The 266,690-nt window shown below is 46.1% G+C and overlaps 6 protein-coding genes across 9 annotated transcripts; 3 read left to right on the top strand and 3 right to left on the bottom strand.

Moving 5' to 3' along the window:
* Positions 1 to 59,191: 59,191 nt before the first annotated feature.
* On the bottom strand, positions 59,192 to 68,588 carry LOC148683378 (lipocalin-like). Its single transcript, XM_088658967.1, has 7 exons — positions 68,481 to 68,588; positions 65,728 to 65,849; positions 64,384 to 64,451; positions 64,171 to 64,266; positions 62,662 to 62,763; positions 61,105 to 61,133; positions 59,192 to 59,327 (listed from the first exon to the last, which is right to left on the bottom strand). Exons 1-6 carry the CDS (start codon positions 68,586 to 68,588, stop codon positions 61,120 to 61,122), a joined length of 510 nt encoding a protein of 169 aa, XP_088515093.1. The 3' UTR covers positions 59,192 to 59,327; positions 61,105 to 61,119.
* Positions 68,589 to 75,937: 7,349 nt separating this feature from the next.
* LOC148683377 (major urinary protein 20-like) lies at positions 75,938 to 79,315 on the bottom strand. The gene is made up of 4 exons (XM_088658799.1): positions 79,148 to 79,315; positions 77,805 to 77,872; positions 77,592 to 77,687; positions 75,938 to 76,150 (listed from the first exon to the last, which is right to left on the bottom strand). Exons 1-4 carry the CDS (start codon positions 79,195 to 79,197, stop codon positions 76,035 to 76,037), a joined length of 330 nt encoding a protein of 109 aa, XP_088514925.1. The 5' UTR covers positions 79,198 to 79,315; the 3' UTR covers positions 75,938 to 76,034.
* A 2,028-nt stretch (positions 79,316 to 81,343) lies between these two features.
* On the top strand, positions 81,344 to 179,952 carry A2ML1 (alpha-2-macroglobulin like 1). Of its 3 annotated transcripts, none has more exons than XM_088658798.1 (36): positions 81,344 to 81,425; positions 131,604 to 131,787; positions 133,886 to 134,042; positions 135,338 to 135,390; positions 136,506 to 136,526; positions 136,735 to 136,894; positions 137,895 to 137,979; positions 139,078 to 139,210; positions 139,571 to 139,685; positions 141,252 to 141,361; positions 142,172 to 142,339; positions 144,712 to 144,948; positions 145,785 to 145,845; positions 146,953 to 147,098; positions 149,877 to 150,026; positions 152,073 to 152,243; positions 153,014 to 153,104; positions 153,227 to 153,371; positions 155,137 to 155,365; positions 156,492 to 156,618; positions 157,856 to 157,977; positions 158,747 to 158,798; positions 159,992 to 160,075; positions 162,839 to 163,015; positions 163,573 to 163,654; positions 163,948 to 164,104; positions 165,803 to 165,877; positions 167,636 to 167,798; positions 169,380 to 169,594; positions 170,548 to 170,763; positions 172,672 to 172,799; positions 175,003 to 175,093; positions 176,849 to 176,917; positions 177,644 to 177,746; positions 179,159 to 179,200; positions 179,782 to 179,952. In XM_088658798.1, exons 2-35 carry the CDS (start codon positions 131,611 to 131,613, stop codon positions 179,197 to 179,199), a joined length of 4,311 nt encoding a protein of 1,436 aa, XP_088514924.1. In that variant the 5' UTR covers positions 81,344 to 81,425; positions 131,604 to 131,610; the 3' UTR covers position 179,200; positions 179,782 to 179,952. The 3 variants fall into 3 exon arrangements, with proteins under 3 accessions (XP_088514924.1, XP_060124958.2, XP_088514923.1); XM_060268975.2 differs by lacking the exon at positions 81,344 to 81,425 and adding an exon at positions 129,531 to 129,722 and having other exon boundaries at positions 153,230 to 153,371; XM_088658797.1 differs by lacking the exon at positions 81,344 to 81,425 and adding an exon at positions 129,531 to 129,722.
* Positions 92,176 to 102,612, bottom strand: LOC148683376 (epididymal secretory protein 4-like). The gene is made up of 6 exons (XM_088658928.1): positions 100,705 to 102,612; positions 99,262 to 99,383; positions 98,161 to 98,228; positions 96,860 to 96,955; positions 95,282 to 95,383; positions 92,176 to 92,357 (listed from the first exon to the last, which is right to left on the bottom strand). Exons 1-6 carry the CDS (start codon positions 100,810 to 100,812, stop codon positions 92,176 to 92,178), a joined length of 678 nt encoding a protein of 225 aa, XP_088515054.1. The 5' UTR covers positions 100,813 to 102,612.
* Positions 179,953 to 181,745: 1,793 nt separating the features above from the next.
* LOC118075325 (alpha-2-macroglobulin-like protein 1) lies at positions 181,746 to 257,271 on the top strand. 2 transcript variants are annotated; one of them, XM_060268974.2, is made up of 37 exons: positions 181,746 to 181,907; positions 185,541 to 185,724; positions 188,848 to 188,892; positions 189,249 to 189,393; positions 189,733 to 189,785; positions 191,717 to 191,737; positions 200,672 to 200,834; positions 204,270 to 204,354; positions 206,693 to 206,819; positions 206,962 to 207,076; positions 209,078 to 209,187; positions 210,382 to 210,546; positions 211,075 to 211,305; positions 214,147 to 214,210; positions 216,338 to 216,483; positions 218,275 to 218,421; positions 218,980 to 219,141; positions 220,743 to 220,833; positions 223,666 to 223,822; positions 225,906 to 226,131; positions 227,063 to 227,189; positions 227,666 to 227,787; positions 228,208 to 228,259; positions 228,627 to 228,710; positions 229,958 to 230,134; positions 236,777 to 236,858; positions 236,983 to 237,139; positions 239,946 to 240,014; positions 242,425 to 242,587; positions 243,478 to 243,638; positions 244,842 to 245,057; positions 246,498 to 246,619; positions 247,056 to 247,146; positions 248,833 to 248,901; positions 249,084 to 249,186; positions 250,976 to 251,017; positions 253,983 to 257,271. In XM_060268974.2, the coding sequence occupies exons 1-37, from the start codon at positions 181,840 to 181,842 to the stop codon at positions 254,006 to 254,008; spliced, it is 4,368 nt and encodes a 1,455-aa protein (XP_060124957.2). In that variant the 5' UTR covers positions 181,746 to 181,839; the 3' UTR covers positions 254,009 to 257,271. The 2 variants fall into 2 exon arrangements, with proteins under 2 accessions (XP_060124957.2, XP_088514922.1); XM_088658796.1 differs by lacking the exon at positions 253,983 to 257,271 and having other exon boundaries at positions 250,976 to 251,880.
* A 66-nt stretch (positions 257,272 to 257,337) lies between these two features.
* LOC118097952 (C->U-editing enzyme APOBEC-1-like) lies at positions 257,338 to 265,418 on the top strand. Its single transcript, XM_035141275.3, has 5 exons — positions 257,338 to 257,548; positions 259,343 to 259,370; positions 261,883 to 262,283; positions 263,467 to 263,587; positions 263,883 to 265,418. Exons 1-5 carry the CDS (start codon positions 257,521 to 257,523, stop codon positions 263,890 to 263,892), a joined length of 588 nt encoding a protein of 195 aa, XP_034997166.2. The 5' UTR covers positions 257,338 to 257,520; the 3' UTR covers positions 263,893 to 265,418.
* The last annotated feature ends 1,272 nt before the right edge of the window (positions 265,419 to 266,690 follow it).

Below are 266,690 nucleotides of genomic sequence, written 5' to 3'. Positions count from 1 at the left end.
AGAGAGAGAGAGACACGGGGAGAGAAAGAGACGTGCACAGGGAGAGAGAAAGAGACGCGCACAGGGGGAGAGAAAGAGACGCGCACAGGGGGAGAAAAAGAGACGCACACAGGGGGAGAAAAAGAGACGCACACAGGGGGAGAAAAAGAGACACGCACAGGGGGAGAGAAAGAGACACGCACAAGGGGAGAGAAAGAGACGCGCACAGGGGGAGAAAAAGACGCGCACAGGGGGAGAAAGAGAGACGCGCACACGGGGGAGAAAGAGACGCACACGGGGAGAGAAAGAGACGCACACGGGGAGAGAAAGAGACACGCACGGGGAGAGAAAGAGACGCGCACAGGGGGAGAGAAAGAGACGCGCACAAGGGGAGAGAAAGAGACGCGCACAGGGGGAGAAAAAGAGACGCGCACAGGGGGAGAGAAAGAGACGCACACAGGGGGAGAAAAAGGGACGCGCACGGGGAGAAAAAGAGACGCACACGGAGGTCATTCACGAGGCGTCTTTAATCGCTCCTCTTTTCTTCTTCGTGCCTTCCTCTCCTCTCCACCGCAAATGCCACTTTTGTCCTCTTCACCAAGTAGAGCTCACATACGGTAGCACTACGGCTTATTTTTGGGGTATGTCTTATATTTTTTCAACGCATGGAAATCGTGCCATGGCTTATTTTATAGGCATGTCTTATTTTAGGAGAAACACGGTATGTGTTCCTATACCGTTTAGGAATTTTCACTACATTCTAACTAAGCCACGTTTTACTGGCTGTGCAGTTATCTGAAGTCCATGAACCTGACCTTTGAAGAGTTTGTAAGTAAACCGATTTTTATGCTGGGGGGAGAGGGAAACTTGAGAAAGTAAGTTTGTTAAAGAGACATTAAGGAACTCTTTTTAAACAGCATATTTTAAAGGTCTAGACACCTATATTTCCATGCTGTATTTTGCTCCTTATTTTGTGATTTTAAATATCTGCTGGAGTTCTCTCGCCAAAGAGTACTTGCCCCAAACCTGGATCTTGGCATCCAGGAATTCTCCTTTCTATATAGTGTTTTGAATTAGGGAAGATACACTGGATGCCCGACCCCACTAATCACTGGAAGTAGCAAGTGTTAAAATCTAAATCAAGCCAAGCTATCTTCCTGGTGAGGTGATAGCCTGGGTGATGAGCCATTAAGCAGGATTAATGGATAGTGTGGGAGATGGCAAATACCACCCCCCAATTCGGGGGGGGGGGAGCCAGGGTTGAGTGTTTTGTGGGCAGGGATGTGACCAGGAAGGATACACAGCAAGCTGGAGAGAAAGTCGGAGAACAATGTTGGATGTTTGTTTGAATCCAAGGCTGTTGCTATGGGATGACCAGTACCCTTTGGGGTGTTAGCTGTGAACCCCTCCATCATAGTCTCAGGTTGAATATATGTGTGAATAAACCATATATCATAAAGATACCACAGTCTCCACTATGCCTCATTCCAAAAGGAAACATGAACCCTAGGTAAGCACCTGGAATCTTGCACCCCTCAGAGTTTGGGTGGTGTGCATCAATATGTTCTGCACCAGCTCCAAAACAATACTCCATTGCTTTCCTCTGCTCTCTGACATACTTCTGCTTATATCCTCTTACTGCTTGATGCTTCCAGGACACTCTGGGGATGGTCCTGAGCAGATTGTACTGTGTATGTCCCTAAATCTTGTCAATCCTTTTCTTTTGGAGGCAATTTTGAAATCCCTCCATGTGATGTGTCATAAAACAACTGAAAGGGGCATCACACACAAACTCCCACAGAAGCGATACTCCACACTGTTGCTGTGGAGAACAGGCTGGTGTTTGTGTCTGCCTATAAGACATGAAAAGAGCTATTTTGCCAGAATTGGAGGAAATGCCTGTCTAGTCCAGTGGCCAACCAGATGCTCCAGGGAAGCCCAACTTGGAGATCCTGATGAGGATAGAACTTCTGCGTGGAAGGAAGGCAGGTGCTTTGCAACAAAGTCGTGGCCCTTGATCCACCTTTCCCATTGGCAACACCTACTTTTCTATAATTGGCTGCACAGAGAGCACAAAGAAGAACTCATTTAATATTTTTTAAAAATTCTTATCATTGCTGTTATAACGGCAACTTGTCGTTTTAGTACGGTGAATTCCTTTCCTTTATATCACATGTTTTTGCAATGCTAACCCGTTGAAGTGTTATGAAGGTGGCCTATAGATTCGTAAGATAAATTGATGAAACAAAAATAAATTGAACACATTTATATGGGTCTTGGATGGTTTTATTTCATTTTCGACTAGTTTTCAAGATAATTAAGTGACTGATCGTGGTATTGGTGCATCATCTTGTAACATTTATGGGAATGAGAGCCAACTGATTTTCTTTCCAAATGGGGAGGGTTTAACAGCTTTAATTCACCTTTGCAGTCACACACAGTTCCAGGTTCAGCTGGCTTACTCATACATCTGTGCAGGGACCTGTGGCATAAAAAAGATAAGATCTCAGAGCAGAATGTGGAATTGGGACCAAGGTACGGAATGCAAGTAAACACCAACCAGGGGCAGTCAAGATATACTTCAAACTGCTTATTTCCCCAACATAAACTACTTTGATCATCATTGCTAGAAAATTGTGATCCATTTTATTTAAAGAAAAAAGAAATTGCATCACTATCTCAAATCTGGAAATACTAGGGCATAAGAGAACCTTATATTACCAGATCTCTGAAGATAGAAAATCTTGTTGCCAGACTTATTTATTCTTGCTGCGATACTCTTGTATATTTTTATCACTTCCGTTGATGCTTCCTCTCCTCTGACTTCAGACCCCAAAAATGTTGTCACATTGAGAAATAAGAGAGGGAGAAAGAAGAGATGGAACATATTTATTTTGGATCCCAAGCAACAAACGCATTTTGGATCTGAAGCACATAGTTAAAGAATGAATGCCACAAAAGGAAGTGGATGGCTTCAAAAGGAAGTTTTTAATGGCTGATGTTTTATTGTTTTAATATTTGGTTAGGATGTCTTAATATTTGGTTAGGAGCCACCCAGAGTAACGGGTGGGCGGCATATAAATAATAAAATTATTAGATTATTACTGTTTTCAAAAGGGGATTAGGCGAATAGAACGGACACTATAAACAAACCATGCTGTGTGGTTTCCCAACATTGCAATGCAGATGTATAATATCACATCAGTATATTCTGAAATATCTGCTGTGCTGGCTGAATAGTCTTTCAAATGCTAACTGCACCACAGCACTAAAATATGCTGGACTTGTTTTGGCTTAGAAAGTCTTGGGGCATATGGTGGGAGAAGGGCTTTTTTTGTGTGCCTTCAGAGAACCAATTTGTATAACACATTGTGCTGCTGCAGATTCAGAGTGCTCTAAAGCCCTTCTCCAATGCAATAACGCCCAAGCCCAAATGACTCACAGTTTTCACTTTGCACCTGCTCTCCTGTCTGTATCTGTATCTGCCTTTCTCTAGCTATATCCCACTAGAGAAGACTATAAGACAAAGCACATCTGGCATGCATGACAGCTACCACCCCCAGTTCCAAACATTTCCTTTTCAGGAAAGGTGCTCCAGATAACATTGGTCTTGTAGCTTCAGGTATGCTAAGAGGAAACGGAGATATCTACTGTGTTTCTCCAAAAATAAGACACCATCTTATATTTATTTTTCCTCCAAACCCCCCCCCCCACTATGCCTAATTTTCGGGGTATGGCTTATATTCCTTGAATGCCTAAAAATCCTGCTACGGCTTATTTAATGGCTACGTCTTATTTTTGGAGAAACAGGGTAGGACCGTTTCCAGTTGGTTTTTGACCTGGGATTGGCACTGAAATGATTCCGCTCACCACAATGGATGACTTGTATTAGAGAAGAAGGAGAGTGGGCCTCCTGCTCCTTCATGGTGCAGTGATTTTGGATACCATTGACCAGGCATCCCCAAACTGCGGCCCTCCAGATGTTTTGGCCTTCAACTCCCATGATCTCTAGCTAACAGGACCAGTGGTCAGGGCTGATGGGAATTGTAGTCCAAAACATCTGGAGGGCTGAAGTTTGGGGGTGCCTGCCATTGACCATGGTACAGTGGCATAGTGTGGGTTGCCAGCACCCGGGGCCTCTCAGAGAGGAGGGAGGGAGGGAAAAGGATGCCGTACGCATGCTCATTCAACTGCCTAACGGCATCTGTGTCACCCGCAGAGATAAGAAGAGTCGTTCCATTGTCTGGAGAGGTCACTTCCTGGTTTGCATGGAGAAGCTGTTATCAATGGGGCCCAGCGACAGAAGCAATCTGCTGTATTGAGGCAGCACCAAGTGTTGAAAATCTGTTTCCCCCCCCCCAACAATTTTGCACCTGGGGCAACTGCCCCTGTGCCGCCTCCATGCTACTCCAGTGCCATGGTATTCTCCTGGAGCAGCTCTGCGGCTGGGGAAGTAAATGCTACTCATTTTGAAAGAAGAGCTTTGGTGGAAGTAATTTGGAGTGGAGATGAAGAAACTTAGTGTCTGCTTCAAATTGCACAACAGCGAGTGGGGGAAGGCTCATATCTACATCGCATAACACACACCCATCAGTGAAGACACATACCATATAGGTGCACGACCATCATTTCTTTTGTGTGAACGAAAATAATGGCGTAATGGACATAATCTGTGCTTATTATGTACATGGTGCTCCTCCCTTCATCTGAAGCAGAAACACAAAAGAGATCCTTTAAGGCAGGGTCAGCAAACTTTTTCATCAGGGGGCCAGTCCACTGTCCCTCAAACCTTGTGGGGGGCCGGACTATATTTTGAAAAATATGAAGGCGTCCATAGCTCGCGGGGACTGACCAAACGAGCGGCAGGGTCTACGGGCCGGATTTACGAGCCTAGGGAGCCACATCCAGCCCCTGGGCCTTAGTTTGCTGACCCCTGCTTTAAGCCACTTCTCCCCATGCCACTTCTCCCCATACAGTTTGGTGCAGCAATTATCAATGTGTAGCCCACAGATGGGCATATGCCTTGGAGGGGGGGGGAGCGGTCCCAGGTAGAATTGATTCCACCCCCTCCAGTTCTCCAACATATTGGCAATGACATCGCCATACAAGGTTTTGCTGGAGAAAGTGGATAGAAGCTTTCCTTCCTCTCGTATCACTAGAATTCATGGGCATCCAATGATGCTGAATGCTGGAAGACTCGGGGCATATAAAAGAAAGCACTTTCTTATAGTTAAACTGTGGAACTGTGGACGGCTTCAAAAGGGGGGGGAATCTATCAATGGCTACTAGTCACAGTAGCTATGCTCTGCTATCCACAGTTGAAGGCAGCAGTGCTCCTGACTACCAGTTTCTGGGTGCCCCCCACCCCATTAAATTAGGTTTTTCACTTTTCAGGGAAAACCCAATGTTAAAAAACACCCCCCATTGTCAGCCAGCCATTTGTGATTATCTCAAGCCCTCAACTGCAACATTAAGCCCCCAACTGGAAGCCCCTAACTTTTATCAGGGAGGAGGATAGAGGTGTTGGATTTTGTTTTGAATAGTCATTACTTTAGTGCCGGTCTAATGTAAACACTGTCTGTTTAAGAGAAACAGGTGCAAGCGGTTCTCTTAATTGCTCACAGGCGTGGGCTCTGTTTTTTGTATATAAGGCTCTGCCAGAAAGCCTTCTTCATCTCTTTGCTAGATCTTGCAGTTTGATATATTTCGTTATGGATCACTCTGTGTTTGTTCTAAGTTTAAGAGATCCCTTTAGTTAAACCTTAGTATAATTACTTTGTTTGCTGATAGTTCTCGGGTAGTTTAATGAGAGTTTTGTGGGAGGTTTTGTGGGAGGTTTTGGATGTGGGAGAAAGTATTTATCTTTAGTTTAAAGCCTTTAGAGTCAGTTTGTTTTTCCGTTGAAGAAACCCAACAGTTTGTTTTTCATCTGTATGCTTTGACAAGCATACAGCTAGTAAGGGGTTTCACACAAGGCAGATAATACCCTACACTCTTGGTGGTGTTTTGCTTAGCCAGGTCAACTTCTAACTGCGCATACTCTGCGTGAAGCGTACTTTAAGGGGCCACTGGTAACTGGGTGATTTGTGTTTAGTGCCCAGTCATTCCCAATAGCATTTTTACTTTATATATTACATTCCAATAAGAGGTGGATTGGAAACCACTTGGCTTCCCATGGGAGGGTGGTTGGAATACTGTAATTACCTTCCACCCTGAATGAAGAATGAATCATTTGCTTTTTACCTGCGCTGTATATTCCAGGCTGCTTATCTGGGGAAAAACGAGTCTGCAATCTTTTACACATCTTCCCTCTGGAAAGAAAATATAAGTTCATGGAACTTCTGCAGAAGTGAGCTTCCTCCCACTATCTGTGCCTGCAGAAAGTGAAATTTGGGATTGGAAGCCTTTCCAGATCATTGAATTTTAGTGCCCCCCCCCGCCCCTTCACTCCAACAAGTGGGATGGTGATCCTTGCAAAACAAAGGAAGGTTGATCAAAGTAATTCAAGAGAACTTACACTGGAACCCGTGTTTTGAAAGCTATGACTCCATCATTATCAAGCACAACTGTAGTAGGAATCCTGTTGTTTTCTGATGGTTGACCTTGATCGAAAGCCAGTGCAACGAGGTTCCATTTCCCAGTAAACTAGAAAGAGGAGTTGTCTAAATTTCCTCTCCGTAAATGCATCCATTGGAATAATGCTCTTTCCACCCGCATCAGTTCAGGAAGCAATACTCACTCTTTGATTTTTTTTTGGGGGGGGGGAATAGTATATAAAAAGGAGAATTCCTGGATGTCAAGATCCAAGTTTGGGGCAAGGACTCTTTGGTGAGGGAACCCCAGCAGAGATTTAAAGTAATAAAATATTCATCATCATCCATCATCATCATCATCATCATCATAAATACCCCACCCATTTGGCTGGGTTCCCCCAGTCACACTGGGCGGCTCCCAGCAGAATAGCAAAAACAATAAAACATTAAAAACTTCCCTAAACAGGGCTGCCTTCAGATGTCTTCTAAAAGTCAGAAAGTTGTTTATTTCCTTGACATCTGAGGGAAGGGCGTTCCACAGGGAGGACGCCACTACCAAGAAGGCCCTCTGCCTGGTTCCCTGTAATCTCACTTCTCGCAGTTAGGGAACCAGCAGAAGACCCTCTGAGGAGGACTTCAGTGTCTGGGCTGAACGATGGAGGTGGAGACGCACCTTCCGGTATACTGGGCTGAGGCCATTTAGGGCTTTAAAGGTCAGCACCAACACTTTGAATTGTGCTCAGAAACGTACTGGGAGCCAATGAAGATCCTTTAGGACTGGTGTTATATGGACTAGGTGGCCACTCCCGGTCGCCAGTCTAGCTGCTGCATTTTGGATTAGTTGTAGTTTCCGGGTCACCTTCAAAGGTAGGCCCATAGAGTGCATTGCAGTAGTCCAAGTGGGAGATAACCAGAGTATGTACCACTCTGGTGAAACAGTGTGCAGGCAGGTAGGGTCTCAGCCGGCATACCAGCTGGAGCTAGTAGACAGTTGCCGTGGACGCAGAATTGACCTGTGCTTCCGTGGACAGCTGTGAGTCCAAAATGACTCCCAGGCTGTACATCTGGTCCTTCAGGGGCACACTTACCCCATTCAGAACCAGGGAGTCCCCCACACCCACACGCCCCCGTCCTTGTCCCCCCAAAACAGTACTTCTGTCTTATCTTGTCAGGATTCAACCTCAATATGTTAGCCGCCATCCATCCTCTAACCACCTCCAGGCACCCACACAGGACCTTCACTGCGCTCACTGCTTCTGATTCGAAGGAGAGGCAGAGCTGGGTATCATCCACAAACTGGTGAACACCCAGCCCAACCCCCCTGATGATCTCTCCCAGTGGCTTCGTATAGATGTTGAAAAGTAGCAAAGGGTGGAAATATAGGCTGTTAGACCTTTAAAGTTTGCCATGTAAAGTGAGTTCCAAAATGCCCCCTTTAAACAGTTTCTTTTCAAGGTTTCCTGCTTCTCCAGCATAGGAAAAAGACCACATTGTTGGGTAAATGAAAAACTGGTTTCCTTACAAACCCTCCAAAGGTCAGATTCATGTGCTTCAGAAAAGGTTGCACAGGCAGTAAAACATAGCATAGCTACAAAGTGATGAAGGTTCCTAAATTAGTGGAATAGGAACTCAAGAGTGGCTGATGAGAGCCCACAACTTCCATAATGCCTGAGTAAATAAGAGACCAAATCCCATTGGCTACATATGTCAAAGATCTCCATGTGCTACTATTTTGTGCCCTCCTTAGATTAAAGGATTGTTGGGATATCTCCTACCTCTTGGCCTGCAGCCCAAGACAGGTGGCCATTGCGTTCCAAAGTTCAAGGACCCAAAATGGCAGTGTCAGATCATTGCCTCGCTGTGGCTTTGGAGCCTTGAACTGACTGCTGGGAGGCATTCAGCATTTCTCTTGCTGCCACAACACTGCAGTAGCTGTCATTTTGTAATGACATTTGTCATTTCTCCATCAGAAATAGAGTTGACAGATGTAGTGTCGCCTCCTACTCTCTACTCTCTGATTTGGTATCGATAAAAACACCCATTTGGAGATACGTTTGTGGTTACCTTTGTGATATCGAAGTCTGGCTGAACACTGACAAGGGCTGAAGCATGAAGCAAGTATAGACAGGTCAATGCCAAACTCAACAGTAGATGTTTCATCCTTGCCATGGTCTCTAGCTGGGCAAGATCTGCAGTGTCGGTATAGATCTTCCTTCCTCAAAATATATCCAGGAGTATCCACCCATCCATCTCTTTGAAGCTATTTAGGGAACGGAAAGGAAGATTACTGGGTTATTTTGAGCAGTCATTGCGTCATTAGTAGGCATCATCTGAAACATATAGGACACTGTGCTCATCACCACTTGTTCTGCTGGCAATCTAAAGAGTCAACCTGTGACCAGATCCCACGCCAAAGGTGAATGGGCTTCAAAGGAACTCGGAGCGTTGTAGAAGTTTTACTCGAAAGGATTAGAAAGGATGAGAAAGGATGAGGAAATAAAAGGTGTGACTGTAGGGAAGAAACAATATAAACTTAAAGCCTTTGCAGATGATCTTGTTTTGACATTACAAGATCCAGAGTCCAGTGTTCAAAGGGCTCTGGAAGTAATTCAAGAATTTGGAAAGGTAGCAGGTTTTAAATTGAACAAATCAAAAACCAAAGTATTAGATAAAAATATGGATAGTAAGGAAAGAGAAAAATTACAAGAAGCTACTGGTTTATCTTTTGTTAAGAAAGTAAAGTACCTTGGTGTAAATATGATGTCAAAGAATTTGAATCTATTTAAGGACAATTATGTTAAAATGTGGAATGAAGTTAAGAATGACTTAGAAACCTGGACTAACTTGAAACTGTCTTTGTTGGGCCGTATAGCTACTGTGAAAATGAATGTATTGCCAAAGATGTTGTTTTTATTTCAATCGTTGCCAATAATTGATAAGTTGGATTGTTTTAAAGAATGGCAAAAGGTTTTATTGAAATTTATATGGCAAGGGAAAAAGCCAAGAATTAAATATAAGATTCTTACTGATGACAAACAAAGAGGAGGCTTTTCCCTGCCGGACTTAAAGATTTATTATGAAGCAGCTACCTTTTGCTGGATGAAGGATTTGTTTTTGTTGGAAAATACAGACATTTTGGATTTAGAAGGCTACGATAATGTTTATGGTTGGCATGCATATTTATGGTATGATAAAGTAAAGGCCCACAGAGGCTTTAAAACGCATATAATCAGAAAATCATTGTATAGTGTTTGGTCCAGGTACAAAGATTTGTTAGAAAGAAAAACACCTAAATGGATATCACCATTGGAGGCCAAGGTTCGTAAAAGAGTAAACATGGAAACCAGTTGGCTGAAATATAGAGATTTGTTGATTGAAGAAGGAGACCAATTTAAGTTAAAGACCTATGAGGATTTGAAATGTAAATTAGATGATTTGCTCCAATATCACCAGATAAACGAAGTTTTCAAAATGGATAGATTACTTGGTTTTCAATCAGAGAGGTCAAAGTTGGAAACAGAATTGTTAGAACCTAAGACGAAAATACTTTCCAGAATGTATAAATTGTTGCTTGAGTGGCATACGAAAGATGAACAAACAAAGAATGTTATGATTTTGTGGGCAAAGGATGTTGGTCATAATATCATGATTGAGGAATGGGAAAAATTGTGGCATGAGAATATTAAGTTTACTGCGTGTAGTTTACTAAAGGAAAATTTAATGAAGATGATGTATAGATGGTATCTTACACCAGTTAAACTAGCAAAGATATATCACAACCATGATAACAAATGTTGGAGATGTAAGAAAGAAGTAGGGTCATTTTATCACATGTGGTGGACATGTCCACTAGTGAATGACTTCTGGAATAAGATTTATAATGAACTTAAGAAAGTGTTGAAAAACACATTTGTTAAGAAACCAGAAGCATTTCTAGTGGGCATTGTAGGGAAAGAGATTCCAAAGAAGAATGTATCGTTTTTTATTTATGCTACGACGGCAGCGAGACTTTTGATTGCCAAGAACTGGAAACTACAAACATTACCAACGATTGACGACTGGCAGATGAAGATGATGGAGTTTATGGAAGTGGCTGAGATGACCGGAAGAATCCGCAACCAGGGAGAGGAAGCGATGGAAGAAGAATGGAACGACTTTAAACTGTATCTTAAAAAATATGCTAAAGTAACATATTAGATCAGAAATTAAGTTGTAAATAAACTGTGGAATTTAGGAATATGTGATATGAGAGATAGAAAACAAGGTTAGGTAAGGTGATGAAAATGATTTAGAATTTGCTAACTATAAATGTGTTAAAGAACCACAGGGAGGGAAGCCCGAGGAGGTCCCATTATACCATGTGAGATGATAAGAGAATTGTTACTGTATATGTTTTCATTTTTCCTTTTTTTACTTATGTGTCTTTTTTCTTTTTCCTTATATATTGTTGTTATTTTTGTGAAAACACTAATAAAAAATATTATAAAAATGAATAAATAAATAAATAAATGAACGCCTGGATAATATAACTCCAGGAGAGCTAAAAAAAAAAAGGAACTTGGAGCGTTGTAATTAACCTCAAATAGTTTTAGATAGCCTCAATGAGTTTTCGGGTGGCTTCGGCAGAATTTCAAAGGGGCTTTAGAAGAGCCCGCCATGGAAGGGAGGATGATTTAAAATGCCGTCCAGCGACTCGCGGAGTCCTTATCTGGCTGGGATATAAGCTTGTTTTGGGGGGTATGTCTTTGTTCGTATTATTTTTAAAAGCTCCGACTCACTCTGCTGAGGCTCACAGGAGACTTGCTTCAGGCGCCATCATCAAGGTGAATGGGAATATTGCCAACCTTCACCAAAGATTCCAGCACCCCCTTTTTCTGGAGCGGCGGGAAAGCTTTGGTGCTTTGGTTGCTCTCAGCAGCCTGGAAGTGTACATGTTTTATTTAATTATATTTTATGCTCTTCTGCTGAGTCCAGACATCTGTGGCTGTTGCTATTGAATGCCACGTCGGCTCGCAGTAAGACCTCCCTCTGATTATGGAGGAGGCGGCTTATTTGGTCTATCTGAATGAGACTTGGGCTGGTGAGCAGGGTGTAGTTGGTCTCACTCAGGTGTACCCACCAGGTACTTGACCCACCAGGCACATTTGAGGGTTGGGGAGGGGGAGTTGTTGTGGTCTATAGATATTTGAGGGAGCGAATGGTGCTGAGGTCTAAACCACTGAGCCTCTTGGGCCTGCTGATTGGAAGGTCAGCAGTTCAAATCTGTCCAACGGGGTGAGTTCCTGTTGCTCTGTCCCAGCTCCTGCCAACCTAGCAGTTTGAAAGCGTACTAGTGCAAGTAGATAAATAGGTACTGCTGCAGTGGGAAAGTAAAGGTCATTTCCATGCACTCTGGCTTCCATCACAGTGTTCCGTTGTGCCAGAAGTGGTTTAGTCATACTGGCCACATGACCTGGAAAGCTGTCTGTGGACAAACGCCGGCTCCCTCTGCCTGAAATGCGAGATGAGCACCACAAACCCATAGTTGCTTTTAACTGGACTTAGCTGTTCTCTCTCTCCCCGGGCTCTCTGTCCAGTTGGTAGTGATCTAGTGTGTGTTGGGACAGATTTGGGATTCTGCTGGTTTACCTCCCACCTCATTGTGGAGCAGTCTCCCTGCCTGAGCTCAAAGGCAGAGCTAGCTGCTCTAGCACCCTGAGCAGTGCACATGCTGTGCACCTGGGGGTTGGGCCATGGGGGCAAGGCAAGCGTCCCAGGGGGGGTGAGGTGATCATGCCAAGGGTGCGCTGCCCAAGTCAAGCATCCGAGGGAATGAGACTGCCAGGGGGGGTGGAGGGAGCCGCCCATGGAAGCGTGGAGCGAGACACCCATGGCAGGCTGCTTCCTGGGCGGGGGGGGGGGGAGCCACGCCGCTTTGCCAGCAGCCTTCCTCCCTTCCCTCTTCCTTTTGACAGGTAGGGGAAGCTCCCCCCCCCCGGAAGCAGCTGCGCCCCTTCTCCTGACGGCTTGGGACAGGCATGGGAGTCGCAGGGGTGCCCCGCTCCGAATGTCACCCCCCTCAGTGATTACACCACACACCCCCACACCCCTTCCTTCGCCCTTGCCTGAGCTGACACAGCCGGTTACAGAGGTGGTGTTGAGGACTGCTGGCTTTGGGGAACTTCAATATCCATGGCTCAGAATTTCATGGCTGCCTCTTAAGATAGTTCAGAAATTTCAGCTGGTGCAGATTTCGGTGACTTGATTGCTCCCTGGGGCAAGATGGTTGAGCATATTACACTGATCCTGTCCGGACTGCACTGGCAGGTCCATTAAGGCAAACTAGGCACTTGCCTAGGGCGCAAAAATGGAGGGGGCGCTGGTGTGTCTCCCCGCTCGCAAACGCTCTCTCTGCCACCTCCACTTTCGCTCCAGCTGCTGCTGCTTGCTGCTGCAGAGGCGCTTACCTGCAATGCCCTGCAGGGGGCGCAGGGCCACGCCACACAACGGAGCCAGAAATCAGGGGGGCACTCAAATCAATCAATCGAAGCAGGCGGGGAGGCAGGGGAACCTGAGCGCGCGCATGCCCAGTTGTTAGGCAGATGGGTTTAAAAAAAAGAAAAGGAAAAAAGAACACGCGGCCTTCGGGGCGGGGCGCGGCAGGGGAGGACACGCTCCACACTCCCCTCATGCGCCTCCTTGGCCAATCGCCGAGCGGGAAGCACCAGAGGGTGATCTCGCCTAGGGCGCAAAAAACACTAGCACCAGCCCTGACTGGCTGCCAATTATATTCTGAGGCAGACTATCTGTCCAGCTCCTGCCAACCTAGCAGTTTGAAAGCGTACTAGTGCAAGTAGATAAATAGGTACTGCTGCAGTGGGAAAGTAAAGGTCGTTTCCATACACTCTGGCTTCTGTCACAGTGTTCCGTTCTGCCAGAAGTGGTTTAGTCATACTGGCCACATGACCTGGAAAGCTGTCTGTGGACAAACGCCGGCTCCCTCTGCCTGAAAAGGGAAAGGGGAAAGACAAAACAAAAACAAAAAACTTGAAATTGTGATAGTTATATAAGCAATGCCGTTATTCCAACTACTGAAACACAATGCTAGCAAGACATAACTTTTATGAATGCGTTTTTCTTAATTCTTGTCCTTTTTAAAATTTCCAACACAACCTACCTCTCTGTCTTATTAAAAATACAATATGCATTGCATGGATAAGTACTGGATAGCAGCACTCTGCAACAGCCATACCACATTGATAATGCTGTCCGTCAAGATCAGAAGTTCATTCTTCATAGGAAAGGTTGAGAGGTGGTAATGCTGAAGTAAACAGATGGCTGTATCAGAGGAAACAATAACACTTTCCCTCTTGTGATTGTGTCAAATTGTGTAAACCCACAATACATTTTGTGCCAATGGTTGTAACATGCAATGAGCTTCACTCCTGTGATATCAACATGTTTTACGTTTATTTAGCTCTGTTGGTTGAAAGGGTCTTGGCAGTCAATGCACCTGTGTTGCATCCAGGAAATTCCGGGTCCAGTCCCATGTAGGGCTTGAAAATGCTCCTTCCTGACAACACCCAGACCATGACAGTTAGCTAAAAACCAGTATTAAGGGTATGTATATACAAAGTAATGCCAGAACAGATCGTCCATATGAAATGCTAAATAACCATTCTTCAACCCTAACTTCAGCTAGCTGGCTCTCCTCCTCCAAACCCTTTCCCTGCATTTCCAGTCTCCCTCCCATTTCATTTGTCTCATTCTTTGTCTTCCATTTTTCATCTTTCCAATTGCCAGTCTCACCAGACACACTCCAGCTTCTTCCCTGATTCCAACTGTGGGATAACCAGCATCATATAACCAATATGCTTAATGCATGAAGTGGTTAATACCATAGAGTAAGCTGTCCTGCCAGGCTTAACCTAGGTCACCTTGGGAGGAAATAGGCAAACAAGCCTATTGTCACTCCCACCCCCATCTATCCGATGAACTTGGTGTGTGCAAAACTGGTTGATCCAGTTTAGCTGCATGGCTCTCACAAGCCACTTATGTGTTCCTATACCGTTTAGGAATTTTCACTACATTCTAACTAAGCCACGTTTTACTGGCTGTGCAGTTATCTGAAGTCCATGAACCTGACCTTTGAAGAGTTTGTAAGTAAACCGATTTTTATGCTGGGGGGAGAGGGAAACGTGAGAAAGTAAGTTTGTTAAAGAGACATTAAGGAACTCTTTTTAAACAGCATATTTTAAAGGTCTAGCCACCTATATTTCCATGCTGTATTTTGCTCCTTATTTTGTGATTTTAAATATCTGCTGGAGTTCTCTCGCCAAAGAGTACTTGCCCCAAACCTGGATCTTGGCATCCAGGAATTCTCCTTTCTATATAGTGTTTTGAATTAGGGAAGATACACTGGATGCCCGACCCCACTAATCACTGGAAGTAGCAAGTGTTAAAATCTTAATCAAGCCAAGCTATCTTCTTGGTGAGTTGATAGCCTGGGTGATGAGCCATTAAGCAGGATTAATGGATAGTGTGGGAGATGGCAAATACCACCCCTCAATTCGGGGTGGGGGGACAGCCAGGGTTGAGTGTTTTGTGGGCAGGGATGTGACCTGGAAGGAAACGCAACAAGCTGGAGAGAAAGTCGGAGAACAATGTTGGATGTTTGTTTGAATCCAAGGCTGTGGCTATGGGATGACCAGTACCCTTTGGGGTGTTAGCTGTGAACCCCTCCATCATAGTCTCAGGTTGAATATATGTGTGAATAAACCATATATCATAAAGATACCACAGTCTCCACTATGCCTCATTCCGAAAGGAAACATGAACCCTAGGTAAGCACCTGGAATCTTGCACCCCTCAGAGTTTGGGTGGTGTGCATCAATATGTTCTGCACCAGCTCCAAAACAATACTCCATTGCTTTCCTCTGCTCTCTGACATACTTCTGCTTATATCCTCTTACTCCTTGATACTTCCAGGACACTCTTTGGGGATTCCGCCTCATGGAGGATGGGATGGTCCTGAGCAGATTGTACTGTGTATGTCCATAAATCTTGTCAATCCTTTTCTTTTGGAGGGAATTTTGAAATCCCTCCATGTGATGTGTCATAAAACAACTGAAAGGGGCATCACACACAAACTCCCACAGAAGCGATACTCCACACTGTTGCTGTGGAGAACAGGCTGGTGTTTGTGTCTGCCTATAAGACATGAAAAGAGCTATTTTGCCAGAATTGGAGGAAATGCCTGTCTAGTCCAGTGGCCAATCAGATGCTCCAGGGGAGCCCAACTTGGAGATGCTGATGAGGATAGAACCTCTGCGTGGAAGGAAGGCAGGTGCTTTGCAACAAAGTCGTGGCCCTTGATCCACCTTTCCCATTGGCAACACCTACTGTTCTATAATTGGCTGCACAGAGAGCACAAAGAAGAACTCATTTAATTTTTTTTTTTTAAATTCTTATCATTGCTGTTATAACGGCAACTTGTCATTTTAGTACGGTGAATTCCTTTCCTTTATATCACATGTTTTTGCAATGCTAACCCGTTGAAGTGTTATGAAGGTGGCCTATAGATCCGTAAGATAAATTGATGAAACAAAAATAAATTGAACACATTTATATGGGTCTTGGATGGTTTTATTTCATTTTCGACTAGTTTTCAAGATAATGAAGTGGCTGATCATGGTATTGGTGCATCATCTTGTAACATTTATGGGAATGAGAGCCGACTGATTTTCTTTCCAAATGGGGAGGGTTTAACAGCTTTGATTCACCTTTGCAGTCACACACAGTTCCAGGTTCAGCTGGCTTACTCATACATCTGCGCAGGGACCTGTGGCATAAAAAAGATACGGTCTCAGAGCAGAATGTGGAATTGGGACCAAGGTACGGAATGCAAGTAAACACCAACCAGGGGCAGTCAAGATATACTTCAAACTGCTTATTTCCCCAACATAAACTACTTTGATCATCATTGCTAGAAAATTGTGATCCATTTTATTTAAAGAAAAAAGAAATTGCATCACTATCTCAAATCTGGAAATAATAGGGCATAAGAGAACCTTATATTACCAGATCTCTGAAGATAGATAATCTTGTTGCCAGACATATTTATGGTTGCTGCGATATTCTTGTATATTTTCATCACTTCCATTGATGCTTTCTCTCCTCTGACTTCAGACCCAAAAATGTTGTCACATTGAGAAAAAAGAGAGGGAGGAAGAAGAGATGGAACATAGTTATTTTGGATCCCAAGCAACAAACGCATTTTGGATCTGAAGCACATAGTTAAAGAATGAATCTGCCACAAAAGGATGTGGATGGCTTCAAAAGGAAGTTTTTAATGGCTGATGTTTTATTGTGATTTTAAAATTTGGTTAGGAGCCACCCAGAGTAACGGGCAACCCAGTCAGATGGGCGGCATATGAATAATAAAATTATTAGATTATTACTGTTTTCAAAAGGGGATTAGGCGAATAGAACGGACACTATAAAGAAACCATGCTGTGTGGCTTCCCAACGTTGCAATGCAGATGTATAATATCACATCAGTATATTCTGAAATATCTGCCGTGCTGGCTGAATAGTCTTTCAAATGCTAACTGCACCACAGCACTAAAATATGCTGGACTTGTTTTGGCTTAGAAAGTCTTGGGGCATATGGTGGGAGAAGGGCTTTTTGTGTGTGCCTTCAGAGAACCGATTTGTATAGCACATTGTACTGCTGCAGATTCAGAGTGCTCTAAAGCCCTTCTGCAATGCAATAACGCCCAAGCCCAAATGACTCACAGTTTTCACTTTGCACCTGCTCTCCTGTCTGTATCTGTATCTGCCGTTCTCTAGCTATATCCCACTAGAGAAGACTATAAGACAAAGCACATCCGGCATGCATGACAGCTACCACCCCCAGTTCCAAACATTCCCTTTTCAGGAAAGGTGCTCCAGATAACATTGGTCTTGTAGCTTCAGGTATGCTAAGAGGAAACGGAGTTATCTACCGTGTTTATCCAAAAATAAGACACCATCTTATATTTATTTTTCCTCCAAAAAAAAACCCCACTATGCCTAATTTTCGGAGTATGGCTTATATTCCTTGAATGCCTAAAAATCCTGGTACGTCTTATTTAATGGCTACGTCTTATTTTTGAAGAAACAGGGTAGGACCGTTTCCAGTTGATTTTTGACCTGGGATCGGCACTGAAATGATTCCGCTCACCACAATGGATGACTTATATTAGAGAAGAAGGAGAGTGGGCCTCCTGTTCCTTCATGGTACAGTGATTTTGGATACCATTGACCAGGCATCCCCAAACTGCGGCCCTCCAGATGTTTTGGCATTCAACTCCCATGATCCCTAGCTAACAGGACCAGTGGTCAGGGATGATGGGAATTGTCGTCCAAAACATCTGGAGGGCTGAAGTTTGATGGTGCCTGCCATTGACCATGGTACAGTGGCAGAGTGTGGGTTGCCAGCACCCGGGGCCTCGCAGAGAGGAGGGAGGGAGGGAAAAGGATGCCCTACGCATGCTCATTCAACTGCCTAACGGCATCTGTGTCACCCGTAGAGATAAGAAGAGTCGTTCCATTGTCTGGAGAGGTCACTTCCTGGTTTGCATGGAGAAGCTGTTATCAATGGGGCCCAGCGACAGAAGCAAGCTGCTGTATTGAGGCAGCACCAAGTGTTGAAAATCTGTTTCCCCCCCCCAACAATTTTGCACCTGGGGCAACTGCCCCTGTGCCGCCTCCATGCTACTCCAGTGCCATGGTATTCTCCTGGAGCAGTTCTGAGGCTGGGGAAGTAAATGCTACTCATTTTGAAAGAAGAGCTTTGGTGGAGGTAATTTGGAGTGGAGATGAAGAAACTTAGTGTTTGCTTCAAATTGCACAACAGCGAGTGGGGGAAGGCTCATATCTACATCGCATAACACACACCCATCAGTGAAGACACATACCATATAGGTGGACGACCATCATTTGTTTTGCGTGAACGAAAATAATGGCGTAATGGACATAATCTGTGCTTATTATGTACATGGTGGTCCTCCCTTCATCTGAAGCAGAAACACAAAAGAGATCCTTTAAGGCAGGGTCAGCAAACTTTTTCATTAGGGGGCCAGTCCACTGTCCCTCAAACCTTGTGGGGGGCCGGACTATATTTTGAAAAATATGAAGGCGTCCATAGCTCGCGGGGACTGACCAAACGAGCGGCAGGGTCTACGGGCCGGATTTACGAGCCTGGGGAGCCACATCCGGCCCCTGGGCCTTAGTTTGCTGACCCCCTGCTTTAAGGGCACACATGCCACTTCTCCCCATACAGTTTGGTGCAGCAATTATCAATGTGTAGCCCTCAGATGGGCATATGCCTTGGAGGGGGGGGGAGCGGTCCCAGGTAGAACTGATTCCACCCCCTCCAGTTCTCCAACGTATTGGCAATGACATCGCCATACAAGGTTTTGCTGGAGAAAGTGGATAGAAGCTTTCCTTCCTCTCGTATCTCTAGAATTCATGGGCATCCAATGATGCTGAATGCTGGAAGACTCGGGGCATATAAAAGAAAGCACTTTCTTATAGTTAAACTCTGGAACTGTGGACGGCTTCAAAAGGGGGGGGGGGGAGGAAATCTATCAATGGCTACTAGTCACAGTAGCTATGCTCTGTTATCCACAGTTGAAGGCAGCAGTGCTCCTGACTACCAGTTTCTGGATGCCCCCCACCCCAATAAATTAGGTTTTTCACTTTTCAGGGAAAACCCAATGTTAAAAAACATCCCCATTGTCAGCCATCCATTTGTGATTATCTCACGCCCTCAACTGCAACATTAAGCCCCCAACTGGAAGCCCCTAACTTTTATCAGGGATGAGGATAGAGGTGGATTGGAAACCACTTGGCTTCCCATGGGAGGGTGGTTGGAATACTGTAATTTCCTTCCACCCTGAACGAAGAATGAATCTTTTGCTGTTTACCTGTGCTGTATATTCCAGGCTGCTTATTTGGGGAAAAAAGAGTCCGCAATCTTTTACACGTCTTCCCCCTGGAAAGAAAATATAAGTTCATGGCACTTCTGCAGAAGTGAGCTTCCTCCCACTATCTGTGCCTGCAGAAAGTGAAATTTGGGATTGGAAGCCTTTCCAGATCATTGAATTTTAGTGCCCCCCCCCGCCCCTTCACTCCAACAAGTGGGCTGGTGAGCCTTGCAAAACAAAGGAAGGTTGATCAAAGTAATTCAAGAGAACTTACACTGGAACCCGTCTTTCGAGAGCTATGACTCCATCATTCTCAAGCACAAATGTAGTAGGAATCCTGTCGTTTTCTCCTCGATGATCTTCATTGAAAGCCAGTGCAACAAGGTTCCATTTCCCAGTAAACTAGAAAGAGGAGTTGTCATAATTTCCTCTCCGTAAATGCATCCATTGGAACAATGCTCTTTCCACCCGCATCAGTTCAGGAAGCAATGCTCACTCTTTGATTTTTTTTTTGGGGGGGGGGGAATAGTATATAAAAAGGAGAATTCCTGGATGTCAAGATCCAAGTTTGGGGCAAGGACTCTTTGGTGAGGGAACCCCAGCAGAGATTTAAAGTAATAAAATATTCATCATCATCTATCATCATCATCATCATCATCATCAATACCCCACCCATTTGGCTGGGTTCCCCCAGTCACACTGGGCGGCTCCCAGCAGAATAGCAAAAACAATAAAACATTAAAAACTTCCCTAAACAGGGCTGCCTTCAGATGTCTTCTAAAAGTCAGAAAGTTGTTTATTTCCTTGACATCTGATGGAAGGGCGTTCCACAGGGAGGACGCCACTACCAAGAAGGCCCTCTGCCTGGTTCCCTGTAATCTCACTTTTCGCAGTTAGGGAACCAGCAGAAGACCCTCTGAGGAGGACCTCAGTGTCTGGGCTGAACGATGGAGGTGGAGACGCACCTTCCGGTATACTGGGCTGAGGCCATTTAGGGCTTTAAAGGTCAGCACCAACACTTTGAATTGTGCTCAGAAACGTACTGGGAGCCAATGAAGATCCTTTAGGACTGGTGTTATATGGACTAGGTGGCCACTCCCGGTCACCAGTCTAGCTGCTGCATTTTGGATTAGTTGTAGTTTCCGGGTCACCTTCAAAGGTAGTCCCATAGAGTGCATTGCAGTAGTCCAAGTGGGAGATAACCAGAGTATGTACCACTCTGGTGAAACAGTGTGCAGGCAGGTAGGGTCTCAGCTGTCATACCAGCTGGAGCTAGTAGACAGTTGCCGTGGACGCAGAATTGACCTGTACTTCCGTGGACAACTATGAGTCCAAAATGACTCCCAGGCTGTACATCTGGTCCTTCAGGGGCACACTTACCCCATTCAGAACCAGGGAGTCCCCCACACCCACATGCCCCCGTCCCTGTCCCCCCAAAATAGTACTTCTGTCTTATCTGGTCAGGATTCAACCTCAATATGTTAGCTGCCATCCATCCTCTAACCACCTCCAGGCACCCACACAGGACCTTCACTGTGCTCACTGGTTCTGATTTGAAGGAGAGGCAGAGCTGGGTATCATCCACAAACTGGTGAACACCCAGCCCAACCCCCCTGATGATCTCTCCCAGTGGCTTCGTATAGATGTTGAAAAGTAGCAAAGGGTGGAAATATAGGCTGTTAGACCTTTAAAGTTTGCCATGTAAAGTGAGTTGCAAAATGCCCCCTTTAAACAGTTTCTTTTCAAGGTTTCCTGCTTCTCCAGCATAGCAAAAAGACCACATTGTTCGGTAAATGAAAAACTGGTTTCCTTACAAACCCTCCAAAGGTCAGATTCATGTGCTTCAGAAAAGGTTGCACAGGCAGTAAAACATAGCATAGCTACAAAGTGATGAAGGTTCCTAAAATAGTGGAATAGGAACTCAAGAGTGGCTGATGAGAGCCCACAACTTCCATAATGCCTGAGTAAATAAGAGACCAAATCCCATTGGCTACATATGTCAAAGATCTCCATGTGCTACTATTTTGTGCCCTCCTTAGATTAAAGGATTGTTGGGATATCTCCTACCTCTTGGCCTGCAGCCCAAGACAGGTGGCCATTGCGTTCCAAAGTTCAAGGACCCAAAATGGCAGTGTCAGATCATTGCCTCGCTGTGGCTTTGGAGCCTTGAACTGACTGCTGGGAGGCATTCAGCACTTCTCTTGCTGCCACAACACTGCAGTAGCTGTCATTTTGTAATGACATTTGTCATTTCTCCATCAGAAATAGAGTTGACAGATGTAGTGTCCCCTCCTACCCTCTACTCTCTGATTTGGTCTCAATAAAAACACCCATTTGGAGATACGTTTGTGGTTACCTTTGTGATATCGAAGTCTGGCTGGACACTGACAAGGGCTGAAGCATGAAGCAAGTATAGACAGGTCAATGCCAAACTCAACAGTAGATGTTTCATCCTTGCCATGGTCTCTAGCTGGGCAAGATCTGCAGTGTCGGTATAGATCTTCCTTCCTCAAAATTTATCCAGGAGTATCCACCCATCCATCTCTTTGAAGCTATTTATGGACCGGAAAGGAAGATTACTGGGTTATTTTGAGTAGTCATTGTTTCATTAGTAAGCATCATCTGAAACATATAGGACACTGTGCTCATCACCACTTGTTCTGCTGGCAATCTAAAGAGTCAACCTGTGACCAGATCCCACGCCAAAGGTGAATGGGCTTCAAAGGAACTCGGAGCATTGTAATTAACCTCAAATAGTTTTAGATAGCCTCAAGGAGTTTTGGGTGGCTTTGGCAGAATTTCAAAGGGGCTTTAGAAGAGCCCGCAAAGGAAGGAAGGATGATTTAAAATGCTGTCCAGCCACTCGCGGAGTCCTTATCTGGCTGGGATATAAGCTTGTTTTTTGGGGGTATGTCTTTGTCTGTATTATTTTTAAAAGCTCCGACTCACTCTGCTGAGGCTCACAGGAGACTTGCTTCAGGCGCCATCATCAAGGTGAATGGGAATATTGCCAACCTTCACCAAAGATTCCAGCACCCCCTTTTTCTGGAGCGGCAGGAAAGCTTTGGTGCTTTGGTTGCTCTCAGCAGCCTGGAAGTGTACATGTTTTATTTAATTATATTTTATGCTCTTCTGCTGAGTCCAGACATCTGTGGCTGTTGCTATTGAATGCCACGTCGGCTCGCAGTAAGACCTCCCTCTGATTATGGAGGAGGCGGCTTATTTGGTCTATCTGAATGAGACTTGGGCTGGTGAGCAGGGTGCAGTTGGTCTCACTCAGGTGTACCCACCAGGTACTTGACCCACCAGGCACACTTGAGGGTTGGGGAGGGGGAGTTGCTGTGGTCTATAGATATTTGAGGGAGCGAGTGGCGCTGAGGTCCAAACCACTGAGCCTCTTGGGCTTGCTGATCGGAAGGGCAGCAGTTCAAATCTGTCCAACAGGTGAGTTCCTGTTGCTCTGTCCCAGCTCCTGCCAACCTAGCAGTTTGAAAGCGTACTAGTGCAAGTAGATAAATAGGTACTGCTGCAGTGGGAAAGTAAAGGTCGTTTCCATGCACTCTGGCTTCTGTCACAGTGTTCCGTTCTGCCAGAAGTGGTTTAGTCATACTGGCCACATGACCTGGAAAGCTGTCTGTGGACAAACGCCGGCTCCCTCTGCCTGAAAAGGGAAAGGGGAAAGACAAAAAAAAAAAAAATACTTGAAATTGTGATACAGTATGGAGTACAGTTATATAAGCAATGCCGTTATTCAATATCAATATCAATAACCTTTATTAGGCATGACAAATTCAGAAGCTTCAGAACAAAATTATGAATAAAACATTCGCATTATAAACTTCATGAAATAAAATACATATTAATTGAATTAGTATTTTAGAACAATATATCAATTTTCAATTAGCATCCCCCTGGTCCTCTCCACAGTGGCCCAATCTCTCTGCGTGAACCGAGCACAAAAACTCAGCCACCACTAAAGTAACTCCATCAATAACCCCTGAATAGTTGGCATTGCTGTGATCGATGCATCCACCTGCAAAGCATCCAGCAATCGTCTTCTCGCATTAATACCGTAATTACAGGAAAAGAAAATGTGGTCCAATGTATCTGGTTCATTCTTCCTGCATTTGCATAAACGTTCGGCTTTTGGGAGAGCTAGATATCTTCCTTCTGTCTCCGTAGAGGGGAACACGTTGAGTCTAGCCCAGTGTTTTTCAACCTTTTTTGGGCAAAGGCGCACTTGTTCCATGAAAAAAATCACGAGGCGGGCTTCCGGTTGACCGCGCCATCTTGATCAGACGGGGGTCCGTTCAGCGGAGCGGACCTCGGCGCTTCAGAGGTGGAGGGAATCGCTCCAGCGAAGCGAAACCTCCTTAAAAGCCCCAAATCGAGCTTTTTGGGGACGGATTTTGCCTGGCGGCGCCAAAAGCGGGCTCTCTCCTCCCCGGATCGGCTTTGTTTAAGCCCCCGAGAGCGAGGAGGTGAACCGCGGCGGACAGGCTGACATTGCTGCTCTGAGAGCGCGAAGCTGCGTGTCTGGGAAGTGGAGGCGGTCAATTCTTCCAAGAATATTCAGCAAAAGAATAGACTGTGAGTAATTTGGATTGTTTGGAATTTAAATTAAGGCAATAATTTGGACCTGGGAGAGAGGGGGAAAAGAGGAAGCCACCCCCCCCACGGTAACATAAGAGACAGTAAACAGAAACCCGAAGCCGTAAACAGAAGATCTTAACTTATAAGGATCCCTCAAAGGTATCAAAGAGAATCTCCCCTAAATGCAGGGTAAAAGGGGAGAGAGACTGTGGTTGTGAGTGCCCTGCAGAAAGAGGTTAAGACCAAGAAAGACCTTTCTTTTCCTCGGGAGCCGGCAGCCCAGACAACCCAGTGAGCTGATTAGGATTTATAAGTCAAATTTTATTTCTATCTTTATTTCTGGACTTTTTGGAAATTCCTTTTTGGTTTATATGCTTTTGAAATGTGAGTTCGAACTTTATTTTTAAAAAGACTTGAAGAATGCAGCCAGCTTGTTAAAATGGAGTTGTGAAAATAAACTGTGATCATATTCCACCCCATGTGACAAGTTTTGACCTTGACAGGATTGAACTATGTCAACAAAAAGGTACTCGCCTGAGTTCCAGCGGACTGTTTTGACCTTAATGTGGGAAGTAAGAATAGAACTATGTCAAGAGGAGACACAACAGCGAGAGTTACAGCAACAATTCCGGATGGTGATGGCAGAATATGACTTCATAGAGGATGAAGTTATTGAAACTGAAGAAGACGAGAGAGAGAATGACAATGATGGGGACGGTGATTTGGAAGGAAAAGAGGAAGATGAGGACTGTGATAATATAACACAAAATGAAGCCCACCAGGAAAAAAATGATGATTTTATTCTACAAAAAGTCGGATGGAGTGTCTCCCCTTCAAGGGGGGTACGATTGGATTTACTGGAACTCCAGAATGCCCACAGGGAAGAAGGAAAAATTAAGCAGAGAAGAGAAGAAGCTCAGGGGTCTGGTATGGAGGCCTGGATGGCAAAAGACTGTAAACAGGGGGTGGGGTGCAGGGAAAGTGAAGTGGTGATTGTAAGGATGGATTAATAGGATTATAACTGGACTGCTGACTACGGAACTTACTGGATTGGTGGGGTGGAGCCGGTACTCGGGGGTGTAAGGTTAGATTGGGAATAGTTATAGTTTTAAAAGTGAATTGATTTTGGAAAAAGGTGAAAATATGGAGGCCTATAGAGGGGGTAAAAACTAGGCACGGGAAGAAAAAATGGGAGTTTGATTTTTCAGTGATTGGATATTAGGTGAGAATGATAATAGTTAGTTTAAAAGTGGTATAAGGTATAAAGGTATATTTTATAAAATATGAAACTGTTGAAGATGATAAATAAGGGAGGAAAACCGGGGAAGGGGGGAGGGTGGGGAAGCCCACAAAATATGGTTTAACAATTATGAATGGAAGAAAGATTTTTTGTTGTTGTTGTCTTTTTTCTTTTTTGTCATTTTTTTTCTTTTCTTTTTTCTCTTTTCCTCTTTTTTTATTCTTTTTTCGGTATGACAATAGATGGTTGGATGGATGACCTCCTGCGTACTGCCCTGGTTTACTGGAGCTTCCTGGTGGCAGGGAGGGGCTTTGGGGACAGGGGAGGGGGAGGAGGACAGAAATCCAATCATAAAATGGACCACTTCTGACTGTTCACCTGCGTGGGATACTTCTGTGGCAGGGGAGGACCCATGGAGGGGGGTGGGAAGAAGGTGGAAAAGGTGTTCATGTATGTACCATCTTATGTAATTTGTAAAATCAATAAAAATTATGTTCAAAAAAAAAAAGAGAGGGACAAGGCGCGAGGGGCAGGGAGTGCAGGATCCTGACAGATGATGACTCAAAACAGCTTCCAGCACAGCGTTATTTACACATTTTCTGCTGTTTGTTTTAAAATCCTTTGTTCAAGCCTGAGAGCTCAGCTGAGGGTGACTGAAGGATTTATACAAGCCAAATAATCTGCAGAGTAAGAATAAAGCATTTCATAAAGCTAAAAAAAAAAGAAAAAGAAAAAAGAAAAAAATCACGAGGCACACCACCATTAAAAAAGTTAAAAAAATTAACTCTGTGCCTATATTGACTATATATAAAGTAATTCTATTGAACTAGGGGAGGGGAATGTCTGTGCCACTAGCTGTGGGGAGCCTCCTTTTACAGCAGCAGTCTATCCCCAATAATTTATGTGCCAGGGGTTAAACAAGTGGAGACAAGGCATTTTCAAAAGAACCTAAGAAGAGCTTGCTGGATCAGGCCAGTGGCCCACCTAGTCCAGCATCCTGCCCTCACAATGGCCATCCAGAGGCCCCATTGGGAAACCCACAAGCAGGACTCAGGCACAAGACCACTTTCCCCCTCCTGTAGTTTCTGGCACCTGGCATCCAGAAACACTGCTGCTTCCAAATGTGGCAGGGCAGAGGAGAGCCCTCAGCAGGTTGCCCTCTCCTCCACGAAACCCACCGATGTTGGTGGTCACCACTGCCTCCTGTGGGAGGGAGTTCCTAAGTTTAACAATGTGCTGCAGTTAGGAAGTCCGTCCTTTTACCTTCACTTCCAGTGCCAGGACCTCTGACCTGCTCTGCGTGCCCTTCCCACGTGCATTGCAAGGTTTGCTCCCTTAAGGGAGAGGATCTAGGGGAGAAAGGGGGTGCTTCCCTCCTGCACCCCCACCCTAGCCCCCCACCATCCGTTGTCTCTCCTCCTCTGCACCTTTCCAACACCCTCCACCCACCCAAGGTCCCTTTATTATTGAACCTGGTGGTCATCTGCTCACCCTACTGAAAGCTGCAAAGGAGCCATTCTGCCCCCTCCAGCGAGGAAGATGAGTCCATTACTGACCTCCCCTTCCGCCCGCCCCCACTAGCGTTATTAAGCCTCTCTAGGAATTGGATTCTTTGGATTTAACCATTATAGATCCACTTGAAATTTCCTTTCCCCCCACCCCCGCAAGTGGTGCCTCCCGGGCCGAATTTCAGGGCAAGAAATTACCTTTACCTTTTCACGCAGCTTGCTACATTTGTACGTAAGTGAAGAAAGAATGCACATATCGAGTCAGCAAGAGGAGCGAGAGCGAGACAAACAGCAGCAGCAGCACCCGCCGGCCACCTCTCACGTCCGAGGCCGTGGTGGTGGCTGTTGAGAGCTGCGCTCGCCCCACGTCGTGACCCGGCCGGCTTCCTTTCCGGCGGGTTAGCTGTTGTTAATGGCGGCCGCCAGGCACGTGACAAGGCAGCAAATCGCCCTTCTCGTCGCCGCACGTCGCGGCACACCAGCCAGCGTCTCGCGGCACACTAGTGTGCCGCGGAACAGCGGTTGAGAAACGCTGATCTAGCCAACATGAAGAGCCTGCACCCCTCCTGACTCTTCAAGTTTGCCATATATCCCCCTTTAAAGTCTCTACACATTGGGAGGTTCAGGTGTAATGGGGAGCAGGTGCTGCACCCCGCCATCTCAAGTAAGTAGAGAGTGCTTTTCCCTATAAGAGTCTTTCTAATAATTTTCCAGACGTCTTTGGGGTCAACGTTTTCAAAATCAGTTATCTTTAGTCCTATTGAGTTCAATTATCTCCTGCAAGTCAGTGATAGGTTATAGCTTATATTATCACTTAGAAGGTCGTAAAGGAGAGAGTTAGGAGATAGGGCTCTATTATGAAGGAATATCCAGTATTTCAAAGTCCTCAGCCATGCTCTTATTGATAGAGGTAGTATTCCTAGCTCGCAGCATATTGACTCATATTTAACAGAGTTTGTAAGTGCAAATAATGATCTCAAGAGGGATGCATGGAATTTGTCCAACTTCTTGAGGTCACCTGAAATCCATAGTGGGGCGCCATATAAAAGTTGCGGGCAAAGTTTCATATCAATTACTTGCCATGCTGCTGGAATATATCTATTTCCTTCAGGGGAGAAAAAATGAGATTTGATATGGTGGGCTGTCCTTTTGGCCTTGGCTATTGCCACAGAGATATGTGCATTCCAGTTCATGTTATTTTTAAATAGAATCCCCAGATAATTAATCTGCTTCACTTCCTGTATTAGATGTCCACTAATTATATAGTCTTTTGGGTTTCCTCTCTTTTTAAACTGCATAATTTTGGTCTTCCCGTAATTGATTTTTAGACTATTAGAGGAGCAATAGTTTGAAAAACTCTTAAGTAATTTTTTTAAACCCAGCGCAGAAAGTGAAATAATTCCTGTATCATCTGCAATGCCGTTATTCCAACTACTGAAACACAATGCTAGCAAGACATAACTTTTATTGATGTGTTTTCTTAATTCTTGTCCTTTTTAAAATTTCCAACACATTGGAAGTTAGGTGGGGATGAGTGAACCATATGAAATGGAGGCTTATTAATATATGTCATGTGGGGAAGGGGTTTTTCTGTTGTAATTATACACACACACACACACACACACACACATACCATGGCTGTGGGCAGGATGCCTGCATTGCAGGGAGTTGGACTAGCCACCTTGGTCAAAAAGACACCTACCTCTCTGTCTTATTAAAAATACAATAGGCATTGCATGGATAAGTACTGGATAGCAGCACTCTACAACAGCCATATAACATCGATCATGCTGTCCGTCAAGATCAGAAGTTCATTCTTCATAGGAAAGGTTGAGAGGTGGTAATGCTGAAGTAAACAGATGGCTGTATCAGAGGAAACAATAAGACTTTCCCTCTTGTGATTGTGTCAAATTGTGTAAACCCACAATACATTTTGTGCCAATGGTTGTAACATGCAAAGAGCTTCACTCCTGTGATATCAACATGTTTTACGTTTATTTAGCTCTGTTGGTTGAAAGGGTCTTGGCAGTCAATGCACCTGTGTTGCATCCAGGAGATTCCGGGTCCAGTCCCATGTAGGGCTTGAAAATGCTCCTTCCTGACAACACCCAGACCATGACAGTTAGCTAAAAACCAGTATTAAGGGTATGTATATACAAAGTAATGCCCAGAACAGATCGTCCATATGAAATGCTAAATAACCATTCTTCAACCCTAACTTCAGCTAGCTGGCTCTCCTCCTCCAAACCTTTTCCCTGCATTTCCATTCTCCCTCCCATTTCATTTGTCTCATTCTTTGTCTTCCATTTTTCATCTTTCCAATTGCCAGTCTCACCAGACACACTCCAGCTTCTTCCCTGATTCCAACTGTGGGATAACCAGCATCATATAACCAATATGCTTAATGCATGAAGTGGTTAATACCATAGAGTAAGCTGTCCTGCCAGGCTTAACCTAGGTCACCTTGGGAGGAAATAGGCAAACAAGCCTATTGTCACTCCCACCCCCATCTATCCGATGAACTTGGTGTGTGCAAAACTGGTTGATCCAGTTTAGCTGCATGGCTCTCACAAGCCACTTATGTGTTCCTATACCGTTTAGGAATTTTCACTACATTCTAACTAAGCCACGTTTTACTGGCTGTGCAGTTATCTGAAGTCCATGAACCTGACCTTTGAAGAGTTTGTAAGTAAACTGATTTTTATGCTGGGGGGAGAGGGAAACGTGAGAAAGTAAGTTTGTTAAAGAGACATTAAGGAACTCTTTTTAAACATCCAGGAATTCTCCTTTCTGTATAGTGTTTTGAATTAGGGAAGTTAAACTGGATGCCCGACCCCACTAATCACTGGGAGTAGCAAGTGTTAAAATCTAAATCAAGCCAAACTATCTTCCTGGTGAGTTGATAGCCTGGGTGATGAGCCACTATGCCTCATTCCGAAAGGAAACATGAACCCTAGGTAAGCACCTGGAATCTTGCACCCCTCAGAGTTTGGGTGGTGTGCATCAATATGTTCCGCACCAGCTCCAAAACAATACTCCATTGCTTTCCTCTGCTCTCTGACATACTTCTGCTTATATCCTCTTACTCCTTGATACTTCCAGGACACTCTTTGGGGATTCCGCCTCATGGAGGATGGGATGGTCCTGAGCAGATTGTACTGTGTATGTCCCTAAATCTTGTCAATCCTTTTCTTTTGGAGGGAATTTTGAAATCCCTCCATGTGATGTGTCATAAAACAACTGAAAGGGGCATCACACATAAACTCCCACAGAAGCGATACTCCACACTGTTGCTGTGGAGAACAGGCTGGTGTTTGTGTCTGCCTATAAGACATGAAAAGAGCTATTTTGCCAGAATTGGAGGAAATGCCTGTCTAGTCCAGTGGCCAACCAGATGCTCCAGGGGAGCCCAACTTGGAGATGCTGAATAAATTGAACACATTTATATGGGTCTTGGATGGTTTTATTTCATTTTCGACTAGTTTTCAAGATAATTAAGTGGCTGATCGTGGTATTGGTGCATCATCTTGTAACATTTATGGGAATGAGAGCCAACTGATTTTCTTTCCAAATGGGGAGGGTTTAACAGCTTTGATTCACCTTTGCAGTCACACACAGTTCCAGGTTCAGCGGGCTTACTCATACATCTGCGCAGGAATCTGTGGCATAAAAAAGATAAGGTCTCAGAGCAGAATGTGGAATTGGGACCAAGGTACGGAATGCAAGTAAACACCAACCAGGGGCAGTCAAGATATACTTCAAACTGCTTATTTCCCCAACATAAACTACTTTGATCATCATTGCTAGAAAATTGTGATCCATTTTATTTAAAGAAAAAAGAAATTGCATCACTATCTCAAATCTGGAAATAATAGGGCACAAGAGAACCTTATATTACCAGATCTCTGAAGATAGATAATCTTGTTGCCAGACATATTTATGGTTGCTGCGATACTCTTGTATATATTTGTCACTTCCGTTGATGCTTCCTCTTCTCTGACTTCAGACCCCAAAAAAGTTGTCACATTGAGAAATAAGAGAGGGAGAAATAAGAGATGGAACATGCTTATTTTGGATCCCAAGCAACAAACGCATTTTGGATCTGAAGCACATAGTTAAAGAATGAATGTGCCACAAAAGAATGTGGATGGCTTCAAAAGGAAGTTTTTAATGGCTGATGTTTTTTTGTGACTTTAATATTTGGTTAGGAGCCACCCAGAGTAACGGGCAACCCAGTCAGATGGGCGGCATATAAATAATAAAATTATTAGATTATTACTGTTTTCAAAAGGTGATTAGGCGAATAGAACAGACACTATAAACAAACCATGCTGTGTGGCTTCCCAACGTTGCAATGCAGATGTATAATATCACATCAGTATATTCTGAAATATCTGCTGTGCTGGCTAAATAGTCTTTCAAATGCTAACTGCACCACAGCACTAAAATATGCTGGACATGTTTTGGCTTAGAAAGTCTTGGGGCATATGGTGGGAGAAGGGCTTTGTGTGTGTGCCTTCAGAGAACCGATTTGTATAACACATTGTGCTGCTGCAGATTCATAGTGCTCTAAAGCCCTTCTGCAATGCAATAACGCCCAAGCCCAAATGACTCACAGTTTTCACTTTGCACCTGCTCTCCTGTCTGTATCTGTATCTGCCGTTCTCTAGCTATATCCCACTAGAGAAGACTATAAGACAAAGCACATCCGGCATGCATGACAGCTACCACCCCCAGTTCCAAACATTCCCTTTTCAGGAAAGTTGCTCCAGATAACATTGGTCTTGTAGCTTCAGGTATGCTAAGAGGAAACGGAGATATCTACCGTGATTCTCCAAAAATAAGACACCATCTTGTATTTATTTTTCCTCCAAAAAAACCACCCACTATGCCTAATTTTCGGAGTATGGCTTATATTCCTTGAATGCCTAAAAATCCTGCTACGGCTTATTTTATGGCTACGTCTTATTTTTGGAGAAACAGGGTAGGACCGTTTCCAGTTGATTTTTGACCTGGGATTGGCACTGAAATGATTCCGCTCACCACAATGGATGACTTATATTAGAGAAGAAGGAGAGTGGGCCTCCTGCTCCTTCATGGTGCAGTGATTTTGGATACCATTGACCAGGCATCCCCAAACTGCGGCCCTCCAGATGTTTTGGCCTTCAACTCCCATGATCTCTAGCTAACAGGACCAGTGGTCAGGGATGATGGGAATTGTAGTCCAAAACATCTGGAGGGCTGAAGTTTGGGGGTGCCTGCCATTGACCATGGTACAGTGGCATAGTGTGGGTTGCCAGCACCCGGGGCCTCACAGAGAGGAGGGAGGGAGGGAAAAGGATGCCGTACGCATGCTCATTCAACTGCCTAACGGCATCTGTGTCACCCGCAGAGATAAGAAGAGTCGTTCCATTGTCTGGAGAGGTCAATTCCTGGTTTGCATGGAGAAGCTGTTATCAATGGGGCCCAGTAACAGAAGCATGCTGCTTTATTGAGGCAGCACCAAGTGTTGAAAATCTGTTTCCCCCCCCCCAACAATTTTGCACCTGGGGCAACTGCCCTTGTGCCGCCTCCATGCTACTCCAGTGCCATGGTTTTCTCCTGGAGCAGCTCTGCGGCTGGGGAATTAAATGCTACTCATTTTGAAATAAGAGCTTTGGTGGAGGTAATTTGGAGTGGAAATGAAGAAACTTAGTGTTTGCTTCAAATTGCACAACAGCGAGTGGGGGAAGGCTCATATCTACATCGCATAACACACACCCATCAGTGAAGACACATACCATATAGCTGCACGACCGTCATTTCTTTTGTGCGAACGGAAATAATGGCGTAATGGACATAATCTGTCCTTATTATGTACATGGTGGTCCTCCCTTCATCTGAAGCAGAAACACAAAAGAGATCCTTTAAGGCAGGGTCAGCAAACTTTTTCATCAGGGTGCCAGTCCACTGTCCCTCAAACCTTGTGGGGGGCCGGACTATATTTTGAAAAATATGAAGGCGTCCATAGCTCGCGGGGACTGACCAAACGAGCGGCAGGGTCTACAAGCCGGATTTACGAGCCTGGGGAGCCACATCCAGCCCCTGGGCCTTAGTTTGCGGACCCCCTGCTTTAAGGGCACACATGCCACTTCTCCCCTACAGTTTGGTGCAGCAATTATCAATGTGTAGCCCTCAGATGGGCATATGCCTTGGAGGGGGGGGAGCGGTCCCAGGTAGAACTGATTCCACCCCCTCCAGTTCTCCAACGTATTGGCAATGACATCGCCATACAAGGTTTTGCTGGAGAAAGTGGATAGAAGCTTTCCTTCCTTTCTCGTATCTCTAGAATTCATGGGCATCCAATGATGCTGAATGCTGGAAGACTCGGGGCATATAAAAGAAAGCACTTTCTTATAGTTAAACTCTGGAACTGTGGACGACTTCAAAAGGGGGGGGATCTATCAATGGCTACTAGTCACAATAGCTATGCTCTGCTATCCACAGTTGAAGGCAGCAGTGCTCCTGACTACCAGTTTCTGGATGCCCCCCACCCCATTAAATTAGGTTTTTCACTTTTCAGGGAAAACCCAATGTTAAAAAACACCCCCGTTGTCAGCCATCCATTTGTGATTATCTCAAGCCCTCAACTGCAACATTAAGCCCCCAACTGGAAGCCCCTAACTTTTATCAGGGAGGAGGATAGAGGTGTTGGATTTTGTTTTGAATAGTCATTACTTTAGTGCCGGTCTAATGTAAACACTGTCTGTTTAAGAGAAACAGGTGCAAGCGGTTCTTTTAATTGCTCACAGGCGTGGGTTCTGTTTTTTGTATATAAGGCTCTGCCAGAAAGCCTTCTTCATCTCTTTGCTAGATCTTGCAGTTTGATATGTTTCGTTATGGATCACTCTGTGTTTGTTCTAAGTTTAAGAGATCCCTTTAGTTAAACCTTAGTATAATTACTTTGTTTGCTGATTGTTCTCGGGTAGTTTAATGAGAGTTTTGTGGGAGGTTTTGGATGTGGGAGAAAGTATTTATCTTTAGTTTAAAGCCTTTAGAGTCAGTTTGTTTTTCCGTTGAAGAAACCCAACAGTTTGTTTTTCATCTGTATGCTTTGACAAGCATACAGCTAGTAAGGGGTTTCACACAAGGCAGATAATACCCTACACTCTTGGTGGTGTTTTGCTTAGCCGGGTCAACTTCTAACTGCGCATACTCTGCATGAAGCGTACTTTAAGGGGCCACTGGTAACTGGGTGATTTGTGTTTAGTACCCAGTCATTCCCAATATTATTTTTACTTTATATATTACATTCCAATAGGTTATGGGCCCAGCAGGCTGGTTTTTGGACCTGCATTTATAGAAGTTTGTAGCTAAGACATCCCAGAGAAAAACATAGACTATCTTCCCACAGAGAAAGTGGAAGGCTGAGGCTGTGACTGTGTGCATAGTAATCACTGCAGCTGTGAAAGAGCTGAAACCTGAGAAAGCCCTGGGCAATTTGGTTAGAAAGGAAGCTGCTGAAAGGCAGGGAACGCTGAGTAGTTTAAAACCAGTGCTGTGAGTAAGCAGTGTGCATTCCTACCATGGCAGAGGGGGCATTTTCTCAAGGAATTCCTTTTGAGAGGCTCAATGACAAAAACTATGCACAGTGGTGCCTGAAAGCCAAAGCATATTTAAAAAGAGAAGGTCTATGGACAGTAGTTGAAAACCCACTAAATGATGATCCCACAGAAGAGGAACTTAGGCAAGATGAGATAGCCAGTTCCACTCTCATTTTGAGTATTATGAACTCCCAACTACCACATGTTCAAAATTTAGTTACAGCAAACAAAATTTGGGTGGCATTAAGGGACATTTATGTTAGACAAACTGCTGGAAGCAGAATTGGGCTAACACGTGTTTTGTATAACACAAAGCTTGCTCCAGGACAGTGTGTGAAGGAGCATTTACAGAAGCCGACTGCACTTTTTGCAGAATTGCAGACAGTGGGCGTTGAGATAGATGATGAAAATAGAGCTTACATAACTCTTAGTTCTCTAGACTCTTCTTGGGAAAATCTTGTTCAAACACTTGAGTCTATGCCTAGGCAGGAATTCACTATGGGGTATGTTTATGGAAGGCTTGTTACTGAACAAGAAAGACGTTCAAGACAAAAGGAAGAAGGTTCTAAAGGGGTTCTACGCTCTGTCAGGAGCTGTTAGAGCTTCTACAGGTCCTAATTGTGAGGGGGATGAAAAGGCATTTATTGTGCGCAGATGCTATCGATGCCAAGACCCCACACATTTAATGCGTGACTGCCCTCATCCTGAAAGAGGAGCAAGTTCACATGGAAGTCTGAAAAAGAAAAAGAAGTTTTCTGGAAGGAAGCAAAGTAAAACTCTGTTTGTTGTTGCCAAAGTAGCAGACTCTGAGGGGGTTGTTTCACAGTCATGGGTTATCGACCCAGCCTCAACCAGACATTTAGTAAATTCCCCTGCTTGTATTAGCAAGAAAGCTAAACTTGACAAATCATATGTCTGTCTTGCAGATGGAGGGAAGAAAGCAATAACAGCTCATGGTTACACATACATACAGTGTCTAAGTACAGACCTTGAGGTTTATTGTGTTACAGGGTTAGAAAATAATTTAATGTCAGTATCCTGTTTATCAGAAGCTGGTTTTGAGGTAGTGTTCAGAAAAAGCTATTGTCAAATTAAGAAAGAGTCCAAGGTGTTTGTCACTGCTACAAAAGTAAATGGGTTGTATGTTTTAGTTGATACAGCTTTTGAGAACCACCCATGTGAGGTTCAAGCCAAGTGTGCTAACACTCCCCAGTACCAGAAATGTGCCCATTTATGGCATAGACGCGTGGGCCATTCGAACTGGAAAAATGTTAAAAAGTTGGAGTCTTTTGCTACTGGGTGTAAATTAGAGGCTTGTGGAAAAAAATTGGAATGCAGAGCCTGTAAGGCGTCGAAGGTGCATTCATGTTCATATCCAGAAAGTACTAGAAAAAGTGATAAGCCATTCCAACTGGTCCATACTGATTTAAGTGGTCCTATGGTAAATCCCGTCATAGGAGGAGCTAAATATGTGCTCACAATTATTGACGATAAAACAAGATTTTGTTGGGCATATCTCCTTAAACAGAAGAGTGAAACAGCTGAAGTGATTAAGAATTGGGTGAAATTTGTAGAGAGACAATATTCCTTTAAAGTTTGTAAAGTGCAAAGTGATAGAGGGGGAGAATATATGAGTGGTAGTTTTCAAGCATGGCTTAAAGGAAAAGGCATTTGTCACAGAACCACAAATCCATGCTCCCCACAAGAAAACGGTGTAGCTGAAAGAAAAAATAGATATCTTCAGGAAATGATGGAAGCCATGTTATTTGACTCCCAGCTTCCACAACAGTTTTGGGGGGAAGCAATTTTATGTGCTAATTATATCCAGAATAGATTATTTAATTCTTCAGTTCAAAACACCCCATATTTTCTGTTATATGGAAAGAAACATCCAGTTGATCATTTTAAAGTTTTTGGTTGTGAAGCCTGGGTCTTAATCCCACGTGCGCAGAGGCGAAAAGGCGAACCCAAATCCCCAAAAATGTGTTTTTGTGGATATAAAAGTCTAACCAAAGGGTGGAGATTTATTAATCCTGGTAAAGACCAAACACGAGCAATTGTTAGCAGAAGTGCGGATTTCTGTGAACGGAATGGATGGGCACACCTGCATGGTAATCCTGATATTCTGTTCTTAGATAAAAAATTTACGACTCACCCTAAGAAGAGGGAACACCCTAAATCTGACGAAGAGGGTGATACAGAGTTTGATGATGGTGCTGTTGATCAGTTAAATCATTCATCTTCACTTGAAAATGATGTAAAAGTGGAGGAGGAATAAATTCCTGATTTACCTAGACGGTCTGAAAGAACAACGAAAGGGAAACCACCTGATAGGTTTGGTGCCACGAATGTAAGAGTTTGTTGTGTCACTTGTGAACCAGAATGTTATCAGGATGTATTATGTGCAGATGGGTCTATAGAGTTAAGAGGTCTGCCACGGGAGAAGCACAATGTAAAGCACGTTTAGTGGCGAGAGGGTTTACGGAAAAAACAGGCATTCATTACACGGCTGTTTACTCTCCCACAGCTAGGAGTGATACGATGAGAATGCTGTTAGTCTATGCAGCACAAACAGGGTTAAAGGTCAACCATTTTGATGTTGACACAGCCTATTTAAATTCACCTTTGGAAGAAGAAATTTATATGCAACAACCTTTGGGGTTTAAAGAAGGAAAACTTGGACAAGTTTACCGGTTGCATAAATCCATATATGGCCTAAAACAATCGGCGAGAAACTGGTATATTTTTCTAAATAATGTGCTTACAAGCTTGGGATTCAAAAGTTGTGTGGCCGACAATTGTTTACATGTAAGAGGTTCAAATAATAAAAAAGAACTAGTTTTAGTTTTTGTTGATGATATGATTTACGTAGCTAAAACTGAAGCCCAAATTCAAACTTTTGCAAAACAGCTACAAGGTCACTTTAAGATTAAAAACCTAGGGGAAATACATGAGTACCTAGGAGTGCAAATCACAAGAAGTGAGGATGGAAGTTTTCTGTTAAATCAAACAAGTAAAATAGAGCTACTACTACAAAGATTTAACATGTCTGAGTGTAAAAGTGTGCGGACACCTATGGAAGTAGATTTTATAAAAAGTGCTCAATCCGAAAATGATGTAAGGTTTGAAAGTCCTGAGTTATATCAGTCTGCTATAGGAAGCTTATTATATTTATCCGTGTGGAGTAGGCCGGATTTAGCTTATGCAGTTGGTATACTCAGTAGATCAGTTTCTGAACCAAAGAAACATGATTGGCTTGGAGTAAAACGTATTTTCCGTTATTTAAAAGGAACCAAAGATTTTTGCCTAAAGCTATCATCTTCTGGAACTGAACTAATTAGTTATTTTGTTGATAGTGATTGGGCAAATTTGCCAGACCGAAAATCAGTATCTGGTTTGGTCATCAAATTTGGAGATTCCTTGATAGGATGGAGATCGAGGAAGCAGAGTCTGATAACTTTGTCTTCTACAGAAGCTGAGTTCTGTGCTCTTTCAGAATTATGCAGAGAGCTAGAATATTATATTAGTTTGGTTAATGATGTTCAAGGAACGTGTGAGTTACCCATTATGGTCTGGGAAGACTGTCAACCCTGTATATCTTTGGCCAAGACAGGAAATTTTAAATCCAGAACAAAACACGTGGATATACGTTTGCAAAATGTTTGCCAACAGTTTAAGAGAGGTCTCATTCAATTAAAGTACTGTCCTACGGAAGAAAACATAGCCGACGGTCTAACCAAGCCTCTAACTTTTCAGAAAACAGTGATTTGTGCAAGCACCTAAATATGGGAAGATATGAGTAAGATGCAAATGTTCAGTATTTAGACAATAGACCGGGAGGGGGTGTTGGATTTTGTTTTGAATAGTCATTACTTTAGTGCCGGTCTAATGTAAACACTGTCTGTTTAAGAGAAACAGGTGCAAGCGTTTCTCTTAATTGCTCACAGGCATGGGCTCTGTTTTTTGTATATAAGGCTCTACCAGAAAGCCTTCTTCATCTCTTTGCTAGATCTTGCAGTTTGATATATCTCGTTATGGATCACTCTCTGTTTGTTCTTAGTTTAAGAGATCCCTTTAGTTAAACCTTAGTATAATTACTTTGTTTGCTGATAGTTCTCGGGTAGTTTAATGAGAGTTTTGTGGGAGGTTTTGTGGGAGGTTTTGGATGTGGGAGAAAGTATTTATCTTTAGTTTAAAGCCTTTAGAGTCAGTTTGTTTTTCCATTGAAGAAACCCAACAGTTTGTTTTTCATCTGTATGCTTTGACAAGCATACAGCTAGTAAGGGGTTTCACACAAGGCAGATAATACCCTACACTCTTGGTGGTGTTTTGCTTAGCCGGGTCAACTTCTAACTGCGCATACTCTGCGTGAAGCGTACTTTAAGGGGCCACTGGTAACTGGGTGATTTGTGTTTAGTACCCAGTCATTCCCAATATTATTTTTACTTTATATATTACATTCCAATAAGAGGTGGATTGGATACCACTTGGCTTCCCATGGGAGGGTGGTTGGAATACTGTAATTTCCTTCCACCCTGAATGAAGAATGAATCATTTGCTGTTTACCTGCGCTGTATATTCCAGGCTGCTTATCTGGGGAAAAACGAGTCTGCAATCTTTTACACATCTTCCCTCTGGAAAGAAAATATAAGTTCATGGCACTTCTGCAGAAGTTAGCTTCCTCCCACTATCTGTCCCTGCAGAAAGTGAAATTTGGGATTGGAAGCCTTTCCAGATCATTGAATTTTAGTGCCCCCCCGCCCCTTCACTCCAACAAGTGGGCTGGTGAGCCTTGCAAAACAAAGGAAGGTTGATCAAAGTAATTCAAGAGAACTTACACTGGAACCTGTGTTTCGAGAGCTATGACTCCATCATTATCAAGCACAACTGTAATAGGAATCCTGTTGTTTTCTGATGGTTGACCTTGATCGAAAGCCAGTGCAACGAGGTTCCATTTCCCAGTAAACTAGAAAGAGGAGTTGTCTTAATTTCCTCTCCGTAAATGCATCCATTGGAACAATGCTCTTTCCACCCGCATCAGTTCAGGAAGCAATGCTCACTCTTTGATTTTTTTGGGGGGGGGAATAGTATATAAAAAGGAGAATTCCTGGATGTCAAGATCCAAGTTTGGGGCAAGGACTCTTTGGTGAGGGAACCCCAGCAGAGATTTAAAGTAATAAAATATTCATCATCATCATCATCATCATCCATACCCCACCCATTTGGCTGGGTTCCCCCAGTCACACTGGGCGGCTCCCAGCAGAATAGCAAAAACAATAAAACATTAAAAACTTCCCTAAACAGGACTGCCTTCAGATGTCTTCTAAAAGTCAGAAAGTTGTTTATTTCCTTGACATCTGAGGGAAGGGCGTTCCACAGGGAGGACGCCACTACCAAGAAGGCCCTCTGCCTGGTTCCTGTAATCTCACTTTTCGCAGTTAGGGAACCAGCAGAAGACCCTCTGAGGAGGACTTCAGTGTCTGGGCTGAACGATGGAGGTGGAGACGCACCTTCCGGTATACTGGGCTGAGGCCATTTAGGGCTTTAAAGGTCAGCACCAACACTTTGAATTGTGCTCAGAAACGTACTGGGAGCCAATGAAGATCCTTTAGGACTGGTGTTATATGGACTAGGTGGCCACTCCCGGTCACCAGTCTAGCTGCTGCATTTTGGATTAGTTGTAGTTTCCGGGTCACCTTCAAAGGTAGTCCCATAGAGTGCATTGCAGTAGTCCAAGTGGGAGATAACCAGAGTATGTACCACTCTGGTGAAACAGTGTGCAGGCAGGTAGGGTCTCAGCCGGCATACCAGCTGGAGCTAATAGACAGTTGCCGTGGACGCAGAATTGACCTGTGCTTCCGTGGACAGCTGTGAGTCCAAAATGACTCCCAGGCTGTACATCTGATCCTTCAGGGGCACACTTACCCCATTCAGAACCAGGGAGTCCCCCACACCCACATGCCCCCATCCCTGTCCCCCCAAAACAGTACTTCTGTCTTATCTTGTCAGGATTCAACCTCAATATGTTAGCTGCCATCCATCCTCTAACCACCTCCAGGCACCCACACAGGACCTTCACTGCGCTCACTGGTTCTGATTTGAAGGAGAGGCAGAGCTGGGTATCATCCACAAACTGGTGAACACCCAGCCCAACCCCCCTGATGATCTCTCCCAGTGGCTTCGTATAGATGTTGAAAAGTAGCAAAGGGTGGAAATATAGGCTGTTAGACCTTTAAAGTTTGCCATGTAAAGTGAGTTCCACAATGCCCCCTTTAAACAGTTTCTTTTCAAGGTTTCCTGCTTCTCCAGCATAGCAAAAAGACCACATTGTTGGGTAAATGAAAAACTGGTTTCCTTACAAACCCTCCAAAGGTCAGATTCATGTGCTTCAGAAAAGGTTGCACAGGCAGTAAAACATAGCATAGCTACAAAGTGATGAAGGTTCCTAAATTAGTGGAATAGGAACTCAAGAGTGGCTGATGAGAGCCCACAACTTCCATAATGCCTGAGTAAATAAGAGACCAAATCCCATTGGCTACATATGTCAAAGATCTCCATGTGCTACTATTTTGTGCCCTCCTTAGATTAAAGGATTGTTGGGATATCTCCTACCTCCTGGCCTGCAGCCCAAGACAGGTGGCCATTGCGTTCCAAAGTTCAAGGACCCAAAATGGCAGTGTCAGATCATTGCCTCGCTGTGGCTTTGGAGCCTTGAACTGACTGCTGGGAGGCATTCAGCACTTCTCTTGCTGCCACAACACTGCAGTAGCTGTCATTTTGTAATGACATTTGCCGTTTCTCCATCAGAAATAGAGTTGACAGATGTAGTGTCCCCTCCTACCCTCTACTCTCTGATTTGGTCTCAATAAAAACACCCATTTGGAGATACGTTTGTGGTTACCTTTGTGATATCGAAGTCTGGCTGAACACTGACAAGGGCTGAAGCATGAAGCAAGTATAGACAGGTCAATGCCAAACTCAACAGTAGATGTTTCATCCTTGCCATGGTCTCTAGCTGGGCAAGATCTGCAGTGTCGGTATAGACCTTCCTTCCTCAAAATTTATCCAGGAGTATCCACCCATCCATCTCTTTGAAGCTATTTAGGGACCGGAAAGGAAGATTACTGGGTTATTTTGAGCAGTCATTGTTTCATTAGTAGGCATCATCTGAAACATATAGGACACTGTGCTCATCACCACTTGTTCTGCTGGCAATCTAAAGAGTCAACCTGTGACCAGATCCCACGCCAAAGGTGAATGGGCTTCAAAGGAACTCGGAGCGTTGTAGAAGTTTTACTCGAAAGGATTAGAAAGGATGAGGAAATAAAAGGTGTGACTGTAGGGAAGAAACAATATAAACTTAAAGCCTTTGCAGATGATCTTGTTTTGACATTACAAGATCCAGAGTCCAGTGTTCAAAGGGCTCTGGAAGTAATTCAAGAATTTGGAAAGGTAGCAGGTTTTAAATTGAACAAATCAAAAACCAAAGTATTAGATAAAAATATGGATAGTAAGGAAAGAGAAAAATTACAAGAAGCTACTGGTTTATCTTTTGTTAAGAAAGTAAAGTACCTTGGTGTAAATATGACGTCAAAGAATTTGAATCTATTTAAGGACAATTATGTTAAAATGTGGAATGAAGTTAAGAATGACTTAGAAACCTGGACTAACTTGAAACTGTCTTTGTTGGGCCGTATAGCTACTGTGAAAATGAATGTATTGCCAAAGATGTTGTTTTTATTTCAATCGTTGCCAATAATTGATAAGTTGGATTGTTTTAAAGAATGGCAAAAGGTTTTATCGAAATTTATATGGCAAGGGAAAAAGCCAAGAATTAAATATAAGATTCTTACTGATGACAAACAAAGAGGAGGCTTTTCCCTGCCAGACTTAAAGATTTATTATGAAGCAGCTACCTTTTGCTGGATGAAGGATTTGTTTTTGTTGGAAAATACAGACATTTTGGATTTAGAAGGCTACGATAATGTTTATGGTTGGCATGCATATTTATGGTATGATAAAGTAAAGGCCCACAGAGGCTTTAAAACGCATATAATCAGAAAATCATTGTATAGTGTTTGGTCCAGGTACAAATATTTGTTAGAAAGAAAAACACCTAAATGGATATCACCATTGGAGGCCAAGGTTCGTAAAAGAGTAAACATGGAAACCAGTTGGCTGAAATATAGAGATTTGTTGATTGAAGAAGGAGACCAATTTAAGTTAAAGACCTATGAGGATTTGAAATGTAAATTAGATGATTGGCTCCAATATCACCAGATAAACGAAGTTTTCAAAATGGATAGATTACTTGGTTTTCAATCAGAGAGGTCAAAGTTGGAAACAGAATTGTTAGAACCTAAGACGAAAATACTTTCCAGAATGTATAAATTGTTGCTTGAGTGGCATACGAAAGATGAACAAACAAAGAATGTTATGATTTTGTGGGCAAAGGATGTTGGTCATAATATCATGATTGAGGAATGGGAAAAATTGTGGCATGAGAATATTAAGTTTACTGCGTGTAGTTTACTAAAGGAAAATTTAATGAAGATGATGTATAGATGGTATCTTACACCAGTTAAACTAGCAAAGATATATCACAACCATGATAACAAATGTTGGAGATGTAAGAAAGAAGTAGGGTCATTTTATCACATGTGGTGGACATGTCCACTAGTGAATGACTTCTGGAATAAGATTTATAATGAACTTAAGAAAGTGTTGAAAAACACATTTGTTAAGAAACCAGAAGCATTTCTAGTGGGCATTGTAGGGAAAGAGATTCCAAAGAAGAATGTATCGTTTTTTATTTATGCTACGACGGCAGCGAGACTTTTGATTGCCAAGAACTGGAAACTACAAACATTACCAACGATTGACGACTGGCAGATGAAGATGATGGAGTTTATGGAAGTGGCTGAGATGACCGGAAGAATCCGCAACCAGGGAGAGGAAGCGATGGAAGAAGAATGGAACGACTTTAAACTGTATCTTAAAAAATATGCTAAAGTAACATATTAGATCAGAAATTAAGTTGTAAATAAACTGTGGAATTTAGGAATATGTGATATGAGAGATAGAAAACAAGGTTAGGTAAGGTGATGAAAATGATTTAGAATTTGCTAACTATAAATGTGTTAAAGAACCACAGGGAGGGAAGCCCGAGGAGGTCCCATTATACCATGTGAGATGATAAGAGAATTGTTACTGTATATGTTTTTCTTTTTTCTTTTTTTACTTATGTGTCTTTTTTCTTTTTCCTTATATATTGTTGTTATTTTTGTGAAAACACTAATAAAAATATTATAAAAATGAATAAATAAATTAATAAATGAACGCCTGGATAATATAACTCCAGGAGAGCTAAAAAAAAAAAAGGAACTTGGAGCGTTGTAATTAACCTCAAATAGTTTTAGATAGCCTCAATGAGTTTTCGGGTGGCTTTGGCAGAATTTCAAAGGGGCTTTAGAAGAGCCCGCAAAGGAAGGGAGGATGATTTAAAATGCCGTCCAGCCACTCGCGGAGTCCTTATCTGGCTGGGATATAAGCTTGTTTTGGGGGGTATGTCTTTGTCCGTATTATTTTTAAAAGCTCCGACTCACTCTGCTGAGGCTCACAGGAGACTTGCTTCAGGCGCCATCATCAAGGTGAATGGGAATATTGCCAACCTTCACCAAAGATTCCAGCACCCCCTTTTTCTGGAGAGGCGGGAAAGCTTTGGTGCTTTGGTTGCTCTCAGCAGCCTGGAAGTGTACATGTTTTATTTAATTATATTTTATGCTCTTCTGCTGAGTCCAGACATCTGTGGCTGTTGCTATTGAATGCCACGTCGGCTCGCAGTAAGACCTCCCTCTGATTATGGAGGAGGCGGCTTATTTGGTCTATCTGAATGAGACTTGGGCTGGTGAGCAGGGTGTAGTTGGTCTCACTCAGGTGTACCCACCAGGTACTTGACCCACCAGGCACATTTGAGGGTTGGGGAGGGGGAGTTGTTGTGGTCTATAGATATTTGAGGGAGCGAATGGTGCTGAGGTCTAAACCACTGAGCCTCTTGGGCTTGCTGATTGGAAGGTCAGCAGTTCAAATCTGTCCAACGGGGTGAGTTCCTGTTGCTCTGTCCCAGCTCCTGCCAACCTAGCAGTTTGAAAGCGTACTAGTGCAAGTAGATAAATAGGTACTGCTGCAGTGGGAAAGTAAAGGTCATTTCCATGCACTCTGGCTTCCATCACAGTGTTCCGTTGTGCCAGAAGTGGTTTAGTCATACTGGCCACATGACCTGGAAAGCTGTCTGTGGACAAACGCCGGCTCCCTCTGCCTGAAATGCGAGATGAGCACCACAAACCCATAGTTGCTTTTAACTGGACTTAGCTGTTCTCTCTCTCCCCGGGCTCTCTGTCCAGTTGGTAGTGATCTAGTGTGTGTTGGGACAGATTTGGGATTCTGCTGGTTTACCTCCCACCTCATTGTGGAGCAGTCTCCCTGCCTGAGCTCAAAGGCAGAGCTAGCTGCTCTAGCACCCTGAGCAGCGCACATGCTGTGCACCTGGGGGTTGGGCCATGGGGGCGAGGCAAGCGTCCCAGGGGGGGTGAGGTGATCATGCCAAGGGTGTGCTGCCCAAGTCAAGCATCCGAGGGAATGAGACTGCCAGGGGGGTGGAGGGAGCCGCCCATGGGAGCGTGGAACGAGACGCCCATGGCAGGCTGCTTCCTGGGCGGGGGGGGGGGGGAGCCATGCCGCTTTGCCAGCAGCCTTCCTCCCTTCCCTCTTCCTTTTGACAGGTAGGGGAAGCTCCCCCCCCCCGGAAGCAGCTGCGCCCCTTCTCCTGACGGCTTGGGACAGGCATGGGAGTCGCAGGGGTGCCCCGCTCCGAATGCCACCCCCCTCAGTGATTACACCCCACACACCCCACATCCCTTCATTCGCCCCTGCCTGAGCTGACACAGCCGGTTTCAGAGGTGGTGTTGAGGACTGCTGGCTTTGGGGAACTTCAATATCCATGGCTCAGAATTTCATGGCTGCCTCTTAAGATAGTTCAGAAATTTCAGCTGGTGCAGATTTCGGTGACTTGATTGCTCCCTGGGGCAAGATGGTTGAGCATATTACACTGATCCTGTCCGGACTGCACTGGCAGGTCCATTAAGGCAAACTAGGCACTTGCCTAGGGCGCAAAAATGGAGGGGGCGCTGGTGTGTCTCCCCGCTCGCAAACGCTCTCTCTGCCACCTCCACTTTCGCTCCAGCTGCTGCTGCTTGCTGCTGCAGAGGCGCTTACCTGCAATGCCCTGCAGGGGGCGCAGGGCCACGCCACACAACGGAGCCAGAAATCAGGGGGGCACTCAAATCAATCAATCGAAGCAGGCGGGGAGGCAGGGGAACCTGAGCGCGCGCATGCAGATGGGTTAAAAGAAAAGAAAAGGAAAAAAGAACACGCGGCCTTCGGGGCAGGGCGGGGCAGGGGAGGACACGCTCCACACTCCCCTCATGCGCCTCCTTGGCCAATCGCCGAGTGGGAAGGCGGGGGGCACCAGAGGGTGATCTCGCCTAGGGCGCAAAAAACACTAGCACCAGCCCTGACTGGCTGCCAATTATATTCTGAGGCAGACATATGGATCATCATTGCATGCTGGAGGCTGAGGAGAACCTGACTTCCTCCCTTCTTGTCGTCTGAATTGATCAAAAATACTTTCAGAGGTTTGGGAATGGGAAGTCCTTCACTGTGCAGAACTGGTTAAGCTACTAGCCACTTCCTCCCCCTGTGATGCCTGCGAGGATTTGCTTTATACTAATGAGCGCATCATCTTACATCAGAGATCATAAAGCCGAGATGTCATCAGTCTGCATGCCATCAGTCCTGGGGTTGGTGTGTATGATGGGCTGATGTGATAGGACACCACATGGTGCAATCAGGAGTATGAAATGCAACGTTGCCAGATGAAATCATGTACACAATGTGGACTGGGTCATTTATACATGACCATCTTTGTATCTCCTCAACAGGAGCCAATCAACAAATTTTATTATCATATTTGTGTTCAGCACCTTGAAATTAGAAAAAGAGAGAGGCTGTTTTCATTTCAGAGGCATTTTGTGAATTGCGAAATTTAGGAAGTTCCACTCCTTTCTAACTAAGACAAGTTTTATTGCCTATGCAATTCTCTGAAGTCCATGAACCTGACCTTTGAAGATTTTATAAGTAAACTTGTGGTCTCCTGAAGGAAGAAGGAAACTTCAGAAAGGTTTTTGTTTTTTTAATGGGGACATTTTGGAACTCACTGTAAAAGGTAAAGGTAAAGGGACCCCTGACCATTAGGTCCAGTCGTGACCGACTCTGGGGTTGCGCGCTCATCTCGCATTATTGGCCAAGGGAGCCGGCGTATAGCTTCCAGGTCATGTGGCCAGCATGACAAAGCCGCTTCTGGCAAACCAGAGCAGCACATGGAAACGCCGTTTACCTTCCCGCTGTAGCGGTTCCTATTTATCTACTTGCATTTTGACGTGCTTTCGAACTGCTAGGTTGGCAGGAGCTGGGACCAAGCAACGGGAGCTCACCCCGTCACAGGGATTCGAACCGCCGACCTTCTGATCAGCAAGCCCTAGGCTCTGTGGTTTAACCCACAGCGCCACCTGGGTCCCAGGAACTCACTGTAGAGAGCATTTTTTAAAGGTCCAACAACCTATGTTTCCATGCTTTACTTTGCTGCATATTTTGTGATCTCCACAGTTCTCTCACTAAAGAGTACTTGCCCCAAGCCTGGATTTTGGAATCCAGGAATTTTCCTTTTTATATTGTGCTATGAATTTGGGATGTACACATAATAGTTTTCTTTCTCTTAAGGCGAACAGACAAGAAAACAGTACCACTTATGTGATTAGAATACCATTTATAAATATGTAGCTGATCGAAATGATTCAAGTTTTCTTTCCAAATGGAATGGTTAACAATGGTAGTTGGTATTTGCAATGCAGGAGGCAGATTCTAGGATGATTCCTCCATCCCCATCCTCATGCAGACATCTTATGCATGTTATTTTTGGCTTTCTGTATGGAATTGCAAAAGACAAGAAATCCCGTTATCACAGCAAGAGGTGGGGACCTCGGCCCATAGAGAAAACCCACAAAGGTTGCAGAGGTTTTCTTCTGGTCCCTGCTCCTGGTCATTAAACAAAAGCCTGCCGATGTTTTCAAATGATAATGTTCCTGCTCTCCAGGCCATAAAATCAATAATAATAATAATAATAATAATAATAATAATATCAGCAAATCAGCAGGAAGGTGTCAATGTTGAAATAATTTGGATGCTGGAGGGGTCTCAGGTCTGAACTATTTAAATTATCGGTGTTCATGGAGACTTCTGCCTGAGGCCTGGGGCTACCTTTGAAGGTGACCCAGAAACTACAACTAATCCAGAATGCAGCAGCTCGACTGATGACTGGTGACTGAGAGTGGCCGCACGGAGAATACAACCAGTCCTGAAGGATCTTCATTGGCTCCCAGTACGTTTCCGAGCACAATTCAAAGTGTTGGTGCTGACCTTTAAAGCCCGAAATGGCCTTGGCCCAGTATACCTGAAGGAGCGTCTCCACCTCCATTGTTTAGCCAGGACACTGAGGTACTCCTCAGGGGGTCTTCTGCTGGTTCCCTCACTGTGAGAAGCGAAGTTACAGGGAACCAAACGGAAGGCATTCTTGGTAGTGGCACCCTCCCTGTGGAACGCCCTCCCATCAGATGTCAAGGAAATAAACAACTATCTGACTTTTAGAAGACATCTGAAGGCAGCCCTGTTTAAGCGTACTGTACTTAACCTGAAGCGAACCTTACCATTGAAAGTAATGGAAAGTGGATTAATCCGTTCCAGATGGGTCCGCGGAGTACTTAAACTGAAAGTACTCAAACCGAGGCATACTTAAACTGAGGTATGACTGTACTACTACTATTAATAATAACAATTACACATCTTAGATTTCAAGAATATTTAAAGCACCCTAAAGAATCCTTGGGGGGGGGGGGCAGAGTAGAAGGTGGTATCTGAAGTATTATTAAGAACTTTTAAGAACATGATATATATAAAAGGCAAAGGATATATGTAATTGGAAACATGTTGACTGATGGTTGCTGTAAGCTTTTTATTTTCAAATAAAAATAAAAATAAAAGAATCCTGGGAACTGAGGATTGTTCAGTGTGCATGGAGTTGTAGCTCTGAGAGGAGACTACAATTCCCAGGATACTTTGGGGTGGGTTACGCAGCTGGGATCTCCCCAAGGGAGGGGTATTGCCTTTCAACTATGACCTGAAACCCTTTTGAGTGTGCTTTAAGGGATGGTGTCCTGTATATGACCCTGCAGAGCTGGAGTCAAATCAGAATAGGCAACATCAGGGTGCTTCTTCCTTGGGGACTCACAGCACAACCTTAGATGTGTCTACTCATGAGTAAACCCCACTGAATTCAATAAAGCTTATGACCTCCCAGGTAAGCATGCAGTGGACTAATTCTCTTACCTTTTCCCGATCTTCTTATAGACAGAGCTCTGTGGATGAAAAGAAATGCTGTCAATGAATGAGCAAGATGTGGGATTGGGTCCAGGGCACAGAACAAGATAAGGATGATGATGATTATTATTTTGTTCCTTATGGGCCAACTCCTCCATAGCCAACAATAGACTGGCTATCAGATATCAGTAGGGTTTTCTCTTTTTTAAAGGATCTACATGTGGGGGAAACGTTTCCTTGATAAAACCTCAAGGGCCGCTTCTCTCCATATGAACCAAGCTGGATCCTGCAATCATAATGTGAGGCCTTTCTTCACGTGTTTCCTCCACAAAAGGTCTGGAAGGGGGAAACACAAGAACGGACCTTTTCTGCAGTGGCTCCCCATTTTGCAGGCATTCTCCCCAGGGAGGTTCGCCTGGAACCACCGTTATATCTATTTAGGCACTGGGCAAAAACGTTCCCCTTCAGCCAGGCTTTTGGCGGATTAACAGTCTATGTCCTTTGACATGTGTTTGTGAGAGAGATGGCTTCTGGGTTTGTTTTGTTATTGTTCTCCTTTTTATTATGTATTTTTGTGCTTTTAAATTGTGTTTTTATACTGTGAACTGTCCCGAGATCTTCAAATTTAACAAATCATAATAATGTAAGAAAGTACTTCCTGATGTTTAGGTGGAATCCCCTGTCTTCTAATATGAATCCACTGGTTCAGAACCTAGCCTCCAGAGCAGGAGAAAACAAGCTAGCTAGCTCCATCTTCCATGTGACAACCCTGGAGACATTTGAAGATGACCATCCCATCCTCTCTCTGCTCCAGACTAAAAAAACCCAAATCCCTCAACTGTTCCTTATCAAGCTTCCTATCCAGATTCTAATTACTGCGTTTCTCCGAAAATAAGACACCGTCTTATATTTATTTTTCCTCTAAAAAGCACACTATGGCTTATTTTCAGGGGGTGTCTTATTTTTTTCCTCCTCCTGCCGTGGCCGTCATTGCTGCTACGCCTATCACTATGTCTTATTTTTGGGGTATGGCTTATATTCCTTGAATGCTTAAAAATCCTGCTATGGCTTCTTTGATGACTACGTCTTAAAATAGGGGAAACGGGGTAATATCTGATGATCTCTAGAGTCCATCACCATACCAGGGCAGAGAAAATCTTAAGCATTAATTGCCCTTACCATTTTCCGATACAAAGGCGATTGCATCTGGATCGAATTGCAATTCTGTGGCCAAAGTTTTAAATTTTTCTTTCACTTCATCTGGCACCGTCTGTTCCCTGCCTTAAGACACAAACAAGGAGTTGGCATTGAGAATCGGCATCATAGTGCAGGACGATAGATCATAGAATGGCAGAGCTGGAGTCATCTAGTTCAATCCTCCTGCAATGCAGGAATCTCAGAGAAAGCAGCCATGACAGATGGCCATCCTTCCTCTGCTTATAAAACCTCCAAGGAAGGAGAGTCCACAACCTCCCGGGGGAGTCCGTTCCACTGTCGAACGGCTCTCACTGTCAGAAAATACTTCCTGATGTTTAGTCAGAATCTCCTTCCTTGTAAATTGAATCCATTGGATTGAGTCCTACCCTCCGGAGGAGAAAACAAACCTGCTCCATCTTCCATGTGACAGTCTTTTCGATATCTGAATACGACTATCATATATTCTCTCAGTCTCTTTACCAGGCTAAAGATACCCAGCTCCTTCAAACGTTCCTCATAAGGCTTGGTTTCCAAACCCTTGATCACCTTGGTTGCCGCTCTCTGCACACGTTTCAGCTTGATCAACATCCAGAACTGGACACTGTATTCCAGGTGGGGTTTGACCAAGGCAGTATAGAGTGGTACTGTGACTTCTTTGGATCGGGACACAATACTTCTGCTGATGCAGCTGAGATTAGCATTAACTTTTTTTTGCTGCTGCATCGCTGTTAAGTACAGTGGTACCTCGACTTACAAACGACTCGACAACTGAATTTTTTGACTTACGAATGGGGCAAATGGCCACATGCTTACGAATTTCTCGACATCCGAACGGAAACCGCGGCGGTTTTAGATAGGGTTTTTTCGACTTACGAATTTTTAGATGGGGTTGCTTCGACTTGCGAATTTTTCCGTTTCCAATGCATTCCTATGGGAAATCGCGTTTCCAATGCCGCTTTTCGACATACGAATTTTTCGACCTACCTTGACTGCCTTTGGAACGGATTAAATTCGGAAGTCGAGGCACCGCTATCTTAACAAATCCCCCTTGTCTGACTGCTTCCCTTTCCCTTTTTTAAAGAACAGCTTCAGAAGGAGGAGGTTTGAAATGAAAAACCAGAAGCATAGGGCAGTGTTCCTTCTCCATTCTGAATTGTCCCATCGTGATGCAACCCTCAGGGGCTAGTGAGGCACATTTGCACAAAGCATGCCAACCAGCGCCTTATGTTACCCTGCCTCGCAGGGTTGTCGTGGGGATGAAAATTTGAATTGCCAGTAGATTATGGGAAATTTGTTGTTGACGTTTTTTCATGATGCTCAAAGTATTCTGATAAAACTAGTGGTGGGGTGTGTGTGTGTGTGTGTAGATTACCCTATTGGCAATTAGTGGTGGTATTTACATATCCTTAGACAAACTGGGAGGAAGGGTGAGATTTTCAAAAGCTGACAGGTGTGCCCATCGTAACCTAGGGCACCCAAACAAGCTCCAGACATACCGTAGAGTTGTAGATAGCCATTATGCTCCATTAGGAAGTGGATGATATGGTAAGTCTCATAATCTGTATCCACGATGCGTACTGTATTCTTCTCATCTATTGAAAAAGAGCGGCAAAAGATCCATTAACAGGCATGGGAGTCACTTACACAGATGCAAAAGAAAGGTGTGTGTGTGTTTTGATGGACATAATGGAGAAATCTATTATACTTACCATCAGTATGAAATTCAGCCACCTTTGAAGGGTATAGAACAACTCTTCTAGTCCTACAATCTCCGTTTCTGGAAAGAAAGGCAGGGCTGTCAAGCTGCTTCCAACCCCAAATCAGCATGCCACCCCCCCAAATCTCTGCACAAGGTTTCAGAGGGGTTCCAGGTGCTCAGTCAGGGCTGTGTTTCTTCTGAGAATCAAGCTGTAGTGCCTTTAAGACATATCGTTTAATTACACATATTTGCACCTGAGTTTAGATCATAGAATCATAGAGTTGGAAGAGACCACAAGGGCCATCCAAGTCCAACCCCCTGCCAAGCAGGAAACACCATCAAAGCATTCTTGACATATGCCTGTCAAGCCTTTGCTTAAAGACCTCCAAAGAAGGAGACTCCACCACACTCCTTGGCAGCAAATTCCACTGTCGAAGAGCTCTTACTGACAGGAAGTTCTTCCTAATGTTTAGGTGGACTCTTCTTTCTTGTAGTTTTAATCCATTGCTCCGTGTCCGCTTCTCTGGAGCAGCAGAAAACAACCTTTCTCCCTCCTCTATATGACATCCTTTTATATATTTGAACATGGCTATCATATCACCCCTTAACCTAACCCCTTAACCTCCAGGCTAAACATACCCAGCTCCCTAAGCCATTCCTCATAAGGCATCGTTTCCAGGCCTTTGACCATTTTGGTTGCCCTCTTCTGGACACGTTCCAGCTTGTCAGTATCCTTCTTGAACTGTGGTGCCCAGAACTGGACACAGTATTCCAGGTGAGGTCTGACCAGAGCAGAATACAGTGGTGCTATTACTTCCCTTGATCTAGTATTACTTCCCTTGATCTAGATAGAGGGGGTGCTTATCTCACCACACCATCATCTCAGGAGGAGGCTTGTTCCTCACAGTGGTGTAGCACTGGAATCCAAGGCGTCCTCCCTGCCATCTCTATGCCTCTGTCCCAGCCTGCCAAGATGGTCAAGACCTTCACACTCCTTCCCCTTCCCAGCACACCCCCAAAAAGAACAGATTTTCCCGTGACATCATCCCCATCAGCAGCTTGGAGATGGCCAGTCCTGGAGTTCTGTGAGGGCCATTGCCCAGTTTCAGAAGAAGAGGGAGCAACTGGAAGCTGCCCAATAGACATTCAGAATCTCCGCTGATGTAATTGACTTTCGGGGACCAGGGATGCAGCTAAGGCTGGAACTCAGGCGAAAGGTCCTGGGTGTACAACCTAGCCTCCCTGCTGAAAGAGGCTGGGGTGGGTGGGCAACAGGCCAAGCCTCAGGATGCTTCCCTTTCTTCTATGCTGAGTGAAGGGAGATCATGATCACAGCAGCGGAAGCAGACTTACCGGGGAACATGAACTTGAAGGACCAGTTCTCCATTATCTTGGGGCTTCATTACATAGCCATAGACTTCTCCCTGCTGTCTGTTATACTGTACCAGTGCAATAGGATACCACTTACCGGCGAGCTACAAAAAAGATGTTTGTTATTGTTTGTGTGTTATTGAGAAAGACATTTCAATATATATTGTAGGCTGGTAGCTAAAGTGGCGTAGTGGTCTCATAATTTCCACTCTGGGCCACACTTTCAGAATGAAAAATTGCTCAAGCCACATCAAAGTTTTTTTATTGATAAGAAATTCATTGCAAAACGAAAAGAAGCAACTCCTAGCAGTGCTTGATTAATAACACAAAACACAACTACTTTATAAGTACAGTCATACCTGGGTTTAAGTATGCCTCGGTTTGAGTATTTTCAGTTTAAGTACTCCGCAGAGTACTGTCTAGAACGGATTAATCCACTTTCCATTACTTTCAATGGGAAAGTTCGCTTCAGGTTAAGCACGCTTAAGGTTAAGTACAGGCTTCCGGAACCAAATACACTCATACCTCGGGTTAAGTATGCTTCAGGTTGAGTACTCCGCGGACCCATCTGGAACAGATTAATCCACTTTCCATTACTTTCAATGGGAAAGCTCACTTCAGGTTAAGTACAGACTTCTGGAACCAATTCTGTTTGTAAACCGAGGTACCACTGTACAGTAGCACCTGGGTTCTTGAACTTAATCCATTCCGGGAGTCCGTTCAACACCTGAAACCGTTCGAAAACCAATGCGCAGCTTCCGATTGGCTGCAGGAGCTTCCTGCACTCAAACAGAAGCTTTGTTGGACGTTCGGCTTCCAAAAAACGTCCGCAAACAACAACATTCCGGGTTGGCGGTGTTCGGGAGCCAAAATGTATGAGTACCAAGGTGTTTGAGAACCAAGGTACGTCTGTATAAAACATTGCTGCATCACACTGACTCGTTCCCAAAATGTTGTTAGAGAAGTTGGGTGCCACCCCACACTCTGCCGAGCGGGTTCTAGGCACTCACCTAGGGTTTGAACCCCTTTGGAGAACTGAAGACGCTGCAAAAATATGATTTATTTGCATATTTACTCCTTCAGTCTGCATGGAGGGAGTCCTCATCTTCAGAATGGTCACTTCAAGAGGGGCTTGTGCAGCCCTGGAGTGCAGCCCTGGAGTCAAAGGTATCTCCCCCAGACAGCCTTCTCAAGATGGAGCCCACTCTTTCTTCCTCCTCCTTCTCCTTCCCAAAACACCCTGCTAAAAACTCTCTTCTCCAGTCACCTCACACCCGGTTACCCTGACAACCTTCCAAACCCCCAATCTCTGTCCACACCTCAGGGCAAGGCAGGAGGACATTTCTTTTGCATCGCCAATGACTCTCAATGGCCCTGATTTGTTTCTTAATGGCCTTGGCTTGGCCAGGTCATTTTGCATAGGCTAGCTCAGAACTACAGCTTGTCGTTCTCCCTTCTCAAATAATCAAAATCCCACCATTTATTGATTTCTCAGGTTTAGGGTTTACATAGTTTACATATGTAAGTGTGAGCTTGCTTTTGTTTGGTAATCTCATTTTTATTAGGTGTAACATGAGACAAACAACTCTTAGCTCTTCGTCAGCACAAAAAAGCACTTCTCTTTTCTGAACTTTCATATTTCTCAGAGTTGAAAATGTCAGCATTTCTTAGTACAGAAAGTATTGATCTGATGTGCAGAGATCTTTCCTATTCTGATTAGTTCAAGAGGGTTTTAGAAGGTTTCTTCTCTGTGTGAAAGAAACAGGCAGAAGGTTTTTGTTTGGGTTATTCCTTCAGAGAAGCTGAGTACAGCTGGTTGAAACTGGTTCTGTTATCCTTTTGTCAAGGTCATACTGACTATAATAGTAAGACCAGGAGGAGCCTGTGTTTCACTCGCTTTCTCTTTTCTATCTCTTAGTACAGTATGGTGTTCTGTATGCTGCAGTGTTAAGGTCTAGACTTATTTTATTGTAAGTGCTGCAACTGGATATATATATATATATATATATTTTATGGACTGTGTCAATCCTGAATGTTTTGGATTTGTGACCATTATGCTCATTTTCCTTTAGTACCAGTAAAAGCTCTGCTGGATGAAGTACAATGGCCTCTGGTCTATTTTTTGGAAACTCTGCTACGTTTTTAAGTTTTTTCCTCCTCCGGCGCTGGCGTGAAAGAAAATCCCTGTTCACAACAATATACTGTATTGTGGAGACTGTAGAGAAGCCAAGTCTCTTGAAGAGAGGTATGGATACTGTTTCTGGTTTTATATGATATATATATATCGCATGCATACATACATACGTACTACACGGAAATGTTTAAATGTTTCTTTACTGGTCCTTGATTCTTCCTGGTAAACTTGCCATCCTCTCCTGCCACCCCAGTGTGGCACACCACACCTTTGGAGAACTAGGGCATGGGAGACACCAGGGTTCAAATTCCTGCTTGGCCATGAAACTCACTGGCTGACCTTGGGCCAGTCGCTGCCTCTCAGCCCGATCTACCTCAGAGGGTTGTTGTGGGGATTAAATGAGGAAGGGGAGAACCATGTACATCGCCTTGCGCTCCGTGGAGAAACAAGTTATAAATGCAATAAATAAATAAACAGGGTGGAATTGTCTTGCAAAGTCTGTAAGCAGGTGAACAAGGCTTACAAAGTCAGTAAGCAAGTGAACAAGGCTGTGTAAGCTCGATTATTGCTAAATTTGTCACCACCACTAGTTATAAGTGAAGGAGAAAAATGTTGCCATTACCTTCTTCAGATGCAAGTCTGGCATCATCGGAATGGGTACAGGAACCTCGTACTTAGGAGCTGCTAAGCAGGTGCCAGCAAACACAATAATAATCAGCACACCGTTCATCCTTGCAAGGCTTTGCAGCAGGATTAGGAAAGTTTGCAACTGCTGCAGAGACCTCGGTTCCTCAAGCGATGCCTGGATTTATATCCCTCTGCTTATGTCCCCAAATTTCATCCAAGCCAGTACATCCCTGCAATTAAAAGAGGTCGTGGGGTGTTTGAGAGAGAGAACCAGGTGATTTTCAGAACTAATTGTTATCCGTGGTGAGTACATTTTCTAAAAACCCGAGAACACTCTGCCCATCAGTGATGGTTTCGAAGGACTCCAAGGCCTGTGGCCTCCCCTGTTAGTTGTGGGTGGTGGTTTACAGTGAACTTCACCACCAACGGAGGCCTGGGCTGTGATCAAAAGGAGCTGAGAGCCAGTTTTAGCTAATGTTAGAATAAGGTTTGCACCTCCAGGCCACATTCCTCACGATGAAGATCCCTGGGGGAGGCGTTGTGGGAACAAAGGAAATTCAAGTTGTGTCGGTGGATTGGCTGCAGTTCTCACTCAGGGCCACCAGTATGCAAATGAAGGATTGGGAACTGTCGCTCACTGATTGGTTAGTTAGTTGGAAGTTGTTACTGTTACAAGTTATAGTTACAGGTAGGTAGCCATGTTGGTCTGACGTAGTCGAAACAAAATTTAAAAATTCCTTCCAGTAGCACCTTAGAGACCAACTAAGTTTGTCATTGGTATGAGCTTTCGTGTGCATGCATGCAGATCTGAAGAAGTGCGTATGCACACGAAAGCTCATACCAATGATAAACTTAGTTGATCTCTAAGGTGCTACTGGAAGGAATTTTTAAATTTTGTTACAAGTTAGTTAGTATTATATAATGCAGCCAGGGAGGCTGCAGTCAGCCGACTCAAGGAGCAGTTCTAACTGCTGTAATAAAGAGCTGTGAATCTAACAGAAAGATTAGTAAAGACGCTATTAACATCAGACTCCGTCCTCATTCAATACAAGGAGCGTCCTCTCATCCTAGTCTGCGACGCTTCACCTTTCGGTGTTGGGGCCATTCTCAGCCACGTCTTCCCTGACGGCAAGGAGGCTCCCATCGCGTATTTTTCAATAACCTTGTCGTCAGCTGAAAGGAAATATAGTCAGCTTGACAAGGAGGCACTGGCACTCGTGGCAGGAGTCAAGCATTTTCACGAATACCTCTATGGCAGGGTTTTTGACCTCGTCAAACCTCTTCTGGGTATCCTGGCTGGTGACCACCTGACCCCCCACCATTTTATCACTACGAACACTATGCTGGACTGTTTTCCTCGTGGCTTTAAAATATCGGCTCCTATACCAGGCAAGTTGTCAGAGCATGCCGATGCCCTTATTCGCTGGCCTTTGCCGGTGCTGGTCAAAGATCCGACGGGCGCCATCGTCAGAGGTACTCCTGATTGAGGAACTGCCTGCAATTCCCCTGTCTGCAGCTGACGCCGCTCTCCACTCTTCCAAGGATTGCACCATCAGCCGCATTCTCAACTGGGTGTGGAAGGGGTGGCCAAAAGGGCCAACTGATCCGGAGTTCCAGCCCTTCACTCAATGGCAGCACAAGCTCTCAGCTCAATGGGGGTGTTTCCTATGGGGAGACTGGGTCATCATTCCAACAAGGCTTCGTCAGCGCGTCCTTCATGCACTCCACATGGGGCACCTGAGAATTGTGCACATGAAGGTGTTGGCACACAGTTTTGTTTGGTAGTCGGGCATGGACAAGACCATTGAATCCTGCGTCGAATCATGCAAGGCATGCTAGGAATCAAGGCCTGATCCACCTGTGCATCGTGGGAACTCATGGGAGACCCCCAAGCCACCATGGTCAAGGGTGCATATCGACCTAGCGGGGCCTTTCCATGGCCACACTTTTATGATGGTAGTGGACACGTATTCTAAATGGTTGGAGGTGGTTTTAATGTCCTCAACCACCTCAGAAACCGTTATCCACGTGGTGCAGAGACTTTTGCCACACATGGGTTGCCAGACGTACTCGTATCAGATAATGGAGCCCAATTCACATTGGGCACATTCCAGCGCTACCTCCTTGGCCAGGGCATCTGCCACGCTCTGACAGCTCCATTTCATCCAGCCAGCAATAGTCAGGCAGAACGAATGGTTCGCTCAGCTGAAGAAGCATTGGCATGTATGGGACAGGGGGACTGGCACGAGCGGGTAGCCGAGTACCTATTCGTACAACACATCACCCCATGTACAGCAACAGGCCAGAGCCTGGCCGAACTTCTGTAGGATGGCTGAGTGGGAGATGGCAGGCAGACTCCTCGGAGGCCCAGCGGAGCGTCCTGCCCTGGCTGGCCCTGCCCTGCCCTGCGGGTGGCTGGCCCCAGGTGCCAGATCGGCTTGCTCCGCCACTGGGAATGGGAAGTCCTTCACTGTGCAGAACTGGTTATGCTACTATCCCCTTCTTCCCCCCTGTGATGCCTGCAAGGCTTTGCTTTATACTAATGAGCGCATCATCTTACATCAGAGATCATAAAGCCGAGATGTCATCAGTCTGCATGCCATCAGTCCTGGGGTTGGTGTGTACGATGGGCTGATGTGATAGGACACCACATGGTGCAATCAGGAGTATGAAATGCAACGTTGCCAGATGAAATCATGTACACAATGTGGACTGGGTCATTTATACATGACCATCTTTGTATCTCCTCAACAGGAGCCAATCAACAAATTTTATTATCATATTTGTGTTCAGCACCTTGAAATTAGAAAAAGAGAGAGGCTGTTTTCATTTCAGAGGCATTTTGTGAATTGCGAAATTTAGGAAGTTCCACTCCTTTCTAACTAAGACAAGTTTTATTGCCTATGCAATTCTCTGAAGTCCATGAACCTGACCTTTGAAGATTTTATAAGTAAACTTGTGGTCTCCTGGAGGAAGAAGGAAACTTCAGAAAGGTTTTTTTAATGCGGACCTTTTGGAACTCACTGTAGAGAGCATATTTTAAAGGTCCAACAACCTATGTTTCCATGCTTTACTTTGCTGCATATTTTGTGATCTCCACTGGAGTTCTCTCACTAAAGAGTACTTGCCCCAAGCCTGGATTTTGGAATCTAGGAATTTTCCTTTTTATATAGTGCTTATGATTTTGGGATGTACACATAATAGTTTTCTTTCTCTTAAGGTGAACAAACAAGAAAACAGTACCACTTATGTGATTAGAATACCATTTATAAATATGTATCTGATCGAAATTATTCAAGTTTTCTTTCCAAATGGAATGTTTAACAATGGTGGTTGGTATTTGCAATGCAGGAGGCAGATTCTAGGATGATTCCTCCATCCCCATCCTCATGCAGACATCTTATGCATGTTATTTTTGGCTTTCTGCATGGAATTGCAAAAGACAAGAAATCCCGTTATCTCAGCAAGAGGTGGGGACCTCGGCCCATAGAGAAAACCCACAAAGGTTGCAGAGGTTTTCTTCTGGTCCCTGCTCCTGGTCATTAAACAAAAGCCTGATCCGCTGATGTTTTCAAATGATAATGTTCCTGCTCTCCAGGCCATAGGAGATAACCGCCCTGAGACCTCTGGGTATAGGGTAGTACATAAAATCTAATAATAATAATAATAATAATAATAATAATAAATAATAATAATATCAGCAAATCAGCAGGAAGGTGTCAATGTCAGAATCAGTTGGATGCTGGAGGGCTCTCAGGTCTGAACTATTTAAATTATCAGTGTTCATGGAGACTTCTGCCTGAGGCCTGGGGCTATCTTTGGAGGTGACCCAGAAACTACAACTAATCCAGAATGCAGTAGCTAGACTGATGACTGGTGACTGGGAGTGGCTGCAGAGATAATACAACCAGTCCTGAAGGATATTCATTGGCTCCCAGCACGTTTCCAAGCACAATTCAAAGTGTTGGTGCTGACCTTTAAAGCCCGAAATGGCCTTGGCCCAGTATACCTGAAGGAGCGTCTCCACCTCCATTGTTTAGCCAGGACACTGAGGTACTCTTCAGGGGGTCTTCTGCTGGTTCCCTCACTGTGAGAAGCGAAGTTACAGGGAACCAAACGGAAGGCATTCTTGGTAGTGGCACCCTCCCTGTGGAACGCCCTCCCATCAGATGTCAAGGAAATAAACAACTATCTGACTTTTAGAGGACATCTGAAGTTTTTAATGTTTTATAATTTATCATGTTTAATGTTCTGTTGGGAGCCTCCCAGAGTGGATAGAGACGCCTGGCCAGATGGGCAGAGAATAAGTAATAAGTACTACTACTACTACTACTACTACTACAGTGGTACCTTGGTTTAAGTACACAATTGGTTCTGGAAGTCTGTACTTAACCTGAAGGGTAGTTAACCTGATGCAAACTTTCCCATTGTAAGTAATGGAAAGTGGATTAATCGGTTCCAGACAGTCCGCGGAGTACTTAACCTGAAGGGTACTTAACCTGAAGCGAACTTTCCCATTGAAAGTAATGGAAAGTGGATTAATCCGTTCCAGATGGGTCCGCGGAGCTAATAAACTGAAAGTACTCAAACCGAAGCATACTTAAACCGAGGTATGACTGTACTACTACTATTAATAATAACAATTACACATCTTAGATTTCAAAAATATTTAAAGCACCCTAAAGAAACCCGGGGGGGGGGGCAGAGTAGAAGGTGGTATCTGAAGAATTATTAACAACCTTTAAGAACATGATATACCAGTAAAAGCCAAAGGATATAATTGGAAACATGTTGACTGATGGTTGCTGTAAGCTTTTTATTTTCAAATAAAAATAAAAATAAAAGAATCCTGGGATCTGAGGATTGTTCAGTGTGTGTGGAGTTGTAGCTCTGACAGGAGACTACAATTCCCAGGATCCTTTGGGGTGGGTTACGCAGCTGGGATCTCCCCAAGGGGGGAGGGGTATTGCCTTTCAACTGTGACCTGAAACCCTTTAAAGTGTGCTTTAAGCCTTAAGGGATGGTGTCCTGTATATGACCCTGCAGAGCTGGAGTCAAATCAGAATAGGCAACATCAGGGTGCTTCTTCCTTGGGGACTCACAGCACAACCTTAGATGTGTCTACTCATGAGTAAACCCCACTGAATTCAATAAAGCTTATGACCTCCCAGGTAAGCATGCAGTGGACTAATTCTCTTACCTTTTCCGGATCTTCTTATAGACAGAGCTCTGTGGATGAAAAGAAATGCTGTCAATGAATGAGCAAGATGTGGGATTGGGTCGAGGGCACAGAAAAAGATAGGGATCATAGCCGCCAAGTTCCGGCCTGAGAAATAAGGGACTGGACCGGAAGTAGAAGACCGGAAGTAGCGCTGCCACCATTTTGGAACTGGGCGGAGCATGCTCAGAAGCTACTTTTGATGCTGCTCTGCCCTGTTCCAAAATGGCCGTCACACCAGAAGTCACGCTGCAGCCATTTTGGAACTGGGCAAAGCAGCATCAAAAGTCGCTTCTGAGCATGCTCCGCCCAATTCCAAAATGGCCGCTGTGCCAGAATAAACCGTGAAAAAACAAAAAAAATCCATTTTTTCGGATGGGAACAGCTGGAAAAACGGGGGTTTCCTGGGGAATACGGCAGACTTGGCAGCTATGATAAGGATTATTATTATTATTATTATTATTATTATTATTATTATTATTATTATTATTTTGTTCCTTATGGGCCAACTCCTCCATAGCCAACAATAGACTGGCTATCAGATATCAGTAGGGTTTTCTCTTTTTTAAAGGATCTACATGTGGGGAAAACCTTTCCTTGATAAAACCTCAAGGGCCGCTTCTCTCCATATGAACCAAGCTGGATCCTGCAATCATAATGTGAGGCCTTTATTCACGTGCTTCCTCCACAAAAGGTCTGGAAGGGGGCAACACAAGAACGGACCTTTTCTGCAGTGGCTCCCCATTTTGCAGGCATTCTCCCCAGGGAGGTTCGCCTGGAACCACCGTTATATCTATTTAGGCACTGGGCAAAAACGTTCCCCTTCAGCCAGGCTTTTGGCTGATTAACAATCTATGTCCTTTGACATGTGTTTGTGGGAGGGATGGCTTATGGGTTTGTTTTGTTATTGTTCTCCTTTTTATTATGTATTTTTGTGTTTTTATATTGTGTTTTTATACTGTGAACTGTCCCGAGATCTTCAAATTTAACAAATCATAATAATGTAAGAAAGTACTTCCTGATGTTTAGGTGGAATCCCCTGTCTTCTAATTTGAATCCACTGGTTCAGAACCTAGCCTCCAGAGCAGGAGAAAACAAGCTAGCTAGCTCCATCTTCCATGTGGCAACCCTGGAGACATTTGAAGATGACCATCCCATCCTCTCTCTGCTCCAGACTAAACACCCCCAAATCCCTCAACTGTTCCTTATCAAGCTTCCTATCCAGATTCTAATTACTGCGTTTCTCAGAAAATAAGACACCGTCTTATATTTATTTTTCCTCTAAAAAGCACACTCTGGCTTATTTTCAGGGGGTGTCTTATTTTTTTCCTCCTCCTGCCGTGGCCGGCATTGCTGCTGCGCCTATCACTATGTCTTATTTTGGGGGTATGGCTTATATTCCTTGAATGCTTAAAAATCCTGCTATGGCTTCTTTGATGACTACTTCTTAAAATAGGGGAAACAGGGTAATATCTGATGATCTCTAGATTCCATCACCATACCAGGGCAGAGAAAATCTTAAGCATTAATTGCCCTTACCATTTTCGGATACAAAGGCGATTGCATCTGGATCGAATTGCAAATCTGTGGCCAAAGTTTTAAATTTTTCTTTCACTTCATCTGACACCGTCTGTTCCCTGCCTTAAGACACAAACAAGGAGTTGGCATTGAGAATCGGCATCATAGTGCAGGAGGATAGATCATAGAATGGCAGAGCTGGAGTCATCTAGTTCAATCCTCCTGCAATGCAGGAATCTCAGAGAAAGCAGCCATGACAGATGGCCATCCTTCCTCTGCTTATAAAACCTCCAAGGAAGGAGAGTCCACAACCTCCCGGGGGAGTCCGTTCCACTGTCGAACGGCTCTCACTGTCAGAAAATACTTCCTGCTGTTTAGTCAGAATCTCCTTCCTTGTAAATTGAATCCATTGGATTGAGTCCTACCCTCCGGAGGAGAAAACAAACCTGCTCCATCTTCCATGTGACAGTCCTTTCGATATCTGAATACGACTACCATATATTCTCTCAGTCTCTTTACCAGGCTAAAGATACCCAGCTCCTTCAAATGTTCCTCATAAGGCTTGGTTTCCAAACCCTTGATCACCTTGGTTGCCGCTCTCTGCACACGTTTCAGCTTGATCAACATCCAGAACTGGACACTGTATTCCAGGTGGGGTTTGACCAAGGCAGTATAGAGTGGTACTGTGACTTCTTTGGATCGGGACACAATACTTCTGCTGATGCAGCTGAGATTAGCATTAACTTTTTTTTGCTGCTGCATCGCTGTTAAGTACAGTGGTACCTCGACTTACAAACGACTCGACAACTGAATTTTTTGACTTACGAATGGGGCAAATGGCCACATGCTTACGAATTTCTCGACATCCGAACGGAAACCGCGGCGGTTTTAGATAGGGTTTTTTCGACTTACGAATTTTTAGATGGGGTTGCTTCGACTTGCGAATTTTTCCGTTTCCAATGCATTCCTATGGGAAATCGCGTTTCCAATGCCGCTTTTCGACATACGAATTTTTCGACCTACCTTGACTGCCTTTGGAACGGATTAAATTCGGAAGTCGAGGCACCGCTATCTTAACAAATCCCCCTTGTCTGACTGCTTCCCTTTCCCTTTTTTAAAGAACAGCTTCAGAAGGAGGAGGTTTGAAATGAAAAACCAGAAGCATAGGGCAGTGTTCCTTCTCCATTCTGAATTGTCCCATTGTGATGCCCTCAGGGGCTAGTGAGGCACATTTGCACAGAGCATGCCAACCAGCGCCTTATGTTACCCTGCCTCGCAGGGTTGTCATGAGGATGAAAATTTGAATTGCCAGTAGATTATGGAAAATTTGTTGTTGACGTTTTTTCATGATGCTCAAAGTATTCTGACAAAACTAGTGGTGGGGTGTGTGTGTGTGTGTAGATTACCCTATTGGCAATTAGTGGTGGTATTTACATATCCTTAGACAAACTGGGAGGAAGGGTGAGATTTTCAAAAGCTGACAGGTGTGCCCATCGTAACCTAGGGCACCCAAACAAGCTCCAGACATACCGTAGAGTTGTAGATAGCCATTATGCTCCATTAGGAAGTGGATGATATGGTAAGTCTCATAATCTGTATCCACGATGCGTACTGTATTCTTCTCATCTATTGAAAAAGAGCGGCAAAAGATCCAGTAACAGGCATGGGAGTCACTTACACAAATGCAAAAGAAAGGGGTGTGTGTGTTTTGATGGAGATAATGGAGAAATCTATTATACTTACCATCAGTATCAAATTCAGCCACCTTTGAAGGGTATAGAACAACTCTTCTAGGCCTACAATCTCTGTTTCTGGAAAGAAAGGCAGGGTTGTCAAGCTGCTTCCAACCCCAAATCAGCACGCCACCCCCCCCAAATCTCTGCACAAGGTTTCAGAGGGGTTCCAGGTGCTCAGTCAGGGCTGTGTTTCTTCTGAGAATCAAGCTGTAGTGCCTTTAAGACATATCGTTTAATTACACATATTTGCACCTGAGTTTAGATCATAGAATCATAGAGTTGGAAGAGACCACAAGAGCCATCCAAGTCCAACCCCCTGCCAAGCAGGAAACAGCATCAAAGCATTCTTGACATATGCCTGTCAAGCCTTTGCTTAAAGACCTCCAAAGAAGGAGACTCCACCACACTCCTTGGCAGCAAATTCCACTGTCGAAGAGCTCTTACTGACAGGAAGTTCTTCCTAATGTTTAGGTGGACTCTTCTTTCTTGTAGTTTTAATCCATTGCTCCGTGTCCGCTTCTCTGGAGCAGCAGAAAACAACCTTTCTCCCTCCTCTATATGACATCCTATTATATATTTGAACATGGCTATCATATCACCCCTTAACCTAACCCCTTAACCTCCAGGCTAAACATACCCAGCTCCCTAAGCCGTTCCTCATAAGGCATCGTTTCCAGGCCTTTGACCATTTTGGTTGCCCTCTTCTGGACACGTTCCAGCTTGTCAGTATCCTTCTTGAACTGTGGTGCCCAGAACTGGACACAGTATTCCAGGTGAGGTCTGACCAGAGCAGAATACAGTGGTGCTATTACTTCCCTTGATCTAGTATTACTTCCCTTGATCTAGATGGAGGGGGTGCTTATCTCACCACACCGTCATCTCAGGAGGAGGCTTGTTCCTCACAGTGGTGTAGCACTGGAATCCAAGGCGTCCTCCCTGCCATCTCTATGCCTCTGTCCCAGCCTGCCAAGATGGTCAAGACCTTCGCACTCCTTCCCCTTCCCAGCACCCCCCCCAAAAGAACAGATTTTCCTGTGACATCATCCCCATCAGCAGCTTGGAGATGGCCAGTCCTGGAGTTCTGTGAGGGCCATTGCCCAGTTTCAGAAGAAGAGGGAGCAACTGGAAGCTGCCCAATAGACATTCAGAATCTCCGCTGATGTAATTGACTTTCGGGGACCAGGGATGCAGCTAAGGCTGGACCTCAGGCGAAAGGTCCTGGGTGTACAACCTAGCCTCCCTGCTGAAAGAGGCTGGGGTGGGTGGGCAACAGGCCAAGCCTCAGGATGCTTCCCTTTCTTCTATGCTGAGTGAAGGGAGATCATGATCACAGCAGCGGAAGCAGACTTACCGTGGAACATGAACTTCAAGGACCAGTTCTCCATTATCTCGGGGCTTCATTACATAGCCATAGACTTCTCCCTGCTGTCTGTTATACTGTACCAGTGCAATAGGATACCACTTACCGGCGAGCTACAAAAAAGATGTTTGTTATTGTTTGTGTGTTATTGAGAAAGACATTTCAATATATATTGTAGGCTGGTAGCTAAAGTGGCGTAGTGGTCTCATAATTTCCACTCTGGGCCACACTTTCAGAATGAAAAATTGCTCAAGCCACATCAAAGTTTTTTTATTGATAAGAAATTCATTGCAAAACGAAAAGAAGCAACTCCTAGCAGTGCTTGATTAATAACACAAAACACAACTACTTTATAAGTACAGTCATACCTGGGTTTAAGTATGCCTCGGTTTGAGTATTTTCAGTTTAAGTACTCCGCAGAGTACTGTCTAGAACGGATTAATCCACTTTCCATTACTTTCAATGGGAAAGTTCGCTTCAGGTTAAGCACGCTTAAGGTTAAGTACAGGCTTCCGTAACCAAATACACTCATACCTCGGGTTAAGTATGCTTCAGGTTGAGTACTCCGCGGACCCATCTGGAACAGATTAATCCACTTTCCATTGCTTTCAATGGGAAAGCTCACTTCAGGTTAAGTACAGACTTCTGGAACCAATTCTGTTTGTAAACCGAGGTACCACTGTACAGTAGCACCTGGGTTCTTGAACTTAATCCATTCCGGGAGTCCGTTCAACACCTGAAACCATTCGAAAACCAATGCGCAGCTTCCGATTGGCTGCAGGAGCTTCCTGCACTCAAACAGAAGCTTTGTTGGACGTTCGGCTTCCAAAAAACGTCCGCAAACAACAACATTCCGGGTTGGTGGTGTTCGGGAGCCAAAATGTATGAGTACCAAGGTGTTTGAGAACCAAGGTACGTCTGTATAAAACATTGCTGCATCCGAACATGACTCGTTCCCAAAATGTTGTTAGAGAAGTTGGGTGCCACCCCACACTCTGCCGAGCGGGTTCTAGGCACTCACCTAGGGTTTGAACCCCTTTGGAGAACTGAAGACGCTGCAAAAATATGATTTATTCGCATATTTACTCCTTCAGTCTGCATGGAGGGAGTCCTCATCTTACAGAATGGTCACTTAAAGAGGGTGTGCAGCCCTGGAGTGCAGCCCTGGAGTGAAAGGCATCTCCCCCAGACAGCCTTCTCAAGATGGAGCCCACTCTTTCTTCCTCCTCCTTCTCCTTCCCAAAACACCCTGCTAAAAACTCTCTTTTCCAGTCACCTCACACCCGGTTACCCTGACAACCTTCCAAACCCCCAATCTCTGTCCACACCTCAGGGCAAGGCAGGAGGACATTTCTTTTGCATCGCCAATGACTCTCAATGGCCCTGATTTGTTTCTTAATGGCCTTGGCTTGGCCAGGTCATTTTGCATAGGCTAGCTCAGAACTACAGCTTGTCGTTCTCCCTTCCCAAATAATCAAAATCCCACCATTTATTGATTTCTCAGGTTTAGGGTTTACATAGTTTACATATGTAAGTGTGAGCTTGCTTTTGTTTGGTAATCTCATTTTTATTAGGTGTAACATGAGACAAACAACTCTTAGCTCTTCGTCAGCACAAAAAAAGCACTTCTCTTTTCTGAACTTTCATATTTCTCAGAGTTGAAAATGTCAGCATTTCTTAGTACAGAAAGTATTGATCTGATGTGCAGAGATCTTTCCTATTCTGATTAGTTCAAGAGGGTTTTAGAAGGTTTCTTCTCTGTGTGAAAGAAACAGGCAGAAGGTTTTTGTTTGGGTTATTCCTTCAGAGAAGCTGAGTACAGCTGGTTGAAACTGGTTCTGTTATCCTTTTGTCAAGGTCATACTGACTATAATAGTAAGACCAGGAGGAGCCTGTGTTTCACTCGCTTTCTCTTTTCTATCTCTTAGTACAGTATGGTGTTCTGTATGCTGCAGTGTTAAGGTCTAGAAGACTTTGTAAATTTTATTGTAAGTCCTGCAACTGGATATATATATATATATATATATTTTATGGACTGTGTCAATCCTGAATGTTTTGGATTTGTGACCATTATGCTCATTTTCCTTTAGTACCAGTAAAAGCTCTGCTGGATGAAGTACAATGGCCTCTGGTCTATTTTTTGGAAACTCTGCTACGTTTTTAAGTTTTTTCCTCCTCCGGCGCTGGCGTGAAAGAAAATCCCTGTTCACAACAATATACTGTATTGTGGAGACTGTAGAGAAGCCAAGTCTCTTGAAGAGAGGTATGGATACTGTTTCTGGTTTTATATGATATATATATATCGCATGCATACATACATACGTACTACACGGAAATGTTTAAATGTTTCTTTACTGGTCCTTGATTCTTCCTGGTAAACTTGCCATCCTCTCCTGCCACCCCAGTGTGGCACACCACACCCTTGGAGAACTAGGGCATGGGAGACACCAGGGTTCAAATTCCTGCTTGGCCATGAAGCTCACTGGCTGACCTTGGGCCAGTCGCTGCCTCTCAGCCCGATCTACCTCAGAGGGTTGTTGTGGGGATTAAATGAGGAAGGGGAGAACCATGTACATCGCCTTGCGCTCCGTGGAGAAACAAGTTATAAATGCAATAAATAAATAAACAGGGTGGAATTGTCTTGCAAAGTCTGTAAGCAGGTGAACAAGGCTGTGCAAGCTCGATTATTGCTAAATTTGTCACCACCACTAGTTATAAGTGAAGGAGAAAAATGTTGCCATTACCTTCTTCAGATGCAAGTCTGGCATCATCGGAATGGGTACAGGAACCTCGTACTTAGGAGCTGCTAAGCAGGTGCCAGCAAACACAATAATAATCAGCACACCGTTCATCCTTGCAAGGCTTTGCAGCAGGATTAGAAAAGTTTGCAACTGCTGCAGAGACCTCGGTTCCTCAAGCGATGCCTGGATTTATATCCCTCTGCTTATGTCCCCAAATTTCATCCAAGCCAGTACATCCCTGCAATTAAAAGAGGTCGTGTGGTGTTTGAGAGAGAGAACCAGGTGATTTTCAGAACTAATTGTTATCCGTGGTGAGTACATTTTCTAAAAACCCGAGAACACTCTGCCCATCAGTGATGGTTTCGAAGGACTCCAAGGCCTGTGGCCTCCCCTGTTAGTTGTGGGTGGTGGTTTACAGTGAACTTCACCACCAACGGAGGCCTGGGCTGTGATCAAAAGGAGCTGAGAGCCAGTTTTAGCTAATGTTAGAATAAGGTTTGCACCTCCAGGCCACATTCCTCACGATGAAGATCCCTGGGGGAGGCGTTGTGGGAACAAAGGAAATTCAAGTTGTGTCGGTGGATTGGCTGCAGTTCTCACTCAGGGCCACCAGTATGCAAATGAAGGATTGGGAACTGTCGCTCACTGATTGGTTAGTTAGTTGGAAGTTGTTACTGTTACAAGTTATAGTTACAGGTATGTAGCCATGTTGGTCTGACGTAGTCGAAACAAAATTTAAAAATTCCTTCCAGTAGCACCTTAGAGACCAACTAAGTTTGTCATTGGTATGAGCTTTCGTGTGCATGCATGCAGATCTGAAGAAGTGCGTATGCACACGAAAGCTCATACCAATGATAAACTTAGTTGATCTCTAAGGTGCTACTGGAAGGAATTTTTAAATTTTGTTACAAGTTAGTTAGTATTATATAATGCAGCCAGGGAGGCTGCAGTCAGCCGACTCAAGGAGCAGTTCTAACTGCTGTAATAAAGAGCTGTGAATCTAACAGAAAGATTAGTAAAGACGCTATTAACATCAGACTCCGTCCTCATTCAATACAAGGAGCGTCCTCTCATCCTAGTCTGCGACGCTTCACCTTTCGGTGTTGGGGCCATTCTCAGCCACGTCTTCCCTGACGGCAAGGAGGCTCCCATCGCGTATTTTTCAATAACCTTGTCGTCAGCTGAAAGGAAATATAGTCAGCTTGACAAGGAGGCACTGGCACTCGTGGCAGGAGTCAAGCATTTTCACGAATACCTCTATGGCAGGGTTTTTGACCTCGTCAAACCTCTTCTGGGTATCCTGGCTGGTGACCACCTGACCCCCCACCATTTTATCACTACGAACACTATGCTGGACTGTTTTCCTCGTGGCTTTAAAATATCGGCTCCTATACCAGGCAAGTTGTCAGAGCATGCCGATGCCCTTATTCGCTGGCCTTTGCCGGTGCTGGTCAAAGATCCGACGGGCGCCATCGTCAGAGGTACTCCTGATTGAGGAACTGCCTGCAATTCCCCTGTCTGCAGCTGACGCCGCTCTCCACTCTTCCAAGGATTGCACCATCAGCCGCATTCTCAACTGGGTGTGGAAGGGGTGGCCAAAAGGGCCAACTGATCCGGAGTTCCAGCCCTTCACTCAATGGCAGCACAAGCTCTCAGCTCAATGGGGGTGTTTCCTATGGGGAGACTGGGTCATCATTCCAACAAGGCTTCGTCAGCGCGTCCTTCATGCACTCCACATGGGGCACCTGAGAATTGTGCACATGAAGGTGTTGGCACACAGTTTTGTTTGGTAGTCGGGCATGGACAAGACCATTGAATCCTGCGTCGAATCATGCAAGGCATGCTAGGAATCAAGGCCTGATCCACCTGTGCATCGTGGGAACTCATGGGAGACCCCCAAGCCACCATGGTCAAGGGTGCATATCGACCTAGCGGGGCCTTTCCATGGCCACACTTTTATGATGGTAGTGGACACGTATTCTAAATGGTTGGAGGTGGTTTTAATGTCCTCAACCACCTCAGAAACCGTTATCCACGTGGTGCAGAGACTTTTGCCACACATGGGTTGCCAGACGTACTCGTATCAGATAATGGAGCCCAATTCACATTGGGCACATTCCAGCGCTACCTCCTTGGCCAGGGCATCTGCCACGCTCTGACAGCTCCATTTCATCCAGCCAGCAATAGTCAGGCAGAACGAATGGTTCGCTCAGCTGAAGAAGCATTGGCATGTATGGGACAGGGGGACTGGCACGAGCGGGTAGCCGAGTACCTATTCGTACAACACATCACCCCATGTACAGCAACAGGCCAGAGCCTGGCCGAACTTCTGTAGGATGGCTGAGTGGGAGATGGCAGGCAGACTCCTCGGAGGCCCAGCGGAGCGTCCTGCCCTGGCTGGCCCTGCCCTGCCCTGCGGGTGGCTGGCCCCAGGTGCCAGATCGGCTTGCTCCGCCACTGGGAATGGGAAGTCCTTCACTGTGCAGAACTGGTTATGCTACTATCCCCTTCTTCCCCCCCCCCCTGTGATGCCTGCAAGGCTTTGCTTTATACTAATGAGCGCATCATCTTACATCAGAGATCATAAAGCCGAGATGTCATCAGTCTGCATGCCATCAGTCCTGGGGTTGGTGTGTATGATGGGCTGATGTGATAGGACACCACATGGTGCAATCAGGAGTATGAAATGCAACGTTGCCAGATGAAATCATGTACACAATGTGGACTGGGTCATTTATACATGACCATCTTTGTATCTCCTCAACAGGAGCCAATCAACAAATTTTATTATCATATTTGTGTTCAGCACCTTGAAATTAGAAAAAGAGAGAGGCTGTTTTCATTTCAGAGGCATTTTGTGAATTGCGAAATTTAGGAAGTTCCACTCCTTTCTAACTAAGACAAGTTTTATTGCCTATGCAATTCTCTGAAGTCCATGAACCTGACCTTTGAAGATTTTATAAGTAAACTTGTGGTCTCCTGGAGGAAGAAGGAAACTTCAGAAAGGTTTTTTTAATGGGGACCTTTTGGAACTCACTGTAGAGAGCATATTTTAAAGGTCCAACAACCTCTGTTTCCATGCTTTACTTTGCTGCATATTTTGTGATCTCCACTGGAGTTCTCTCACTAAAGAGTACTTGCCCCAAGCCTGGATTTTGGAATCTAGGAATTTTCCTTTTTATATAGTGCTTATGATTTTGGGATGTACACATAATAGTTTTCTTTCTCTTAAGGTGAACAAACAATAAAACAGTACCACTTATGTGATTAGAATACCATTTATAAATATGTATCTGATCGAAATTATTCAAGTTTTCTTTCCAAATGGAATGTTTAACAATGGTGGTTGGTATTTGCAATGCAGGAGGCAGATTCTAGGACGATTCCTCCATCCCCATCCTCATGCAGACATCTTATGCATGTTATTTTTGGCTTTCTGCATGGAATTGCAAAAGACAAGAAATCCCGTTATCTCAGCAAGAGGTGGGGACCTCGGCCCATAGAGAAAACCCACAAAGGTTGCAGAGGTTTTCTTCTGGTCCCTGCTCCTGGTCATTAAACAAAAGCCTGATCCGCTGATGTTTTCAAATGATAATGTTCCTGCTCTCCAGGCCATAGGAGATAACCGCCCTGAGACCTCTGGGTATAGGGTAGTACATAAAATCTAATCTATATATATAAAGTCCAAGTTGTCCCTGCGTCCAAGCTGTCCCGTGTGTCCCTGGGTCACTGCGCATGTGCCCCAGGGATACAGGGATTGGACAGCAGAGACAACCGCCAACCGCCGCTCCGCCAACCGCCAACCCCTCTGCACTACCGTTTCCCTGCCTGGGCAGTAGCGGCAACCTGAGGTGAAGGTGGAAGATGGGTCAATGTGGCGGCAGCCTCCAGCAGCAGCGCCGCCCCCGCCTTCCTTAGAGACCCGCGAGCAAGCGAGGGAGGAGGAGCAGGAAGCAGTGGCTGAGGAGGCGCCAGCCCGGACAAGCCCCATGCGGAGGAGTCGGCACGGAGGGGGCAGCTGCGGCTGCTGAGTTAGGCTGAGAACCCAGGACACTCTCATGCGGCGCCGGAGGCTGTGCTGGCGGGCCGATCCCAGCGCCGGCCTCCACGGGCGCCTAGAGGATCCCCACCCCCGCCGCCACCCCGGCTTCGACCCCGTGACAGCCATGTGTGGCCCCGGAGCCACCTTCCTCACCAGCCTCCGTTGTTCTGGTGAAGGAAGGAGGAGGAGGCGGCGGCAGTAACAGCAGCAGCGGGAGCAGCCCGGCCCGAGCGTCTCTCACCATCCCTGGCCTCTGCCCGTCCTGAACTCCTCACCCTCAGGGGGCCGGGTTCTCTCAACGCGCGCGCTCTCTCTCAACTCTCTCACACACACAACGCGCTCAACGCGCGTGCTCACTCTCAGCGCTCTCTCTCTCTCAGCGCTCTCTCACTCACACACACACCGCTCTCAAGGCGCGCGCTCTCTCTCTCAGCGCTCTCTCTCTCATAGAGGCGGGGAGCCGCTGTCGTTCCCCTCGCTCTCCAGGAGGGCATGCGGCAGAGCCAATGGTCCCAGGAGCCGCATTCAGTGTCTTCTCCACCCCCTACTGTAGTCGCGGACAGAAGTATTTCCGATGGGGAAATTTTAACTGCTCCTACATGCTGCTGATTGCTTGAGGTGGTTTAGATGCAGTGGGGCAATTTCGGAGATCTCAGCCTGTCGAGTCGTTCTGGTGCTTTTAAGATTGAGGGCTGAGATCTGACAAAGTCAGGCTCAAAATAGACCCACTGGCATCAATGGAACGAGGCAGGCCTGCAGATTTCAACAATCCTATATAATAATAGATGCTCTAGCGCCCGTTATTGAACGGGCTGAAATGCACTAGTAATAATAATAATAATAATAATAATAATAATAATAATATCAGCAAATCAGCAGGAAGGTGTCAATGTCAGAATCAGTTGGATGCTGGAGGGCTCTCAGGTCTGAACTATTTAAATTATCAGTGTTCATGGAGACTTCTGCCTGAGGCCTGGGGCTATCTTTGGAGGTGACCCAGAAACTACAACTAATCCAGAATGCAGTAGCTAGACTGAAGACTGGTGACTGGGAGTGGCTGCAGAGATAATACAACCAGTCCTGAAGGATATTCATTGGCTCCCAGTACGTTTCCAAGCACAATTCAAAGTGTTGGTGCTGACCTTTAAAGCCCGAAATGGCCTTGGCCCAGTATACCTGAAGGAGCGTCTCCACCTCCATTGTTTAGCCAGGACACTGAGGTACTCCTCAGGGGGTCTTCTGCTGGTTCCCTCACTGTGAGAAGCGAAGTTACAGGGAACCAAACGGAAGGCATTCTTGGTAGTGGCACCCTCCCTGTGGAACGCCCTCCCATAAGATGTCAAGGAAATAAACAACTATCTGACTTTTAGAGGACATCTGAAGTTTTTAATGTTTTATAATTTATCTTGTTTAATGTTCTGTTGGGAGCCTCCCAGAGTGGATAGAGACGCCTGGCCAGATGGGCAGAGAATAAGTAATAAGTACTACTACTACTACTACTACTACAGTGGTACCTTGGTTTAAGTACACAATTGGTTCTGGAAGTCTGTACTTAACCTGAAGGGTAGTTAACCTGATGCAAACTTTCCCATTGTAAGTAATGGAAAGTGGATTAATCGGTTCCAGACAGTCCGCGGAGTACTTAACCTGAAGGGTACTTAACCTGAAGCGAACTTTCCCATTGAAAGTAATGGAAAGTGGATTAATCCGTTCCAGATGGGTCCGCGGAGCACATAAACTGAAAGTACTCAAACCGAAGCATACTTAAACCGAGGTATGACTGTACTACTACTATTAATAATAACAATTACACATCTTAGATTTCAAGAATATTTAAAGCACCCTAAAGAACCCGGGGGGGGGGCAGAGTAGAAGGTGGTATCTGAAGAATTATTAACAACCTTTAAGAACATGATATACCAGTAAAAGCCAAAGGATATAATTGGAAACATGTTGACTGATGGTTGCTGTAAGCTTTTTATTTTCAAATAAAAATAAAAATAAAAGAATCCTGGGATCTGAGGATTGTTCAGTGTGTGTGGAGTTGTAGCTCTGACAGGAGACTACAATTCCCAGGATCCTTTGGGGTGGGTTACGCAGCTGGGATCTCCCCAAGGGGGGAGGGGTATTGCCTTTCAACTGTGACCTGAAACCCTTTAAAGTGTGCTTTAAGCCTTAAGGGATGGTGTCCTGTATATGACCCTGCAGAGCTGGAGTCAAATCAGAATAGGCAACATCAGGGTGCTTCTTCCTTGGGGACTCACAGCACAACCTTAGATGTGTCTACTCATGAGTAAACCCCACTGAATTCAATAAAGCTTATGACCTCCCAGGTAAGCATGCAGTGGACTAATTCTCTTACCTTTTCTGGATCTTCTTATAGACAGAGCTCTGTGGATGAAAAGAAATGCTGTCAATGAATGAGCAAGATGTGGGATTGGGCCCAGGGCAAAGAACAAAATAAGGATGATTATTATTAATTTGTTCCTTATGGGCCAACTCCTCCATAGCCAACAATAGACTGGCTATCAGATATCAGTAGGGTTTTCTCTTATTTAAAGGATCTACATGTGGGGGAAACCTTTCCTTGATAAAACCTCAAGGGCCGCTTCTCTCCATATGAACCAACCTGGATCCTGCAATCATAATGTGAGGCCTTTCTTCATGTGCTTCCTCCACAAAAGGTCTGGAAGGTGGCAACACAAGAATGGACCCTTTCTGCAGTGGCTCCCCATTTTGCAGGCATTCTCCCCAGGGAGGATCGCCTGGAACCACCGTTATATCTATTTAGGAACTGGGCAAAAATGTTCCCCTTCAGCCAGGCTTTTGGCTGATTAACAGTCTATGTCCTTTGACATGTGTTTGTGGGAGGGATGGCTTATGGGTTTGTTTTGTTATTGTTCTCCTTTTTATTATGTATTTTTGTGTTTTAATATTGTGTTTTTATACTGTGAACTGTCCCGAGATCTTCAAATTTAACAAATCATAATAATGTAAGAAAGTACTTCCTGATGTTTAGGTGGAATCCCCTGTCTTCTAATTTGAATCCACTGGCTGAGAACCTAGCCTCCAGAGCAGGAGAAAACAAGCTAGCTAGCTCCATCTTCCATGTGGCAACCCTGGAGACATTTGAAGATGACCATCCCATCCTCTCTCTGCTCCAGACTAAACACCCCCAAATCCCTCAACTGTTCCTTATCAAGCTTCCTATCCAGATTCTAATTACTGCGTTTCTCCGAAAATAAGACACCGTCTTATATTCATTTTTCCTCTAAAAAGCACACTCTGGCTTATTTTCAGGGGGTGTCTTATTTTTTTCCTCCTCCTGCCGTGGCCGGCATTGCTGCTGCGCCTATCACTATGTCTTATTTTGGGGGTATGGCTTATATTCCTTGAATGCTTAAAAATCCTGCTATGGCTTCTTTGATGACTACGTCTTAAAATAGGGGAAACAGGGTAATATCTGATGATCTCTAGATTCCATCACCATACCAGGGCAGAGAAAATCTTAAGCATTAATTGCCCTTACCATTTTCGGATACAAAGGCGATTGCATCTGGATCGAATTGCAAATCTGTGGCCAAAGTTTTAAATTTTTCTTTCACTTCATCTGACACCGTCTGTTCCCTGCCTTAAGACACAAACAAGGAGTTGGCATTGAGAATCGGCATCATAGTGCAGGAGGATAGATCATAGAATGGCAGAGCTGGAGTCATCTAGTTCAATCCTCCTGCAATGCAGGAATCTCAGAGAAAGCAGCCATGACAGATGGCCATCCTTCCTCTGCTTATAAAACCTCCAAGGAAGGAGAGTCCACAACCTCCCGGGGGAGTCCGTTCCACTGTCGAACGGCTCTCACTGTCAGAAAATACTTCCTGATGTTTAGTCAGAATCTCCTTCCTTGTAAATTGAATCCATTGGATTGAGTCCTACCCTCCGGAGGAGAAAACAAACCTGCTCCATCTTCCATGTGACAGTCCTTTCGATATCTGAATACGACTATCATATATTCTCTCAGTCTCTTTACCAGGCTAAAGATACCCAGCTCCTTCAAACGTTCCTCATAAGGCTTGGTTTCCAAACCCTTGATCACCTTGGTTGCCGCTCTCTGCACACGTTTCAGCTTGATCAACATCCAGAACTGGACACTGTATTCCAGGTGGGGTTTGACCAAGGCAGTATAGAGTGGTACTGTGACTTCTTTGGATCGGGACACAATACTTCTGCTGATGCAGCTGAGATTAGCATTAACTTTTTTTTGCTGCTGCATCGCTGTTAAGTACAGTGGTACCTCGACTTACAAACGACTCGACAACTGAATTTTTTGACTTACGAATGGGGCAAATGGCCACATGCTTACGAATTTCTCGACATCCGAACGGAAACCGTGGCGGTTTTAGATAGGGTTTTTTCGACTTACGAATTTTTAGATGGGGTTGCTTCGACTTGCGAATTTTTCCGTTTCCAATGCATTCCTATGGGAAATCGCGTTTCCAATGCCGCTTTTCGACATACGAATTTTTCGACCTACCTTGACTGCCTTTGGAACGGATTAAATTCGGAAGTCGAGGCACCGCTATCTTAACAAATCCCCCTTGTCTGACTGCTTCCCTTTCCCTTTTTTAAAGAACAGCTTCAGAAGGAGGAGGTTTGAAATGAAAAACCAGAAGCATAGGGCAGTGTTCCTTCTCCATTCTGAATTGTCCCATCGTGATGCCCTCAGGGGCTAGTGAGGCACCTTTGCACAGAGCATGCCAACCAGCGCCTTATGTTACCCTGCCTCGCAGGGTTGTCATGAGGATGAAAATTTGAATTGCCAGTAGATTATGGGAAATTTGTTGTTGACGTTTTTTCATGATGCTCAAAGTATTCTGACAAAACTAGTGGTGGTGGTGGTGTGTGTGTGTGTGTGTGTGTGTGTGTGTGTGTGTGTGTGTGTGTAGATTACCCTATTGGCAATTAGTGGTGGTATTTACATATCCTTAGACAAACTGGGAGGAAGGGTGAGATTTTCAAAAGCTGACAGGTGTGCCCATCGTAACCTAGGGCACCCAAACAAGCTCCAGACATACCGTAGAGTTGTAGATAGCCATTATGCTCCATTAGGAAGTGGATGATATGGTAAGTCTCATAATCTGTATCCACGATGCGTACTGTATTCTTCTCATCTATTGAAAAAGAGCGGCAAAAGATCCATTAACAGGCATGGGAGTCACTTACACAGATGCAAAAGAAAGGGGTGTGTGTGTTTTGATGGAGATAATGGAGAAATCTATTATACTTACCATCAGTATCAAATTCAGCCACCTTTGAAGGGTATAGAACAACTCTTCTAGGCCTACAATCTCTGTTTCTGGAAAGAAAGGCAGGGCTGTCAAGCTGCTTCCAACCCCAAATCAGCATGCCACCCCCCCAAATCTCTGCACAAGGTTTCAGAGGGGTTCCAGGTGCTCAGTCAGGGCTGTGTTTCTTCTGAGAATCAAGCTGTAGTGCCTTTAAGACATATCGTTTAATTACACATATTTGCACCTGAGTTTAGATCATAGAATCATAGAGTTGGAAGAGACCACAAGAGCCATCCAAGTCCAACCCCCTGCCAAGCAGGAAACACCATCAAAGCATTCTTGACATATGCCTGTCAAGCCTTTGCTTAAAGACCTCCAAAGAAGGAGACTCCACCACACTCCTTGGCAGCAAATTCCACTGTCGAAGAGCTCTTACTGACAGGAAGTTCTTCCTAATGTTTAGGTGGACTCTTCTTTCTTGTAGTTTTAATCCATTGCTCCGTGTCCGCTTCTCTGGAGCAGCAGAAAACAACCTTTCTCCCTCCTCTATATGACATCCTATTATATATTTGAACATGGCTATCATATCACCCCTTAACCTAACCCCTTAACCTCCAGGCTAAACATACCCAGCTCCCTAAGCCGTTCCTCATAAGGCATCATTTCCAGGCCTTTGACCATTTTGGTTGCCCTCTTCTGGACACGTTCCAGCTTGTCAGTATCCTTCTTGAACTGTGGTGCCCAGAATTGGACACAGTATTCCAGGTGAGGTCTGACCAGAGCAGAATACAGTGGTGCTATTACTTCCCTTGATCTAGTATTACTTCCCTTGATCTAGATGGAGGGGGTGCTTATCTCACCACACCGTCATCTCAGGAGGAGGCTTGTTCCTCACAGTGGTGTAGCACTGGAATCCAAGGCGTCCTCCCTGCCATCTCTATGCCTCTGTCCCAGCCTGCCAAGATGGTCAAGACCTTCGCACTCCTTCCCCTTCCCAGCACACCCCCCAAAAGAACAGATTTTCCCGTGACATCATCCCCATCAGCAGCTTGGAGATGGCCAGTCCTGGAGTTCTGTGAGGGCCATTGCCCAGTTTCAGAAGAAGAGGGAGCAACTGGAAGCTGCCCAATAGACATTCAGAATCTCCGCTGATGTAATTGACTTTCGGGGACCAGGGATGCAGCTAAGGCTGGACCTCAGGCGAAAGGTCCTGGGTGTACAACCTAGCCTCCCTGCTGAAAGAGGCTGGGGTGGGTGGGCAACAGGCCAAGCCTCAGGATGCTTCCCTTTCTTCTATGCTGAGTGAAGGGAGATCATGATCACAGCAGCGGAAGCAGACTTACCGTGGAACATGAACTTCAAGGACCAGTTCTCCATTATCTCGGGGCTTCATTACATAGCCATAGACTTCTCCCTGCTGTCTGTTATACTGTACCAGTGCAATAGGATACCACTTACCGGCGAGCTACAAAAAAGATGTTTGTTATTGTTTGTGTGTTATTGAGAAAGACATTTCAATATATATTGTAGGCTGGTAGCTAAAGTGGCGTAGTGGTCTCATAATTTCCACTCTGGGCCACACTTTCAGAATGAAAAATTGCTCAAGCCACATCAAAGTTTTTTTATTGATAAGAAATTCATTGCAAAACGAAAAGAAGCAACTCCTAGCAGTGCTTGATTAATTACACAAAACACAACTAAATTATAACTACAGTCATACCTCGGTTTAAGTAGGCCTCGGTTTTAGTATTTTCAGTTTAAGTACTCTGCGGAGTACTGTCTGGAACGGATTAATCCACTTTCCATTACTTTCAATGGGAAAGTTCGCTTCAGGTTAAGCACGCTTAAGGTTAAGTACGGGCTTCCGGAACCAATCACACTCATACCTCGGGTTAAGTATGCTTCAGGTTGAGTACTCCGCGGACCCATCTGGAACAGATTAATCCACTTTCCATTACGTTCAATGGGAAAGCTCACTTCAGGTTAAGTACGCTTCAGGTTAAGAACAGACTTCCGGAACCAATTCTGTTTGTAAACCGAGGTACCACTGTACAGTAGCACCTGGGTTCTCGAACTTAATCCATTCCGGGAGTCCGTTCAACACCTGAAACCATTCGAAAACCAATGCGCAGCTTCCGATTGGCTGCAGGAGCTTCCTGCACTCAAACAGAAGCTTTGTTGGACGTTCGGCTTCCAAAAAACGTCCGCAAACAACAACATTCCGGGTTGGCGGTGTTCGGGAGCCAAAATGTATGAGTACCAAGGTGTTTGAGAACCAAGGTACGTCTGTATAAAACATTGCTGCATCCGAACATGACTCGTTCCCAAAATGTTGTTAGAGAAGTTGGGTGCCACCCCACACTCTGCCGAGCGGGTTCTAGGCACTCACCTAGGGTTTGAACCCCTTTGGAGAACTGAAGACGCTGCAAAAATATGATTTATTCGCATATTTACTCCTTCAGTCTGCATGGAGGGAGTCCTCATCTTACAGAATGGTCACTTAAAGAGGGGCTTGGGCAGCCCTGGAGTGCAGCCCTGGAGTCGAAGGCATCTCCCCCAGACAGCCTTCTCAAGATGGATCCCACTCTTTCTTCCTCCTCCTTCTCCTTCCCAAAACACCCTGCTAAAAACTCTCTTCTCCAGTCACCTCACACCCGGTTACCCTGACAACCTTCCAAACCCCCAATCTCTGTCCACACCTCAGGGCAAGGCAGGAGGACATTTCTTTTGCATCGCCAATGACTCTCAATGGCCCTGATTTGTTTCTTAATGGCCTTGGCTTGGCCAGGTCATTTTGCATAGGCTAGCTCAGAACTACAGCTTGTCGTTCTCCCTTCCCAAATAATCAAAATCCCACCATTTATTGATTTCTCAGGTTTAGGGTTTACATAGTTTACATATGTAAGTGTGAGCTTGCTTTTGTTTGGTAATCTCATTTTTATTAGGTGTAACATGAGACAAACAACTCTTAGCTCTTCGTCAGCACAAAAAAGCACTTCTCTTTTCTGAACTTTCATGTTACTCAGAGTTGAAAATGTCAGCATTTCTTAGTACAGAAAGTATTGATCTGATGTGCAGAGATCTTTCCTATTCTGATTAGTTCAAGAGGGTTTTAGAAGGTTTCTTCTCTGTGTGAAAGAAACAGGCAGAAGGTTTTTGTTTGGGTTATTCCTTCAGAGAAGCTGAGTACAGCTGGTTGAAACTGGTTCTGTTATCCTTTTGTCAAGGTCATACTGACTATAATAGTAAGACCAGGAGGAGCCTGTGTTTCACTCGCTTTCTCTTTTCTATCTCTTAGTACAGTATGGTGTTCTGTATGCTGCAGTGTTAAGGTCTAGAAGACTTTGTAAATTTTATTGTAAGTCCTGCAACTGGATATATTTTTTTAATGGACTGTGTCAATCCTGAATGTTTTGGATTTGTGACCATTATCCTCATTTTCCTTTAGTACCAGTAAAAGCTCTGCTGGATGAAGTACAATGACCTCTGGTCTATTTTTTGGAAACTCTGCTACATTTTTAAGTTTTTTCCTCCTCCGGCGCTGGCGTGAAAGGAAATCCCTGTTCACAACAATATACTGTATTGTGGAGATTGTAGAGAAGCCAAGTCTCTTGAAGAGAGGTATGGATACTGTTTCTGGTTTTATATGATATATATATATATCACATACATACATACTACACTGAAATGTTTAAATGTTTCTTTACTGGTCCTTGATTCTTCCTGGTAAACTTGCCATCCTCTCCTACCACCCCAGTGTGGCACACCACACCTTTGGAGAACTAGGGCATGGGAGACACCAGGGTTCAAATTCCTGCTTGGCCATGAAGCTCACTGGCTGACCTTGGGCCAGTCGCTGCCTCTCAGCCCGATCTACCTCAGAGGGTTGTTCTGGGGATTAAATGAGGAAGGGGAGAACCATGTACATCACCTTGCGCACTATGGAGAAATAGGTAGGTTATAAATGCAATAAATAAGTAAACAGGGTGCAATTGTCTTGCAAAGTCTGTAAGCAGGTGAACAAGGCTGTGCAAGCTCGATTATTGCTAAATTTGTCACCACCACTAGTTATAAGTGAAGGAGAAAAATGTTGCCATTACCTTCTTTAGATCCAAGCCTGGCATCAACGGAATGGGTACAGGAACCTCGTACTTAGGAGCTGCTAAGCAGGTGCCAGCAAAGACAATAATAATCAGCACCCCGTTCATCCTTGCAAGGCTTTGCAGCAGTTCAGGAAAGTTTGCAACTGCTGCAGAGACCTCGGTTCCTCAAGTGATGCCTGGATTTATATCCCTCTGTTTATGTCCCAAAATTTCATCCAAGCCAGTACATCCCTGCAATTAAAAGAGGTCGTGGGGTGTTTGAGAGAGAGAACCAGGTGATTTTCAGAACTAATTGTTATCCGTGGTGAGTACATTTTCTAAAAACCCGGGAACACTCTGCCCATCAGTGATGGTTCTGAAGGACTCCAAGGCCTGTGGCCTCCCCTGTTAGTTGTGGGTGGTGGTTTACGGTGAACTTCACCACCAACGGAGGCCTGGGCTGCGATCAAAAGGAGCTGAGAGCCAGTTTTAGCTAATGTTAGAATAAGGTTTGCACCTCCAGGCCACACTCCTCACCATGAAGATCCCTGGGGGAGGCGTTGTGGGAACAAAGGAAATTCAAGTTGTGTCGGTGGATTGGCGGAAGTTCTCACTCAGGGCCACCAGTATGCAAATGAAGGATTGGGAACTGTCGCTCACTGATTGGTTAGTTAGTTGGAAGTTGTTACTGTTACAAGTTATAGTTACAGGTAGGTAGCCATGTTGGTTTGACGTAGTCGAAACAAAATTAAAAAATTCCTTCCAGTAGCACCTTAGAGACCAACTAAGTTTGTCATTGGTATGAGCTTTCGTGTGCATGCATGCAGATCTGGAGAAGTGCATATGCACATGAAAGCTCATACCAATGATAAACCTAGTTGGTCTCTAAGGTGCTACTGGAAGGAATTTTTTTATTTTGTTACAAGTTAGTTAGTATTATATAAAGCAGCCAGGTAGGCTGCAGTCAGCCGACTCAAGGAGCAGTTCTAACTGCTGTAATAAAGAGCTGTGAATCTAACAGAAAGATTAGGATAGACGATTGTAAAGATGCTATTAACATCAGACTCCATTCTCATTCAATACAAGGAGCGTCCTCTCATCCTAGTCTGCGACGCTTCACCTTTCGGTGTTGGGGCCAATTTCAGCCACGTCTTCCCTGACGGCAAGGAGGCTCCCATCGCGTATTTTTCAATAACCTTGTCGTCAGCTGAAAGGAACTATAATCAGCTTGACAAGGAGGTGCTGGTACTCGTGGCAGGAGTCAAACATTTTCACGAATACCTCTATGGCAGGGTTTTTGACCTCGTCACAGACCACAAACCTCTTCTGGGAATCCTGGCTGGTGACCACCTGACCCCCCACCATTTTATCACTACGAACACTATGCTGGACTGTTTTCCTCGCGGCTTACAAGTTGTTAGAGCATGCCGATGCCCTTAGTCGCTGACCTTTGCCGGTGCTGGTCAAAGATCCGGCAGGCGCCGTCGTCAGAGGTACTCCTGATTGAGGAACTGCCTGCAATTCCCCTGTCTGCAGCTGACGTCGCTCTCCACTCTTCCAAGGATTGCACCATCAGCCGCATTCTCAACTGGGTGTGGAGGGGGTGGCCAAAAGGGCCAACTGATCCGGAGTTCCAGCCCTTCACTCAATGGCTGCACAAGCTCTCAGCTCAACGGGGGTGTTTCCTATGGGGAGACCGGGTCATCATTCCAACAAGGCTTCGTCAGCGCGTCCTTCATGCACTCCACGTGGGGCACCTGATAATTGTGCACATGAAGGCGTTGGCACACAGTTTTGTTTGGTGGCCGGGCATGGACAAGACCATTGAATCCTGTGTCGAATCATGCCAGGCATGCTAGGAATCAAGGCATCGTGGGCACTCATGGGAGACCCCCAAGCCACCATGGTCAAGGGTGCATATTGAATCAAAATCGGAAACAGAATTAATAGAGGCAAAAAGTAAGAATCTTTCTAGAATGTATAATCTATTGTTGGAGTGGCATCTGAAAGATGAGCAAACAAAATCAGTTATGATTGAGTGGGCTAAAGATGTAGGACATAATATTATGATGGCGGACTGGGAAAGGTTGTGGAAGAAGGGAATGAAGTTTACGGCATGTACTGTTCTAAAGGAAAATTTAATGAAAATGATGTATAGATGGTATTTGACACCAGTTAAATTAGCTAAAATGTACCATAATTGTGGCAATAAGTGCTGGAGATGTAAAGAAGAGGTAGGATCCTTCTACCACATGTGGTGGACATGCCCTAAGGTAAAAGGCTTCTGGGAAATGATTTACAATGAACTGAAGAAAGTACTGAAAAATACATTTTTGAAAAAACCAGAAGCCTTCCTACTTGGTATAATTGGGGATGAAATCCCAAGAAAAGATGTTAATTTTTTTATGTATGCTACTACGGCAGCAAGGATTTTAATTGCGAAATATTGGAAGAAAAATGAACTGCCTACTATAGAAGAATGGCAAATGAAGATGATGGACTTTATGGAACTTGCGGAACTGACAGGAAGACTCCGGGACCAAGAAGATGAGACGGTGGAGGAAGATTGGAAGAAATTTAAAGTATATTTAGGGAAATATTTTGGAACATAAAAGACTGAATATCTATGGGAATATTTTGTTGATAAGGCATTAGGGAGGAATGAAGATGGGAGGAAAATAGATAAATGAATTAAATTTAATGGATTAAGGTAAACATTAAAGGAATAGTTGCAGTGGTGATTAATATTTGAAGTAATGAGTAAGAAACTGCTAAAGAGGATTTGAAATCAACTGCCTGGCCGAAATTCTTAAAAGCACAAAAATACATAATAAAAAGGAGAACAATAACAAAACAAACCCAGAAGCCATCTCTCCCACAAACACATGTCAAAGGACATAGACTGTTAATCAGCCAAAGGCCTGGCTGAAGGGGAACGTTTTTGCCCAGTTCCTAAATAGATATAACGGTGGTTCCAGGCGATCCTCCCTGGGGAGAATTCCTGCAAAATGGGGAGCCACTGCAGAAAGGGTCCATTCTTGTGTTGCCACCTTCCAGACCTTTTGTGGAGGAAGCACATGAAGAAAGGCCTCACATTATGATTGCAGGATCCAGGTTGGTTCATATGGAGAGAAGCGGCCCTTGAGGTTTTATCAAGGAAAGGTTTCCCCCACATGTAGATCCTTTAAATAAGAGAAAACCCTACTGATATCTGATAGCCAGTCTATTGTTGGCTATGGAGGAGTTGGCCCATAAGGAACAAATTAATAATAATCATCCTTATTTTGTTCTTTGCCCTGGGCCCAATCCCACATCTTGCTCATTCATTGACAGCATTTCTTTTCATCCACAGAGCTCTGTCTATAAGAAGATCCAGAAAAGGTAAGAGAATTAGTCCACTGCATGCTTACCTGGGAGGTCATAAGCTTTATTGAATTCAGTGGGGTTTACTCATGAGTAGACACATCTAAGGTTGTGCTGTGAGTCCCCAAGGAAGAAGCACCCTGATGTTGCCTATTCTGATTTGACTCCAGCTCTGCAGGGTCATATACAGGACACCATCCCTTAAAGCACACTCAAAAGGGTTTCAGGTCATAGTTGAAAGGCAATACCCCTCCCCCCTTGGGGAGATCCCAGCTGCGTAACCCACCCCAAAGTATCCTGGGAATTGTAGTCTCCTCTCAGAGCTACAACTCCAAGCACTCTGAACAAACCTCAGTTCCCAGGATTCTTTAGGGTGCTTTAAATATTCTTCACGCAAACAACAGATATTAAAAGACAATAATATTAAAAAGAAAAAGACAAAAAACAAAAAAGAAGAGAATATACAAAAAATACATTAAAACAAATATCCATATACACCTTATAACTTACTTATACCTTTCCAACCATTGTTTCTTGCACTTCCCCAGATCCCTCCTAGCTGACTAGGTGAGTGGTTTTGTCCCTTCCAAAATGACCCGCCGTTGGGTTGTCGTGCATCTGCTTGAGGACCTTACCTCTGAGCTGGTTGGTGGGCAGGTACAGGGCTCCCTTGTAAAAAAGCAGCCCCCTGCATTCTGCAAACTCTTTTGCTTGCTCCCTCCCCCCTCGCAGCTCTCTGAAGATGCGGTTGGCAAACTCATCTGCTGCCGTCAGTGCTGTGAGTTCTGCCTCGCTCACCACTGCTGCTCCGCAGGACCATGCCGACGGGGGAAACACGTGTCGGGGTGCTGGTGGCAACTCCTCCTCCATGTACTCTGGCTTGCGGGAGAGGGCATCCGCCCTGACATTCTGCTCCCCCGGTATCTAGTGGATGGAGAAGTTGAAATGCGAGAAGAACTCTGCCCACCGTATCTGCCGCTGGTTGAGCACCCTGGCCGTTCTCCAGAACTCCAGGTTCTTGTGGTCCGTGCACACCTGAATGGGGTGCTTGGCGCCCACCAGGAAGTGTCTCCAGTGTTTAAACGCAGAATGGATCGCCAGAAGCTCCTTATCAAACACCGTGTAGTTGCGCTCTGGCTGGGTCAGTTTTCTGGAGAAGAAGGCACAGGGTCTCCACTCTCTGTTGGCATCCAGTTGCAGCAGGATCGCTCCCAAAACTCTGTCTGAAGCGTCGGTCTCAACGCGTAGGGGCGCATCCTGCACCACGTGGAACAGGTTCTGGTCTGAGGCGAACACCCTCTTGAGGCTTTCGAACGCTGCTTGTGCCTCCGGTGTCCATCTGAACTTCTGTTTGCCTCTCAGGCAGTCAGTGATGGGAGCCGTGACCCGCGAGAAGTTCTTGATGAACTTCCTGTAGAAGTTGGCAAAGCCTAGCAGGCGTTGGGCATCTTTGCGCGTCCTGGGGCTGTGCCAGTCCAGGATGGCCTGCACCTTGTCCTTGTCCATCGCTAGCCCCTTGTCTGACAGCTTGTAGCCCAGGAAGTCCACCTCCTTGGTGTGAAACTTGCACTTTTCCAGCTTCACATACAGGTGGTGCTCCTTCAGGCGCTGCAACACCTCCCTGACATCCTTCACATGCTGCTCGGGGTCAGTGGAGTAAATAAGGATGTCATCCAGGAAGACCAAACAGTTCTTGAAGAGGAGGGACCCCAGGACGTGGTGCATGAAGGCCTGGAAGCATGCGGAGCCCCCTTGCAAACCGAAGGGCATCACCAGATATTCAAAAGAGCCCAGAGGCGTGAACATCGTGGTCTTCCACTCATTGCCTTCCCGGATCCTGATCAAGTTGTACGCCCCCCTCAGGTCGAGCTTGGTGAAGATCTTGCCCCTGCGTGCCGCTGTCAGCAGATCGTCCACTCTGGGCATTGGGAAAGCCACCGGTTCCGTCATGTTGTCCAGCCGTCTGAAATCCACCACCAGGCGGCGCTGTTGTGTGTCTTTCTTGTCCACCCAGAATACCGGGCTGCCCCCTGCTGCCTTGCTTTCTCTGATGAACCCCCGCTTGAGGTTCTTGTCGATAAACGCCCGCAGATCCTCCAGTTCCTGGTCTGACATGGAGTACAGCTTGGCAGGGGGTAGATGGTTGTGACGTTGTGATGGTCTGAGATGGTTGTGACGTTGAATGCCAGTGTCTCTGAGTGCCGTCCCACCGTCATTCTCATGGGGGGGGGGTCTGATGGGCCGAAATTCTGATGGGCCACTGCCTGCAATCTCCTCTCAACCAGCTGCACCCAGATTTCACAGTGACAGATTGCCCAGGCTGTGCTAACACGCCATGTTTCTTCATTCCGGGAGAGAGGGTGTTTGCTCGGAACTATGCAGGGGAGGTTCCCTGGGTGCCGGCTCCCCTGCCTATTTGGGGCTGCAACCTCGTCATGGAACAATGCCTAAATATTTCTATGATTTGGTCACCCCATCACATCGTAGAATATTTATGTTGGCCCGCTTAAATGCCTTTCCGTCCTCCGTGTTGTCTGGAAGGCTCAGAGGCATCCCTTTCCAGAACAGACTCTGCACCTGTGGCCAGAACATACCTGACTCTATGGACCACATGATTCTGGAAGGCCCTCTTTTTAACACCATACGTGATGATCCCTCGGTGTTCTCTTTGTGGCTCTGCGCCCCCTCCAATAAACAACTCGTGACCCAGTTCCTGCTGAGCGACGACTCTCCTGCACTTACTAGAGTTATGGTGTAATTTTTGACTAGAATTTTTGAAGTCAAATCTGGGTCAGTTGAACCTACACAATAGTGAACGCTGAGGACTCATTATCCCTTTCCCCTCTCCCCTTTCCATTGTACGTCTCAGAATTATATTTTGTATAGATGGTTTATATGATTTTATTGCTATATATATGCCAATAAAGGTGTTGAATTGAACAGTTAAGATAAGACAGCCCTGGCCCCTGCAGGCTTAAAATCTAAGAAAAGAAAAGAACACGATGCACAAGAGGAAAGGGGCAGGGACAGAAAAGGAGGGTAGTACTTTGGCACCAATTTTGAGGCCTTCTGCCTGGTTCCCTGTAATCTTGCTTCTCACAATTAGGGAACCAGCAGAAGACTCTCAGAGGAGGACCTCAGTGTCCAGGCTGAACGATGGAGGTGGAGTTGCTCCTTCAGGTATACTGGGCCAAGGCCATTTAGGGCTTTAAAGGTCAGCACCAACACTTTGAATTGTGCTCGGAAACGTGCTGGGAACCAATGAAGATCCTTTAGGACTGGTGTTATATGGTTTCGGTGGCCACACCCTGTCACCAGTCTAGCTGCTGCATTCTGGATTAGTTGTAGTTTCCGGGTCACTTTCAAACGCAGTCCCATGTAGAGCGCATTGCAGTAGTCCAAGTGGGAGATAACCAGAGCATGTACCACTCTGGTGAAACAGTGTGCAGGCAGGTAGGGCCTCAGCCGGCGTACTAGGTGGAGCCAGTAGACAGTTGCCCTGGACACAGAATTGACCTGTGCTTCCATGGACAGTTGTGAGTCCAAAATGACTCCCAGGCTGTGCACCTGGTCCTTCAGGGGCACAGTTAGCCCATTCAGGACCAGGGAGTCCCCCACACACCCCCGTCCCTCCAAAGACAGTACTTCTGTCTTATCTTGTCAGGATTCAACCTCAATGTGGCTTAGGGTAGGCTTGGGAGTCGCGGGGAGGTGGCACACTGAATGTCACCTCCCTCAGTGATGACACCCAGGGCAGTCCACCCCTTCTGCACCCCTTTCTTCACCCCTGCCTGAGCTGACACAGCTGGTTTCAGAGGCAGTGTTGAGGACTGCTGGTTTTGGGGAACTTCTAAATCCATGGCTCAGAATTTCATGGCTGCCTCTTAAGATTGCTCAGAAATTTCAGCTGGTGCAGATTTTGGTGACTTGATTGCTCACTGGGGCAAGATGTTTGAACATATTACACTGATCCTGGCCTGACTCCACTGGCTGCCAATTATTTTCTGAGGTAGACGTGTGGATCGTCATTACATACTGAAGGCTGAGAAGAACCTGACGTCGGTTTACCTCCCTTCTCATCGTCAGAATTCATCAGAAATATTTCAGAGGTTTGGGAATGGGCAGATGCAGAGGAAGGGGGTGGGTCACCCCGTGTGTCACCACTGGGAGGGTGTGTGTGACAAAATGGCAGGCGGCACTCACCGCAGGGCCTGCAGCACACCTGAGCCATGCGTCTCTCTTGGGAGTGATGCACTGGCTAGGGTGCCCGCAGGTTCCACACTGCCCCCAATAGTTCGCCCGCCACCTCCCCCTCAGCTGAAGGATGGCTGAGTGGGAGATGGCAGGCAGACTCCTCGGAGGCCCAGCGGAGCGTCCTGCCCTGGCTGGCCCTGCCCTGCCCTGCGGGTGGCTGGCCCCAGGTGCCCGATCAGCTTGCTCTGCCGCTGGGAATGGGAAGTCCTTCACTGTGCAGAACTGGTTATGCTACTATCCCCTTCTTCCCCCCCCCCCTGTGATGCCTGCAAGGCTTTGCTTTATACTAATGAGCGCATCATCTTACATCAGAGATCATAAAGCCGAGATGTCATCAGTCTGCATGCCATCAGTCCTGGGGTTGGTGTGTATGATGGGCTGATGCGATAGGACACCACATGGTGCAATCAGGAGTATGAAATGCAACGTTGCCAGATGAAATCATGTACACAATGTGGACTGGGTCATTTATACATGACCATCTTTGTATCTCCTCAACAGGAGCCAATCAACAAATTTTATTATTGTAATTGTGTTCAGCACCTTGAAATTAGAAAAAGAGAGAGGCTGTTTTCATTTCAGAGGCATTTTGTGAATTGCGAAATTTAGGAAGTTCCACTCCTTTCTAACTAAGACAAGTTTTATTGCCTATGCAATTCTCTGAAGTCAATGAACCTGACCTTTGAAGATTTTATAAGTAAACTTGTGGTCTCCTGGAGGAAGAAGGAAACTTCAGAAAGGTTTTTTTTAAAAAATAGGGACATTTTGGAACTCACTGTAGAGAGCATATTTTAATGGTCCAACAACCTATGTTTCCATGCTTTACTTTGCTGCATATTTTGTGATCTCCACTGGAGTTCTCTCACTAAAGAGTACTTGCCCCAAGCCTGGATTTGGGAATCCGGGAATTTCCCTTTTTATATTGTGCTATGAATTTGGGATGTACACATAATAGTTTTCTTTCTCTTAAGGCGAACAGACAAGAAAACAGTACCACTTATGTGATTAGAATACCATTTATAAATATGTGTCTGATCGAAATGATTCAAGTTTTCTTTCCAAATGGAATGTTTAACAATGGTGGTTGGTATTTGCAATGCAGGAGGCAGATTCTCGGACAATTCCTCCATCCCCATCCTCATGCAGACATCTTACCCATGTTATTTTTGGCTTTCTGCATGGAATTGCAAAAGACAAGAAATCCTGTTATCTCAGCAAGAGGTGGGGACCTCGGCCCATAGAGAAAACCCACAAAGGTTGCAGAGGTTTTCTTCTGGTCCCTGCTCCTGGTCATTAAACAAAAGCCTGATCGGCCGATGTTGTCGATTGATAATGTTCCTGCTCTCCAGGCCATAGGTGATAACCGTCCTGAGACCTCCGGGTATAGGGTAGTACATAAAATCTAATAATAATAATAATAATAATAATAATAATAATATCAGCAAATCAGCAGGAAGGTGTCAATGTTGGAATCAGTTGGATGCTGGAGGGGTCTGTGCCAGCTTCCATTCCCCTGTGGAAGCACAAACAAACATGCTGAGAGGTAATGATGGGCAAAACCATTGCTTTTTTTCTGGGGGGACGCATAACAGTAAAGGGACCCCTGATCATTAGGTCCAGCCGTGACCGACTCTGGGGTTGCGGCGCTCATCTTGCATTATTGGCCGAGGGAGCAGGCGTACAGCTTCCAGGTCATGTGGCTAGCCAGGGGCATACCCAGGATAAAAACTAGGGGGGGGGGCAAGGGGCAGGGCCAAGGCACGGGAGGGGAGACCAGCCGAGCGGAGCTGAGCGCAGGGAGGGGGGGCGAGACTCTCCAGTGCAGTGATACCCGCAACAGAAATAAAAGCAGGTTAAAGCAGGCGACAGGTTGTGCTTCTAGGGGGCAGGGCGTTTTCGGACGTGCTCATAGGAGCCAACTCCTAGGGGCCGAGGTGCCAACCCCAATAAAATATTTGAGAGGGCTTCCCTCTCCCCCAAAGTTGATGGGCATCGCCATCCAAATGAAGCGCAAGCACCGCATCTTGTGCTCAATTGTGCGGGGTGGGGCTTACCTAGCCTCCCCATATTTTATTGAAGTTGGCACCCCTGCATCACCTGGAGTGGTACAGTCCTGGGGAAGACGGAGGGCGGAGAGCGGCGACGTTTTAGCACTCGATGTTGCGGCAGAAATAAAGTGGGCCACATACTAGAGGAGGGGGGCGGGGCGGGGGCAAGGAAGGCGCAGGTAAAGCATGGGGAAGAGGAGGCTCATCCAATAAGCCTCATCTTTACAGAAGGAGGGGAGAAGAAAAAGACCCTCCCTCCCTTCCTCCTTCGTGATCCCGAAGGAATCGTCCCTCCCTCGCTGGTGATTTTTGTTTTTTTCAGTCCCAAAGGACACTGGAAGGAAAGTGACGGGGGGCATCCCTGTGGCTCGGCGGGGCTGACTGGGACGAGCAGAGGGCGGGCTGCCTGAGGCAAAGGATGAGATTCTGCTCGGCCTACTAAGAGCGGACCGGTCTTCAAGTGTTTTTCTGCAACCTCTGAGGAAAAGCAGGCACGCTGAAGGGCATGCTGGGGAGGCCAGAGGCCGGTCTGTGCAACTCGGCGTTGCCTCAGCACCTTGCTGCCTCAGGCGACGCCTCGCTCTCCCAGCACCCTTTCCATCCCCAACTAGCCTACTCGTGGTCCTACCACCCCACGGGAGCGGAGAAATGGGTTCCTGAGCGAGGGGGAAAGCAGCCCATGAAGAGGAGCCTTTCCTGATTTCGCTCAAGGGAGCGAGCGCAAACAGAGAACGGGGAACCGGCACTTTGGAGAGCTGATTTCTGGTGGCCAGGCGAGCGAGCGAGGAGGGTCCGGGATGTGTTTCCTGAGGAGACAAAGGGAGGCGTGAGCTTCTTATCGCTCCTGTGCCTTTGGGCTCGCAAACGTCTCCGGCTCTCCAAAAAATGCCGTAGTCCGCAAGTGATGCTGGCCACAACTTCCCGCCCGCCGCACCGCACCCTCCAGCTTCCCGTCGCGCTCTCTGGTTCCCTGCCGCGCTTGGCCTTGCCGGAGGGCGCGACGGGGAGCTGGAGGGAGGGCGCGGTGGGCGGGAACGCCAAACTTGTGCTCCGCTGTGCTGTGCTCCGCCTCCGCCCACCAGCCCCGGCCGTGCTTCTAGGGGGGGCAGCGGCTCTGCTTCTAGGGGGGCAGCTGCCTCCCCCTGCCCCGTGCTGGGTACGCCCATGTGGCCAGCATGACAAAACCGCTTCTGGCAAACCAGAGCAGCACACGGAAACGCCCTTTACCTTCCCGCCAGAGTGATACCTATTTATCTACTTGCACTTTGACGTGCTTTCGAACTGCTAGGTTGGCAGAAGCTGGGACCGAGCAACGGGAGCTCACCCCGTCGCAGGGATTCGAACCGCTGACCTTCTGATCGGCAAGCCCTAAGCTCTGTGGTTTAACCCACAACACCACCTGGCCATACCACTAAGCATTTTGTGAATCTAACGGCAGAAGAAACTAAACATTTAAGTAAGCACCATGGCTCTGGCAGGATGTTGGAAGCGTCCTGCCTGCCTCGGAAACTCAGGTGGCCCTTGGGAAGGTGGCAGGAGGGTTCTTGGACCCATCAGAGCTTCATCACGCCTCCCTTCCTAAGCTAGGCAGAAGTTTCCTGGGCTTTGGGAAGGTTAGGGTTAGGGTTAGGGGAACATTTAGGGGACTAGCCTAGTTCTCCTAGTCCACTGCCCATACGCCACTGACAAGATCCTTTTGTATGAAGCAACCCCCCTTTCTTGGACACTCACCAGGGTGGGGTGGGTGGTTTATCTCCCTGGCAGAGAACACGTTCTGCATATACAAGGTCCCAGGTCTGAACCAGCTAAAATAATCAGTGTTCACGGAGACTTCTGCCTGAGGCCTGGGGCTACCTTTGAAGGTGACCCAGAAATTACAACTAATCCAGAATGCAGCAGCTAGACTGATGACTGGTGACTGGGAGTGGCCGCAGAGACAATATAACAAGCCCTGAAGGATCTTCATTGCCTCCCAGTACGTTTCCAAGCACAATTCAAAGTGTTGGTGTTGACCTTTAAAGCCCTAAATGGCATTGGCCCAGTATACCTGAAGAAGCGTCTCCATCCCCATCGTTCAGACCAGACACTGAGATCCAGCTCTGAGGGCCTTCTGGAGGTTCCCTCACTGTGAGAAGTGAGGTTACAGGGAACCAGGCAGAGGGCCTTCTCGGTGGTGGCACCTGCCCTGTGGAACACCCACCCATCAGATGTCAAGGAAATAAACAACTATCTGACTTTTAGAAGGCATCTGAAGGCAGCCTGTTTAGGGAACTTTTTAATGCCTGATTTTTTATCATGTTTTTATATTCTGTTGGGAGCCACCCAGAGTGGCTAGGGAGGCCTGGCCAGATGGGCGGGGTATTATTATTATTATTATTACACCTCTTAGATTTCAAGAATATTTAAAGCACCCTAAAGAATCCTGGGAACTGAGGTTTGTTCAGTGTGTGTGGAGTTGTAGCTCTGAGAGGAGACTACAATTCCCAGGATACTTTGGGGTGGGTTACGCAGCTGGGATCTCCCCAAGGGGGGAGGGGTATTGCCTTTCAACTATGACCTGAAACCCTTTTGAGTGTGCTTTAAGGGATGGTGTCCTGTATATGACCCTGCAGAGCTGGAGTCAAATCAGAATAGGCAACATCAGGGTGCTTCTTCCTTGGGGACTCACAGCACAACCTTAGATGTGTCTACTCGTGAGTAAACCCCACTGAATTCAATAAAGCTTATGACCTCCCAGGTAAGCATGCAGTGGACTAATTCTCTTACCTTTTCTGGATCTTCTTATAGACAGAGCTCTGTGGATGAAAAGAAATGCTGTCAATGAATGAGCAAGATGTGGGATTGGGCCCAGGGCAAAGAACAAAATAAGGATGATTATTATTAATTTGTTCCTTATGGGCCAACTCCTCCATAGCCAACAATAGACTGGCTATCAGATATCAGTAGGGTTTTCTCTTATTTAAAGGATCTACATGTGGGGGAAACCTTTCCTTGATAAAACCTCAAGGGCCGCTTCTCTCCATATGAACCAACCTGGATCCTGCAATCATAATGTGAGGCCTTTCTTCATGTGCTTCCTCCACAAAAGGTCTGGAAGGTGGCAACACAAGAATGGACCCTTTCTGCAGTGGCTCCCCATTTTGCAGGAATTCTCCCCAGGGAGGTCCGCCTGGAACCACCGTTATATCTATTTAGGAACTGGGCAAAAACGTTCCCCTTCAGCCAGGCCTTTGGCTGATTAACAGTCTATGTCCTTTGACATGTGTTTGTGAGAGAGATGGCTTCTGGGTTTGTTTTGTTATTGTTCTCCTTTTTATTATGTATTTTTGTGCTTTTAAATTGTGTTTTTATACTGTGAACTGTACCCAAGATCTTCAAATTTAACAAATCATAATAATGTAAGAAAGTACTTCCTGATGTTTAGGTGGAATCCCCTGTCTTCTAATTTGAATCCACTGGTTCAGAACCTAGCCTCCAGAGCAGGAGAAAACAAGCTAGCTCCATCTTCCATGTGGCAACCCTGGAGACATTTGAAGATGACTATCCCATCCTCTCTCTGCTCCAGACTAAACACCCCCAAATCCCTCAACTGTTCCTTATCAGGCTTCATATCCAGATTCTAATAATATCTGGAAATATTCTAATAATATCTGGAGTCCAAGCGGCTAGCATCATCACCACCATACCTTCAAACCAGGGCGGTGAAAATCTAAACATTAATTGCCCTTACCATTTTCGGACATATAGTTGATTGCATCTGGATCGAATTGCAAATCTTTGGCCAAAGTTTTAAATTTTTCTTTCACTTCATCTGACACCGTCTGTTCCCTGCCTTAAGACACAAACAAGGAGTTGGCATTGAGAATCAGCATCATAGTGCAGGAGGATAGATCATAGAATGGTAGAGCTGGAGTCATCTAGTTCCATCTCAGAGAAAGCAGCCATGACAGATGCCCATCTAACCTCTGCTTAAAAACCTCCAAGGAAGGAGAGTCCACAACCTCCCGGGGGAGTCCGTTCCACTGTCGAATAGCTCTCACTGTCAGAAAATACTTCCTGGTGTTTAGTCAAAATCTCCTTCCTTGTAAAATGAATCCATTGGATTGAGTCCTACCCTCCGGAGGAGAAAACAAACCTGCTCTATCTTCCATGTGACAATCCTTTCGATATTTGACTATGACTATCATATATTCTCTCAGTCTCTTTACCAGGCCAAAGATACCTTCAAAACGTTCTTCATAAGGCTTGGTTTCCAAACCCTTGATCACCTTGGTTGCCACCCTCTGCACACATTCCAGCTTGTCAATATCCTCCTTAAATTGTGGCACCCAGAACTGGACACTGTATTCCAGGTGGGATTTGACCAAGGCAGAATAGAGTGGTACTGTGACTTCTTTGGATCGGGTTCTGCTCATGCACCTGAGATTAGCATTAGCTCTTTTTGGCTGCTGCATCACGCTGTTAAGTATCTTAACAAATCCCCCTTGTCTGGCTGCTTCCCTTCCTCCTTTTTAAAGAACAGCTTCAGAAGGAGGAGGTTTGAAATGAAAAACCAGAAGCATAGGGCAGTGTTCCTTCTCCGTTCTGAATTGTCCCATCGTGATGCCCTCAGGGGCTTGTGAGGCACATTTGCACAGAGCATGCCAACCACCGCCTTAAGCTACCCAGCCTCGCAGGGTTGTCATGAGGACGAAAATTTGAATTGCCAGTAAAGGTAAAGGTAAAGGGGCCCCTGACCATCAGGCCCAGTCGTGTCCGACTCTGGGGTTGCGGTGCTCATCTCGCTCTATAGGCAGAGGGAGCCGGCGTTTGTCCACAGACAGCTTCCGGGTCATGTGGCCAGCATGACTAAGCCACTTCTGGCGAAGCCAGAGCAGCGCACAGAAACGCTGTTTACCTTCCCGCCGGAGCGGTCCCTATTTATCTACTTGCACTTTGATGTGCTTTCAAACTGCTAGGTGGGCAGGAGCTGGGGCCGAGCAACGGGAGCTCCCCCCGTTGCAGGGATTCGAACCGCCGATCTTCTGATCAGCAAGCCCTAGACTCTGTGGTTTAACCCACAGCGCCACCTGTACCAGTAGATTATGGCAAATTTGTTGTTTATGTTTTTTCATCATGATGCTCAAAGTATTCTGACAAATCTAGCAGTGGGGGATGGGGGTGGATTACTCTATTGGCAATTAGTGGTGGTATTTACATATCCTTAGACAAACTGGGAGGAAGGGCGAGATTTTCAAAAGATGACAGGTGTGCCCATCGTAACCTACGGCGCCCAAACAAGCTCCTATGGGCCAGTCTCCAGACATACCGAAGAGCTGTAGCATGCCCGAATGCTTTGTTCTGAAGAAGATGGTGTGGTAAGTCTCATAATCTGTAGCCAGGATGTGTAATGTAGTCCTCCCATCTATTGAAAAAGAGCCGCAAAAGATCCATTAACAGGTATGGGAGTCACTTACACAGATGCAAAAGAAGGGGGCGGGGTTAGAGAAAGCACTATTTCACTCAGCACATAGTTAAGCTATGGAACTCACTGCCCCAGGAGAGATTTGTGGGGGAGGAGAGGGCTATCAATGGATCTGCCTCCACAGTTGGAGGAAGAAATGTTTCTGAATACCAGTTGATGGAAACCACAGGAGGGGAGAGTTAATTAAGGAAACATTGCTACCATGCAGCTGCAGTTTGGAGACAGAGAAAACATGTTAAGACCAGGGCCGTCTTAAGCATATCTGGCCCCCTGGCGCCGTGGTGCGAAGATCCCTCCGGCGCCCCCCCTCAAGCTCCAGCGAACCTGGGAGAGCAACTTTCCAAGTTCGCTACCAGAAACGGAAGCAGATTTCTCTTCCTTTCTGGATTGAGTTAGACGGATTTCTCCTGAGAGCTAGAAGGGCCTGGGTGGAATATATTTGGCTTCTTTCCATCATTATTAATACCCCGCCCATCTGGCTGGGTTTCCCCAACCACTCTGGGAGGCTCCAAACAGAATATTAATAGTAAAAAAGTGACAACATAAAACATGAAAAACTTCCCTAAACAAGGCTGCCTTCAGATGCCTTCTAAAAGTCATCTGATGGGAGGGCGTTCCACAGGGCGGGCGCCACTACCGAGAAGGCCCTCTGCCTGGTTCCCTGTAACCTCACTTCTCGCAGTGAGGGAACTGCCAGAAGGCCCTCGGAGCTGGATCTCAGTGTCCGGGCTGGTCGATGGGGATAGAGACGGTTCTTCAGGTATACTGGGCTGAGGCCATTTAGGACTTTAAGGGTCGGCACCAACACTTTGAATTGTGCTTGGAAATGTACTGGGAGCCAATGTAAGTCTTTCAGGACCAGTGTTATGTGATCTCAATGTTAACCAGTTCAGCCAAGGGGGCAGGGGAGGCACACAATACTTACATGTGCCCACAATGAGAAAGGGAACACACACACACACTCTCTCTCAATGGTCTTAACCAGGGCCGGCCCTACGGCAAGGATGGGTGGCGCAGGGCGCCAGGGCACCAGGGGGGCGCCGTGCTGCGCCCACCAGACAGCCGCGCTGGGAAACGGGGCAGGGGGGGGGGCGCCGGAGGGATCTTCGCACCATGGAGATAATGGAGAAATCTATTATACTTACCTTCAGAATCGAATTCGGACTGCGTTACAGCATGTAGAATATATGTTTTACTCAGACAGTCTCCATTTCTGGAAAGAAAGGCAGGGTTGTCAAGCTGCTCCCCCCCCCATCAGCACACACACACCCCAATCTCTACACAAGATTCCAAAGGGGTCCCAGGTGCTCACTCAGGGCTTTGTTTCATCTGAGAATCAAGCTGTAGTGCCTGAAGGAGTATCTCCACCCCCATCGTTCAGCCCGGACACTGTGGTCCAGTGCGGTCCAGTGCTTTCTGGCGGTTCCCTCGCTGCGAGAAGACAAGTTACAGGGAACCAGGCAGAGGGCCTTCTCGGTAGTGGCACCCGCCCTGTGGAACGCCCTCCCATCAGATGTCAAAGAGAAAAACAACTACAGTACCAGACTTTTAGAAGACATCTGAAGGCAGCCCTGTTTAGGGAAGCTTTTAATGTTTAATAGATTATTGTATTTTAATATCCTTCTGGAAGCTGCCCAGAGTGGCTGGGGAAACCCAGCCAGACGGGCGGGTATAAATAAATAAATAAATAAATAAATAAATAAGGTTTAATTACACATATTTGCACCTGAGTTTAGATGGAGGGGGTGCTAATCTGACCACACCGTCATCTCAGGAGGAGGCTTGTTCCTCACAGTGGTGTAGCACTGGAATCCAAGGCGTCCTCCCTGCCATCTCTATGCCTCTGTCCCAGCCTGCTAAATAAGGGACCGGGCGGAAATAGCAGACCGGAAGTAGCGCTGCCGCCATTTTGGAACTGGGCGGAGCATGCTCAGAAGCGACTTTTGATGCTGCTTTGCCCAGTTCCAAAATGGCAGCAGCACTACTTCCGGTTTGCTTTTTCCGCCCGGTCCCTTATTTCTCTGACAGCAACTTGGCAGGTATGCAGGTGTCATTATTCCTCCCGGGGGTTGCCTGGGGCTTGGGGGAGCCTCCGCCTGTCCATGCAAAGTCCTGGGTGTACGACCTAGCCTTCCTGCTGAAGGAGGCTAGGGTGGGTGGGAAACAGGCCCGAGCCTCAGGACCCTCCCCCTTATTCTGTGCTGAGTGAAGGGAGATCATGATCACAGCAACGCAAGCAGACTTACCGACGATATTGAATTCTGAGGACCAGTCCTCCATTCTCTTGGGGCTCCATTAAATAGCCAAAGACTTCTCTCGTCTGTTTGTCATACTGTACCATTGCAATAGGATGCCACGTCCCAGAGAGCTAGAAAGAAGATGTTTGTTTGTGTGTTATTGTTTTTGTGTTGTTGAGAAAAGACATTTCAATATATATTGTAGGCTGGTAGCTAATGTGGCGTAGTGGTCTCATAATTTCCACTCTGGGCCACACTTTCAGAATGAAAATTTGCTCAAGCCACATCAACTTTTTTTTTTAATTGATAAGTAATACATTGCAAAACAAAAAGAAGCAACTCCTAGCAGTGCTTGATTAATAGCACAGAACACAACTACTTTATAAGTACAGTAGTACCTGGGTTCTCGAACTTAATCCATTCCTGGAGTCCATTCGACTACCAAAACCATTTGAAAACCAAGGGGCAGCTTCCAATTGGCTGCAAGAGCTTCCTGCACTCAAGCAGAAGCTGTGTCGGACGTTCGGCTTCCAAAAAATGTTCGCAAACCAGAACACTTCCGGGTTTGCAGCATTCGGGAGCTAAAACGTATGAGTACCAAGGTGTTAGAACCAAGGTATGGCTGTATAAAACAATGCTACATCCGAACATGAAGTGTGCATGCACACGAAAGCTCATACCAATGACAAACTTTGTTGGTCTCTAAGGTGCTGCTGGAAGGATTTTTTTTATTTTGTTTCGACTACGTCAGACCAACATGGCTACCTGCCTGTAACTAAATCAATGAGAGGTGTGAGCTTGCTTTTGTTTGGTAATATCTTTTTTTTTTAAATGATCTTTATTCATTTTGCACATAAAAAGAAATAATACAAAATAGAAAATAGAAAAAAGGAGCACAAAAAAGAGAAAAAAAGAGAAAAATACAACAGAGCTCGAGGCTTCTGCGTCCTCACACCAGCACAATAGACCGGAAGTCCCTTGTTTGGTAATATCATTTTTATTAGGGGTAGCATGAGACAAACAAACTCTTATCTCCTCATCAAGCCAAAGAAGCACTTCTCTTTTCTGAACTTTCGTATTTGTCAGAGTAGAAAATGTCAGCATTTCTTAGTACAGAAAGTATTGATCTGATGTGTAGAGATCTTTCCTATTCTGATTAGTTCAAGAGGGTTCTAGAAGGTTTCTTCTCTTTGTGAAAGAAGGTTTTCTTTCTATGTGAAAGAAACAGGCGGAAGGTTTTTGTTTGGGTTATTCCTTCAGAGAAGCTGAGTACAGCTGGTTGAAACTGGTTCTGTTATGTTAAGAGTGGCATATAAATGCAATAAATAAGTAAACAGGGTGCAATCGGCTTGCAAAGTCTGTAAGCAGGTGAACAAGGCTGGGCAAGCTCGATTATTGCTAAATTTGTCACCACCCCTAGTTATAAGTGAAGGAGAAAAATGTTGCCGTTACCTTCTTTAGATCCAAGTCTGGCATCATCGGAATGGGTACAGGAACCTTGTACTTAGGAGCTGCTAAGCAGGTGCCAGCAATCACAATAATAATCAGCACCCCGTTCATCCTTGTAAGGCTTTGCAGCAGGATTAGGAACGTTTGCAACTGCTGCAGAGACCTCGGTTCCTCAAGCGATGCCTGGATTTATATCCCTCTGCTTATGTCCCCAAATTTCATCCAAGCCAGTACATCCCTGCAATTAAAAGAGGTCGTGGGGTGTTTGAGAGAGAGAACCAGGTGATTTTTCAGAACTAATTGTTATCCATGGTGAGTACATTTTCTAAAAACCCTGGAACACTCTGCCCATCAATGATGGTTCTGAAGGACTCCAAGGCCTGTGGCCTCCCCTGTTAGTTGTGGGTGGTGGTTTACGGTGAACTTCACCACCAACGGAGGCCTGGGCTGCGATCAAAAGGAGCTGAGAGCCAGTTTTAGCTAATGTTAGAATAAGGTTTGGACCTCCAGGCCACACTCCTCACCATGAAGATCCCTGGGGGAGGTGTTGTGGGAACAAAGGAAATTCAAGTTGCGTGGGCCTCTCCCCTTGCCTTCACCCCTCCTTGCCTCAGATTCTCCTTGTCCTCTTGTCCTCATGACAGGAATGGAGATAGCAGGGGTCCACCTGCTCCACACCCCCAGGACTAATCTTTCATTTTTGAATGCATGTCTTCTTATGGGCATAAGACCCGTCCAAGTTAAAACATGGAGTAAAAATGACAGTACCTGAAACGATAGTGTTTTTTTCTAATTTTACTATTACAGTCAAGCCAGTTGATCTCTTACAGGCAAGGCAATTAGGAAAGAGCTAGATGCCTGCTCACTGGTCCTCATGGTGCACCCTGAGTCATGTGGGGAAGGGGAGCGATGTGGAATTTAAGTTAGGCACATTACCAGTGAGACCATCAAACTGGTAAGAGCCAGTTGAACCTAACAACTCTCTAGGTAGCTCAGTTGGTAGAGCATGAGACTCTTAATCTCAAATTGGTAAAAAATTATAAATTTTAATCAAATTCGTGTTGGAAATGTCAAGAGAAAGAAGATTCTTTTTATCATACAGTGGTACCTCTACTTACGAATTTAATGCGTTCCGAACGCACATTTGTAAGTAAAAAAAAATTGTAAGTTGAATCCCATAGGAATGCATTGGGAGAAAAAATTCGTAAGTCAAAGCAACCCTATCTAAAAATTCATAAGTAGAAAAAATCTTATCTAAACCGCATCCAATATGGCGGACGGAGCTCCGTTCGTAAGTAGAAACATTCGTAAGTAGAGTTATTCGTAAGTAGAGGTACCACTGAACAGGGTGGTCTTGTAGTAAGGTTAAAGCTTATTGGGAAATAGAATGTTTAGTCGTTTAGTCATGTCCGACGCTTTGTATCCCCATGGACCAGAGCACACCAGGCACCCCTGTCTTCCACTGCCTCCCGCAGACTCATGTTGGTGGCTTCGAGAACACTGTCCAACCATCTCGTCCTCTGTCGTCCCCTTCTCCTTGTGCCCTCCATCTATCCCAACATCAGGGTCTTTTCCAGGGAGTCTTCTCTTCTCACAGGCCTGTCTTAACCACATCAAGCACAATCATATGGGGTGGTCTTGTAGTAAGGTTAAAGCTTATTAGGAAATGATATATAATGAATTGGGAAATATGTTTAAAATAATGTTTGGGGGGGAAACAAAAAAACCCAACCCAGTAGCTTTCCTTTTGGGAATTATAGGGACAGAACTACCTAAATTGTATAGAAATTTATTTATTTATGCTACTACAGCAGCAATAATGCGACTTGCCCCAAAGTGGAAAGAAGCAGAAGTCCCAGTAAAGGAAGAGTGGATACAAAAACTCATGGAATATGTACAAATGGCGAAACTTACCGGAAGAATAAGTAATCAAGATAACAAACTTTTTATAAAAGAATGGAAATGGTTTATTGAATATTTACAGATAAATTATCAACAGATAAAAACATTAGCGGGATTAATGTAATAACCTGCAATTTTATAAGAGTATATATCTACAGTAGATAAAGAAATGAGTAAGTTAAATGAATTTGGATATGCAGAAGACAGAAAAAAATGAATTTAAGGAACCGCAGAAAGAGGGGGAAGAAAGTCAAATTTTGAAATGTTAAATTGATTGTAAAACTAATGAAATGTCTAAATTTGAAAATATAAATAAAAAACTACAAAAAGGGAGACTCTTAATCTCAGGGTTGTGGGTTCAAGCCCTATTTAGGCAAGTTTCCTGCACTGCAGGGGGTTGGACTAGATGACCCTTGTGGTCCCTTCCAACTCTACAACTCTATGATTCTATGACTGCAGAAAGAGGGGGAAGGAAGTCTAAATTTGAAATGCTAAATTGAAAAGGAGGGTAGTAATATTTCTACACCAGTTTTGTGACAGTTTTCTTATAATGTCCAGCTGGCATTATAAGTTCGTTCACGGGTTGGAGGTGCATGATGGAGGTGGTGTTTCGGCAAAACTGATCCTTCCTCTCTCTTCCACCGAGGCACTTGAGGGAGAGGAAACTCGATGGAGCTGGTCTGTCCACCCATAAGGCAACGTAAAGAGAGCATCCCGGGCAGCCGGATCCAGATTGGCAGCAGCAGATCCTGTGTCCAAGGCACTTGTCTACCAGTTCCATCTGGTACACAGGCTGAGACTCTACCTGTCCACAGACTGTCTCGCCAGAATGCTGCATGCTCTCGTTATCTCCCGCTTGGACTACTTGCAGGGATGTGCAACAGGTCGATCGCGATCTACTGGTAGATCCCCTGGAGGTTAAGGTAGATCACAGTCTCTTGGGAGTTGGCCACCCCTGGACTACTGCAATACGCTCTGCATGGGGTTGCCTTTGAAGGTGGCTTGGAAACGGCCATTAATCCAGAATGCCGCAGCTTGAGTGGTGACTGGGAGTGGCCACAGAGATATAACACTGGTCCTAAAGGATCTACGCTGGCTCCCAGTACGTTTCCGAGCACAATTCAAATGGTTGGTGCTGTTCTTTAAAGCCCTAAACAGCCTTGGCCCTGTATACCTAAAGGAGTGTCTCCATCCCCATCGTTCAGCCTGGACACTGAGGTCCACTTCCAAGGGCCTTCTGCTGGTTCCGTCACTGCGAGAAGCAAAGTTACAGGGAACCAGACAGAGGGCCTTCTCGGTAGTGGCGCCCTCCTTGTGGAATGCCCTCCCATCAGATGTCAAGGACTATACAACTTTTAGAAGACATCTGAAGGCAGCAATGTATTGGGAAGTTTTTAGTCTTTGATGTTTTGTTATGCTTGTATATGTGTTGTGAGGTGCCCAGAGTGCCTGGGGCAACAAAGCCAGATGGGTGGGGTATAAAAAAATAAAATTATTATTATTATTATTATTATTATTATTATTATTATTATCCAGCCCCTAAGGAATGCATCACCTGCTGCTGCCACCATTGTAGCAGCAATGGGTCTGGCGAGAAGACCAATAAGACCAATATTATAAAATAATTTTTCTTTGCCTTTGTTTGTGCATGTTCAGTAGTAAATATGGATAAACTGTAAAACTCAAAAGAACCCCCCCCAGTTCCCCCTCCCTATTCATTCCATGTGTACCCAAGAAACAACAAAAACCAAGCTATACAAAAATACATACATACATTGCAAAAAAGGGTCAACTGTGAGCAATTATGGCTTTTAAAGCGGCAGCTTCTACCAACCGCATGACTTCATACTGAAAAGCCTGAAGCATAAGAAAAGAAGGGGAGGAAAGAGAGGAAGCAAATGCATTTTTCCAGCTGTTGGGCTTAGGAATTTCATGTTTGGGTGTGTAATAGCAGTCAGTAATCACCACTACCCCACAGACGTACAGTGATCTGGGGGTTAAATCGGCGAATTTTGATATGGCCAGAGGTTTTCTGTGAAAATCTTTTGGCTACAGCTCAGCTTAGGAAACAGAACTTAATGGAATTCCAGGAAGTTTTGTACGCCTCTACTCAAGGCACCTCAGAAACAGAGGTGTCACATGGACACCAGTCCTAGCTCTACCTGACTAAACGTCTGTCCCTAGTTTCCACCTCCTCCTCTCTTTAACTGCCCGTTTGGCCAGGTAGCCCTCATCCCTGAAGACCTAGAACGGCTGGCTGAAGAAGACTTCTTCAGAACCTCAGGACAAGGTGCAATCCAGTGACAGCAGCTTCATCACCACTACCCAAGTAAATGAGGTGGCTTTAAAAGAGGGGTAGGCAAATTCATGGCTCATAAGGCTATCAATGGCGGCCAGGTTCTACTGCCATGGTCTCTGAATGCCAGTTGCTGCAAACCACAGGAGAAGCTCTCTGGTCCTGTTTTCAGACTTTTCATGGGCATCTAGTTGGCCATTGTGAAAACAGGATGCTGGACTAGATGGGCCATTGGCCTGATCCAGCAGAGCTCTCCTTATGTCTTTATGAGAACTAAAACTGACCCATGTCAGTTTTAGCTCTCATAAATGGTCTGCTATTTGTGGTAGGTGTGATTTGGTTGTGCTAATTAATCAACCTTTGGGTGGAAGGGGTATTGTAACAAATTGATATTATCCACTCTCTCTCTCTTTTTACTTGTATTTCTGTCTTTTTATTTTCTCCCTTCCGGTCTCTGTTTTTCCTCTCGTAAGCAGCAAAAGGGCCCAAAAGTTGTAAAGGGAAAACTTTATGGTCCAGCCTGGGAGTGGGAAAATACTTTCATTTTTGAGCAGAGTGGGAAACGCAGGTGTGACCTTGAATAGATCATAATAAAGACTCTAACTGTGGAAAAATCTTTTAGTTAAATATGGAAAAAGGGAAACATGACATGGGAGCTGTCACTAGGAAGGCCTCTACTGAGAAGCAATGTGCAAGTGTACAAGAAGAGACAACAACAGAAAAAACAGGGAAGGCAGACTATACTAACTTCCTTACACAGCAATTTATTGATTTTTAGGAAGGAGATGGCCCAGTCAATGAAAAGTTTGGCACACTAGAAGGAGCAGTGGGGGGTGGGGGGTGGGAATGGATATTGTAAGTGACTCTGAAAATGGCCAATCTTAAATTATTAAGTTGGAATGTTAACAGTTTGAACGACAAAACTAAACGTAACAGAATTGGACATGTAATTTTAAAGCAAAAATTGGATATAATTTGCCTTCGGGAAACACACATTGCAAAAGAAAAAACAAAACAAAAGAGTTTTAATTAACAAAAAATTGTTGTTGTTTAGTCGTTTAGTCGTGTCCGACTCTTCGTGACCCCATGGACCATAGCACGCCAGGCACTCCTGTCTTGCACTGCCTCCCGCAGTTTGGTCAAACTCATGTTCATAGCTTCGAGAACACTGTCCAACCATCTCGTCCTCTGTCGTCCCCTTCTCCTAGTGCCCTCAATTTTTCCCAACATCAGGGTCTTTTCCAAAGATTCCTCTCTTCTCATGAGGTGGCCAAAGTATTGGAGCCTCAGCTTCACAATCTGTCCTTCCAGGGAGCACTCAGGGCTGATTTCCTTCAGAATGGATAGGTTTGATCTTCCTGCTGTCCATGGGACTCTCAAGAGTCTCCTCCAGCACCATAATTCAAAAGCATCAATTCTTTGGCGATCAGCCTTCTTTATGGTCCAGCTCTCACTTCCATACATCACTACTGGGAAAACCATAGCTTTAACTATACGGACCTTTGTCGGCAAGGTGATGTCTCTGCTTTTTAAGATGCTGTCTAGGTTTGTCATCGCTTTTCTCCCAAGAAGCAGGCGTCTTTTAATTTCGTGACTGCTGTCACCATCTGCAGTGATCATGGAGCCCAAAAAAGTAAAATCTCTCACTGCCTCCATTTCTTCCCCTTCTATTTGCCAGGAGGTGATGGGACCAGTGGCCATGATCTTGGTTTTTTTGATGTTGAGCTTCAGACCATATTTTGCGCTCTCCTCTTTCACCCTCATTAAAAGGTTCTTTAATTCCTGCTCACTTTCTGCTCTCAAGGTTGTGTCATCAGCATATCTGAGGTTGTTGATATTTCTTCCAGCAATCTTAATTCCGGCTTGGGATTCATCTAGTCCAGCCTTTCGCATGATGAATTCTGCATATAAGTTAAATAAGCAGGGAGACAATATACAACCTTGTCGTACTCCTTTCCCAAATTAGGAATCAATTTTATCTCAGCAGATAATACAAAAAAGGAGAGGGATTGTTTTTTAAATTAACCCTGCATTAGAACCCAAATTGATTCATAAAGATGAGAAAGGGAGAATTTTAATACAGTAGTACACATAAAAATTCAAGGAGAGAAGATAATTTTAGTTGGAATATATGCTCCAAATGAGAAAAAAACAGTTTTTTTTAAATAAAAAACTGGAAACAGAATTACTTGAATATGCAGATCAAAAGATTGTGTTAATGGGAGACTTAAATGGAGTTCTGTCATTAGAAAAGGACAGATCAGCTAGGGAAAAGGATACAAAAGAAGGCAGGTTACCAAAACCTTTTTTGACTTGGTTCAAACTTTAATTCTGATTGATATTTGGAGAGCAAAACATTTGTTTGATAAACACTTCACCTTTTATCCCCATGTTTATGGCAGTAGTTCAAGGATAGATGCCTTGTGGATTTCAAAAAAGTTGGAACCCAAAGAAAGAAAGAAAGAAAAAGAAATCAATCCCAGAACATTGTCAGATCATAATTCCATGATAATGGAAATTCAAAAAAAAAAAAAAAGGCCAAACTACATTTAGATGGAGATTGAATGAAGATTTATTGGAAGATCAAAATTTTATGGAAAAAGTAAAGAAAGCCTTGGGGGATTATTTCGAAATAAACCTCCAGGGTCAGACTAAATTACAAACGGTCTGGAATGCAAGTAAGGCGGTGATGAGGGAACTGTTTATACAACAAAATTCGATTAAAAGGAAATTGAAACAAAAAAGGAAAAAAAAGAAATTTTAGATGAAATTATGGAAAAGGAGAAGGAACTGTTTTAAAAAAAGCTAACAATGAGTCAGTAAAGCAGGCAATTAAAATATTACAAACCCAATATTCTATGATAGTGAATGAAGAAATAAGTTGGAAAATTAAAAGCCTGAAGCAGAAATATTTTGAGCATGCCAATAAATCAGGGAAACTGCTAGCATGGCAATTGAAAAAAGTGAACAAAGAAATTTCATAAATAAAATTAATGTAAATGGGAAAATCACAGATAAGATGAAGGAAATAAGAGATGCATTTGTGAAATATTTCTCAGATTTGTACAAAAAAGGAAATGAATTTTTTTTAAAAAAATAAAATAGAGGAATATATAAAAAATAGTAATCTGCCAAAAATAAAAGAGGAATAATTAGTGGTTCTAAATACCCAAATAACAGTTGAAGAAGTTTCAGAGGCAATAAAGTCTCCAGGACCAGATGGACAACTAACGGCAAAATATTACAAAAAGCTAAGTGAACAATAAGTAATTCCATTGAAATATGTGATGAATGAGATTGTAAGGACAGATGAAATCCCAGGAACATGGCAAGAAGCTTATATAGCAGTGATTCCAAAACAAAATTCAGATTTAATGCAAATAAAAAATATATAGGCCCATTTAATTATTAAATAAATATTATAAATAAATATTTTAGCTAATACTGATACTGTATATTTCAGTCTGTTTGTTAAAATGCCCACCAAGCTGAAACTAGATCACGCCCCTTGTACAGACAGAGACCACATTGGGGTTTTCTGCTCTTTGGTTTGTGTCTAGTCTCCTGGGAGTCATTTCTGAAATTCTTCACATTCCCTATTTCCTATGTGACAGGAAGTCTTCCACGTAGCTGTTGTCCAGATGAGCAGATAAACCAGTTGGGGAGAGCGAGGAGAGATGTAGCGAATGGGTTTCGCTCCACTTAGGCAATGTTAGCCAGTTCAACCGGCAGCTGTGGTTATCAAACTATTGGCTCGGGGCATAGCTGCCAAGTTTTCCCTTTTCTCGCGAGGAAGCCTATTCAGCATAAGGGGATTTCCCTTTAAAAAAAGGGAGAACTTGACAGCTATGGCTCGGGGAGGCCTGGAGCTTTGGAAATACTGTGAGGCAGGGCGACTGCTGTCCCATTTGTGAAGCAAACAGGCCAAATTGCTTCCATCTCCTCCTACCTTTCGGCACGTCTCTGTGGGCAAGCTTTCTAGGTTCCCTCAGGCAACAAAACAGGTTGTGGATGTGTTCCTTTGCTTCTCCAAAACTGGCAAATGGTCCTTGTTTTTTGTTTTGGCCCATGGATGAGTTTTGGTTTTGCTGCCCGAAGTAGTTGCTGCTGTCAGTATAACCATTTGAAGTATAGATTTATGTAAGTCTACCGTCCTAGCTGATAATTCCCAGGAAGTGGAGTTTTCCGAGGCCCAGCCCATAAACCTGACACAATAATTCCATCAGCTCCGCTGAGGGACAAGCTCCACTAGGAATCCTCTTCCTCTAATGCCAGCTGGGAGCAGCCATTCCTTCAAGTCAAGGTCAGATTAAGTTGGGCAGGGGGACCTGATGTGCAGGGCCGGCCCTACGGCCAGGCTGGGTGGCGCAGGGCGCCGCTGCACAGCTGCGCCCGCCCACCCGCCGTGGAGCTGCGCCCGCCTGTCGGCCCGCCCAACCGCCATGCTGGGAAACGGGGCGGGGGCGCTGGAGGGATCCGTCGCACCACGGCGCCAGGGCGCCAAATATACTTAAGACGGCCCTGCTGGTGTGCTTCCCAAAATAAGTTTGTCCCTGCTTCCCTCCTGCAAAAGGAGCAGACAGGGGCTTCACTCAGTGGCATGCTAAACTGCTGGGTGAAGTAGGGTTATTATATGTCCTGAATTTCCCGGACATACCCAGAATACAGCAGTTGGAAGCAGTGTCTGGGCGAAAATTGCAATAGCGTCTGGGAAAATCCGGATGTATGGCAACCCATGTCGGCAGTGTCGTTTTTGGCAATTTTCAAATAAAATTCCTCAGAAACTTAATTTTAATTTTGCAAGAAAAAGTTCAACATCGTTTCTGTCTGGATTTTCACTGTTTGAAATCATAGAATCATAGACTTGGAAGAGACCACAAGGGCCATCCAGTCCACCCCCCTGCCAAGCAGGAAACACCATCAAAGCATTCCTAACAGATGGCTGTCAAGCCTCCGCTTAAAGACCTCCAAAGAAGGAGACTCCACCACACTCCTTGGCAGCAAATTCCACTGTCGAACAGCTCTTACTGTCAGGAAGTTCTTCCTAATGTTTAGGTGGAATCTTCTTTCTTGTAGTTTGAATCCATTGCTCCGTGTCCGCTTCTCTGGAGCAGCAGAAAACAACCTTTCACCCTCTTCTATATGACAACATGGCTATCATATCACCCCTTAACCTTCTCTTCTCCAGGCTAAACATACCCAGCTCCCTAAGCCGTTCCTCATGAGACATTCTTTCCAGGCCTTTGACCATTTTGGTTGCCATCCTCTGGACACGTTCCAGCTTCTCAGTATCCTTCTTGAACTGTGGTGCCCAGAATGGGACACAGTACTCCAGGTGAGGTCTGACCAGAGCAGAATACAGTGGTACTATTACTTCCCTTGATCTAGACGCTATACTCCTATTGATGCAGCCCAGAATTGCATTGGCTTTTTAAGCTGCTGCATCACACTGTTGACTCATATCAAGTTTGTGGTCTACCAAGACTCCTAAATCCTTTTCACATGTACTGCTCTCAAGCCAGGTGTCATCCATCCTGTATTTAACCCTAAGGTGAATGGCCTCTCCCCTCCATTAAACCTTGCTACAGGCATGCTTAATGGGGGAGAACTCCATTACATGGCTGTTGTAAAGATTTGAAAAGTGCTATAAGATGGCTGCAAAAGAGAACTTAGCACTTGTACAATGGACATCAAATTCAACTTTCTTTAACCAGATTGATGCATCTTTGTTTTATAAAGGCTTGTGTTTTCTGCACTCCACTGCCCCCAAAAGAGGTACAGTTCCAAGGTATCAACCAATCTTAGTCTGGTCTGATTATTGTGTGCTTTAGATCGCCAAACTCCCTGTAACATCCCCCCAACCCCCCCCCCCACCTGCTTCCATTTTCCACTGTTCTGGTCTGGAAATAAATAAGCCTAATCAAACGCATTTCAATCAAAGGACATTCAAAACCCACATTTAAGGATGAGTTTTAATGGATGAATACTAGTCTATTCCTTTTCAACTGAACAATCAGATACCAGTTTCTGTCCTTGGGTGGTGGTGGAGTGGGTTGGCTTTAATTTAATTTCATTATTATTATTTTCACTTTCCTTTTCTCATTTCATTCATTTCATTTTTAATGGAACCATTTTGTTACAAAGAAAATATGAGTGGGAGTGCATAATTCAAGTTCCTTGCAGGAACAGAACTGTGTGAGTAAACACTACAGGATGCTTTCAGATTATGGCTTCATAGCGCATTAATGTGGATTTTTGTTTACAGGGAAAGTAGACAGAGCTGGTGACTTAATTAGCATTCCTTCTCATTTGTATGTGGGGAAGTCACATGACCTTGCATCGGAGCCAGTGTTATCTCACACTTCCAAGTGCATTTCCCCCATCACGTTCCTTATTGTAACAAGCTCAGTTGTGGGTTGTGCAATACAGTACCTCCATATCAACCCTAACTGCATGACCAGAATTTGCTGGCTTGTGATGGAACCCCATTCCAAAATAGCAACAGCCTAGAAGAGACCTTGGTCATGGAGGAGAAGGTTGCTGGGGAAATGCAACACTATATTTGGAACATATATGGAAGTTGCATTTTAATTCTGCTTCCATGTACTTGCAAAATAGCAGCATCTTAGCAGTGCTTTAGGGTTCTAGTGTGGAAGTAACTATACTCAAGCCCTTATTGCAGCCCAGCTGTGAATGTTCAGTCCCCGTAGAGCTCTCTCCTTCGTTTTGCATCCAAAAGCACAATTCCAAAAGTCACGTCTTCACATCTGTGAAAGGACTGAGCAAAACACAGGCCTGACTGCCACATCTGCACTCACGCTAAATATAGTCTGGGCATGGTGCCAATTTCTGTGCTCTCCCATCAGAGACAATTTTGAGCAAATATCTTCAGCGTAAATATTGTTCCAGGTGTCTTCTGAGGTTCTCTCGCCCCCTGGTGATAAATTGTTAAAACTGTGCTGTCCCCATTTCTCTCTCTCTCATTGCACTTCCTATAGATATTTCTTCCTGTTTGTCCAGGCTTTAAAATGTAATATTTGCCTTCCCAAAATGAAAGGAGTTGCTGATTATTATTTTTAATCCAAAGTGAATGTATTTGGATAAGAAAATTCACATGTCCCCAAATCACAAATTGTATATAAATATTTCCAGGAATATTTGTGCTAAAAAAATAACTACTTTGCCCAGAAAAAAACAGCCCCGAGAAGCTGTAAGAGAGACTGTCTGTTTGCAAAAGCATAATTGGATTACTCACTGGTCAGGTTAAGGAAAAGAAAGAGTTTGGTCCATGTCTCAGCTCAGAGATTTGCAGAGATTGTGTATTTGCAGGTAGTGAGGCAGAAGATGCTGGCGATGGTGAGATTTTGTAGGACACAGCTGTATGGACTATCAACTTGCTATTAAGCCAGGCATCCCCAAACTTCGGCCCTCCAGATGTTTTGGACTACAATTCCCATCTTCCCCGACCATTGGTCCTGTTAGCTAGGGATCATGGGAGTTGTAGGCCAAAACATCTGGAGGGCCGCAGTTTGAGGATGCCTGTATTAAGCGCTCCCAAGATTGGCCCCGCCGCTACTGGAAAACTGAAAAGTTGACATCCTTTTATGTGTGCGGTGTGAAATGAACAGGCACTGCACAAGCGCCTTTCAATGAGAGTTGCCCAGGAGAACCTCTTGTTGGATTATGTCCCACTTGGGAGTAGGGAACCATCAGCGTTTTTCTGGCACCAGAGTGTCATCTGACAGCTCTATCACCTAGTGAACCGATAGAGGAAATTTTATGCTGAGCATTAATGCTTCCGAAGTATTTGGAAGCTAGTTGCTGTAGCAGCACAACATTAAATATTGAAACAGTGGCTATATTGGGTCTGATTCGACCAAAAATAAGCTGGCATGCACGATGGAAACAGATGCTTCGCCGCCGCCCTCCTCCCCCCTTTTAGAGTACACATACTTTTTAAAGCAACAGATCAGCATTTTACAGCTGCTTAATGTTTTACATTATAAAGCTCTTTCGGAATCGGTGCATCGAGAGAGGCTGAGAGTGCAATTCTGCTAATGCAACCACAATAATAGGCTGAGGCCTTCAGCAAAAGTGCTGCAGTGCAAGTCTGCGGAGAGTCTTCCAAACAGGTTGGGTCCGTTGGACCGGAGGTAAGCTGCTTGCAAAGCAGTTTCTTCACAAGGATGAATAAGTCAGCTGCGCTTCTGCTTTTAGCGATCTGTGCCCTCATTCCTGAAGACATGTGCCTCTTTCCCTTGCCCACTCCATATCTTTGAAGGTCCCACATCTCTCTACTTTCTCCTCTTGAATCAACTTACTGGTGCTGCTGGAGAAGAAGAACCAGGAACGGGAGGAAATAGACTATGCCTATGGGAATTTTTCAACTGGGAAAAGGAACTCGTGGCCGTCGTTGCTTTTAGGAGCTGTGTCCAGTCCTCTTTTATTTCCTCAAGCATTTTACCGTTTGCTCTGTTCAGTCCTTATAGGCATACTCGCACAAGATTCAGAGCCAAAGTGTCCATTATAATTCCATTTTGGCATCATAAGCATGTTATCCAGGACCTTTCAAGTGCTCTGATGGAAGGATTCAATTCAGCTAATATTAAAACTCATAATCACTCCATAGTACATATTCTTCAAAGTGATATCTATGCTATTTGCTGCCCTCCCAAATCCACACTACCATAGCTGCCAAGTCTCCCGCTGAAAAATGTGGGATCAGCAGCGGCGCGGCACTGGAAGTCGCTTCTACGCATGTCCGGACATGTGTAGAAGCAGCTTCCGGCACCGCTCTACCCGATTTTCGGTGCCCAGGCATGGGCGGAGCGGCACCGGAAGTCACTTCTATGCATGTCTGGACATGCATAGAAGCGACTTCCGGTGCCGCGCTACCCATGTATGGGCATTGGAAATCGGGCGGCGGCAGCACCGGAAGTCGCTTCTATGCATGTCCGGACATGCGTAGAAGCGACTTCCGGTGCTGTGCTACCCATGTCTGGACACTGGAAATCGGGCGGCGCCAGGACCCAAAATGGAGCCTCCCTGGCAGGTAGGAAATCCGGGGGAATTACGGGATTTTCCCCAATCCGGGCTGCCAGCGGGTAACGGTTTAAAATACAGGGGTTTCCTGCGAAAAACGGGAGACTTGACAGCTATGCACATTTGCTTGAATTCCTCATGCTGTGATTCCTTCTAGGACCTAACCAAAACAGATTCTGGCAGGAATCTGTTTCTACTAATGAAGATTGGCACTAGTCAAAATTGGCACTAGGCCTATAAGAAATGCTGCTGCTACCAGCCAGGAGGACTCCCCTGCTCAGCGCCTGAAGGCCCCAGTCCTGCCACTCAACACCTGGCCCAGGGCGGGGCCTGATGGGCTTTATAAAGTACTGTTGCCGCCGCTGCTGCTGGGCAGAGAGGGCTCCATTTTTTTGTTTTTTGTTTTGTTTAAATTCCTGTTATTTTTTACCTATGTTATTTTAAACTGTATTAAGGATGTATTCTTAGTTTTAGATTTTGATTCATGTCGACATTGTTTTCTATTCGGTTGTGTATTTTTTTGATGTGGTTTATGTATTGTTTGTGACTTTTGTAATTGTGCTATTGCTGTATTGTTTTGATATTCGACTGGAAGCCGCCCAGAGTGGCTGGGGAGACTCAGCCAGATGGGCGGAGTACAAATAAAATATTATTATTATTATTATTATTATTATTATTATTATTATTATTATTATAGTGTAGGCAGCATTTTGGATCATATTATAATAATCATAATAATCATAATTTATTATTTATACCCTGCCCATTTGACTGGGTTGCCCCAGCCACTCTTTGGCAGCTTTCAACACATATAAAAACATAATATAACATCAAACATTAAAAACTTCTCTATCCAGGGCTGCCTTCAGACATCTTCTAAAAGTTGGGTTTTTCTCAACTGTCAGCTCTCACATTCTGCTGCCCATCTTCAAGTGTACAGTGATCAAGAATCAAGAAAGCAAGTGATGCATGTAACACAGTCAACCTGTTTTATATAATTTATAGACAAATATGTAAACTGACTCCACTGAAAAGCCTTGTACTTGGGCTTACCCAAAAGCCAGATCTCTGTTAGTCATAATCATAATCATAATAATTTTATAAATTTATATCCTGCCCATCTGGCTGGGTTTCCCCAGCCACTTTGGGAGGTTTCCAACATATATAAAACACAACAAAGCATCAAACATTTTAAAAAAATACCCTATACAATCAACAAACAAACAAATAAACCAATAGAAACCAACAACAACAACAACAACAACAATGTTGTATTAGATCTGTGGTGTTGCATTCGTCCGTGCATATCTTCATTTTATTCTTCATTCATCAAGCAATGAACCTCTTAACCAACCCTTAAAAGCAGAGGGGGAAATAAACAGCTTTGGCATAGTAAGTTCATTTGTAAATCCCTTCTTGTTGTAGGTTAATTGCTGGTTTTTTCAATGCTAATGCCCTCGTGCTGATTATCAGAGCTCCTTGCAGAACCCTAGGTTCGGTGGCATTGTAGAGCAAGGGGCGAAATGAAATGTACAGACTGTTCAAAGATGAAGGGGAGCAGTGAGCACATAGAACTGTGAAATAGGTACTCTTAGGCCAGGGGTCTGCAACCTTTAAGACAAAAAGAGCCACTTGGACCCATTTCCGAAGAAAAAAATAAACTGGGAGCCGCAAAACAGGGACGTAATTAGAAATCAGAGGGCCCCATAGCAAAATTTGCTATGCCCAATAATCAATGCCCCAAAATGCCATAGAAAATTAATCAGGGCCCCAGTGTACCATAAATCATAATCAGTGCCTGATGTAAATAATAATTAATAATGAGGGCCCAATGTCATCCTCATTATAAAAATAACTTTGAGTTTGGGCTGCCTTGATTACTGGGAATGGGCACCAGCAACCGCTGCCTTATGAGTTTGGGCTGCCTTGATTACTGGGAATGGGCAAAACTCTGACTCCCTTATTAGGACACCTGTATGGTTTCATGTGTGTTGCTCCCATCAAGTGAACTTATAAAATTTCCTCATATTGAATCAACCCATAGATTAATACATCTACCTCAATCTCCTGACCAGGCCGGCAGGAGGTCACAGGCAGGCCGCAGGCAGGAGCAGCAGCAGCAAACACGCGCTCCGAGCCCGCAAGCCTTTTCTGCTGCTGGGCGGGAAGAAGCGCGCCCGTTTAAAAAAATAAATAACTCCGCCCCTGCCTCCGTGAGCCTATTGGCTGCAGAAATGTGGCGGGGAGGGGCTGATGCAGGGAGGGGGCCGACCACGCTCCCCGGGCTGCTAACGTCACCTCGCGTCCTTTTTGCACAGCGCACGCGCACAGCGGAGTTGTGGACTCCGGCGGGCGCCGTGCGGGGGGGCAGGCGCACAGCGCGCCACCGCAGCTATGTGCTCCGGCGGCAGTGGGCACCGCGTGAGTGTCTGGCGGGCGTGGCGGGCGCCGCCGCATGGCTCAGGCGGCACATGGCTCGGATGCCTCCTCCCCTCGTATCCGCTCCGGAGCCGCAGCAAAGGTGTAAAAGAGCCACATGCGGCTCCGGAGCTGCAGATTGCAGACCCCTGTCTTAGGCCCTTTCTCTTTGCTTGGCTGTCAAGGCGCTGACAGAATGATCAGGTCCTTCACAGGGAGGGAGATGCAAGGCTAACAGAAAAAAATACAAGGAGGCTCATAAAGGCAACCCTGTGTGAGTGCCTGGAGGCGGTTGGAGGATGGATGGCGGTTAACGGATTGAGGTTGAATCCTGACAAGACAGAAGTACTGTTCGTGGGGGACAGGGGGTGGGCGGGTGTTGGGGACTCCCTGGTCCTGAATGGGGTAACTGTGCCCCTGAAGGACCAGGTGCGCAGCCTGGGAGTCATTTTGGACTCACAGCTGTCCATGGAGGCGCAGGTTAAATCTGTGTCCAGGGCGGCTGTCTACCAGCTCCATCTAGTACGCAGGCTGAGACCCTACCTGCCTGCAGACTATCTTGCCAGAGTGGTGCATGCTCTGGTTATCTCCCACTTGGATTACTGCAATGCACTCTACGTGGGGCTACCTTTGAAGGTGACCCGGAAACTGCAATTAATCCAGAATGCGGCAGCTAGACTGGTGACTGGGAGTGGCTGCCGGGACCACATAACACCGGTCCTGAGAGATCTACATTGGCTCCCAGTATGTTGCCGAGCACAATTCAAAGTGTTGGTGTTGACCTTTAAAGCCCTAAACGGCCTTGGTATTGTATACCTGAAGGAGCGTCTCCACCCCCATCATTCAGCCCGGACACTGAGATCCAGTGCCCAGGGTCTTCTGCCGGTTCCCTCATTGTGAGAAGTAAGGTTACAGGGAACCAGACAGAGGGGGAACCAGACAGAGGGCCTTCTCGGTAGCAGCACCCGCCCTGTGGAATGCCCTTCCAACAGATTCAAGGAAAAAAGCAGCTATCCTATTTTTAAAAGACATCTGAAGGCAGCCCTGTTTAGGGAAGTTTTTAATATTTAATGCTGTATTGTTTTAATATTCGATTGGGAGCCGCCCAGAGTGGCTGGGGAGACTCAGCCAGATTTGGCGGGGTACAAATAAATTATTATTATTATTACCCTCTGTGAGGGACAGGGGATATCGCGAAGTCCCTCCCCTCCTGAGTTCAAGCCAATCACCGAGCACAGGGGAAAGCAGAGAGAGTTCCGATTCCAGTGGGGAAGCAGGAAGTCGTGTCCGAGGCTCAGGCAAGGTAGAGGAGCCAGGGTCCCAGGTGGGACAGGAAGGGGCGAATAAGGGGGGGAGACCCATCCCCCCAACTCCAGAACTACGCAGAAAGAGGAGGGGAAAGAGGATGGGTCTGCCAAAGCTTTTGTGTTGGAGAAAGACGCGCCAAAAGCCATTAGGAGGTTCTGAAACCGACTGATCACATCACTCCGTGTAAATAGCAATGACTTCAGCACTGTAAATACGCAGCACCAATAAAAGAATAAAATGCAGAGCTGCGTAGCGTCGTTACTCTGAAGTAGTCCACTCCGGCCACTGTGACAGCAACCTCCGAATCCTTTTTGGGCTACTTTGGAGTTGCCGGGATGAGCGTGTCAGAGGCGGAGAAATGGCGGCAGATCGCGGAGCAAGCCCAGCAAGAACTGCAGCAGCTGTCGCTGCAGGCGCAGGGGGAATTGAAGGCAGCTAAAGAAGAGACTAAGAAGGTCCAGGACGACCGGCTACAACTTGCGGAACAGGTGAGAGCGCTACAGGAAAGAGAGCAGGAATTAAGGGCGGTGGCGGTAGACCTCCAAAACAAGCTGGATGCAGAGAAAAACAAGGCGGGAGGGGCACCCCAAGTCCAAGTGCTGCCAGGAAGGAGAGCCGGGACGCTAGTAAGCAAGTTCAATGGAGACCCGAGGGAATATCAGGGCTTTGAGACTGAGATTGTGTATGCTCTTGAGCTGCACCACGCTGAGTTCCCTGATGATGAGCACAGGGTAGCGTTTATTGTGGAGCACCTTACCGGGGCAGCCAGGGAGTGGCTAAGACCGTTAATAGCAACAAAGAATCCTTGCATGAAGAATGTCAAACTATTTCTAGAAGGTTTGAAAACGATGTATTCGTCCGATAGTCATATGGACCAGACTAAGGAGGAACTTCATAATTTACGCCAAGGAAATATGACAGTTCGCGCGTATTGGGCGAAATTCACCATGCTGGTGCACAGATTGGGGTGGGAACTAGAGTCACCCCCAATGCAAGCGGCGTTCTACTTGGGGTTGCATGAGGAGGTGAAGGATGAGCTCTCGAGAGGTCCAAAGCCCAGTAATATGGATCAGCTGAGCAAAGCGGCTCTGGCGGTGGGGGTGAGACAGGAATCCCGGTGGAGCGACAAGCAAGCAACGCGCGCAAAGAGGGCTTGGTTCCCACGGTCGCAGGAGAAGCCACTCCCCCAACAACCCTTTCAAGCCACGCCTGGGGCCAGTCAGGACCAGGAACCCATGCAGATTGATAGCGCGCGCGCGCGGGCTTTTCAAACCCCAGCGGCGCCAAGACGCAAGGAGGGAAGGGGTGGGAATTGCTTTCTCTGCAACTCCCCCCAGCATCTCGTCAGAGACTGCCCACATCGCAGGGAGTGGCAAGGAAAGGCGGGAACGGTTGTGCCCTCCCCCACTGACGCAGCACCACAGCAGGGAAACGGGAAAGCCTGGCTGCAGGAGACAAGGGGCAGCAGCCAGGCACAGTCAGCAGACAACAGCCCCAGCCCACCCACCCGCACAGAGGGGAGCAGAGCCAGCCCACCCCTCCCAGAGCAGGAGTGGTTCTAGAAGTGACGCTCACGCTCCCAAATGGCTATCCCCTGACGGTCCTCGCCCTAATTGACAGTGGTGCCTCAGCCAACTTCTTCTCGAGAAACTTTGCAGAAGAGCACCAGATCCAGCTTCTGCAGCTGGATTTTCCCCTGCACGTGGCAACCATTGACGGCAGAGAGCTGCTGGGAGGGGCCATCACTCATCAAACCCCCCCCATGAGAATGACGGTGGGAAGGCACTCAGAGACACTGGCATTCAACGTCACAACCATCTCAGACCCCCCCATCGTCTTGGGCATGAGCTGGCTGGCGCGCCACGACCCCTCCATCAGTTGGCACCAGAGATGCATCACTTTTGGATCGGACTTTTGCCTGGAACATTGCATGCAGCACCAACCAGGGGAGGGGCCTCCGATAGCCACGGTGGCCACCATGCACGTCAAAGGGGGTGAGGCGATACCCAAGCCGTACTGGGACCTGCAGGAGGTCTTCAGCGAAGCGGAGTCCGACCACCTACCCCCACACAGGCCTTTTGACTGCCAGATCAACCTGGTGCCAGGGGCAACTATACCCCCAGCCAAGCTGTACGCCATGTCAGACCAGGAACTGGAGGATCTGCGCGCTTTCATCGACAAGAACCTCAAGCGGGGGTTCATCAGAGAAAGCAAGGCAGCAGGGGGCAGCCCAGTCTTCTGGGTGGACAAGAAAGACACGCAACAGCGCCGTCTTGTGGTGGATTTTAGACGACTGAATTCAGTAACAGAGCCAGTGGCTTTCCCCATGCCCAGAGTGGATGATCTCCTGACAGCGGCACGCAGGGGCAAGATTTTCACCAAGCTAGACCTGAGGGGGGCGTACAACTTGATCAGGATCCGGGAAGGCGATGAATGGAAAACCACGATGTTCACGCCTCTGGGCTCTTTTGAATATCTGGTGATGCCCTTCGGGTTGCAAGGGGGCTCAGCATGCTTCCAGGCCTTCATGCACCACGTCCTGGGGTCCCTCCTCTTCAGGAAATGCTTGGTCTTCCTGGATGACATCCTTATCTATTCCGATGACCCAGTGCAGCATGTGAAAGATGTCAGGGAGGTGTTGCAACGCCTGAAGGAGAACCACCTGTATGTGAAGCTGGAGAAGTGCAAGTTTCACACCAAGGAGGTGGACTTCCTGGGCTACAAGCTGTCAGACAAGGGGCTGGCGATGGACAAGGACAAGGTGCAGGCCATCCTGGACTGGCACAGCCCCAGGACGCGCAAAGATGCCCAACGCCTACTAGGCTTCGCCAACTTCTACAGGAAGTTCATCAAGAACTTCTCTCGCGTTACGGCTCCCATCACTGACTGCCTGAGAGGCAAGCAGAAGTTCAGGTGGACACCAGAGGCGCAAGCAGCGTTTGAAAGCCTCAAGAGGGTGTTCGCCTCAGACCAGAACCTGTTCCACGTGGTTCAGGACGCGCCCCTACGCGTGGAGACAGATGCTTCTGATAAAGCTGTGGGCGCCATTTTGTTGCAACTGGACGCCAACAGAGAGTGGAGACCCTGTGCCTTCTTCTCCAGGAAGTTGACCCAGCCAGAGCGAAACTACACGGTGTTTGATCGGGAACTTCTTGCGATCCACGCTGCGTTCCAGCACTGGAGACACTTCCTGGTGGGCGCCAAGCACCCCATCCAGGTGTGCACGGACCACAAGAACCTGGAGTTCTGGAGAACTGCCAGGGTGCTCAACCAGCGGCAGATACGGTGGGCAGAGTTCTTCTCGAACTTCAACTTCTCCATACACTACATCCCGGGAGAGCAGAATGTCAGGGCGGATGCCCTCTCCCGCAAGCCAGAGTACATGGAGGAGGAGGCGCCACCGGCACCCAGGCACATTTTCCCCCCGTCAGCATGGTCCTGCGGAGCAGCAGTGGTGAGCGAGGCAGAACTCACAGCACTGACGGCAGCGGATGAATTTGCCAACCGCATCTTCAGAGAACTGAGAGGGGGGGGAGCAGGCAAAAGACTTTGCAGAACGCAGGGGGCTGCTTTTCTACAAGGGTGCACTGTACCTGCCCACCACCCAGCTTAGACGTACGGTCCTCAAGCAGATGCACGACAACCCAACGGCGGGTCATTTTGGGAGGGACAAAACCGCTCACCTAGTCATGAGACACTTCTGGTGGCCAGGGGTGCGGGAGGATGTGAGGGATTATGTAAGGGGCTGTGACACCTGCCAGCGGGCAAAGGTGGTCAGGGCACCACCAGCAGGGTTGCTGGAGCCCTTAGCCACACCGCACAGGCCGTGGGAAGTAGTGTCCATGGACTTCATCACAGACCTGCCGTCGTCCAGGGGCAAGACCGCAGTGTTGGTGGTGGTGGACCTCATGTCCAAAATGTGCCACTTTATACCGTGTGCCAGGGCGGTCTCTGCAGAAGAGACAGCCAAACTGTTTGTGGATCACGTATTCAGACTGCATGGATTACCTTTAAGGGTTATTTCGGATCGTGGCCGCCAATTTGTTTCCAGGTTCTGGCGGCGGCTCATGAACCTCCTGCAGGTGGAGGTCAGCTTGTCGACGGCTAGACACCCGCAGACCAATGGACAGGCGGAGAGGGTCAACGCCATTCTGCAGCAGTACCTGAGATGCTACGTCAGCCAGCGGCAAACGGACTGGGTGGATCGCCTGCCACTGGCAGAATTTGCCTACAACAATGCGGTGCACGTCTCCACAGGGGTGTCGCCCTTTAAGGCCAATTACGGGCGTGACCTCAGATCTTTCCCAGAGAGGGAGGGGGAGGAGGAGGAGGAGGGCCCACAGGCTGAGGATTGGGCAGAGGAACTGGAGACGGTGCACCAGCAGCTCAGAGAACACTTGGAGAGAGCCAAGGAAGCGTACAAGAAGGGGGCAGATCGCCACAGGCGACCGGGGGAGGTCATTAGGGTGGGGGACAAAGTTTGGTTGTCCTCGGAGGGCCTTCCCATCAGAGGGCGATGCAAAAAGCTGGCGCCCAGAAGGTTGGGCCCCTTCACGGTCACGCAACAGGTCAACCCGGTGGCATACAGGCTGGCACTGCCAGAGGACATGAGGGTGCACCCTGTGTTTCATAGATCGCTGCTGTCGCCGTACAGGGAAAGCAGCAGGCTCCGAGGCAGCGAACAAACCCCTGAGGGAGGGGGGGAGAGGGAAGGCAGGGAGCAACTCAATGAGGCCACGGCCATCCTGGATTCAAGGTGGGGGGTGGGGGGACTGGAGTACCTCATGGCATGGGAGGATGCTCCACCGTCCCAGAATGAATGGGTCCCAGCCACTCAGATACAGGAGGAATTCCTGGTAGAAGAATTTCACGCCCTCTTTCCCCATAGACCCAAGCCCTGGCACATGGAAAGGGAGGGGGAGGGGGAGGAAGCACGGGAGAGCAGTTCACCATGGCGCTGGGAAGCGGAGTTTGAGGAACCAGAGGATGAGGTATGGGTGTCACCGAGATCCACCCAGTCAGAGGAAGGAGCAGATTGGCAGAACATTTTTACCCCCACCAGCTCTGACGCCACGGACTTTTTGGGATTCCCATCCTCCCAGGCGGAAGGGGGGGGCTTGCAGGACTGGGGGGAGGTGTTCACACCAACGGGCTCGGAAAGCACTGAGTTCTTAGGCTTCCAGTCGTCACCGACACCTGGGGGGGACCTGGGGAGGGGTGAGGGAGAGCTTGGGAGGGGGGTGGATGTGAGGGACAGGGGATATCGCGAAGTCCCTCCCCTCCTGAGTTCAAGCCAATCACCGAGCACAGGGGAAAGCAGAGAGAGTTCCGATTCCAGTGGGGAAGCAGGAAGTCGTGTCCGAGGCTCAGGCAAGGTAGAGGAGCCAGGGTCCCAGGTGGGACAGGAAGGGGCGAATAAGGGGGGGAGACCCATCCCCCCAACTCCAGAACTACGCAGAAAGAGGAGGGGAAAGAGGATGGGTCTGCCAAAGCTTTTGTGTTGGAGAAAGACGCGCCAAAAGCCATTAGGAGGTTCTGAAACCGACTGATCACATCACTCCGTGTAAATAGCAATGACTTCAGCACTGTAAATACGCAGCACCAATAAAAGAATAAAATGCAGAGCTGCGTAGCGTCGTTACTCTGAAGTAGTCCACTCCGGCCACTGTGACACCCTCCCAATGAAGAAGTTGCTCCAATTGGCCCCTCCTTTGCTCCTTAGCCCTCTGAGCCAGGGCTCTTCCTCTGCAATAGTCTTCTACAGTGAAGTTAGGAGCCTTTCTATGTACCTGTCTGGCCTATTGCTCAGCAGCATGTAATATCCTTCGTGTTCTGGGAGTCAGTGGGTCCAGAGAGGCTGTCCTGTTGGAGCTGTGGGAGAGATGAAGGGTTTGGTTCCCCTCTGTCGTCTCTGTTAGAGTCAATCCAAACTGGAAACCTCATCACCCTTCCCTGGGCTGGGCCACCTGTCTACTTCTGCCTCTCTTTGATCCCTCATTCTTCCTGCTTCTAGCACCTCCCGGCTTGTCCCCTTCTCTGAGGTGTGGCCAATATCCCACCACCAGGATCCAGGATTTAAGTCTTCTTTTTCAGTGCCCTCCCTGGGGGGCTCTTGGGTGGCCAGCTCCCAGCACTCTTCTTCATCCAGCTAGCCCATGATATTGGCTATGATGTTGAACTTTTTCTTGCCAGTCCCATTCCTCTTCCCTTGTAAACTCCTTGGAGTGATAATTAACTTTGAAGGGTCCCATCAAAGCTGAAGTTCTGGCATCCTGGACAGGTTACACCAGTTTTACAAAAAGGTTGCTAGGACATCATCATAGCTAAACTGGTTTCCCTCCCATCGCTTTAGATTTACAAAGTGATGCAAGCAATACCTTATGGAGCTCCAGAAAACTTTCTGAGAAGTGCCCAAGGGAGAAGGTCTCCTTACTGCCTTTTAAGAGAGTCTGCAAACCAATGCAGGGGTTGCCTGCAAATTTGTCTGCAAATTAAACCCTCCTAGGTTTACCAAAAGCTGAGATACATCCTTCTAGTTCTCAAGAAAGCTTACAGGTGGAGGGTCCCTCAATTGGAACAAGGGGATATTAACTACCCAAACTGACAGCAACTGACAGCCCCTTGTTGTATAAGTTAAAAGGCTGGGTTATAATGAGAGACTGTGTGTACTTTAAGCTAAAGAAAAAGAGTGGGGGGTCTTGCCCACTGCAACCCACATTCTAGGTCACAAAAAAACTGCATTATGCAAGAGTAAAATTGTGCAATTTTTCACATTTTCAGCATAATTACTTTTTCTTCTGCTAGTGTTGAGGAAGAGCAAGGAGCTATCTAGGGTAGCAAAGCCACTGGAAATCTCAATCTGTAAAATCCTCTGGCTTCTGAGCTTTTACAAGGCTACAATCACATAACCACATGCTTGCCTTCATGAGCATAGGGCTAGAAGCTTGCTTTTTTAGAAAGAGAAAGCTGGCGCAGATCTTAGCCAGATATTCTCTGCTCAAAGCTCCATCTACAAAAGTTCTCCAAAGGCCTGTGATCAAGAAAGGTCACTAGACCACATAACACCAGTCTTGAAAGACCTTCATTGGCTCCCAGTACGTTTCCGAGCCTTTAAAGCCCTAAACGGCCTCGGTCCAGTATACCTGAAGGAGCGCCTCCACCCCCATCATTCTGCCCGGACACTGAGGTCCAGTGCCAAGGGCCTTCTGGTGGTTACCTCGCTGCGAGAAGCCAAGTTACAGGGAACCAGGCAGAGGGCCTTCTCGGTAGTGGCACCCGCCCTGTGGAACGCCCTCCCACCAGATGTCAAAGAGAAAAAATAACTACAGTACCAGACTTTTAGAAGACATCTGAAGGCAGCCCTGTATAGGGAAGCTTTTAATGTTTGATGTTATATTATGTTTATATATGTGTTGAAAGCCACCCAGAGTAGCTGGGGCAACCCAGTCAAATGGGCAGGGTATAAATAATAAAATTATTATTACTGTATTAGGGTTTACTCAGTAGCCTTTTCTTCTCTTGAATATATCCCGCAAGACAGCAGAGGTTTAGGATTAGAGAAACCTTCTCCTAGAGGGGCTACCTTCCCAGGTTGTCATGCCCCATCTGCCCCTCACTTCCCTCTACAGCACATGCAGAACCTGCCTCCTCCTCCTGATTATTACTATTACTATTACTACTGTATTACTATTATTTTATTTATACCCTGCCCATCTGGCTGGGTTTCCCCAGCCACTCTGGGTGGCTCACAGCATATATCAAACATAATAGAACGGCAAACATAAAAAAATTCCCGATACAGGACTGCCTTCAGATGTCTTCGAAAAGTCATATAGCTGTTTATTTCCTACTAGTGTCGTTCAGCCCGTTAAATAAACGGGCGCTAGAACATATGTGAGCGCTGTGCGGAGCACCGGATCGAGGAGCCGGTCTGCAGAGTCAGCGCCCAGCAATGCCGTGCTGGATCGAGGAGGCGATGCTCTGTGCGGCGTTACTGGGCGCTGACTCTGCAGACCGGCTCCTCGATCCGGCGCTCCGCGCAGCGCTGATCAGCGCCGACCCGGCAGGCCAGGTAGGTGGGGGTGGGGTGGGGAGAGCGTGTGTGTGTGTGCGTCCAGTCTCTGCGTCCAATCCCTGTGTCCGTGGGGCACATGCGCAGTAGCGCGGACATAGGGACTGGACGCAGAGAGTGGTCTCATCCACTCAATCTGCCGAAGCCTGTCTTCACAGGCAGGGGAAGTCCCTAAGTCACCACGGGTTCGAGACCCATTGGCTCCCCTCACCTTGCTTCGACAGGAACATGTAATTGGGCTGAGAGGAACATGTAATTGGGTTGAGAGAATTAATTGGCACTTCAGTAATTGTCTGTGAAGGGTTTTCATTCAAAAACAACCACGAAATACTAAAGTATTGTTAACAGAATATAAAGGTTTCAGCAGATTGCATAAGACGTTATCGGGTTGGCATTTCTGCAAATGATGCCCAGTGAAGCAACCAAAAGCATCTACAAAGAAGGGATTGTGCCTGACCTATTGAACATGCAAGCAGCTTAAGTTGCATACCGAAATATGAATTGGAAGCCTTCAGCCGCTGGGTGACCTCGGCTAATTTTAATGCAGCAGAAATGATTGGACCTAAATGTCAAAGCAGAGACCACACAAACACCTGATCCTTATCTAAAAGTAAACAAACAATGGCTCAGAAACCCCTGTCGCTAACACCCTGCAATAATAGCCTGCAGAAACTTGCAGAAACAAGTCCTCAGTGGCGATAAGTGAAAATGCTGTGGGTCAAGAACCCTATGCAAATTCTTTCACACCCCACCTATTAATGTAACCTATCATTTTCTCTTTGAGGGAAAGGGAAAACACTGGCTTCTGTTTTCTGTGGTGCCATTGGTGAAATCAGAAAGGTCATTCATTCATTGAATTCCCTCATGCATAACATGCGCTGCTCACTACATCTATTTACGAGAGAAACCAGCCCAGACCCAAACAGGAAGGCTAGGGGGAACGAGCTATGCTTGGCCAAACTAAAGGACCGCGATCTGCATATCATAATACAGTATATAGGCACCAATTTAGAAATAAATACTATAATTTGAACAGATATACGTCTCACCATAGTGGGGAAGGCACTACGGAGGAGATTCGTCTGCCTGCTTAGTCTGTTGACCAGACTTGGACTGAACAAATAGAGAACACCTTCAAATAGAGGACCGCCCTCTGTAAAGTGGGACACTTAGCAGACACATGAAAAGACCTAGTGCCCTTCCCTCTTAGCCACAGGCTGTTGGACAGCACAAATCATTTATTCAGTAGAAATAAGGTGTGTGTTTTTTAAATTATAAATTTATTTAATTTTCAAATTTACAAACCATCACCGAGCAACCAAAACAAAAAGAGAATTCCACCAATTCCCATGGACTCTCCTCATGCCCTTTGTGGGTCCTTATGTTAACTTTTTTCTCCTACATCTTCTCTTTTGATCCAGTTCTCTTAAGTTTCCCTTACAACCATAGTCCAACATCCAACCACAAACGTCATTCCAGTCCTACTGATAATTTTAATTGTTTACAATGATTTTAAGATAAATTATATATTTTCCCCATTCCTTATTAAAATTTTGATCTTCCAGATTCCTAATTCTTCAGGTCATTTTTTTGCCATTTCTGCATAGTCCATCAGTTTAATCTGCCATTCTTCTCTTTGGGGGAATGTGTCTTCTTTCCATCTCTGGGTTCATAATATCCGGGCAGCAGTGGTCGCATACATAAAAGTCTGTTCTGGTGCCTTAGTACAGGGGTTCCCAAACTAAGGCCCGGGGGCTGGATCCAACCCAATCGCCTTCTCAATCTGGCTCACGGATGGTCCGGGAATCAGCATGTTTTTACATGAGTAGAATGTGTCCTTTTATTTAAAATGCATCTCTGGGTTTTTTGTGGGGCATAGGAATTCCTTCATTCCCCCCCCTCAAAAAAAAATAGTCCAACCCCCCCAACGGTCTGAGGGACAGTGGACTGGCCCCCTGCTGAAAAAGTTTGCTGACCCCTGCCTAGATGTTCAATGGTGGGCTTGCTCCTACAGCTCCAACGTGGACCCCTTTTCACCCTAAGCCAGGGGTCCCCAGACTTACCGGGCTTTGGGCCGGAGGGCGGGGGAGTGCGCGCGCAGTGGGCCGGAGGGCGGGGGAGTGCGCGCGCATGCGCACACGCACACGGTCGGGGGGAAATCGCTGGAAATCGCTTGTGCGCATGCGTATGGGCCTCCCCCGACCCGGAATTGCACCGGAAATGACCTCTTCTGGGTCGGGAGAGGCCCATACGCATGCGCACAAAGGATTTTTGGCGTTTTTTTTCCGATTTTGAAGATCGCCGCCGCGCCGCGCGCCGTAAGAGCGGGCGGCGGCAGCGGGCGGTGGGGGTCGTCGCGGGCCGGATTGGGAGGCCAATTGGGCCGCATCCGGCCCGGGGGCCGTAGTCTGGGGACCCCTGCCCTAAGCTCTCAAGGACCACCTGACACTATGCCTTGCTTCAGGACAGGTATGCTCTTCTCCCTTTCTTGCTTTCCTTTTTGTGTGAGACCTACGACAAATGTCACTCACTCACTCTCTCTCCTTAGGTATTTGATAGAGGTGTTTCTTCTACTCTTTGAATCAAGGTGTGTATGAGTTGCTACCTGCTTATATTGCCGCTTTGTTGTCCAAAGCAGCTTCCATATACAGTCATACCTTGGAAGTCAAACAGAATCCATTCCAGAAGTCCGTTTGACTTCCAAAACATTCGGAAACCAAAGCACAGCTTCTGATTGGCTGCAGGAAGCAGCATCGGACATTCGGGTACCAAAGAACATTCACAAACCGGGACACTCACTTCTGGGTTTGCGGCGTTCGGGAGCCAAAATGTCTGAGTACCAAGGTGTTCAGGATCCAAGGTATGACTGTATTCTGTCACACTCATTTCATGTAATAAGCCAGGCATCCCCAAACTTCGGCCCTCCAGATGTTTTGGACCACAATTCCCATCTTGCCCAACCACTGGTCCTGTTAGCTAGGGATCATGAGAGTTGTAGGCCAAAACATCTGGAGGGACGCAGTTTGGGGATGCCTGTAATAAGCCAACCTTATTCCTCTTGTGAGTGAACTTCTTGTGGGCATAAGGTTAAGGGCAAGCACATATTCAAAACAAATGTATTTTAAAACTCTTAGCAAAAGGTTCTAAACCTCTTAGTCGTAGATGCAGGAATGAACGCGAGTGCTGGACACATGTGTGGGTTCAGATTCACACCTGTTACCACCCTATTTCTACTGGGTCAAATACATGCTGGAAATGTAAGGAAAAATTGGGCACCTTCTACCACATGTGGTGGACCTGTAAAGTATTAAAATAATTTTGGGAGATGATATAAAATGAACTGAAAAAAATGTTTAAAACAACCTTTTCTTTAAAAACCCCCGAAGCTTTTCTTCTAGGAATTGTAGGTGCCGAAATACTAAGGCAGGGGTCAGCAAACTTTTTCAGCAGGGGGCCGGTCCACTGTCCCTCAGACCTTGTGGGGGGGCCGGACTATATTTTGAAAAAAAATATGAACGAATTCCTATGTTCTTCCATGATATTGCACAAACATTTAGACCATTGCAGTGCATAGGTGTTTCCATGCTCTGAAGGGGAAAAGGGGAAAAGGCATGTTAGTAAGTGGCCTAGCCAGCTTCTCAGGACACACCTGCCTCTGTCCCAAAGCCAGATTGTTTCACACCTGCTGTATTTGACTTTCCTCCCCTGTTCTCTGTGTGAGCCTCAGGTGGCGGATCATATTTCTTAAATGCTGGGCAGAGAGGCCACTTGAGAGTCACACGCCAGGCAGAATGAGGATATAAAATGAGGATCAGATAAGCTGAGAAGCAAGTTAAGGGAGACGTCAGTCCTCCCTCTTCCAAGTTCCTGCTTGGACATTTGCGGTGCCCCCTGCAGGCAGGTCTCCACAGATATGTGGCTCTTCCTCATTCTCAATGGCCTTGCTCCCTTCCTCGAGTTAGCTGGTGCAGATGACTCCGTCCCGTAAGTTGTTATGTGGTTGGAAGACCTGTGATCTCTGGGAAACAGAATTATAGAGGACATGACTGGGAGGGAGAAGCTGGTCCTTATGAATTCAGAGTTGTGAGGGCCATGAAGGAGTATATTGAGCGGGGGGAGGGGGCTGTTAGGGTGAATGTATCACAAGGGGAAAGAACAGGTGGAAATTTGTGTCAGTGGTTAAGAAAGGAAAAGCAGAAAGGCTGAAGGAGGCACCTGCCTGCAAGGGAGAATGAAGGAGTGAGGTTAACCAAGAGGGAATGCTACGTCGTGACAGTTGCTGCCTTTCCTGGAGCAACTTACAGACTTCTGAGAGGAAGCTCAAAGTGGAATTTCATGAGGAAGAAAAGTAGAGTTGCTACCAATTTTCAGCTGTTGAAACATTTGGAGGCAAATTTGGAGGTTCCGATTTGAGTGAAACATTAGACGACTTTCTGAGGGAAGTCAAAAGTTGTAATGGAGATTATCAAAAGAGGTGGGTTGTTTGTTATGTGTTGTCCAACCATGTACCTCTTTTGAGAATCTCCGTTACAACTTTTGACTTCCCTCAGAAAGTCTTCTGATGTTTCACTCAAATCGGAACCTCCAAATTTGCCTCCGTGTTTTTCAACCTTGGGTCCCTAGATGTTGTTGGGCTACAACTCTCATCATCCCCAGTCAGCTTAGCCAGTGGTCAGGGATGAAAGGAGTTGTAGCTCAACAACATGCGGAGACCCAACATTGAAGAATACTCCCAAGGCTCGAGAACAGTGATGTAGCAAGTAGGCACAATGGCAGAGACTCATTGGGCTTTTCCACACTTCCTCTTGTCCCATGGGGGAAACTGCTCTTTAGCGCTCAATCAGAGCAAACAGCAATTCACATTTTCCTGGATTGCCATTTGTTCTGATTGATCACTAAAGAGCTGGTTTTCCCTGGGAAATGAGTTGGGTAAGGGGGAAACCACTTGGACCTGTGCTTACTAGGCACAACACAAGCAAGAGTGTGGATGAGCCCAATCAGATGGACCCCTGAGACAAAGCAGTAAATGCAGTTTCCTAAGCAGAATTCTAATGAAGGGGCAGCTTTGTTCATTCTCCAGTTCATTTGAATACAGTACATGGAGCTGCATTATAGCATCAGACTGTTGGTCCAAGACTAGCATTGGCTACTCTCATAGCGGCTTTCCTCCAGAGCCTTGGACAGGCGCTAGTTCTTCACCAACTCTGCTGCACAAAATCTGTTCATCTGAAGAGTCTTGCAACTAGGAAAGTGCAGATGCTGTTGCTGTTCTGTTTGTTGTTGTGGTTACACAATTATTAATTATCCTGCCTTTCAGAATATAAATCCTTCCAAGGTGACTCATAAATTACGGTATATTGAGTACCACTCAAGTCTTGTGATGCTGTAGTTTCACAGCGTTGCTCAAATATTCTGCTATTTTCTCCATACTATCATGCTCACAGAAATTCAATAAACCCTATAGGTGTCAGAACAATTTAACCTCTCTTTCAGCATTGGAATCAGACATTTGGACCCACTACTTTTAAACCTTACTATGCCTGTATAGTTTTATCTGTGAACAGATGCCAGTGTTATGTTTTGATCCACATATTCCTGTTTTCTCTGTATGCCAATAAAGGTTGATTATTGATTGAGTTACATTAAAATAAAAGTAAAAATTAAAATACAATAAACAATAATCAGCATGTGCAAAACCATCATAGGAACATAGGAAGCTGCCTTACACCAAGGCAGAGTGCTGGATTTCAGGCAGGAATGCCCTTTAGAGTGCAAATAACTGGACCAATTGCCTGCAAATAATCTCTCTCCCTAAAGAAAGGTATGTTCTTGTTCTCGTCTCTCCCTCTCATCTTCTGCATTCAGGAAATACATGCTGGTCCTTCCAGCCCGTCTGAACTACCCATCCAGTGAGAAGTTGTGCCTGGACCTGGGTGATGTGGAAACCTCTGTAGTGCTCAGCATCACCTTGGAGACTAAGAACAAGACCCACGTTCTGCTGGATGGATTCAGATGGCATGAGAAACAGCTGAAGTGCTTGACTTTCGCAGTGAGTGATGTATATCAGTAGTAAATCTGGTCTGAACGCATGAAAAATAATAATAAAGTACAGAGTATAAATCAGAAGAATCAACTGGGCTGCATCAATAGGAGTATAGCATCTAGATCAAGGGAAGTGATAGTACCACTGTATTCCGCTCTGGTCAGACCTCACCTGGAGTACTGTGTCCAGTTCTGGGCACCACAGTTCAAGAAGGATACTGACAAGCTGGAATGTGTCCAGAACAGGGCAACCAAAATGGTCAAAGGCCTGGAAACGATGCCTTATGAGGAACGGCTTAGGGAGCTGGGTATGTTTAGCCTGGAGAAGAGAAGGTTAAGGGGTGATATGATAGCCATGTTCAAATATATAAAAGGATGTCATATAGAGGAGGGAGAAAGGTTGTTTTCTGCTGCTCCAGAGAAGCGGACACTGAGCAATGGATTCAACTACAAGAAAGACGATTCCACCTAAACATTAGGAAGAACTTCCTGACAGTAAGAGCTGTTCGACAGTGGAATTTGCTGCCAAGGAGTGTGGTGGAGTCTCCTTCTTTGGAGGTCTTTAAGCAAAGGCTTGACAGGCATATGTCAAGAATGCTTTGATGGTGTTTCCTGCTTGGCAGGGGGTTGGACTGGATGGCCCTTGTGCTCTCTTCCAACTCTATGATTCTATGATTCTAACTGTGCTTGTGCAGAATGGTGTCCTTTGATCTGTACAGTGTTGCCTCACCTCTGACACTGATTAGCTGAGCTAGTGTGATGTCATGGAGTGCACAAGAACATTCCACCTGCTCAGGAACGTTTTTAGAATTTTTGTAGGCCAACTTCTAAGAGGGCAGGAAAAAAGTTGTCAGTTTGACCGAGAGTAGTGGAAACGCTAACCTGAGGATAGGAAGAGGTGGCAGCCCCCTGTCACTTACATGCTTCCTCCTGTAATTATTTGAATTGTACCTCATTATATAGACTGTAGTCTCCTATCACTCCAGTCTGCGCTTGCCTGAAGAGATGCTAGGAGTAGGGCTTGATATTATTGTATTGTATTGTATTGTGCAGTGTTCCTGCCACAGAGTGGATGAGTCCTTGCTGCTCAAAGAGTGTCCCTTCAAAAGGGTTCACTCTTTCTTTTCAACATCCAGTGACACAAGGCTCAACACAAAGCAAGAAAAGAGGCAGAACCAGCCTCTTTTACAGGAGTGGTTTACAGGAATGAAAACATAAAACCATTGAAAGGTTAAAAACAGACATCAATTAGCCGTTGTGGAAGAACGTATTCTTAATTGCCTATATAAGCCTGTTGGAATAGAAAAGTGTTCAGCAGGAATGTGGAAGTTGGCACAGAAGGTGCACATCAGCACACAATGAGAATGAATGAAACAAGTTTTAAATTAAAGGCACGGTAACCCTTTAAAGCATGGAGTGCTTTGTCTACCACACAAAACAGGTTGACACTGCAATTGTACTTTAAAAATCACACACGGAAATGCTTTGGTGACAGCCAAAGCCCTGTCCATTGGGGGAGTCATTGTGGTTTGGTGATAAGGGTGTTGCTTTTGGCTGTAGAAGTGTCCGGCTCACAGCTCTGCTCATGATTCTTCTATGATTCTATAAGAATGCTTCTATGATTCTATAAGAATGCTTTGATGGTGTTTCCTGCTTGGCAGGGGGTTGGACTGGATGGCCCTTGTGGTCTCTTCCAACTCTATGATTCTATGATTCATCCATGAAATACACTGGGTGGTTGTGGCTCAATCGCCCTCCCTCTCAGCCTACTTGACTAGGCTAAACTGCAACAACCCCATAGATGCTGCTTTGAGTTCCATTCAAATAGTTAAATCATGCTCCCATATGGAGGTCCAGTGTTCAGATTACTGGATCCTGCCGATCCTTCCCGCTACAGTCTCTCTGTCATGCTGCCCTTTGTTAGAAGTCCAGGACAATAGGAAACATCTGTGGGGGGTTTGACCTGTGTTTGTCACTGCCCTCCACCGCCACCCCATTCTCTCCATTTTCCTGCTCTTTCATTCACCCTTCCCTTTCAAATACATGCATTTAATTCTTCCTGGATTGGGGGATCCTGTTAACGCTAAATGACTTGTGTAAACCAGGTACCATCCCCTGCAGATGGCTCGGAGGAAGTTGCTGCCATCCGACTTTCTGATGCCCAGGGGAAGATAGATGAGCAGAAGCAGGTTCTTATTCAGAAAGCGGAAAGTGGCACTTTTCTGCAGACGGACAAGCCCATCTATTCTCCAGGACAAGTGGGTAAGGAGAAAAGAGTCCCTAGGGCTGGCGGGCTGGCAGGCTGGCTCTTAATATGTAAGCCGGGCTAGTGGCAGGCACTTTTGATAGTAATGTGATAGTAAAAGAGGGCATACCCTCCTTCATTTTGGGGCCATGGCACCACTGGTTACTGCAGACCTGTGCGTAATCCTAATGTATGTGTTTATATATCTCTCCATTAGAGCATGTTACAGATATGAGGCAACAGACTCCATTAGGGAATTGTAGAAATCAATAAATGGTGGGATTTTGATTATTTGGGAATATGAAGGGAAAATACAAGCTGCAGAGGAATTCCTGGGTTACCCCAGCCCCTTCAATACATTAAAGCAGTGGTTCCCAACAGGTGGTCCGCGGACCCCCAGCTATACCAGAGGGGTCCGCAAGATGCTATTAGAATAAATTATATATTAAATATATTTTGTACGATAACAGATTTTTTGTTTTGGCCGCTTCCTGCATGAGCAGAGTCTAGCGCAAAACTAGAATTAAATAGAGGCAGTAGTTCTGCTGTATGCCGTTAGGTGGCGCTTTACAAACACTACTGTTTTGCAAAGAGGCAGCGTGCGCATTCTACTAACGCTCACCTCCCCAAGATGCTTTGCGCGTGTCAGCTTCATTTGTGCGCTACTGCGCATGTACCCTGTCTTCTCCATTCCCCTCCCTCCTCCCTGGCGCACGCTGCCTCTTTGCAAAACAGAGATTTAGGATTAGGAATTAATTAATTAAGATTTAGGATTAGGAATTAATGGGGGTCCTTGTCACAATAGCGGTTCGATGAGGGGTCCTCGAGAAATTTTTGTTGGGAACCCCTGCATTAAAGGATAGTAAGACATCAAACATTTAAAAAATCCCCTAAACAGGGCTGCCTTCAGATGTCTTCTAAAAGTCAGAAAGTTGTTTATTTCCTTGACATCTGATGGGCGGGCATTCCACAGGGCAGACGTGACTACCAAGAAGGCCAAGAATGGCCAACTTAGTACCATTGAGGGTCACTGGCAATGCAAGAGAACTGTGCTTGCCCTTGTCCTGAGTTATGAACAGAGACAGGTGATTTGGTAGGTTGTCGGGTTAACTGGGCGTGATGTCCTTGGAAGAGTTTGGGGCCTTAACAGGAGGCTTGGGGGAGCTGAAAAAGGATGAGAACAATCTTGGCTGGTGGGTGGCAGGCTGGGAGAGATACCTTGGGCTCCAGCACTGCACTGTTGTGGGGAACGAGGCCGTCTCGTAAGATCTGCACTTTAAGAGGATCATTTTGTGCATTTGTTCTGTTGCAGTGCAATTTCGAATCATCACCCTGGATGAAGGATTTATGCCGTTGGCTACTGAGGTAAGAAATTTGAACAGGGTGCGGGGAGGAATAAGCAAAACAAGATGGGAATGACCTGGGCTGGGCACTTCTCCACCATTTAGTATATTTCTCCTCACCTGAGTACAAAAGTATTTAGTGATGAGTGCAACAAATCTGTGCGTAACAAAACTCTAGACAGCCACTTTACTTAAAGAAAGTCTGCTCTGAGAGCAGCTTGTGCTTGCATGTAATGACCGGTGGTGCATTTAGGAGTTCCCAATCCACAAGATTTTGCGGTTTTTTCATAGCTTCTATTTCGGTGAAGGAGAGAGCCCAGCTCTTTCTTGCAAACTTTCTTTCTGGCCCAGTTCCAAAAACAGCAAGATTGTAGGGTGTTTTTTTTTTTTTTGTAATCGCTAGAAACACGAGCTGGCAATGTGCTCATAGTGATAGGAATGAGAGGAAGGTTGAACCAACCTCCCAAATGGCTCCTTTTTTTATTTATTTCCCACGCACTAGATTTAGAATCCGTGGAGAAACCGTTTGTCTGCACTCAGAACAGGTCAAAAATAAAAAAATAAAGCACCAACAAAGTTCAACAGATCCTCTGTGCTCAGTTTTCTGAACACCTGACAGCTTTAGGGAAGCTAAATAGGGAATCTTCAGTGGCTTGGCATGACATTGTAGCTATGGCAACAGTATGGGATGTTCAGGAAGTTTCTGAATGGCTGGGATTCATAGACGGCATAAAATCCCAGAGTGTAGAGGCCGGGGTGCCATTTTATTCCAGATACTGTATTAGAAGTGGGGGAGCAAGAATATGCCTTTCCTCCTTTCTGCCTGCCTAGGAACCTGTGTTTGCAAAAAAAAAACCAAAAAAAAAACCCCTTATCTGTAATTAAAGGCACCTGCTCATCCTTTGCATCTACAGGAGTGGGTAAGCTGCAGCTTTCCCAATGTTCTTGGACTCCAATTCCTGTCAGCTCCAACCAGCACAACCAATGGTCAGAAACGGTAGGAATTGCACTCCAGCAACATCTGTAGGGCCACAGATTTTCCAACCCCCTCCCCTAACTTGAAGAGTTGTAGGATGTCGTTGGACGTATTACACATGCTGGAGACTAAAGGGATTGCCTCTTTGTTTTCTTTTTCAGCATCAGCTGGTGGAGTTGCAGGTGAGCACCCTCACGTTTCCCAGGGATCTTCTTCGGATGTACAGTAATTTGAAACACACACACACCAATGTGGGGTGGAGGGCAGGGGAGAAGGTTGAGGAGGTTGCAGAACTTCCACCCTTTCAGAGATGCTTCCCAGCCCTCCTTTAGGAGGTACTCAGGTATGTGCTGCAATAATTCATGTTTTTTTTTTTAATTGTGGTTGCAGGATCCTGCAGGCAACCGAATTGCGCAATGGAATAATGTGCAGCCAGACAATGGGGTTGTGCAACTGTCCTACCAGTTGGTTGCTGAACCAATGCTGGGGACCTACACAATCAATGTGGATCATGGGAAGGCTTTCTTGCACTTTGAAGTGCTTGAATATGGTATGAAATGAGTTTTGGAGAAGCATTCTCTTTTTCCATTAATCACTACTTAGAATTCAGTTTCTATCAGCAGACATTGGGGACAACATCTGCCTGGAAAACGCTACCCGCTGATTTGGGAGCCTACCTGCCTGATACGTGGTGAACAAAGCCTGTTTCAAGGTGGTAATGTTCCATTGGGCACACCTGGTACATGTTAAGCCATGGTTCTAGTTCAGGCTCTGTTGATGCTGGGTGGTGCATTGTCAGGGCCGTCTCAAGCATGTCGGGCGCCCGGGCGCCATGGTGCGGAGATCGCTCCGGTTCCCCCGCCCTGGTGGGTGGGCGCAGCGCAGCACGGCTTCCGCACGGCTTTGTCACGTGGCGTCCCCCTGCCGGCACGGTGCCCTGGCGCCCCGCGCCACCCAGCCTACCCCTAGAGCCGGCCCTGTGCATTATGCAGGATGAAGAAGTTCTGTTTTGCAGAGCCCTTTCTACCTCTGCAACACAGCCTCCATAACAGCATCATAAAAACCTCCCAGGTGAAGTAATCCAGACTCTGCTTATTAGAAAATGTCAGTCTGGAAAAGAATGCATGTAAACCTGTTAACTGCCTCTACATCTAAGCTCATAGTGCTTAGTAGAGCCAGTGTGGTGTAGTGGTTAAGAGCGGTAGACTCATAATCTGGTGAACTGGGTTCGCTTCCTCGCTTCTCCACATGCAGCTGCTGGGTGACCTTGGGCTAGTCACACTTCTCTGAAGTCTCTCAGCCCCACCCACCTCACAGAGTGTTTGTTGGGGGGGGGGAGGAAGGGAAAGGAGATTGTTAGCCACTACTCCTTAGGGTAGTGATAAAGCGGGATATCAAATCCAAATTCCACTTCGTCTTCTCGTAAGTAAAAAGGAAAGGCAACAGTTTGAATCAACCCACTTTAAAACATGCCAAATGCCAACACACCTTCTCTTCAAGCTGATTCATGGTGTGCCATGTAACGGTCTCTTCTCTTTCTTCTTCTCCAGTGATTCGCAAATTTGAAGTGGTGGTGGTGCAGCCTGCTATCATCTATTCAGCAGACAGCAACTTTCCTCTAAAAGTCTGTGGCAGGTATACATATCAGAGCACCCATCACTTTATTTGGGAGGGCAGAGCAGAGCTAAACAAGGGGCATGACTTCATTTGAGCATTATTTAGCTGCTTATCTACTTTTTCTCTGTTGGAATTAGACTGGAGGAGTCCACACCTGCAAGTATTTGAACTTATATAATGGGAGCAATTTTGGTCTTTCCTGTTCATGCCGTAGGCGTTCCCTTTTGTGTTTCTCCCTGTCTTCTGATTTGTTGATTTTATTATGTCGTCTAAATACCAATAGGCCATGCAAGCTGCACATGCACCTTGTTTTGTTTTTTAAATTCCCAGGAAGTGCACAAAAGCACACAGTCAGGCAATTGTAAATTCTCAGCTTTTGCAGTTTCCTGGTTTTGTGCAAATCTGATAGTTGCACATGCTCCCCAGTCTCTGAGCAAGGAGCAACTCCAGGGGGTTCCAGTGCTTTCCAGGGAACAGTTTCCCCGGAATGAAGCTCAGCAGAGACTGCGGTGTTTTTAGGATATATGGTTATATTTACACATATCTACAACCTGAGCCTAGAATGGAGGGGCTCGCAGCATTAACACCATGGGTGCAGACAAAGGAGCTAAGATGGATCTAAGCAGTGAATATAATTAACTACAAAAATCGAAAGTTTTATTCCTTCGGAATAAGGTTTATAAATAACTAAGAATGTTATCTTTAGCTAAAAACAAAATAGTGGGTGGTTTTCAGGCTAAGTGGAGAAGTATCAATTAAAACACTGTCTGTGGAAATTCAAGGAGTGTCACGGCATGGCTGAAGTCTGTGTGAGTGGCATAGCGGGGCAGAAATCAGATTATCAGCACACAAACCCTCCGAAAAGGTACGCATGTACCTGTAGCATTTGCATGACAAGTACAAATTTAACCAGGGAAGGTTTCCCTTGCATTAATATAAAGCAATAGGGAAAGTTTCTCATCTTAATTTTCCATTCCATTAAAGACATAGGAGACCTGCCAAAGAAAAGCTGGCAACTCTAGGCTTGTGTACAGCACATAGAAAAAGGAAAATAAAGAGTAATGGCTGGAGACTGACAAAACTTTTTATCTCTACTCCCCGCCTCCCCCTTTCTAGGTACACATATGGCAAGCCTGTCCAGGGTTTAATGCAAATATCCTTGTGCCAGAAAGCTTACCATTATTTCTGGAGGTCACCAGATACAACTGCTCCAGCACCTACAGACATCTGCCAGGATTTCAAAGGGCAGGTAATCGTGATCAAGAGGCGTTGGTGAGAAAAAGCTCTAGGGCTGGAGGACAGTGGAAATGAGTGGGCTCAGGAGTTACCTGATGCTTCCAAAAATCTTAAATGTGCCATCCCAGGTGAGGCCCTGGCTTGGAAAGGAAGCTTAGCCTGTATTTATCCACTAGCCTGGAATTTTCTCTTCAGTACTCCAATTATTAGCTAGATTCTGACTTTCATTAATGTCTACTATTCACTAATAGACTCTAGTACCCCAAATCTGTAACAACCTTCTGAGGAGTAGGAGGAAGGCTCCATGAATTTGTGTTCTTTCCCGAAACCAGTGATTGGCATCTTAGCTACCTTCACTGACTGTTTATTTCAGACTGACAGGACTGGCTGCTTCTCTGCTGCCGTGGAATTGTCACAGTTCAGACCTTCGAGCTACGAATACAGCCACAGCATAGATGTGGAGGCCTCCTTGGAAGAAGCTGGAACAGGTAAGGTCTGGTGTTTGCAGGGATATGAGGGGCGAGGGGTGGGTGTGTTGGAGTGTAGGTGAGAGACTGAGCAAAGTACATAACAGGAATGTCTGCTTTAAAATCTGCTTGCAATTTGGGGAACACCCTCACCCAAAAGAGAGAGAGAGAGAGAGAGAAAACGCGATTAAAGGAAGGCATGATTATCTATGGAGGAGAGGCCACAGGGCCATGTACACTGCTCAGCCTTCAGGAGAAGAAAAGGCCCCACACAAATCTGGAGTAGAGTCCCTAAGGTGGTCAGATGGTACATTGTACATCTCCTTCTAGCAACTCCTGCAGCCAAGCTGGTGCCAAACATATTGCTCTGCTTTCCTTTGCACCACATCAGCAAGGCCGAGAGGGCAGTCTTGTCGTCTGGGCAGCCCAGGACCATACCTGCCAAGTCTCTCGTGGAGAAATCCGGGATTGGCAGCCGCGCGACACCAGAAGTTGCGTAGACGCAACTTCCAGTATCGCTTTGCCCATCTATGGGCACAAAAAATGGCCGGCGCCAGAAGTCGCATCTACGCATGTCTGGAAGTGCGTAGACACAACTTCTGGTGCCGGCGCCGGCCATTCTTTGTGCCCATAGATGGGCAAAGCGACACCGGAAGTTGCACCTACACACTTCTGGACATGCGTAGACAAGACTTCTGGCGCTGGCCATTTTCTGGTGCCCATAGATGGGCAAAGCAGCACCAGAAAAATGGCCACCGACAGGAGCCAAAATAAGGGAGATTAACGGGAGAGGAGCTGAAACGGGAGACCGCCGGGAAATGGTAAGGAAAAACGGGGGTTTCCCAGGAAATACGGGGTACTTGGCAGCTATGCCCAGGACATCAATACACACTGCCCAGGCTTGTGCCCCAGAAATGTCACTTTCGTGTTGCTAATGCCACGGTTTACTTCACCCCTGGCGATTGAGACAAATGGATGCCAACAATGAGTTGCTGGTCCAACTTGGGCATTTGTCTTATGTGTTGAAAAGGTCCTGCTATGTTGCACAGTGAGCCTCCCTGTGTAGAACAGGCTCCTCGCTGGGCAAATTGTTGCCCTCCAACCCACGGAGCAGGAAATGGCAACAGGGGGTGGAGTTATCAAGCTTGTGCCTGCTTCTCTCCCTTCCCCCACCCTCCCCCTTCCCCCACCCTTGTGTTATTCAACGCAGAGAAGTTATGCCTGAATAGCGCTATTGACAAGTAGTGTTATCTCTCCCTGTCATCTGCAAAGCCATGTCTTGGTTTCTGTTTCTTGGTTGCACAACAGAATGCTTGGAACCGAGTTTTTAAAAAAGAGGGGAAAAATAACCATACATTGGCATCTACTGAGTGCCAATATTCTAAGTTCTCTACTACCTATGGTTGAATAATCCACCACCATTGATTAGTTCTGGTTTGTACCAGTTAGGATTGCAGAGTATTCTGGTTAATATTGGAGCGCATGTTTTTTTCCCCTTCCCCCAGGATGATGTGTACATGCTGTGTTATACTTTGCAAAAATATCTGACACTGCTAGGTAGGGTTTTCTGTGTTTGTTTTTTTGCAGGAGTACAAGCCAATGTTGCTCGTCAATTCTATATGTCTGATCAAGCTGGATCTATGAACTTTGTGGAGACAGATGATTACTACCATCAAGGTTATCCCTTCAGGGGAAAGGTAATTCCTATAATTTTCAAGAACGTCCTAGTACTTTTTGGTGCTGTATTACAAATGAGCTCAATTGACCACATGATTTCAAACAAACACTCTCCTGCCAAACTTCCTTGCCCTCCCTTTACACCTGGTGAAATCAGCCATCCCTTTATACCTTGCCAACCCCTCATACCTCTCCCTTTTCAGAATTTGCCATACTTCTTCAGCTTGCCTGGACTGTGGCCCTGGGTCACTTCCCTGTCTGCGTCTCCATCCTCCAGTTCCCTCTTCTTCATCTCACCTGGCTCTGCATCTTCATTCTCCAAATCCCTCTTCCTCTCTTCTTGCCACACCTGTGCCACCCGCCCTCCTAGCAGCTCGGCAGCACACCACCCTAGACTTTGCAAAACCATCTGTTTGTGGCCAAGCAAACTGCAGTGTGACAACATCATTACAATTTTATATATTGGAGAGAAACCCATCTTGTCTCCTGTTTTGGGAAGATTCTTTTTGCTCTGAAGATCCTCTTTCTTTTGCATCTGATCTATCACCTAAACCAGGCATAGGCAAACTCGGCCCTCCAGATGTTTTGGGACTACAATTCCCATAATCCCTGACCACTGATCCTGTTAGCTAGGGATCATAGGAGTTGTAGGCCAAAAATATCTGGAGGGCTGAGTTTGCCTATGCCTGATCTAAACCCTCTAATAGAGGACTTGTTTTCTAAATGTTTATTGAAGACTATGATGGATGTTGTGAGGCAGCTGAGAAGCAACCATGGATAATTTCAGTGATGTAAGTAAATCTCAACTCTATTCCTCTTCCTCCTCACAGCTCAAAGCCCTGCAAAGAGATGGCTCCATCCTGAGGAACCACGATGTGTTCTTAGTAATTAATTTAAATAACAACCAGACCAACATGTTGCTTACTACTGACATCAATGGCATAGCTGAGTTTTCTTTAGACACAGAAGCATGGAACGGAAAAAGAGTCTCTCTGGAGGTGAGGAAATTGCTCTGCATTCTCTGTACACCATGTAGCAAGAAGCAAAGGCATGGCTTCAGAACAAGACTTCAAAAACATTCTCTCCAGACTTCCTTGTTTCCATGAGAAATCTTGAATGGAAAAGCCATGCCTGGAATTTGTTCTACCCTGTTTCCCCCAAAATAAGACATACCCATAAAATAAGCCGTAGTGGGATTTCTAAGCATTTGCGCAATATAAGCCATACCCCCAAAATAAGACATAGTGATAGGCGCAGTTCTGGAGGGCGCCAAGGAAGAGGCGAGGCTGGACGCGTAATAAACATAAGACATCCCCTGAAAATATGCCATAGTGTATCTTCTTGGGGGGAAATAAATATAAGACAGTGTCTTATTTTCGGGAAAACACGGTAGCTCCTAGACTATAACACTAGTAGTAAAGTTTGATGGACAAATGCCTTTTTTTCTAGCTTCTCCTTCCAACTGCCTGTTAATCAGGAGAGGGCAAAGCACATGTGGAGGATAATTAATGCAATGCAGTTTAGGTTGGCAAAAAATTATTTCTACGTCACTTTTCTGCTATAGACCCCCCCCATCAGAATGTGTATGGTTCAAAATACAGAATAAGCAATGATATCAAACTTTCATTAACACTCTATAAACTCTAACCACTTTTCCTAGCAGTGAGGAAGCAGAATAAGGCACAAGTCCTCAGCAGCCAAACATGAGAAAGCATGGCAGGTGGAGCAGAGTCCACTCTGGGTATCTTAGCAGGGGATCAAATGCAGGAAGGGAATTGCTAAGAACTGGGTGGGAAAGGAGGAGAAGCTAGGAACAGGAGCTGATTGTCTTTATACGTGAGACTTAAATTGCCTGTAGGCCGCTCTTGTGGTGCTTTATGGAAGAGGGAGCAGATGGGAGACATACTGTGAAGGATCACTCTGTGCAACATGGGTCTTGCATTGTCAATACAATACAAAGCCATTTTGGGACAGAGATGCTCTAGCCCTGAAGTGTGGTAGTGGCTGTATCCTCTTTCATATAGGATCAGTTCTGTTTCTCCCCACTTCCCAGCAGATGGTAGTCTTGCATCAAACATATCTTGAGTCAAAACAGTTGCTAATTTAATAGACACAAGCAGGGCTTTTTTTCACCCGGAACGCACCGGAACTCCCATTCCGACACCTCTCAGGTGGGCGCCCCATTCGAAGAGAACGAGGGAGGTGTTCATAGTAAGTCCCGGCACCTCTTTCTCTAGGAAAATAGCAGCGGACGCAAGCATCTAATTACAGCTGTCACCTGAATCAATCAATCAATTAACCCTGTATACATTTACATATGAATAGAAAAATAATTTTGAAGGAAAAATGCATACTGAATTTGGCTTTAGGTGCTGCTTGCTGCAACATACGCTCTCCTAATCTTAGGCCTTAACTTCACATGCCAAATGGTTAGCAATAAAGTTGTGGTTTTTCTTTTTCTTTTATAAATTAAAGACCAGCAACATCCCCCTTGCCCCAGATTGTTGTCACAATCGCAGCATATGGAGAGGGGAGGTTTAAACCTTCCCTCCCCATTCACCTCCCCACCCCACCCAAAGCACAATTATCGTTTGGGGGTCTTCCATTGGCACCAATGTGTGGGGTGGGGATTCAGAGATCGTGGATGGGGAGGGAAGCACTTAAATCTCTCCTCCCCATGTGCTATGCTCCTGATAATAATAGGGAAGGGAATCCTAGAATATTTTTTTCCCACACACAATGTGATTGCTATTCATGCCATCAGTGTTATGTATAATTTGAGAAGAAGCATTCCCTCATTATGAGAGTGAAGGATAATGCCTCTTTTAAGACTTTTAATATTTTAATATTTTTAAGATTCCACATGTCTCCTGATTCTTTAGGGAGTCTTTTTGTCAGTAGTCAAAAGTTCCTTTTTTAAAAAAACAAACAAACTTTATTTAGAATTGTTTAGACAATACACTCACAAACATACTAAAAGAAATTATAGACATACACAACATTTAAAATATAAATGATATAGCACTGAAAGAAAAAAAATGAAAAAAGAAGAAAAAACTGATTACCAAGGACAATAACGTAAACAAAACAATATTAATAGTATATCCAAATAATAATTATAACAAAACTATCATGGAAAATCCTAATCATCAGACAAAATAAAAAACTCGTAATGAAGACAAATAAAAATAAACAAATCAGATCTTCATTCAAATACTGTAGTCATTCATGCTTAACCCACTATTCTTTCCAAGTTCTGATCTTATCCACCTTAACCATTAGTTCTGTTAAAAGAAAAGTCAAAAGTTCTTTTGATCAGTCACTTTAACTGGTTGTTTGACTAAGGGCTGCAACTTTATCTCTTTCCCAGGGAAGACTCCATCTGGAGGATCCAGTGTATGAACCGGGGAAAATCAATCAGTACTACCAGAACGCTTTCCTCTATCTACAGCCTTACTACACCACTGCAAAGAGCTCTGTGAAAGTCCGGCGGGTGCCAGGAGTGCTGCCTTGCAATCAGCAGCAGGAGATTCAAGTGGATTACAGCATTAAGGACAGTGATCTAGGCGAAGAAGGCAAAGCGAAAGGAGTCCTCTTTTCTTATTATGTGAGCATCCTGGCTGAGTACAGAAGATGCCAGGGTTGGCAAGACAAAAAAGCAACAACCCAAAACTAGCTGGCCAAAGAGAGAGGACAGGACTTCACTTTTCACCCTTCCTGGTTCAGTTCTTGGAGTCTTTTCCAGGAGTGTAGTAGTAGTAGTAGTTATTATTATTATTATTATTATTATTATTATTATTATTATTATTATTATTAGAACCCTGCCCATCTGACTGGGTTGCCCCAGCCACTCTGGGGGGCTTCCAGAATATATAAAAACATAGTAAAACCTTAAACCTTAAAAAGTTTCCGTATACAGGGCTGCCTTCAGAAGTTTCCTAAATGTTAAATAATACTTATTTATTCATTCATTCCCTGCCCAACTGATGGGTTTCCCCAGCCACTCTGGGCAGCTTCCAGAAGGATATTAAAATACAATAATCTATTAAACATTAAAAACTTCCCTAAACAGGGCTGCCTTCAGATGTCTTCTAAAAGTCAGGTAGTTGTTTATTTCCTTGACATCTGATGGGAGGGCGTTCCACAGGGCGGGCGCCACTACCGAGAAGGCCCTCTGCCTGGTTCCCTGTAACCTCACTTCTCACAGGGAGGGAACCGCCAGAAGGCCCTCAGAGCTGGACCTCAGTGTCCAGGCTGAACGATGGGGGTGGAGACACTCCTTCAGGTATACTGAGCCGAGGCCATTTAGGACCTTTCCTCTATTGCTTCCACACTAGTGCCCTAATGTCTATGGCATCAAACATCTGACACATGAGAAATATGTCTCTTGAGAGTGCCCCTTTCTGGATGTTTTCATTCTGTATATGCATCTTCCTTCGCCAGGTGACAGGAAAGGGGAAAATCCTTACGCATGGACAAAAGAATGTGGGTGGCGATGGTGGAGGTAAGTCTATCTGTCATATCTCTCCCCACTTCTGCATGTTTGACTCGCTCACCACTGGGCATATGCGTGGCACTGGGAAATGGTTAAATAAATCGATTTAAACTGCAAAAAGGAGCTGGGGGGGGAGAGAGAGAGAGTGGCCTGAAAATAATGGGAAACTTCAAAAATTGTGTTAATAGAGTGGGGAAAATGGCTAGCAATCCCAGGAACCTTTGCAACTGCAATTCCACTAGTCTTTTCACCAACTTTTGAAGTCTGTGGAGAGTTGGAGTTTCAGAAAGGAGGTTTGGAAGACCAAAATTTGAATAAGGAATGGGGAAAATATACAATTTACCTTAAAAACCATTGCAAACAATTAAAATTATTATTACTGTAGTAGCATTGCAGTAACATTTGTCGTTTAATGTTGAATTTCGGGTAGAATGGAGATTTAAAAAATTTGGATTAATAGACAAGATGCAGGAGGAAAAGGTCAATATAAGGACCCACAAAGGGGAGGAGGGAAGTTCAGGAGACTCTTCAGAATTCTCTTTTTATGTTAAATAAATTTTATTTATTTTATTTTATTAAACTAAATAAAATTTTAGATAAAAAAATCCTTCCAGTAGCACCTTAGAGACCAACCAAGTTTGTCATAGGTATGAGCTTTCGATCTGGTGTGCATGCACACGAAAGCTCATACCTATGACAAACTTGGTTGGTCTCTAAGGTGCTACTGGAAGGATTTTTGATTTTGATTTTGACTGTGTCAGACCAACACGGCTACCTACCTGTAACTAAAATTTTATAGAGAGGGAGAGAGGGGGGGGTTGAAGGAAGTGTTTGTGGTGGAGTTTGGTGGATTTCTGTGACTTTTTGGCAGAGTTTGGCTTTTTAGATGGTGTTCCCAAGACTAGACTATTATATGGACAGTACCTGGGAATGAAAATGGGGAGACACTTATATTTTATATTAGACTAGAGTGGCGGGGAGGTTAAAGGAGATGCCTTGTGAAGGAGGAGGGAGAGAATAAAGAGTGATGGAGGGAAAGTCTGGGGTTTGGTGTGGATTAAGGAGTCATCCTGATGACTGATCCCTCCACTCAGAAACCTGTCTCCCCTCTTTCAGGTCTTCAAGGGTCCTTCTCCATTTCATTAACCTTCACCTCTGACTTTGCACCACAACCATCCTTGGTTGTTTATTCTCTCTTCCACGATGGAGGCGCCGTTGCAGACAAAGTCAGCTTTGAAGTGTCCATGTGCTTCAAAAACCAGGTGAGCTGCAAGGCCATGGTTCCTAGCGACAAACAGAGTACCGGCAAGAAGGAGAGTGTTAAGAGTTAAATGCCCAAGTGCATTCAGAATCGGAGAGACAGCAGAAATTGTTCCGTCTATCCCAGCAGATGTTTTGCAGATGGGGTGTTTACTCTGAAATTATGGGACAGCCACACGATGTCATCATCAGATTGTTGACCTTGAGAATTTCCCCTATACTGCTTGTGTATTTTAGACCATAGAAAATATCCCCGCCCACTTTTCCTCAAGTCCAGTACAGTATCTCTGATGTGTGGACAGGCAGAAGCAGAGTTGAGGCTCTTGATACAAAGGGCAGCAAGCTGTTAGTTATTTAAGATATTATTACTGTCTTTTTACTGCCAGGGAAGGGGAAGAGGTGTTTGTGGGAGGTACTATGTATCTTCTTGACTTGGGACACAATTTGCTTCCCCGGGCAGTAAAATGGCTTGAACCAGTCCTAGGAAAACCCAATAAGTAAACAGGAATCAGCTATACAGCTGCAAATAAAACGTTTTAAGTGCGTTGAAAAGTGCATTATACAAGTGTGACACTAGGTGGCGATGGTGAGCTATGGTGAATTCAGTATATTTTTCAAAACATTTTTTTAAAAAAAAGCATTTTCACAACATTTTTATATGTGTCTAGATTCCACCACAGCCTGTTATGCTTCTGTTAGTCACTACTGATGTGGAAGCTTACTAGTGTTTATTTTGGGTGGAGAGTTTGTCACAAATCTGGTGACATTTTGGCGGTTAGCCTCTAAAACCACACCCCTACTTCCAGTTGCTCCTCACCTGAGCACAAATGAGCCATTTTGCTTCCAGTGGCCTCCAGTACAAAAGGATGGGGGGAACTATTCCCATTGGTTCCCTCAAAGTCAAAGGGCTAAATATGTCCCAGGTTCAATTCCCAGCATTCCCAGTTAAGATCAGGAGAGACTATTACCTTAAAACTCAGGAGGCCCACTGCCAGTCAGTTCTGAACCAGATAGACCCAATGGTGTGACTTACTATAAGGCAGCTCCCTGTGTTCCTGTACCTGATTCAGAGGAGATTTTCTCTCAAGATCTGCAAACCGTAAACATGAGAGATTATCTAAGAGGCTGTAATCCCAGCCCATACATCTGGCTCATCTGTGTGTGTCCCCCCCCCCACCGCCCCTTTGATATGGAGGTCTTGCACAAGGCTTCTTTATCACTTTTGCACTTGTGCAAGACCTCTGGATTATTATTTTTAAACGAAAAACAAAGGGTAGCTCTGTTTTTTAATCCCTTCTTTGATAGCAGAGCTGATCCGAGTGTCCCAGGACATTACAATTTCCTGCTTCCCTTTGTGGGAAGGGACAAAAGCCACAGCCCAGGTACATTCCATCAAGACCCACTTACTGGTGTGGATGGCAAGCAGCAGAACTGTATGTCCTCAGACATGACTGGGGGGAAATAACCGGAATAAGTGGGCTCCCATGCGCCAATCACGTACCCAGAAAATGGGGGGGGGGGAGATCCGAGGGACCCCTTTGCAAGCACACCGCTGCCTTGAAGCACATGGAAACTTGATTTTATTTTTTTTAAAGGCAGGGCAGGGTAAGGTGTTTTTTTTAAAAAAGTGGTGCTCGGGTCAGATGATTTACGGTATATCCTCCCCTCTCCCACCCATGCATATGTGTCACATCCACTAGTGTGGACAGAACATAGCAGGATGCGCAGACTCACAAAGTGCGGTACCCCCAGCTGTGTGGAAAGTCAGTTGCAATTCCCAATGTCTCATACAGTGGAAGAGCAAAGAATGGTGTTAGCAGCTACCATCATGATTGGAAGAAATATGATTTGGGACTAATACATAGAGGGGGAGGGAGAGGGAGAGGGAGGGGGAGAGGGAGGGAGGGAGGGAGGGAGGGAGGGAGGGAGGAAGGGGAGGAAGGAAGGAAGGAAGGAAGGAAGGAAGGAAGGAAGGAAGGAAGGAAGGAAGGAAGGAAGGAAGGAAGGAAGGAGCTGGGGCTGCCATACGTCTGGATTTTCCCGGACACATCTGGGAATCCGGTTCTGGAAATGGCGCCCGGGTGGATTTTTGCCAAATTGGCAAAATGTCCAGGATAACTTGGACATATGGCAAGTAGGGTGATTAAAAATAAAAATGCTTTAAAATATTTTTTTTAAAAGCCTAAAAACTTAATGGGGGGGAGAGATGTTCCCCACAAAAGCTCAAAAACTTTGTCCGGATTTTCACTTTTGGGAATATGGCAAACCCAAAGTAGCACTGTAGAAAATTAAGAGTTATTTAGGTTAAAGGGAGCTAATTGGGGGCAGGGAGATCTCCTGACTTCAGGGACCTCCCTGAGGTGCATTTTCTCATGTGAGTAAACAGTAAAAATAGTCTATCCAGACTTAATCTGTTAGTAAATGTTATATCTTCTTCTTCTTCCTCTTCCTCTTCCTCTTCTTCTTTTTTATTTACATCATGCCTTTTTTCCAGACTGGAACTCAAAGTGGCTTACACAAATTAAAACAACACAGATTAAAAAACACAGAGCTAAAAAGGTATAAAGGATAACTGTGAAAAAGAAATTAAACTCTCATAGTATTAAAATAACATACAGATTAAATACATATATTTAACACAACAAAGTTTCATGCACCGATGCCACAATGGGTTGCCCATTCTAAAATATCATGCTTGTCTGCTGGGTAAATACTTGTCTATGATTTTATGTCCCCTGCTTTGTTTTGGCACTTCTGATTCTCAGCATTCACTTCTGCAGGTCAGCCTGGGGTTATCTCAGCAGCAGGAGCTTCCCGGAACAAGCATCGACCTTGAACTGAAGGCAACACCTGGGTCATTGTGTGCCATTCGGGCTGTGGACCAAAGTGTCTTGCTTCTCAGGAATGACAGAGACCTCACCAACACAACCGTAAGGCAGAGAGAGAATGGATGAAACTGAAATATGATGGGCAGGGTTGGGCACTTATGCACTGTACCCCCATTTTCTCAAGTTTTCCAGGAGCATTTTCCTAGCCATGGCGGTCTTTCTCCCCAAAGTCCTTTTCTGGGCAATAACATATCACTTGCTAGTGCATTCTCTTGTTTAATTTTTAAAAACCCACTTGCACCCACTTGCTTTTTTTCCTGTAGATGGCTGGGAAAATAAGTGTCTGTGTATTATTTTGATGTAGTGCATCAGTTTCTTCTTGGGCAGCCTTTCTCCATAAATGAACTTCAGCATTTGCTGGATTTCCTCGCAAGCAGAGGATTCACGAGGCTGCACTGTCCTTGCAGTGTAGGACAACCTTACTAGTGGAATGCCTTTACTAGCGCCTGTCAGGATGCTGTCAGCAGCTCCTGGCTGGTTGCCCAGGAAAGTATAAAGACAAGAAAACGTTTCTTACTGTCTTTTTTATTCAATATTTACAGAGAGAGGCTATAGAACCCAGCCTCTTGGATAATGGCATTGTCCTGAGTGAATCTTCACCACCACCCCACCTCTCCCACTTCCTCATCCGTCACTTCTACAGATGCCGCTAAGTGCCCTCTGTCTTTCAGCTCTTTGCTCTCCTACTTTTAAGGCTCTCCGGGTTCTGGGAGTTGAAGGGTCTAGAATGCTTTCTAGTGACAAGGTGTCAGCCAGCAGCCGCTCCGGTTCTGCCTCCTCCTCCACTCCCATTATTTCCCAACTTCCCCCCTCAGCTGCCTCTGAGCTGTGACCTCCCTCAAGCCACTATTGTAAAAACAAAATTAAAAAATTCCTTCCTGTCAGGGTTGTTGTGACTACTCTTGAGTAACGACCTTCCACATGCTTGTCTTTCAGACGTTTTTATTGGTGCACATTATTTACAGTGTAACGGATTGCTCATTTCATTCTACCCGCTCGAGTCAGATTCCTGCACTACCCCCCTCCGCGTTCGTGACCAGCATAAAAGCCTTGGAACTGAGAAGCGCCTCCCTTTCCTCCTCCTCCTCAATTCCGGCGTCGGGGGGACGGGACGGGACTTCTGTCTCACCTATTCCTGTCCACTTTTTCTGCCTCCCTCTCTTCCTGCCTATGGAGCAGGGGCTCTTTGATGTTGCCAGAGCCCTGCACTCCCTCTCCGTTTCCTGACTCCCCCCTTCAGACCCCTCGCTCTCATGACTGCTGGGAGGTGGGCTGCTTCTGATGAGGGGGGAGGGTTCTCTATAATCCCTCCCCCTTACACTTCCAGTAGCACCTTGGAGACCAACTAAGTTTGTCATAGGTATGAGCTTTCGTGTGCATGCACACTTCTTCAAATACATGCACACAAAAGCTCATACTTATGACAAACTTAGTTGGTCTCTAAGGTGCTACTAGAAAGATTTTTTTATTTTGTTATGACAAACTTAGTTGGTCTCTAAGGTGCTACTGGAAGGATTTTTAAAAAATTTTTTTGACTGTGTCAGACCAACACTGCTACCTACCTGTAACTACCACTATTGTAAATCTATACTATCTTCCTCTTCCTCCTCCCTGGAAGGGTCAAGATGGGGAGGTGGTCTCCACCACTCCTCCTCTTCTGCCCAGTCCCTGACAATGCCTGATATCCAGTTTTGAAACTGCACCAGTATCCTCATCACATTCAGAGTTTGGCATTTCCCCATCCCATTGTCCTTTGACCCCTTCATCATTACTACTGCTAGCAGTTTGGAGATCTACTCCTTCTCCTTTCTCATCTCCAGATCTATGTGGTATAACTTTGGAAATTGAATTTGGTTACTGTAAGGGTGACTCCCTACAGGGAGCCAGCCCCCAACATCCTAACATCCACCTCGCCAAGCACAGGGAGCAGCAGTGGGTCTGAAGCAGCCAGGGGGGAAGGGAGAGACTCGGAGGGAGAGAGCAGCCAGCGTGTGGAACGATGGGAAAGCTCAGGGGAGGAGAGATGTAGGCAAGGGCTACAGCTTAATTCACATCCTTTTGCTTGACACGCCATGTGTTCCTTTGCAGGTGTATGACAGGTTCTATTTCCTAGGAGGGTATCCTTATCAAGTCACCGAGTACGATCGCTGCGATGGACCAGGACCGATCAGCGACCCTATGCCACTGGCACGAAGCAAGCGCTACAGCTGGAGACCCTGGTTTGATGATGGTGGGGTGGACTTCTTCAGTTTCCTCAAAGTAAGCGCCCTTTATTATGCAGTTTTCAACTGGAATAGGGGAGTTAGTGTAGAAGAGGCACTGAACAGCATTCAGGGATTCCCAGATCCAGATTGAATTTAAGAAAAACCAGGCTGGCATTTTGATGATGAACCTGTGTGAAAATGGCACGCGCCAGCTGTTGAGGTTGCCCAGCAAACTCCCTTTTGGAAACAACCCATTTTTCATTTCATATCCCTTTAAGCAATCATGTGCGTGTCTAACCCTAGAGAATGGGAGAAGGGGGGAGGAAAGGAAGACATGTGTGATGTGTGGATAGATGGAAGAAGCTAAAAAAAACCGCTGGCACCCAGGATCAAAACTAGGGGGGCACGCCAGCCATGCCCCCCACCCCCAGCCACCTGATTGATTGGCTGGCAATGACGTGGCCTGGATCACCCAGAGGGGAGGGGGCCGTTTCCAGCCAACAAGGCAGCAGCAGCAAAGCTGCCTCCGTCGACGGAAGGCTGGACCTGGACCTGGGCTAACTTCAGCCCACACTCCTTCAAGTCACAGCGAGCACAGCACAGAAAGTGCTGCCCCACAATGCTCCGCGGCACCTCATTTGCATACATGCTTTCCGTCGACGGAGGCAGTTGGCAGCATCCCTGCCTGTCATGCTGTGCTCTCGCTTTTTTGCTTCTGGGGGGGCAGCTGCCCCCCCCTGCCCCGCGCTGGGTACGGCCATGCTGGCACCATTGACCTGCGCAACTAATGTGATTCCTTCCCTTGGTCTCTCTCACCACCGACAGGTTATGGGACTGAAAGTCTTGTCAAACAACAAAATAAAGAAGCCAGCAACATGCAGCCATCACTACTCTGCCTTTGGCACGTTCTCTTCAAGTAAGGAGGTTTCCAATGCCAGATTATTGGCATGTGTATCTGTGCTTGAAGGTGGTTTGACAGAGGGCTTAGCCACACATATCTTTCAAGGCAGAAGTCTAAGCGTTTCTGTTTTGTTGCAGCAGGGTTGCTTGGAGGAGGCTTGCAGTCAGGGAATAGACCGGCCCTCGCATCTGAATCCCGTCCTTGGTTGTCTGGCGCAGACGTCGATGCTCAAGTCCGTCAGAACTTCCCTGAGACCTGGATCTGGAAGCTGTATAATGTTGAGTAAGTTTTGATAAATTCCTGAGCATAGGCGTAGCCAAGGGGGGCAGGGAGGGGCAGCTCCACCCCACTTCCAAATCAATAAAAATCAATAAAAATACATAGCAAACTGAGGTTCTGCACCCCACCCGCCACAAAAGACCTGACCCCCCCCAACAAAAATCCTGGCTATGCCCATGTTCCTGAGATGGGCTTCTCCCAGATCTTGCGTTTAAATTACATTTCTCCCAGTTTTAAGTGAAATAAATATGGCAGCCAAATATCTCCCGCAATACTGGGATTTCTGCTTACATTTCTATTCCGTGGTACATGCTCATGGTCAGTGCTTTTTTCTAAAAAAAATGTTTAGCGGTACTCTCATTTTGACTCAAGAAAATCACCATTTTCTAGTTCAAATCGGGGAAATAAATACAGTAAATGGACAAAAGTACAAAGATTCACAAAATGTTTAGGGGTATGCGTACCCCCAGAAAAAAAGCACTGCTCATGGTACATATCAGGAAGGAAGAAGAAAATATTAAGGCAACACTCATCCTCCTTGCAGCTTGTCTCAACTCCAGATTTTGGTTTGCTTGTTTATTTAATAGAAAGCATGGAGGGACTCGGTTTTTATTGGGACTGCAATGCATGAGGAGGTTTTACCCTTCCCTTCCCTTCCCTTTCCCTATTACCAAATGCAGCTCAAGGGAACTTTTGCAAGGGGCTTGATCCAGATTGGGATCCTGCTGCAGCCCAGGATCCAGACCAGCCTCTCTGTCCCTGCTATTTGCATTCAGTTGTTCACTTCATTCGAATAGCTGGAGGGGGAGGGGGAGGGCAAAGGGTTAAATCATCCACTCCCACCCACCCTATCCACCCACGCCAGGTTCCTGACCTTGCTACAAAAAGTAAATGGGCAACTTAACATTCAGTGCAAAGAAAAACATACTATTTGCCAGGAACGAAAAAGTCAATACAGCTGGTACAGTGGTACCTCTGGTTACAAACTTAATTTGTTCTGGAGATCCGTGCTTAAGCTGAAACCGTTGTTATCCTGAGGGACACTTTCGCTAATGGGGTCTCTTGCTGCACACGTGCCTCTGGCGCGTGATTTCCGTTCACATCTTGGGGCAAAGTTCGCAACCAGGAGCAGCTACTTCCAGGTTAGCAGAGCTCGTAACCTGAAGCGTTCGTAACCAGAGGTACCACTGTACAGTGGTGCCTCGACTTATGAAGGCGATCTGTTCCGTGGCGCTCTTCGTAAGTCGAAACCTTCAGCTGTCAAAGCGTCAATTTTGCGCATGCGCAGAACGCGCGCATGGCGAAAAGACTTCTGGGTTTGCTGACTTCGTAAGTCGAAACCTTCGGAAGTCGAGTCATTCGGACGTTGAGGTACCACTGTACTTCCAAATAGGTATACCTGGGGTGGACAGGGGTTGCCACCACCAAAAATGTATGTGTGCATGTATGTGCCTACACAGTATGATGTAGTGGTTAAGAGCGGTAGACTTGTAATCTGAGGAACCGGGTTCGCGTCTCCGCTCCTCCACATGCAGCTGCTGGGTGACCTTGGGCTAGTCACACTTCTGTGAAGTCTCTCAGCCCCACTCACCTCAGTGTTAGTTGTGGGGGAGGACGGGAAAGGAGAATGTTAGCCGCTTTGAGACTCCTTCGGGTAGTGATAAAGCAGGATATCAAATCCAAACTACTCTTCTTCTTCTTCTTCTTCTTCTTCTTCTTCTTCTTCTTCTTCTTCTTCTTCTTCTTCTTCTTCCCACATTCTTTGTAGTCCTTCAGGTGAGAAGTCAGTGGCGCTCACAGTTCCGGACACCATCACTGAATGGAAAGTCAGCATGTTCTGCACCTCCCAAAGCAGTGGCCTGGGCATTCCCCCGCCGGCGAGGTTGACGGTCTTTAAGCCTTTCTTCGTGGACGTCACCCTGCCCTATTCCGTGATTCGTGGGGAGTCATTTCCAATGATCGCCACCGTCTTTAACTATTTGAAACACTGCATGTGGGTAAGGAAGATCTTCACTAATTCCCCATGCTCTAAGAATTCAATTCCTTGTTAAGCAGAGCAGGTATATCACCTCTTTTAAGTCAGAGGGTTGACCAGGGGGCTCAGTGAAAGGAGGGAGGACAAGGGATGGGCAAGAGTTGACAGTAGCCCAGAAATGGAAATTTCCGATTTCGATAGCATTTTTTGGATTTGTAAATTTTTATTAACAAAGCCAAACTAGATACATGTATCGTTTTCATCTAAACCAAAAGGCTAACGAATGAATGGACGAATTATAAAAATGCTAAGAGATACAGTGTATTACACACACACACACACACACACACACACACATGGCATAAGCTGTTGTGGACTTCAAAAAATAATATATTGTATATTGAATTCCACTTTTTAAACTCACTTAACTTATCATTAATTTCTTCTAATTGCTGAGTTTTAAAACGAAAATAAAACCTGCTCTCATTTTCCAGTGTTCTGTCCCAATAGCAAAATCACTGAGATAACAAACGTCATTTTAGGGCACCCTAAACAGGTGGCGCTGTGGGCTATACCACTAAGCCTAGGGCTTGCTGATCAGAAGGTGGGCGGTTTGAATCCCTGCAACGGGGTGAGCTCCCGTTGCTTGGTCCCAGCTCCTGCGAACCTAGCAGTTCGAAAGCACGTCAAAATGCAAGTAGATAAATAGGAACCGCTACAGCGGGAAGGTAAACGGTGTTTCCGTGTGCTGCTCTGGTTCGCCAGAAGCGGCTTTGTCATGCTGGCCACATGACCTGGAAGCTATACGCCGGCTCCCTCGGCCAATAATGTGAGATGAGCGCACAACCCCAGAGTCGGTCACGACTGGACCTAATGGTCAGGGGTCCCTTTACCTTTACCTTTAAACCTGTTCTGGGGGTTCTCCTGATCCTCTGGATCTGATTTGTGGAGAGCAGCGGGGGTGGGGAGGGGAAGAGGGTGTGAAGTCCCATTGTACAAGCTGAAGTCATTTCTTTTGCGGAGACCTTAGGGTCTCGGCTCTTGCAGGCATGCGCCCTGGTAAACTTGCTCCAATTGCACCATTATAATCCAGCCGTGAGCAGAATCCTGAGTAAAACTTCCTTCCCTCTTTCCCCACTGTTTCATAGGTCCAGGTTATCCTGTCCGAGTCCGAAGATTATCAGGTGCAGCCATGCAAGGACTGTGAATACATAAGTTGCTTATGTGCTGGTGAAGCGAAGACTTACTCCTGGAATGTGAAGGCCTCTAAACTGGGTGAGGTGACCTAAGGAGAGATGGGCAGAGAAAAGATGATCATAAGGGTGTTCCACCTTAACCAATATCCCCATCTCCTTTCTGTATGGCAACCATTATCCCTCCCACATTCCGTCCCCTTGGGCTGCAATGTGGATAGTGTTGTTATTTATTTATTGTTATTTATTGAATTTATTTACCGCCCTATACCCGCAGGTCTCAGGGTGATTCACAGAATAAAAATCAGAATATACAACCACAAAATACACCATTGAAATAAAAACAACAGCAACCCAATAACCCCTGCTTCCACAATAAGCCTGCTTCCATTGAGAAGCAAAACCTTTCTGGTATTGACCTGGAAACTACAGCTAATCCAGAATGCAGTAGCTAGACTGGTGACTGGGAGCGGCCGCCAAGACCACATAACATTGGTCTTGAAAGACCTTCATTGGCTCCCAGTAGATTTCCAAGTACAATTCAAAGTGTTGGTGCTGACCTTTAAAGCCCTAAATGGCCTCAGCCCAGTATACCTGAAGGAGCATCTCCACCCCCATCATTCAGCCTGGACACAGAGGTCCATCTCCGAGGGCCTTCTGGCCGTTCCCTCACTGTGAGAAGTGAAGTTACACTGTGAGAAGTGAGGTTACAGGAACCAGGCAGAGGGCCTTCTCAGTAGTGGCGCCTGCCCTGTGGAATGCCCTCCCTTCAGATGTCAAGGAAATAAACAACTTTCTGACTTTTAAAAGACATCTGAAGGCAGCCCTGTTTAGGGAAGTTTTTAATGATTAATGTTTTTAATGACTGATGTTTTAATGTATTTTTAATATTTTGTTGGAAACCCAGCCAGATGGGCAGGGTATAAATAATAAATTATTATTATTATTATTATTATTATTATTATTATTATTATTATTAATCACAGACTATAAGACAAAGCCCTCTGGATCAGACCAAAGACCTATCGAGGTTCCATGTTCTCTTTCCACAGTAGCCAACCAGAAAGCCATCTGACGGCTTATCCACACTTTTGCCTTGCACTTTTTATTTTTTTTACTTTATATTAATAAAATTACTCCACAGAGGGAAGCCTCTTGAAGCAAATCTATCACCTATCAGCAATTATGAGCTGGGCTCATTAGGAATTATCAAGGAGATCAGGCAGGGAGTAGGGGAGCTTATAGAAATTGTTCCATTACTGATTTCTGAAACAGCGTGTTTTTGCAGGGATGAACATATTTTCTGTCATTTTCTTTAGGTGTGATGAACTTCACTGTCACCACAATGGCACTCAAAAGCGAGAAACTATGTGGTGGTGAGCAGACCACTGTGCCTGAAAAGGGCCGAAGTGACACCTTGATCAAGTCTATCCTTGTCTGGGTGAGTCTATAATATAGCATTTATTGCTACCTCTGCAAATCCCCCTCCTCGTGACTATATGGATAGCTCAGCTGGTTAGAACATGGTGCTGATAATGCCAAGGTTGCAGGTTCAATCCCCATAGGGGAGAGCGACATATTCCTGCATTGTAGGGGGTTGGACTAGATGTTCCTCAGGGTCCCTTCCAATTCTACGATTCTGTGATTCCCCTAACATGAGGCTGCTTGAAGTGGGAACTGACCTAGACTAGCATTCAGAAGAACTACCTGTCCATGGAGGACCATGTTCTGAATGCTCAGCAAGTAATGTAAAAGGGGAGAAGCAATTATTATTTTTGGAATGGCCCCCTAATTTCAGGAAAGAGCCTTTTCCTGGGGTTCCCTGGAGAAGGACTGTACACTCTCAGAAGTAATATGTTTATTGTCCCCAAGGGGTCAGCTCACAAGCAGAACCTGGCTGCAGAAGCATCAGAGAAGCTTCTGTCCATTTCCTTCTCAACTGCTAGCAAAAACAATACCATATTTTTATTGCTGCTTCCCACTGGCTGACATTCTTCCACCTTCTTCCACAAGGTGTCTGGGACTAACACCTTCAGAAGAGCACATCTTACTCTACTCTGCTTCTGAATGACAGGGGTGAAGGAAGGGACTTTTTGAGATCCCCCCCCCCCCCGCATGAAACACATCAGGTGTTTAAATCTGAAGGCTATGTGAATATTTTGATGGTTTGAAAACTGTTTTTTTTCTTCCCCTCTCCCCATCCCTGACAGCCTGAGGGTGTCCTGGCTGAGAAAGCCCATAGCTCTCTGATGTGCCCTGAAGGTCAGTAGCACCTAACAGCTTTTAACCTGGGGGTCAAAAAGAGGTTTCAAGAATGAAAGGCAGGCTGAATTCACCACCACTTAGGGCAGTGATGGCGAACCTATGACACGCATGTCAGATGTGACACGCAGAGCCCTCGCTGCTGGCACGCGCCCCATCGGCCCATTCGCGCTGTTGTTGTTTCCCCCCCCCATTTGTTCCTCTCCGCTGTAAATACCCGTTCTCTCCGCTCCTTTTTTTGTTTTTTGTTGCTGGTAGCCAGAGATTGGTTTTTAACCCTTTCTGTGCTGTTTTTTCTGGCGCTTTGGCAGACTATGTCGGTGCTGTGTGTTAGTTCCAGCAAAGGTATTATTCGTCATTTATTTCTGTTCTCCCCCCCCCCCAAAAAAGCGCAGCAGCTTTGGGGCATGCCCCCCCAAAAGCAAAGCAACTTTTGAACCCCCCCCAAAAAACCTCCAAAACTTTGGTCAGCAGCTCCCCCCCAAAATCTCAACAACTCTGGGCACTTTGTGATAAATAAGGGGTTTTTGGTTTGGTTTGGTTAAATAATTAGTTTTTGGTTTATTAAATACAGTTATATATTACAATTATACATTTTTGTTATTTAAACTATAAATATCGCAAAATTATGGTTTTTTTCTCGAAGTGACACACCACCTGAGTTATGCTCGGTTTTTTGACGAATTTTGACACACCAAGCTCAAAAGGTTGCCCGTCACTAACTTAAGGCTTATCCTCACTTCCTTTTTTGTGTTTTTTTTTTGGGGGGGGGGACTGCTCTTTAGCACTCAATTGGAAACTCATGTTTTCCCTGAATCGCCACTTTTTCTGATCTATCACTAAATAGTGGGTTTTCCCTGATTAGGAAACAAAACAAAACACCAAATCACTGGGGCAGGGGCGAGGACTGAGCTGAATCAGGACAATGCCCTGGGGCGGGGGAGAAGCTTTGCCCTCCTGCAGCTTTAACCCCACCTCTGAATTGTTCCTGCCTATCCCTGCTAAGCAGAATGAGAGGAAATGCCCAACTTTTGCCAATGGAAGAACAGGCATGAAGACTGGTGTGTGTGTGTGTGTGTGTGTGTGTGTGTGTGTGTGTAACTGCATTGCGTTCAAATTTGGCTTCACTTGCGGAGCTTTCTGTGTGCACTTCTGTTACCCTCAAATTAACCATGTATTCACCTCATTGTCAGGAGGTTCTGCTTCAGATTCATTCTCCTTGGAGCTTCCTGAGGATGTCGTGCCAGATTCTGCCAGGGCCCAGGTGTCCGTCCTTGGTAAGAAATTGAGCTGGTTCTGCAACTTACCTGCGGGCTATATATACACAAGAACAAACGTGGTAGACATAAGGAGATAATTGAGAAGAGCTGCAATCAGTCTGTAGCCCCATGGCACGCATTCCTCATGTGCAAGGCATAATTGAGTAGAGACTGGATCAGGGCCACACACACTGTCAGCCCTGGCTCTGGCATCAGAACTTCTTTCCTCAACAGCCAAGTGTTGCGCGTAGTTGTATGGTAAGCCCAATAAACACTCTTGTTCACAGGCTTCATTCAGTTAGGGAATCGGCTGTTGAAGAACGAAGACTCGACATTGGCGGCAGGGCCCTGCTCTTGCCTGTACAAGGTGCTGCCTTCCATGCAGGGGCGGAGCAAGCCGATCGGGTGCCTGGGGCGGCGTGCATGCCCTACGGCCAGGGGTGGGGCCAGCCAGGGCAGGACACTCTGCGGGGCCTCCAAGGAATCTGCCTGCCTCCTCCCACTCAGCCGCCCTACAGCTAAGGGGGAGGCGGTGGGTGGAGCGTTTGGGGCAGCGCAGAGCCTGCGGGTGTCCAAGCACCGCGTCACTCCCAGGAACGTGGTGGTGAATGGTGGAGCATATTATTATTATTATTATTATTATTATTATTATTATTATTATTATTATCATCATCATCATCATCCCTTCCTGCAGACTTGTAGGGCAAAAAGATGGCTGCCCCCAGGCACATATGGCAGCCATCTTCCTTTCATACAAGGATGTTGTTAGCTGCGTCTTAGCCAGCCCAGGGAGAGAAAAAAAGCCTATTTAATTAGAGAACGTTTATCTGAACTGCACCTAATGTGCTTTGCAAAGCTCTCTGGGAATCCACTTTTGTACATTTTCCAGACCTAGTAGCCATGGTGTTATGCCATTCAATCACTACCTGGGAGCATTTAAAAAGGGAATGGCCTCTGCATGACCACAGAGCTGCTCTAAGCAGCTTGCAGTGTTTAAAAGTTCAAAGAAAGAAGGTTTGATAGAGCTTCTCCCCAGCTACATGATCCCAGCTAAGGAGGGATCACACTGTAAACATGAAAATATTATGTTGCAATGCAATCAAACCGAGCCGGTTATGTGAGGGCCATCACTGCAGATAAACACAATCAATTGCAGACAGTGCCGTTTTAAGCCCATCCAGCGCCCTGGCGCTAGGTCCCTCCAGTGCCCCCCTCCAGAGCCTCTCCAAGGGCCCGGGAGTGCCAAGCGGACCACGGCAGCAGCGGGAGGCCACCTCCGAGGACTCCACGCTGTGCCTCCTTCTCGTTTCTCCAGCGCTGGGTTCCGCTCAGTCAAGCTTCGCCACCAGCACGCGCACCGCGGGACCAGCAAGAGCTGCTTGGGTGCTGTGCGCACGCTGGTGGCGAAGCTCGACTGAGTGGAACCCAGCGCTGGGGAAACGAGAAGGAGGTGCAGTGCGGAGTCCTCGGAGAAGGAGCGCAGTCCTGGCCAGATCACCGAAACCCTGTGCTCACTTGGCGCCCTTCCAGCGCCCTCCAGTGCCCGGCGCTGTGGTTCTCCGTGCCACTAGCCTCTATGGCTAGGACGGGCCTGATTGCAGACCCTCCAAGTGTCCCTATTTTTCAGGGACAATCCCAGATTTACAGAAGCCATCCCGGTTTCTGATTTGATCCCATAATGTCCCCCTTTTCCTTAGGACGTCCCAGTTTTCGTTGGAGAAATGTTGTAGGGTATACAATTGTTTTGCCCTCGCTCTGAATGTGAGGGGAGGAAATCTATCCTTACTGCTGACGACTACTGGGCTGATGCTCCCTCTTTTGCTACAACGTTCCGAATAGGCACATAGGATGCCGACTTACACCGAATTAGACCAATGGTCCATCTAGCTCAGCATTGTGTACACTGCTCTCAGGGGTTTCAGGCCAGGTTCTCTCCCAATACAACCTGGAAATGCCAGGGATTGAACCTGGAACCCTCTGCCTGCAGAGCAAATACTCTACCATTGAGCTATGGCCAGAGGTCAGCAACCTCCGGCCCATGGGCCGGATTTGGCCCACAGAGGCCATTTATCTGGCCCACGAGCCGCCCAATCACCAAGCCGCCCACTCGGCAAGTCTCCCGCACCCTGCGCTAAACTGGCGCAGCGCGGTGTGGGGACTCGCCAAGTGGTGCTAGAAATTGCATCTGCAGACGCACAGATGCCAGAAACCGTGTCTGCGCATGCCCAGACGCCGAAAATCACTTCTGCGCAGGTGCGATTTTCAGCTTCTGGGCATGCACAGGACATGGGCAGCGCAGCTCCGGAAATCACTTCTGCGCATGTCTGGCCCATGTCTGGCCCACAGACGATCGTCCGTGGGAATGATCCGGCCCATGGCCAGAAAACATTGCCAACGCCTGGCTATGGCCCCTTCGCTATTGGTTTCATGAAACTTTGGTCTAGTTGCCTGAGTGACGGGATCAGAGTTCCACCTATCCTGCTGCCGGACATCCTGTGCATCTCCACTTCCTTTTGCAAGGGGATTATTTTCGTTTGTGAAAGCTTCAGTGAAAATGCCTATGCCCTTCTTTTTATACAGGAATACAGGGTCGGTGAATGAATAGTGTGGCAATAGAAGCAAAGGCCCCTGAGTTGGGTGCATGCCGTTGGTGATGAGGAGGGGGCATTTGGAACAAATTCTGGGATAGGGTTGGTCTTTTGTGTCATGTGACCGAGGGGGGCGGCGGAGCAATGTTCAGCCAGTCGGAAAGAGGGTAACTTTGCATTCACATGTGGCCAGGTGATATCATGGGGACGGCACTGCAGAACCTGGACAAACTGGTGCAGATGCCCAGCGGCTGCGGGGAGCAAAACATGGTGTTGTTTGCCCCCATCATCTACGTGCTGCAGTACTTGGAAAACACAGGGCAGATGGATGAGGAGCTGAAGACAAAAGCGCTGGGCTACCTGCAATCAGGTCTGTCAATTGCTTCTCTAGAGTCCTTTCTGTTGGGGATAATTCAGACTGAAATCCCCAGGTGTCAAAAAAGGTTATTTATGTATGCCACTACTGCAGCCCGTGTTTTGTTAGCCCCCAAGATGGAAAACGAGCGAGTGGGGCAAAGAAGAGTGGTAACTTGACAGAATATGCACAGCTTGCAGATTTAACATACAGAATAAGAGAGCAAGAATAACAAACGTTTAAATGTCTATTGAATATATGGGAAATAATTGTATACAGCTAAAAACGCTGGCAGCATTAAGATAAATTCACCTGTGTAAATAAGTTTTGATAGATGCAATAATGGAATACTGAATGGTATGGTTTTTCTAAAATATGCAGGGATTTATGATATGTAAAATGAACCATGGAAAGAGTTACTGTGCAGAGGAAGCTCATAGTGCAAGCTCAGAGTTTTGCAGCATGGGGCCTATTTAACAATTGTGGGGCTGGGTTTGTGTTGTGTGTTGTGCAGACATCCAAAGTTTTTCACCCTCCGATCCTCAGTTTTCTTTTTGTCCCCTCCCCACAAGGGTACCAGAGACAACTTCAGTACAAACACAGGGATGGTTCTTATAGTGCATTTGGAGAGAGCGATGGGCAAGGCAATACCTGGTGAGTAATAGAATTGTAGAGCTGGAAGGGACCCCAAGGGCCATCCAGTCCACCCCCATGCGATGCAGGAATCTCAGTTATGTTAAAGCAGCCTTCCCCATCTTGATACCCTCCAGACATTATTGGACTACAACTCCCATCAGCCCTAACCAGCATGTCCAGTGGTCAGATATGATGGAAGTTGTAAATTAAACTTGTATAAGAGGGCAGGAAAACTTGAGGCGGTTGAAGGTTGAATCAGTAGCCTTTGAAAACAACCCGGCCATTATTTGCTTTGTCCATCTCTTCTCGAGGCTGACAGCTTTTGTGATCAAGGTTTTCAGCAAAGCCGAGGAATATACCTTCATAGATGATAATGATATCCAGGCTGCTTTGCGGTGGTTGGCAAGTAACCAGCAGCCCGATGGCTCCTTTGCCAATGTGGGGAAACTCTTCCAAAGAACAATGAAGGTAGGAGTTCAGAGGGGTGCAGAATTTAATGAAACTGCTTTCATTTGCCAGACATCAATGTACAATAGTTTTTTACAATCGCAGTTGCTGCTCACAGTGCACACTGTAGAATACATGCCAGATCACCCTTGTTTTGTGGTACATGCCGCTGCAAAATGCAATAAAAAGTGTCACGTGTATCATATAATCCAGGCATGCCCAACAGGTAGATCGAGATCTACCGGTAGATCACTGGACGTCTGTGGTAGATCACTGGTAGATCATTGGCTCCCCCCAAAGAAACTGAACAACCATGGCTCCCCTAAAAAAAAAACGCTCAACGTTTTACCTCCTCCCTGAAAAAACTCAACAACTTTGACCAGAACCCCCAAAAAGGGGGTAGATCACTGCCAGTTTTTAACTCTGTGAGTAGATTGCAGTCTCTTGGGAGTTGGCCACCCCTGAAAAACCAGCCCATGTATGTGCACTCCTGCAGGTAGTTAATGCAAGTAAATGGAACAATACCTCTATTAACTTGTATAAGGGAAAATAAGAAACCAGATCCACAGAAATGGCTAGATATGGCGCAATCTCCATTAGAGAGAGATGTTTAGAAGAGAGATTCCTCTCCTGTAGCAAAATTAAGTATACAGTCATACCTCGTTTTGTGGCTGGTATCTGTTCCGGAGCCCCGGCCGCTAGCCGAAAAGGACGTAGGGCAAAGTGCCATGTCTGACACACACGGAGCGGTTTGAGCTTCTGCACATGCGCAAAGTGTGATTTAGCACTTCTACGCATGTGTGAGTGGCAAATCCGGAAGTAACCCATTCCGGTACTTCTGGATTTGCCATGGACGTTCGCCAGAATGGACGCTAGACAAGGTGGATGTTCGCGGAGGTATTACTGTAATGGCAATTGCTCCAAGCACATTGACACTTGGTTAGATTTGTATCTGCCCACAGCCACCTTTAAACTAATGTTCCCCACACACAAAAACTTAGGCTTGAATTAATCACAGACACATAGCTTTGCAGATAAGGGAATAGTTTAACCACAGAGTTTCCAGATGTTACAGCAAACACGTCTTCATCCATTGGCAGTAAAATGAAGATGGAAAAGGTTCCAAGGATCATGTAATCTCCGAGGTAGCATGATGCAGGCTATGAAATCTCTTTTTAGAGAGATTCAGATCACATGCAGGGAGCCAAGGCCACATTGCTTCTTGCTTGTTCTAAGAAGCAGGAAGAAAAAATGATTGAGAAGAGGGGTTGGGAGCAAATCCAACTGAGCACCTTCTAAGCCACACCCACTTGCAACCTGAGCTCTGGGCTCAGGTTAACTCATTAATGCATGCAAGTGTGAGTCGATAGCTGTATAGTACAACAGTTTGTCGTCGTCCCCCTCCAGCAAGGGGGACTCCAAGGCTCTCTGTGAGGGGCAGGACTTCACTTACCAAGGTGCCCTTCCATGTAGCAAACATTTAACCTTGTGTCGTGGTTGTCACTCCTCCTTGCCACAGGCCTCTCTCTCTCTCCAATCCTTTGCCCTAAGGGCAGCATATTGTACTAGACTAGGTTGAGCACTATAAATGCTGCTGTCCCTACTGACTCCTGAAAGATCTTAGCATCCATATTAATTGCTGTTTCATTTTTGCCCTTCCTGCAAAAATCATTTCATGGTCTCGTTCCGTCTCTCTCTCTTTTGCCATGTGCTTCACAGGGAGGTGTGAATAATGCGATCTCTCTTACTGCTTATATCATTGGTGCGCTCTTGGAGGCCAAAAAGCCACTTGAGGTGAGTGTTGTTCAGTCTCTGTCTATGTGCACATGACCGTTTGCTCAGTCTCTCATGTACTCCCACCACTGGTGATTGAAGCCAAGTGCCCATGATATTAGCTACAATCCATATGTACCCTGTGGATTCTTGAGAAATACCCGTCTCATGCTTTCTCCTTCATACCACCAGCTCCCATCCAACTTGAAAGCACGAGTTGTGGCTTAGCTGAGACATGCGCATTTGAGACAGCTATTGTGCATGCACAGCTGACGCTTAGCTGCCAAGTACCCCATTTCCCCCGGGAAACCCCCGTTTTCTCATACCGTTTCCCGGCGGTCCCCCATATCACTTTGTCTCCCATTATTCTCCCTTATATTCTCCTGCTGGTGGCCATTTTTTTCCTGCTTTGCCCATCTATGGGCACCGAAAATGGCCGGCACCGGCGCCGAAAGTCGCGTCTACGCATGTCCAGAAGGTGCGACTTCCGGTGTCGTAGGTGCGACTTCCGGTGTCGGCGGCGGCCATTTTTTGTGCCCATAGATGGGCAAAGCGACACCGGAAGTTGCGTCTACACACTTCCGGACATGCGTAGACGCGACTTCTGTTGCCGGCGCTGGCCATTTTTTGTGCCCATAGATGGGCAAAGCAACACCGAAAGTTGCGTCTACGCAACTTCCGGTGTCACGCGGCTGCTGGTCCCGGATTCTGCAGTCGAGACATTCGTAAGCGTGCGGCCATTACCCCCATTCGTAAGTCGAAAAATTTGGTTGTCGAGTTGTTCGTAAGTCGAGGTCTGGGAGGGGGGTGGGAGAGCAGCCTTGTTGTGTTTTAATCCTTACCAGCTGGATGTTAGTTTGCTTGCAGTGGCTAAGAGCTGAATGTTTAGCTTCCTTGGATACCATAGAGTAAGGAGTCTATTCAAATGCATGGCAAATCGACAGTCATCTGAGACAAAAACCAAACCAAACAAAACACTGCTTTCAAGATCATTGGACGCAGTCACTTCCCTGAAGTCTCCTCTGACTGGATACACATAACAAAACGAGAATATTGAGTTTCCAGGCTTGACATTTGGATGTGCTCTTTCTCATAAAAAGCTAAGGCAATGATCAGACATCGCCCCAGGGAAGTGCCACCCCACGCTTGTCCCCACTTACCTTTCCAGGGCACAGGTCTGCTCTTTAAAGCTGAAGCGTAACAAGCAGCAATTTGGGTTTTCGGCAGATTGCCATTTGCTCCGATTCAGCAGTAAAGACAAGGAAAGCTCTGAAGTGGGGGGGGGGAGGCGTGTTCAAACTAGGAGTTGTAAAGCATGGACCATGACTGGAAAGCACAAAGGAAAGGAAAGTGTCGATAAGCCTTCCTTTTAAATGAAGAACTCACTTTGCTGTCTGCAATCACAACTGAGAGCTTGTCCACACTTCCTCTTGTTCTGCGCTTAGAAAGCATGGTTCCAAGTGGCGTTTTGTTTGTCCTCCTGCTTTCCCCTGGGGAAACATGCTGTTTACTGCTGGACAAGCGTCAATTGGTAATTCTACCCATTGACACTTGTTCCGGGAGAAGCGGAAGTATGGACGAGACCAGGAAGTGGAGTTCTAACTAGTGACTGCCCTTGGGGTTTGGACTGCAACTTGGTGCAGTGCAGCGGATTCTACTTTGTCCTAAGGAAATAGCTGGTGTTTTACCTTTCCAGCGGCCCACAATCATATTCAATCACTGCTACAAGGACAGGTTTTCTTAATACTTTGCCCTGCTACTTGTTCCTTTCTCTTCCAGGATCCAGTGGTGAAGAATGGCTTGGAGTATCTCAAAGCGACTGTCTCAGACACAACAGATATTTATGTGCAGGGTTTGTTGGCATATGTCTTCACATTAGCTGGAGATGTAGCCATGAGACAAATGTTGCTTACCAAGCTAGACCAGCAAGCCATCAAGACAGGTACTGAGAAGAATGTGATGCCAACAATGATGTTCTAATAGTTTGTCTTCAGATTAAAATCCAATACACAATTCGTACGATGCACTATTTCGGATTGTGTGCGTGTAGGGGTGAGTCCAGTCCTATTTTTCTAGAAAAAGAGGTGCCAGAACTCAATATGAACATCTCCCTCGTTCTCTTATAACAGGCATCCCCAAACTGCGGCCCTCCAGATGTTTTGGCCTCCAACTCCCTGATCCCTAGCTAACAGGACCAGTGGTCAGGGATGATGGGAATTGTAGTCCAAAATATCTGGAGGGCCGAAGTTTGGGGGTGCCTGTCTTATAATGACAATAGCGCCCACCTGAGAGGTGCCGGAACTGAGTTCCGATGAGTTCCGGCTGAAAAAAAGCCCTGGGTGAATCACATATTGTGTATCACTATCTTGATATTAAGCACATATTAAGTAAAGTGTGTTCTGTTCACCGGCTAGATCAGGCATCCCCAAACTTTGGCCTTCCAGATGTTTTGGACTACAATTCCCATCTTCCCCGACCTCTGGTCCTGTTAGCTAGGGATCATGGGAGTTGTAGGCCAAAGCAGTTTGGGGATGCCTGGGCTAGATACTTTGTTTACTGTGCATTAAATAAGCCTATTAATTCCGAGCACAATTCAAAGTGCTGACCTTTAAAGCCCTAAATGGCCTCGGTCCAGTTTACCTGAAGGAGCATCTCCACTCCCATCGTTCAGCCCAGACACTGAGGTCCAGCTCCTAGGGCCTTCTGGCGGTCCCCTCACTGTGAGAAGTGAGGTTACAGGGAACCAGGCATTAAATGAATGAATGAACGAATGAATGAATGTGGGGCTGCCTCTGAAAATGGTTCGGAAACTTCAGCTGATGCAGAATTCAGCGGCCAGGTTGCTCCCCGTAGCAAGACGGTTTGAGCATATAACACCAATCCTGGCTGAAGACCACAATACCTCAAGGACTCCCTCTCCCCATGTGAACTGACCCAGAGCCTGTGATCATCATCTTTAGCCCTTCTTTGTGTGCCTCCTTCATGTGATGTCCAGAGAGGAGAACGGGCCTTTTTTTTGTTGGCTCTCCACTGGTGGGATGCTCAGCCCTGAAAGGCTTACCTGATGCCTTTGCTACATACCTTTAGATGCCAAGCAAAAGCTGTCCTCTGCAACCAGGCCTTTGGCCTTAAACTGTCTGTGGCCTTTTAGAAGTGGGTGGGATGTTTTAAATATATTTCTTTTTCCTCTTGATTTTAATGTATCTATGTGGCTTAGTTTGTTTGGCTGGTTGGTTGGTTGGTTTTAAGCTGCTTTGGATTGCCCTTGGCAAAATAAAGCGACTAACATATTCAACAGGATTCAGTAAAATAAATTTCAATAAAATAAAATATTAACAGTTTTCCCTGGCTCAATCCTAGCATGAAGAGTGGGTTCAAATTCCATTCCTGAGCACAGCTTCCCAGTGTCAATGCATGTTCACAGAAGTAACTACAGGCCATGAGCTCACCCTTAACCCAAAACCCATTTCACCAACCTCAGGCTGGCTCTTCCAAACTTACAAGCTGAATTTTTCTTTGGTAGGAGGGCAGATGTATTGGAGCCCAAGGGCTGCCCCAGCATCCACCGAGAATCCTTGGTCCCAGCCTGAGTCTGTGAGTGTGGAGCTGACAGGATACGTGCTTCTGGCTAGGCTTTCGCCCCAAAACGTCAGCAAAGAGGATATCAAGAAGGCCACAGACATTGTGGCCTGGCTGGCAAAGCAGCAGAATGCCTACGGAGGCTTTGCCTCAACTCAGGTAATGTTTCCTCTCTCACGGCTGGAGCCTGTATATTCTGAAAGATCCCTTTCCCCACCACATCTGGCTGTCTCAGAATCTTTAAGCCCATAAACTAATTTCTACACCCAAATCAGCTGGGTTTTTTAAAGTTACATTGCTGCTTCCCACCCACCCCATTTCGATTGAAGTGGGGAGCCACAGTGGATCATAAAATCATGAAATTGTAGAGTTGGAAGGAACCCTGAGGGTCATCAACCCCAACCCCCAACCCCCTGCAATGCAGGAATATGAAGCTGTCCCATGCGGGGATCAAACCTGCAACCTTGGCATGGTCAGCACCATGTTCTAACCAACTGAGCTATCCAGGCAGTGTAGGTGACCCAGTGTATCAGAGGAAAATTGGACAGAAATGAAAACATTTAATCCAGAATGTGGCAGATAGACTGGTGACTGGGAGTGGCTGCCAAGACCACATAACACCAGTCCTCAAAGACCTACATTGACTCCCACTACATTTCCGAGCACAAATCAAAGTGTTGGTGCTGACATTTAAAGCCCTAAATTGCCTCGGCCCAGAATACCTGAAGGAGCGTCTCCACCCCCATCGTTCAGCCCGACATTGAGGTCCAGCTCCGAGGGCCTTCTGGCAGTTCCCTCCCTGCAAGAAGTGAGGTTACAGGGAACCAGGCAGAGGGCCTTCTCGGTAGTGGCGCCCTTCCTGTGGAACACCCTCCTGTCAGATGTCAAGGAAATGAACAACTTTCTGACTTTTAGAAGACATCTGAAGGCAGCCCTGTTTAGGGAAGTTTTTAATGCTTGATGTTTTATCATGTTTTTAATATTCTGTTGGGAGCCACCCAGAGTGGCTGAGAAAACCCAGCCAGATGGTCGGGGTATAAATTAATAATAATAATAATAATAATAATAATAATAATAATAATAATTACACTGCAACTGTTCTCCTTTCCCAGGACACAGTGGTTGCACTCCAAGCCCTCGCCAAATATGGAGCAGTCACATACAGTAGATCTGAAGACCTATTGATAACAGTGAAATCTGACAAGACCTTCCAGCAGTCATTCCACGTGGACCACACTAATCGGTTGGTCCTGCAGCAGACTACCCTCCCAGACATACCTGGGGAGTATGCCATGCAGGCCTCTGGCAAAGGCTGTGGGTATGTCCAGGTGAGTGATGGTTCTTCAAGGTAGGCAAGGCAGGTGAGGATAGGCTGGTTCAGTGACAGATTTTAGTACTGACGAAACCTGAGGAGATTCCCGGCTTGAAATCCCACAGAAGCCGTGTCTCAGTAGTAGAGGACATGGTTTTCACCCACATGTTTGTACCCAACACCTGCAGTGACCTGGCCCTCTTGTAAGAGAGTTAGGAAGGACGCCTGCTGTCAGGATGCTGTCAGCGGCTCCCGTCTGGTTGCCCAGGAAAGTATAAAGGCAAGGGAAAGTTTCTTACTGTCCTTTTTTATTTAAATATTTTACCTTCTTGGGCTCCATGATCACGGCAGATTGTGACAGCAGTCACGGAATTAAAAGATGCCTGCTTCTTGGAAGAAAATTGATGATAAACCTAGACAGCATCTCAAAAAGCAGAGACATTAACTTGTTGACAAAGATCCATATAGTTAAAGCTATGGTTTCCCCAGTAGTGATGTATGGAAATGAGAACTGGACCACAAAGAAGGCTGATCACCAAAGAATTGATGCTTTTGAATTATGGTGCTGGAGGAGACTCTTGAGATTCCCTTCTGCTGCAAGAAGATGAGCACTCAGGGCTGATTTCCTTCAGAATGGATAGGTTTGATCTTCTTGCAGTCCATGGGACTCTCAAGAGTCTCCTCCAGCACCATAATTCAAAAGCAACAATTCTTCGGCGATCAGCCTTCTTCATGGTCCAGCTCTCACTTCCATACATCACTACTGGGAAAACCATAGCTTTAACTATACGGACCTTTGTAGGCAAGGTGATGTCTCTGCTTTTTAAGATGCTGTCTAGGTTTGTCATTGCTTTTCTCCCAAGAAGCAGGCGTCTTTTAATTTCGTGACTGCTGTCATCATCTGCAGTGATCATGGAACCCAAGAAAGTAAAATCTCTCACCGCCTCCATTTCTTCCCCTTCTATTTGCCAGGAGGTGATGGGACCAGTGGCCATGATCTTGGTTTTTTTTATGTTGAGCTTCAGACCATATTTTGCGCTCTCCTCTTTCACCCTCATTAAAAGGTTCTTAATTCCGCAATCTTAATTCCGGTTTAGGATTCATCTCCCAATGGTAGTCTCCACCATTCCTCATCTGCCCAGTCCCTGACACCTGCCTTAGGTGTGGGGACCTTCTGCCAGTCAGAAGAAGAGACACAGATGGTTTGACTCAGCATAAATGACTTGCATATGGCCAGTAAAGTCTTGTATGGCTGTAGCGCCACCTTCGGTAATAGTGCTTTGCCCCAGGGATTGCAAAACACCGAAATACTCAGGGTGTATCCCGTTCCTTGCTAGCTTCACAAGTTCTTCGGGGATGCCCTATCTCCTTTAAAAAACCTACATCTCAAAAAAGGGCGACAAGTACCAATTCAAGTGGTCTCTCTTGAAATAAGGATCCAATACACGCACTTGGCCTGTGGGCTAAGGAAAGCACACCATCTCTGAAGATTTGAGAAAATAACACAATAATGATTACCTGTTGTACTCTCATGTGATGTTGTGCATAGTGCAGTATTTCTTATTTCTATGTGTGCCTAATGCAGTATACAGTACGCAAAACTACAAACATAGTAAAAACAGAGGTAGGTAAAAACAGAATAACTTTTCAAACATGGGCGCACATGGTTTAGAAAGCTTTGCAAATATGTTGGTTTGTTATTTAAGGGAACTGAGAGGGACGCTTGCCTGAGATCATAAAGGATTTCACAGTATCCAAAAAGCATTTATCCTAATGGACTGAGGGATGGAAATGAGTGACTGGTAGATGCAAGGACCCGAAAACGTTCCTAAAAGGCGTGAGCTTTTGAGAGCTCCAGCCCGACTGCATGTTATAGTTATGCAACTCTACAACTGTTGTGTTTTTGGTGCCTGTCCCATATCAGGCAGTCTTGCGATACAATATCCCTCCCTCGAAGAATGAAGACGCCTTCACCTTGGATGTGAAAGCAGCAGGGAAAGGATGTGAACAAGAGGCAACCCCTCGCTTCCTGACCCTTCACATCAGTGCAAGGTGAGAGGCAGCGAGCTTGCCAAAAATTCATGTATGCCTATCCCTGAATACAGACTTGTTCAGCTGGTAATGATCGGTTCCACTTCAAATTGAGCACTGTTTACCTAGAAATCTTGGTTGGGTTGTAATCAAACCAGGCCTTGGCCTGCTTAACATTCTGTGGCCTTTTAAATGTGTTGTGGGAGGGGGGTTATTGTTACTTTCATTATCTTTCATTCTTATCTTCACCTTTTGAAGACCGATGGCAAGCAGGAATCCCCTTTCTGATCCCGCAGAATCTCTTGGGTAGGGTGTGTCCGCCCCAGGGAGAATGGATGGTGGGGTGAGGGGACAGGAGAGCCCGGAGGAGGAGGCTGGCTGCTTGCCAACGCCTTTGGGCCTCTCCTTGCCACTTACAGAGGGCATGAGAAAAGCCAGACAGGGTCTCAATCCATGGCGGTTGGCAGAGCCACTGGTTGGAGGAAGAGGGGGGCGGGGGGAGCGGACCGCCCCTGGCATCACGATCCCAGTGGGGCGCCATCATGGCTCCCCCCGCACTGGGCACCACACCCCTGCAGGCGGCGGGCCATGTCCCCAGGACGCGCGCCACAGCTGCAAGACGGGCGCCAGCCATGCCCCCACCTGCTCTCCACCCTTGGTGCTGGAGCATGAAGCTCCACCACTGGGCAGAGGAGCCCCCTGTTTGACCTGAGAGGTGCTGGGCAGCTGGGGGTGGGGATTTGTCACCTCGATGAGGTATGGGATGTCTTGAGAGGTGCCAGCATTATGCATTTTGCTTATTTATATATATTGCAATTTTATGTTGTGAACCACCCTGAGATCTACGGGTACAGAGCATAGCTGCCAAGTCTCCCGTATTCCCCGGGAAATCCCCGTTTTTCTAGCTGTTCCTAGCTAAAAAAACAGATTTTTTTGTTTCCCCCCGGTTTATTCTAGCGCGGTGGCCATTTTGGAACTGGGCGGAGCATGCTCAGAAGCGACTTTTGATGCTGCTCTGCCCAGTTCCAAAATGGCTGCAGTGCGACTTCTGGCGCGGCGGCCATTTTGGAACTGGGCAAAGCAGCATCAAAAGTCACTTCTGAACATGCTCTGCCCAGCAACTTGGCAGGTATGGTACAGAGCACTGGCGGAGGAAGAGGGGGGTGGGGGAGTGCAGCGCTGCTGGACCACTATCCCAGTGGGGTGCCATCCCGGCTGCCCCCCCCCACGCTGGGTGCCACGCCCCCAAAGGCGGCGCACCACATCCCTGCGGGTGGCACGCCTTGCCCCTGCGGGCCATGTGCCATGGGGGATGCGCCATGCTCCTGCGGGCGGCACGCTGTGCCCCTGTGGGCAGCATGCCATGCCACCAGGATGCGCGCCACCCACGCCCCCACCTGCTCTCTGCCCCCTGTGCCGGAGCATGAAGCTCCGCCACTGGTACAGAACGGTATAATTTTAAAAATAACAATAATACTGCTGAATTGTGAGAAATGTGAATTGGTTTTTCTGCAGAGAGAGGCAGAGAGAGAGAGAGAGAGAGAGAGACTTTTGAGTAAGGGCACTTCTACCGAGGACCTGCTTATTGAGCATTCACCCTGATTTGTTTGCAGATAGATTAGGCTGTTTAATGAGCACCCATTCTAATTTGCTTGCGGGAAGGTTAGATGACTGGGTGTTGGAATATTCTAAAAAGACTCGAAGAATTGGTCTTGAACAGGTTGCTAGGCAACCGAAAAATCTACCCAGCAACAGGTGCCTTTATTAAGGGCATGTGATCAATAAGTGCCAGTGTAAAAGTGTCAGTGTGCAAATGAGCGTGAGTTAGTATTAGGTCACTGGCCGGATGGCTGGAAGAGGAAAGGATTATGTTATTTTATTAGTATTCGACCAGTGTCGCTTTTTGTAAATAATAAAGATATTCAATTAAAAAAGGAAACTCTGCTACAAGTCTATTAAAAGAAGAAAACCCAAGAGTGGATGGAAACATCCACAGCGTTCTCCCTCATGTTCAAGGGACTGAATCCCACCGGAAAATAGTGGGGAAGTTAGTGGCTGGGACTTGAAATGGCTCATGTTCAACTCTTGTATTGTTTTAATATTCAATTGGGAGGCGCCCAGAGTGGCTCGGGAGACTCAGCCAGCTGGGTGGGGTATAATTATTATTATTATTATTATTATTATTATTATTATTATTATTATTATTATCCTCTTCTCTTGGCAGTTATGTGGGCAGCCGTGGCACCTCCAACATGGCCATGATAGAGGTGAAGATGTTGTCTGGATTCCATCCTGTCCAGGGAACTAACCACGATGTAAGTCTATTTTGCCTGCCTTAAGTACCTCTTGTCTGGCGATGGAGGAGAAATTTGATTCAGTACATGTTCAAAATCAAACCCTATTAAATATCCACTTTCCCCAAAAAATATGTGGACCGGAAGGCAGCTATTCTTCAGTTCAGTTCGATTTATTGTGTTTAGCGAGCAGCCATTACAGGTATAAACATAATAATAACAAGAATGCTGCTAATAATAGTGGTTTACCTTTCCACTCCCTGATCTTTACAGGATAAATGATTTCCCATTTCCCCTTTAAATTTTATTACCTGAATTTGTAAAGCCTTGGCAAGAAATCTGGATGTTCTAAAATATACATTCCTCTCTAAATCAGACAACAAAAAACGGGTCTTTGTAAGAGACATCCTTCCCTTCTGCGATTTTAACAATCGGTGGATGTAATTGTTTCTAAGGTCATTATAAAAAGGTCATTCAAGGAGTACATGAGTTATGTCTTCTGGTGACACAATGGCAGCTGCAAACTCTATTCTTCTTAGGAACTCCATTATTAGCTGTTCTTCAAAATTTGCACATCTGAATTTTGTGATGCAGTTCTCCATCCAACCAACGTTTACAAACACATTGTACAGGAGAGTGTGCCTAAAAATGAAGGTGTTACTGAAAATAACATACAAAAATGCATTGTATCAGGGAAAGCTGCTTGCAAAAATGTGTACCTGAGTCAAAACTGCGCGTAAAATGCGTTTATTAGGGGAGATTTGTACCAAAATGCTGGTGAATTTTCGTGAGGATTAAAAAAAAAAATCTGTAAATTGTGAGAACTGAATTTAAGCTTGGGAAAAATGAGAAATGGAGAGAACCAAAACTGAGAGATCCTTCCATCCCTCTGTCCCTTTCCTCCCCTACCTGACAGAAATCAGTTTAGAAGGACAAAAGTCCCTCTCAATGAACATTGTTGTTGTTTAGTCGTTTAGTCGTGTCCGACTCTTCATGACCCCATGGACCATAGCACGCCAGGCACTCCTGTCTTGCACTGCCTCCCGCAGTTTGGTCAAACTCATGTTCGTAGCTTCGAGAACACTGTCCAACCATCTCGTTCTCTGTCGTCCCCTTCTCCTAGTGCCCTCAATCTTTCCCAACATCAGGGTCTTTTCCAGGGAGTCTTCTCTTCTCATGAGGTGGCCAAAGTGTTGGAGCCTCAGCTTCAGGATCTGTCCTTCCAGTGAGCACTGAGGGCTGATTTCCTCAAACCTCAATGAACATAGCAGGTTCCAAATAATGTATTGAACAGGAGGAGGGGTGGACAATGGGGACAACCTATTGCAGATAGGACTGAAGCCAACCATAGGCTGGGCCTGGTACAGGGTCAAAAATGGGTGGAGCTTTCAATTTTCTCTCTTTTTCTGACTCCTCTTCTCTCACTTTCTTTCTGCTACCCGCCATCCTCTCCCTCTCTCACGCACACATACTCACATGTTCAGCGACTTAGTGGGCTGCTGAGAGAGAGAGAGAGAGAGAGAGAGAGAGAGAGAGAGAGAGAGAGAGAGAGAGAGAGAGAGAGAGAGATCCCTCTTACCAATGATCTGAACAGATTGCTTGCAGATGGATATCAAAATATACAATTTTGCAAGGGACATAATTCCTGATCCCCTTCTTTCAAAGATTTGTCAGTTATCCCTCAAACAATGCAAGCAACCAAAGACCTACGAAACCTCCCTTTGGTGACAAAACTGGTGGCAAGGAAGCCTTAATTCTTTCATTCTGTGTCCTCAGCTTAAGCAACAGCCCCTTGTGAAAAGAGTGGAGATTGGAGAGGAGCGTCTCACAATCTACCTGGAGCAGGTCAGTATGGGGAAAAGAAATGCAGCTTTGTAATAGGAAAGCACAAACACCATTTGACAACTGGGCCAATGGCACTGCTGCGTTGTAGTGGCCCCCTTCACAAGTCGCCTTGCCAGGCAAAAGAAGAAGACCAAGGGTAACAGAAAAGGGCATTTCAACGGGTCCAGCTTGCCAAGAATTTCCTCTTCTGCTTGCAGCATTCTTATGAGAACAATCCAGACCTGTTAATAAGGAGAGTTGTTAAAATTGTCAATTTAAATTAAATTATTGAGCTGGTTAATAATTCATTAAAGTGTCCCAACGGGGGGAGGAGGAAGAGCAGCGAAATGTGGGCCAAGGTAACTTTTCCGTCTGTTTTTTGCTCCCACACTCTGGTGTGAGCCACCTGACTCACGGCACTGCTCAAAACCAAAAAAAGTGTGGTTTTTGGCCCCGCACTATGGCGCGGACAAACCACAGGAGGCAAAACTGGATGCTTTTAATGAAAGGGCTGGTGCCATGCTGTTTTTTATTGCAGTTCTTTGTCTGTTTTAAACAGAAACTAGAGCCATGGATTTTCTGTTACTTTGTTCTTGTGCAGAAACTATCCTATCTAAGCAGCCAGCATATTTGTTTTTGCGGTTTCACCTCCAATGGAGGTGATCGCAGGATGGCCTAACCATTTAGTGTTGACCTCAACCGCACTTTGTCCTCAACTTCTCTTTACATCCAAAGTCTTTCTCTCAGCTAGGAAAGGAGAGGCAGACATTTACCTTGGCCATGAGCCAAGACATTCCAGTGAAGGACCTGAAACCAGCAGTTGTCAAAGTCTATGACTATTATCAGCCAGGTAGGTTCTTCCTCATGTTGAAAAATGTTGTTGTTGTTTAGTCGTGTCCGACTCTTCATGACCCCATGGACCAGAGCACGCCAGGCACTCCTGTCTTGCACTGCCTCCCGCAGTCTGGTCAAACTCATGTTCAAAGCTTCAAGAACACTGTCCAACCATCTCGTCCTCTGTTGCCCCCTTCTCCTAGTGCCCTCAATCTTTCCCAACATCAGGGTCTTTTCCAGGGAGTCTTCTCTTCTCATGAGGTGGCCAAAGTATTGGAGCCTCAGCTTCAGGATCTGTCCTTCCAGTGAGCACTCAGGGCTGATTTCCTTAAGAATTGATAGGTTTGATCTTCTTGCAGTCAATGGGACTCTCAAGAGTCTCCTCCAGCACCATAATTCAAAAGCATCAATTCTTCGGCGATCAGCCTTCTTTATGGTCCAGCTCTCACTTCCATACATCACTCCTGGGAAAACCATAGCTTTAACTATACGGACCTTTGTCGGCAAGGTAATGTCTCTGCTTTTTAAGATGCTGACTGGGTTTGAAAAATATTAGCATTTTTAATTCATTGTGTTTCTCACCAAGTCTGTGCAGCTTGTGACCTGTGAAGCCAAATACAGCCCACCTTCTGTGTACTGTGGCCTTCAGGCATTCTGTAATCACCCTGTATTTACAGTCTCAGTCAGTCAGCAAAAATCTGTGGGCCATCATAGGTGCCTTCAGCTCAGGGAGACCACATGTTGTGAAGTCTAAGTTCCAGTTTGGAATCATATGGTTGATGGGACGCCAATAAAGTTCTAGGCTTAATAGATGGAATAGCAACCAGCAAATTCTTCGGTCTGGGTGGTCTCCATCCAAGAGTTCTCAAAGAACTCAAATGTGAAACTACTGATCTTCAAACAAGCATATGTGTCAGGAAGTGGCTAAAGTAGCAGGAAGCAGAGTGTAGGGAAAAAATAGACAGTTCTCCTGCTAGAGGGATGTGGAAAGTGGAGTCCCACAAGGTTTGGTATTGGGACCTGTGGTTCTTAACTTGTTCATGAACAATCTAGAGGTAGAAGTGAGCAGTGAGATGGCCAGCTTTGCTGGTGGTACTAAATTGTTGAAGGTCATTTAAAAAAACGGATTGTGAAGAGCTCCAAAAGGACCCAAGTGAATGGGCTGTAAAATGGCAAATGGCAAATGCCAAGGATGGTAAGCATAATGCTTCTCTGTCCCATCAAGAATTATCATGGGTCTCTCCAGCTAGTTGCTTTATGTTGCCTTACTGCATTGCAGAGGGTTGGACTAGATGGACCCCCCCCCAGGATCTCTTCCAACTCTACAATTCTATGGTTCTATGGAAGAATGAAGAGAGGTATCAGGAAGTGAGGATATCATGATTGTGGCCAGTGCTGAGTTTAACGATCTGCCTTAATTTCTTTCAGATGAACAGTCCACAGTGGAATATGTAGACCCATGCTACTGAGGTGAGTCATGCATAGACCTGAAGTTAGACATCTATGCTTTAGGCCTCTGTGCATATAGCGGTTTTGCCTCCCTCCCCCCGCCATTTCCCCCTGGAAAACCCACTCTTTAGTACTAAATCGGAACAAACAGCAATCCGCAGAAAACCCCATTGCTGTTTGTTCTGACTCAGCTCTAAAGATCAGGTTTCCCCGAGGGTAATTGGTGGGGCAAATGGAGGTATGGACAAGCTCTATGTCTAAAATGCTCTGTGATGCTAACAATGAACTTCTTTATTTATCCTAGGCTGATTTGCATTTCATATAGTGGATGCAGATTTCACAGATATATAAGGCCCTTTCCTTCAGACTGGTAGGCATTTCATACAGTGGATGCAGATTTCACAGATATATAAGGCCTTTTCCTTCAGACTAGTAGGCAGAAGGGAAAAACCAATCCATACTTCTTATGTTCCCCTCCCTGTTCCAGGAGAATAAATGTGACTTCTATGTGCCCAAAGTCTAAAAGGATGCATTCCTGTATCTCCCACTCTGGATTCCATATTGAAGAGAACTTAAATTTCTTCTTCTTCTTCTTGGTTTAGATGGAGAAATTCCTATGGTGCAACAGGCACAGGATGGGAAAGAAAAGGAATTCAGACGAGCCAAACTTAAGGAGCTGGGGACCGTTTGGGGAAAAAAGTGGCCCTGTCTTTTACAACATGAACCATGCAGTGGAACTCTAGTTCAGAAAATAAACAGAAACTTGAATTGCTTCTGTGGTGCTTTCTTCTATCAGATACCTTTGGTTGACTATTCCCTCCACAGGTTTATATGAAACCTTATAGATTACAATTGCCTCATCAAATAAAAAAAATTCCTTCCAGTAGCACCTTAGAGACCAACTAAGTTTGATGCATGCACACGAAAGCTCATACCAATGACAAACTTAGTTAGTCTCTAAGGTGCTACTGGAAGGAATTTTTTATTTTATTTTTTGTTTCGACTACGTCAGACCAATACGGCTACCTACCTGTAACAATTGCCTCATCACTTACTGTAAGTTCTAGTAGCCTTGCCAGCTATTGAACCCTGACTGTTCAATAGCTGATGCCAATCTCAATGTGGGTAGTCTGACTGGTCACTGACCCACAGATCAATCTCCCTCCATGTTTACCTGTCCTTCTTAGCATGTATAAAGTTCACTTTGAATCTATTCTGTACCATTCAAGGCACACGTACATGCAGCGTCATAATCAATCAACCAATCTGGCGGCCTCCTTCTTGACAGGAGGCAGAGTACAAACAAGCCAGCTGATGGGGCCTGAAACTAGTATTCAGCACGTCCAGTCCTTGCAGTAGGCAAACCACATAGCCTGAGCTCATTCTTTATTGGTTTCTCCACCCAGAGGGGATGGAGAAATAGTGGGGCTCTTGCATCCAAACTACACAGACCGTATCTTGAGCACACATTTTGCAAGTTTTCTAAATAAAAGGAGATAGCAGAGCTTGTACAGATGTTGCTGTCTGCATAGCCAAGTAAGTTATATTGGTTCTGGGTAGCACTCCTGCAAGCCAGTGTATCTTTTAGTTCTTTTTTTAAAAAAGAAAAAAGCCCCCAAAAGGAAACAAGGGTAGCTTTTTTGGAGTCTGAAGGACATTTGGCCATCTGTCACGGATGCTTTAGCTGAAATTCCTGCATTGCAGGGGGGTTGGACTAGATGACCCTTGTGGTCCCTTCCTTCTCTACAATTCTATGATTCTATGAACATATTGCCCTACCCAGGGCTGGCTTTAGGTAGAGTCCCAGTGGCGCGGTGCGCCAGGGCGCCGGGCCGGTAGGTGGGGCGCTGCACGGTGAAGGCGCGCAGAAACCATGCTGCGCCCTGCGAGGGCGGGGGTGCCGGAGCAATCTCCACTCCTCAGCGCCAGGGCGCCCGATCTGCTCGAGACTGCCCTGGCCCTACCCTTTTGATTCCCAGGCCTCCAAGGATTTCCCACAGTTATCCAAGCACTATCTAGCCCAGGCATCCCCAAACTTCGGCCCTCCAGATGTTTTGGACTACAATTCCCATCTTCCCCGACCACTGATCCTGTTAGCTAGGGATCATGGGAGTTGTAGGCCAAAACATCTGGAGGGCCGCAGTTTGGGGATGCCTGATCTAGCCATTGAACACATCATATATCTCAATAGGATTATTCTTGGTTTCTGAATATCTTTTCCCTCTCCATGTGATGAAATCACAGAAACATTGTAGGCCTGTGGAAACGGATATATATATATATATATATATATATATATATATATATATATATATATATATGCTGCCATTTGGTTGGCCCTCCTTCGCTTCTGGTTCACACCATTTCTAATCCCTTCTCAGTTTGTCTCGAAGGCTGACAAGGAGTGAGTGGTCTCTCTTTCATCTGAATAGTCGCAGCCATCTCCCTGCATGGAGTTGAAGGGAGGAGCCTCAGGGACATATTGTGTTTACTCTGAGGAGGAGGAGGAGGAGGAGAGTCAATATTGACCCAGATGAAATTAAGTTCATGCGCCTCATGGGAACAGAGGAATCTCTGGGCCAGTATTTAGGTCTCTACACCAGCTCTGGTTCTGAGCACCAACGGAGATCTAGTCTCTGCCGCCCATCACAGCTCCAACTATGGGGGCAGCTATGTTCCTCTGGGCCCTGGCTCTGCTCTCACTCACAGCTCCAGCCATTTCAGACCCGTAAGATGTTTATTTTTCATTTCTATTTCCTGGGCAGTTTTTTTAAGTGGGATGTGAGTGTTACTCTAAATACCAGTTGCTGGGGATCACAATAGGAGAGAACGCTGTGGTGCTCAGGTGCTTCTTCCAGGCATCTAGTTGGCTCCTGTGAGAACAGGAGGCTGGGCTGGAGGGGCCTTTGATTTTCCACAGTAGACCTCTTTTTAATAATGACAATCGTTTTATTATTTATTCCCCAGCCACTCTAGGCAGCTGCCAGCACATATAAAAACAGAATTATTGTGGTCTTGGGTGGCTATTATGAAATTGCTACTCTTTGTTTTCATTTTTCTTCTGGGGAATGTCATCATCAAATGGTTTCCCCGGGTTTCCCTGGGCTTTTCCCATGACTTGTCGGAGCAGGGCTGGTGCCAGACCTCGGAGGTGCCTCAGCACCATGCCACTTACGGGTGCCTCACCCTCCCAGGCCACCCCACCTCCCAACACCCAAGACAGCAAAATTGACATGGCGTCTGCTGCTGTGCACCATCCATTCCTCCTGCTGGGATGACAGATCCATAGATATTTTATAGATCTACAGCAGGGCTCAGCAAACTTTTTCAGCAGGGGGCCGGTCCACTGTCCCTTAGACCTTGTGCGGGGGCCGGACTATATTTTGAAAAATATATATGAATGAATTCCTACGCCCCACAAATAACTCAGAGATGCATTTTAAATAAAAGGACACATTCTACTCATGTAAAAACATGCTGATTCCCGGACCATCCGCGGGCTGGATTTAGAAGGTGATTGGGCTGCATCCGGCCCCCGGGCCTTGGTTTGGGGACCCTGATCTACAGCCTCAGTATATATAGATCTATATATGTTCTAGATCTGCAGTCCGAGGATAGAAACACAAGTAGTTAATGGTACAAGTGAGAATAGCAGTCGCCCTGAGCCTATTGGGAGTATAGAAACATTTCTCATTACCTCATTCAAAGAAGCAAGCAAGCTGTTGTTGTTGGCCAAAATACATTTAGATACCGTACATTTCACCTTGGCGCACTTGTGCTCAGCCTTAGCATCCTGGCATATAGCTTTATTCATTTCTAGATACATTCAACATTTGCAGTGTCTGCACATCCTTGGATGATCTGTTGCAAACACTTATTGTGCTTTGTGCTCTGTACCATGTACTTGCGTGCTAGTGATAACGATTTTAGCTGTTCTCTGCCCCCATTGGGGTGGTGGGCGCTTGCAAAGTGAAAGGCATTCTCAGCAGTTTCTCAAAGCGATAGGCTACTATAAGTTCCCGTTTAACCGTCACACTCAGGGGTCCACATTATCACATATTGGGGGCCCTGGGGTCCCCCAACAGTAGTTTCTCATTTCCCAAACAGATGAGTGTATTCCAAGTAACAAGCTTCTGCTTCTTCTTTTTTAATTCATCTTTATTCATTTTATACACATGAAAAAACAATACATTGACAAAATACAAAAGGGGGGGAGAAAGAAAGAAAAACCACAGGAAAATAAAATAAAAAAATTCCTTCAGTAGCACCTTAAAGACCAACTAAGTTTTTATTTTGGTATGAGCTTTCATGTGCATGCACACTTCTTCAGATACACACACGAAAGCTCATACCAAAATAAAAACTTAGTTGGTCTTTAAGGTGCTACGGAAGGATTTTTTTTATTTTGTTTCGACTCAGACCAACACGGCTACCTACCTGTCACAGGAAAAGAAAAAGACAAAAAAGAGGGGGGGAAATATATCTAATAATCTTGTAAAATCTTCATAACATTATAGACTTCCCCGGTTCCCCCCTCATTGATTCCCTATTTCAATTAATCATAAAGCAGTTTTCACATTATAAAAAAAATTAATTAACATTTCTTCTCTAATTATCACCATTCAATTTTATCTATAACCTATATATATATATATATATATATATATATATATATATATATATATCCCCTTATATTCTATTAATTGTATCTCCCCTCTCCCCTTAGCTTAAATTTTTACCAGCAATGAAACTCCATTTTAATATTTCCTCCTCACTCATAATCTTTATATACAATCTAATATCAATTCATCCCCCCTTTCCCTGGACCCAGATTTCCCAGATATCTCAGCGAATTCCATATTTCCTACCAGTGTCGGACTTTTTCAATCAATCCAGCCTAAAATCACACGATTAACCTTTTTAACCCACTCCCACCCTTTCCGAAAGCTTCCACCAATGTTTTTTTTAAACCCACAGTGCTGTTTCCACACTTCTCTTACTGCTTCCCAACACCCTCCTTCTTCCTTCCCATTTTCCCAGAGATTTCCTTGCACTCCCTCTCTCACTGGGAGTGCAATAGTCCCCCCTGGTTCTCCCTTGAGGAGTTATTTATTCTGATCCAAATTCTGTTCCACATCTCCCACTTGTGGGACATTCTGCCAGCCTTCTTCCTCATCTCCTTTGCAACTTTTAAATTCTTCCAAATTATTAATACTGTCTGTCATTCGTGGTTTTGCCTCTAATTCCTCAGAACAGGTCTCTTCTCTTACCACATAATTTTCCATGCTGCACCTTGCATCACTTAATTGTTTATTAATTTGTCGCAGTTGCTTATTATTCTTGACCAATTTGTCTTTAATGTCCAAAAGTTCCAGATAGATCTTTTGCCAGTATGAGTCTTCTGATGATGTTGAGTCTGCCATCGGTCTTGCCTTCTCAAATCCCATGGGAAAACAGAAGATAACAAATCCGGAAGTGGCAGGAATCAAATTTCCAAGTAGACACCATTTTAAGTCCAGTTCTAGCTATACCACACCATTTTAATTCTTTCATTTATAGCTCCAAATTCTAATTCACAAACACCTCTTCAATATCTCCTTGTAAATTAATCCAATCCAGTTGTCAATAAAATAATCCAATCTTGATAACAACAAAATTATAAATCCATTCACTGATCTCTCCAGGAGCCTAGATCCAGCTTCCTGGGGGATTTTTAAAGGTCCAATTCCTGGTAAATTAATTGCTTCCTTTCACTTTCCCAGCTAGGGGTCAGGTTACTGCATCACAACATAATCAATGTGGGAGACCGACTTCCATTTTTAGAATCTCCCACCGTGACCAATTCTTTAGAATTATATAGCCAATTGAAGTTTTTACTCACGATGCCCAATGTCAGTTCTTTTCTTTGGGAACAATCCACCGCTCTCCGCTGCTGGCTCAGAGCTTCACTTCCAGAGGGTAACAATGGCGCTCGATGGCCTGTGACACCCCACTCGCCCCAGAGCTCCTACTAGGGCTTACCGGGGAGTAAAGGGGTCACTTTTTCGGGCTCTGCCAAGTCTTCGTCTCCAGAACGCTCTATCTGGAGCTCTTTCGGGGGCCGCGTCGCTCTTGCGGCTCTCCCCTCCCCCTCTCGAAGCGAGGGAAACGTCGCCGCACAGCGCTGGCAGTAGACTGGAAGTCGTAACAAGCTTCTTCTTTGTATGTATAGCCAATTAAAATCTGGTGGGTATATGAATGTGACTTGCAGGCTGCCAGCTGATCATCCCTGCCCCAGAAAGCAACAGGTGAGTGCCCTTTTAGCTGCTTCTCTAAAGGCCAAGAGTGGCTTCTTCAATTGTCCTTTCTTCTTCTCTTGCAGCCACTATCTGTTGACCTTCCCGGCAGTCATTCACCATCCAGATACTGAAGAGTTCTGTGTGCTTCTGAGCAACCTCCAGGAGAAAGTCCACGTGAGAGTAACATTACAGATGGCGCTGCAGCACCACATCCTCCTCGAGAAGGATGTGGAGAAACCAGGGACCTATGAATGCACCAGCTTCCAGGCAAGTTTCATATATTGCAAGCAACTCAATGGCTTCCAGCTCCCGTCTGCCCCAATTAGTATGGATAATGATCAGAGATGATGGAAGTTGTAGCCCAGTGATATCTGCATGGCCACACCCCTGCAACTCATTATCTTTGTTTTTCAAATTATTTTTATTAATTTTCCAAATTATTACAAATCAAACCGAATCACTTAAATTTAATACAATTTCTTAAAATCAGGTTTCCTGCTTCTGTGGCAAACATATGTCAGTCATTTCCTCCCATAGCCACATCATTTCTTATTTCAGGCCCAGTTGTCATCCTTCACTTGCTGTTAAACCATTCTTCCAGTCAACCGCTTTTTCCTCCTAACAAACAGTGCCTCTGTTACATCTTATAAATACAAAATCCATTTCACGTGTGTAGTCTCTTTCACATTATCTTGCTTGTGCATTAGCCATGAGTTATCATGTGAAGGCTGCTGGGAATAGCATTATTATTATTATTATTATTATTATTATTATTATTATTATTTCCATTTGTAGACCGCTTACTAGCCAAAGATTTCAAAGTGGTTTACAATAGATAAAATACAATAAATAAGTAAAATCCATAAATATATACAAGCATAATAAGTGCAATAAAAACTATGTCAAATGATTTGCATTAAAATAAAAAATGCAAGAATAATATCAATATATAAACACAATATCAATATAAATAATGTTAGAGAATGGGACAGCCATGTCCAATCCACCCTGGGTCCTGGACCACCTGCGGAAGGGATACCTAGCCACAATAGTGCATGCCCCTCTCTGGCACCCTCTTGTACTCACTGCCAATAAGAGATTAAGAGATTTATTAATAAGAGATCATTTATGTGCCAGGCTGCCCCTTACCAAACAGCCTACAAAATTTCCCAGGGGTCTCTCTGAAGCCTCCTTAGGTAGGGTGATAGTAAAACTGCAAGTGTTGAGTGTTTGGAATAATCAAAGACCACACAGGAACAGGAAATTAGTGTATAGGATGAATGGGAGCAGCAGGAAGTGATGAAGTATAAAACATGCAAATTACAGAAACCCGGAATATTCCCTTTGGAGCAAAAACAAATTAAAATTGGTTAAATGCAACTTACTTGCTCTAATCTAAAAGTCCCTAAATTAACTAGGCTCTTAGCAGGATTCCTTGTTCATAAGTAGGCCTTTGTCCCTTGAAGCCTTCCTCCCAAGCTCACCAAAAAGTTCTGCATGTTACCTGAGAACACGTTGATCTACTCACCTCCTAGGTACATATCTATCTTTTCCCCCTAGACATTCCTTGTCAGTCTTGTGTTCCTCCCCTGGGAGCACCTGCTCAGAGAAGTTTCAGATTTCCAGTCCTGGGAAAGAGAGAAATGTGCACTTAGGCACAACAGCAATGGTAGACATTGCTTGGTTTTATGAACCTCAGGGCCCCAGCTAGGACTCCAGGTTAACCCCCTACTGCCCAAATGAGCAGACAGGCAAAATGACACACTTCCATTTCATATGCAGGCGGTCCAGAACATTAAAGACCGCATCCTTTACAGAGAGCATTATGTACAGCTGGAGCAAAATTCCCAGACAGAGCTGGTGAAGAGGCAGGTGTGGGAATGGGTCGAGGAATGATGGTGGGGTGGGGAGCAGGGATAGGTTATGAATGGAGACAATGACCTCAACTGAGCCCAGGACTAGCTGGCCAAACTCCCCTATGGCGAAAATATATTCCATGCCCAGATACATTTCACCTCCCACCAGATGTCAAAGAGAAAAAACATCTGCCAGACTTTTAGAAGGCACCTGAAGGCAGCCCTGTTTAGGGAAGCTTTTAATGTTTAACAGACCGATGTATTTTAATATTTTGAGGGAAGCCACCCAGAGTGGCTGGCATAGCTGCCAAGTTTTCGCTTTTCTCGCGAGGAAGCCTATTCAGCATAAGGGAAAATCCCTGTAAAAAAGGGATAACTTGGCAGCTATGGTGGCTGGGGAAACCTGGCCAGATGGGTGCATAGCTGCCAAGTTTTCGCTTTTCTCGCGAGGAAGCCTATTCAGCATAAGGGAAAATCCCTGTAAAAAAGGGATAACTTGGCAGCTATGGATGGGTGGAGTATAAATAATATATTATTATTATTATTATTATTATTATTATTATTATTATTATATAACATGGTAAAAAGCAAAGGTTCCTCTACTAAATCATCTTTGTAGGTTGAATCTACCCAGTTTTCACAGATGCTTCTCATATGTTTTCTGCTTTAATCTCGTACCTTTGTTGTTGTTTTACTTAACCCCTTTTCTTCCATCCCTCCTATGGGATATAATCCATTGGAAGTCAAGTGCAACCCTCCTTATTTCCCTAGAGTGAGCACAGGCAAGGGGATGTTACTCCAGTCCAGGCATCCCCAAACTCTGGCCTTCCAGATGTTTTGGACTACAATTCCCATCATCCCTGACCACTGGTCCTCTTAGCTAGGGATCATGGGAGTTGTAGGCCAAAACATCTGGAGGGCCGCAGTTTGGGGATGCCTGCTCCAGTCAGTGTAACTTCCTGTTCCACTGGTCTGGAGCATCCTCCCCCTGCATGTGATCTGGGAGATTGGCATGGCCCTGGCTAACTCCATAAAAGAGCCGAGTCACGTGGCCATTTTCTCTCTCTTGATCTCTCTCTTGATGCTGATCTCTTGCTGCCATGCTGATCTCCTGCAGCCATTTTGTTCTCTTAATGTAATTTTGCTGTCTGCTGGCTCTCAGCCAGCAGCACATGAGCTCAATCTCCATATGAGACAAACTCAGACTTTGTTATGTAACTACTAAGTAAAGCCCGCCTTTCAGGGATCAAATTGTGAATTGAAATGTGAGTAAACTTTTTGTTACTTTTAAAGGAAAGACTCGTGTCTTTATTCTTTGAAGAGGGATAAAAGGGGACATGCATCTGGGCAAGCCAGATTGTATTACTTAACTAAAGAGATTCAAACGAATCTGCAAATTAGCTTCCTGCTATACTGAGGGGAATCTGCTCTGCTACATCACTCACTAGCGTGAGTGAAGGAAGAATAATATTTATTCAGTATATCCTTTCCTACTATCCTTAACATTCCCACACCTCCATCTTGCCCTCTTCAGGTACCAGACTTTGTTTCAGGGGAAACAGAGCGCTACATTCCATTGGTAAGTCTTGCATTTCCCAATCATTTCCCTTTCTTTCAGGCACCCTTGGCACTGGGAGAATTTAAATTAGAGAGGAAGGGGGAAATGACTTAAGAGGAAGAGAAGAGGAGGGGATAGAGAAGCAGGTGGAGGTGGAACTGCAAAGAGAGAGAATGGGGTGTATATCTATTGGAAGGGGGAGTAATAAATGGAAGTGTGTATGTGTGATGTTGACTCCCTGATCCCTAGGGGAGAGCGAAGTAGGTAGAAGAGCAAGGGGCAGTTTTTGAGACATACCCTCTCTACTGCAAAATACTTTACTGTTCTTGGATCTTCCTGCTAGAACCTGTTTTGCTTTTCTCTTTGGCACTGTGAAGGAAGGAGAAATAGCTCGTGTTCTCATCCAAGTCCTGCAGGGTGACAGCGTGAACTTAAACGCTTCCAAGAAGGTGCAGGTCAAGAGCTCTTCCACATTTAACCTCTTGGAGCTAGACAAGCCCTTTTACAAGCCTGGAGAGAGAGGTGGGTATTGGAGTGGTCATGGAACCAGGAAGATGACTGCAGCATCTGCCCCTTCTTTGGGGATGGGACGGTGTTCCCGGCAAATAGGAATCAAATAAGCAAACTCAGCGTTCCAAGAACTAAGCTATTAAACCAAAGCCAAGTGCCTTTCAAGAGCCCAGGTGCTCTACAGATTTGCATACGATAATAAGTTGACATCAACAATTTGCTTTGCTAATTCAGCGGCGGGGGGGGGGGATCTAGTCCTTGGTTTTAACCTGCAACAACATGAAGGAAGTATGTGAGAGCAACAACAAAAACCAGAAACAAATTGTTTGTTTGTTTGTTTTCCCCCTTCAGTAAAACTTCGAATTGTGCAGCTTGATGATCAATTTAAGGCCAGCGATAAAGCTGTAAGTATTGGTCTCTTATTATAATCACAGACTATCAATTCCTCAAAATGTCACAAGCCCAGGGAGGTCTCCTTACTGGACCCAGCGACAAATACTTGGTTATATCTCAAGTAGGGGAACATCTTTAGTAGTTTCTCATGCTTCCATTCGCTTGTTAATTGGGGGCAGAGTCTCTGCAAGACATTAGCTCTGTATTAAAATGCACTGAGGAGCATTGTAGTGGTGATGAAACATGAGGAATTAGTACCCAAACTTCACGATACAAACTGCAGATTCAGATATCTGAACAGCCAGTCCTGCGTGTACTGCTGTAAACAAATAAACAGCCTTAAACAAGCCTACTGTTTTGTGTTTTGCTGGTTCACGACAGCTGTTTCACCATAAACCAGGGGTCAGCAACCTTTTTCAGCCATGGGCCGGTCCACCATCCCTCAGACCATGTGGTGGGCTGGACTATATTTTTGGGGGGGAAATGAAGGAATTCCTATGCCCCACAAATAACCCAGAGATGCATTTTAAATAAAAGCACACATTCTACTCATGTAAAAACACCAGGCAGGCCCCACAAATAATCCAGAGATGCATTTTAAGGACACATTCTACTCATGTAGAAACACACTGATTCCCAGACCATCCGCGGGCCAGATTGAGAAGGCGGTTGGGCCGCATCCGGCCCACGGGCCTCAGGTTGCCCACCCCTGCCATAAACCATGGTGGAAGGAAGGGGAAAGGTTTTCCTGCCCTTCCTTCTTTATCCTTTGCAAGGTTTCCAAGTTTTTTTTTCTATTTTCCCCTTTCATTTTGGGGTAAATATTTCAAGCATTAGAAATTTCCCCGTAGGAATCAATGGAAATCGTCAACTTGTTATGTGAACGCTTACCTAAAAAATGATTTCTTGTGTTCGGATAGTGGGATTTGTGTCCTACCAGAACCCTTTCTTTACATGCCCTCTAGTGGTCACATGATCAATATCAGCATGATGGAGGCTGGTGCTTGAGCAGATGTTCCCATTAACAATTTCTGTTTTGACAGCATAGGTTGACCAATTTAGTTTATTGGGGTGGGGGTGGCTTTTTGTGTGCGTTTAGCAAACATTTTTATGGGTGATCCTTAATTTTTCTGCTATTTCAGTGTTTACTCCATTCTTTTGGGATCACTACAGGATTGTATTTTAATATTTTGTTGGAAGCCACCCAGAGTGGCTGGGGAAAGCCAGCCTGATGGGCGGGGTATAAATAATAAATTATTATTATATTATATTATATTGTATTATATTATTATATACAATGGTACCTCTACTTACGAATTTAATGCGTTCCAAACGCACATTTGTAAGTCGAAAAAAAATTGTAAGTCGAATCCCATAGGAATGCATTGGGAGAAAAAATTCATAAGTAGAAGCAACCCTATCTAAAAATTCGTAAGTAGAAAAAATCCTATCTAAACTGCATCCAAGATGGCGGACGGAGCTCTGTTGGTAAGTAGAAACATTCGTAAGTAGAGTTATTCGTAAGTAGAGGTACATGTACCACTGTACGTAGGTCTGTAGGGGCGGTGGTGGACTCTCCTTCCTTGGAGGTTTTTAAGCAGAGTTTGGATGGCCATCTGTCATGGATGCTTTAGCTGAGATTCCTCCATTGCAGGTGACCCTAGATGACCCTTGGGGTCCCTTCCAACTCTACAATTCTAGAATTCTGATTCTATGGCAGAAGATTGGCAAGCAAGGCAAACAGCTGGTCCAGCCTCATTTCCTATAGCCCACAGATGGGCTGCAATCGCTATCTTATCATGCTGCTACGAATGTCAGTTCGAGGGTGCAGGCAGGACAGAACTGTCATTTCTTTAACTGGTTTTACAGAATTCTGGGGGACCTGGAGGCTGCTCTGTTCCCCATTGACACTGACGTTGTCCCTCTCTCTTGCCATTTGCAGATCCCTTTGTTGGAGCTGAGAGTAAGTAACAAGGATTGGTCGTGATCTTTTCCTTTCGTGCCCATCCTGTCCTTTGAGACCACTTGAACATCAGGGCATGTCTGCACTACACATTTAAAGTAATGTGGTTGCAATTGTAAACCTGGGAACTATAGTTTTGGCTTGGAGAGGCTGCTGGATATTTTTTGACAGGGAAAACAACCCCAATGGTCCCTTCTGTGAGTTGCTCTTGTTAAAATAGATTTGCTTTTGGCTTGAACTTAAGTAGACATGCCATCAAAGAGCACTGGGTGGGAAATTTAGGTCTAAGCTGCAATATTCTATGAATATGGTCATTTATTAAGTACTTACCTCCCACAGTGGCAGCCAAGAAGCAGATTAACAAGAAGAGTTCTTACCAAGTAGTTTATTCAATATTCACAGAGACGAAGAAATGCGGTCTCTCTTAGATAAAGGCTTTGCTCCAAGTAAAGTCCCACCCCTTCAGTCTCCTTTATCCTACATCATCCCTGCTCCGGCTAACCTGTGCTTTCTGCCTCTGAGTTTGTTGCATGTTGAGGATCCCCGGGACACCCTCAAATAAAGACACAATTCACTCCAAATTTTTGTTTTGTTTTTGGCATAATTTTGGCACAACTTTATTGAATTACAGTATGTGAGTGGTTGCTTAGGCATTGGTTGAGTCAATCTGTCCCCGGCCGGGGACAGAACTGACAATGCAATGCAGCCAGTGAAGTCAGTAAGGGTAAACAATTTGGGGAGAGAATAAAGCTAGGTGCCAGGCTCTCACCTCTTCCAAATGCTCCCAGGGGCTCTTGTGTGGCCCTAGCCCTGTGACAGGGGTTCGGATAAGAGCATGGCGAGCCCCTGGATTCCTTTAATGGAATACCCTTGCAGCAGCAGCATTGGAGGGGCAGGCACAGGCCATCGATACCCCTCCACCAACCAAATTAACCAATTAACCAATGGCTAACTGCAGCCTTACAAGTTGTGACGATTTGCTATGCAGTAGGCAAAAACCAAATGGCACCAGCCAACCATCCAAATGGTGAAAATTCCTACCGAGCCCCTGTCCCAAAAGCAGACGACCCCATGACAGGCATAGCAAGGCCAGCAAGAACAGCCCTAAATAAAGGGAGGGTGGACGGGTGATCCGATGCATGCAGCAAAAAGAGGAAGCTCAACGCTGGGCGCAGGGACTAAAAAGCACCATAACGTCAATCAATTTTTGCAACATAAACTTTCCCCCAGCAACAATTGAAGTTACCCAATCAGTGGCCAACTAGTCTAACCCACCCAGCAACAGGGGATGTCATGGTTGCCCCCACCGCAACATGTGCTCTCCATGAAGGAGAACCCGCTTTCTACTACTCTCAATGCACGCCTGGTCCTGGGTGGGTGGGTGGGGGGGTCAGGAATGCTTTCCAAAGACACTGAGTCTGTCAGCAGTCTCTCCCCTGGTGCTGCTGCTGCCCCCACTGTGGTAAATTTTAATAACTCTTTGGTCAATGGTTGCCTGCATTCTCCCAAAAAGCTGCCAGCAACTGCTAAAGCAATATAAGAAGATGCCAATTGCCTTTCTGGATTTGGCCCCCCAAACTATTGCAAACTAAATGTGATGTTAATTGCCTGAATGCAATCAAAATGTACATTTTTTACTATATAAATGGCAGCCTCAGGACTGTGAGAATGGAGGCAGGGAGGGGGATTTAACTTTGTCGCCCTGCCACATTCCAATAAAAGAAAACACCTCCCCAGAGCTGCTTTTTGGTTTTCAAGGGAAGACTCCCTTGGTAACAGTGGAAGCTTCATTTGAAATGCAAATACAGTACAGTGCACCTGCATCATACATGCATATTATTTGCGTGAATTCAGTTATACACACTTGGCTCTGGCAGAAGGAGGAAGGGAAGGGACCAAGGCAGAAGGAAAGAGAAAGAAATCTGTCTCTTTTGGCTGCAAGCAGGGCCGGTGCTAGGGTTTTTGACGCCCTAGGCGAGGTCACCTTCTGGCGTGACCCCCCCCCCCAGTGTGAATGGCAGGAGGGATGAAAAGGGGCACAGAGCCCATGTTGCTGGCCTGGGCAGCGGACGCTGTCTCCGTGCCGCTGCCGGCACCGCTTCCTTCCTGCTCTCGACCGCTTCTGGCCGCTTCCTCCCGCCCAGAGGTGCCCGCAGCTTCTGATTGGCTGCTCCTGCAGCGCCCTAGGCAGTGGCCTAGTTTGCCTATATTAGCGCACCGGCCCTGGCTGCAAGACGAGGAATAAGGGAATCTTTCATTAGGACTCTCAGCACCCTTCACAAATGATGGTTCCCAGGATTCCTTGGGGGAAGCCATAGTGGCATGATACTGCTTTGAATGTGTTATACAGGGGTGGGGGGACTCCATTGCAACACAAAAATAAATAAATATCTGTCTTGCTTTTCTTCTACTGGTTATTGCCTCCATGCCTTCTTCTCTGGGCTTAGGGGACTCTGAGCCCTTTGGGGAGCTGGGCTATAAAGGCCAGCCCCCAATTTTGTACAACAATTATATGGTGCACACATGGGTGTAGCCAGGATTTTTATTAGGTGGGGCAAGCCGTTTGTTAGGAGAGGGAAGAAACTCAGCTATGCATTTTTATTTACAGTCATACCTTGGTTGAAGTACGCTTCGGTTTGAGTACTTTCAGTTTAAGTACTTCGCGGACCCGTGTGGAACAGATTAATCCACTTTCCAATACTTTCAATGGGAAAGTTCGCTTCAGGTTAAGTACGCTTCAGGTTGACTACTCCGTGGACCATCTGGAATGGATTAATCCACTTCCCATTACTTTCAATGGGAAAGTTCGCTTCAGGTTAAGTACAGACTTCCGGAACCAATTGTGTACTTAAACCGAGGTACCACTGTATTTTTATTGATGGGGGGGGCACCCCTGATGAGTAACAAGTAACTAAAGAGTTAACTGTGTACTGTAGCACCTGACCACTGAGGAAGATCATGTTACAGAATGTACCAGAAGTGTTTCTGTATGTTGCAGTTGGTTTCGTTTCTGCCTGGGAGACGGTCGCAAGATGTCTGCGCTCTCACCAGGTTGTTTGTTATTTTCTCTCTAGAATAAACTTAAGTAGTTATTAGAACACTTTGGACTCTGTGTGTTCTTAAGAGGCTTTTTATCCAACGGCTATACAAGCTTTCGCTGTGTGAGAAGAAGAACTCTGCTGTGTGTGTGTTTTACTGCCAGCCCGGTTCTACGGAAGCAGAGAAGCGGAGAGGAAGCGCGCCGGGCGATAATCAGAGGCTCCTAATTGAGTCATAAACAACTCAACGGAGCCCTATACCCGTCACAGGTTATGGGTCATAGAACCTAATCAATCACCAAAGCAATAAAAGGTGATTGCAGCTGTAAAAGCCGTGGAGAAAGCCGGTGTAAAGAGCTAGCTGGGAGAAACCTGTTGTTTTTGCAGTCGGCAATCAATAGATGCACTCGCTAGCAGAAAGACCCTGTACCAGAAGGCTGGGATCCGCAGTCTACCCGGAGGAGCAACGTGAGATATTCTGAGTGAGTACACAGACACGGAGCCCGGGGGTGGACAAGATGGCGGAGCAGCTACAGGAGTCATTTGTCGTGCCGTTCCAGAGGTTGAATGGCGACAACTATGCAGAGTGGAGAGAAAGGGCCAGAATGTGGTTGCTAGGAAAGGATTTATGGACTTGTGTGTTAAATCCTCCAACCCCTGTCGCTGATAATTCAGCAGCTGAAGCACAGAGGTTTGCAGCAGAAACCAGAAAAGACAATAAGGCTCTATGTGCCATTGCCATGAGCTGCGATGCTACACAACTGCCCTATGTGCAAAATGCTGAAAATGCCAAGGAAGCCTGGGACAGTTTGGAAAGGGTCCATCAGAGAAAAACAGCTGGAGCTAAGCTGCATGCTATGAGGCATCTCTTTGAGTTGAGACTGAGACCAGGGCAACCCATTAAGGAGCACATTGCCAATGTGATTGATGCATTCCATAAGCTGCAGCGGCATGAGCTTGTGTTCAAAGAGAAGGAAAAAGTTTATATTTTGCTGTCTAGTTTGGGAAACGCCTATGAACATTTGTGTTTAACATTTGAGTCAATGCCTGAATCTGAACTCACGATTGCTTACGTTTCTGGGCGTTTGGCGGATGAGGAACAGAGACGCCAGAAAGAATCGGCTGAGAAGGGGGGCCGTGGGCACAGAGAAGCCAGTGGGGGTGCAGTAAAAAGCACTGAGGAATCCACTGTGAGTGCGTGCGCAACAAGGCTTTGTTATCGGTGCCAGCAGCCTGGGCACGTAGTGAGATTTTGCCCAGCTCCGGAAGCAGCCAAGGTCACTCAGCCAGGTGCCAGGCAACCCAGCGGACGTGGTCGTGGGACTAGCCAGCAGCGCCGAGGCAGAGGACGTGGGAAAACTCCAGATAACCCTGTCAGCCGTCATCTTTCTGCTGCCTTAGCAACGATTCGAAACAAAGGACAGGACAGTTTCACTTTTATTATCGACTCAGGCAGCACCCATCATCTTGTACCTCCTTCAGGACAGATCCTGAACTGCAGGCCACTTGAAGAAGAAAAAAGCCTGCATCTTGCTGATGGTTCTTCTGGAACAATTAAAAGCAAGGGTGTTTTTCATATGCAATGCTTAGACACTAACCTTGATGTTTATGTTGTACCAGGCATGGAAAATGGTCTTTTAAGTGTGTCTTGCTTATTGCGTGAGGGCTTTGAAATAAGTTTTGCCAATGGTGTTTGCAAAATTGCCAGAGATGGGGCTGAGCTGGTAAGTGTTACTGTTGGGTCTGATGGTCTGTTTGTCCTAGATGGGAGGGGGCAAGCAGGTGGAAGTAACACTGGTGATGCTCAGGCTAAAAGTGCCAATACCCCAAAGGGCACAGAGGGCGCTATCCATAAGGATTGTATTCATGCTTGGCACAGAAGATATTGTCACATGTCTTTTCCTTATGTGCAAAAGGCCCCTGATTTTGTCAAAGGTTGCAGGTTCAAGCCATGTCAAAAACACCTGCAATGCCGCGCATGTGCGAAAGCGAAGACGAAGAGATGCTCTTATCCTAGGTCTGAGAGGAAGAGCACAAAGCCATTTCAGTTAGTGCACTTGGATATTTCTGGGCCTATGTCAACGTTAAGTTTAGGTGGTTCAAAATATGTTTTGTGTCTTCTGGATGATTTCAGCCATTTTTCCTGGGTCATAACACTGAAAGAGAAGGGGGAGGCTGCCAAAGTGATAAGAGAGTGGGTAGCCGAAGTAGAACTACAGTTCTCCGTCACTGTCCAGTGTTTTCAGAGTGACAGGGCGGGAGAGTTTTTGAGTGCAGAACTACAAGGGTTTTTCCGCAGCAAGGGAATTAGGCACAGAAAAACCGCTCCTTTTAGTCCACAGGAGAATGGTTTAGCTGAAAGGAAATTTAGAACGCTGTCTGAACTGGTGGAGGCAACGTTGTTTGATGCAGGACTACCCCAGAAGTTTTGGGGGGAATGCTATAAATTTGTGAATTTTTGTTCAAACCGCGCTTTTAATTCAGTTGTGGACAACACACCATACTACATGTTGTATGGCAAAGTTCCGAAGGTGCACTATTTCAGAACTTTTGGGTGTGAGGCTTGGGTTCTAATTCCAAAGCAGAAGCGCAGAAAGGGAGGATCAAGATCCAGAAAAATGATCTTCTGTGGTTACGAACCAAACTCAAAGGCTTGGAGGTTTGTACCAGCAGAGGGGGACCAAACCCGGGTTCACATTAGCAGGAGTGCTACGTTCTGTGAACAAGAGGGCTGGAGACGCATTCATGCTAACCCCGAAGTTCTTCTTGACTGGTCTTCAGGTTTTGACCAGGAAGAGGAAACTCAGGTAGCTGATGCTGGAGTTCCAGGTGCTGCAGGACCAGATCCAGGTCAGGCAGCTGGTCCAAGTGGTGTAGCTCCTAGGGAAGTGAAGCAAGAAGTCAGAAGCGCACCGACTTCACCCCAGGTCAAGCCTGGGAAGTACAGCAAACGTGGTAGGTCACCCACTTCACCCAAAGCAAGCCCAGAGGGGGCTGCAAAGCGTAGTAGGTCTCTTGACAGTGCTGCTAGTCCGAGAGAGCCACAGTCAGAGACAAGCAGTTCGGATTTAGAGGGGGAAGATGTGGGACCAAGGCGTTCAAAATGCACCACGAAAGGTAAACCACCTGAAAGGTTTTCAGCTGTCAGTGTATGGGCGAACCTAGCAGTGTGTGAGCCTGAAAGCTTTGAAGAGGTGCAACAGTTGTCAGTGGAAGAAGCTAGTAAGTGGAAAGTTGCAATGGAGAAAGAGTTGAAATCCATGCAATCTCTTGGTGTGTACAGTCTTACACAGTTGCCAGAAGGTAAGAAAGCAGTCAGTTGTAGGTGGGTCTACAGGCTGAAACCCACAGTGACTGGAGAGCCTCAGTACAAGGCTAGGTTAGTGGCTAGAGGTTTTACTCAGAAGAAAGGAATCCACTACACAGATGTCTTTAGTCCGACTTCGAGAGCGGAATCTTTCAGGATGCTTTTAGCGACTGCAGCGCAGAGAGGCCTAGTGGTCAACCACTTTGATGTGGACACCGCTTATTTGAACTCTGACCTCCAGGAGGAGTTGTACATGTTACCTCCTCCAGGGTTTGAGAGTGACGTGCCAGGTCAGGTGTGGAAGCTGCACAAGTCGATCTACGGTCTGAAGCAATCAGCTAAAAATTGGAATTCATGTCTTGATTCTGTTTTGAAGAGCCTAGGTTTCAGGAAGAGTCTAGCTGACAGTTGTCTGTATCTCAGAGGTGAAGGAGAACAGCAAGAACTGTTGCTTGTCTATGTTGATGATTTGATCTGCTTAGCAAAGAGCCAGATGCAAGTGCAGAAGTTTGCAAAAGAGCTAGGCAAGAGGTTCAAACTCAAGAATCTAGGTGCAGTGAATGTTTATCTAGGTGTGCAGATAGACAGAACTGAGGATGGAAGTTTTTTGCTCAGTCAGAAAGGCAAGATTGAACATTTGCTTGAGAAGTTCAGAATGTCTGATTGTAAAGGGGTCAGAACACCAATGGAGACAAACTTTGTGAAAGAGTCGCAAGTGAAGGACAAAGTAGCGTTTGAGAGTCCTGAAGTGTTTCAGTCAGCGCTAGGGAGTCTGTTGTATTTGTCACAATGGAGCAGACCAGATATTGCTTTTGCAGTCAATTTGCTCAGTAGAGAAGCATCGAAACCTAGCGTGCATGCTTGGAATGGCATTAAGAGAGTGCTTAGGTATTTGCAGGAGACCAAAGAGTATTGTTTGGAGATGTCAGCGCAAGGTGAGCCACAACTCACTTGTTTTGCAGATGCTGATTGGGCCAATCAGGAGGACAGGAAGTCAGTAACTGGTTTGGTAGTCAAGTTTGGAAATGCCCTGATTGGTTGGCGGTCGCGCAGGCAAAGCCTAATAGCAATGTCTTCCACGGAAGCCGAATTCTGTGCGTTGTCTGCGACATGCACTGAATTGGAGTACTACAGATGTTTGGTCCAGGAAATCTGGGGTGATTGTAGCCAGCCCATCACTGTTTGGGGCGACAATCAACCATCTTTGAGACTGGCGGAGTCTGGACAGTTCAAAGCCAGAACCAAACACTTAGACATCCGCTTCCGAAACGTATGTCAGAGCATACAGGTAGGCTTGGTGAAGTTGAGGTATTGTCCAAGCCAAGAGAACCTAGCAGATGGGTTCACAAAACCCTTGAGTTTCCAACGGCATGGGGAATTCTGTGAAGGGTTGGTTTTGGGGTAAGTTTGGATACCCGCTATCCCCAGTGTTCAGGTGAGAGGGGGTGTGATGAGTAACAAGTAACTAAAGAGTTAACTGTGTACTGTAGCACCTGACCACTGAGGAAGATCATGTTACAGAATGTACCAGAAGTGTTTCTGTATGTTGCAGTTGGTTTCGTTTCTGCCTGGGAGACGGTCGCAAGATGTCTGCGCTCTCACCAGGTTGTTTGTTATTTTCTCTCTAGAATAAACTTAAGTAGTTATTAGAACACTTTGGACTCTGTGTGTTCTTAAGAGGCTTTTTATCCAACGGCTATACAAGCTTTCGCTGTGTGAGAAGAAGAACTCTGCTGTGTGTGTGTTTTACTGCCAGCCCGGTTCTACGGAAGCAGAGAAGCGGAGAGGAAGCGCGCCGGGCGATAATAAGAGGCTCCTAATTGAGTCATAAACAACTCAACAGAGCCCTATACCCGTCACATGGGCTACACCAAAGGGTGCAGATGGAGACAAATCCATTCCGTTAGGATAAATTGCTTTGCCAAAGTGTGCATGTGCGGAGAAACGTGCACCAAGATGCTGATAAATTTCCACCAGGGCTTTAAAACAACCCCCATCATCTAATGTGAAAATGTCTAGAACTGAAGTTAAGATTGCGGAAAATTAGAAACTGAGAGGATTCCTTTATCCCTACCCCAAATGCAGCTTGGGACTAAGGTGGGTCTCAGGTTGGAAAAAGTTGAAGACTGCTGTCATAGAGGACTGTCCTGTCGTCTTTGTGACTCTACAGTCATGCCTTGGTTGTCGAATGCCTTGCGACTAGAATGTTTTGGCTCCCGAATGCCGCAAACCTGCAGTGAGTGTTCTGGTTTGCGAACGTTCTTTGGAACCCAAAAGTCCGACGCAGCTTCTGCAGCTTCCAATTGAGTGCAGGAAGCTCCTGCAGCCAATCGGAAACCGCACTTTGGTTTTCGAACGTTTCCGGAAGTCGAACAGACTTCCGGAGTGGATTCTGTTCGAGAACCAAGGTATGACTGTACTGCCAGTCTAGTCAGCGCCTGCTCACGGTTTGCAGGGACGGGAGCTCAGGCAAGAGCATTTCTTGGGATAGCCCAGCCTCCTTCAGGATGTGGTTCACCTGGGTATGTGAACATTATTAATGCTGCAGCCAAGTGGATGAACCTCACGGTCCTTTTGGTCTTATCCCAGGATCCTAATGATAACCGAATAGGCCAATGGGTGGACGTGACGCCTCAAAATGGCATTGTGGATGTGTCTTTCCCTCTGGCCTCTGAAGCGGTCCTGGGAACGTACAACTTCAAAATGGGAGGAGGCTACAGAAATAAGAAAGGATTCACTGTGGAGGAATATGGTAAGTTTCTGAAGAAGATCACACGGCTTGCGAGAATCGCTCTAAGAATAAAAGGAAGCATATGTTCAGGGAGGTTTTTAATGGTTGATGTGTTATTGTGCTTTTAATACTTTGTGGGGAGACGCCCAGAGCTGCTGGGGCAACCCAGTCAGATGGGTGGCATATAAATAATAAATTGTTATTGTTATTGTTAGGTTCCAAGTCTATGGGGCTGAGGGCGGCTTAGCCCTCCCCCAAAGTATGTGGAGATGGGCCTGACCCCTTCCTTTTTTCTTTCATTTTTAAAGATTTTAATTTATCAATATTAAACCAATACAATTCATCAATACTACAATCATCTACATTTCCCCCCTTCCCCCCTTCCCCTCCCTGGCCCTCCCCCTCCCCAGACTTCCCTCAGCTCCCTTACCTGATTTATTTTTTCATATTATTTCTGCATACTATAAAATTGTACATATCCCTTCCCTGATTATTCTCATTGTTCTACTAGAAAGTTGTGGGTGTTTATTCAAATCCTGCCAACGAATGTAAATCATTTTGTTGATTCTTCAGATGGTTTGTAAATAATTCCCATTCTTCCTTGGATTCCCGATTGTCCTTTTCACGTAATTTCTAAGTTAGTTTTGCAAGTTCACCAACTTTTCTTGCCATTGTTCTTTTGTTGCTATTTCTTCCTTCTTCCATCCTTGTGCTCACATGGGCCTGAGCCCTTCCAATCTTGAGTGGCCTCCCCACAGCGGCAGAGGGCCCTATTGTCCCTCCCTGCTGTGGCGGAAGGCCCCCCTGTTGGCAGGATTCAGAAGTAATGCCCTTTTGGGGGAGAAGAAATCATTCTAAGCAAGGAAAGGGTAGTCAGAGCCACTTCCGTGATTGGCCTAGCACAGATGCTTGGGGGCCAGTGGCTCAAGTCTTGAGCCAGCTAACCCCGCCGGTTTCTTGGGAAGCCCAGATAGCTGCGTTTGGAGGGCCGACTCCTAATGCCATGCTTAAATGCTTGGAGGCAGCAGGAATGGGAGAAAAAGCAGGTTGAAAGGCAGCAGCAGGGCTTGGAAGAAATGTCAACAGCTGGCTGGCAGGGCACCCATAACCATAGCTGCCAAGTCTTCCGTATTCCCCGGGAAATCCCCGTTTTCCCAGGTGTTCCTAGCTGAAAAAATGGATTTTTTTTGTTTTTCCCGGTTTATTTTGGCACGGCGGCCATTTTGGAACTGGGCGGAGCATGCTCAGAAGCGACTTTTGATGCTGCTCTGCCCAGTTCCAAAATGGCTGCAGTGCGACTTCTGGCGCGGCGGCCATTTTGGAACTGGGCAAAGCAGCATCAAAAGTCACTTCTGAGCATGCTCCGCCCAGTTCCAAAATGGCAGCAGCGCTACTTCCAACCTGCTACTTCCGCCCGGTCCCTTATTTCTCCGACAGCAACTTGGCAGGTATGCCCATAACGTCATCCGTATCAGCATCTCCTCGGAAAACAAATTCCTTCCGGGTAGATTGCCCTTACACATGGTGTCTCCCTGCTGTAGTAGCAGGGCCTCCCCATGCTGGTAGAGGGCTACATCAGGCCTCATGGCTTCCTTCCAATGTGCGTGAACTTGGCGCCTCTGAAAGGAAGAGAGATTTGCCTGCCCTGAAGTCCCTTTCAATACTGACATTTTCAGCTGTTCAAAATGCAGAAGGCAAACACAACAGCAGGGATTTCTACGCATTAGTCATTAGGTCACCTGCAGAAAAGACTCGTGCCTGTACAGTAAGCCTGCAACTTATACACATTTAGCTTTTGCACATTCAGCTTTATGTGCTTGGCAAAAAAAATCAAATCAAAAGGGGGGCAGAAAGCGGGCAGGTGTCTGGGGGGGAAAGACTTGGGCAATCCCACCCACCATTGAACCCAATGTATTTTGACTAGATGCGATTTTGGTTTGGCGCTGATCACTGGGACGTAACCCCCGTCATAAGTTGAGGGCTTACTATACAACTGTCTAGATGTTGTGAATGGCAAAGATAGGAACTCTTTAATACGTTGCTGACTTTCCTGGAACAAAATGCAGCAGTGACATTCTAGAGAAAAGATCTGGGAGGAGGTAGAATTGTGAGGTGCTGATATTACACACACACACACACACACACACACACACACACACACACACACACACCAGTACAGTGGTACCTCACAAGATGAATTTAATTCGTTCCACGAGTCAATTCGTCTTGCGAAAAATTCGTCTTGTGAATCGCGGTTTCCCATAGGAATGCATTGAAATTTCTGTTTTTTGCCCATAGGAACGCATTAATTAAATTTCAATGCATTCCAATGGGAAACTGCAATTCGCAAGACGAATTTTTCACAAAACGAATTCGTCTTCCGAGTCACCATCAGATCACAAGACGCATTCGTCTTGCGAAAAATTCGTCTTGCAGGGCATTCGTCTTGCGAGGTACCACTGTATATATATATATAGCTACATTTATATCCTACCTTTCCTCCAATGAACTCAAGGTGGCATATATGGTCCTCTTAAGAGCTTATCCTTGCAACAACCCTGTGAGGTAGGTTAGGCTGAGAGGCAACAGTTGGTCCAAAGTCACCCAGTGAGCTTCATGGCAGAGTTTGGGGGCAGGTTCAACTCTGGTATCCTTGGTCCTTATCAGACACTCTAAACACTGCACTGGCTCACAAATGCATCTGATACAATGCCCCAGTGAACATAGTCAGTGAAGAAATGCATACTAATTTGACACCTGTCACTTTGCAACCATCCCACATGCGACAGAGGAAAAACGAGGAGATCAAAGTTAGGTCAAAACCTTATTGCATCGCCAGCTGGCTATGATAATATAATGCTAAAAATGGCCCTGAAGGACGGTAAAACAATGCCTCCTTTTCCTTCCACCCACCTGCTAAATTAGAGCATCTACATCAGGCATCCCCAAACTGCGGCCCTCCAGATGTTTTGGCCTACAACTCCCATGATCCCTAGCTAAGAGGACCAGTGGTCGGGGATGATGGGAATTGTAGTCCAAAACATCTGGAGGGCTGAGGTTTGGGGGTGCCTGATCTACATCTATAGGTGTGTGCATTTTAAGTTCAGTTTAGGGGCAAGCAAGATGTGATGTGCAAGATCCATAAAGAGGATCTCTTCTGGTTTGGAGTTTTGTTAATTTGCTTTTAAAATCGAAATACGCTGCAGAAGCAAAATCTGACCAGATGGCAGCACTTGCTGGGGTTAACGTTCTCCTCTTGTATCTTTTATCCAATTGCGCCAAAACTATTGGTCTTGGTGTTTTTAGAAATCTGCCATTCCAATTCTTCTTCTTCGTCTTTTTAAAGCATCCCTTACTGCTCTCTTCTTCTTCTTCTTCTTCTTCTTCTTCTTCTTCTTCTTCTTCTTCTTCTTCTTCTTCTTCTTCTTCTTCTTCTTCTTCTTCTCTCCATTGCAGTGCTGCCTAAATATGAAGTGCAGTTTGAACTCCCGCAAATTGTCACCAGGGCGGATGAAGAAGTTCAAGTCAAGGTGTTTGGCAGGTGAGCAAATTCTTGTGGTGTCCTTAAAGACTATGCCAACTGTTGCTGGAGGAGAATATTTCACCCCCAATAATGAGGACAGAATAGGCAGGCATCGGCACTGTTTCTCTGGAGGACTAAATTGCAGAGGGGGAAAAGGATATTCCAAGCGCCTGAGGTATTCGGTAAAGCAAATCTGTTTGTTCCAGTCCGGCTTCTTTCCACTCACATTTTTCTCTCTTTCTCTTCCACTGATCTATCAATTATGGTCTAGTTTTTTGTTGTCTGTCTGTCCAGAAAGCTTCTTTTCCTTTTCTGTCACTTTGCAGGAAAAAAGTCAAGCACCACTTCTTCCCTCCCTGCTCCCTCATACACATACTTTCCACATTTCCTCCATTTCTCCACAACAGGCCATCAAGTAATCTTTGCATCTGCATGTGAAACATCATTGGGAATGATTCTGTGGCAACTGTGAAGATGAAAAGCTATAATGACTAGTGAAATTTTCATTCCCTTCAGAAAGTCTCTGGGTGGTATAAAATGATTGTTCTGACATGCCCGCCTCCAATCTTTTCTCAGACAGTGTGGGATCAGGTCAGGAATTCCAGCTTGGCCTCACAACTGTGAGTGCCCAGGGCTGTGGGTGCCATGTAGCATGCATGGCCCTGGCACCAAAATTTGTGGGTGCCCAGCCCTTCATGGGGAATTTTGTGGGTGCTCAGGCACCCAAGGCCCCAGGGAGTCTGCACCTATGGATCAGGTGTTCTTTCTTCAATAATAATAATAATAATTTGTAATTTGTACCCCGCCCTCCTCAAGCCAGAGCCGGACTCAAGGCGGCTAACATCTTCTTACAAAGAACATAAGAACATAAAAACAGGCAATCAATTAATTAAAATACATCTTAAAATTAGTTCAGAGCAAATTAAAATCTGGACAGATGGCAGTCCCTGGGTAAAATTAAGAGTGTGAATTCACAGGGGAAATCTCTCCCTAAGGCTGTGTCCACATTTCATTTGCCCTATCCAAAATGCATGAGCTTTGCTTTAAGATAAAACGGCTGATGTGTTGTTTCTCAAGTCAGCTTGGAAGCCCTGAAGCCTTTCCTAACTCATCTCTAGCCAAGATGTGAGCACCTTTGCACAGGGGTCAGTAAACTTTTTCAGCAGGGGGCCAGTCCACTGTCCCTCAGACCTTGTGAGGGGCTGGACTATATTGGGGGGGGGGAATGATGCAAGAGCACCATGGGCCCTAGTGGCTGCTTACCTATGTCCTGCGAACGGCAGGGGCTGGCGGCGGCAGGAGAGGGATGATGAGCGGCATGCGAAAGGGCTCCAGAGAGGAGCTGTTTAAAATGGTGGCTGCTCAAGCACTGCTGCTGCTGGGCCCAAAAAAGCCCAGCCCCCTTCCTCCTCTAGGCAGGGCGGGGAGAAGCCAGGAGGAGGGAGGGAGGAGGAGGAGGAGGCGGCGCCACCGTGTGAGGGAGAGGGAAAGAACGCACGTGCTGGCGATCCACACAGCGATTCCTGGACCGTCCGCAGGCAGGATCCAGAGGCAATTGGGCTTGATCCGGCCCACGGGCCTTGGTTTGCTGACCCATGGGATAAAGACATCCCTGCCCCGTCAATGTCCATAGTGTGTTACACAAGCAGAAACGAATCTCACACTGTTTGAAGTGTGTTTATGTGACCAGCTGGGAGGGAAGTGCTGGAGAACAGCAACTTTGCTGTGCTCAAAGGCAGTAATGTGAACAACACACCCTAAAGTGATTTTCCTACTACAGTGGAACCTCGGTTTATGAACACCTCGGTTTATGAATTTTCGGTTTATGAACGCCGCGGACCCATCTGGAACGGATTAATTCATTTTCCATTACTTTCAATGGGAAATTTCGCTTCAGTTTATGAACGCTTCAGTTTATGAACAGACTTCTGGAACCAATTACACCCATGCTTCAGTTTATGAACGCTTCAGTTTAAGTACTCTGCGGACCCATCTGGAACGGATTAATCCACTTTCCATTACTTTCAATGGGAAAGTTCGCTTCAGTTTATGAACGCTTCAGTTTAAGCCGTCTGGAACAGATTAATCCACTTTCCATTACTTTCAATGGGAAAGTTCGCTTCAGTTTATGAACGCTTCAGTTTATGAACAGACTTCCGGAACCAATTGTGTTCATAAACCGAGGTACCACTGTATAAACTTTTCAATCAAGAATGTCTCTCTTTGGGTGTTTTTTTTTTTTTTTTTTGGTGCTGCTAGCTCCATTTCCAACCTCCCCCCCCCCAAAAAAAAATAAAGTTGACTGTTTACTTTAGGGGGTTTACTTCATGATACTGTTCCCCCACTTCTGCTGCAGGTACACATATGGGAAGCCTGTTCGTGGGAAAGTAGATCTACGCGTAATTCGAGACCAATCATATTACTTCTTTTACGAGACTCCAGTGAGACCATTCGATGCAATTCAATTGAACTACACAGGCCAAGTAAGCTAACTGAAAGGGCTGAGACGAGCGGCTATACTCCTGCCCTGAAATCCCACTTTGCTGCTGCCCTTGGTTCTAAAATGAGAGTCCTTAACCACCTGCCTTTGCCTCCTAATATAATTTTTCATCTCTGTTCCCTCAGACAGACAAGAATGGTTATGCTTCTTTCACAATTAATGCAACCGATTTAAAACTGCCAGAGAGGGGCTTTACTGATTTTGTTCAGCTTTCTGCAGAACTTGAAGAAGAAGGAACAGGTACAGAAATGGGGAAATAGAGGTTTTGATGTTTATATAATAATAATAATTTATTATTTATACCCCGCCCATCTGGCTGGGTTTCCCCAGCCACTCTGGCGGCTTCCAACAGATAAATAAAACAGAACAATCTATTAAACCTTAAAAGCCTCCCTGAACAGGGCTGCCTTCAGATGTCTTCTAAAAGTCTGGTAGTTGTTTTCCTCTTTGACATCTGTTGGGAGGGCGTTCCACAGGGCAAGCGCCACCACCGAGAAGGCCCTCTGCCTAGTTACCTGCAACTTGGCTTCTCGCAACGAGGGAACTGCCAGAAGGCCCTCGGTGCTGGACCTCAGTGTCCGGGCAGAGTGATGGAAGTGGAGACACTCCTTCAGGTATACTGGACCGAGGCCATTTAGGGCTTTAAAGGTCAGCACCAACACTTTGAATTGTGCTCGGAAACGTACTGGGACCCAATGTAGATCTTTCAAGACCGGTGTTATGTGGTCTCGGCGGCTGCTCCCAGTCACCAGTCTAGCTGCCGCATTCTGGATTAGTCGTAGTTTCCGAGTCACCTTCAAAGGTAGCCCCACATAGAGCACATTGCAGTAGTCCAAGTGGGAGATAACTAGAGCATGCACCACCCTGGCGAGATAGTCCGCAGGCAGGTAGGGTTTCAGCCTGCGTACCAGATGGAGCTGATAGACAGCTGCCCTGGACACAGAATTGACCTGCACCTCCATGGACAGCTGTGAGTCCAAAATGACTCCCAGGCTGTGCACCTGGTCCTTCAGGGACACAGTTACCCCATTCAGGACCAGGGAGTCCCCCACACCTGCCCGCCTCCTGTCCCCCACGAACAGTACTTCTGTCTTGTCAGGATTCAACCTCAATCTGTTAGCCGCCATCCATCCTCCAACCGCCTCCAGGCACTCACACAGGACCTTCACTGCCTTCACTGGTTCTGATTTGAAAGAGAGGTAGAGCTGGGTATCATCCGCATACTGATGGACACCCAGCCCAAACCCCCTGATCAAACTCTTGTTTGATCTTCTCTCTCTTCCTTTCTACTTTCACAACATTTTTACAGTTTTTAGATTTGGGGGAGGTGGCCATTGCTTCTGTGTGGTGCATTTTCAGGGCCTCAGGGCCTCCAAGTGTCCCTAATTTCCAGGAACAGCCCCAGATTTACAGATGTCGTCCCAGTTTCTGATTTGAGGCCAGAATGTCCTGCTTTTCCTTAGGACATCCCTATATTCATTGGAGAAAAGTTGGAGGGTATGGAGCTATCCGACCCTTGAGCCATCTGAACGCAGCCCTGTAGAGGGAAGATTTTTTTATGTTTAATTGTGTTTTTAAATATGTTGGAAGCTGCCCAGAGCGGCTAGGGCAACCCAGTCAGATGGGTGGGGTATATAGTAAAATAATAATAGAATCTTAGAGTTGGGAGGGACACCAACAGTCATCTAGTCCAACCCCCTGCAATGCAGGAATATCAGCTAAAGCATCCATGACAGGTGGTCATCCAACCTCTGTTTAAAAACCTCCAAGGAAGGAGAGTCCACCACCTCTCATGGGAGTCTGTTCCACAGCTGAACAGCTCGTACTGTCAGAAAGTTTTTTCCGAATGCTTAGTTGGAATCTCCTTTCTTGCAACTTGAAGCCACTGGCTCAAGTCCTACCCTCCAGATCAGGAGAAAACAAGCATGCTCCCTCCTCCATGTGACGGCCCTTAAGATATTTGAAGATGGCCATCATATCTCATCTCAGTCTCCTCCTGCAAGAACAGTGACAGTAAGGTCACTGTTGTGTCTCTCTCCTACAATTTTTACCCATACACTGTCAATCTGCTTTTCATGCTCCAGGTCATGGATTTCTTCATAAGTGTACACATCCTTCTATACAATGCTGCTACTCCCCCCCAGTGTGTGTGTGTGTGTGTGTGTGTGTGTGTGTGTGTGTGTGTGTGTGTCACACGCTCCCCACAGCTGCGCTGAGTCCAGATATCACCTCTCTTTTCAGGAGTGACAGTCGCAGGAACCGGTGCCTTCTCTGTTGTCACCAGAGTAGCAAACGTGCAGTTCCTAAATCTCAACCCATTCTATAAGCAGGGATTTCCATACACTGGAAAGGTGAGGTTCTAAATACAGCTTTGCCCAATCTCTCTCTCAACCAGATAGCTGAGGAGACAGTTCAGCCGCGTAAAATAGCTCAGTATCTGACTGGAAGGATGGGGAGAGGGTGTTTTTAAAGGTGATGCTCAAGGTTTGAAGAGATAAGGAAATAAACAAATATTTCACATGGGAGGGCGTCCAGCGAGGTTTAAATGCTAACTTCTATATTCAAGCTTACATGACCAAAAGCCATGTATTTTAGGAGCATTTGTCAGATCCAAGTTACAGAAAATGTTCTGAACCAAGACCACTCTTTTGTTTCTGCGAAGAGATTTGTGCCTTTGGCATGCATGCATACCTACGGTAGTTCATAGACCCTCCTCGTGTGCAAAACTGTACAGTGGTTCCTCGGTTTAAGTACACAATTGGTTCCGGAAATCTGTACTTAAACTGAAGTGTTCATAAACTGAAGCGAACTTCCCCATTGAAAGCAATGGAAAGTGGATTAATCCGTTCCAGACGGGTCTGCGGAGTACTCAACCTGAGGCATACTTAACCCGAAGTATGAGTGTAATTATTTCTGGAAGTCTGAACTTAACCTGAAGCATACTTAACCTGAAGCAAACTTTCCCATTGAAAGTACAGTGGTACCTCGGTTTGCGAACGCAATCCGTTCCGTGGAGGCGTTCGCTTGCTGGGGCATTTGCTCATCGAAGGCACGCTTCGGCGCACACACGCGCTGCGCAGATCGCGCCTGCGCATCTGATGCCACGGAACCCGGATGTAAACACTTCCAGGTCTGCGGCATTCGTAAATGGAGGTTTTTGTAAACGGAGGTAGTCGTAAACAGAGGTTCCACTGTAATGGAAAGTACATTAATCCGTTCCAGGCAGGTCCGCGGAGTACTTAAACTGAAAGTACTCAAACAAAAGCGTACTTAAACTGAGGTATGACTGTATCTGTCTGCTCGGAGGTCACCCTCACTGAGTTAAAATGGGATTGACTTCCCACAACAGCATACAGGACTGCAGACTTATTCATATATTTAATTCAACTTTACTTGAAAGAGCCTCTTTTAACAAATTATTTTTATATTTCGTGCAATCTAGGAAAGAGGAAAGTTGTTTCAGTAAATCCAGTTACATCTTATAGCCCACCTAATTGCCATCAGAGGAGACTAGCATGGCATTAACTCCCAGTTTGTTCTTGCAGATGAAATGCACCATCAACGAAGCACCCGTCAAGAATGAGACGGTCTATCTTACTGTCGATGTCATTGGCATAGAGACAAACCTTCCTTACCGCACAGATGAGAATGGCGAAGTTGCTTTCTCTTTGGACACAACAGAATGGAAAGATACTCAGGTTTCTCTACGGGTGAGTCAGGAGCATATTGGCAAAGGAGTAGCATTGTAGTGGCAAATTCAGAAGCACAGAGCCACGCCCTTTCACAGCTGTGTGCCTTCTAAATTTGTAACTTGGTGACGCTTTCTTAAGATGTTTAGCATGGATTGGGTGTTATCATGGTTGGTTATTGTATCCGAGCTCTGTTACCTTATTATGGGTAGATTTATTTATTTAAAAAATAATAATTAAGAAAAATTATTTTGCTGTTGTTGTTGCTAGCAGCATATAAATTTAAATAACAAATAAAGGATTTCTTTTGTTCCTTTTTCAATTTTGCTTATTCATCCTATGCAAGTGCCTGTTGGAACTTTTGCAAATGAGCCTTAATACACCTTCCTTTTATCCTTAACCCATGTCATTGTCGTCATCAGTGCAATTAGCTTTTCAATTTCTTTTGTATTTTAACCTCTGAGGTGCATCTGGTTCTTTCAGTCACCACCCAAGAACCTTTGACCCATGGTTTGTTTCTGATGCCTCCTGTCCCTTTTTGCTTTCTAGGGCAGGTACACTATTTTAAAACCGGCTGAGGTCCCTGACCTCCTGGAGACAATACGGAATGAAGCTTTCATATGGCTGATGCCCTTCTACTCAGAAAGCAACAGTTTCCTCGAGATCCAGCATGTGGAGGAAGAGCTGCCCTGTGGAAAGGATCAGGAAGTCCTGGTAGATTACATCCTTGATCGGAAAGAACTGGGCCGGGAAGCCGACCACGTAGATTTCTATTACTTGGTGAGTGAGTAGCAGTTGGCATAGGCGTAGCCAGGGGGGCAGAAGGGGGCAGCTGCCCCCCGAAGCAAAAAATTAAATGGTTATGGCGCGCTGGTGAAGGGAAGAGAAGCGGCTCAAAAGTCCCATCCCGAGTCCGCGCCTCGCTCTCCCCAGTGCGCGCTGGGCTGGGGGCAGAGAGGGCGAGCGGTGGCGGCATTGCTTGGAGGGTGACGCAGCGCTCCCCCTCCCCCACCCAGCTACTGACTGGCGCGGAGCAGATTTATTATTATTTTTGGAGCCTCATTCCACCCCCGCAAGGCTTTTTTTTAAAACTGACACCTGAAAGAAGGAACTCACAGCTCGTTACGGGACAGGGGCCCGCGAGCCGGCCGACACTGATAACTTTAAACTGCACTGTTCAGTGATACACCATATAATTGTGTACTTGGCTGCAGCGAAACGCTGCCAGCTGCCTCCGTCGACGGAAAGCATGTATGCAAATGAGGTGCCACGGAGCATTGTGGGGCAGCACTTTCTGTGCTGTGCTCGCTGTGACTTGAAGGAGTGTGGGCTGAAGTTAGCCCAGGTCCAGGTTTCTTTCGACGGAGGCAGCTTCCCTGCTGCTGCCTTGTTTTAGTCACCGCTGCCGGTAAAGGAGCGGGTGAGGCAGAAGCACAAGCCTGCCGCCTCAGCAATGGCTGGAAAACGGCCCCTTTTCCTCTGGGGGGCGTGGACATTGACCATGCCTCCTGGGGGATCCTGGCCACGTCATTGCCAGCCAGCCAATTGAGTGGCTGGGTGTGGGGGCGTGGCTGGTGTGCCCCCCCCCTAGTTTTGATCCTGGGTACGCCCATGGCAGTTGGTGGAAACGCCTGGAGCAGTATGATGAAAAGAAGCAAATCGTGTACAGGGGGGGAAGGGAAAGAAAACAAAGCAAGAAGAAGAAAAATGTAAGCTTAAAGGAGAGGCAATATTAAAGAAGGTGGGAAAGAATCTCAGCAGAGAGAGAGAAAACAGAAGACTAACAGGAAAACGGCTAAAAGAAGCTTTTCCTCAAGCAGAGATTTTTCTCAGACTTATGTTGATGGGGCACTTTGCCGCTGACTAATATTGACCTGAAAAAAAGTATAAAGGGGGGGGCAGAAATAAGACATCCTCTTTATTGCACATTCATAACAATTTATGCTCATTGATGCTATTGGGGCGGCTACACGCAATCCCATTTCCAATACTGTTTGCACTTGCGAACGTTTTGGGGGAGTCTCACGGCTTCACTTCCAATCAGTACATATCCTGTAACTTCCTGCTGAAACCCCTAAACTTTTTAAACCATCAGTGTTTGGGTTTATGTTTGTTCTTTTGTTGTGCTATAGCCCCTCCGGACAGCAGTAACGTGGAAGCGTTGCAGAACAAACTAAAGCAGAATAAATAAATCCACCACCCTTAAAACACCATTACTGTGTCAAGAACATACTGAGGAATACACCCCCAATAAAATACTGCTGGGCTGGAGTGGTCATTGGTTTGCAACTGGTTCAATACCATGTGTGCAGTTCAAACCTGCATATATTCTCCAGAACATCCAAATATAAAAGTGTCAAGTGCCATTTGTGGAGGGGGGAGGGGCGGAAAGGTAATATTTAGGGGAATTGGGCAAAGTTTGATGCCACTAACCTGAGGTTAAATTAAATGGTAAAAGAGAGATCTAAGAGCAGGGGTCAGCAACCTATGGCCCATGGGCCATAAGCGGCCCACAGGGGTCATTTAAATGGCCCATGAGCCGCCCCCGAACTGCATGCTGCGCTAAACCGGCACAGCGCAGAGTGGGGACTCGCTTCCGCGGCGCTGGAAATCGCATCTGCGCAGATGCCAGAAATCATGTCTGCACAGACGCGATCTAGCCCACAGAGCGATCTCCAAGGGAGTGACCCGGCCCAGGCGAGGTAAACCTTGCCGACCCTTATCTAAGAGTATTTGTTGTGGTTACTTTTTTAAAACTTGTAAGGCTGAGATCAGTGTTATCAATATAATATGAACAGGCCCATTGCTTTTCAGAAGCAAAGGCATTTTGCTCTTAGCATGCACACCTAGTGTATAGGGGTTTCAAAATCACAATAACAAGAAACAGTGAGCTGGCCAGACACCAAGATGCTGCCGAGGAATAAGCTCATGTGACCATCTCAGGTCAGCTGTGTTCTCTCCTCCAGCCCCAGCATTCATCTTCTGTCCTCTGGGTCTTGCTACAACTCTCTTAATTCTTCCTGGACCACCTCACTTCCATCTAAGCTCTGCAGGGGCACTTCAGAAATAACATTGTGTGCGCGCTGAAAGCAATAAAATAGAGTGAACGCCATTCATGGTGTGGAAAGGGTGTGTGCCAGGACTAAGAGGTTTTCCCAATTAGCGCACTGTTTTCCCAATTAGCATTTTTCTTCTTCCACAGCTGCATTTGCCATACTGGTGAAAGTATATAGTTATCAGTACTCCCTAACTCTCTGATCTGGTGCTCTCGTCCTCTTCCTCCTCCTCTTAAAAAATTGTGAGATCCTGATCCCATATCTCCTGGGCTACAAGTAATTTAGCCCTCGGGTGTTCTCTCTAAAAATGCATTGTGTGAATAAGACAAATGTGTTTTCAAACACCTATATCAGACACGCAACTGCCATGCTATCTGTACTGTGACCACGTCTTTTTCTCCCTCGAAACTCAAGATACCTCAAAATCTCACTGCTAGCCTATAGTTTTCCTACAGCAAAATCCACGACTCTAGTCTTTCCCTGTCTCACTCCCCTCTCCCTTTTTCTGTATCTCTAGGGCGGACTCTTGGTTTTGTCCCTGGCCTAACATATTGTCTCCCTGCAGGTTATGTCCAAAGGGAAGATTGCCTTGAGTGGACAGAAGCAGGTGCCAATTGGCCAGGATGAGAGTAAGTGGGAGAACTATGCTGTTCCATCAAATAAGCCTCATGGGAAGCACTGTGCTTTATCAAGATGAACATGCTTGGTGGGCCTGATCTGCCTGGTCTGGGGTTTCTTTCAGTTATTATTTGTTCAATTTCAAACCCACCTTTCAAATAGGCCATTTCAGATCTGCAAGACAACCTACGATAAGAACAGAATAAAACAACAACACTGTGCTAAAAATACTATAAAATTTCAAGTTAAGGCATCATATCAGAAACAAACATTGCCAGCAGCAATTTACAAATAGTAAAACAATGGCACTGTGGGTTAAACCACAGAGTCTAGGGCTTGCTGATCAGAAGGTCGGCGGTTCGAATCCCTGCAACGGGGTGAGCTCCCGTTGCTCAGTCCCAGCTCCTGCCCACCTAGCAGTTTGAAAGCACATCAAGTGCAAGTAGATAAATAGGGACCGCTCCGGCGGGAAGGTAAGCAGCATTTCCGTGCGCTGCTCTGGTTTGCCAGAAGCAGCTTTGTCATGCTGGCCACATGACCCAGAAGCTGTCTGCGGACAAACGCTGGCTCCCTCAGCCTATAGAGTGAGATGAGCGCCGCAACCCCAGAGTCGGACACGACTGGACCTGATGGTCAGGGGCTCCTTTACCTTTATCAGAAACAAACATTGCCAGCAGCAATTTACAAATAGTAAAACAATAGCAATTATTATTATAATTATAATTATAATTATTATTATTATTATTATTATTATTATTTCTACGCTGCACATCCAGCTTGGTTTCCCCAGCCACTCTGGGCTGCTTCCAACAGAAGGTTAAAAATACATTAAAACATCAGTCATTAAAACATGGTACCTAAAAGTTTATGTCTGAACTGAGTCCTAATGTTCTGCTTTCTTCTTTGGCCCATTACAATTTCTTCTTTGGCCCAGAAGATCTGAACTGACGTGAAATATCCAAAATAATTTCCCTATTTTAATTGTCCCTCCGTGTGTGTGTGTGTGTGTGTGTGTGTGTGTGTGTGTTTACATATCATAAAAAGGTAAGGTTGTCATCATGCAGCAGTTTGCTTGGCTTCCAATAGGTGGCATTGCAAATTGCAGTGTGATCACAGCCTTCTGAGAGCTGTTGAGCGATCTTAGCAGCTTTGGAGTATGAGAAGAGAAACAGAGGCAGAAGACAGAAGTGGGCATTCCAGGGGCGCTGCAGAGGAACAGCTCTAAAGGTAGTAGGAAGGGGTGGTTTGGCAAGCTCTAAGGAGAGGGGGTGGGTGGATTTTGCAAGGTATGGGGGAGGGGTTAGTAGTTTTGGTGTTGTGTGAGGAGAGGAAGTGTGTTTGGCAAGGTGTAAGAGGCTCCAATACTTTGGCCACCTCATGAGAAGAGAAGACTCCCTGGAAAAGACCCTGATGTTGGGAAAGATTGCGGGCACAAGGAGAAGGGGACGGCAGAGGACGAGATGGTTGGACAGTGTTCTCGAAGCTACGAACATGAGTTTGACCAAACTGCGGGAGGCAATGGAAGACAGGAGTGCCTGGTGTGCTCTGGTCCATGGGGACACAAAGAGTCGGACACGACTAAACAACAGCAACGAAAGAGGCAGTAGGTTTGGTGAGAGGGTTGGGGTTTGGTGCAGAGTTGGTGAGTGAAGCGACACAAGCAGGGGTGCAGCCTCAGCTTGGAGAGCATGTACAGTGCTAGACATAACTTCCTGGCACTGAGCAGAATTCAACCTTAGGAGCGATTCCTGCGGTTTTTCACTTGGCAAAGATTGTTTTTAAGCAGTTGGTATCAGATCCACGGACAGTGTCTTCAGGTAAGGTGAATTACCAAAGTGGACTGCTAGGCGGACCTAAACAGATGAAAACAGGTTTATTTTAGAACTCACCATGTGGTGCAGAATGGAATTTCTTCTCGGCAATAAACCAGTTATTAGGTTGAAGACATGAGGGTTGGAATACTTCTGCAATGCGCAGGTGGGCTGGTTGCGTTTGGGGTGGGTCTCCTTGATTTTCTTAGCTTTCCCACCGTCTGGCAGAAGTGAGATCCACAGGGATGTTTTTTTTTCTCATGCTGTAAGCTATGATTGCTCTCCTACTCTCTCCTTTCCCACCATTTTTCCTTTCCCCTAACCCAGCTCTGAAAGGCACCTTCTCCCTCACCTTGTCTACGAGCCAAGACCTGGCACCCAGAGCCAAGCTTCTGCTGTACACTGTGTTTCTGGATGGTGAGGTGGTGGCTGACGTGGATGATTTCAGAATAGAGAAGTGCTTTAAACACAAGGTTAGTACATATAGTTCCTGGGACAGCAAAGTGGCGCACAGGGCAAGAAGACACCACATATTATGCATATGTGTGGCTCGAGGCAGATGGGCTGAAAGTTCTATGAGAGAGCCATCGCTATCTATATTTGCACCTATTTTGCTTTCTCACAAGGATGGTTTAAATCACACACACACATTGGAAAGCTAAAATAGTGTGTGACGTACAGTGGTGTAGCATGGGGGGCTGGGGGGCGTGGCTATACTGTAGTATTAGTCCTGGAGAGAGCAGCGTAAGATGGGGGAAAGGGCAGGAGGGTCCCAGGAGCCGCAATCACAGCAGCCCCCAACTTCTCTCCAGTCCACTCCTATCCTTGACCAGCTCCATTCTGGCCAGCAATTGGCCACTTCTGCTGCTCTGCCTCTGTTGTTAGCTCATTTTCTGAGCATCCAGCTACTGCTTTGCCACTGTAAGAAAGAAGGGGGGGAAATGCTTTGATGGTGTTTCCTGCTTGGCAGGGGGTTGGACTGGATGGCCCTTGTGGTCTCTTCCAACTCTATGATTCTATGAATACACTGGGATGGTGTTTGCAAGGTGGATTCCAAATAGGAAATGCAAAGAGCTCTATGGGATGCAATGTTTAAAAATAAAAGCAAGCAATGTATGTGGAACAATCATGCAGTAAACTGGAGCATTGTTTTATATGTTTTAAGCACTGACAAAATGAACAAGGAGAGTTCCACACTTCTGTTCCCAGACATGGTAAAACTTACAGTCTCTGGACTGCTGCAAATATTAACTACACACACACACACACACACACACACACACACACACACACACACACACACACTCTAAATTAAGTACAGCCATACCTTGCTGTCAGGGGTTATTGCAACTACTCCAGAGTAACGACCTTCCACATGCTTGTCTTTTAACAGTCTTTAGTGGTGTAACTCTATTTACAGTGTAACGAGGTATGGGAAACATGTCTGCTCGTTCCGATCCAGAATCCGGCATTGCCCCTCTAACAGGACCAGTGGTCGGGGAAGATGGGAATTGTAGTCCAAAACATCTGGAGGGCCACAGTTTGGGGATGCCTGACATAGGGTAACACATAATCACCAGCAACGTTACAGACCATCCCTCTGAAATAATAGTGTGTTTCACACCTGAATAAATAGCACTGTAATTGTGGTGAAAATTAAAATAAATAAATAAAAGTAACAAAAAACCTAGATGACGTAACAATAGTGGGGAAACATAAATGCAACGGGAATGCAGTGTTCACAGTAAACATCATCTAGATCAGTGTTTCTCAACCAGTGTGCCTCCAGATGTTTTGGGACTACAACTCCCATCATTCCTGACCACTGGTCTTGCTAGCTAGGGATGATGGGAGTTGTAGTCCCAAAACATCTGGAGGCACACTGGTTGAGAAACACTGATCTAGATCAGTGAGTGCAACCTGCTGCCAAATGCCTGGGGCTGATGTGAGCTGTAGTCAAAAACATCTGGAAGGAGGGCACCAGGCTGATCTAGATTCTATATAAAAACTGAGTGAATGAGTGGAGGAAAATAGTAGTCTTCCCTCTGCATCTCTTTGGTGTTCTAAATCAGGCATCCCCAAACTGCGGCCCTCCAGATGTTTTGGCCTACAACTCCCATGATCCCTAGCTAACAGGCCCAGTGGTCAGGCATGATGGGAATTGTAGTCCAAAACATCTGGAGGGCCGAAGTTTTGGGGTGTCTGTTCAAAATTATTGCTTTTCAGTTCAGGTTTCCCCTCTGAAAATCTGTCTCCATCTACAGGTGACACTCGGCTTCTCTGAGGCAGAGGAACTTCCAGGGTCAAAGGTCGACCTGCAAGTCGAAGCCGCCCCTGGTGCGCTGTGCTCTCTCCGTGCTGTGGACAAAAGTGTCATGCTGAAGGAAAGTGAAACGCTGACCCCAGAGAAAGTAAGAGAGCTCATCCTTCCCACTTAGGCTCAATTAATTCCACTATTATTGCGTCTGATAAGGCCTGATAAGTTTTGATAGATGCAATAGCGGAATACTAAATGGTTTAGTTTTTTGTAAAATATTCAGGGATTTATGATATGCAAAATGATCAATGGAAAGAGAAGAAAGGAAGTCACTGATATATTAAGGTTGTATAAATGAGTTTTTTAAATTGTAAAACACAAATTTAATAAAAATTACATTTTTTTAAAAATAATTATTATTATTCTACTATTATTAATTCCAGTATTATTCCTCCTCTACCACTGACCTGAAAAAAAGAGGCAGGCTACAGTACAGGAAAAACACTTGCCAACTCAAATACAATTTTGTGGAGATAAGCTCCTCTGTAGTTAATAGGGGAACCAAAATGAATATAAGCACAGCAGATACCACCTGGAGTAAGATGGAATGAAAGTCAAGGTTATGCATTTTGAGATTAAAAAAATGTTCATATCAACTGTGGGACTTGTTAAGTGGTCACCTCAAACTCAACCCAGAAATCTCTGCTTTCAGGTGTATCGGCACCTTGATTCTGGCCCGCTTGGCTCCAGAGGGTTTGACTTTGACCTGGAAGACTTCGACCCCTATCCTTGTCTACCTGAGGGTTCAAAGAAAAAACGGTCCATTCTGGCCCCCTGGTTCCAAAACCAGGCTGATGCCTACAGCCTGTTCAAAGTGAGTACCATCTGTTCCTAATCCAGCCTTCTCTGAAACCTGCTTTTGTTTGGGATTGTCAATGGCATACTTTCTGATGGTTCCCAGGATCATTAAACAAGCAGGAGGTTTCCAAGGTTTGTCCTGTGGTTTACAGCTCACAGCTTTTCTGGGACTGTTAAACTACGAGCCCAGATTCAGATGACACACCAAGCCAATCTATAGATAAGCTCAGCGCAGCAATAACTGAGGAGCAAAGAGAATTTACAGTAGTGAGTCAGGCTCTGGAACTCTCTAAAGCAGGCATCCCCAAACTTTGGCCCTCCAGATGTTTTGGACTACAATTCCCATAATCCCTGACGACTGGTCGTCTTAGCTAGGGATCATGGGAGTTGTAGGCCAAAACATCTGGAGGGCCGCAGTTTGGGGGTGCCTGCTCTAAAGCTTGCATTTTGCAGGTATGTCTCTTGAAGCCATGCCAACTTTGGATGCCATATAATTGTAACTGTAATTGTAACTTTGGATGCCATATACGGTAATTGTAATTGAGACGGAGATGGTTGAGGCTAGTGCATCATCTTGGCATGTTGCTTGAAAGCATGTTGTTTGTCATGCTTTCAGCTTGTGCATGCTGAGAATGTAGATAGCTTCCTCGAAGGGATGAAGCCTACCAGTTGATCCTTACCCTTCCTGGCTGGTGAAATCTGCCAGACCTGGGCAGGGATGTGGACCTCAGATGTCCTCCTGAAGACTTATTTCCAGTCTGGCTTCAGACACAGTTTTGGAACTAAAAAGGACTTTTTTCTGGTTCTCTTGGATCTGTCAGCAGCTTTCAGTGCTGTCAACCTTGGTATCCTTCTGGACCACTTGTCAAGTTTACAGCAGCTCCAGTTCTTCTTGGAGAATTGGTCTCAGAAAATGGCGTTGGGGGATTTCCATTCCAATGCCTTGGCCAATGGGATTTCTTGGGGTTCTGTTCTATTCCCCAAACTTACCAATATCCACATGAGAAGTCATTTGGAGGTTTGGGCTGAAGTGTCATTAATATGCAGATGGAACCCAGTTTATACCTCACTTTCCCACCTGCTTGTCCCAGGAGGGCTGTTGGAATTATGAATCAGTGTTTGGAGACTGTACAGGGTTGGAAAAGGGTAAGCAATTGGAACTTAATCTTGACAAGACTAAGGTGCTGTTGGTGCTACTTGGGAAAGCTCATATGACAGTGTTGGCCAGGGATGCCTTATTACTAGCCTCATCTGATATGAAGCACCTGGAAAAGGGGTTGCTTGCACCTCCTGCCAGCAGGGCCAAAAATATTGCCTAGCTGATTATGATAAGAGCCAAACGAGCTTTCAGATAAACCTCACCTCCTCCTCTATTTCCCTTGATTGACACCTGAGCAGAGATTAATGTTGTAACACAACGTAATATCCAGCGTGTGAGTCTGAAATCATTTCTGTGGAATTGTGGGTCAAACCTTGCACACATCCATTATTGGAACGCAGAGCATTTTGCAACGATTTCCCTGCCAGAAATTCAAATGACCTCGCCTCATAGAATTTTTCTTTCATTTCATTTTGCTCTCATGTACCATCCCTCACTTTTCTCTTTGGTTTTTACAGCAATTAAGGATGAAAGTTATAACCAACACCAAAATGAAGAAGCCGGTGTCCTGTAGAGTTCCTGAAAGCCTACCTGTTCAATATAGCTTGGGTAGGCAAACTAAGGCCCGGGTGCCAGATCCAGCCCAATCGCCTTCTCAATCCAGCCCACGGACAGTCCGGGAATCAGTGTGTTTTTACATGAGTAGAATGTGTCCTTTTATTTAAAATGCATCTCTAGGTTATTTGTGGGGCATAGGAATTTGTTCATTTTTTTCCCTTCAAAATATAGCCCGGCCCTCCACAAAGTCTGAGGGACAGTGGACCGGCCCCCTGCTGAAAAAGTTTGCTGAGCCCTGCTCTATAGATAGCTTAGCCGGTGAGAATCACAATCATAATTTGACAGTTTCTCAACTGGAGCCTCCCTTTGGCAGGGTGGGATATAACAAGACTCATCCTTTGTATCTACATTTCCTTTTATTGAATCCTTGGCTAGAGGCAGATAATGCTTTTAAAGAGCTGGATAGGTTTTTTGAAACATTGCAAAAGCGCAAGCATGCAAAATCTGTGAACAGAAATAATTGTAGGAGGAATTTGCAAATATTTATCATGGGAAATGATTGCCCTATTATATTACCTTCAAATTTCGAGGATGGGGGTGGATTTCCATTCCCAGTTCTCTCCTGCTTGACCATCTTTGATTTCCTTACTGCTGAGTCTGCATTTTTGGTTACCTAATCCTCAACCTGTTGCCACCTTGAGCATGAGCCTCCTTTGGGTTCTATTGTTCAAAGTGTGTCCTGGCTGCTTTCCATCAAAATGACACAATGCTCTTGCCAGTGTCCAATGGAGGGAGAGGGCATGTTGCTGTTTCCTTGCTTGCTTGCTTTGCTTGCTTATTTAGAATTCATTTCCTGCTTTTATAGCCCCAAGAGGTTCTCAAAGTGGCTTACAGCTACAGATAACATTCTAAATGAAATTAGAGAGCAAATTAAAAGGGGTGGCAATATGCAGAAAATCAAAAGCATTGCAAAAGAAGAAGCAGGAAGCAGAGGTCCCCAAGGAAATAATGGAATTCTGGATCATTAAGAGAGACCTAACTACTGAAACAAAGCTCACATTCAAAGGAGAAAGACTAGTTATTCCACACAAATTAGAGCATGCTGCATAAAATACACATGGGACATTTGGGGATGGTGTTGTGGGAAAAAAGAGCCAGAAATATAGATTGTATTTGTCGGGTGTGAGTTCCAGACCCTCCAAGTGTCCCTGTTTTCTAGGGACGGTCCATCATTTAGAGAAGCTGTCCCGGTTTCTGATTTGATCCCGAAATGTCCTACTTTTCCTTAAGAGGTCCCTATTTCCATTGGAGAAATGTTGGAGGTTATGGAGTCATCCGAGCCCTGAGCTTTTCAGAAGCCAATCCTGTACAGTATAGGGAAGTTTTTTTTTTAATGTTTAATGTTTTTATATATGTTGGAAGCTGCCCAGAGCGGCTGGGGCCACCCAGTAAGATGTGTGGGTATAAATTGTAAAATTATCATGATGAAACGGGACGTCCCTATTTTCATCGGAGAAATGTTGGAGGGTATGGAGTTCACAAACAGAGGGCATGGGTGCAAAGTCAAATCCAGGGAAGCCAATATAATAAGTCCACTTATCTTAAATGGTCAAGCGGCTTTGCGGCCTCACCACAGCCCCATGTCAGCGATCCAGAGGCAGGCTACGGAGTACTGTAGGCCTGCCTGTAGATTGGCTTGATGGCCTGGATCCGGGAATTCCCCAGGGGGTGGACCCAGCTGGCCAATGGGCATTGTTTGGGTCTGCCTCCGGGGGAATAAATTGGGACTGGCCCAGCACTCCTCCTCGGTTTTCCTTTGGAGATGCAGCACCCACTTCCTACAGTATTTAAAATTAACCAGGTTTCATGACTGCACTAAAACTAGGCTTACTGGTGTTAGTTTCGACCACGGTTTATTGAAACAAGAAAGATCAAAGCTTCTGATTCTGGCCTGTTTCCATCAACCACACAGGTCATGGTTTGGATTAACAACAAAGTGGCTGGTTTGGGCCAGGAAGTGGGAAACAGATGTTTTCAATCTTCTCCTTGTGGCAGTGCCAGAGGAGGAAAGGGAAGAGTGGAGCTCTCAAGCTGACTCATTCAAATGGGGCAGGCTTCCTCAACCTCGGCCTTCCAGATGTTTTGAGACTACAATTCCCATCATCCCTGACCACTGGTCCTGCTAGCTAGGGATCATGGGAGTCATAGCTGCCAAGTACCCCGCGGAGAAATCCGGGATTGGCAGCCACACGACACCGGAAGTTGTGTGGATGCAACTTCCGGTGTCGCTTTGCCCACCTATGGGCACCAGAAAATGGCCAGCGCCGGAAGTCGCGTCTACGCATGTCCGGAAGTGCTTAGACGCAACTTCCGGTGTCGGCGCCGGCCATTTTCCGTGCCCATAGATGGGCAAAGCGACACCGGAAGTTGTGTCTACGCACTTCCGGACATGCGTAGACGCGACTTCCGGCGCCGGCCATTTTCTGGTGCCCATAGGTGGGCAAAGCAGCACCAGAAAAATGACCGCCGACAGGGAAATTATATTAAGGGAAATTAACGGGAGGAGCTGGAACGGGAGACCTCCGGGAAACGGTAAGGAAAAATGCGGGTTTCCCGGGAAATACGGGGTACTTGGCAGCTATGATGGGAGTTGTAGGCCGAAAACATCTGAAGGGCCGAGGTTGAAACCTGAAATAGTGCTTTAGTCTTCCCCTGTTGCTAACTCTTGCCTGGACCCCTCTCGGTGATCGCTGCACATTTAAATTTGCTGGCGGCAAGTTTAGGTGTCTCTAACTTCTCTTTTGCCATCACCCCACCCTGATCTAAGTATGCTGTTGGTAAACCATCTTTATCAATGACCTATATTTCTGCTTCTTCCCAAAGGATCTGCTGGCGTTATGCCGGGGGCGGCTAGGCCTAATTTGCCCCCCCAAAGCCAAGGGTTGCCTGGGGCTTATAATTCAGTCCCCTGGAAAGCAGAGGAAGCCAAACCCAGGACGTACTTTCCAGAGACCTGGATTTGGGCTCTGGTCCCTGTCAAGTAAGTAAAACTCTGCTGGGGAGGGAACCAAATGCCATGTAGGAACAGGCAGTATCTTGCTTGGCCATCACTCATTTAGGACTTACCTTTTGCTCCATGCTTCCCAGGCACAGGCCCACAAGGTAAAGCTCCTTGTAGAAGCCTTGGCTTTTGTTTGGTTTTGTTGCTCTGCAGCAGGGGTAGGCAACCTAAGGCCTGGGGGCCGGATGTGGCCCAAACACCTTCTCAATCTGTCCCGCGGACGGTCCGGGAACCAGCGTGTTTTTACATGAGTAGAATGTGTGCTTTTATTTAAAATGCATCTCTGGGTTATTTGTGGGGCATAGGAATTCGTTCATTCTTATTTTTTCAAAATATAGTGTGGCCCACCACATGGTCTGAGGGACGGTGGACCAACCCACGGCTGGAAAAGGTTGCTGACCCCTGCTCTGGAGCTTTTTCCACTAAAAACTCGCTCTTTAAAGTTGAAGTGCAAAAAAAAAAAATCTATTTGGGTTTTCTGAGGGTTGAGGTTTGCTCCGATTTGACGTTTTGCACTTCTTCTTCTTCCACTTAGCTTGCATTATCTTAAGGCAGTATTTTGTATTGTACATTGGTGTTTTATATACCGGTAATAATTTCAAAAATGCATCCTTCTAATGTTTCTCTGAAGCTTCACCAAAGCCTGCCCAGTGCCAGACGTTTATGCTTATATCACTTATGAAGTGGAGGTGTGCATTTGTAATTTTGTGGGCCTGGGATGGTGTTGTGTGCCTGGCACCCCAAAAAGGCACCTGCATCCACTCTGAATGCTCATTATCATGCAGTATATACATGCTCTACATCAGGGATGTCCAACTGGTCAACCGCAATTGACTGGTCGATCCCCGGGAGGTTTCGGTTGATCGCGGGTTCTATTTCCTTTGCGGGGGGGTAGCACCACCCCACCCCACCCCCTCGTCCCGCCCTCCATCCACGCATGATCGCTAGAACGGAAGGCAGAGTTTTTGCTGTGAGCCTGATTGTTTGCTGAGCGATATGTTGGCGAGCAACTTTTTCCTTTCCCCCCTAAAGAAAGCTCAACATTTTAGACTTGCCCCTCTAAAAAAAGGTCAACAACTTTCTCTCCCCTCCCTAAAAAAAAGCTAAACAACTTTCCTGAACACCCCCCCCCCCAAAAGGGTAGATCACTGCCAGTTTTTTATTCTGTGAGTAGATCACAGTCTCTTGGGAGTTGGACGTCCCTGCTCTACATTATGGGAGCACGGGGGGGGGACCTCTAGTAAAGTGAAAAATGCCACAAAAATAGGCAACTATTCTGTTTTCTCCAGTAGTACCTTAGAGATCAACTAAGTTTGTCGTTGGTTTGAGCTTTCGTGTGCATGCACACTTCTTCATATACACTGAAACAGAAGTCACCGGACCCTTATATATAGTGAGAGGGTGGGGCTCAGAAGGGTGGTGAGAATGGGTGATTGGCTGATAGGTGTGGTAAACCTGTTGACGATTGTTAACGACTGCAATTAGTCTTACAGGAAAAAGCATGATAAAGCTATTTTTAGCCATCTCACCCCTTGCTTTTTCCTGTAAGACCTCTCACTATATATAAGGGTCTGGTGACTTCTGTTTCAGTGTATCTGAAGAAGTGTGCATGCACACGAAAGCTCATACCAATGACGAACTTAGTTGGTCTCTAAGGTGCTACTGGAAAGAATTTTTTTATTATTATTTTCGACTATGGCAGACCAACACGGCTACCTACCTGTAACTTGTTCTGTTTTTCCCACTGATTGCAAGTTTGTACCAACAGCAGGAGCGCAGACCTCTCTGTAATATATCCTGAAGAAGCTTTCTCTTTTGTTGAGTCCCACAACATTTTCATAAACACCAGTGGCAGTGAGAATAAACTCCTATACTGCCATCTCCAAATTCTTCTATTCTGACTGAGACCTAGTACAGAACTAGAGGCTTGGTTAAACTCATACTTACTCGGAGGTGTGCTCCTCTGACCAAAGTTATATTCTGCTTATACTGGTTTTGTCTTAGCAGTGAATGATTCAATGTTCTTGTCACTGAGGGAGTGACCTCTCTTCCTGTTCTTCAGTGAGGAGGGGAAAGCAACTTACTCGGTCACCGCTCCGGACACGATCACTGAGTGGAACGCTGATGCCTTCTGTGTGGCCGACATTGGCTTCGGACTCGCCCAGCAAGCCAAGTTCCGGGTCTTCAAGCCATTTTTTGTGGATCTGAGCCTGCCGTATTCTGTGGTCCGTGGGGAGACCTTGCTGCTAAAGTCTACTGTCTTCAATTACATGAAGGAATGTATCCAGGTTAGTGTCCACTGAGAACAAGCAAACAAGCTTCCCTTATATGTGTACCCAGAAACAAAGGGTTGGGAGGAACCCCACAAGGTAGAGATGGAGTCTGGGGGGCTGGACCTGACCAGGGCCTTGTCCTTCCTACACCTGCACTCACCTGTCTCTCCCAAGGGACAGGTCAGTACTTTTCCCTCCTCCCCCCACCACTCAGTCTTGGGGGGCAGCCTGCATATATTGTTGTGGATGAAGAAGCAGAAGCTCCACTTTGGATGTGGACAACAGAAATTGCAAGGCAGCCCCACCCCTTTCATGGCAGAAGAGGTCCATAGAGCACATTCCCTCCCTGCCCCCCAGTCCTGGGAACCTGCAGTTTTCCTCCCACAGCAACCCCTGAGTGTGCTTTAAATGTGTGGTGTGTGCACAGCCCCATAGGCAACACAGCCTTATTGCTGCAAGAGACCAGAAGAGGCCAGATCTGCTGCCAAGGCCTAGGGATGCCCACCTGCGGTCACCTTCATCTTCCCCACAGCCGCAATTCAGGTCACCAGGTGAAGAGCTTCATGAGGGGCTCACAGAGCAACAGCCATGAGGGATTTGTGTGAGGAAGCCAAACTACCCACTCGTAATCCCAAGAGTTTTTGTAACTGGCTTAGAGGTCTTCCTATAAACTTTGTTGGGTGAATAAATCTTGCAAGTCTGACCTGATGCTAATATGGTGCCCCAAAAGCACGAGAAGACCCCACTCACCAAGGTCTTAGTGGGAGCAGTCTACGCCCTATGCAACTTCCCCCTGTGGGTCACCCCTAGGCATGGGGGTCTGGCTCTCGCTCTTGGCATAGGCCCACCTCCTGCCCTGCCCATGCCTCTTCCCTGAATGCTTGCCCCTTGCCTTGGACTCACTGCGCTGCCTGCTTCACGAGGGTCATTTTGCTGCATCTCCCAGGTGAGAGTGAAGCTGCTGGAGTCGCAAGAGGTGGACGTGAAGCCATGCCCAGCCTGCCAGTTCAGCACCTGCCTCTGTGCTGAGGAGGCCCACACCTTCTCCTGGAACGTGACGGCGACTCAGCTGGGTGAGGTTGAGGCGCCTGAGCAGGTGGGAGGAGGCTTGTGGTGTTGAGGCTGCCAAGGGCACCTCTCTTTCTTCCCCAAGGACACTCAGCAGAACCAATGAATTCTTCTGTTTGGAAGTCAATCGGGCATTAAGTGGAATATTGAAAATAATAACAATGCCCCCTGCTGCATGTGCTACGGGTTTGTTTCCTCCCCGGCCAAGATGGTGTCCCTCCCCGATTTCTGCTAATGGCAGCTGTGCATCAGGGCTCATTTGGGGACTGGGCTATGAAGGAGAGGTTGGGGGTCCATCTCCATTCAAGAACCCCCTATGCTCCAACCTCTGTCCCTTGCATCTGTCTGCAGACTGAAGGCACGGTGGGCATGTTGGCTGATGTGGGGCTGGACTGGTGCTCTCGCCTGCAAGCAGCCTCTTTTCCTCCCCCTGAGCTCTTGGCACTCATCATGGGTCTATGCCAATTTTGCCTTCCTTTAGGGCACGTCAATCTCTCCGTCACCGCCGAGGCAGAGGAGACGCATGAGCTGTGTGGCAATAAGATCTCCACCACGCCTGCGCGAGGCCAGTCAGACACAATAGTCAAAACCCTGCTGGTCAAGGTCAGTGCCTACGTGGCCTTCAGCACCTGTGTCCAACTTTGGCTCACCACTGTCAAGTGCCAGCAACTCATTCAGAACTCTGGGTCTCCCCTAAACAGGTTTTTTTTGCCTATGTGGCCTTCAGCCCCTGGTGTCCAACTTTGGCTCACAGCTGTCAAGTGCCAGCAACTCATTCAGAACAACAGGTGTTGTTGTTTTTGGGGGGGGGAATTGTATTCATTGGGTGCTGGGCAGAAGAGGGCCTTTGGATTTTTGCACAACCTCCCTGTTTCCAGGTCTAAGGTGATGTCAGCCACGGGCTGTGCTCAGTTGGAAGGCCTGGCAATTGCGGAGCAAGGAAATGGCAGAGATGGTAGAAGGAGATTATTCCCCTGAGAGAGCAGCCCCACTCACCATCCTGACTCTCTTTTCCTCCCACAGCCAGAAGGCGTCCTGGAAGAAGAGACCCACAATGTCTTCCTCTGCTCTTCAGGTGTGCTTAGGCTGCATCCCTTGCTCAGGGCAGCTTGGCTTGTGATGGGGCCCCAGAGAACGCAATTTGGCGAGAAGATGAAGTGTTGCTCTGGTTGTCATTGGGCTGGAGACGTGTCTCTTCCCTAGGGCAGTAGCAGGATGCAAAAGAGACCAAAGACACACACACTGTCTCTCTGCTTGCTAAGGAGAGTAGGGATGGGATGGAGAGGGGGTGGAAAGGCAGCTGAGAGAACCGAGTGGCTAAAAACAGACTCGCTGAGCTACCGGTAGCAAGCTCCTAGTCCCACTCCTAGTGCAATGGCAGACTATGGCACCTTGGTTAGTGTATTCAACTGCATTAATTCCTGTTCTTCATTTCCCTTCAGGGGACCCAGTTTTGGATGAGGTTTCTCTAAAGCTGCCTGAAGCTGTTGTTGAGGGCTCTGGCCGAGCAACCGTCTCCTGCATTGGTGAGGAAATTTGCCCCCACATTCCTGCCCCATCTCTGGCCACATGAGAGATGAGAGATCTTCAAACCACATAGAACAAAGATACATAAGAGAGAGAGAGGCAGCATGGTGGCACGGTTTGTCCTGTGCACATTCCTTTAAGTGTCTGAGGAGAGCCAGCACAATCAGGAATCCCGGGGTCTTGATCATAATCTCTACATGTTTAATTAAAAGTGCATAGTGTTGAAGGAGAGCCTGTTGTCTCCATGTGCATGTTAAACAAAAGTAATGTCCCCCACACAACTTCCAAGGCAAAAACATGCTTTAAAGCAGTGATGGGCAACCTTTTGAGCTTGGTGTGTCAAAATTCGCCAAAAAACCGAGCATAACTCGGGTGGTGTGTCACTTCGAGAAAAAAACCATAATTTCATGATATTTATAGTTTAAATAACAAAAATGTATAATTGTAATATTTAACTGTATTTAATAAACCAAAAACTAATTATTTAACCTAACCTAACCCAAAACCCCTTATTTATCACAAAGTGCCCAGAGTTGTTGAGCTTTTTGGGGGGAGCTGCTGACCAAAATTTTGGAGGTTTTTTGGGGGGGGTGCAAAAGTTGCTTTGCTTTTTTTGGGGGGGTGCCCCAAAGCTGCTCCGCTTTTGAGGGGGAAAGAGAACAGAAATAATTGATGAATAATACCTTCGCTGGAACTACCATAACACGCAGCACCGACATAGTCTGCCAAAGTGCCAGAAAAAAACAGCACAGAAAGGGTTAAAAAACCAATCTCTGGCTACCAGCAGCAGCAACAACAACAAAAAATGATCCAGGTTTTAACAGCGGAGACAAGCTGTAGCGGAGACAAGCTCTAGTGGAGACAAGCTATAGGAGAAGCGGGAGAACAAATGGGGGAAAAACAACAACAACAACAGCGCAAATGGGCCGAAGGGGCGCCTGCCAGCAGTGAGGGCTCTGCGTGTCACGTCTGACACGCGTGTCATAGGTTCACCATCACTGCTTTAAAGGATACCCCAGTTCAGACGCCCATGTTGATGTCTAACAACGCCTAGGACGCATGGGGACTTCTTGACAAGTCCGGCCGTGCAGATGCTGGGCTCATTCGAGCAGATTTTATTGGACATGCAGTTCTCTGAATTTTAGGTCGCAGGTTGCTAGCATAGAGGAGATTTTCCCTAGATTCTCTTCAGGAGTTTGGAGAAAGTGGTCACAACGTTTTCTTCCATCATTTTGTCAACATCCAGGAGACATTATGGGTGCTGCGCTAGAAAATATAGACCAGTTGCTTCAAATGCCCTTTGGCTGTGGTGAGCAGAACATGGTGAAATTTGTTCCCAACATCTTTGTCCTCCAATACCTGGAGAAAACGAACCAAGTGACTCCTGAGATCAAAGAGAAGGCAATAGAGTACATGAAGAGTGGTAAGTAGAGCATTTCTCTGTCACAAAAATGAGGAGGAGTGTGAGGGACAGGGGATATCGCGAAGTCCCTCCCCTCCTGAGTTCAAGCCAATCACCGAGCACAGGGGAAAGCAGAGAGAGTTCCGATTCCAGTGGGGAAGCAGGAAGTCGTGTCCGAGGCTCAGGCAAGGTAGAGGAGCCAGGGTCCCAGGTGGGACAGGAAGGGGCGAATAAGGGGGGGAGACCCATCCCCCCAACTCCGGAACTACGCAGAAAGAGGAGGGGAAAGAGGATGGGTCTGCCAAAGCTTTTGTGTTGGAGAAAGACGCGCCAAAAGCCATTAGGAGGTTCTGAAACCGACTGATCACATCACTCCGTGTAAATAGCAATGACTTCAGCACTGTAAATACGCAGCACCAATAAAAGAATAAAATGCAGAGCTGCGTAGCGTCGTTACTCTGAAGTAGTCCACTCCGGCCACTGTGACAGCAACCTCCTAATCCTTTTTGGGCTACTTTGGAGTTGCCGGGATGAGCGTGTCAGAGGCGGAGAGATGGCGGCAGATCGCGGAGCAAGCCCAGCAAGAACTGCAGCAGCTGTCGCTGCAGGCGCAGGGGGAATTGAAGGCAGCTAAAGAAGAGACTAAGAAGGTCCAGGACGACCGGCTACAACTTGCGGAACAGGTGAGAGCGCTACAGGAAAGAGAGCAGGAATTAAGGGCGGTGGCGGTAGACCTCCAAAACAAGCTGGATGCAGAGAAAAACAAGGCGGGAGGGGCACCCCAAGTCCAAGTGCTGCCAGGAAGGAGAGCCGGGACGCTAGTAAGCAAGTTCAATGGAGACCCAAGGGAATATCAGGGCTTTGAGACTGAGATTGTGTATGCTCTTGAGCTGCACCACGCTGAGTTCCCTGATGATGAGCACAGGGTAGCGTTTATTGTGGAGCACCTTACCGGGGCAGCCAGGGAGTGGCTAAGACCGTTAATCGCAACAAAGAATCCTTGCATGAAGAATGTCAAACTATTTCTAGAAGGTTTGAAAACGATGTATTCGTCCGATAGTCATATGGACCAGACTAAGGAGGAACTTCATAATTTACGCCAAGGAAATATGACAGTTCGCGCGTATTGGGCGAAATTCACCATGCTGGTGCACAGATTGGGGTGGGAACTAGAGTCACCCCCAATGCAAGCGGCGTTCTACTTGGGGTTGCATGAGGAGGTGAAGGATGAGCTCTCGAGAGGTCCAAAGCCCAGTAATATGGATCAGCTGAGCAAAGCGGCTCTGGCGGTGGGGGTGAGACAGGAATCCCGGTGGAGCGACAAGCAAGCAACGCGCGCAAAGCGGGCTTGGTTCCCACGGTCGCAGGAGAAGCCACTCCCCCAACAACCCTTTCAAGCCACGCCTGGGGCCAGCCAGGACCAGGAACCCATGCAGATTGATAGCGCGCGCGCGCGGGCTTTTCAAACCCCAGCGGCGCCAAGACGCAAGGAGGGAAGGGGTGGGAATTGCTTTCTCTGCAACTCCCCCCAGCATCTCGTCAGAGACTGCCCACATCGCAGGGAGTGGCAAGGAAAGGCGGGAACGGTTGTGCCCTCCCCCACTGACGCAGCACCACAGCAGGGAAACGGGAAAGCCTGGCTAAAGGAGACAAGGGGCAGCAGCCAGGCACAGTCAGCAGACAACAGCCCCAGCCCACCCACCCGCACAGAGAGGAGCAGAGCCAGCCCACCCCTCCCAGAGCAGGAGTGGTTCTAGAAGTGACGCTCACGCTCCCAAATGGCTATCCCCTGATGGTCCTCGCCCTAATTGACAGTGGTGCCTCAGCCAACTTCTTCTCGAGAAACTTTGCAGAAGAGCACCAGATCCAGCTTCTGCAGCTGGATTTTCCCCTGCACGTGGCAACCATTGACGGCAGAGAGCTGCTGGGAGGGGCCATCACTCATCAACCCCCCCCCATGAGAATGACGGTGGGAAGGCACTCAGAGACACTGGCATTCAACGTCACAACCATCTCAGACCCCCCCATCGTCTTGGGCATGAGCTGGCTGGCGCGCCACGACCCCTCCATCAGTTGGCACCAGAGATGCATCACTTTTGGATCGGACTTTTGCCTGGAACATTGCATGCAGCACCAACCAGGGGAGGGGCCTCCGATAGCCACGGTGGCCACCATGCACATCAAAGGGGGTGAGGCGATACCCAAGCCGTACTGGGACCTGCAGGAGGTCTTCAGCGAAGCGGAGTCCGACCACCTACCCCCACACAGGCCTTTTGACTGCCAGATCAACCTGGTGCCAGGGGCAACTATACCCCCAGCCAAGCTGTACGCCATGTCAGACCAGGAACTGGAGGATCTGCGCGCTTTCATCGACAAGAACCTCAAGCGGGGGTTCATCAGAGAAAGCAAGGCAGCAGGGGGCAGCCCGGTCTTCTGGGTGGACAAGAAAGACATGCAACAGCGCCGTCTTGTGGTGGATTTTAGACGGCTGAATTCAGTGACAGAGCCAGTGGCTTTCCCCATGCCCAGAGTGGATGATCTCCTGACAGCGGCACGCAGGGGCAAGATTTTCACCAAGCTAGACCTGAGGGGGGCGTACAACTTGATCAGGATCCGGGAAGGCGATGAATGGAAAACCACGATGTTCACGCCTCTGGGCTCTTTTGAATATCTGGTGATGCCCTTCGGGTTGCAAGGGGGCTCAGCATGCTTCCAGGCCTTCATGCACCACGTCCTGGGGTCCCTCCTCTTCAGGAAATGCTTGGTCTTCCTGGATGACATCCTTATCTATTCCGATGACCCAGTGCAGCATGTGAAAGATGTCAGGGAGGTGTTGCAGCGCCTGAAGGAGAACCACCTGTATGTGAAGCTGGAGAAGTGCAAGTTTCACACCAAGGAGGTGGACTTCCTGGGCTACAAGCTGTCACACAAGGGGCTGGCGATGGACAAGGACAAGGTGCAGGCCATCCTGGACTGGCACAGCCCCAGGACGCGCAAAGATGCCCAACGCCTACTAGGCTTCGCCAACTTCTACAGGAAGTTCATCAAGAACTTCTCTCGCGTTACGGCTCCCATCACTGACTGCCTGAGAGGCAAGCAGAAGTTCAGGTGGACACCAGAGGCGCAAGCAGCGTTTGAAAGCCTCAAGAGGGTGTTCGCCTCAGACCAGAACCTGTTCCACGTGGTTCAGGACGCGCCCCTACGCGTGGAGACAGATGCTTCTGATAAAGCTGTGGGCGCCATTTTGTTGCAACTGGACGCCAACAGAGAGTGGAGACCCTGTGCCTTCTTCTCCAGGAAGTTGACCCAGCCAGAGCGAAACTACACGGTGTTTGATCGGGAACTTCTTGCGATCCACGCTGCGTTCCAGCACTGGAGACACTTCCTGGTGGGCGCCAAGCACCCCATCCAGGTGTGCACAGACCACAAGAACCTGGAGTTCTGGAGAACTGCCAGGGTGCTCAACCAGCGGCAGATACGGTGGGCAGAGTTCTTCTCGAACTTCAACTTCTCCATACACTACATCCCGGGAGAGCAGAATGTCAGGGCGGATGCCCTCTCCTGCAAGCCAGAGTACATGGAGGAGGAGGCGCCACCGGCACCCAGGCACATTTTCCCCCCGTCAGCATGGTCCTGCGGAGCAGCAGTGGTGAGCGAGGCGGAACTCACAGCACTGACGGCAGCGGATGAATTTGCCAACCGCATCTTCAGAGAACTGAGAAGGGGGGGGAGCAGGCAAAAGACTTTGCAGAACGCAGGGGGCTGCTTTTCTACAAGGGTGCACTGTACCTGCCCACCACCCAGCTTAGACGTACGGTCCTCAAGCAGATGCACGACAACCCAACGGCGGGTCATTTTGGGAGGGACAAAACCGCTCACCTAGTCATGAGACACTTCTGGTGGCCAGGGGTGCGGGAGGATGTGAGGGATTATGTAAGGGGCTGTGACACCTGCCAGCGGGCAAAGGTGGTCAGAGCGCCACCAGCAGGTTTGCTGGAGCCCTTAGCCACACCGCACAGGCCGTGGGAAGTAGTGTCCATGGACTTCATCACAGACCTGCCGTCGTCCAGGGGCAAGACCGCAGTGTTGGTGGTGGTGGACCTCATGTCCAAAATGTGCCACTTTATACCGTGTGCCAGGGCGGTCTCTGCAGAAGAGACAGCCAAACTGTTTGTGGATCACGTATTCAGACTGCATGGATTACCTTTAAGGGTTATTTTGGATCGTGGCCGCCAATTTGTTTCCAGGTTCTGGCGGCGGCTCATGAACCTCCTGCAGGTGGAGGTCAGCTTGTCGACGGCTAGACACCCGCAGACCAATGGACAGGCGGAGAGGGTCAACGCCATTCTGCAGCAGTACCTGAGATGCTACGTCAGCCAGCGGCAAACGGACTGGGTGGATCGCCTGCCACTGGCAGAATTTGCCTACAACAATGCGGTGCACGTCTCCACAGGGGTGTCGCCCTTTAAGGCCAATTACGGGCGTGACCTCAGATCTTTCCCAGAGAGGGAGGGGGAGGAGGAGGAGGAGGGCCCACAGGCTGAGGATTGGGCAGAGGAACTGGAGACGGTGCACCAGCAGCTCAGAGAACACTTGGAGAGAGCCAAGGAAGCGTACAAGAAGGGGGCAGATCGCCACAGGCGACCGGGGGAGGTCATTAGGGTGGGGGACAAAGTTTGGTTGTCCTCGGAGGGCCTTCCCATCAGAGGGCGATGCAAAAAGCTGGCGCCCAGAAGGTTGGGCCCCTTCACGGTCACGCAACAGGTCAACCCGGTGGCATACAGGCTGGCACTGCCAGAGGACATGAGGGTGCACCCTGTGTTTCATAGATCGCTGCTGTCGCCGTACAGGGAAAGCAGCAGGCTCCGAGACAGCGAACAAACCCCTGAGGGAGGGGGGGAGAGGGAAGGCAGGGAGCAACTCAATGAGGCCACGGCCATCCTGGATTCAAGGTGGGGGGTGGGGGGACTGGAGTACCTCATGGCATGGGAGGATGCTCCACCGTCCCAGAATGAATGGGTCCCAGCCACTCAGATACAGGAGGAATTCCTGGTAGAAGAATTTCACGCCCTCTTTCCCCATAGACCCAAGCCCTGGCACATGGAAAGGGAGGGGGAGGGGGAGGAAGCACGGGAGAGCAGTTCACCATGGCGCTGGGAAGCGGAGTTTGAGGAACCAGAGGATGAGGTATGGGTGTCACCGAGATCCACCCAGTCAGAGGAAGGAGCAGATTGGCAGAACATTTTTACCCCCACCAGCTCTGACGCCACGGACTTTTTGGGATTCCCATCCTCCCAGGCGGAAGGGGGGGGCTTGCAGGACTGGGGGGAGGTGTTCACACCAACGGGCTCGGAAAGCACTGAGTTCTTAGGCTTCCAGTCGTCACCGACACCTGGGGGGGACCTGGGGAGGGGTGAAGGAGAGCTTGGGAGGGGGGTGGATGTGAGGGACAGGGGATATCGCGAAGTCCCTCCCCTCCTGAGTTCAAGCCAATCACCGAGCACAGGGGAAAGCAGAGAGAGTTCCGATTCCAGTGGGGAAGCAGGAAGTCGTGTCCGAGGCTCAGGCAAGGTAGAGGAGCCAGGGTCCCAGGTGGGACAGGAAGGGGCGAATAAGGGGGGGAGACCCATCCCCCCAACTCCGGAACTACGCAGAAAGAGGAGGGGAAAGAGGATGGGTCTGCCAAAGCTTTTGTGTTGGAGAAAGACGCGCCAAAAGCCATTAGGAGGTTCTGAAACCGACTGATCACATCACTCCGTGTAAATAGCAATGACTTCAGCACTGTAAATACGCAGCACCAATAAAAGAATAAAATGCAGAGCTGCGTAGCGTCGTTACTCTGAAGTAGTCCACTCCGGCCACTGTGACAAGGAGGCTGGCATGGACTGTGCAAATAGCAAAGGGATGGAATAGCGGTGCTATTTTTCTAGAAAAAGCCCCATGTACACCAGCTGTTAATTGCAGGGATAGGATACAAATGAGAGCCACTGTGGTGTAGCGGTTAGAGTGCTGGGCTATGTGCCTGTCCCTGTTTACTGTGCCTTCTGGCAGTTCCCTCACTGTGAGAAGTGAGGTCACAGGGAACCAGGCACAGGGCCTTCTCGGTAGTGACGCCCACCCTGTAGAACGCCCTTCCATCAGATGTCAAGGAAATAAACAACTACAGTGGTACCTTGGTTCTCAAACTTAATCTGTTCCGGGAGTCCGTTTGACACCCGAAACGGTTCAAAAACCAAGGTGTGGCTTCTGATTGGCTGAAGGAGCTTCCTGCACTCAATCAGAAGCCGCGTCGGACATTCAGCTTCCGAAAAGCGTTTGCAAACCAGAACACTCACTTCCAGGTTTGCAATGTTCAGGAGCCGATTCATTCAGGAGCCAAGCCATTCAAATACCAAAGTACCACTGACTTTTAGAAGACATCTGTAGGCAGCCCTGTTTAGGGAAGTTTTTAATATTTGATGTTTTATTGTGTTTTTAATATTCTGTTGGGAGCCGCCCAGCGTGGCTGGGGAAACTCAGCAAGATGGGCGGGTTAGAAATATTATTATTATTATTATTATTATTATTATTATTATTATTATTACTCACTGCATCCAGCAAACCGGCCTCATTAAACTGCACATTCCCAAACTGATAGTACTGATTCTTCCCTGTTTCCTGTAGGGTACCAACGTGAGCTGCTCTACAAACATGACGATGGCTCCTACAGTGCCTTTGGGAAGAGTGATGCTGAAGGCAATACCTGGTGTGTAAGCTGAGCTGGTGCCAGTCAGGCAAAGCTGTGGCTGTTGCCTTGAGTGGGCCTGAGACTGGAGCTGATTCTCATCCTCCACTTTCTCTCCCACTCCGCCCCCATCTCCGCTCTGCAGGCTGACAGCTTTTGTGGTTAAGGCTTTGGGCCAAGCAAATGCCTACATCTATGTTGATGAGAAGCACATTCAGGAGGCTGTAGGCTGGCTGGGGCAGCACCAACTTCCCAGCGGCTGCTTCGAAAGTGTGGGGAGGCTCTTCAACAATGCCCTGAAGGTAAGAGCACTGTAAATTATGATAACAGCATAATACTGTTACAAAGGGTGGCGCTGTGGTCTAAACCACTGAGCCTAGGGCTTGCCAATCAGAAGGTCGACGGTTCGAATCCCCGCGACGGAGTGAGCTCCCGTTGCTCGGTCCCAGCTCCTGCCCACCTAGCAGTTCGAAAGCACATCAAAGTGCAAGTAGATAAATAGGTACCACTCCAGCGGGAAGGTAAATGGCATTTCCGTGCACTGCTCTGGTTCGCCAGAAGCGGCTTTGTCATGCTGGCCACATGACCCGGAAGCTGTATGCCGGCTCCCTCAGCTAATAATGCGAGGTGAGCACCGCAACCCCAGAGTCGTCCGTGACTGGACCTAATGGTCAGGGGTCCCTTTACCTTTACCTTTTACAGTTACAAAAGTTTGGTGCCTCCTCCTCTCTCTGCTGAGCAGTAGCAAACTTACAGAGGGTTCCTTCGGAGAACTGAGACATCTCAAAGACTCTCGTAGCTTTAAGAAATATGGTTTATCCACCTACTTCCACTTTTCGTCTGCATGGGAGGAGACCAGATCTTACAGTATGGTCACTTCAAGAGGGGCTTGCCCCCCACAGCAGTGCAGCCGTGGAGTCCAAGACATCTCCCTAAGCCAGCCTTCCCAAGATAGATCCCACTCTTTCTTCCATCTTCTTCCCAGAACACTCTGCTAAAAACTCTCTTTTCCTGTCACCTCACACCCAGTTACCCTAGCAACCTTCCAAACCCCCAGTCTTTGTTCACACCTCAGGGCAAGAGGGGGGGCAGTTCTCTTGCACTGCCAATGGCTCTCAATGGTCCTGATTTGTTTCTTAATGGCCCTGGCTTGGTCTCGTCATGTTGCACAAGCTAGCTCAGGAATTCCTCTGATGTGTATGAAGCTTCTTGAACATGTTGCTAAAGCCATGACTGATATTCATGGTAAAAAAGGTAAAAGGTAATGATAAAGGACCCCAGGACGGTTAAGTCCAGTCAAAGGCGACTATGGAGTTGCGGTGCTCATCTCGCTTTCAGGCCGAGGGAGCCGGCATTTGTCCACAGACAGCTTTACGCATCATGTGGCCAGAATGACTAAACCGCTTCTGGCGCAACGGAACACCGTGATGGAAACCAGAGCGCACAGAAACGCCGTTTACCTTCCCGCCGCAGCGGTACCTATTTATCTACTTGCACTGGCATGCTTTTGAACTGCTAGGTTGGCAGGAGCTGGGGCAGAGCAAAGGGAACTCACTCCATCGCAGGGATTCAAACTGCCAACCTTTTGATCAGCAAGCCCAAGAGGCTCAGTGGTTTAGACCACAGCACCACCCATGCTTATTCATGGTAGTAGCAAGCAGCAGAGCATGTTTAATAAAATATAGAGTGTCTGTCAGAACACCTGCATTGGCCCTTGCCAAAAAAAACATGCTCACCTCAGTAACTTCTGCCTCTTTTTGTGTTGTTAAAGTAGACAGCCATTCACAGAAACTGGAGTAAAAATCTCTGTACACCTGAAACAGGAAGATTGTATGAGCCCATAAATCCATCCCCAGGTTAGACCATGCTGGTGCTCTCTTAATGAAGTGGTGCAGAGGACCAATCGTTAGCAATGCTCCTGTTGCCTTTTGTCTTGAGAAGTGCAAGAAGGGAGCTGCTTGTCCTCTCTCAGCACCCTGCAAGGTCAGCAGTGGAGGTTGAGGGTCACTCCCACCCTGCAGTTGCATTTCTCCATCAGGCAGAATCTCTGGTGCAGAAGAAGGCAGCTTGCTACTGTATTTCCTTCCTGTGAAACATAGTAGCTGATGAACAACCGAGGCCCAATACAGTGGTACCTCGGGTTACAGACGCTTCAGGTTACAGACTCCGCTAACCCAGAAATAGTACCCCGGATAATACATCGGATAAAGTACATCGGATAATAACTAAGATTTCTAGATCCAAATGATATTTTGAAATATTGGAAATTTGTGGTTAATATGGATCAAAACTAAGATTTATAATGTGTATTTTAGAAGAAGAAATTATTTAAGAAGTAGAGAGTGTTATATGAGTTATAAATAGAAGCGTGGAAGGGGGGGGAAGAAGGAAGTCGACTGACCAAGAAAGTATATTTGAGCTTTATATTGTTAAGGAAACTTAAGTTTGATGACACATCAGCTCAAATGTGAATAAGTATCTGTTTTTCTATGTTTTTTCTTTTTTTTCTTATTCTTTGTTTTTTTTTATTTTTTATTTTTTATATTTTTTGTATTTGTTATAAAACCAATAAAATAGTTTTTTTAAAAAAAAAGGGGGGGGAGAACTTTACATCGGGATGAGAACAGAAATTGTGTGGTGGCAGCATGGCAGCAGTGGGAGGCCCCATTAGCTAAAGTCGTACCTCATGTTAAGAACAGTTTCAGATCAAGAACAGACCTCCAGAACGAATTAAGGTACCACTGTATGTTCTGGTGCCTTTGGCAGAAAATCTCAATTAACAGAGAGAAAAAAAATTCTAATGAATGCAGTTTTACAAGATCTCTCTTCTGCTTCCTGTGCTGCATCGACCACACACACCAAGTGACCCATTCCTCCTGACTAAAGAATGTTTTGGCCACTCCTTGTATAAACGTCCTTGGGGCGTGAGCGATACCTTGCAATTACCTTTCCTGACATTTAAAGTGGGAGTTTCACACAGACAGGAGTGAATCATGATGGTGCTTCTAAGTGATGCTTAAAATAGTCATATACTCAAGGCTTGATCATTGTTTTCCAAACTGTGAGGAAATGGCTCTCATTGCCTTGACTTCTCTCTTCCATTCCTAGGGCGGCGTGAATGATGACTTCTCGCTAACAGCTTACATTGCTGCCTCACTGCTGGAACTGGGCAAGAATGTAAGTCCCTCTGGCTTTCCCACAGAGTTCTGGGGCTCCCTCATTAGTCCTTCGTTAACCCAGGATCCCAAGGATGAACTTTATAAACAAGGAATAGACGTGTTTACTGGAATAGACACGTGGGCTGTTCAAAGGACATTTCCCACCTCAAGGAATTCTGGGCCCTGTAGTTTGTTAAGGGTTGCTGGGAATTCTAACTCTCTGAGGGATAGTGCCCAGATTTCTTCGAGGAAAAGAATGTGCTTTGAGTGTGCTTTAAATATATTTACTGTATACATGCCACTCCAAGCGGCAAGAGATTCCTAGGGTTCGAGCGCTTGCTTGCCCAGAGGTCAGATTCCTTGGAATGAAGGTTGGCGGGGACTATGGTGTCTTTCGGATATAGAGTTCTATTTACCTATATATACAACCTGAGCATAGGATGGAGGAGCATTAACACCCCAAAATATATTGCTTCTACATTAGTGTCAGCTTTGGAACCAGCACAGAGCAAGCTTGTCTGTGTGTATCCGTTTCTAGCAGCTCGCACAGAACTCTCTGGTTTTCGTCATCCTACTTAGCAGTTACGTGAGTGGCAGGGAAGGGCCCACTCATTTGTTCTATGCCACAGAGCGTCTCCACCCCCATCGTTCAGCCCGGAGGTCCAGTGCCGAGGGCCTTCTGGCGGTTCCCTCGCTGCAAGAAACCAAGTTACAGGGAACCAGGTAGTGGCACCCACCCTGTGGAACGCCCTCCCACCAGATGTCAAAGAGAAAAAATAACTACCAGACTTTTAGAAGACATCTGAAGGCAGCCCTGTTTAGGGAGGCTTTTAATGTTTAACAGATTATTGTGTTTTAATATTGTGTTGGAAGCTGCCCAGATGGGCGGGGTATAAATAATAAATTATTGTTGTTGTGATGATGATGATGATGATGATGATGTTATGCTCCTCATGGTGCTTAGCTAGTCAGCCAAAGCCATTCCCTGGACAAAGGAATTGGTTTGGCAAGCTTGCTGTCATGCATTCAACTATAAGAGATACAGGATTCCAGAAATTGGAAGGGACTCAGGGCATCATCCGGACTGACACCCCACCCCACCCCCGCAACTATATTGTGCACACTTTGCAACTGAAGCTATCAATGCAACTGAACTGATTCATCCATTTCCCGGCATTTTGGGCAGTTGAGTGAGCATTGAAAGCCCTTAACATGCTAAACCATGTTTATTTTGTTAACTGAATTTGATTACATTTTGAGAAGGCTATGCTGAGAACTTGACAATTAGAAGCTGGTTTGTTGGGTGACCTTAAGCAAGAGGTCATTTGGTCCTCATGCTCTACAATCACCCCAGCTTATTTCTCTGCTTCGTATGAATGTTAACGGTGCAGCAACATGCCCGGCTGGGGATTTTCAGGTCAATTGGACACGGCAATACCCTGTTTCTCCTAAAATAAGACGTGGCCATGAAATAAGCCATAGCAGGATTTTTAAGCATTCAAGGAATTTAAGCCATACCCCCAAAATAAGCCATAGTGATAGGCAGTTTAACCTTGTAGGTTAAACTGTACCATACTTAATAAAAAAATAAGACATCCCCAGAAAAGAAGGCATAGTGTGTTTTTTTGCGGAAAAATAAATATAAGACGGTGTCTTATTTTCGGAGAAACACGGTAGCAAAGTCTATGAAAGAAAAATCTGCACCACTTGTCAGTTTGTTGGGTTTAAGCAATTTCTTGCTCAGCATCCTGAAGCCTACCTCTCTAACACTGCCAACTCTCAATCAGCCTGTTGAACAATTTTCTAACTATACACCGTGGCTCTATAACAGGCATCCGCAAACTGCGGCCCTCCAGATGTTTTGTCCTACAACTCCCATGATCCCCAGCTAACAGGACCAGTGGTCAGGGATGATGGGGATTGTAGTCCAAAACATCTGGAGGGCCATAGTTTGGGGGTGCCTGCTCTATAATATAATATAGCATTATGTGGATTTCTCTGCTGCCATATCATCATAATGTCTTGGGGTGACTAACAGCAATTCATTTCCCTATACAGTCAAACCTATGTTTGCGACCACCTCCGTTTGCGACCGCTTTGGTTTCCGACCACTGCGGACCTGGAAATGTTTACATCTGGGTTCCGCGGCGCTTGGATGCGCAGAAGCGATCTGCGCTACGTGTGCATGCACAGAAGCGCTCTATTGGTGCTTCCCACACGCGCACAAGCGTGCATCGGGAAGCGACCGATTCGGGGGGCGGCCAGCTCCGCGGAATGGATTGCAGTCGCAAACTGAGATACCATTGTATTTTATGCAATTCATTTACATAAGATGTGGTAATGTAAAGCCTGCCCCCTCATATAGGATATTATGAAATCATATCCAAGCTGCAAGCTAACTGAGTCATTTCCTTATTATTGCTTTAAAGGATACCATGGTAGAGAACGCCTTAGCCTGCCTTAAGAATAACTTAAGTTCTGCAGAGAGCAGCTATTCCAAGGCTTTGTTAGCTTATGTCTTCACTTTGGCTGGAGACACAGAGATACGGCATCAGCTCCTAACAGACTTAGATGAACAGGCTGAAAAAACAGGTAGGAGGGATCATTTCATTCAGTACAATCTTTGTTCTGGAGGTTGCTGTTTTACAAGTCTGGTTTACAGGCTTCCTTGTCCTATGCCCCATTCAGAATATTAGCCCTTTCCTCTGAAGGTGCTATGGGATAACTAGCCTCATATAAACAACATGCTTAAGTCTAATTAATGCACGAAGGGGTTAATACCACAGAGTAAGCTGTCCTGCCAGGCTTAGTGAGGCCACTTCCCCTTACCTTGGGAGGAAATGGATAATCAGGCCTTTTCACTCCAGTCTATCTGAGAAGCTCAGCTTGTAAAGAGGTTTCAGCTAATTGCTCCAACTCAACTGCATGGCTCTTACAAGCCACTCTTGAGTTCCTATATTCTGAGGGCTTCACTTGCTGCCTTTCCCCTCTAAACATATACATATGTCAATTCATGTATTTTTCAATCTCTGTGAAATAAGAAAATAAACCCTCCAGAATTATCAGGGTCTTTGGATTCTCAGGAATAATGGTTATTATTTGGGTTATTATGGAGCTGTAGAGCTGTCAGCCCTGAGTGCTCACTGGAAGGACAGATCATGAAGCTGAGGCTCCAATACTTTGGCCACCTCATGAGAAGAGAAGACTCCCTGGAAAAGACCCTGATGTTGGGAAAGATTGAGGGCACAAGAAGAAGGGGACGACAGAGGATGAGATGGTTGGACAGTGTTCTCGAAGCTACGAACATGAGTTTGACCAAACTGCGGGAGGCAGTGCAAGACAGGAGTGCCTGGCGTGCTATGGTCCATGGGGTCACAAAGAGTCGGACACGACTACACGACTAAACAACAACAAGAGCTGGCTTACTTTTATGTTCTGTTACTGAGTGATATTCTACTTCATTCTTTCCTCCTCCTTTGTAGATGGGGTCATATCCCTCTCAGATGTAGAGACAACAGCCTACTTTCTCTCGAGTTACCTCTCCAAACCAGAGGTGTCCACCGATGACATCAAATATGGCTCCCAGATTGTGCGTTCCCTTACCAAAGCACAGAATCCATATGGAGGCTTTTCTTCCACACAGGTAACAGGCAAGATATTTCCTCTGTAGAAAGGGGAGGCATCTCAGACAAGGAGAGCTCCTCTTTGTTGAGTACATTTTGGTGTTTCCATGTGAATGACATAAATATATTTTGGCAGCGGAGGCTTGTCGAACTAAATTGAAGGACTTGAATTTGCCTCGGCTAATACAATCAGTGGGATGCGGGTGCTGCTGTGGTCTAAACCACTGAGCCTAGGGCTTACCGATCAAAAGGTCAGCGGTTCGAATCCCCGCGACGGGGTGAGCTCCCATTGCTCAGTCCCAGCTCCTGCCAACCTAGCAGTTCGAAAGCATGTCAAAGTGAAGTAGATAAATAGGTACCGATCCGGCGGGAAGGTAAACGGCGTTTCCGTGCGCTGCTCTGGGTTCGCCAGAAGCAGCTTAGTCATGCTGGCCACATGACCTGGAAGCTGTCTGCGGACAGACGCTGGCTCCCTCGGTCTATAGAGCGAGATGAACGCCGCAACCCCCAGAGTAGTCCGCGACTGGACCTTACGGTCAGGGGTACCTTTACCTTTTTAATGCAATTGGAATTGGTGACAATTTTTGTTTTAAAACATTTATTTATTTATTTATTTATTTATTTATTTATTTATTTATTTATTTATTGAAATTATTGAACATGATACAAAATGGACCACATCAAGTAAAGAGCCATGGGATGCAATAAATGAATAAGGGAACTGATTAAATGTTAATCTTTCGGCAAATCACACTATTATATGCCTCATGTCAAATTGGGCCACAAAATCATGGCGTGGAATGAAGACCCATCAAAAGATAATGAAGAAGGATAGTATTTGGAACACTTTGGAAAGGGGGTGGTGGTATAATATTTAAGTGAGGCATGTTGCATAATTCAGCACAGGATTGTTCCATGCAGGTATGCACGTGAGGATGTGCAGTCGCATATCTAAATAATCAATAACTGTGCCTGTTTATGATCTTCCTGCACGTTCATTTATTGCAGACAGCTATCCTTGCATATGCATGAGAATGATTGCTACACGTTGCCAAAATTCCCAGTAATGGGAATGTGTTTTATGTGATGGGCCAATGGCCGTAATAAATTTCATTCATTCATTCATTCATTCATTCATTCCCAGTGATGGGTGATTTATCTGACGGCTTTAAAGAAGAATCTTGCACCTACCACACCCAAGATGACTCTTTGCTTTCCCCCAGGACACTGTGGTTGCCCTGCAGGCTTTACCCAAGTATGCAGCCTTGACCTATCGTGAAACAGGTGATGTGAAGGTGCTGGTGAAATCCAGTGGGGGTTTCCAGCATGAATTCCATGTGGCCAAGCAGAACCGGCTGGTGTTGCAACAGGCCCCTCTCGCAGAGGTTCCTGGTCAATACAAAGTGGAGGTGTCGGGGGACGGCTGTGCCTATGTGCAGGTAATCACATGGAAATCACGGGATGAGTAGCTATGAAAATAAAGGAGTTTCATTGAAATTCTACTCAATATTGATCCAGAGCAGAACTCCAATGTATAGTTAGCAGGGTAAAAAATTAAACACGTTGCCGGATTCCCACCCCCCAAAAATAGACCAGAGGCAATTAATATTTCATCCAGCAGAGCTTTACTGCCACTGAAGGCGAATGAGCATAATGATCACAAATCCAATACATTCGGGATTGCGCTGTCCATAAGAAATCCAGTTGCAGCAGACTTCACTTAAACTTTTATAATAAGACTAAAACAGGGGTCCCCCAAACTAAGGCCCGGGGGCCGGATGCGGCCCAATTGCCTTCTAAATACGGCCCACTCACGGTCCGGGAATCACCATGTTTTTACATGAGTAGAATGTGTCCTTTTATTTAAAATGCATCTCTGGATTATTTGTGGGGCCTGCCTGGTGTTTTTACACGAGTAGAATGTGTCCTTTTATTTAAAATGCATCTCTGGGTTATTTGTGGGGCATAGGAATTCGTTCATTTCCCCCCCAAAAAATATAGTCCGGCCCCCCACAAGGTCTGAGGTACAGTGGACTGGCTCCCTGCTGAAAAAGTTTGCTGACCCCTGGACTAAAACCTAACCCTATACAGTGGTGCCTCGACTTACGAATTTAATCCGTTCCGAAGGCACCTTCGTAGGTCGAAAAATGCGTATGTCGAAAAGCGCCATTGGAAACGCGATTTCCCATAGGAATGCATTGGAAACGGAAAAATTTGTAAGTCGAAGCAACCCCATCTAAAAATCCGTAAGTCGAAAAAACCCTATCTAAAACCGCCACGGTTTCTGTTCGGATGTCGAGAAATTTGTAAGCGTGCGGCCATTTGCCGCATTCGTAAGTCGAAAATTTCGGTTGTCGAGTAGTACGTAAGTCGAGGTACCACTATACTGTATACAGAACATCACACCAGAAGGAAGAGAGAAGATCGAAAGAGAAAGTGAAACCCAGACTGCTCCTTTGGGGCTTACTTTTCTAGTCAACATGACAGAAAGAGATCAGAGAACCAGTTTAAGCCAGCTGTACTCGGCTTCTCTGAAGAAACAGCCCAAATATCATGAACCTTCTGCTTGTTTCTTTCACACAGAGAAGCTTCCAGAACCCTCTTGAATTAATTAGAATAGGAAAGATCTCTACACATCCGATCAATACTTTCTGTACTAAGAAATGCAAGCTGACAAGGATGATATGTATGTTTCATGTTCATACAAGCCCCACAGTTCTATGCAAATATAGCACCCCTAGATCTGCCCATTGTGCTTTTTAAGATTGCAGGGATGAGATGAAAAGTTTTTTCTACACCATGTAGTGCAGTACTTGCTTGATATTGTTGCTACAAGGTTACAGGAGCTGGGAATACAACATTCTTTTTTCTCCACCTAGACTACCCTTCGATATAACTACTCACCTGAGCAGACCAATGTTTTTGCTTTGAGTGTGGAGACGTTCCCAAAGGAATGCAACCAGGTTTCCAGGAAATCTTTTGACATCCATCTACAAGTGAGGTATGGAATTTTACCTCGGTTGGTTCCTCAGCTCAGATAAACATAGGGAGAAGCAGCCTGTAAGGCTTTAGTGACATGAATAATTGCACTCCTCTGGGAAGCTGCTAAAACAGGGGTAGGCAACCTAAGGCCTGGGGGCCGGATGCGGCCCAATCGCCTTCTCAGTCGGGCCCATGGACGGTCCAGGAATCAGTGTGTTTTTACATGAGTAGAATGTGTCCTTTTATTTAAAATGCGTCTCTGGGGCATAGGAATTTGTTCATTTATTATTATTATTTTAAAATATAGTCCTGCCCACCACATGGTCTAAGGGACAGTGGACCGGCCCACGGCTGGAAAAAGTTGCTGACCCCTGTGTTAAGAAATGCTAGCCATTGAGCCTCATCTCTCCCAGGGTTGCTTTCTTTACTGAATTGTGACTCATTTCCTCCGGTAGCTACACGGGTCAACGGAAGACAAGCAACATGGCCCTGATAGAAGTGAACTTGGTATCAGGATTCATACCTCTCAAAAAGTCTGTGAAGAAGGTGAGGAAATCTTCTGAACCTCCATCTTCTGCCTTTCCTCAGTGTATGCAAGATGCATTCCTAATGTTTGTCAGTGGCCATATAAATTGTACACTTTATATCTGTTGGGAGATTTACCTCAAATCCTCTCAGATTGGCACCGTATCCGGCTTGCTGGAAGCACCCACCCACTGAAGAATCTGAAATGTTCCCCTGGCAAAAGAAAAAGGAGAGGATTCCCCAGCAGCCTCTGCATACCTGGAAGAAACACATGTCTGAAGTGTTGCTTATACAACCCATTAGGCGTCCTTTCCGGTGCAAGATGAGATGCAGAGGCACCCAAATTGCTCTCTTATGTCCTGTCTAGGCCAAAACAGTGTCCTGTATACCTGGAGGAGTGTCTCCACCCCCATCGTTCAGCCCGGACACTGAGATCCAGCGCTGAGGGCCTTCTGGCAGTTCTCTCATTGCGAGAAGTGAGGTTACAGGGAACCAGACAGAGGGCCTTCTCGGTAGTGGCACCCGCCCTGTGGAACGCCCTTCCATCAGATTTCAAGGAAATAGGCAGCTATCCTAATTTTAAAAGACATCTGAAGGCAGCCCTGTTTAGGGAAGTTTTTAATATTTAATGCTGTATTGTTTTAATATTCAATTGGGAGCCGCCCAGAGTGGCTGGGGAGACTCAGCCAGATGGGCAGGGTATAAATATTATTATTATTATTATTATTATTATTATTATTATTATTATTACTACTACTACTACTACTAGCTGGCCCTGCATGCGTTGCTGTGCGTTAGTCTGTGAAATGGAGGGTAATAGCCCCCCTTCAGATCCCCCTGAGCCTCAGAGTCCCCCTGAGTCGAGATACTGTGGAGAGGGCAGGTTTCATCCCTGCGTCTCCCCCCACCATGTTCTGACCCATTACGTATCCCTGCCCTCTATTCAGACACCCCAGCCCCCCAGGTAGGCCCCTACCTCCACTTGGCCTAGTCTGGAAAGCGGCCTAGTCTGGGTCTGATAATGGCCGCCTTGGTGGTTTCAGTTGCTTGGTTGATGATGTCATTTGGTTTGTGGGTGTGGCTTAGATTTCACAGGAAGGGAGGGGGTGGAGGAGGGTATTACGCCACTTGAGGGCGCTGTTTGACTTGGTGGAAAACCAGGTCTATACCTGCCCAGGTGTGTGATTTGAGGGATTTTTGTCCGCAACAACGCTCAGGGAGTGGCCTGGATCGTTGTGTCAAAATTTCAGGGCGATCGGTCAAGCGGTTACGGAGAAAAGTGGAACGTACACTTTCACGATTTTTACATTTTTATATATATAGATTATTATTATTATTATTATTATTATTATTATTATTATTATTATTATTTCTGATGGCAAGCAACCGTCCCAGGTGCAAAGGTCTTGGGGCATTCTCCTCCTTTGAACGAACAAGGGTGGAATGTATGGAGGCTCAGGTCTGGCTAGCAAAAAGATCCAGCCAGGGAAGCAGTAAAGTAACAGGGGGTGGAAACAACCCACAGGGCACAACTCGGCCATCCCTAGTATTAAAACAGAAGTGCAAATCTGTAGGTCGAGGAGCCCACACCTCACCTTTTGCATGACTGCAGAGATCTCATGAATGGCTGCAGCGCAAGGCTGGTATAAACAAAAATCACAATCAAGATGTTCCTTAACTGTGTCCTGCTGTTCTATATTCTGACAGCTGGAAGGGAAAGCCAATGTAAAGAAGGTGGAATTTGACCCCGACAAGATCAGCATCTACCTGGATCAGGTGAGAACTATGGTATGAAACTTGGACCAGGAGTACTTGGGAGGGGGTGGCTTAAGAGACTTCATTCCAGAAGTCTAGGAATGTGGAAAAGCAAGTATTTATAATAGGGTTGTTGTCTGTAGGAGTGGTTGCAAGAGATAGATCTGATATTTGATATTTTGCTCCACTCTTTTTCTCTTTAGTTGGACAGCACTGTTCAAACCTATGCTTTCTCTGTGGAGCAGGAAATTGACGTGCTGGATCTTAAGCCAGCGATAGTGAAAGTCTATGATTATTACCATCCAGGTAAGCATTTGACTGGTTACTCCCCGTTAATATGCAACTGCATCATGACTCCGCAGTCCTGCCTTTTTGCTCCCACAGAACTTTGCCAGGATGCTTCAGTCTCTCAGCTGCTCTGATTCTGTGGTGCTTTTTAAAAGTTGTTCTTCCCCAGTACTTGGCATCCATGGGCAGCTGCCAGAGCTCTCCACAGCTTGACAGGGTCCATTGTGGCTGACATTTACCCTGGGCTCTAAGTAGCCCAAGATGGCTGGGTTCTAAGCATAGCTGCCAAGTCTCCCGCTGAAAAATGCAGGATCAGTAGCGGCGCGGCACCGGAATTCGCTTCTACACATGTCTGGACATGCGTAGAAGCAACTTCTGGTGCCGGCGCTGCCCAATTTCCGGTCCCCGACATGGGCAGAGCGGCACTGGAAGTCGCTTCTACGTATGTCCAGACATGCATAGAAGCAACTTCTGGTGCCGCTCTGCCCGATTTCTGGTGCCCAGACATGGGCAGAGTGGCACCCGAAATGGAGCCTCCCTGGCAGGTAGGAAATCCAGGGGATTTCCGGGATTTTTTTCTATTCGGGATAACAGCAGGAAACAGATTAAAATCCAGCGGGTTCCCACGACAAACGGGAGACTTGGCAGCTATGGTTCTAAGCTGCCATTTTAATTTCCCACAATGCTCCCAAATGTTGTGTCATTCCAGGAATTAGTAAGCCTTAACCACTTGGCACTGCTTGGTGTGCTGTTTCCTGCCACTGCTGCTGCCAGGAAAACCTGCCATGGTCCGCCACTAGAGGTGGAGGGCACCAGAGTTTCCCAAGAGAAACCCCTTCAGTCCTGGAGCCAAATCTGCCCAGGCTTGCATTAAGACTAGCCCCACGAATCTACAGTACTGTCGTCTTTCCCCAGAGTGCCTTTTGCTTTTCTCATTTCCTGTGGCCTCCTGGAAATGTTAAAAGTAATAATGATTTTTAAAAGTAACAGCTTCATTTTAGCCCTAGATTTGCATGGGTAGATTCAGATGTGTCCTTAAAATTTCAGAGTAGTATATTTTCATTATGCACTGATGCCCAAATGGTGAAGTGACTTGCATGTCCATTTATTAATAATAATAATAATAATAATAATAATAATAATAATAATAATAATAAAGGGAGTCTGGCTCCCTTTCTGCTAGGGTTTACTTCTGATCTCTCTTGACATTTTGTGGGGTACTGACTTTGGGGTTTTCTTGCGAAGAAGGATATATTTGGGTTCTAGGGACACGGGTGGCACTGTGGTCTAAACCCCTGAGCCTCTTGGGCTTGCTGATCAGAAGGTTGGCGGTTTGACGGGGTGAGCTCCCATCGCTCTGTCCAAGCTCCTGCCAACCTAGCAGTTCAAAAGCACGCCAGTGCAAGTACCGTAGATAAATAGGTACCGCTGCGGTGGGAAGGTAAACAGCATTTCTATCACGGTGTCCTGTTGCACCAAAAGCGATTTAGTCATGCTGGCCACATGGACAAGCTGTCTGTGGACAAATGGCAGCTCCCTCGGCCTGAAAGCAAGATGAGCGCCGCAACCCCAGAGTTGCCTTTGACCGGACTTAACTGTCCAGGAGTCCTTGACCTTGACCTTGACCTATTTGTGTTCTAGTTTGGGGGGTTGTTTTGTTTTATTGCTTCCAATATGTTACTGATATTTTGCCCTCTTAAACGTTGCTGCAAGTTTTATTTTATTGCACTGGGATTTGGGGCTGCAAGGTGACATAGAAATAAAGGAGAATGTAACATCTCACAGGCAATTCTTCTCTCTCACTCAGATGACCATGCAGCTGTCAAATACAATGCCCCCTGCAGTGCAGGTATGGGACAGAGCAGCTCTTGTGACTTGCTGGTTTGTATGGGTTGAGTCGCTTCTCATGAACATTAGAAGCTTCCTTACACCGAATCAGACCATCGATCCATCTTGCTATGTATTGTCTACACTGACTGGCAGCCACTCTCCAGGGTTTCAGACAAGGATTATCTCCCAGCCCTACCTGAAGATGCTGAGGATTAAACCTGGGTTGTGAAGTTGAACCAGACCTATTCAAGCACCCTGTTTGTTTATTTTTCATTCTTCCATTAGTACTTAACTCTCCATAACATGGGAGTCCTCCCCCCCAACCCCACCAAATTGCTATCTTCAAATTTCATCCGCAACAAGGCATTTCAATGGAACTTATAGTCCCAAATACCTGAAGAGTATCGGGTATGGGAAGGCTGCTTTCCAGTGTCCTGTGATCTGTAAAGGGGAGGTGAGGGGTATTTTTTTATCTTGTCCTCCACCCTTAGCCCCCCTTACCTTTGTGTGCTCATCTGCTTTGAACTACATCATTCCTTCTTTCAAGAGCACTTAACTTTTAATTACTGTCGTACCTTGGTTTTCAAGCAGCTTAGTTCTCGAATGTTTTGGCTCCCAGACACTGCAAACCCGGAAGTGAGTGTTCCTGTTCGCAAACTATTTTTGGAACCTGAATATCCGACGGCTTCCGATTGGCTGCAGGAGCTTCCTGCAGCCAATCGGAAGCCACGCTTTGGTTTCTGAACGTTTTGGAAGTCGAACGGACTTCCGGAACGGATTCCATTCAACTTCCGAGGTATGACTGTAATTCCATTGTATTTTGTTCTTAAACAAGAGCACAAAGACAGAATGGAATAATAACCTTTAAAATCGCAAGAAAAGAGCAGGAAGTCAATTTGCATTCTTTAAAAACAACAACAACAGAGCCACTCTTGCCAAAAACCTGCAAGTGCTTTAGGAAAGGAAAGCAGGGTGAGGAAAAATGGCTCATTCCTCACATATATAACTACCGTGTTTCTCCGAAAATAAGACACCGTCTTGTATTTATTTTTCTTCAAAAAACAACAACACTGTGGCTTATTTTCAGGGGATGTCTGATTTTTTCCCTCCTCCTCCTGCCACGGCCGGCATTGCTGCTGCGCCTATCACTAGGTCTTATTTTCAGGGTATGGCTCATATTGAATGCTTAAAAATCCTGGAAATGTAGGACCTAAGTCCCACCCGGGTATTAGGAGCAATGGAACCAACACAAAGAGGCAACATGCCAGGCAGGATACAACAAGATTTATTTGCTCAGCATATGCTTAACCAAATGGTGCAGTGCAATCAGCTCGCAACCTGCACACAGAATTGTGGACTTACAATACTTTTATACAGTCAAAAACAGGCCAACACCTTATTTCCTTAACTACAAAAGCACATGTCTTCCAAATGCCATACGCCCTTCTCCCTTATCTGGTCCTGTGAACCCAGCTTGTACTCCCCTCCTTCTTTACTGGGCGTGTAGAGAAGGGCAGGCATTTGATAACAGTTTGCAAGCTACACGCCCATGGGGCCCCCTGCCTGTGTCTCACTTCATGCCCCTCTATACAATGTGCTGTGTATTTGAATCCTAAATACTATACAACTATTTTCATATCAATTATGTGTGTCTTAAATAAAAGTACTGGCCCTTCATTACGGCTTATTTTATGACTACGTCATAAAATAGGGGAAACAGGGTATTGTTACAAAAGCCTGGCACCTGTCCCTCTCTCTGCCAAGCTGCAGCAAGAGCACATAATAGGTTCTCAGGCGCCTACATAGGGTCTGTGTCCCTTGTGAGAATATAAGACACAGTGGAGGCTGTTGTGCTTTAAGAAATAGATTCTCCCCCACACCATACCCTCCAACTCCCGGTAAGAAAAATCCGGGATCAGCAGCGGCGCGGCACCGGAAGTCGCTTCTACGCATGTCTGGACATGCGTAGAAGCAACTTCCGGTGCCGGCGCTGCCCGATTTCCGGTGCCCAGACATGGGCAGAGCGGCACCCGAAATCGGCTCTGCGCATGTCCAGACATGCGCAGACATGCGCAGAAGGAGCCTCCCTGGCAGGTAGGAAATCCAGGGGATTTATGGGATTTTTCTCTATTCGGGATAACAGCAGGAAACGGGTTTAAATACGGGGGTTTCCCGCGAAAAACGGGAGACTTGGCAACTATGCCCCACACACCTATTTACACCCTCAGTCTGCATGGAACGGGTCCAGATCTTATAGCATGGCCCAAAACATTGTGGGCTGTTCTTCCTTCTCTCTCCAAAATGGAGCCCCCCTTTTCTTCTTAACCAGAAGCCCCTTGCCCTCCCCCAGAGCAGGTCCCCCCCCCCACCGGCAGCCTTCCAAATCTCCAGTCTCTGGCGTCTCACCTGAGGGCTGGAAGTACCATTGTCTTGTACCACAATGGCTCTCTTAGCAGCCCTCGTTTGGCCAGGCTAACCAGGAATTCCTTTGCAGCTTATATTCTCCCCTCAGATCACAAATGACCTCAAATCATAGCATTTATTAATTCCATTGTTTAGGGGGACACCCCCTTCTGTTACACCATGTTCTGTCCACTCTAGTGGACAGAACATGGTGTAACAGCCTATGCAGATGTGGCCTATGCAGCAGCCTATGCAGATGTGGGGAACTTTGTGACCCTCCAGATGTTGTTGGACTCCAACTTCCATCAGCCCTGGACAGCATGGCCAATGGTCAGAGATGATGGGAGTTGTAGTCCAGAAATGTCTCGGGGGACACAGGTTCCCCAGCCCTGCTCTAAAGCCTTGGTAGTGTACAAAGTCAATTGCAATTTTTCTTATAGCTTTCAGTGGTAGTGCTGGAGGCTTCTAGCTGGAAGCACAGCCAGTCCACAAAATGCATGGTACAAAGTTGAGGTATTATACTAGTATAGACTGATGTACATATGCATGCTTTAAAAATAAACTTGTGTTTCTTTCCGCAGAAACCACAAAGGAAAATAACCACTGAGACAATCGACCATTGTAGCTGAAACACCCCAGTCTGAACACAGAAATTGTCAGAAAAGACTGTTCTTGTTTTGTGTCATTTTTTGGGGTGCTGTGGGGGGGAAACTGCTTATTTTTATCACAAAAGCACTAAGCGTAGAGCTGGAAATTGTCGTGGAATTCTACTCAATATTGATCCAGGGCAGATTCCAGCGTATAGTTAGCAGAGTAAAAACTTAAACATGTTGCAGGATTCCCAAAAAATAGACCAGAGGCAATTAATATTCAGTAGCTTTACTGCTACTGAAGGCAAATGAGCATAATGGTCACAAATCCCATACAACCAGGATTGGCACTGTCCATAGGAAATCCAGCTGCAGCAGACTTGACTTAATAAGACTAAACCTTAACACTAAGCATACTATGTACAGAACACCACACAAGAAGGCAAAGAGATAGAAACCCAGGCTCCTTCTAGCCTATTTTTATAGTCAGCATGACTTTGACAGAAAAGAGAACCAGTTTAAGCCAGCTGTGCTCTGCTTCTCTCTGAAGGAATAACCCAAACATCATGAACCTTCTGCTTGTTTCTTTCACACAGAGAAGCTTCCAGAACCCTCTTGAATTAATTAGAATAGGAGAGATCTCTACACATCAGATCAATACTTTCTGTACTAAGAAATGCAAATAGGAATGACGTTTAGAAAATCAAACCCAGAAATCTCAAGTGAAGAGGCACTGCCACAAATCACAGGAGACAGAGACTTGCCTCTTTCTCATTTCAGAAGAAGCTTGGTGCCGGAGGATTTTTCCATTCATATGTTTACCTTTCCTTCAGAATCCTGTTTTGGATTCTGAAAGCCCTGGCTCTGCTAATGAAACAGACTAGACTCTGAGTGTATCTGAAGAAGTGTGCATGCACACGAAAGCTCATACCAAAATATAAACTTAGTTGGTCTTTAAGGTGCTACTGAAGGAATTTTTTTATTTTGCTTCGACTCAGACCAACACGGCTACCTACCTGTAACTAGACTAGACTCTGTCACTGCAGGAAGCTTCAACACAGGTTTGCTTCCCTCGAACAATGGGTACGCAGAGGACAGGAAGCGCCGGGTACTGGATAAGGCATTGCAATAAGGCAGGGGTTGGGTTGGAGGAACGATCCACCCTGGGCACTGTCATGGGAATTTGAGGAACACTTGTCATTTGAATGCTGATATCTGAAAAACAGGAAAGTGCTAGTTTAAACAGTTTATGGAACAGACGATAGCAGGACAAGCTTCGCCTTGCCATTCTGGAGGAAAGTTTGGAATGGGATGAGTTGCCAACAAAAGAACAGAACAGAACAGAACAGAACAGAACAGAACAGAACAGAACAGAACAGAACAGAACAGAACAGAACAGAACAGAATAGAATAGAATAGAATAGATCAGATCTTTATTGTCATTGTCCCCTTGTGGGAACAACGAAATTTCTCGATTGCTGTATCAAAAGTGTCTGGATTCTCTGCCAAAACAGAAGGAGTGAAAGATGGCCACTTCAGAAAAAGGGATCTCTTACACTAAATGCTCATAGCCAACAGAATCATAGAATGTAACTAAGCCAGGCCTCCTCAACCTCGGCCCGCCAGATGTTTTGAGACTACAATTCCCATCATCCCTGACCACTGGTCCTGCAAGCTAGGGATCATGGGAGTTGTAGGCCAAAAACACCTGGAGGGCCAAGGTTGAGGAAGCCTGAACTAAGCTCTATAAAGAGTGTAAACACACCATCAAAACCTGTGAAGGATTTGGAACTTGATTCCCCTGTAGCTTCTTACAGCAAACCGAATAAATATTATTATTTTCCCCACCCTGGTGTGGTTTATTGGGCTTGCCACCACAGCATTGGACCTTCTGTCTCGCAACATTTCTGGCAACGTGGGGTGGGTCTTTTGTTCACTCTTAGTGTCCAGAAGTGGCTGGAGTGAAGAGATTGCAGCTGCCGTCACTCAGCGCACACCAAACAGATTATTTGGAAGATCTGCCATGAGATAACAACAACAACAACAATTTTATTCTTTATACCCTGCCCATCTGGCTGGGTTTCCCCAGCCACTCAGGGCAGCTCCCAACAGAACACTAAAAATATAATAAAACTTCTCACATTAAAAACTTCCCTAAACAGTTACAGGTAGGTAGCCGTGTTGGTCTGATGTAGTCGAAACAAAATTTAAAAATTCCTTCCAGTAGCACCTTAGAGACCAACTACGTTTGTCATTGGTATGAGCCTTCATGTGCATGCACACTTCTTCAGATACACTGAAGCAGAAGTCGCCAGACCCTTATATATAGTGAGAGGGTGGGGAGGGGTATTACTCAGAAGGGTGGTGGGAAAGGGCTCTTGTGCTCGAATCCTGCTCCCTGGTTAACCACAGGCACCTGTTTGGTCCCCCCCCCTAGTTTTGATCTTGGCTACGCCCCTGCCCTTGCTGCCCTGGGCCACGGAAAGTCTTCATCCGCCACTGGCAATGCCCCAAGGCCTTTATCCCTGATGCTTGTTTGTGAGTTGGTGAAAGAATAGAAGGATCTCTTGGTTAGGAAGGAAGGAAGGAAGGACCAAATACCCAAATTTAGAAGATCTTTTCTAAAGAGCTGGGTCTTCTTTTTCAGGTGGTCATCCTAGGGGGAAAGGGTGGACAACATACATTGAATTGATGAAAGCCTTAAATCAATAAGTCTCACAATGGAGTGTTTCCCCCAGGTCTGTGAAGAGGTTTTGAAAGGGCTAACAGTTGAGAGTCAGCTGGGAGAGAATGGAATCAGTGGGTGCTCCTGGGGGGGGGGGGTGTTCAGCAAGGAAAAACAGAGATAGTAAAGGGTTGAGGAGTTGGAAAGGGATTATTGTATGGCAGGGAGAATTCAGTTCCTATCTTAATGCAAACCTATCTAGTTCTCCCTTGGGTGACCAAAACACAGCTTGTCCTTGGAAGCATTTGGTTTTTGAAATGCAGCAATCCAACCCCACAATGGATATATTTGGGGGATGCAAATATTTCACAAATGTCTGCAAAATAAAAAATAAAAATGCAGATATCTGCAAAAACATCATACACAGATGCAATATTTACTGGGGGGAAATGCATTGCAAAAATGTGAGAATTATTAGGAATTGCTGTTGTTTGCCACTGTTTATGGTGTGAATGTAATTTGTATTTCTCCTTAATTGTGGTGCTTCTGTAACCCGCCCTGGGACTTTCTGCTGAAGGATGTGCTGTTAAATAAATTAGCAAATAAATAAATAAATGCTGGAGTTTCGTTTGTTACCATGAGCTGTTTCTGGGGAATAGAAAGTGAAAGAAAGAATGCTTCGTATAAAAGGTATCTGAAGAACTGTGCATGCACACGAAAGCTCATACCCATGACAAGCTTAGTCTCTAAGGTGCTACTGGAAGAATTTTTTATTTTTATTTTGACTGCATCAGACCAACACGGCTACCTACCTGCAACTCATATAAAAGAAGCAACAAGCCCAGATGCTGGAAGCACAGCAAGATGGATCAACAGATGCCGACAGGGAGAGGTAAAATTCCAGTTCTGTGGGTGGATTCAATAAGGGCAGGCTTTTTTCTCATGAATTCTCAATGAATTCTCACCAACCGCCCCCCCCTCCAATTGCACAATTATCATTTTTGCAGTCCCTCAGTAGTTGAAATACAGCATGTGATGAACATACTATGTGCGGGTGGCACAGTGGTCTAAACCACTGAGCCTCTTAGGCTTGCCGATCGGAAAGTCGGTGGTTCGAATCCCCACAGCGGTGTGAGCTCCCGTTGGTCTGTCCCAGCTCCTGCCAACCTAGCCGTTCGAAAGCACACCGGTGCAAGTAGATAAATTTGTACCGCTGTGGCGGAAAGGTAAATGCCGTTTCCATGCATTCTGGCTTCCATTACGGTGTTCCGTTGCACCAGAAGCGGTTTAGTCATGCTGGCCACGTGACCCAGAAAGCTGTCTGTGGACAAACGCCGGCTCCCTCGCCCTAAAAGCGAGATGAGAGCCACAACCCCATAGTCACCTTTGACTGGACTTAACCGTCCAGGGGTCCTTTACCTTTACTATATGTCAAGCACATCCAACTCCCAAGAGACTGCGATCTACTCCCAGTATTAAAAAAACTGACAGTGATCTACCCATTGTCATTGAAGTTCTTTATATTTTTTTAGAGGGGAGTGGCCAGAGTTCTTGAGCTTTTTGGGAGGAGAGGAGTTTTTTAGTCCAGCGATCTCTAAGGATCCCATGATCGACAAGGATCAAGAGGTGATCTACCAGTTGGACATGCCTGCTATATGATAACACCCTGGCAATCCATAGGGTATTTTCACACATGAGACTTACTTCGGTCAGATTTGTAACAGGAAGATATAGCCTACGTTAACCAGAATACTGCGAAGGGAAGAGGTTGCCCCATAGTCCGGTCCCTCCTGTGAAATTGCATCATGTATGCATACATGTGTATGATCTTGCAGACAAAGCTGTTTGGCTTAAGGCTCAATCAGACTTCAACTTGTCCTGCCACTTTCTCCTGGAGAAACCCAGTGTTTACTGCTGAATCGCAGGGCAAACAGCAAACCACTTGGACCCATGCTTCCTAGACACGGGACAAGGAGAAGTGTTGACAAGCCCATATATATGCATCTTCGTCAATACATGTTGTTTGTCTATCTGTATGTCTACATGTATACAGTGGTCCCTCGACTTATGAACCTAATCCATTCTGAATGCACATTCGTAGGTCGAAAATTTTGTAAGTCGAAAAGTGGATTCCCATAGGGAAAAAAATATTCGGAAAAATTAGTAAGTCGAGGAAACCGCATTTAAAACCGCCAACGGTTTCTGTTCGGATGTAGAAAAATTCATAAGCGTGTGGCCATTTGCCCCGTTCATAAGTCGAAAACTTTGGATGTCGAGTAATTCGTAAGTCAAAGGGCCACTGTATATAATCCATGAGCAGATCATAGTGCAATAAGAAGCATTTTTGCTGGTTGTCACTTATGACAGCACCAGCACCATTCTGTAGTCCTTAAAATGCTTTGTGGTTCTTCTGTTTTGCAGCTGTATTGCCCTACATTCTGATTTATAGCCATTTCAAAATTCCCTCTGTGCGGTCTTTGGCTTCCGACATTCAGTACAAACCATACAGGAAAAGGGAAGCCAAACAGAAAACCTGTCATAATGGGGTTGTACGTGCTTAAATGTCATCAGTTTCAAGATGTGTGCATAACTGTGCATTGCCTTGTGGCCATTATTTTTAAAGTGGCAATTCGTTTAGAAGGTTTGAAAAGCCGTATTGCTTAATTGTGTCATTTACTTCCAACAGGTCCATCAGTCAGAGGCAACAACCATAGGTAAGAAAGGCAATTTTGTATATTGCACTCGAAACATAGAAAGCAACTCAGTCGTTCAGCCCCAACACTGAGGTCCAGCTCTGAGGGCCTTCTGGTGGTTCCCTCACTGCGAGGAGTGAAGTTACAGGGAACCAGGCAGAGGACCTTCTCGGTAGTGGCACCAGGGGCGTACCCAGGATCAAAATTAGGGGGGCAAGGGGCGGGAATGTGGGCGGGGCTACGTGGCCTGCGCCCGCCCAGCTCTTCTGAGGAGGCGGCCCCACGCGCCGGGAGCAGAGCTCCAGAGGCGTGCGGGGAACGCGAGCCCATGGCTGCCTCCTCCGCGCCTCCCAGGTCTTCCGAGGAGGTGGCCCCAAGCTCCCGTTCCTGGCACGAAGCTCCAGAGGCACGCGGGGAACGCAAGCCTGGGGCTGCCTCCTCCACGCCTCCCAGGTCTTCCGAGGAGGCGGCCCCAGGCTCCCATTCCCAGCGTGAAGCTCCAGAGGTGCGCGGGGAACGTGAGCCTGTGGCTGCCTCCTCCACTTACACTCCCCACTCCCGCTTAACGCTCCTCCGCTTATGCTCCCCGCGCGCCTCTGGAGCTTCGCGCCGGGAGCGGGAGCCTGGGGCTGCCAAGCTGCGCCCCTTAGCCTTTTGCTTCTAGGGGGGGCAATTGCCCCCTCCTGTCCCCCCTGCCTACGCCCATGAGTGGCACCCGCCCTGTAGAATGCCCTCCCATCAGATGTCAAGGAGATAAATAACTATACAACCTTTAGAAGACATAGGGAAGTTTTTAACATTTTATTAAGTTTCTGTATATGCTGGAAGCTTCCCAGAGTGGCTGGGGCAACCCAGTCAGATGGGTGGGGTACAAATAATAATAATAATAATCATCATCATCTACATTGAGGAGGCAGAAGCACTAAGAACCAGCTTCAAACAAATTATGTGGTAACCATAAGTATCAGATATTTCTCTTTGCAAATGTTCACTTCTGTATAGTACAGTAATAACAATAACAATAATAATAATTTTTTATTTATATCCTGTCCATCTGGCCGGGTCCACCACCACCACCACCACTCTGGGCGGCTTCCAACCCACATTAAAATATCACAGATTCAAAACTTCCCTAAACAGGGCTGCCTTTAGGTATTTTCTAAATGTCAGGTAGTTGTTTTTCTCTTTGACGTTTGATGGGAGGGCGTTCCACAGGGTGGGCGCCACTACTGAGAAGGCCCTCTGCCTAGTTCCCTGCAACTTGGCTTCTCGCAATGAGGGAACCGCCAGAAGGCCCTCAGTGCTGGACCTCAGTGTCCGGGCTGAACGATGGGGGTGGAGACGCTCCTTCAGGTATACTGGCCCGAGGCCGTTTAGGGCTTTAAATGTCAGCACCAACACTTTGAATTGTGCTCGGAAACGTAGTTCTGTTCCTTTTTGTGTCAGTTTTTTGCTTTTGCCTTTTCGTTGCACTTCTTTACCTTTCTGCTTCTGAGTCGTGTCAGTGTCAGGGACTGGGCAGAGGAGGAATGGTGGAGACCACCTCCCCTGCCTGACCCCTCCAGAGAAGAAGACAGTTCAGAATTGCAACCGGGGTTTGAGGGAGGTCACAGCTCAGAGGCAGATGAGGGGGGAAGCTGGGAAATAATGGGGGGCGAGGAGGAGGTGGAGGAGGAAGAGGAAGCACCAGGAGGGCAACAACTGACGGACACAGTGTCTTTAGAAAGCATTCCAGACCCTCCATCTCCCAGAACCCAGCAAGCCTTGAAAGTATCAGAGGCAGAGGGCACGTAGCAGCACCCGTAGAAGTGATGCATGAGCAAGTGGGAGAGACGGAGGGGGTGGAGATTCACTCAGGGGAACGCCATTATTCCAAGCGTATAAGTCGTGTCTGACTGGTATTGGATTTCTTTAGTCAGGAGTTACATAGCAGGTATAAATATTATTATTATTATTATTATTATTATTATTATTATTATTATTTGTGCAATAGATCAGTGTTTCCCAACCTTGTGCCTCCAGCTGTTTTCGGACTACAAATCCCATCATTCCTGACCACTGGTCTTGCTAGCTAGGGATGATGGGAGTTGTAGTCCCAAAACATCTGGAAGTAAACGAAAAATTGCAAGAACTCGGGCCAGAAAGGATAATTTCAAAAAATATTCACAAAGTTTTATTCAGGATGACTTCCAGTAAATATCAACATCAGGACAAGGCCCTGTTTCGATGATTCTTCATCAGCGAGGTTTCTTAGGTCTAAGTGTACCAAGTATGTTTGCAAAGGGCAGAAATGAATCAAGGCTGCATACTAATCCATTTAGGGGGGATTCAAATCCAGGAAGTTCAGGCACATTACTCTACTCCTAGACCTGGGAACCACCCAGCCATAGGAACCAGACTTCCCAGGATCCAGTTTCAGCTAATTGTCCATTATTGCATCCGGACATTGGTTCAGAAAATGCATGGCCTCATGTGATTCGGATATTGATGAGTGATAAAACGTTGCCTGTCTGTTGTCTCATTTGCCCTAAAGGTGGCAACTGGAACCAGGTGTGTTTTGGCGGAATTACACCCCTATGGGACGACCGGAGCGTACTCATCTCCTGTATGAAATCCGCTGGGGACAAAGTCACAGGTGCTGGAGAAACTGGTGTACAAGCGACAGCACCCACCATGCTGAAATCAACTTTTTGGAAAATGCCTGCAAGGAGATAGACCGCCGGGCAACCACCCCATGCACTGTCACTTGGTTTCTAACATGGAGTCCTTGTGGTAAATGTAGTCAACGTATAAAGCAGTTCTTGCAGGAACACCCAAAGGTGACCCTGGAGATACGTGCTGCACAATTATTCAGTCATAATTCCAGGTTCAATCGGAATGGCCTCAGGGACTTGGCTTGTTTTGGAGTCCGGATATATATCATGCAGCTGCCTGGTAGGTTGCTAGCTTAATTTATAATTATCAAATGGATGGTGGACAAGACTAGGCAGGGGGTTGGTAAACAATACGTCTTGTACGGCAAACCCATTCCCCCCAAAGTTCATACCGCCAGATGACTGGAAAAAACCCATAAATACGAACTTGCTTGTTCTTCTTGCCTTTGATGCTACTGGTGGAGGAGAGGATTATCCACGCCTGACATTTTGCAAGAAGGAAAATTACGGGCAATCAGGTTTTCCATGGGTTGACATTTGCTCTGATTCGGCAGTAAACAGCAGCATAGCCGTGTTTGCTGGTGCCCAGGGTGCTCAGGTATCAGGTGGGGCACAGAAGACGAACGGAGCCCACCATGCCAACCCCACCGGAACCAAGCAGGGCTATGCTGTGCCCATAGCTGCCAAGTCTCTCGCTGAAAAATGCAGGATCAGCAGCGGCGCAGCACCGGAAGTCGCTTCTACGCAACTTCCGGACGTGCGTAGAAGCAACTTCCGGTGCCACGCTACCCATGTCTGGTCACCAGAAATCGGGTGGCGCCGGCACCCAAAATGGAGCCTCCCTGACAGGCAGGAAATCCGGGGGATTTCAAGGATTTTTTTTTTCAATTCAGGAGACCAGTGGGAAACAGATTAAAATCCGGGGGTTTCCCGCGAGAAACAGGGGACTTGGCAGCTATGGCTGTGCCTCCTGCCCACCTGTGCAGGGTGGAACCCAGCCAGCTGACGTGGCCCTTGGCAAGCAAATCCACTGATGCACTGGGCCGGGCCATGCTGAGGTCACCCCTTGCCTGCTTCCCTACACCTGTACCTGTGGCCACTCACCCTCCAAGGGAGGAATGAGCAAGTGCTAGCCAGGCAGCCATTCAAGTAAGGGGCCCAGGGACATGGTGGTGAGGCCAGGCTGGACTCTGGAGCCCAGAGACCTCCAGCAGCAGGCAGGCCCAACAGGCATCCCTGCGTGGGGGGTGCCTGGTTTGTGCCCCCTCAAAATTGTGTGCCCAGGGTCACACACCCCCTCTTGCCCCCCCCACATGCTACACCCCTGGCAATATATAGTGTGTGTTTTTCAGGGGGGGGAATTGTGGGACAAAGGTAAAACCACTTGGGCCCATGCTTTCTAGACACAGAACAAGCAGAAGGGCGGACAAGCCCTTAGACTGACAAGCTAATGATTTCCTCAGATTATTCATATTGCTGGAGAACATTTGTGGCTCACCAAAGGAATGAAGAATACTTTTGGCCTCCGTGGCATTTCTTGCCTTGGATACAGTTTTATTCCCTACAACTGTACTCCATCCTCAGGTAAGTTCTACTTTGAAAGAGCTGAGTCCAAAACATGTGACATTTCCATGAGGGAACTTTGTTGCCCTTCCGTACTGCTATTCCCAAAATGCCTGTAGCTACTTTCAGGAGGAGGAGGAAAAAGACTCCCTGGGTGTCTGGGTTGCCCCAGTTTTTGATAGAGCCGCCCCAATCCTTTTGCCTCTAACCTCTGCCCACTAGCATCCTATGAACCTTGCTCCTTTTCTCTCTGCAACAGCTGTCATAGAAGAATCCTGTTCCATCCTAAACTCTTCAACTTCATCTCTCTTCACAGGTCTTTCTGAGTTATCCCAGGTGCTATGGACCATCACCTTCTGCTGTCATCAGAGGATCTGTGATCTCCTTAACAGCAGAAAGTTCTGATGATTCTTTTGCCAAGCCTTAAATAGCTGCGTATTTCATGGGCAAACTAGGTGCGATAATAAACACATTTATACAGACATTGAACAACGACGGGCCCAGGACAGCACCCCACTTGTCACTTTTTTCCAGGATGACAAGGAAGCATTCATGAGCAGTCTTTGGGTTCGGCCAGTCGACCAGCTACAAATCCACCTAACAGTTACCTCGTTCAACCCAAGTTTTACAAGCTGCCTCGTAAGAATATCATGCGGGGTTTTGTCAAAAGCCTTACTGAAATCAAGATACACTATGTTCACAGCATTCCCCTGATCCACCATGCTTGTAACTCTGTCAAAAAAAAAAGATATGAGAGTCGTCTGGTATGACTTGTTTTTGAGAAACCCATGCTGGGTCTTAGTAATCACAGCATCCTTTTCTAAGTGCTCACAGACTGAATGTTGAATTATCTTTTTCTAGGGCATTTTCTGGTATTGATGTCAAGCTCAAATTTGTGGAAGACAAGGCATTCATTGGCTACTAGGCAAGATATCCTTGTTCTACCTCCTCTGTCAGAGGCAATATGCCTCTGAGTTGCAGTTGCTGGGAATCACCAGTTGGGAGTGGGCTGTTGCTCTCATGTTCTGCTTGCCTGAGTGCCATCTGGCTGGCCACTGTGAGAACAGGATGCTGGAGCATAGCTGCCAAGTTTTCCCTTTTCTCACGAGGAAGCCTATTCAGCATAAGGGAATTTCCCTTTTAAAAAGGGATAATTTGGCAGCTATGTGCTGGAGTGGATTGGCCTTTGGCCTGATCCAGCACAGCTCTTCTAATGTTCTCATGAAGGTAACCTCTGAAAATCACTTAGGCACAATTAACTTCCCTTTCAAGGGCAATACCGTGTTTCCCCGAAAATAAGACACTGTCTTATATTTATTTTTCCTCAAGAAGACACACTATGGCTTATTTTCAGGGGGTGTCTTTGTTTAATTACACGTCCAGCCTCCCCTCTTCCTTGGCGCCCTCCAGAACTGCGCCTATCACTATGTCTTATTTTCGGGGCATGGCTTATATTGCACAAATGCTTAGAAATCCTGCTACGGCTTATTTTATGGGTATGTCTTATTTACGGGGCAACAGGGTAGCAACTGCAGAGTGTGGAATGGGTTCTTCAGATCACAGCAGGACAGTAGGATAAAACCTCCCCTACCTGCTTGCCTGCAGCCGTCCCAATTAAAATTGCCCCCGGGCCTGCATTTAATTTTAAAATGGACATTGATACAATTTAAAATACCGTAATGTGTTTAGCATCTCGTTTGTCCACTTGTGTCTTCAAATGATTGTTATGCTTTTTAATGTTAGGAATTATTTTTATGATGTATGCACTTAATGCACTCTTGATTTTTCTGTGTCCTCTAGCCAATGTTCCTCCAGCCAAACTTCTAAATATAAACTCTACTACTTTTCTTTATGAACTGTGTGACAGACACCCTTGTTGAACTGAGGCTTGGTTCCCAAGCTTCAGAAAAATGATACGGACTCTTAATACCATAGCAATACAAAGAGGCACAAAACAAGGATGCCCACTGTCTCCCTTCCTATTCATCCTAGCAATCCGAATCCGGCAGCCCCTGACATCAAGGGAGCGGTAATAAAAGGCAAAACCTATAAATCAGGGCTCTTCGCAGACGACCTGATGGTCACAACACCAGACCTCACAAACACAGCAACCACGCGACACATTCAGAATGGCATCTGACCCCTAATAAATTAGCGAAATTTTATAAAAATGAATCAAAGAATTGTTGGAAATGTAAGAATAATGTGGGCGATTATTTTCATTGCTGGTGGGGATGTAAAAAAACTAACAAATTTTGGGGAGAAATATATGAGGAGATGAAGAAAATGTTAAAGATCACCTTCAGGGGGGAAAAAACGGAGTTTTTTTTACTAAGTCTGATACCCAGGAATATACCGGACAATAGGAAAAATGTTTTTCTTTACGCCTGCGCAGCGGCAAGACATGGTCAAAAATGGAAAAAAGAGGAGGCACCCACGGTTCAAGAATGGCAGGTGAAATTAATAGAATTTCTTAACTTGGCAAGAATGACTGCAGCAATTAGAAACATATCCAAACAGAAATCTCTAATGGAATGGGAATGTGTAGAAGTTTATTTTAGGAAAAATAATATAAAAACTGAGTTAGAGATCTGTTGGGATTAGAGTAACACGGGGATATATTTATATTTAGCAGGGGAACTATAAGGAGGGGGGAAATTAGACCTAGTAGAAGAACAACAAAAATGGTAATGCAAGTAATAGGAGAACTTATAAGGAAAGCGATATATAATTGGTTTGGAAGAAATTTTAACTGGAGTGTATTAATGGTTTTTCTTTTGTAGAATTGTGTTGTTTGTCGTTTGTTTGTTTGTCTTTTTTGTACTTATTTCTCTTTGTTTATAGGTTTGTATTGGTTTGTCTGTTGATTTTGTTGGTTTTAAAAATGAGAAATAAAGTTTATTTTAAATAAAATAAAATAAAAAACAGAATGGTGTCGGGCTTACAAGTAAAATGCAAAGTCCGAGGCTATGTGTTTCAACACCCCACCTCATATACAAAAATAATTTTCCAACATCAGAAAGGTAAGACTCTGCCATACCAAAATCAGATACTTCGGGGTACAAATAACCAGAAACCTCAACAAACTATACCTCCACAACTACAACCCCCCTGTGGCGACAAA

The sequence above is a fragment of the Zootoca vivipara genome, chromosome 15 (genome assembly GCF_965207765.1).
Source record: "Zootoca vivipara chromosome 15, rZooViv2.hap1.1, whole genome shotgun sequence".
NCBI lineage: Eukaryota > Metazoa > Chordata > Lepidosauria > Squamata > Lacertidae > Zootoca > Zootoca vivipara.
This window is presented reverse-complemented; position numbering and strand designations above follow the sequence as displayed.

Bases quoted from the DNA above. Each gene is read 5' to 3' on its own strand.
- LOC118075325 (XM_088658796.1), top strand. From the start codon at position 181,840: ATGGGGGCAGCTATGTTCCTCTGGGCCCTGGCTCTGCTCTCACTCACA. The intron at 189,786-191,716 runs GTAAGTATTGGT...TGCCATTTGCAG, and splicing joins TTAAGGCCAGCGATAAAGCT to ATCCCTTTGTTGGAGCTGAG. The intron at 242,588-243,477 runs GTAGGAGGGATC...CCTCCTTTGTAG, and splicing joins TGAACAGGCTGAAAAAACAG to ATGGGGTCATATCCCTCTCA.
- LOC148683377 (XM_088658799.1), bottom strand. From the start codon at position 79,197: ATGAAGCCCCGAGATAATGGAGAACTGGTCCTTGAAGTTCATGTTCCA. The intron at 77,688-77,804 runs GTAAGTATAATA...CTTTTTCAATAG, and splicing joins GGCTGAATTTGATACTGATG to ATGAGAAGAATACAGTACGC. The intron at 76,151-77,591 runs GTATGTCTGGAG...TTGTGTCTTAAG, and splicing joins TGGCTATCTACAACTCTACG to GCAGGGAACAGACGGTGTCA.
- A2ML1 (XM_088658797.1), top strand. From the start codon at position 129,652: ATGTGGCTCTTCCTCATTCTCAATGGCCTTGCTCCCTTCCTCGAGTTA. The intron at 158,799-159,991 runs GTCAGTAGCACC...CCTCATTGTCAG, and splicing joins CTCTCTGATGTGCCCTGAAG to GAGGTTCTGCTTCAGATTCA. The intron at 175,094-176,848 runs GTAAGTCTATTT...CTGTGTCCTCAG, and splicing joins TCCAGGGAACTAACCACGAT to CTTAAGCAACAGCCCCTTGT.
- LOC118097952 (XM_035141275.3), top strand. From the start codon at position 257,521: ATGGATCAACAGATGCCGACAGGGAGAG. The intron at 259,371-261,882 runs GTAAGAAAGGCA...TTTGCCCTAAAG, and splicing joins GTCAGAGGCAACAACCATAG to GTGGCAACTGGAACCAGGTG. The intron at 262,284-263,466 runs GTAGGTTGCTAG...TGATTTCCTCAG, and splicing joins ATATATCATGCAGCTGCCTG to ATTATTCATATTGCTGGAGA.
- LOC148683376 (XM_088658928.1), bottom strand. From the start codon at position 100,812: ATGAACGGGGTGCTGATTATTATTGTGATTGCTGGCACCTGCTTAGCA. The intron at 99,384-100,704 runs GTAACGGCAACA...TCTTCTTTCTAG, and splicing joins CAGACTTGGATCTAAAGAAG to CTCTCTGGGACGTGGCATCC. The intron at 96,956-98,160 runs GTAAGTATAATA...CTTTTTCAATAG, and splicing joins GTCCGAATTCGATTCTGAAG to ATGGGAGGACTACATTACAC.
- LOC148683378 (XM_088658967.1), bottom strand. From the start codon at position 68,588: ATGAACGGTGTGCTGATTATTATTGTGTTTGCTGGCACCTGCTTAGCA. The intron at 64,267-64,383 runs GTAAGTATAATA...CTTTTTCAATAG, and splicing joins GGCTGAATTTGATACTGATG to ATGAGAAGAATACAGTACGC. The intron at 62,764-64,170 runs GTATGTCTGGAG...TTGTGTCTTAAG, and splicing joins TGGCTATCTACAACTCTACG to GCAGGGAACAGACGGTGTCA.